The following is a 250786-nucleotide window of genomic DNA, read 5'->3' as shown; positions in this document are numbered from 1 at the left end:
TAAGCATTTACCCTCATTTTTAGAAGCACAGTACAGTTAGTTTATACCTAGTCAGTGAGGGAAAGCTGGCATTCTCCCCTCTCCCCCTGCTCACTCACGCTCTCTCTCTCAGTAAAACAAGCCAGCTAATGAATGTAGAGAGAAAAACAGATTTTAGACTATCCTCTGGCAACCCCAATGACATAGTTGATCCAGGCAAGGATCATCGATGATGCTAAAACTATTGAATGAAAGAATATTTACATGAGATCTGTTTCCTATAAGACAAAACATTCAAAATCACAGTGCCTTAAAACACCGTCTATTATTTCTCATGACTGCAGTTTAGCAGAGCTCCCTGGAGAGGGCTCACCTCTGCTGCACGTGGCGTTTGGCGAGGGTGGCTTGACCAGGGTGGAGGAATCCAGATGGCTCCACTCACATCTGGTGCCTCCGGCTGGGCTGGCTGGGCCTCTCCCCTTCATGGGGTCCCTCATCATTCAGAGTCCACCCTGAGTTCCTTTACTTGGTGGCTTAATCCCGAGAGGGCAGAAAGAAGCTTCAAGGCCTCTTAAAGCCTAGGACCAGAAATAAAGAAATACCTCTTCTATCACATTATATTGGTCAAACCAAGTTACAAGGCCAATCCAGCTTCAAGGGATGAGAAATAGATTCTACCTCTTGTCGGGGGTAGAGGAATTGCAAATAGGAATGGGAGGGGTTGGTGGTGGCAATCTACCAACATCTCCAAGTGTCACTCCCAGAGTACTTGCTCATTGCAGAGGGGAACATGATCTTTACCAGGAGATATATGGTTGTCACCACCTTACCCAAGAAATCAAATTGAGGTGGGCAACCTGACTGCACTGCCTGGTGGGATGCGATACCAAATACACTTAGGAAGTGTTCCTACCAAAAATATGTAATCTGAATCCAATCAAACCATAGACCTAACTGCTGGTTACAGAAAATTCAGGGGAGAGGGAAATAAATAACATCATGAGGAACCAATCAGTCCAAAGAGAATGTGGAACATCTGCTAGACAACTGGCCTGGTCTCTCCAAAAAGTCAATGTCATTAAACAAAAAGATGAATAAAATTAAAAGGTTGAAGGACTTTCCTGGATTAAAAGAAACTGAAGACACATAACCCAATAACTTAATGCAATATGAGAACCCTGATTTGGATCCTGATTTGAGGAAAACACAGCTGTAAAAAAACAATTTGGATATAATTGAAAAAATATGAATACAAACTAGATATCAGATAATATGGAATTGCTATTGTCTTGGGTGTGATAATGGTATTGTGGTTATTGTGGGTGTTTCTGGGGCCCTTATTTTCAGGTGATACGTCCTGAATTATGGACCTACAGGGATGAGAGACAAGAGTCCCATGATGTCTGCAACTTACTTTGAAATTGCACATACACACATTCACAGCCCCACAAAAAGCATATGTGACTAAGTAAATAACTAAGACCGAAGGATTAAAGATCATTTCTGGAGGAGATGAAATTTAAGAGCCAACTTTAAAAACATGTAGTGGTAGAATCCATCACTGACTGATCTTGATATTTCCCAAGCACTTAACACAGACCCACGAATTATCTATGAACAAGGTCATGAAACCGTGCTTACTGTATACAAGTGATCACCATTCTGGCTGAAATGACAAAGCATTTGAATGTAGGTATTCTTGATATGGGAATAGTTGTATCTTGGAAAGTTGCCAAAACTCTTAAGACTTATATCCTATTTTCCCAAAGACTTCTATAAAATTGTCAGTGGATCCTTAAAAGAATTATTTATGGCCTAAGACATCATATGTTGCAACATTAAAAGGCTTTCATGTACTTAATTGCAATGTATGATGTCTTAGACCATAAATAATTCCTTTAAGAATCCACTGACAATTTTATAGAAGCCTTTAAACATTCCATATTAAAAAGTGATTACAAAGTATCAAAGGAACTCTAGGTTATGAAATAAAAACTTTAAAACTGAAAATGGGAGAAATTGGTAGCAGCCACATGAAAGTGGGAAGGGCGATGATAAAAATGGTTAACAACGGGTATATTGTGGGCACAGCCCTGGCCAATCAGTATGGCTGTCTGCTCTCAACAGCCGTTAATCTCCAAGGCGATATGTCTAGAATCTAAATAAAAGTACACACACACACACAAACACACACAACACACACCCCTTTCCTCTAAGAGGCAAAACATTAGTTCTCACAGATTCCTTCTGCTATCGGTTTGGCTACAAAGTAGAGAAAACACGTTGACAAATTTTCCTGTTACTCTAGGGGATGTTGAAATTATGGGAACTCGCTAATGGCGAGTCTAAATTTCCGTTCACAAACTCCAGTAGACTAAAATATCATATTTCCACATTATCATTAAATCAAACCTAAATCTGCTGTGCTGTCAGGAAAATCACTGTTAGTCTTTATTAGACCTCGTCCTCCAAGGCTTGTACTAAAGTCCAAAAGGCTTACATAGTGCTCAGAACAGGAGATAAATCTCCAGTCCTACAGTGTTGCTGACATTTTTATTATTCAAGTCCATAGACGTCCCTCTGCTATCCCCTTCCGCACCAGTGACGCAGAACAGAATCTTCGCTGAAGCTGAAAATCTTAGTGCCACACCCTGTTTGAAGTTTGGCCACTAGGGGGAGCCTTTCACTCCAACCCTCAGATGTGAGGTGAAAAATCTGTCCCCGTTCCTGCCAGTAGCCTGCAAAATCTCCTTTTTCTCCCGTTGCTCTCACAGGTATTTAGCTTAATCTCTTTAGTGACATGAGAGATTAGGATTTGTTGGTAGGGGGAGCCAGAAGAAAGGAAAATATTGTACAGGAGATTATGTTTTTGCCTGTTTACAAAATACAAAGGAAGCCCGCTATCTTCGAACAACAAGGGAAGAGAAAATAGAAAAAATTATCTTAATAACCGTGCCACGTATTGTGAAGTCATCCCAAGAAGGCGTCTTGAGGAAAGTGTAGAGCTAAGAACAACTCTCTCTGAGTTGTAGAATTACTAATTAGACATTTTTTCTTTATTTTCTTATTTTCTAAGTTTTATGAAGTGAGCATTTTTTTATTGTGGTAAAATATACATAACATAAAATTTAACATTTTTAGGTGTACAATTCAGTGACATTAAGTACATTCACCATGTTGCAGAACCATCACACTATTTCCAGAACTTTCCACCCAGACTCTCTGCCCATTAAATAATAACTCCCCATTCTCTTCTCCCTCCAGCCCCTAATAACCACTATTCTATTTTCTTTCTCTGTGCATTTGCCTATACTAAGTATCTCATATAAATGGAATCTACAACATTTGCCCTTTAGTATCTAGCTTATTAATGCAGCATGTATTAAAACAAAACCTTCAAATAGCTTTCGTAAACATTATCCCTTATGAGTTGCATTGTTGGTAACTCAACCTATCATACATTAGATAAGTTAACAAGAAAGAAGAAAACTCATTTCTCATGATAAAAATGCTACATAGTGTGATTATAGGCATGTAATGAGTCACTGCTATTTCACTCAATTTTGTTGTGAAAGCAACATAATAGAAAGCTGCCAGTGTAATAGTGTTTCAGTCATCTGTTACTTCTGTTATCAGTTATAACTCCACAAGTCAGTGGTTCAAAACAACAGCAACCATTTATTTTGCTCCTGGATCTGCCCTATGGACAGGGCTCCGTGCATTGTCACTGCGGGACGGAGGATGCACTTTGAAAATGGCTTATTCACATGGCTGTCAAGTGGGCGTCAGCTACTGGCGGGGAGTCAACTGGACTGTGGGCTGGAGGCCTCAGTTCTTGTTTACATGGACCTATCCACAGACTGCTTGAGCTTACTCAAGGCCAATGGATCAAATGCAAGGGCTACTGTCCCAAGAAAACCAGGGAGAAGCTACACGACCTTTTCAAAGGTACAATTACAAGGCCCACATTGTCACCTCTGCCGCAGTCCATTGGTCAAGGCGGTTGCAAAGGTCCACCCAGGTTCAAGGGAAGGGGACATAGACCCCACCACTCAGTGGAATGAGAATCAAGGTCACATTATGAAAGAACATACGGATTGGAGCTATCATGGCAGCCATCTTTGGAAAATATAGTTTGTTGCAAAAATAATTCTCTATATTAACCACTTTTATGCATACTTTCTTTTTTTAAAATAATTTTTATAGATTTATGTATTTATTTTTGGCTGCATCGGGTCTTCGTTGCTGCTCGTAGGCTTTCTCTAGTTGTAGTGAGCAGGGGCTACTCTTCCATGCAGTGCACGTGCTTCTCATTGTTGCGGAGCATGGACTCTAGGCACACGGGCTTCAGTAGTTGTGGCTCACGGGCTCTAGAGCCCAGGCTCAGTAGTCGTGGCGCACGGGCTTTGTTGATCCGTGGCATGTGGGGTCTTCCTGGACCAGGGCTCGAACCCGTGTCCCCTGCATTGGCAGGCAGATTCTCAACCCAGGGAAGTCCCTATGCATACTTTCTATGAACAGCCTATACAGTTGTGTCATTCTTTTTCTCTATGTTTGTTCAGATAATATTTATTTAATGTATTTTGAAGTCTGTTGACTTTAATAGTAAATCGTTAAAGGTTATATTTTGCATGTCTTTGTTTTGGTTTGTTTTCATTTCATTTTTCTAACTGGTTTGCAACAGAAAGGAAATAAAAAAGGAACCTGGATATTCAACACAGTTTGAGAAGCACTGGTCTCAACTAAGAGTGAAAAGCGCAGTACTGCCTGATGGTTGCCAACCGGTCCTGCATAACATGGGGAATTCTCGAGACTCGGAAACAGCACTTGCTGTGGAAGGCAGCAGAGGCGTAATCATCATCTGTAAAGACTGGTAGTGTTATTTTCCCTCTGCCTTTTCAAATAACCTCTCATTAGGATAGTTTGTAGTATAGTTGTTTGCCTCTATAATTAGACCTTATTTAGCCCCATATCTGCTTCCTTTGATAGGATCTGTTAATCCTTCACCATAAGCAACGATAAAATTTATATACTTCTTCCTTCCCAACTCACCTGATTTGAGTCAATAATATATTTCTTAATGTTTACATTTATAGTGGTAAATATTTATACGTCTATTACTTGATTTGTCAATTTTAACCAGTATATTTGGACGTCAGGTATAAATGAGGTAATTAGTAAAGTCACCCTACCTTCCACGTGTTTCCTCCTTCCCCTCCCAAAACATGTTTCTTTTATTATTTCTACATTGTTAAGCTGTATAACATTTTATATACCATCTTTACCCTAGACCCTACATTTGTTTTAGTCTTCGTTCTACAGTTAAACATATTATTCATTTGCCAAATTCTCAAAAGACAGTCCTTTTACTATACTTTTCTCAGTCATCTTTTGACCAGTTGAAGTTCCTGCTATAAGCTGAATGTTTGTGCCTCCCAAACTCATGTGTTAAATCCTAAGGCCCAACATGATGGTATTTGAAGGTGGGGTCTTTGAGAGGTGATTGTGGCCTCATGAACGGGATAAGGGCCCTCACTGAAGACACCCTAGAGAGCTCCCTTCCCCCTTCCTCCAGGTGAGGACACGGTGAAAAGACACATCTGTGAAGCAGGAAGTGAGCTCTTATCAAACACTCCATCTGCCAGTGCCTGGATATTGGACTTGCCAGCCTCTAGAAATGTGAGAAATAGATTTCTGTCGTTTATAAGCCACCCAGCCTATGGTATTCTGTTATAGCTGCCCAGACAGACTAAGATAATAGCCTTAATACTTTTCTCAAGAAGCACTCATGGGAAAAATATTTCCTTAATTATTACATGTTCAACGGGTGAAATACAGATTAGCTGGATAGAAAACCTTGGCTCACCATTCCTTCCTTGAGGATCTTATAGATGTATCATTGTTCTCTCATGTTCAGTGTCACTGTGGAGAAATCTGAAACTAGCCTGATTTCCTTTTTATTTTTGTTTTTTTATTTTTTGCGGTACGCGGGCCTCTCACCGCTGGGGCCCCTCCCGCCGCGGAGCACAGGCTCCAGACGCGCAGGCCCAGCGGCCGTGGCTCATGGGCCCAGCTGCTCGGCTGCACGTGGGATCCTCCCGGACCGGGGCACGAGCCCACCTCCCCTGCATCGGCAGGCGGACTCTCAACCACTGCACCACCGGGGAAGCCCCCCAATCTTTTTTTTTTTTTTCTCGCGGTACGCGGGCCTCTCACTGTTGTCGCCTCTCCCGTTGCGGACGCGCAGGCTCAGCGGCCATGGCCCGCGGGCCCAGCTGCTCCGTGGCATGTGGGATCTTCCCGGAGCGGGGCACGAACCCGTGTCCCCTGCATCGGCAGGCGGACCCTCAACCACTGCGCCACCAGGGAAGCCCCCTAGTCATTTTTAAGTGAACAGTCTGGTAGTATGAAGTATATTCATATTGTTGTACAACCATCACCATCTTCATTTCCAGAATTCTTTTAATCTTGCATAACTGAAACTCTGTACCCATGAAACCGTGACTCTCCATGACCTCGTCCCCCAGCCCCTGGAAACCAGCATTCTACTGTCTCTCTTTTCTTTTTCTTTTTAAAAAAATGTTAATCTCCCCTTTCCCCCACATCCAGACTCTGGTAACCACCATTTTGCTCTCTATTACTTAGAGTTTGGATTTTTTTTTCTTTTAGATTCCATGTATACGTGAGACCATGTAATATTTGTCTTTCTGCGTCGCACAGTTTCTGTGAAATGTTTTCATATATCACTTAGAGTAACGTCCTCCAGGTTCATTCATGTTATCACAACCGGCAGGATGTCCTTATTTTTTAAGACTGACTAATATTCCATTTTATACATTTACCACATTTTCTTTATCCGTTCATTCACTGATGGACATTTAGGTGGTTCTAAAACCTGTTGGTGAAGTCCCAACACGGACTACAGTTCTACAGTTCAGGTGAGAGGTGATGGGGCTACAGAGGTTGGCAGAATTAAGGTGAAAGGTTGGATGAAAATTGGAATGTTGTGGCAGACTCTGTGTAAAGTGGTTGTGTCTCCTTTACGTGAATGTACTATGGGGATGGATTTTGTGTCTGATTGGGGAAAGCTTCCCCTACCTCGTACTGTAAATCAGAAGGCAGGTAAATCTGCCCTTCAGTATTGATTGACCAGGCTGAACGGGAACCAATAACATTGCCTGAGCCCACACAGCCTGTTAATTTTAAACACTATGGGAAGGAATTCCCTGGCGGTCCAGTGTTTAGGACTCCGTGCTTCTACTGCCGGTGGCCCAGGTTCGATCCCTGGTCTGGGAACTAAGATTCTACAAGCCTCGTGGGGCACCCCTCAAAAAAAAAAAAAAAAAAAAACAAGTATGGGATACCTGGTTGACAAAACACGTTATAAGACCGGTGGCTAGTTGGTTTATTTGAATTTTGGAGGTGCATATATTCCTCATCTGGAAATATTGCTAGATCTTATCCATAAAACCATTTGAAAGAAATCCTGGAATCTTTACTCACACTGGGGCTTCTGGAAAAAGGCTGTGAGCACCACCTGTCAATGGCTGCTGAGATTTTAGACCAGAGAATTGCCATTTAAGGGGCAATTACTAGCTTGCTATTGGACATTAATGGAAACTGCCCCAAGGACTGAAGTACATAAAATAATCTTGAAACCTGAAATACACATGTTGTCCTGGGTGATGTTAAAGAAGCGCTCTAATGGAGAAGGCAGTGCCCAGAAGGCTTCCATTAGAAAATGGAACCAGTTTTGCAGGCACACGGACCAGGGGAATGCAAAGAGGTGCACGTGTGTTCACAAGCAAGTAGACTCTTTTGCCCTAGGACCGACTTTGGAACCACCTGAGGAATTGCTGAACCTGTAGTTACCTGGGCAGTGCCGTCTGAGTAGCTCTCTATTGACCAAAAAGGAGCTGTTTGGTTTATGGATGGCAGTTTCTTGGTGAGTAGACGGCATCGCGTTGGAAAGGCTACAGCTCTGATTGGAAAAGATGAAAACATCAGCTTGGTGGGCTGAGTTACCTGCTGTGAGCCCCTAGATTTGGGTTTTGAAACCAACTCATAGGCAGCGGCTAACGTCCTGTCCATGTGGCTGGGTAGAAGGGAAACAGAAAACTGGCCCATTAAAGAGACACCTGTAGGGGGCACGGCCCTGGGGAATCACTAGGGGAGTTTAAGGGGTACGTTAAGGTAGAGAATGTCACTGTTCATTAGAAGAACCTCCTTCTAGGATCAGAAGGTGATTGGAACCAGCAAGTGGATATACTGGTGTGCCCACTTGAGGTGGCCACCTGAGTACCTGAAATGAGTGGGTATGGGGGGGCTGCAGCTCAAAGATGGGCTGAATCTAGACATTGTCCTCGTGTACCCTCTGGGGCACAAAATGCCAAGAAGAACTTTTTTTTAATCTGCCAGCAAGAATGGCAGGGGCTGCAGATGGCTATGGGGCAGATTCCCCAGGGGGGAAGGCTCAACACAGAGCTGGTGTTTGGACTGATGCTGGTAGCCCTGGAAGGCTACAAATGGGTCTTGATAGGGATAGACATACTCTGGACTGGGCTTTGCATGCCCAGAGGTAGACGCAAATGCTCAAAATACTATAAAAGGACTGGACCAGAAGACATTGCATGAATTTGGACTTCCAAGTTACATTTCTTCGGATCAAAGAACACACTTTATACTAAACCCATAGTGTCCAATAAAATAAAATAAATTAAAAATTTTTTTAAATGGAAAAAAAAGTGAACATAAGCCCATAATGTCCAACGATGGGCAAGGAGCTATCACATCAGATGGATGTACCATGCTGCACCCATCCTCAGAGTAAAGGTCTAATAGAGAATTGGAACAGGCAATTGAAACGTTTGTAGTCTCAAATGGGGGTGGAGGGGCAGACTTACATGCCTTCATGAGTGTGTGCTGACACTTACCATGAGGGAAACCAAGAAAGGGTCCCCAGTAGGTAGATTTCTCCACTTTTCTGGGGGTTCCAGAGGCGAAGGGGTGGGGGAGAATGCTGCTATGCCTCTGCAGTTCTTTCCATGGAAACAAGATGGTGGTACGACTACACTTTTCTCTTTTTTCTCCACATTGCCTCAACTTTCTTATTTTTGTGCCTGATGCAGCGGTCCCAAGGACCAGGGCTCCAACTGTGGGTGCTGGAATCAGGGATGATCCCCAAGCAAGAAATTGTAACTATACTTTTAAACCTTTACACCAGAATTCCTAAGAGGCTGATGACACTCTACCTGACACAGTTGGGATTGATCATGAATGCAGCTGTATTGCCTAGTGGTTGGCAAAGCCCACTCGCTGTGTGCCTGTGTCACCCTGCCCTATATGATGAGTAGGAGTGGACTGAGAGGAGGATTTTGCTAGACTAGTATTCGTGCCAGCAATCCGGAGCAGCAGAGTGCTAGGCTGAACATAATATCCTTTCCAATGGGGAAAAGTTTGAGTAATAGTAAATCACAAATAGAAGGAGAAATGGTAGCCAAGGGGAAAGGAATGAATAAACAGATTATGTGACAAGGAAAATCCAACGCTACATAAATGCCTTGAAGGAGGCTCAGAGCAAGGGATGATATAGTCTCTGAAGAGAGCTCAATTAGAAGATGTCTGGGTGGGTGAAGATCACTCCTGTTTTGGGAAACGCATAGAGTCGAATGGAAACCTGCAAACCTGAGTGGCATTGCTTTGGGAGACATTTTGGTTGAATGATATGCTAAGCTTGACCAGTTGTTGATGACGGAGTGAAACTCTAGTAAATGTGCTGCTATCTTTTGACTCTTATTTTTCAGGTTCTGTCTGCTACTCACACCTCAATATGATGTAACACTGGCATCGTCTTAGCAGCAAGACTGCAATACTGATATTGATGGTCAAATCTATTGGGAAATTGAATTAAGAACCTCCTACTTGGGCTTCCTTGGTGGCGCAGTGGTTGAGAGTCCGTCTGCCGATGCAGGGGACGCGGGTTCGTGCCCCGGTCCGGGAAGATCCCACATGTCGCGGAGCGGCTGGGCCCGTGAGCCATGGCCACTGAGCCTGCGCGTCCGGAGCCTGTGCTCCGCAACGGCAGAGGCCACAACAGTGAGAGGCCCATGTATCGCAAAAAAAAAAGAACCTCCTACTCCACACTGCCTCCTTCAAATGTTAGGCATATATTTGTTTTGCTGTAGAAGAGCTTTGGATGGATGGCCTTGCCCCAGGAGAACGTCTGGCTTTTGCCGTTGGCTTCTTGGAGGTATTCTATCTCAGACCTGATAGAAGTGTCCTTGTTTAGATGAGGGCTGGCCAAACTGGATTTTAGGGTGGTCATGCCAGAAAGACCAGTCATGTGATTCAGGTGGAAGTCTCCTATCATGCATTATCAGCTGACCTGGACTCTGCCTTTAGCCACATGGGCAATCAATCAATCAAGCCTAATAATGAAGCCCCAGTATGAACTCTGAATGCCAGAGGAGCTGCCCTGGTTGACAACACTGCATGGATGCTGCCACACCCCAGTGCCGGGAGGGTCCCATCTGGAGCTCTCCAGACTTTGCCCTGTGCACGTCATCCCTTGGCTGACATTCGTAAATCATAACCGTGAGTAAAACAGCTCTCAGTGAGCTCTCTGAGTCCTTCTAGCAAATTATCAAACCTGAGCGTGGCTTGGGAGCCCCTCCTCCAAACTTGCAATTGATGTGAGAAGTCTTGGGGACTGTACCCTCAAATCTTGCAATCTGGCTAATTCTGGGCAATAAGTTAAGAAAGAAGGAAAACTCAGATCAATTCCTTTGTTCCCGAGCTCCTTAGTATTTCTAAAAATAACTTCAAAAAGGAAAAGCAAGCAAACAAAAATACGTGCCTTATGCAAACCAAAACCATAATGAAATGTCACTTTACACCCAGTAGGGAGGCTATAATTAAAAAGACAAATGATAGCAAGTGTTGGTAGGGATGTGGAGAAACTGGAACCCTTATATACGGTTGGTGGGGACCGTAAAATTGTGCAGCTGCTTTGTTAAAGTCTGGCAGTTCTGGTTAAAGTTACTAGAAGATCCAGCAGTTCCACTCCTATGTATATACCCAAGAGAAATGAAAAACTTATACATGAATGTTTATGCTCACAGCAGCATTATTCATATTAGCTAAAAAGTGGAAACAGGGCTTCCCTGGTGGCGCAGTGGTTCAGAGTCCGCCTGCCGACACAGGGGACACGGGTTCGTGCCCCGGTCCGGGAAGATCCCACATGCCGCGCAGCGGCTGGGCCCGTGAGCCGTGGCCGCTGAGCCTGCGCGTCCGGAGCCTGTGCTCCGCAACGGGAGAGGCCACAACAGTGAGAGGCCCGCGTACCAAAAAAAAAAAAAACAACCTAAAGGTCCACCAATTGATGAATGGATAAATGAAATGTGGTGTGTCCACAGAATGGAATATAATTTGGTCATAAAAAGCATGAAGTACTGATACATTGTATCACATGATGAACCTTGAAAACATTATGCTAAGTGCAAGAAACCAGACACAAAGGCTACACATTCTATAATTCCATTTATATGAAATATGCAGGATAGGCAAATCTACAGAGCCAGAAAGATCAGTGAGTGATTAGCTAGGGCCGGGCCAGGATGGGGAGGAACTGGGGAGTGACTATGAACGGTAACGATTTGTGTGCGCGTCTGCGGGGTGTAACTAACTGTTCCAAAATTGACAGTGGTGACAGTTGCACAACCCTGACGATACCAAAACCCATTACCTATGCACTTTAAACGGGCGAACTGTCTGGTGTGCACATTAGACCTCAAAAAGCTTTTTATCTTTTTTAAACCCTGCCTTGGTAAAGAACATGAACTCTGAGCTCAACGAAACTGAATGATCTGGGCGATTTTTAAAACTCCATGTTAAGGCTTTCCCGGTCCTCTGCAAAGCGAAAGTGGGCTGTAACCATTTTCTAAGTACGCCAAGAAAATACGAAATGGAGCCCGGGATTTCAGAGCTCGATCCCCTGACTTCCATACACTAACGAGATGCCGAGATCCCGGAACCGGGGCTTAGAAAGCTCCGACACGCCTCCTCCGGCCTCGGGCGGACGGCCCCCGGAGCCACGGCGCGGAGCGGCCCGGCCCCCGGGAGCGCGGCTCGGGAAGGCCCGGCGCCCGCTCTCCGCGGTCCTAAGCAGCACCCTCGCCACCAGCCGCAAGCTTCACCCAGAGGCGCGCCGGGGGGCGCCGCCCGGGCCCCGTCCGCTGCGCGCTCGAGGCAGCCCATCTCGCCGGCGGAGGGTGCGGGACCCCGTCCCGACGCTCTGAGCTCGGCGAACCCAAAGGGCACCCCGCTGAATCCGGCGGCGGCCGCGACGCTCTGGCCACTGGAAGCGCCGCCCCCCGCGGTCGCGCCCTTCGCAGGCTCCGCCTCTTCCCCTCCGGCCGCCGCCCCGCCCCGCGCCGCGAACCCAAACACCGGGCTCCCACTGCGCGCGGCCGCGCGTGATCGCCGGCGCAGCCGAGCCCTGCGCGCCTGTGCCTGCGCCGCCCGCCCCAGGCCCCGGCCTCGGCCGAGCGATGCTGCTGCTGGCGGCCGCCTTCCTCGTGGCGTTCGTGCTGCTGCTCTACATGGTGTCTCCGCTCATCAGCCCCAAGCCCCTCGCCCTGCCCGGGGCGCATGTGGTGGTGAGTGGCCTCCTGTTGCTGCGCCGCCGCCTCCCGGCCCGCTCGGTCGCCCCGAACCCCGGCGCGCCGGTCCGCGACTCAGGCCGGGCCGCCGACGTCCCCTTCTCCAAATGGAGGGTCACTTGGCGCCCTCCGCCCCGGCACTCTCTGTTCGGAGGGCCTCGGGGACCCGCCCTCCGCTGCCTCTGGCTCCTCCCGGGGCCGGAGAGCGGGGCGGCGCGGGCAGCGCCAGCGTGCTGGGTCCCCGCACTGCAGGGGCTCGGGAGGCGCTCGTTAATCCCCGGGACATCCCTGGGATATTTTTGTCCTCGGGTTTCCCGATGAGTCAACTGAAGAGCAGGGAGGCTGAGAAACTTTGCCAAGGACACCGCGGTCGGTGGCGACGCCGGGCGAGGCGCGCGGTCCCGGCGGGGTCGCAAGGAGGCGGGCAGCGGTGAACCGGGTCCCAGCCTCCAGGACCCGCCGAGGCAGCTGGGAACTGGAAGGTGGCCTGTGCGAGTGACAGTTGCCAAAGGAATCCAGGAAGTGACTCACCTGGCGGGGTCGGGGGGGTCGGGATTGCTCTAAACCCGGTGGGCTGGCAGTCCTGGCTAGCGGCGTTGGGTCGCTTCTGTCCAGTCTACACTGCCTGTCTCTTGTGAGCTCAGCCTGGGGTCGGCTGACTGCTGTCCCAGTGCAATCCTCTGCCGTCGTTTTGGAGTCCGAGGGATGAGCCGAACGACCCGGCTAGTTAGTGCTTTGGGAATGAAGGGGATCTGGATGGATTTGGGTTGTTTCTTACCAGAAGCTCATGTCTTCAAGGATCCCTTTTCTGCAGGCGGGGCACCTTTCTTAAACAGAGGGAATGCCTTCTTACTTGCGCCCAGCACGTCTCATTTTGCTGTGGCTTTCTGGTCCGTTTTCTTACTTGCTTTTCTCACAACCTCGGGGACATTGAGGCGGGAGGTTATGAATAAGCAAAATTAGTTACTAAGCTGGCAGTGCAAATCCTTCTGGTGCCAGAGGTGACATATGAGTGTCTCCGCTAAAATCCGAGCCTCTTCGCTGAACTGGGATGGGATGGAATGGTCATTGCTTTTAGTGTGCTTTTAAATCGGGACAGAGTCTGTGAATGGGAACATATATTTTCTTTAATTTCTCTCATAAAACTATTAGTGTTTTTCCAACTCCTGCTATTTCTGATGTGGAAGATAGAGGAGGAAGTGAGTGTAAATTCATTAGAGAGGGAGAGAAGAGCAAAATTTTACAATCATGCTAAAGTCTGAAAGTGTCACATCTGCAAGAAGACTTCTGCCTCAAAAACGTGGCTTTAAAAGTTGGATTTTTCAGAAGTGGTGTTTGCAGAGCATAACTTGTAAAAATGTAAAGTCAAAGCAGTAATGAAAATTTTCATTCAGTGTTTATAAGAAGGGACTTTCAGTTGATGTTCACTCTGGTCCTACCAGCCCCATCATGCTTCTGCGGGCTGTAGATAAGATGATAAACACATCTCCTGGGGTAGATTCCGAAGAATTTCTTATTTTCACCATCCCGTTTTAATATGCCACTATAAATAATATGAGGATACATGAATAATGCACATGATGTCACCATCTGTCTTCTTTTTTAATATCATAAAAAGAGTGAAAGTGTAATTTTTTTTCTTGAGATTTGTTACGACTAGACCCAGTCGTGTTAGAAAAGGGGCCGGTGTTTAGACTGTCTTGCTGATGGTGAAGCATGAGCAGGCTTAGGTCATATAACTTGTTTTGTTTTTAGAGCAATTCTGATAAAGTAGTGTTATCTCTCTAATTACAGTGGTAAAACCTATTCAGCAAGTCTTACACAGTATATACTTATTTAAATCAGCTGTTTTTTTTTTTTTTTTAAAGCTGTTTAATTGACTTGGTGAGCACTAGAAAATCAAGTCCTCCCTTTTGGAGAGATGGGTGGGAGCAGCTGTCCTTGCAGCAAAGCACCCCTTCTCTTGCCCCCAGTAAGAGGTATATGGTGCGAATAAAGAGATAGTAACATTTAAAACAATATTTGCAATGAACAGTAAGAGGGAGTGACAAAGAAAGGAATTAAACTGTTATCTTTAGGGTCTCACATCTCAATTTACCCATGGCCGGGCAACTCAATACATATTTACCATTTTTCTCAGCCATTAGGAAAATCTCTTATGTTTTCTTATACCATTCAAGAGTAACATAGTCTAGATGGACTTATGTATATTCTTAGATACCTTTTATGAATTAGCTGGCTTGGCCTAGAAGGTCAGTTTCCCATGAACCCTGACCCAAAAGTTGAAGTCTTATTCTTGTTTTTATGGGCAAATCTTATAAGGTTAACCCTGTCCTTTGCTGTGCAGTAATTTTACATAGCTTGCTTACCTATTACGGTCTAGAAGAAAAGCCAGCAATAATCAGAATAGCTAGCATCTACATGGCACTTTAGAGCATATAAATTTTCTCAGTAACCTCATCACTTCAGCTTCTATCAATTCATTGAATAAAAATAGGGAAATTTTACTTACAAGTTTTCTTTGGCATTGTATTTTTTTACAGGGAAATGGCATCGTACGCCATTTTGCAAATTAATGTAGACAAGTATTTAGCAACTGCTTATGCAGAGTGCTGTGCTAGGAATGAGGGAGATAACTTGGACTTGGTGCTTGTTGTCGGGGAACTTCGAGTCTGGTAAGGGAGATAAGGCAGGTACAGAAGTAACTGCATGAGGTAGAAAGTGACAGGCAAAGCACCGGGCAGAGTCCAGAAAAATTTCTTGGAGGAGGAGACATTGGAACTGGCCTCTGCAAGTTAGGTAGGATTTGGAAATGCAGCTGTGGGAGATGTTGAGTGGAGGGACCTCTAGGCAGCAGGAGCAACATCATGAAACAGCCAAGGACATTTTTAGGGACCTTGCTAATTGCTATGGAATTGGAATATCTGGTGAAAATTAATAAGCCAAAACTACCCATGAAATATTTCAATAGCAAAGAGGTCCTCAGAGGCATCTGTTAGCTGGGGCAGCAGGTATATTTTTACAGTAACCGGTAGATAATTGGTTAATTTTCCCAAAGAAATCCCTTCATTAGTGAGAAGTTGAGGCTCAAGAGAAAGTAGGGTCGTCCCATGGACATAGGTACGTTGTGTAGGAGGGTGTCATGATGATTTTAAAATCATGAGATCGATTGGTCAGAGATGTTCTTTACAGCATGATTTATATCTAACAGTAAAATATTCAAAATAATCTAAATGTCTAACAAGAGGGAAATAGTTAAATATGTTTTGATACGGCCGTTTAATGGAATATTGTAAAGCCTTTTAGTTTTTTAACCTCAGACATTACAAAATAATGTTTTTTAGAGTAGGTGCAAAAACGTGTAAGGACAGATGCCTCTCTGACACTTGCTTTCCCCCCTCACCTGACAACTCCAGGTCCCCCACTCCCCTGGCCCATGTTATATGATGTGTATAGGGAGAATGACTAGAAAGATAATGTTACATTCGTATTATTAAATAAAATATATATTGAGTCCTTCCTATATGCCAGGCACTGTACTAAGCGCTAGGAATACAGTGGGGAGACAAAATAGAGTTGGTATTTTTATGGAGTTTATGGGGTGGTAATGGAAGAGATGGTTGTGAATCAAATAATCACACAAGTAAATGCATGGCTGTTTGATTATGGAGTGATGTAAAGCAAAGGAAAAAAAGGATGCAATGCTGAAAAGTGGGTTGCGGTGGGGTAGAGGGCAGTCCATGAAGGCTTTCCTGAGGTGGTGAGGTAGAGCTGAGATTTAATGGGTGAATCGATGCCAGTTAGATGAAAAGAGGGGAGGAGAGCATTCCTGGAAGGGAACATAGAATGTGCAAAGGCCCTGTGGTTGGAGAGAGCATAGAACCAAAAGACAGCCAGTATGGCTGAGCTATAAGATGGTGAGGGTTAGACTAGTGCAAGAAGACAAGCTTTACTTTTCAGTATTTCCATGTGACCATGTGTTACTTTATAATAAGCAGTCACTTAAAATATCATAAGTATATGCAAGTGATTATTCTTTTCATCTCCTGTAGAGCTGGTCATGCATAGGAGATGTGTAGTAAAGAAATGGTTCATTTGGATTTGGACTCAAAGGCAGACTAGTGTTTTTTAAAAATTTTTACTTCTTAATTTATTTTATTGAAGTATAGTTGACTTATGATGTTAATTTCTGCTGTACAGCAAAATTTTTCATATTTTTTTCCATTACGGTTTATCACAGAATATTGAATATAGTTCCCTGTGCCATACAGTAGGGCCTTCTTGTTTATTCATTCTGTATATAATAGTTTGCACCTGCTAATCCCAAACTCCCAATCCATTCCTCCCCCACCCCCCTCCCCCTTGGCAACCACAGGTCTGTTCTCTGTGTTTGTGAGTCTGTTTCTGTTTCATAGATAAATTCATTTGTGTCATATTTTAGATTCCACGTATAGCGATATCATATGATACTTGTCTTTCTCTGTCTGGCTTACTTCACTCTGTATGATAATCTCTGCATCCATCCATGTTGCTGCAAATGGCATTCTTTCTTTCTTTTTTATGGCTGAGTAGTATTCCATTGTATATACGTACCACATCTTTATCCATTCATGGATGTTTAGGTTGTTTCCATGTCTTGGCTATTGTAAATAGTGCTGCTGTGAACATAGGGGTGCATGTGTCTTTTCGAATTAGCTAGATGTACAGGGCACTTCCCCCTCTCGTCCCCCGCCCCCCGCCACAGTGAACTCAGAAAAATATCATAGGTGTGCAGTTGATAGCTCAGTACTGGAAACAATGCCGGCCCGGCTGACAGTGTAATCTTTCCATGTTTGCACTTAAACTCCATTCATTAGGTCTGGGATGAAGATGCTACACTAGCTGAAGATTTAGTTCCTGTAGGTTGGGTTTTAGAGCCCATCATAGTTATTTTAAGTAAACTTCCCACAGAAGGGAAATTTCAAGTGCTAAGATTTCTTCATTTCTGCTTTTAGGTTACAGGAGGCTCCAGTGGCATCGGAAAATGCATTGCTATCGAGTGCTATAAACAAGGAGCTTTTATAACCCTGGTTGCCCGAAATGAGGTAAGTCTTCTAGGTTCACTACTGTTCACCTACTAATTCATCGTTACGTTAGTCACAGAGGCTATGCGACCATCCCAGTGTTCACACCTGTGGGGAAATCGCTCACGTCTGTGGTTGGAGGTGTGATTCCTGAACCACTGGTTATTTCTTGTATTTGGGACAAAGACTTCTTGGCTGAAGTCAGGTTAGTTCCACAGATACTTTTTCAGTGCCAGCAACTCTTAGGCACCATCATGGACACTGCAGATCTAGGAGCGGCCAAAGCCTAGTTAAGCGCACACCTGGCCACGGGAAGCCGGGGGGCCGCCACCTCCCCGGAGGTGCCGACAGCAGCCATCGTGGGGCTGGTTCCTGAGTCCTGAAGGATGACGTGTAGGTGTTTCTCTATAATTTGCTTATGATATGATCTCCATCTCTGTGAAACCCAGACCCTGCAGGGGAATCTCACTCTTCTCCAGCGGTTTAGCAAAACATGTGTCTTTCTGTGCCGAGTCAACACAAGGTCTGTTTTTCTTTCTTCCTTTTTTTTTTTTAAGTGTCTGTTATTCTTACCAGAGCCCAGAGCAGTGACACTGTATTCCCACGAGCAGTCATGGCGTCCCCTTGCTCTCTGGGCAGGGGAAGGACCACGGCTGTCCTGCCCATTGCTTGGGTCACAGCGGGTGCTCCAGACATCTTTGTTGGATGAAGAAATGAAGGGAGGGATGATGGAGAGAGTGGGCACTCCAGGGCGGCATCGTTGATTGGGGATTTGGGCTTCACCTGTGAATAAGGAGGGCGGTAGTGTAGGGGTGCTCAGCTGAGCAGGGCCCAGTGGGGATGGCAGGTCACGGAGGGCCCAGGGGAGATGTGTCAATAATGACACAGAATTAGGCTTGGGCGTCCATCATTTCTTTTAAAAATGAAGAAAGGCAGAATTAGCTACCTTTTATTTATCCCCTGACCCCTCCCACAACGCATCTGCTTTGGCATTGAAACCACTTTTCGTGACTGAAAACACGACTGTGATAAAATGGCATTTTGTGAGATTTAGACAATGCTGATATTTGACAAAAGGCAGATGAAAAACGAGGCAGGGAGGCCAGCAATTCAGGTGCTCAGAAGCTCGTTCTGTGGTCCTGGCATTGCTGGAGGTGAATGAGCCTTCTGGCACTGAGAAAGTCTTTATTTTCTAATGTAATTTTCTATTCTGATTTTGGCAAAGTCAGGTGGTGTACATCTTTATTAATAGAATAATATAATTTTATTATAGGCACATTGTTGTTTAGAAAACCCACTTGTCTTTCAGAAGGATTCCCCCCCCCCCTTTTGTTCTTCTCTGCTGTCATGATGTATTTAAATTTCAGCTTTTATAGCCAATTAAGGCACTGTAAACCGATCTCTGTCTTTTTGAAAATGACTAAAACAAGCAGAATTGAGACCTTGGAAGAATTACACAATCACATGGGTTAGCTTTGCTTGTCCTCAGAGTATCTTTGAGAGTATCCAGGCATAGGTTTACCTAGTCCGTCTAAAAACTGATTTTGACTATATTTGCTTTTTTAGTAGAGGAGGAAAACATTGGATGATCTCGTAGGAAAGCATTCTTGACATGGAATCACACGTACCCTTAAGTTTGGGAAGCACTGCATATCAGTATGGTTGTTCTTGTTTTATATCTAAGTAACGTCAAATTAAAACATTTATTAGAATTGATAGGGTGACCCTTAGCAATTAATACTGATAACAGGGATTTTGAGGTTCATTAATTTTTATTATTATCTTTCTCTGCAATGAATTTAAAAACTTGCTTTCACTTAGCCATAGCTTAGCATACTTTACAGCTATGTGTCCACCATAGCTCTGCAATATGGGTGCTGTCCTGCGTGGTTTTTGGCATTTAATAAATCCTTGTACAACTAATTGCTTTTTCTCTCCTTTTAAACAAACAAGTGGACAAATACACAGTCAGTAGAACTAATTGTTCTCTGTTACTTTCAGGACAAACTGTTGCAGGCAAAGAAAGAAATCGAAAAACACTCTATTAATGATAAACAGGTAAAAATCACTGTCCTCATGACGCATTTTCTATACTAATCAACACAGGTGTGCAGAGGAAAAGAAGAGGTACTTCAACTGTGAATAGTTCATTGAAAGCACGTAAGCGTTTCCTAATTAAAATACATATTAGGCTGTCTTTAAAAAGATGAAATTGTTTGAATTGTCTAGGATTTCATGTTATTACCAAAAACAATGTATAGACTCTAACACACATACACACACAAGTGATCAAATACCAGAATGCTTTCCTAGAAAATGATTTCATTTCAATTACTTATTTAAATTAACTTAAGGGGAAGGAGGTATTAAATTTTTTTTTTGGTTGTGGAATTTTTTGATGAATAAAATGGTATGTATATATATATATATATACAATATGTATTTTAGTATAAAACATAATAATAAATTGATGGCCACACACTCATCACCAGCTTAGGAAACGGCATTTACCAGGGCCCCTGAAGGCTCCTCCATTCCCCGCATCGGCCTCATCTTCCTGTCTCATTCCTAGAGGCAACCCCCAGCTTGATTTTTGTGTTACTTCTTCCATTGCTCTTTAAAAATAATTTGACCGTAAATGCATGGGACGCTGAGAAGAGTATTGTTTACTTCTGCTTCTTTTTGAACTTTATGGCATCATTCTTATTTTGATAGCTTTACTGCGATATAATTCACATACCATAACATTCACTGATTTAAGGTGTACAGTTCAGTGGTTTTTTGCTTATCCACAAAGTTGCACAGTTATCACCAGAATCCATTGTAGAATACTTTCATCATCCCATAAAGAAAGTCCATATGCATTTACAGTCACTGCTTGTTCTCTCCCAACCCCCTCCTAGCCCCAGGCAATCACTAACCTACTTTCTCTCTCTAGGTTTACATGGCATTCTTTGTGTACTCTCCTGCAACTTTATTTCTTCACCTGATACCATTGTTCAAATTCCTCTCTGTTGCTGCTTAAAGTAGTAGTTCATTCTTTTTTTTTTTTTTTTCCTGCTGTCTAGTGTTTTCTTGTCTGTATAGACTACCTTCCATTCATCAGTTCTACTGTTGGGTGGATACTTAGGTTGTTTCCAGTTTTTTTGTTAGTTTGCTTTGTTTCTTGCTATGACTAAAGTTTATCCCTTTGTGCACTTGTGCAAGAATGGAATATACCTAGAAATGGAATTGCTGAGTTGAGCGTATGCATCACCAAAGTGTTTACCCTCTCACCAGTAGTGGTCGCTGACTCTTTGCCAACACTTGGTATTGGCAGACTTTCTAATTTTTGCCTTTCTGATGAGTTTTAAATGGTGTTTCACTGTAGTTTAATTGCCTCTTTTCTTCCCACGAGAATATATTAGAGAACTTCGCATGTCAATATAAATAAGTCGGCCTCATCTTTTAAATGAAAACTGCTGTGGCATACTATTGAGTACCCCAGAGTTTATTTAATCTGTTGCCTCTTGTTGGCTATTTGTATGTTTTTTCTTTTGCATTCTGTGCTGCACATAAAAATCCTCATCCACCTCTCTTTGTGCACCTATGTGAGTTTTTCTCTAGTACCGTGGCCTCTGCCTGTATCTCCTTCTCTGAAGCCCACAAACGTTGGAAAGCTGCCAGCTCAGCAAATCTCCCCACTTTTTTGTTTTTTTAAATATAAAAAATGTAACTTCTGATAGAGAATGAAACATCATCCAGAACCACAGATCTGAAATGTCCTGGCTGAAGGCCAGTCCCGCCTGCTGCTAGCACCATCTCTGCTCTGGGCTTCTTCCTTGTTATTCACACTCCTTCATCTGTCAGAGGTCTTCAGGTCATGTGGAAAGTTCTTGACTTGCACATCAAGGAAGGCGAAGATTATCCGGGCTGGGCTGGGCAAGTGGGAGCCTGATCCTGCCACTGGGCCCAGAGCTGGCTTGTTACTCCTCTTAGCAAAAGCAGTGCCCTGGGGGCATTCTTTTTCCTGGTAGTTTGTAAACATTTTTTTTGAAATGTCACTGACCTGTGGTATAGGTTTTATTCACAGTAAATGATCTAGTACTGTATGAAAAGACATGTTTAGAATTAATTGTATGATTCCTACTCTCTTTTTTTTTTTTGTTTTGGGTTTTTTTTTTTTTGCGGTACGCAGGCCTCTCACCGTTGTGGCCTCTCCTGTTGCGGAGCACAGGCTCCGGACGCGCAGGCTCAGTGGCCATGGCTCACGGGCCCAGCTGCTCCGCGGCATGTGGGATCTTCCCAGACCGGGGCACGAACTCGTGTCCCCTGCATCGGCAGGCAGACTCTCAACCACTGCGCCACCAGGGAAGCCCCCCTACTCTCTTTTTTAAAAAATGTCTTCTGTATGATGATGGGATAAAATTCAAGGCCAAGCTCGCTAGTCTGGAATATTCCAGGTTACGTTTGCGAAGGGGCTTGTTTCCTTTTCATAGGAATTTAGACCATTAGGATGGGGTTCCTTCTTGCATTAAATACAACTTCCTGCCTGATGTATCTATCAGTCCTAAGGCAACGGGGCTCTTTTTATCCAACCCTTTGGCCTCACTTCTCACATCGTGGCCTCTTAGAGCGGGAAGGGATCTTGCTCGTCACTAGCCTGTGACACTGTTACTGTACAGGTGAGACCACTGCAGATGTCTTGGGTTCCGCTCGGCTGGTGAGTGAAGGGACGGGATTGGACCCCGGCTTCCCCAGTGCTGTGCCTCTTCTTCCCACCACGTCACACGGCCCTGGACTTGCAGCTGCACCTGGGTGCATATCGTGGGTGTGTGCACCCTTCCGTACACACACGCTCTGTCCTCCTCTTAGCTCGACGGCCAGTCTCAACCAGGGAAAGGCTGAGAAACTGCCAACACCCTTCTGCTTCTCTCAGTGACCTCCCTGGGAACATAGAACATTTCCTATGTCAGAGGCCTAAGCTCTGATTTGAAAACATTGTCTGAAAAGGAAAGTTAAAACAGTAGCTCGGGCTTCCCTGGTGGCTCAGTGGTTGAGAGTCCGCCTGCCGATGCAGGGGACACGGGTTTGCGCCCCCGTCCGGGAGGATCCCACATGCCGCGGAGCAGCTGGGCCCGTGAGCCATGGCTGCTGAGCCTGTGCGTCCGGAGCCTGTGCTCCGCCACGGGAGAGGCCACAGCAGTGAGAGACCTGCGTACCGCAAAAAAAACAAAACAAAACAAACAAACAAAAAAACAGTAGCTCACTGTCCCCATTAGTGTTCTTAATTTCTATTCCATAAATTTCTATCAAAGTAAGCACCGAGGGACTCCCCTGGTGGTCCAGTGGCTAAGACTCCACACTCCCAATGCAGGGGGCCCGGGTTCAATCCCTGGTGAGGGAACTAGATCCCACATGCATGCCGTGACTAAAAAAGATCCCGCATGCTGCAACTAAGACCCAGCGTGGCCAAATAAATAGATAGATAGATAGATAGATAAATAAATACATACATTCCCCAAACAAAGTAAGCACCAAGACACATGCTTTTTCCCCCTTTTCCCCTCCCTCCCTCCCTCCCTCCCTTCCTTTTCAAGGACTAAATGGCTGAGCTCTTCCCACCATCCCTCTGCGCTGTGCATCCCTAAACATGGCCAGGTTTGTACTAGGTGGGCTTGCACTCAGCTTGGTGACCCCTCATCTAGAACATCTGTAAATGGCAGGTCAGTCCAGAGTCAGGGACCTCAAGCAAACCTCAGAGTGAACCAAATGTGACTTGGTTCCCCCTCGGCTCCTACAGGCCCAGATCTGCCCTTGGCCTAGTAAGACGATTCCACCAGCTTAGCCTCCCAGCCCGGCTGGACTAAGGAGGCTTCTGGGAGTAGAACCTGTTGACTTATCTCTTTATTCCACCTACTGGTATTGAATCCCAAGAGGGCAGTGATAGCTCTGATATGGCTCCAAGAGGAGTATTTTTTTAAACGTATTTATTAAGTTTGCTATTATTTTTTGACCACTTTATTGAGGTAGGATTTGTGTACAATAAACCACACCAATTTAAAGAGTTCAGTTGGATGGCTTTTGACTGATGTATCCATAAATGCTTGTGAAGCCACCCCTGAAATCCAGACACAGAGCATTGCCATCACCCCTGGAGTTTGCCCTGCCCCACTGCACCCCGCTTCTCCCTCTACTCCTGGGTGCACGTGGCTTGTGATGTACTTTCTGTCACTATAGGCTAGTTGCATTTTAAGAGGAGAGTTTTTACATTTCTCTTTCTAGCTTTAGTGAGGCATACATAGACAAAAATTGTATATATTTAAGGTCTGCAACATGACGATTTAATATATGTTTACACTGTGTAATAATGACTGCAAACAAGTGGATTAACACGGCCAACACGTCGCGTAGTTACCGCTTTTGTGTGTGTGGTGAAAACACTTCAGATCTACTCTCTTAGCAGATTACAAGTCTACAGTACAGTATTAATAACAGTAGTCACTGTGCTGGGCATTTGATCCCCAGAACTTATTCATCTTCCACCTGAAAGTCTGTACCCTCCAACGAGCATTTCTTAAAACATTCTTCTGAGTTTGCTCAAACGAGTTTTCTTCAAGAAAGTGCTCCCCCCACCCCATTTGCCTCTCCTAATTGCATTGTCAGCAGATTTCAAACCCTGCAATCTGTACCTCCAAAACTGGACTCCTTATCTATTGGAAAAAAATTGCCTTTAATAAAAAAAAAAAAAAGTTCTTTTAAAGGTGGTTTCAGACCCCTGCATAGCTTTGATTATTTTTTTCTCTGTCTAACAGGTGGTGCTTTGTATATCAGTTGATGTATCTCAAGACTATAGCCAAGTAGAGAATGTCATAAAACAAGTAAGAGGTTGGGTTAATTGGAATTAATCCGCTCGCCTTTCGATTGGTTTGCCATTTTGGTGTGTGGCTTGGAGTTGACGTATCTTCCTTGTAGATTTAGTAGTTTTATAGATTTTATCTATTGGCATTGATTAGCTACTAAGGGATTCTTTTCTTCTCTTTCCTAATGCTCACTCTGATACATTTTTCCAGGCACAAGAGAAACTGGGCCCAGTGGACATGCTTGTAAACTGTGCGGGAATGTCACTTGCAGGAACATTTGAAGATCTTGAAGTTAGTACTTTTGAAGTAAGTAAAAATTTGTTGTTTCCTCATTGGGGTGGCCCACACACTAAAAGGGAGGACTCCTTCCTAGCTAAAGGCTTTCTGAATGAAATAGGTGAAACGCGTTCAGATTTAACAGAAGCTGGAGAAAACTAGAGGATGGACAAGATTTTAGTCACAGTGACCATCCAGCCTTAGAAGTTGAGACAAGTCTCTGGACCTTGGTTTCCTCAGCTGTAAAATGGGAATGAAACCTCCAACCTGACACAGATTACTGTGTTGATTCACTGAGGTCATATCATCAAGAGAGCTCTTTGTACGCCAAGAGAGGCTGGATTTTCTTGTCAAGTATCAGTGTTTTTAACAATGAAAACCCAAAAAAGGTGAAGAGCAGACTCTAGAGTTTTGAAACCAAGAGACAAAGATAATGCGTCATATTCATACTTATGTTTTTAAGAAGGTCAGCCAAAGAAACGCACATCAGATTTGAAGGCTTTCTTAGGTGCAAAACTTGTTTTTCTTTTGTTGACATTGCATCAACCATCTCTTTCTTACTGGTCTCCAGAGCCTTCCCGGTAGCCATGGGTTTTGAATGATTTGCTCTGAAGTTAAAATGCATCCTCCTCTTAAGGAAGAGGAGACTCCAAGAGCAGCAGTTTAGACATCTTGCTTCTGGCAGACTGTGGGAAAAGCACCGTAAACTCTGTGATTAGGTGAGCTAGGTGAGTCCAGATAGAGACGGAAGCAGAGGGATACCTTAGTCCCCTTAGTGGGGACTCTAGCGTCTTAAGGCTCCTTTATGAACTCGGCATAAAAGATAGTTGTCTTGACCTGTAGGCCTTTATCTCTAAGTATTGACAGGGAGAGTTTGAAGATTTTCTCAACAGCTGTGTAAAAAATGAGTTGTGGGAAATAGTTGTAGTCTAGGTATGAAATGATGAGGGGAAAGACTTCAGAGGTGGCCAGCGAAAGAGGAGTATGTGCGTGTGCATACATGCGTGTGTGCATGCGTGTGTGCGTGAAAGATGCTGTAAAGGGAGAATCAGCAGACTCACCTTGACCGGCTGTGGACGGCAAAGAGGATCGAGGTGTAAGTAGTTACGTGGCTGTAATAAATAAATGCCTAGTTGTAAGGCTAAGACCTCAGGACGTGGGGTGTGTCCAGGGACAGAAAGGGAGGGATTGTTTCTGTCTGTGTGTCTGCTGGAAGTCCGCAGGTAATGGAGTGAATGATTTGTGGGGATTTATAACTGAGAAGAATAGAAGGAACTAAGAGTATAAGACCAGGTGACTGTGTGGGACTTCCCTGGCGGTCCAGTAGTTAAGACTCCGTGCTTCCACTGCAGGGGGTGCGGGTTCGATCCCTGGTCAGGGAACTAAGATCCTGCGTGACACTCGGTACGGCCCAAAAAAAGACCAGGTGACTGTGTGTGGCTATCAATGACAAGGAGAACACGTGAAGCAGGTGAGATGAAGGAAGAAGTAAAATACATGTATAGAATATGCAGCATGCTGGATATAAAAAGAAAGCACAAATCTAACCTTTTTTTAAAAACTCACTTTATTCTCAGTGTTCAGTCTCCATCCCACTCTCTCCTTCCTTCTGTCTGTCTGTCTCTCATTCTCTCTCACTTTCGTTTAGAAAAGCCATCGATTTCTTTCCCACCCACCCCAGTACCCACGCACAGAGACTATTTGTTGCCCTGTCCCCAGCAGCATGGGACAGTAGGAAAAGAGCTGGCCTTTGGCATCAGACTAAACCAGTTTTAAATCTTAGCACAACTGGTTTCAAGTCGAACCATTTACTAACTGTGATCTTGGGCAAACCGTTCCTTTTCCTTCTGGCCTCAGGTTTGCCTCCATCCTCGGCCTCCATCTCTGTGAATGGGACATACGGCTCCCAGGGCTATGAGGATGAAGCAGCATAATTGGGTGCATGATGCTCAGCTCAGGGTAGCTGTGTGTAAATATTAATGTCCTTCGTCTTTTATTCATTCAACCCACAAATATTCGAGAAAGCCTCTAGTGAATCGAGTGTCATTCTAGGGCCCGGGGATGCTGTGGTGAGCAAGAGAATAAAGCCTTGGCCCAGCTAAGGTGGGACAGACCAAGCAGGATCCAGCGGATCAGCAGTGTGATTACAGATGTGCTAAGTGTTGACACTTGGGGGAAAGGAAATGGGAAAGGAAAAGAGGAGGCTCTTTTACACAGTGTGGGAGGTGACCCGAAGGACAGGTGCAGAGACACCAAGAAGGAGATCCAGTCTGGAGAGCCAGTGGCCGCAGGGGCCCCGAGGTGGATAGGGCCGGGCAAACTCCAGGAGCTTGACTGGGAGGCCAGGAGGCCAGAGCTTCCTGAGCCCTGGGCATGTGGGATGGGGCCACTTTAGATTTCAGTTGAAAACCTCTGAAGGGGTTTAAGCCAGGCAAGGGAGTAGTGAGATCTGCATCGCAGCTTTTAGAGGCTCTTTCTGCCTGCCGTGTCAGGAGACTTTTAGGACTGTCAGGGTGATTAAGATAAGGGTTGGTGATGTCGGAAGTGGATGGAGGTGCCGGCGTGGGTCACCGTGGAGTGAGGGTGGTGAGAACAGAGGCCAGCACGGTGCAGGGGCTTAAGCAGCTGACAGGGGATGTTGGAATTGGCCTCACCTCCAAAAGGACTAGGCTTTAAAGAGGAAGGCTGGTTAACCCCAAACCTGTTGCTCTATTCCAGTGACAGGGCCTCGTTCCAGGGATTGTTTGCTGTGGGCCCCGCCGTCTCTGGCCATCACCCCTCTGCCCCTGGCTGCCCTGAGAGGAGGCAGGAGGCCACCGTGCTGCAGAGGGCATCTCCTTCGCAGGCCATTTATTCTTTTTTAAAGGTTTGGTAGAATTCACCAGTGAAGCCTGAGGTTTCCTTTGTGGGAAGGTTTCTAACTTTAGTTTCTTTAACAGATGTAGGGCTACATCTGTATCTTCTTATCTATTTCTTTTGGAGTGACCTTTGGTAGCTTGTCTCTTTTAAGGAATTTGTCCATTTCATCTACGTCATTGAATTTACTGACGAAAGTTATTCATCATATTCCCTTACTATTTTAACGTCCGTAGGGTTTGTAGTGATGTCACCTCTCTCATTTTTGATATTGATAATTTGTGTTCTTTCTCCTTCCTACCAGTATGACTACAGATTTATCAATTTTGTTGATCTTCTCAACAACCAGCTTTTGGCTTTATTGATTTTTCTGTTGGTTTTTTTTTGTTTTCTATTTCATGTATTTCCTTTTATTTGTATTATTTCTTTTTTTTCTGCTTACTTTTGTTTTAAGTTGCTCTTCTTTTTATAGTTTCTTTAGGCAGAAGCTGAGTCATCCATTTAAGGCTTTTTCCCTTTTCTAACACAGATATTTAGTGCTGTGGATTTCCACCTAAGTTCTGCGTTAGCATCCTACAGATTTTGATAAGTTGTATTTTCACTTTCATTCAGTTAAAAATATTGTATAATTTCCATTTTCACTTTGACCCTTGGGTTATTTAGAAGCGTTACTTAGTTTTTAAATATTTGGGGGATTTTCCAGAAATCCTTCTCTTTTTGATTTCCAGTTGAATTCCATTGTGGTCAGCAAACATACTTTGTATCCTTTTGAATTTATTGAGGCTTGCTTTATAGCCCAGAATATAGTTTATCTTATAGCCGTTCCATGTGCACTTGAAAAGAATATATAGGGTCAGCCCCCCATATCCGAGGATACAGATAGCAGACTGTACCGTGCCATTTTATATGAGGGACTTGAGCATTTGCAGATTTTGGTATCTAGGTGGGGGGGCGGTGTCCTGAAACCAATCGTCCATGGATACTGAGGGTTGATGGTATTGTGCTGTTTTGGGTGGAGTGTTCGATCAGTGTCGATTAGGTCCAGTTGGTCGATAACATTGTTCAGGTCTTCTGTCTCCTTACTGATTTGTGTCTGCTTGTTCTGTCAATTATTGAAAGTGGGGTACTGAAATCTCTGATTGTGATGGTGGGTGGGTTTGTCTATCTGACTTTTTAAAACAGACTCTTACTCTGTATTCCTGTCCTCCAGCCCCATGCCTGCCCTCCTGCCCCCAGAGGCACTTGGTGCTGCATGAGCCTTTTGGGGCTTTTGTGGTTTAATCTTCCTTTTTAGTTTGTCTTCTCCCCACCTCGCATTCAGCTTTCTGCCAGGTTAGTTCTCACTCGTCATTCTTTTCAACTTCCAAAATGTCATTGCTGCTATTTTCTTTGCTCATGTGGATTCTTGCCTTGAAAAAAATCTCTATGGAGATTTTAGTGGGGTCTCTGAAGGGAGCTAAGGTTTACACATGGGTTCAGTATGCCTCCTTTTTTTGTCAAACCAACATAATGATATAAAAAAACATTTGGGGGGAAAAATGGGAATCCCAGAATCCTAACATAATCACTTACAATTTTCTACATTTCTTTGGTTTTGTGCCTGTGCACGTGTACTTTTATTTAATATTCAAAATAGTTGCAGTCACAGTGTAAATACCGTTTGCCCTCTGCTTTTCTTTTTCTTTTTCTTTTTTTTTTTTTGTGGTACACGGGCCCCTCATTGTCGTGGCCTGTCCCGTTGCAGAGCATAGGCTCTGGACACGCAGGCTCAGCAGCCATGGCTCACGGGCCCAGACGCTGCGCGGCATGTGGGATCTTCCCGGACCGGGGCATGAACCCACATCCCCTGCCTGCATTGGCAGGCGGACTCTCAACCACTGTGCCACCAGGGAAGCCCTGCCCTCTGCTTTTTTTAAACTAAGTATTTCCCCCTGGCCTGCTGGTGTTTCTGGTCATTGTTTCTAAAAGTTCCTTAATGCTGTTGAGTTAACATTTCATGATGGACTTAAAGTTTCCCGATGAAGTGTTTGGTTTCACATGGTGATAGATCTAGTATTTTTACAAGACTTTTAATATAGAAACATTGTAATGCAGTATCCTGAGACTTTCAGGTTGAAAATGTAAGGTTTTTAAGAGTTCCCAGGATGAGGGGAAAGTAGATCCTGGTGCCTCTGTGAGTTCTTACCCATCATAATATAAGAGCCGACATTTATTGAGTAATTGCTGCAGGTCAGGGGCTGTGCAGGCGCTTGCCTTGTGTTTCCTCTTTCAATCCTTGCTGCAGCCCTGTGAGATCACACCCATATTAACCCTGTTTTCACTGAGGAAATAAGTAGAGTGTCTGACTTTTCTGTTCATCATCAAATAGGCAGTAAATGGTAGAGCCCAGGCTTTACACCACAGTCCCTGCTGTCAACCCCGGTCCTCGTCTCTTTGTGGTCTTTCTGTCACTTAGAACTAATAGGGCTGGAAATACTTAGAAGCTCTTACCTCAAAACTGTTTCTCGAAAAGTGTTACCTGCAACACTCAGTGTACTTTTTATAAGGAGAAGACTAATTTTGACCAGTCCTCAGCAAAGATGTAAGTGCTGTCGTTGTGAGAATGTAAGGCTAGATTGAAATAGGCTCCCAGTGGTCGGTCCTGTGTGTCATGGTCGCTTCCAGGATCATTAGGCCTTCATTCGTTCAGCAGATCGGCTGAGCTCCCAGTCACTCGGGCTCCACTGACGAGCTAGACTTGGTGAGAAGGCAGGATGCCCGTGGGATGCAGCCTTGGGGCGTTGACCTTGCTTAGTTCTTGTGGCCTCTTTGTTCCCTGCAGAGATTAATGAGCGTCAACTACCTGGGCAGCGTGTACCCCAGCCGAGCGGTGATCACCACCATGAAGGAACGCCGCGTGGGCAGGATTGTCTTCGTGTCCTCCCAGGCAGGGCAGTTGGGCTTGTTTGGTTTCACAGCCTACTCTTCATCCAAGTTTGCCATCAGGGGATTGGCGGAAGCTTTGCAGATGGAGGTAAGAGCTGTCTTCAGTCAGCCCAGCAATAGATGTTCCCCTTTAGTCTGTAACTTCCTTACATGTGTCATTGTATGAAATTAGAGGTTTGTAGATTTGGCATTAGTGAAGGAGAATTGGCGCAACCCCTGAACTTTGCAGTTAACATGCTTTTCATTGCATAGAAATTTATGGGCCTCCCTGGTGGCGCAGTGGTTGGGAGTCCACCTGCCGATGCAGGGGATGCGGGTTTGTGCCCCGGTCTGGGAGGATCCCATATGCCGCGGAGCGGCTGGGCCCGTGAGCCATGGCCGCTGAGCCTGCGCATCCGGAGCCTGTGCTCCGCAGCGGGAGAGGCCACAACAGTGAGAGGCCTGCGTACCGCAAAAAAAAAAAAAAAAAAAAATTAATACACAGTTAGCACTGCTACCATCTTCGTAGCATTACAGGCATACCTCAGAGATTTTGTGGGTTCGGTTCCGGATGCAATAAAGTGAATATCGCAATAAGGCGAGTCACATGAATTGTTTGGTTTCCCAGTGCATATAAAAGCCATGTTTACACAGTACTGTGGTCCATTAAGAGTGCATAGCATTATGTCTAAAGAAACAATGTACATTCATTCCTTAATTTAAAAATACTTTATTGCTGGGCCTCCCTGGTGGCGCAGGTGGTTGAGAGTCCGCCTGCCGATGCAGGGGATACGGGTTCGTGCCCCGGTCTGGGAGGATCCCATATGCCGCGGGGCGGCTGGGCCCGTGGGCCATGGCCGCTGAGCCTGTGCGTCCGGAGCCTGCGCGTCCGGAGCCTGTGCTCCGCAACGGGGGAGGCCACAACAGTGAGAGGCCCGCATACCGCAAAAAAAAAAAAAAAAAATACTTTATTGCTAAGAAACGTTAACCATCACCTGAGCCTTTAGTGAGTCTTAGTAATAACATCAAAGATCACTGATCTCAGTCACCATAACAAATATAATAATAATGAAAAAGTTTGCAATGTTGGGAGAATTACCAAAATGTGTCTTAGAAACACGAACTGCTATTGCAAAATGCTATTGGAAAAATGTTGCCAATAGACTTGCTCAGTGCAGGGTTGTCACAGACCTTCAACTTGTAAAAAAATGCAATATCTGTAATGCACAGTAAAGCAAAGCATAATAAAATGAGGTGTGCCTTTACTGGCCTAATACTGTGTGAGTATCTGTAAGATATTTTATTCTTTAACTTTTTGTTGTTGTGGTTCTTTAACATTTTTAAAGATACTCCTTTAACAAAAGGATCTGTCCTTTATGACTGACTGATAAAACTAACGTGTTTGAAGAAAGAGCTACTGTGTAGCTCTCAGCTTTTAGACAGATTCATTTAACTTGATCTCAGTTTCCTTGTTGGTAAAAATGAGAAACTAAAAGTTGCATTTGGCTTTCCTGATACTCACATTTTAATATCCTAAAGAAATATTGATGAATGGGAGTGCGTTTTATCTTCACAGTGAATAGAACACCTTGTGGAAGGAGGATGTGGTTAGGATTAGCATAAAATAAGCACTTGTCAGATGTGTATAACCTTCCTCCTCAGCTGCGTGAAGTAGACTTCTGCACTGTTGTCACATGGGGATGCTTAGAGAGCATCGCACGTATCTTTCCAAAACCACGTACTTTTTAAGGTAAAATTCTTTCTATTTCTATATATAGTTGACCTTGAACATCACAAGTTTGAACTGCGCAGGCCCACTTATTTGTGGATTTCTTTCAATAAAGACTGTAGTTCCTCATGATCTGAGGTTGGTTGAATCCGTGGATGCAGCTCTGTGGGTGCGGAGGGCCTCCTGGAAAGTTATACGTGGAATTCGATTGCGCAGGGAGTCGGCGCCCCTGACCTCCACGTTGTTCAAGGGTCAGCTGTATACTGAAATATAACACTACATCACGATGTTAAGAAGCCCACAGGAAACTTCACTGTGGCCAATCCTCTTATAGTAAGAGTGTGATCTGAGAATCCCATTTAATGATTAAGATCAAGGGTGGATAAATTTTTTTCCTGTAAAGGGCCAGAGAGTAAATATTTTAGCCTTTGAGGGCTAGATGGTGCCTATTGCAGCTACTCACATCTCTTGGGATAGCAGGAAAGCAGCCGTGTGCAAGATTTAAATGAACGGGTGTGGCTATGTGCCAGTAAAAACACAGGCAAAGGGCCATAGCTTGCTGACCCCTGATTCAGAGAGCCCCCAGAAGAGCCCTTGATGGTACATGGCAGAGTGCCACACTGCCCAGATATTGGATGAGCAATGCAGTGCAGACGTGTTCTCGGGTCAGTGACAGAATCCCGACCTGCCACTTAGGGACTGGTAGACTGTACTGTTCTCATCCCAAAGGAACCAGCCACAAATTTCATTGTCATCAATGTCCTTGATACTCTTAATCAATAACAGGTCATTGTCATATATGCTTAGCCATTGGGGCACGTATGCCTGTGAAATTTCCAACAAGAACACTGGTATTTCTCTTGCAGTTTTTACTTTGAAAAGTCCCTTTATGAATAACCGTCTTATTTTTATAACAGTTTTGTGAAATATACGAGGCAGATGTTGTTATGCCACCTTCTAGATAATAAAACTGAGTCTTCAGTAAAGCCACTGGGTTGCTCAGAGCCACGTCATTACTTTGTGACGGAAGCTGTAACAAAGTCCATGCCTTCTGGTTCTGCCTTTTGGCTCCCTGTCTGCCTCTGTAACGTGTCTATAATTCAGGTCAGGGGCTGCCTCACCCCTTCTCGTCTGTCTCAGAAACCCAGTAGGAGGAGGGATAGTTTGGAATTGAAAGGTCTGTGCATGAGGGCTTTTTGTCCCCGAGTCTTGTCTTGCAGAACGACTTCAGGATTCACTCATTTAGGGCAAAGTGTATGATCCGGGTGGCCTGGTTTCATTTTGGGTAGAAAGATGTTAATAAAGCAGAGGGAAGAGACAGGAGCTGCTAGTCCAGACGAGTCCCTGAAGCCTCCTGATGACACGTGTGATTTACAGTTTGCAAGTGGCCGGTCTGGACTTGCTGGTCAGCTTGACTTCGCTCCGTACTTGGACTCCATTAAAAATGCCCTCACATAAACAAAAACTAGGGACTTCCCTAGTGGCGCAGTGGTTAAGAATCCGCCTACCAAGGCAGGGGGCACGGGTTCGAGCCCTGGTCCGGGAAGATCCCACATGCCGCAGAGCAACCAAGCCCGTGCGCCACAACTACTGAGCCTGCGCTCTAGAGCCCATGTGCCACAGCTACTGAGCCCGAGCACCTAGAGCCCGTGCTCTGCAACAAGAGAAGCTACTGCAAAGAGAAGCCCGCGCACTGCAACTAAAGAAAGCCTGCATGCAGCAACGAAAACCCAACGCAGCCAAAAATATATAAATAAATAAATTTATTAAAGAAAAAACAAAACTAAAACTAAACATGTACATGGAAAGTAGGTTTGAGGGGAAGTAGATTCAGTAATCAAAATCTAGTTTGTTCATAGCAGAACTTGCATCAAAACAATTGTTTCGGGCCTCCCTGGTGGCGCAAGTGGTTGAGAGTCCGCCTGCCGATGCAGGGGATACGGGTTCGTGCCCCGGTCTGGGAGGATCCCATATGCCGCGGGGCGGCTGGGCCCGTGAGCCATGGCCGCTGAGCCTGCGCGTCCGGAGCCTGTGCTCCGCAATGGGGGAGGCCGCAACAGTGAGAGGCCCGCATACCGAAAAAAAAAAAAAAAAAAAAAAAAAAAAAAAACAATTGTTTCCTTACAAACTTATCCAAGCCTATCCTGTGTTTTTGAAACCTGGATCATTTGGTCTGTTTGGCCAAGGTGATTTTTGTGTTTTTGTGAATGAAACCTTCTAGACTTAGTCAGAGTCTAAGTGCTGTTGATCATTCTTTTTTGGTTTAATGAACTCTTAAATCTTCCTCTCCACCCCAGCCCTTGACCCCCAGACTAAAGTTGGACCTAGCAATGTTTTACATACAATGACTAAATTTGAAAGAATGCTTTGTTGGCTTTTTTTGGGCGTCGTCCTTTTTTGACTCAGTCTTTTAGGTACAAATACATCATTTAAAGATTTTAGAAGTTGATCTTTTTGGAAAGCAGACTTCTGAGGTGGGGTGTAGCCAAAGATGTGGTGGTAGCAGAGACCAAGCAGAAGAAAACTAGGCGTCCCCCCTTTCTATTTCCCTTGGCCTCATGCCCCGCCCCCCAACCCTGTCCTTTCCCGCCATGGCCCACAAGTAAGCGAAGCTTAAGTTCTGGAGCTTCATGTCAACAGCGGTAATCCTTTTTCCAGCCCCCATGCCTTTGCTTTGATGGCATGAGGAACAGCACACCTTAGATGAGATAATTTTGGTGATAAGCCAGTTCTTGAGCAAGGAGGGCGTCTTTCTGATTGAGAATGAGGCCCAGTAGAAGGGAGGGAATGGGAACAGGAGGGGACTAAGGCAGAGCAGTGGGGGAGACAATGGTCAGTGAGCAGAACAGGAAACGCAGACAGGGGCTACGTAAATGGGAATCAGTCCTGGCTTATGAGTTCTTAGCAGAAGTGGTCTTGAGGAGTCAACACTTGTCTTAGCAAGAACCAGTGAAGCCAAACTAACCTCATTTCCTTTTCTGCTGGGCTTATGGGATTAGTCGATTAAAGGAAGGTTGTAGATATAGTTTGTATAGATTTTAACAAATTATTTGACCAAGAGTTTCAGGGGACTCTAAGCTCCACGAGGGCATAGTAGTAACGCGGTAAGTATTTGTTGGATAAATAAATACAGAGGTTAGGTTACTAGCCACTGGAGGTATCCAGCCATAGGTTGAGAGAGTCATTTGGCTCCATGATTGTAGGGAGGGTCCCAGTACCCTGGTACCCTCCAGGGATTGGACTGGTTTCTCCCAACCCTGACAATCTGTGGCCACCCCGGGAAAAAGCTGTTCTGGAAAGCTGTCTTAACCATTTGGAAGCTCAGCCATAACCTTGACTTTGAGAAACACTGCTTTGACATCCTGTCTTATGTTAGCTTAGTACCACTGTCCTGGGTCATTGCCGGGGAGGGAGCAGCGCAGAAGCGACCGCGTCTGAGCAGTCAGCTTCAGGCTTTGGGTGGGCTGTCTAATTACTGCTTATTGGCTTTTCTTTTATTTATTTATTTTTTTTTTGCGGTACACGGGCCTCTCACTGTTGTGGCCTCTCCCGTTGCGGAGCACAGGCTCCGGACGCGCAGGCTCAGAGGCCATGGCTCACGGGCCCAGCCGTGCCGCGGCATGTGGGATCCTCCCGGACCGGGGCACGAACCCGTGTCCCCTGCATCGGCAGGCGGACTCTCAACCACTGCGCCACCAGGGAAGTCCTGGCTTTTCTTTTTTTGGTGGTATTTCTCTCTGGTCTGTGCACAGCAAAGGGCAAGGCCGTGGGAGACAGTTTTTAAAGTCAGTATCTCAAAAACAAGTGGAAGAGGAATTGCTTGCTCATCAGCCTCACTGCCGGGCCGAATCCCGAGCTATTGATGAGCACGGCCATCCTTGAAGCTGCGTGCCCCGGCGATGTTGAGTGAATGCACTCTCAAGCCCTAGGTGCCTGGAACCCAACCAGCAGGGACACCCTCCTCTGCTCTTGCACTTCCTGGGCTGGCTGGCCAGGCTCTCCTACCCGCGTGCTTCTCCTGCTCCTGTGGCTCCTCCGCAGCCCTGAGGACCGTGCTTCAGAGAAGGAAGTAGGGAGAAAAAAAGCCAAACGTAACACAGGACCCTGGGATGCTGTCAGAGGCTGGTGCACGAGGAAGCAATATAGCATCATCACTTGCAGCTTCCGTAAGACGCACAGTGGTCTTCCTCATGACCAGCTGCCTGCCCGCTGCCAACTCACTCAGGCGTTTCCGTGCAGCTACACAGTGAGCCAGAAGCAAACAAAAGTCATGGCAGAGATTCTGATGGTTTAATCCATCATGCTTAGCGTCACGAAGCATCAGGGCAAGATACGAGTGTGGAGCACGGGGTCAGTGGGAAAGGTGTGTCCTGTCCGACCAGCGGGAGAATCTTCTAGAATTGTCGGGGGTGTGTTTATGAGTGAATAGACCCAGCAGTGAGGTAAACAAGCCTAGGATTCTGTTCCAGAGAAAGCCAGGGTGCTGGGAAGAGAAGCTGGGAAGGAGTTTGCACGTATAGATGTGGGATGAGATGGTGCACAGGTGAGGTTGTCCTGGTCTGACCTGGGGGGTCCACGCAGGGGAGCGTCCTGTTTGCTGGTTCTGTGGTGGAGGAAGTGACCCCTGAGCCCCTCATTGGCAGGGGAGTTCCTGAACCAGCAGACTTCTCAGGGGATGGATATAATTCTAGACCCGGGTCTGGGGTGGCACAGGAAGGGCATTGGGGAAGGGGTTTGAATGATCTCAATGTATTTTGTAAATGAAATCAACATAACAAGGGTTTGAGAAGCAGCCGTGAAGGAAGACAAACTTGTTTTCCTTCCTGATGGCCGAGGAGTAGACCTGTCCCGTGGCCTTGGCCACCGAGCCCGGGTGGTGTGCAGTGGCAGGGAGGACGAACGGATTTCCCCTCAGCATCAGCTGCTCTCCTCACGGGCAGCTCCCAGGCCCCTGGTCAGCGGGAGTGGAGAAACTTAGAAGGAGGCGAATCTCCCTAGCTCAGGGCCAGCTGTTTTCTGGAATCGAGGTTGGGGTGAGCTTTTTGCCTTTACTTCTAAATGATCTTCAGGGCCAGGACTTTCCTGATTCACCTGGTGGTAGTTCTCCTCTTATAGAATCACCCTGTCGGTCTCACCACCTTTTGAGAAAATCAGGGCCGCATTTAGAATGTCTGCCCGGCAGCCAGTGTAGGTTGAGAAGGGAGGATGCGAAATTGTATCTTGTTTACGGTAGGGGTCGATGTTGTCTCTGAAATGCAGGTGAAGCCGTATAATGTGTACATCACAGTTGCCTACCCACCAGACACAGACACCCCCGGGTTTGCAGAAGAAAACAAAACCAAGGTAAGTATGCCTCTCTGTGCCCTGTTTCTAGTTTTGAACGTAGGAAACCCCTTTTCCCATTTTCTGTCTTTCCACCCTTCGGCCTGGGGGCATTTTCATCAGTCAGAAAATTGAGTTCCTTTCAATTTATGTGCTTGCAAGAGGCCTCCGAACTTTCTGGAACTTTCATTTGGAGTCTTGGAGGATGTAGCCCTATTTTTTTCAAAGGCCATTTTTGCTAAGAATCTTCAAGCTTTATTTAATTAATAAGGTGTTTGCTTTCTGATTGAGAGTACAGCTTGTATTTTAACTAACAAGATAATACTCTTTAAAAATAATATTTTCTCCCCTGGCCTTAAATACATTTAAACACCTGAAATGGTTGCCGATCCATTTGTCTCCACACGGGGGTCTAATGGACACCTAAGACTTAACATTTCCAAAACGAAACTTGCGATTCCCTCTCCTTCCCCCCTTATTATTTTCCATCTCATTACCCGGCGCCCACCATTCCCCCAGCTGCTCACGCTGGAAACCACGAGGCCAGCCTTGATTCCTCCTCTCACACCACACATCCAGCTGACATGCACATCCTCTGGGCTCTGTTCTCAGAATTTATCCCAAATCAGACCTTTTTTTTTTTTTTTTTTTTAAACTGCAAATCTCACTACCATCCCAGCAGTGAGAACCGCTGATGTTTTTGCCTGAACTGCTCTCATGGTCCTCAGCCTGGTCTGCCTGCCCCTTTTCTTACCCCGCTGGGGTCTGTTCTTCATAAAGTAGCTAGTGATCCTTTTAAAGCCCAAGTCAGGTCTTGTCACTCCCCTGGTCAAACCCCTCTTGTGTAAAAAAAAAGCCAAAAAACAAAACTGAAAAAAAAAACAAAACCCCAAAAGATCAAAACCTCCTGTACAGCAAAGTCCTGTAGAATGTTCTAGAATGGTGGAAATGGTCCTGCACGCTGCTGTATGGAAGTCACATTGTGGCTGTTGAACACTTGCAGTGCAGCTAGTGGGACCAAGACACTGAATTTCTAATTTTATTTCATTTTAAGTAATTTAAAGTTAAAATTAAATAGCACATGTTGGTGTTGGCTGTGTATCAGAGAGTGCAGCTCCCCGAGCTCCCAGCGCGCCTGGAATAGAATCCAGAGGCCTCGAGCCTTTTGGATCCCGCACTGTCTGGACCTCGGCCACCTGCCCACAGCATTTTCTCCTCTCCTTGGCCTTGGCCACACCGGAGCCCTGTCTATCCCTTGAGCTTGTCTGGCATGTTCGCACCTGCGGGCTTTGCCCTTGCCATCCTCTCTCTGGATATTCAAATGGATCTTCCTCCTGTGTTTCTTTCCATCTCTGTACAGCCTTCATCTTGGAGAGGACTTCCCTGACCCTCTGTTATCTCAAGTATCCCTCCCGTGAGATGTGAATCCTCTTCCCTGGCCTTATTTTTCTCTATAGTGTTCATCACCTCTGGACATGAACATTAATACAGTGACTGTCAGTCATCCTGAGCTGAATGCCAGCTCTGCACTTTGTTCAGATGAACCTGCCTTGACACGTGGTAGGCACTCTCTGAGCAAACAAAGTGGGAGAGAAAGGAATCAATCAGAACTTATCCCCTTGAACTTGGTATTGATGTGTTTTCTCTTTTATAGTGATGCTTAGTAAGTGTGAATCTGCACAGCATAAAAATTGGCACTTATGCTCCATGGGCTGTATATTTGCAAAAAGATGTTTATGATTGAGAAGCTTTTTCTCCTATTCATTTCTCTTCGGCACTGCCTCTTAAAAATTACTACTATTTCAAAGAAGTAAATTTAAGCCAAATGCCCTGTTCTAGAATCAGGGGAATCTGCTAAGCAGATTTGCAACATTTGGTAAGTGGTCTTTTAGGCAGAAGCCAAAGCTGACAAAGGACGGTGATTTCCCTGTGAAGATTTGATTTTGTTGTTAAATTGGGGTTTTTTGTTTTTCCTCCACTAAAATGTCAGGCTGACTTCTTTGGGTAAATAAAATTCTACCTTGATCTGCGGGTCCCGTAGGGGGCGCCATAGTGCCTTTAAATCTCCTGAGTATCTGGCCACACATGGTTATGTTAGCCTGGGGTTCTGGAAGAATCAATGGTGGCACCTTCAAAAGGGCTTTTCTGGGACAAAGTGAGAGAGTGGCATGGACATATATACACTACCAAATGTGAAATAGATAGCTAGTAGGAAGCAGCCACATAGCACAGGGAGATCAGCTCGTTGCTTTGTGACCACTTAGAGGGGTGGGATAGGGAGGGTGGGAGGGAGGGAGACGCAAGAGGGAAGAGATATGGGGATATATGTATATGTATAGCTGATTCACTTTGTTATAAAGCAGAAACTAACACACCATTGTAAAGCAATTATACTCCAATAAAGATGTTAAAAAAAAGGGCTTTTCTGTTAATTTAGGTTCATCAAGAAACACTTGACTTTTATGAGCCCTATGCTGTTCTATTTTAAGAAAATATGTTCTGTTTTTTATTTTATTTTATTTTTTCAAGCCTACATGGTAAATAAAATTTATTGTTTCATGCCATTTAAGGCTTAAGTTTTGAAACTTCTAACTGAAACTCCCTTCTAAAGAATTTTTGAGCACATGTGTTGCATGTCGCTCCAAAGAAGATTTTTTAAAAATGAAAATAAAGACAGGGCAAGGTATTTTTTTTCATTTTTTAAACTGAAGCTCTGATGGTCCTCATTGGAACTGAGACACACATCCCACAGAGAGTAGCTGGGGCCTCCTTGTCTTGCTTCAGCTACTGGGCTGAATTTTATACAGTAACCAGTAATCAATAAACTGATTTGAAATCTAGATAGAGATAATTCTAAAAACAGGAATCAGTTCAAAGGTAGAAAACTGGAATTATGTATAAATTGGGGGAGGAGGGCTGTAAAATTATTTTTTAATTCGGTGGGCAGTAATGGTATTGATATGTCTATTTTTTTTCACCTTTAGCCTTTGGAGACTCGTCTTATTTCAGAGACCACATCTGTTTGCAAACCAGAACAAGTGGCCAAACAAATTGTTAAAGATGCCATAGTAAGTGAAAACCTTGTTTCCTTTTATTAATAGTTAACAGTACTGTATTTCCAAAAAGATATTTTTCTCAAGGCTTATTTCAAAATATAAATTATTGGGGTTTTTTGGTGAGTTAAATTCATCATATCTAATATTAGATTGTACTTTTCTTCCCTTGTTGATTCCATGTTGATTAGTAGGTTCTGGAAACTACTAATATATCTTAATCTTAGGAACAGATTGATCAGTCTGAGAACTTCGGTTCTTTGAAAGGAAAATGAGACTTAACCTGTGATGTGTAAACGGTATGTACTATATACTGTATATGGCGTGTTGTCCTCTTCTTTCCTGCAGTATTTTCAGTTTTAGATTATTTTAGGTGTCTTACTGCCTGATGTGTTGATTAAGGATTTTTCTTTCACCTTCCTGCTTCCCAGTATCCTTTTCCCAAAAGTTCACTAATAAGAAAGCGCCACAAGCCCACTGGGCTGTCATCCTGTCAACTCAGCTAATGCACTTCCAGGCTACCGAGTTTATTCAGAGTCAAAAGTGGTATTTTTAGAAACCAGGTGCTATTCTGTAGGACAGTGTATGTGCCACAATCTTTTTGGCAACCTTCCCGTTAACCCACATGCAGAAAAGTATACATGTACAGGGGATGTCTGTAAACCTTAGGACCCGTTGAATTTAGGAAATCTGGGGACAATTGGAACGAGAAGCGTCAGGAGGCTGGGCCTTGGCCTGGAAGGAACGTCCGCGCCGTTGCATGTTCAGGCTGAACCGAGCAGAATACAGGAAGCACCGAAGGCTATTAAAATATCTGCAGAAGTGGGGAGAACTTTGCCCTGATTGTGTTCAAAGGCATAGAAAGAGGGCACCAGCGGATTGGGCAGACTTTGTTTTTCCTGCTTATCTCAAGTCAAAGCAAACACACTCCATGTTTTTAATGATCTGAAGCAGCTCTTTGTATTTTGGCAGGATTCATTTAATCTGGCGGTTCTCACGCTTTTTCATCTTTTGACTCTAAAGCTGTCGACAACCCCAGAGAACTTTGGTTTCCATGGGTTATACTTACCAATATTTGCCGTATCACAAATTGAAACTGCGTCATTTAAAAAATATGTATTCATTTAAAAGAACAATGATAAAGCCATTATATTTTAATGAACATTTTTTATAACAAAATGATTTTTCAAAACAAAATTTAGTGAGAAGGGTGGCGTTGTTTTACATTTCACTGGTTCTTTAATGTCTGTGTTAATAGGGGACAGCGGGATCCTCACAGCTTCCGCATTCGGGCTGCTGTAGCATTTATTTTTATTTTTTATTTTTATTTTTTTTGCGGTACGCGGGCCTCTCACTGTTGTGGCCTCTCCCGTTGCGGAGCACAGGCTCCGGATGCGCAGGCTCAGCAGCCATGGCTCACAGGCCCAGCCGCTCCGCGGCACGTGGGATCTTCCCAGACCGGGGCACGAACCCGTATCCCCTGCATCAGCAGGCGGACTCAACCACTGCGCCACCAGGGAAGCCCTGTAACATGTTATTTTGAATGAAGGATATAAAGTAGATCTGGCCTTACAGAGACGTATAGTTGGAAAAGGAAGGAATATGTTATAGGCTTCTCAGATAATTGTGCACATTCTTATTTATTTATTTTTTTGGGGGGGGACATAAAACCTAAAGTAGATGAATAGTAGTTTCTTAAAGGTTAGTTGCCATGTGAAATTGAAACTCTTATCAATGAACTTCTGTTCTCTGTTACATGGTACATTGGTCTGCCTTGCCCTTTGAATGTTTTGTACCCATTCGTGGTTTTGTAACATTATGCATTAGTCATTTGGAAAATATGGATTCCCCGAGTTATCAAAAAAAGGACATTCATTACTATCACTGCTGATCTTATTATAAAAGTCGTTCTGTATTGGGAAGCTGACAGTCTCAAAATGGCAGATATACATTTTCCCAATTCTTAATTTTTCCTTGAAATCTCAGATTTGAACACGGATCACAAAAGCTGCCAGTTTTCCTTGAAGCGACAGTCCTTTCCTTCATTTTCTGCGAAGTATCTTCCGGATACCCGTGTTTGAGTAACCACGGATTGTCAGTCCGTGGTTCTTGCATGTAAAAATAGTGTTCTGCAGAAAAAGCAGGACCTTTCCTGACTTACACGGTTGGAGGAGGGCTCTTCTTCAAGACATCTGTCCGCTTCCACGTGGATTTGTCACAGAATATTAAGACATGTCCTCAAGGGTTGAGATTTAACAAAACGATTAAGTTTGTTGCTTTATCAAGGGCATTTTTAAGCAAAACTGACATATAAAAATTTTTTGGAGATTTAAACAATTTCTGTTTTCTTTGTGTATTTATTTATCACTGCAAGTGTGTGTGGCAGTGGAGAGGCGCTACCAGTGTGGTCTGTGCTATGAGACTGCAGTTTTGCCTGTCAGTGCCAATGGCACTGGGTGAAAAAGGCATTTAACATCTTAGTATCATCATGACAATCGCTTTGTCCTCGTGGCAGGGACTCAGGACACTCAGGGTCCATGGACCCACGTTTTGAGAAGTGCCTGTCCAGCCATCCCAGCCCATCTGCTGAGGCCACGTTGGGCTCTGAGCTGCGACATGTGCTTTGTTACCCTCTCCTCCAACCTGAAGTGAACAGACACACGTCATTGTTTCCAACGTGACGGAGTTGATTCCTTCCCATGTCGCTATTATTGCCTCTGTCTTTTCTTTTCCTTCTGTTTTAGCAAGGAAATTTCAACAGTTCCATCGGCTCAGACGGGTACATGCTCTCGTCCCTGACCTGTGGAATGGCTCCGGTAACTTCCATCACTGAAGGGCTCCAGCAGGTGAGCTGAGCTGTGCCTAGGCCTCCGGACAGATGGACACACAGACAGACAACAGGCGCCTCTCAGTGAACCTCAATGAGAAAAGGCTAAAGGAAGACATAGCAACTTTACATGAGGATGTGAAGAATTTTTATTGAAGTATCAACTTTTTTCTTCCTTTACCTGGGAGAAGTAAAAAGGGAGTAGGTTAAAGCTGTAACTTGAGGAATTTAGTCTGGGAAGAAGACTTTCATGCTGGGTACCGTGGATATAGAGAGAAAACACTGTCTCTGCTATTGGGGTGTTAATCTGGGTTCTCCTCTGAGAATCACTCATCTTCTGTGTTTGAAAAATGGAAATCTCTGTCACTAGGGGGATGGGGTGGACTTGCCTAAAAGTCCTGGAATATTAGACTGGAACACTTTCCCGTGGGTCAGGCCACAGAAGCTTAGGGAGATAAGTCAGGGATTCAATGCAATCCCTGCCCTCACGGAAATGATAGTTCGTCCAGAACACACACAAAAGTTAACTGCTCCTTGATGAGCCGGGTGCCCTGTTTGCTATTGGAGCATCAGAGGTAAGGCAACCTCTCTGACATCAGGGGGCTTGCAGTCTAGAGGGAGAGACTGATAAGAATGGTGAGGCTGGTACAGTGCAGTGTTATGAGAGTTATGACAGAGGGATTGCTCTAGAAAGACCAAGCTGAGGATGGTGGAGGGTAGGAGGAGGGCAGGGAGGGGTGGGAAGGCCACTGAGCAGGGGCTGCCCCCACTAGTGGGCAGTTTATGACAAAGCGCTACATGATGTGCAGCCGACCACGTCCAGACGGAAAGTCCCCGGGACTTAGGTGTTGAGTTTCCTCCCTCTTCTCTTCTCACTGTGATTCTCTCTTAAGAGTAGACGCTAGGGACTTCCCTGGCGGTCTAGTGGTTAAGACTCCACTCTTCCGCTGCAGAGGGTGCGGGTTCGATCCCCGGTCGGGGAACTAAGATCCCACGCGTGCCGTGCGGCCAGGAAAAGAAAAAAAGGACGAGACACTACATTTCTTTTAGATGTTTTCCCTGGGCTGTGACTTTACGTCTGAAGTTCAGCACGTCCACAGGAAGACTTTAGAGTATTTTCCCCAGCATATCCTGCCCCCTGCCTTCCGTCACCAGTTCTGTATTCCCTGTCCCCGTGATCAGTGTTCACGTTCACTTCTGAGACCAACCAGAAACGGGCGTGTCATCGCCCACCCAGCTTCTCCTGCCCCTCATGTCGGGGCAGCTCTGTCCGCCCGCCCTCTCGTCCTGGGTCGGCCCACTTTCCTGGCCCTGTCGCTGCTCGTGCAGCTCAGACCAGGACACTCCGTGCCTGAGGCTCTGTGAGCCAGAGGTTGTGAACCGGGGAGCCACGCACCTGTGAAACGTTCTGTTTGGTCCATCTGGTATGAGCCTGCGTGTGGAAATAGAATAGTTTCAAAATTAGATTTACGTTCAAAGTCGAGATTTTGGACTTCTTTTGGAGACCCAGCAGCCCAGGGTCTGCATTCTCACCTGGCGTCACCGGCTGGCACGGGTGCCCAGGACACAGACTCCCAGCCCCTGTGGCGCGGCCCTCTGACCTCCGGCCCTGTCACCCCTCTTCCTTCTCCTCCTGCCCCTCCTCTTCTTTCTGCCGCTTTGTCTTTGTCTCTCCATCCCCACTTTCCTTTGACCAACTTCCAGCCTTCCGTCAAGGTCTCACCTTAAATGTTGCTTTTTCCAGAAATCTCCATGACTGGGTGAAATGCCTTGGACTCACCCCTATTTTAGCCTCTGATTATGCTGTAGTATAATTGCTTTTTTGTGTGTTTTTTATTCCCTTAAGTTTAAAAAAAATTGACTTCATTTTTAAATTTTTTATTTATTTATTTTTTTGCGGTACGCGGACCTCTCACTGTTGTGGCCTCTCCCGTTGCGGAGCACAGGCTCCGGACGCGCAGGCTCAGCGGCCATGGCTCACGGGCCCAGCCGCTCCGCGGCATGTGGGATCTTCCCGGACCGGGGCACGAACCCGTGTCCCCTGCATCGGCAGGCAGACCCTCAACCACTGCACCACCAGGGAAGCCCTGACTTTATTTTTTAGAGCAGTTTTAGGGTTATAGAAAATGTGAGCGGAAATTAGTGAGTTGCCGCAGACCCTCTCTTCCCCTCCCCCCTCCCTATTCTTAGCATCTTGCCTTAGTGTGGCCGCACTGTCACAATTGATGAGCCAGTATTGATACATTATTACCAACTGAAGTCCATAGTTTGCACTAGGGTTTATTCATGGCGTTATCCATCCATCCTGTGGGTTTTGACAAATGTAGAATGACATGTATCCACCAGTACAGTGTCATACAGACTATTCAGTGCCCTGACATTCCCCTATGTCCACCTATTCACCTCCCCCCGCTTCTGAACCCCTGGCAACCCTTGATGTTTTTACTGTCTCCAGAGTTTTCCTTTTCCAGCTTCCCTTTGGTTTTTACATTTTTCAAACTTATCCTTGCGCACACTTAAGAGAATCAAATCGTTTTTAAGACTCATTATGAGAAACAGCAAACCCTCACCCCATATCCCGCGTTTCACCTTTCTCAGAAGCAGTCAGGCTGTCCTCTTAGCTGGACCTTCTGACCTTCACCTCCTCATCTCTAGGCAGATACTTACGTGGCTGCTCCCACTCGATTTCTCAGTTCGGAGTCAGGTACTAGCTCTGCTCTGAAGGAAGAGGATGGAGCTCTCCTTTTTCCACCCTGTCCCACCTGCTCACACCCGCCTCTCCTCAATCCCCACCCTCCCTTTTTAGTGATACTGTGATTTTGGTTAGATCTGTATTGAGATAACCACGCGTAGGGCTATTTAAATGCTATTCACAGCTGAGCTATGTAATGCACATAACTAATTTTCCTTTCTTATACAACCTTCTGTTTTCCCCGAAACTATTGTTGGCCTTTTTTATGCACTATTTCTGTGTATTATTCATAATGACTGTCTTCATCTCCTCTCAGAAATATCAGATACTCTCTCAGTTTCACGCCGGAAGGAATGCCTCCTGACCTGCCTGTCGGGACTGGCTGCCCCCCGTCAGGTGCTTAGCTGACCCCGGCCTCCCCTTCTCGGTCATCCTGGGGGACCCCTCTGCCTCGCTTGGGTATTGGGTCCCCTGCCTTCTGCATCACAGCACATTGCCTTTCTTTGTTGACACCGCTCTCTTTGACTGTTTACCTCTTCTGGCAGCTTCCTAAAAAAAGAGTGCTTGGGAGGCAAGTTTTTGGAGGCTTTGTGTATCTGAAACTATTTCTTTTTGTAGTTTTATGCCTTTTAAAATTTCCCCTTACAGGTGTTGTAGTGAGAGTTCTTTAGTGGAAAGAGTGAAAATTAATGGAAATGGTTCATTGCTGTCTTAACCCTGAAGTAGTAATTGCCTTTTTTCAGTTGGTTGTCTGCCCTGGTATGGAGTGCGCTGGCGGAGGCCGGCACTGGTCTTTCTCACCACAGCGCTCTCAGCACCTAGAGTAGGGTCTGCCTTTTATGATCAGAACATAAACCTTAAACCCAAAAGCCTTGATTGTAGCTTGGATATTTGAGGTGCTGTGCTGTATCTACCCTAGCTCAGAGAACCCCAAGACTACTAAGAATCCCTATTTTGTTCTTTGTATAATTTGCATATATTAACTGGACAAATGTTTTGTCGTTACCTGTCTGGCAGGCCCTGTGCCGTCCAGTGGCTCAGAGCAGACAACTTCTGTTCTCTGTGTTCTGCTGGCACTTACAAAGTTTTCTTTATACGTACTTATCCTTGGAGCAGATTGGAAGATGCGTCTTAGAAACTATTTATCAGAGACATATCCTAAAATCCCTTGAAATGGATGATTGTGTCGTCCTGTTGCATGAGCTCAAAGGTCTCTTTGTCTTGCAGGTAGTCACCATGGGCCTCTTCCGTACGATTGCTTTGTTTTACCTTGGAAGCTTCGACAGTATAGTTCGTCGCTGCATGATGCAGAGAGCGAAATCTGAAATTGCAGACAAAACTGCCTAATTCTTATCCCTTGGAAAAAGACTTTCTAAATAATTTGACCAGCTTGCTGCTAAACGGGACGCAGCGTTTGGCCTGCAGACATTCATGTCTCGCTTTCGAATCTGTGAGATTGGACCAGTGCTCTTCAGAAACCTGGCTGCAAGCAGGGGGATAGACGTTCAACTCCAGAGAATATTATTAATACTATGCAAATTTGGAGCAGGAGACCACTTGATTCTCCGAGGCGGAGAAGTGATGGTAAGGGAATTCATAGCGTGTGAGCAGGGTAAAGGTCAGGATTCCAGAGTGATCACTGAAATTTTTTTTCTATTTATTCTTTTTTTTCCCTGGTAGAGATCAAGTCCAGAAATGTACTTTCCAAGCACTTTTTTAACCTTTAATGAGAGGCAGTTTATGGGTTTCTGGGGCCTTTTTCTTTTCTTTTTTCTTTTTTTCTTTTTAACTTGGTGTATTTTATTCCAGATGCATTTTATACATTGCTGTTGTGTCTGAGTGCATAGTAACGTCCCTCACTTACTCTGTTGCTGGTGGACTCTCGTGGCTTCTCTCTCTTTGATCCCATAAAACTACAAGGGGGATGGGAGAGGGCAATGCAGTGGAACAAAGGAGGTGAATATTTTCCAGTTGGAAAAAATAAGGCTTTCTTGTCTTCTTTAGACTCAAATGCTTAGGGCACTGTTCATTTTTTGTTCACCGGGAAAGGCAGGCTCTAAAATGTTTTCTGAAGAGAAGGCAGATCTTAGAAGCTTAAAAGTTTACAATTAATTCAATAGCCATGATGACCTGAAGCTCACCCATTCCATTGTCTTATTCTTCCCATATCTTCCTTTCCAATTTTGCTTATACTGCTATAATATTTTTGTAAAAAAAAAGAGAAGACCAGTTTTTTTGACTTGACTTTTTAAATTAATTAATGAATTTATTAAAGCAAATGAAAAAATTAGAAAGCGTGACCTTTGTCTCCTCGTAGCATATATGTAGCTTTTAAGAAAGGCTGATGATAGCATGTTTCAGTTTTATTCATTAAGAAAAAACATGTAGGATGACAAGGCCGATGTTGAAGATACTCGTTTTTGAAATGAAATGATCGCCCTGTTCTTTCTGTGACTCTCCCACTGACCCTGAGAACATCCTCTCTGTACCACATGTTAAGAAAGCCCAGCCATCACTCTCACCGTAGAGACCTGGAAATCCTGTTGGTCCCCTGAGTGTTGTTTCGAGATGCCAGGCTCCATTGTCCATTGGTTGGATTTCCACAGCAAGTGCCTCTGATGAGTTTTAGCCACTGCTACCTGCTTCGCTCTGTCATTGTATGTGTTCCTCCGACTTGAGGGCAGTCACCTCCATTGTAACGCTGTGTCCCCTCCCCTTTGCATACACAGTAAGTTTATACATTACCATCTTCGAGTTCCTTTTGGTGAGAAAAGACCACTGCTTTTGAAGAAGAAACTTTTTTTTATTGTTTTAAAAAAACAACACAAAAGATTGTTTTGGTAACAGTACAAAACAATACAATTCTACAAAAGATTAAAGACCTAAAAATTATTGCAAATCTTTTTAGCTTTTGAGTTTTTGAACTCTTGACTTTAAAATGAACTTCATTTTTACAAAGTAAGTTGTCTAATGGCTTTAATCCATGGTGTCTTTTTTTTTTTTTTTTTTTTTTTTGCTGTACGCGGGCCTCTCACTGCTGTGGCCTCTCCCGTTGCGGAGCACAGGCTCCGGACACACAGGCCCCGCGGCCATGGCTCGCGGGCCCAGCCGCTCCGCGGCATGTGGGATCCTCCGGGATCGGGGCACGAACCCGTGTCCCCTGCATCGGCAGGCGGACTCTCAACCACTGCGCCACCAGGGAGGCCCCATGGTGTCTTTTTAAAAGACATGAGAATGGCACATTTTCAAACACTGACAAAGACAGAAGAAATTATTATTTAATATATAAGTTGCTTGGAATGACTTCATTGCAGTTTATGGGAGTGGTTTGAACCCATAATGGTTTCATGAATCTTTCAGCCTTAGAGAGCCATCATCTGCAAAGTTGAGTCATATCGGGCAGCCTCTAAAAGGGAGTAAAGGCTGTGTTTTTCTAATTTACGGATACAAATTAACAGCTGGGTGCTTCTCAATTGTATTCTTTTCTCATAAATGTTTCTTGAATGTTGGTACCTTCCACTGAAGGTCTATATTAAAATCTAGTCCCAGGTGATGCCTCATTTAATAAAATTAACTATTTTGCAATAGTTATTTCAATATACATTTCTCAAGGTATCCTCAGAGAGAGCACTGTGACTCCAGGTCATCTACTGCCTGAACAAATTTGCAGTCCCCTGTTCCACGGTGGGGAGATATCCCCAAGCCAAATGAAGCTCAGGCATGAGAGCAGATATGTGGAGGTTATGGTATCAGGGAATGGGCTTCTTTGTCACAGACGGCAAAGGTCTACATTCTTGTAACCAAAAAGCTTTGAAAACTGAGGTGTTCCTTTTTTTCTTCCTAAATTTGGTGCCATAATTCATTTGATAGCAAAACCTGACTTGAACTGACTTGAGATTATTATAGTTTTTATTTATGCCACTCCATGGACTGTTCATTAATTTTGTCCGAAGAAATACCAATGGGTTTGACTTACAGGGATTGCCCCAGACTCTGTGGAGATGTTTTGTAATATCCAGTATATGCCCCATATTACCTTTTTAAATGCAAAAAAAAAAAATGATGAATTCTGAAACACATCTGGCCTGAAGGGTTTTGGGTGAGGGATTGTAGACACTTAAGCAGCATCACATAATGATCTGGTTTCATCCAAAACATGAAAATATTACAAGGCAAATTCTATTTTTTATCTTTTTTGGCTCAATTCTTGTACAGCCTTTTTTAACACTGGCTTGCTTTTTTGCTCAGGGGAAGAAGAGAAAGCCTGAGTCAGATTGTTAGGGAAACTACTGGCTTTTTTTTTTTTTTTTTTAAGGATTGCATTGATTCAACACTTTCTATTGTACCCAGAAGTGGATATGTCTTACTTGTGGCAGAAGAAGTTCAATCATAATTCTGTTGAAATGTGGGTTCTTTCTGTGAGAGACATAGGTTATTATGTGCGTTTCAGTTCCAAGTGTCTGCCTCTGCTAGGTTGGGGTGTACTGTTTTATTATAATGTATTTGTGAGTATATTTATTTTAAAATGCTTAATGTTATTCAGCCTTAGAAATTCCAAAATATGTTCAAGGACCCTCTATCATTGAAAAAGGTGTAAAAACAATTCTCATTTATTTTTACAAAAACAAAGTCAAGAGAGTTGTTCTCTATATTTTAAAATTTAATTTTCACACCTGAAAGGAGAAGAAATTTAAAACGCTGTTAGTGGTGGTCCCTTTATATGAACACATATATGTTTAATTATGTCTCTATTTGGATCTGTTAAGCCATATATTGTTGACTCTTAGAAGTAAAAATTTGAGAGACCATTTCTAATATTTAGATGACAAGAGCATTTTGATCATAGTTGCTTAGATGCAAAGAATTGTATGTCTTTGTCTTTCTAGAAGAAGTCAATACCATAATTTTTTTCTTACTGAATTGTATCATCAACAGATTTAATTTTATTACATCATATTCCAATTTAAACGTGTCTTAACTCACTTGAGGACACTTAAAAGATTCACACTTTTTGACATAAAATGTTTTGAATCTTTCTCATTTCCTTATCTTCTTAGTGACTCAGCTTTGGAAAAATACCTACTAACCATAACCTTCCATATTCTGGACTAAATCTTGTTTAGTTCAGACCAGTGATGGCAGATTTGGTATTTTGAAGAGGAGGTAATTAGCTATTATATTTTACACTTGCTTGATGTGACAACTCTAAAGACATTTTTAAACTGATAAGAGTGCATATGGCTATTTTGATATATATTAGGACCTGTGTTTGCTACTTTAGAAGCTTTTGTGGCAGAATTGTAACCTGATTTTCATATCTTGTATTTCTGAATCACAACAAGAAATAAATGGGGAACACGCTTTACAGATTCAAAAACTTCTTTTTTAGAAATGTCCATTTTTTTAAAGAGATGTTTAAACAAAACGCAAACCTCTTTCATAATGTTATCCTAACCTTGCATCTTAAACACTTGACAAGGCTTGATTTATATCACTTTTTTAGGAAGTAATATTTTCACGGTAAGTATTTCGTATTCTGGGCCCTTGTTTCAAATATGTTCAGTGTTTGTTTGACTCCAGTGTGGGATATATGAGTAAAAGAGTAAGAAATGTGGAATTTAAGAAAATTTCTTAAGTAATTATGTTTCATACACAAATAAATTGATTTCCCATACTTTAAACCTTCATATTCCAACAATGAAATATCTCCTAGACTCTTGAAGGGCATAGCCGAGAGATACGGGAAGGGACTACGCCTTAATATTTATTTCTCCGTCCTTAAATAGAAAAATTTTGGTCACATTGAGAAGGGATGCTTTGGATGTCTTGATTGGCAAACTTAACCTTTCTTTAAATTTGAGCAACTTATATATGTAAATGGCATGGGATATCACTTCTATAATTTTTTATGTTTGGACGTTTAAAAAGAAAAACATTTCCTGACTTCTGTTCCACTCCTGATTTTATACACCCCATTTTTCCTCCTTCAGCATGTATTTATTGAGTGCCTGTGACGAGCTCGGTATCCAGGCGCCAGGGATATGACTTTGCATAAACAATCTGTCCCTCCCTCGTGGCGATTACATTTCTTGTTTATTTCCCTCCCCCCTTCTACATCCCTCTGAAGGCTCTTACAAGTCTTATGAGAGGAAGGGGAACCACTCCCCATTCCTTTCTTCAGGCCTCTGAATTTTATGCCACAACTATTTTAATGCCAGGCACTATTCTAAGCTGAGAATGCACAAAGGCAAATATGGTCCCTGCCCTCAAATAGTTTATAATCTAGGGAGAAAAACACATGTCAGAAATTACATGGTGATCCAACAATAGCTATGATTAAGGTATCATAACATTTGAAAACGTAACCCGTGCTAGTCACTGTTGTGAGTGCTTTGCATTTAACTCATTTAAATCATCCACTAACCCTACCAGTGGTACCTTTATATCCCCATGTTATAAATGAGGGCACAGGCACAGAGCGGGTATAAGTAACTAGGTCAAGGTCGCAACTGCAAAGCGATGAAGCCAGGATCCACACCAGTTTTCTGTCTTTGAAGCTCCTAGCCTGCATACGAAACCTCTTCTAATGGCATAAGTGGAATCCTAGGACTGCCCAGGATAGTCGGGGATGATCTCTCAGGGGAGAAAGTTGTTGAGGTAAACCTTGAGGAATGAATATGAATTTGCCACAGGAAAGTCGGGTTCCTTTCAGGGAGATGAGCAGATGTGCAAAGGCAAAAGACATGCGAGATCTTGGCGTATTCCAGAAAGCACATAGAGGTGATGTAGCTACAAGAAGGGAAAGTGGAAGGATTGGGTGGGTGTCCAGGGGGTAGGCTTGGGCCACATCATCCCATGGGCAGGAGTTGAGATTTCGGCCTCTGAAGAGCTTTGAGCAGAAATAGGAAATGGCAAGGTTTAGAGGGATCATGGTTCCCTTTGAAATTCAGGTGTTGCTCAGCCCTTGCGCCTTGGAATAAACATTTCTCATTACTTTGGAAAAAAACGTATTAAGATAGAAGATAAACATATTGATATGGGTTGAATTGTGTGTCCTCAAAAGATGTTGATGTCCTAATCCCTAGTACCTGGGGATGTGACCTTATTTGGGAATGGGGTCTTCATAGATATAACCAAGTCAAGATGAGGTTATTCGGGTCCTAATCCAACGTGACTGGCGACCTCATAAAAATAGGAGAAAACAGAGACACAGGGAGAATGCCACGGGAGGACAGTGGTACAGATCAGAGTGAAGCAGCTGCAAGCCAAATATTGCCAGCCCCCAACGAAAGCTAGAAAGAGGTAAGGAAGGATTTTCCCCTAGAGCCTTCAGAGGGAGCATGGCCCTACAGACACCTTGATTTTGGACTTTGAGCTTCCAGAACTGTGGGAGGATAAATTTCTGCTTTAAGCCACCCAGTCTGTGGTGCTTTGTTACTGCAGCTGTAGATAACAAACATAGTAACCTTGATTCTTCTAAATGTGTTCATCAACAGTTAATGTGTGGGAGATACTGTGCTCTGTGCTAAAGAGTATAAGAGAATAAACATTAGTGATTGAACATAAGAATGTATATTCTTTGCCTGTTGCCCCTCAATGCTATGGTGTTTCATGTCAATCCAACAAGAGCAGTAAACATTGGAAATGTAGAAGACAAGTTCCTAATCTCAGTTGATTCACTTTAAATGCCAAGTCATTAATTTGAAAGGAAAAAATTGCCACGAGTGAGTTTATTGTGTTTTCCTTTGTAAACCAAACGTAAACATTATTTGCTGGCTGTTAAACTTGTGCAACAGAATGACGTTACCTGCACTTCGTTGCTTGGTTTCAAAAGTTGTTGCTTAATGATTCCAAACATTTTTTTTGAGGCTTAGGACCCACCAAAACTTAGCCAGGTGGGTTTTTCAGTTAAACCAAGGCTTGCTGGTTTAGATTTGGTAAAAGAGTTTCCTGACGAGGACAAGGATGGTTTGAGAGCACACAGTGGATTACTTGGATGCGATCACACTTACAGAAGAGGGGCTCTGGAGCATAAATGAGGAACAGTATTACTGTTAGTATTACTAGTAACTAATACTAATAGGGAATTAGTATTATAATAATAACATTATTATATAATGTTTGCCAACCACCTGTGTAAACTGTCTTAAAGCATATGGCCCTATTTAGCATAAGAGTTTGTAGTATATAAGATACTTATGTCCATTATATCTCAATAAAGTTGGAAACAATAATGTAGAAGATACGTGAAATTGGAAATTAGTGTTTTCGACTGCTTATCTAGGCCTGTGAGATGTTATTTTTTAAGCAGTTCCTTTTTCTTTTATGCAGGCTATCTGCTTGTTTTTACTCTGCCTAGTCAGTTCATTTTGTTGATGGATTTATTTTCACGTCACTTTGCCTAAATGGTTTGGGGTCATGTTTTATATTTTTAACTCTTTCATCTTACCTATTAGTTGTCAGTTCCCTCTTAGTAAACACTGTCTTTCTATCCTTGTTTTAAATAAAAATTTTAATAGTTGGGAAGATTTGATATATACCTATATTAAATATTAGTATTTATGTTCAGATTAGAATAATGTCCTTTTTGAATTTCATAAACTTTGGGAAGATTTATATTGGTGATGGATGAAGAGAACTTTCTGAATGATACTGTTAAACATCAACCAGTAGGTGGCAAAAACTGGCAATAAAAAGCTTTTTGTTTGGCAGATTGGAGAATAAAGAAGGGAAACACAGGCCTTTCAGACTCTTGGTACAATCTCCATTCCCTGCATCTTGTTCTTTTCTCTTCCCGGTGCCACCCTACTGCTAGAAGCCAGCCAGGCAAAACCAGGAAAAGGACCATCCATTGGCTCTAAGTGGAAGACGTCTTGGGAAGTGAAAAGCCCACAGTGCCTACATTTTTTTTTTTTTTTTTTTTTTGCGGTATGCGGGCCTCTCCCTGTTGTGGCCTCTCCCGTTGCGGAGCACAGGCTCCGGATGCGCAGGCCCAGCGGCCATGGCTCACGGGCCCAGCCGCTCCGCGGCATATGGGATCCTCCCAGACCGGGGCACGAACCCGTATCCCCTGCATCGGCAGGCGGACTCTCAACCACTTGCGCCACCAGGGAGGCCCAGTGCCTACATTTTAAAGGTTATCGGAAGGTCTCTAGATTCGCATCTAGGACTCCAGACAGACCGGTTCTCCCTCCACTAGCTCACCAATACTCACAGACAAATAGTTAAGACACACACCTCCAAGGAATACTTGTCCTTACATTTTGGGTGGAATCTAAAAAGCATGCAATCTGAATGGAGGAACGGTTTCACTCTTTTGATTGAAAGAGTATCCAGAACATTCCTAGGGAATATATAGCCTTAGTCAAGGAATAATGCAGACCTGTCTGGAGGATGTTTGGTTATGGTCAAGATGCCACTTAAGTGTGGAGGAATCTGTAAAGTGAGGCTCTGTGGAGTAAAGGAGAAAAAAAGGCAGCTTTCCTTTTTCTGGGAATGGGATATCTGTTTCCTTCTGGTCTCCCTCTTTGCAGAAGTACAGTCTTTTTTTCCAGCTCTGGCCTCTCATTTCCTCACTGACATGCTGGGTCTCAAGCGCTAAGGCTTTCAATTCCTCAAGTAATTTTGGGGGGTTAGGACAAGGTTCTGAGAAGATCCCTAAACCATGATGTGTGGCCTTAACACGGGCTTCTCCTATTCTGTGAAAACATATATCCAGGTCAGTCTATACCCAGTGTCTCTCTCCAGGCCAGCACACCTCCCTGCCACGGCCATGGATAAAAGGGGACTTTGTTACAGCAGTTGGAAGGCAAGAGGGACCACCTTCCTTCATTCCCTCTTGCCTGGATAAGACATTTGTACCAGGCACCCATTCCTATATGCAAGAGGTTGGCATGTTGGCCGATTGTATTTGATAAAATGAAGAAATGAAAATAATTTGCCGTGCTTATTTTGCCACAGAATGAATGCTTTGATTTTAGACTAGGAATGAGACAAAATATAGTGTGAGAACATATTTGTACACATGGCAGTACTCACTTGTCATGTTTCTATGACCTCAACAGGCCAGTGTCCCTATATGTTTGTACTTGAGTCCTATTAGGTAAGCCGCTGTGCTAATTTTTTCCTGACACTTTGTCAAAGACTCTTAGAGATAAAAATAAACACATGCAACTTGTTTGCCCTATGTGCTTTTCTCCTGGGAGCTATTCATCCTGGTGAATTTTTTTTAAAAAAATGGGTACATATGTGTGTGTAATATATAGGTTTGTGTATGTATAGATAACTCGAGAAGGTGCGGACATCTAAGATTGGCTGCTAGGCGACCGCGGAGGCCTTTAGAAACCCACCCACCCTGGTTGGGGGGCTGCGGGCCTGAAAGTTGCCCTGTAGCCCCCCGTGGCGTCCAGCCCTCACCCAGTGCCGAAATTGTTAGGGGCAGAGGAAAAACATTTACTTAACCACTCGAAAGCCCTTGGTATCCCTCACTAATCCCTTGGCCGCGCCACTGAGAGCTCTGTGTGGCCTCGGTCACGGATGGTGTCTCCGGAGTGTATGTAGTGCGTGGACACCTAGGAAGCAGCTTGCAAGTAAACACGATGCTTGGGGCTTCCCTCGCGGATGAACGTGCAGCGTCGCCTCTCTTGATGGGAGGGCAGCGCTGAGGGCCCTGGTAACACGATGTGTGGACACACACACACACACACACGCACGCACGCACGCACACACCGCGCGCGCGCACGGCTAGAAACGGTCGAAGCCCCTGGTAACACGATGTGTGGACGCGGACACACACACACACACACACACACACCCCCGCGCGCGCACGGCTAGGAAGGGTCGAAGCGATTCCCGGCGCTCTTCCAGCGCTTGTTTTGTCGGCGTCCCCCCAGCTCCTGGCCCCGGCAGCCGCCCGACCGGCCGCGTGCGGCTCCCCGGGCGCCCCCGGCCCCTCGCGGGCCCCGGAGACTCCGAGCGCGCGCCGGGCCCGCCGCAGGCCCGAGGCCCCTGGCACACCCACCGCGCCGCGGCCGCGCGGGAGGCCTGCGCCGCCCGCGCCACCCACCGGCCGGGCCCAGCGGGCGGGCGCAGCGGGCGGGGGCCGTCCCGGGCGCTCCCTCCCCGGCCGCGGGCCTGCGCGCCATGAGTTCCCGGCGGGGCGCGCCACTCCCGGGCCGGCCGCGGCTCCTTTAACCCGGCAAAGGGAGTGGGGCGGAGGGCGCGGAGGGGGCGGAGGGGGCGGCGGGGCGGCTCCGAGGAGGGCTCTTTCTTTCTTCTTTTTTTGAATGAACCGTGTGACGTACGTACAGGAAACCAGTCGGTTCGAGAGGAGAATGAAGAGGCCAGGCCCCCCCGCGCCGCGCCCGCCCCCTTCCTCCTCGCGCCCGCCCCCGCCTCCGCCCCCGCCCGCCGCGCTCCCGCCCGCCGCTCTCGGTTTCCCCGCCGAGCCGCCGCCGCCGCCGCCGCCGCCGCCAGCGAAGGTGCCGGGCGCCGGGCCCTCCCCGCCGGCGCGGCCGTCATCGCCCGGAGCGGGTGCGCGGCGGGAGCGCGGGGGAGGCGGGCGCCGCCAGCGCCGCCGCGCAGGACAGGAGGAGGAGAAAGGGTGCGCAGCCCGGAGGCGGGGTGCGCCGGTGGGGTGCAGCGGAAGAGGGGGTCCAGGGGGGAGAACTTCGTAGCAGTCATCCTTTTTAGGAAAAGAGGGAAAAAATAAAGCCCTCCCCCACCACGTCCTTCTCCCCAGCCCTCGCCGCACCACACACAGCGCGGGCTTCTCGCGCTCGGCACCGGCGGGCCGGGCGCGTCCAGCCTTCATTTATCAAGCAGCTTTTCGGAAAATTCATTCGCTGTTCGGAGTTTAATCAGAGGAGGATTCCTGCCCCCGTCCCCGGCTCGTCCACCGGCCCCCGGTCCCTGTCTCTCTCCCGTGGAGGCGTGAAGCGGTCCCTCGGACAGAGATCCATGTCTGTGCCCGCGCGTGTGTGTGCGCGTGTAAATTGCCGAGAGGGGGAAAATCACAGGACTTCTGCAAATACTGGACTGAAAATTGTAATTCATCTGCCGCCGCCGCTGCCTTTCTTTGCTCGTGCTCTTGAGATCTCCGGTTGGGATTCCTACGGATTGACATTTCTGTGAAGAAGTCTGGGAATCAAACTGGAAATTCTCCTAATTTTTACACCCTCCGCCCCCAACTCCTGATTCATTTGGAAGTTTCACAGCAGCTATCACTGGAGAGTTCTGAAGATTGATGGAATCTTTGCCTTATGCATTTGTTTTCACAGAAAAGGAAACTTGACAGAGGATCATGCTGTCCTGAAAAAATACAAGTAAGTTCTTTGCACAGGAAATGGGTTTCATGTAACTTTCAATGGAAACAGTTGAGATTTTAACTTTAAGTGCATTCGAGTAAGTTTAATTGCCAGGCAGTTTATTATATTCTTTTCAGCTGTGTAACTTGTAGTGTGTGTGCCCTGCTTTCACCCACCTGTATAAAGGGAAATGCACCTGATTTTGACTGATTAGTCTTTTTAACCTTTCAGCATCACGGAGGAAGTAGACTGATATTAACAATAATTAATAATGTGCCTCATGAAATAAAGATCCGAACGGAATTTAAATAAAAATTTCCTGCATCTCATGCCAAGAGGGAAACACCAGAATCAAGTGTTCCGCGTGACTGAAGACACCCCCTCATCCAAGAATGCGAAGCGCATCCAATAAAATAGCTGGATTATAACTATTCTTCTCTCGTGCGGGGCCGTGGCGCGGGAAGCGGGGGCGAGAGGTGCTGTTGGTACCCGGCTGCTTTTCCGTGGGGGAAGGATGGCGCACGCTGGGAGAACAGGGTATGATAACCGGGAGATAGTGATGAAGTACATCCACTATAAACTGTCGCAGAGGGGCTACGAGTGGGATGCCGGAGACGCGGGCGCCACGTCCCCGGGGGCCGCCCCCGCGCCGGGCATCTTCTCCTCCCAGCCTGGGCGCACCCCAGCGCCATCCAGGACCTCCCCGCCGCCGCCCCAGACCGCCCCCGCCGCCCCCGCTGGGGGGCCTGCGCTCAGCCCCGTGCCACCTGTGGTCCACCTGACCCTGCGCCAGGCCGGTGATGACTTCTCTCGTCGCTACCGCCGCGACTTCGCCGAGATGTCCAGCCAGCTGCACCTGACGCCCTTCACCGCGAGGGGACGCTTTGCCACGGTGGTGGAGGAGCTCTTCAGGGATGGGGTGAACTGGGGCAGGATTGTGGCCTTCTTTGAGTTCGGCGGGGTCATGTGTGTGGAGAGCGTCAACCGGGAGATGTCCCCCCTGGTGGACAACATCGCCCTGTGGATGACTGAGTACCTGAACCGACACCTGCACACCTGGATCCAGGATAACGGAGGCTGGGTAGGTGCATGTTTGATTGAATGTGAGTCTGGGCTGGACCTCTCGGGTCTGAGATGCGGAGGTTGGAGTCTGGGTGGGCTACTGGGCCAAGGGAGACTGATGAGCCAATGAAATAAAATCAGGGTTGTGGCTTCCCTCCCTCTTTCCCTGTACAGAGGTCTCCCTGCCAACCCAACTGTGATCATTGCTTCCCGGCAAAATTGTTTCCCTTGCTTGCCAGCCATAGAGGTTCAAAGATCCAACCTTTGGTGTTCAGTAGGATCTTGGGGTAAATGGCATCCCTTCAGGGTTTCTCAAACTGGGGGTCCAAGGATCCCCCTCATCACGGTACCTGGCCTGAGTAGCCTGTTGAAATGGAACATTTCAGGGACGACTCATAAACTAGATGCCAGGCTGGGTCCCGGCAATCCGCATCAGAAATAAGCTCCCCTGGGGGTTTCTTCTTGGTACTAAAATTTGAGAACCATCCAGTTGGAAGAACAGACTCCCCCAGAGGACCAAGGTCATGCCTTTTCTGACTCACTTGGTAAGATCTACCCAAAGAGGAAAACCAGTGTAGCCCTTTTCCCTAGAACACCTGGATGCTTGTAAAGAGGTAAGCTGTGACAGAATTTGCATTGGCTGCGTCCCTTGTGTTCTATTTCTATAACTTGTGTGTGATTTTGAGGTTTACTGGAATTTTAGTATCTTCTACTTTTCACCACCTAGAATCCACGTGATTTGGTGGTCCCCTCTGCTGGCAAAACTTGCATCTAGAGTATCTATATAAAGTGTAGAAGAATTGATTCGTAGCTGTGGATTCTTGTGCTCTGACTTTAGCTGAAGTGATTGATGCCTATATTTTTGAAGAACATCTGTGAACTGTTTTTTTTTTTTTCTGGTACTGTTGTGCTAGATAGAGCCTCTATCATGTCACCATAAAGTTCTTTTTGTGTGTGTGGTTCTTTGGGGGGAGGGGTACAGATCCTAAGACTGAAGAAGTGTAATTGACATCTACACTTTATATCTGAAGTGATTAATTTGTGAAAAAGTGAAAGAGGAATAATTCTTGTCTTTTAATCTGAAGAACTGTCTTTGAAAAAGGATGCAATTCAGTGCTTCCTTTCACAGTCTCTAGGGAGAATTACTAATGTTATTATTTTATAGGACCTAACAGGAGCAAAAAGCTTAGAAGTCACTACAGGTGGATTCGATTTCAAGAAGCACATTACATATTTTACTACAGTTTACAAAGTGTGCTAATGGTAAGGGGCCAAAAAGAGAAAAGGCCAAGAAAAGTAGATGACTGACATGAACATCTGATCCTACTTGACCAAAGTTGACAAAATATTGATGCCACTGTTCAGTGTTTAAAAGTAAAACATCCCCATTTAATCTCTAAAATTTAAATGCTTTTTGTGAATTGTTTGTTTTTCGAGATCTCATATTATCAGATCTTTAGTAATTCTGGAAGAATTCAGTGAAGTGTGTAAAGAATATTTTTGTTAAATGTTTGGTTAAGTAGGTGGTTTTATTTTTAACCACCATAACCAAAGAGATAGGGACTTCCAGACGCCAAAAGGATCATTTTAAGACCAAAGTAGAACTAATATAACAGTTTGACTATTACATATTTTTGTGAAAAAAATTTTAAAAATTTTCTTTCTAGTTGAAAGAAATCCATGGTGGTAACTGTCATGTGTCAAGTAATTTAATAAAAAGATGGGAAATGGAGGCATATGTTTATGATAGAAATTAAGATATAATCTTGATCTTTATTGTCGAGTTGTGGTATATTAACATCTCATACAGTTGAATTTTCTTTTTAAGTGAAGGCTCACCTTTTCCTCCTTTCAAAATAGAGTTTTCTTAGTAGAGCCTATCTTTGTGGTCAACAGGTATCTGAGGTTGATAAATGTAGAGGCTACATTTTATGATGCCAAACCACAATGACGTACCGTAGAACATGATAAACTTTTTTTGGACAAAACCTCTTATAGTGAAAATAAATCATATAGAAGCACAAATAGCTGATGGTAAAATGTGTAGCTTTCAGGGCAACATATAGATGGATGACTAAACAGGAAAGCAGAGGACTTTGGCAAAAGAAAAGTATATATCAGGAAATGCAATCATAAATGGACACTTTGGAATAATAAAAGTGGTAGTACTTGAGAGCCTGATGTACTTATCCTTTCAAAGGAGCATTATGAACCTCAATTTTTATTTTAAGCATTTGGCATACAGATTTTCCTCCAAATTTGCACCAATCCGTGTTGCATCTCTAATAATATGTTGCGTCTTTCAGTGTAAAGGACTCAGTAAGGATGGTAAAATTTCAGAAGAGAGCTAACACATTCTTTTAACGTTGGACAATGACTTGTACTGTTTACAGGACTCGGTGGATCAGCTCATCTACTGAATCGATTCTTACGGGGGCTTTAGATTCTAAGTCACATGTTTTTTCTTTGCTGCTGCTACTTTTGAGGCCGAGGAAAAACAGTTTGCATTCCATGTTCCATAACTTGGAGAAAGCAGGGCCTTGGATGATAGGTGTCTGAGAGATGGTCCTAGACGTCTACAAATTATATAAAGACTAAAGAGGAAGTTGGCGGTGGAGTGGAGTATGGCTTTATTCCCAAGTCTGAATTAGGCTTCCAGAGGGAGGCAGCGCTTCTAGGAGATGTCCGAGACCCTGCCACTCCCACGTGTGGCTCAGGGACCAGCAGCCTGGGCATTACCTGGGAGCTTCTTAGAGGTGCAGCGTCTCAGGTCCCGCCCCAGAGCTTCTGAGTCAGAAGCTGTGGTTCGCACGTCTACAGGTGTTGGTGTGCACGTGAGAGTTAGAGATGCTGGCTGCCATCACCGACCATCGATTCTCATAGACGCCTTTTAGGAAAAACGGCAATCTGGGATGGATCCTACAGTGTACCTTTCCAGTGGCCCCGCGGGTCCATAATATTACCTAGGATGCTGAATATTTCCCATGTGTCCCCTAGAGTGATCTGACTCTTGGAAGAAATAGACTGGAATGCAAGAGAGACAGGAAAGAAATTATTATAAGCTCCATCCTCTCAAGAATGTTTTGTGTGGTAGCTATACAATTTGTATTGGCATTACAGACCCCCTGAAAGTAAGATAGCTTTTCTACTCCAGTTAAAGACAGGAAATTTAGCTCTTTTAATAGCTCCATTTGCTATTGTTTGATCCCCTTGTAACACAGTTCAAATTCTGTAAATGAGTTTAGGGGCCCTGAGACCACTTCACGACCAAGGGGCTCTTGCAAGCAGAGGGTTGAGATTTGGGCAAGTTGATGGTGAATGAACATTGATGGCGCCCTCCGAACTGAGAAACGTGACATTTCGCTTCATGTCTTAGGAGAGAGTGAGATGTTTGACAGCTGCAAGAATGACATGCCATAACTTGGATATTGGCTTCATTCTGTTGATGACATGGTGGTGTGACTTTTTTTGTGTGTTTGTCATTTGGTCTTTGTGGTTTAGGAAGACAGGAACTTACTTCTCCACATCCAGTAGAGGTTGGCTTCCTTTTTATTAGTTGGTCAGCAAGCAGTTTCTCTTTTCTGTACATAGTCCACATCCACCCAAACGTTTGATTAACTGGAAAGCAATACTCTTCTCAGGCTAGTGTACAAAATACATGAAAAAACATCAGTTTTCTAGTGGCTGAGTTTCAGCTGCTTATAGCTAATTTTGGCAGCAAAATGATAGGATTAAAAATAGCCTGAAGATGATCCAGTCTTAAATAATATATTTAATGATGAACTTTCCTTGGGAAAGTGCATCTTTCTGCCTGCTAAGAATCACATGACCCCTTTTAGTAATTTATTTTGTAGAGAAAGATACATTATTGCTCCTAGAGTTTGCAGTTTTGTGCTGTTGAGCGATTGCTTTTGGGGACTTTTGTAAAATTTTATAGTTCACTCAGTTCTCTTTTCTGTTTTAGGGCCTTTGTTGCTGTTTAATGTCGGTGGAAAACATGGCTTTCTTCTGTGCATCCTGTTACTTTTAGCTATGCTTTCTAGTGAGAACTGATTGATCTTTTTAGCAATCCTTGATTGAACCAGTACATTTCAGAATTGCTAAATGTTATTAGGCTACACAGCACACCAGGTAACAGAAAGCCATAGATTTTTTTTTTTTAAGCCAAACTCGTAAATAGTTTTTCTTTTTCTCGACTCCCAGTCCTAGTCAGCTTTTTGGAGGATGATAAACCCACTCATAAAGCAGGTGTGTGGGTGCTGTGTGTATTAATGGTGGTCTCTCCCACTCAGCACGTCCCCGCACCCATTTCTGAGGTCATCCATCGTGTCTTCGCCAAGAGTTTAGCAAAGCAGTATTTCAGAAGAAGCGCATTTGTGCTGGAAAAACAACACTATTTGTAGTGTACAAGTAAAAAGGTTTTTTTCTCCCCCAGACATATATCGTATTTGAGGTTCATTTCAAACAAAATCAGTGCTTGACGTCGAAACGCGGTTAACGATGAGAGTCAGCCAAGGACGGAGACAGTTATTCAACAGACATGACTGCAAGTCTTCTATGTGCCCGGCCCTGGGCTAGTTTGGGGGTCCAGGGAGGAAGGCTTTTCCCCTGCCCTGGATGCCCTCACAGACCAGGGCTGGAGATGTCGTCGTGAACTCAGTTGCCACACAGCCTGATAAGATGATTCTAAACTCTCAGATTTAGAGGGAAAAAGAAGAAACAAAACAAAACAAAACCCTAAGGATGTGTTATTTTGCATACACTTCAATCTTTGTCTGAAAAAGTTATTTCTAACCATATGGTTGTTCATGTGTGCATTAGGCCTAATTTAACTAGGAAGAGAAATATAGATGATTTAGAAAATACTCTGTTACACGGACGTTCGCTTAAGAGAACTGAAAGGCAGGGGGAGTTCCCTTGGTAAATATTTACCCATTAGGTGCTCTTTCTACATATTATGAAGACTTAATAAACACTAGCCTGCAGTTTTTAAAGTATTTCATTAATTTTTTTTTTTTTGGTAAAAGACACCCGAGACTCTGATGAGGTTGATTAGAATAGATTAATTTGAAGAACTATCTTTCTTAAATCATTCTGGTATGCAGACAAGTCCAAGTCGATCTGAACCAGAACAGGGGAGAGATTAAAACAAAACCTTTTGTTTCGGTGTGGTTTTAGGTTCTAGCACTGTTCTGTTTATTAAGAGGCTTCTCTTCCAAAACGCTACTTATAGAAATTCCTAGTCCACTGTGACGTTTGTGTTCCTGAACAGCAGGTGTTTACCATCTAACATCTTTCTTTAAATGGAGGTTGTAAAACTTTTGAAGTTACGACAAAGCCATTTTCATCTCTAAAAGTATTTTCCTAGATTGCTGCGTGTTCTGATCTGTGCTCGATTTTGTCGTGCCAACACGATTTCTCTGCTCTTTATTTGCCAGACAAAAGATAAACCCAGCTGTCCTCCAGTGAGAATGATGACGGAATGATTGTTTCTCCAAAGCCGTGTGGGCTTTCTCATCGGGAACCCTCCCCACTCCCGCCAACCTCCATCACTGACCCCTACCTGTCCGTCACCCCACCACAGGGAGACCTCCAAGGGGTAGCTCTTTGTCACCTTCCAACATGTGAAGGGTGGGATTCACCTGAAGGAAAGGGCATTATGTCTAGATAACCAGCAAGTGGGCAGAAAAGGGGTCTGCCCAAGCTGGAATATTATAACCCTGACTCCAATCTTGCTACAGGCAACCGGGCAAGGAAAAATTCTGTCATCAGATATGATGCTTTCCCTCCAGAGATCATAAATTCCAAACCTGTGCAGGGAAAACATAGAATCTTCTGGAAGAGTTTGTACTAGCTCTGATCTCTGCAGTGTGAGAGTAGAGTGAGGGTTATACTCTAGCCTTAGATAAAGTTTGACTAACTAAACAACTAAAATAACTTACACTAAAGATTACTTCCCCAAACGCCCTCTTAAACATGTTAGCAAGAGAATCTCCCTGACATGCTGGCGTGGCCATTGGTAGCAGTTACAAAAGCACTAAGGGCTACTTGGCTGATTTTCTTAGGCGATGGACCAGATTCTACGAGCAATTTCACTGGCATCAGTATTTCCATTCTGCTCCTTGTTTTGCCTTCAGAATTTCAGGGATGGAGCCATATTCCGTTTTTAGTTAATAATTGGCTAATCAGCTCTCTGGAGCTTCAGCATAATGAGTCAGAAGCTTATGACTGCCCCCACTCTCCTTCTTACTTCTCCTGAAACTAGCCCAAGGACCCACTGTGTCAAGTGAAGCTTAAATTTTCCAAGGGAGATTTTACCATTGAGACCAATACATCTTTCTTGTGACAGTTCCAGTTACTGTATTTCTCTGTTTTTTAACTGTCTTTTCTTAAGCTGTGAAAGAATACGGGGAGTTTATGACTTCTAATGCTTGGAGCACCAAACAAGGCCTGAGTGTTGCAGGTTGTCTTTTCCTGACTTTTTCCAACTCTTCTTCACAAATACTAAGATTTCTTCTGCTTTACAGCACGATGAATGTCATACCTATGTATTACCTTTGAAATTCAATTGCGGCCGAATATTCTACTGAGATGCATTAGAATTTTCAAAGGGAATATGGGACAAAAACTTAGTCTTCTTAGTTCAGTGCCTTCTTACAATTAGCATAGGAATAAAATTAATTACAAATTATATCATCATCTTTACATATTGATATTTTATCTCTTGGGAAAAAAAGAAAGTCTATAAAGGATGCCAGTCTAAAATTTCAGGACTATCTCCTAGCTATTTTCTTTTTTTAAACATCTTTATTGGAGTATAATTGCTTTACAATGGTGTGTTAGTTTCTGCTTTATAACAAAGCGAATCAGCTATACATATACATATATCCCTATATCTCCTCCCTATTACATCTTCCTCCCACCCTCCCTATCCCACCCCTCTAGCACCGAGCTTATCTCCCTGTGTTATGCAGCTGCTTTCTACTAGCTATCTATTTTACATTTGGTAGTGTATATATGTCCATGCCACTCTCTTCGTCCCAGCTTACCCTTCCTGCTCCCTGTGTCCTCAAGTCTATTCTCTACGTCTGTGTCTTTATTCCTGTCCTGCCCCTAGGTTCTTCAGAACCTTTTTTTTTTTTTTAGATGCCATATATATGTGTTTGCATACGGTATTTGTCTTTCTCTTTCTGACTTACTTCACTCTGTATGACAGACTCTAGGTCCATCCGCCTCACTACACATAACTCAATTTCGTTTCTTTTTATGGCTGAGTAATATTCCATTGTATATATGTGCCACATCTTCTTTATCCATTCATCTGTCGATGGACACTTAGGTTGCTTCCATGTCCTGGCTATTGTAAACAGAGCTGCAATGAACATTGTGGTACATGACTCTTTTTCAATTATGGTTTTTTTCAATTATGGTTTTCCTAGGGTATATGCCCAGTAGTGGCATTGCTGGGTCATATGGTAGTTCTATTTTTAGTTTTTTAAGGAACCTCCATACTGTTCTCCATAGGGGCTGTATCCACTTACATTCCCACCAACAGTGCAAGAGGGTTCCCTTTTCTCCACACCCTCTCCAGCATTTATTGTTTGTAGAATTTTTGGTGATGGCCATTCTGACTGGTATGAGGTGATACCTCATTGTAGTTTTGATTTGCATTTCTCTAATGATTAGTGATGTTGATCACCCTTTCATGTGTTTGTTGGCAATCTGTATGTCTTCTTTGGAGAAATGTCTATTTAGGTCTTCTGCCCATTTTTGGATTGGGTTGTTTGTTTTTTTGATATTGAGCTGCATGAGCTGCTTGTAAATTTTGGAGGTTAATCCTTTGTCAGTTGCTTCATTTGCAAATATTTTCTCCCATTCTGAGGGTTGTATTTTCGTCTTATTTATGGTTTCCTTTGCTGTGCAAAAGCTTTTAAGTTTCATTAGGTCCCATTTGTTTATTTTTATTTTTATTTCCATTTCTCTAGGAGGTGGGTCAAAAAGGATCTTGCTGTGATTTATGTCATAGAGTGTTCTGCCTATGTTTTCCTCTTAGAGTTTTATAGTGTCTGGACTTACATTTAGGTCTTTAATCCATTTTGAGTTTATTTTTGTGTATGGTGTTGGGGAGTGTTCTAATTTCATTCTTTTGCATGTTGCTGTCCAGTTTTCCCAGCACCACTTGTTGAAGAGGCTGTCTTTTCTCTATTGTATATTCTTGCCTCCTTTATCAAAGATAAGGTGACAATATGTGCGTGGGTTTATCTCTGGGCTTTGTATCCTGTTCCATTGATCTATATTTCTATTTTTGTGCCAGTACCATATTGTCTTGATTACTGTAGCTTTGTAGTATAGTCTGAAGTCAAGGAGCCTGATTCCTCCAGCTCCGTTTTGCTTTCTCAAGACTGCTTTGGCTATTTGGGGTCTTTTGTGTTTCCATACAAATTGTGAAATTTTTTGTTCTAGTTCTGTGAAAAATGCCATTGGTGTTTGATAGGGATTGAATTGAATCTATAGATTGCTTTGGGTAGTAATAGTCATTTTCACGAAATTGATTCTTCCAATCCAAGAACATGGTATATCTCTCCGTCTGTCTGTATCATCTTTAATTTCTTTCATCAGTGTCGTATAATTTTTTGCATTCAAGCCTTTTGTCTCCTTAGGTAGGTTTATTCCAAGATATTTTATTCTTTTTGTTGCAGTGGTAAATGGGAGTGTTCCCTTAATTTCTTTTTCAGATTTTTCATCAATAGTGTTTAGGAATGCAAGAGATTTCTGTGCATTTTAATTTTGTATCCTGCTACTTTACCAAATTCATTGATTAGCTCTAGTAGTTTTCTGGTAGCATCTTTAGGATTCTCTATAGTATCATGTCATCTGCAAACAGTGACAGCTTTACTTCTTTTCCAATTTGGGTTCCTTTTATTTCTTTTTCTTCTCTGACTGCTGTGACTAAAACTTCCAAAACTATGTCGAATAATAACGGTGAGAGTGGACAACCTTGTCTTGTTCCTGATCTTAGAGGGAATGGTTTCAGTTTTTCACCATTGAGAACGATGTTGGCTGTGGGTTTGTCATATATGGCCTTTACTATATTCAGGTAAGTTCCCTCTGTGCCTACTTTCTGGAGGATTTTTATCATAAATGGATGTTGAATTTTGTCAAAAGCTTTTTCTGCATCTCTTGAGATGATCATATGGTTTTTCTCCTTTAATTTGTTAATATGGTGTATCATGTTGATTGATTTTCATATAATGAAGAATCCTTGCATTCCTGGGATAAACTCCACTTCATCATGGTGTATGATCCTTTTAATGTGCTCTTGGATTCTGTTTGCTAGTATTTTGTTGAGGATTTTTGCATCTATGTTCATCAGTGATATTGGCCTGTAGTTTTCTTTCTTTGTGACATCTTTGTCTGGTTTTGGTATCAGAGTGATGATGGCCTCGTAGAATGAGTTTGAGAGTGTTCCTCCCTCTGCTATATTTTGAAAGAGTTTGAGAAGGATAGGTGTTAGCACTTCTCTAAATGTTTGATAGAATTCTCCTGTGAAGCCATCTGGTCTTGGGCTTTTGTTTGTTGGAAGATTTTTAATCACAGTCTCAATTTCAGTGCTTGCGATTGGTCTGTTCATATTTTCTGTTTCTTCCTGGTTCAGCCTCGGAAGGTTGTGCTTTTCTAAGAATTTGTCCATTTCTTCCAGGTTGTCCATTTTATTGGCATAGAGTTGCTTGTAGTAATCTTTCATGATCCTTTGTATTTCTGCAGTGTCAGTTGTTACTTCTCCTTTTTCATTTCTGATTCTATTGATTTGAGTCTTCTCCCTGTTTTTCTTGATGAGTCTGGCTAATAGTTTATCAATTTTGTTTTTCTTCTCAAAGAACCATTTTTTAGTTTTATTGATCTTTGCTATTGTTTCTTTCATTTCTTTTTCATTTATTTCTGATCTGATCTTTATGATTTCTTTCCTTCTGCTAACTTTGGGGGTTTTTTTGTTCTTCTTTCTCTAATTGCTTTAGGTGTAAGGTTAGGTTGTTTATTTGAGATGTTTCTTGTTTCTTGAGGTAGGATTGTATTGCTCTAAACTTCCCTCTTAGAACTGCTTTTGCTGCATCCCATAGGTTTTGGGTCATCGTGTTTTCATTGTCATTTGTTTCTGGGTATTTTTAAATTTTCTCTGATTTCTTCAGTGATCTCTTGGTTATTTAGTGGTGTATTGTTTAGCCTCCATGTGTTTGTAATTGTTACAGATTTTTTCCTGTAGTTGATACCTAGTCTCATAGCGTTGTGGTCTGAAAAGATACTTGATACAATTTCAATTTTCCCAAATTTACCAAGGCTTGATTTGTGACCCAAGATATGATCTGTCCTGGAGAATGTTCCATGAGCACTTGAGAAGAAAGTGTATTCTGTTGTTTTTGGATGGAATGTCCTATAAATATCAATTAAGCCCATCTTGTTTAATGTATCATTTAAAGCTTGTGTTTCCTTATTTATTTTCATTTTGGATGATCTGTCCATTGGTGAAAGTGGGGTGTTAAAGTTCCCTACTATGATTGTGTTACTGTTGCTTTCCCCTTTTATGGCTGTTAGCATTTGCCTTATGTATTGAGGTGCTCCTATGTTGGGTGCATAAATATTTACAATTGTTCTATCTTCTTCTTGGTTTGATCCCTTGATCATTATGTAGTGTCCTTCTTTGTCTCTTGTAATAGTCTTTATTTTAAACTATTTTGTCTGATACGAGAATTGCTACTCCAGCTTTCTTTTGATTTCCATCTGCATGGAATATCTTTTTCCATCCCCTGACTTTCAGTCTGTATGTGTCCCTAGGTCTGAAGTGGGTCTCTTGTAGACACCATATATATGGGTTATGTTTTTGTATCCATTTAGCCAGTCTATATCTTTTGGTTGGAGCATTTAATCCATTTACATTTAAGGTAGTTATCGATATGTATGTTCCTATTACCATTTTCTTAATTGTTTTGGGTTTGTTATTGTAGGTCTTTTCCTTCTCTTGTGTTTCCTGCCTAGAGAAGTTCCTTTAGCATTTGTTGTACAGCTGGTTTTGTGGTGCTGAATTCTCTTAGCTTTTGCTTGTCTGTAAAGGTTTTAATTTCTCCATCAAAGCTGAATGAGATCCTTGCTGGGTAGAGTAATCTTGGTTGTAGGTTTTTCCCTTTCATCACTTTAAATATGTCCTGCCACTCCTTTCTGGCTTGCAGAATTTCTCCTGAAAGATCAGCTGTTAACCTTATGGGGGTTCCCTTATATTTTATTTGTTGTTTTTCCCTTGCTGCTTTTAATATTTTTTATTTGTAGTTGATTTTTGATAGTTTGATTAATATGTGTTTTGGAGTGTTTCTCCTTGGATTTGTACTGTATTGGACCCTCTGTGCTTCCTGGACTTGATATACTATTTCCTTTCCCATGTTAAGGAAGTTTTCAACTATTATCTCTTCAAATATTTTCTCAGTCCCTTTCTTCTTCTCTTCTTCTTCTGGGACCCCTATAATTCGAATGTTGGTGCATTTAATTTTGTCCCAGAGGTCTCTGAGACTGTCCTCAATTCTTTTCATTCTTTTTTCTTTATTCTGCTCTGCGGTAGTTATTTCCACTATTTTATCTTCCAGGTCACTTATCTGTTTTTCTGCCTCAGTTATTCTGCTATTGATTTCTTCTAGAGAATTTTTAATTTCACTTACTGTGTTGTTCATCACTGTTTGTTTGCTCTTTAGTTCTTCTTGGTCCTTCTTAAATGTTTCTTGTATTTTCTCCATTCTCTTTCCAAGATTTTGGATCATCTTTACTATCATTACTCTGAACTATTTTTCAGGTAGACTGCCTGTTTCCTCTTCATTTGTTTGGTCTGGTGGGTTTTTACCTTGCTCCTTCATCTGCTGTGTGTTTCTCTGTCTTCTAATTTTGCTTAACTTACTGTGTTAGGGGTCTCCTTTTCGCAGGCTGCAGATTCGTAGTTCCCACTGTTTTTGGTGTCTGCCCCCAGTGGGTAAGGTTGGCTTAGTGGGTTTTGTAGGCTTCCTGGTGGAGGGGACTGGTGCTTGTGGTCTGGTGGATGAGGCTGGATCTTGTCTTTCTGGTGGACAAGACCGCTTACAGTGGTGTGTTTTGGGGTGTCTGTGATCTTATTATGATTTTAGGCAGCCTCTCTGCTAATGGGTGGGGTAGTGTTCCTGTCTTGCTAGTTGTTTGGCATAGGGTGTCTATTACTGTAGCTTGCTGGTCGTTGAGTGGAGCTGGGTCTCAGCATTGAGATAGAGATCTCTGGGAGAGCTTTCGCCATTTGATATTATGTGGAACTGAGAGGTCTCTTGTGGACCAGTGTCCTGACCTCGGCTCTCCCACCTCAGAGGCACAGGCCTGACACCCTGCCGGAGCACCAAGACCCTGTCAGCCACACGGCCAGGCACATGGGGAGTTTCTTGCCTTTGGGAAGTCTGAGGTCTTCTGCCAGCAGTTAGTAGGTGTTCTGTAGGAGTTGTTCCACATGTAGATGTATTTCTGATGTGTTTGTGGGGAGGAAGGTGATCGCCACGTCTTATTCCTCCGCCATCTTGAAAGTCTCTCCTAGCTATTTTCTTTATAAATTCCTGCTGGGATATGTGTCTATGTACCTCTCTCTCTCTCTCTCTCTCTCTCTTTTTTTTCCTCTCTCTTTTTAAAGCTGAAAACTTTTAGAGGTGGTTTGGAGCTATTTTCTAACAAAATTTTAAGTATAATAATGCAGAGCCACTTACTAAATATTTAAGTGACAGTATAAGAAGAAAATGATGTGATAAGAATCTGCCTGCCAGTGCAGGGGCCCAGGTTTGAGCCCTGGTTTGGGAAGATCCCACATGCCACAGAGCAACTAAGCCCGTGTGCCACAACTACCGAGCCTGTGCTCTAGAGCCCACAAGCCACAACTACTGAGCCCGCGTGCCACAAGTACTGAAGCCTGTGCGCCTAGAGCCTGTGCTCCACAACAAGAGAAGCCACCGCAATGGGAAGCCTGCGCACCGCAACGAAGAGTAGCCCCCGCTCACCTCAACTAGAGCAAGCCTGCACACAGCAGCGAAGACCCAATACAACCATAAATAAACAAACAAACAAACAAATAATCCCTTCCAAAAAAAAAAAGGAGAAAACAATAAGAAGTGTTAATCAAGGAAAATGAGCAGTTGTTTGCAAATCTTATCCCCAGGGGGTTCCTAGCAACCAGGGCAGTGATGGGAACGGAAAGTATTATAAAGACCTTGTTATTCTGTAGAGCATGCACACTACCTTTTTCCATTGAGAAAACATTTATTGAGGGCCTACTATGTGCAAAGCTCTATGCCAGATGTTTCACTTGAGTGGAAAATGTGGACGATAACCTTTGCCTCTAAGGAACTTGCCTACCAATAGTGAGACTAAGACAAGTACTGTGTAAAGTGCTGTAATCCTTTACACACTTTAGCGGACGGAGCGATCCAGGCCAGCTAGAAGGGGATCTGGAAGAGCTTTATGCAGGAGATAATAGTTGGGAGATGTGGGGAGAGGGCATTCCAGGTAGCTGGGCTGGAGGATGCAGAGCAGGCAGGAGTGCATGAGGCGTTTGCTGGGGGATTGTAAAGAGTCTGAGAGATCTCTGGTAAGATAAGACTGGCCCTAAGTTGAGAGGTTGGTGTTTAACTTGGTAGATGTTAAAAGGATATCGAAAGGGTTCTGAGACAAGGTGGGATGTGTGGGCTTGTGGAAGATTGACAATGACTGAGGCTGGACAGTGGGAGGCCAGGCAGGAAGTTGGAACCGTGGCAGTGGGGGAATGGGGACAGGTGTGGGGGGCTGGTGGAGAAGTGAACCCAAAGGACTGAGAACAGATTGAACGTGAGAAATGAGGGAGGGAAAGAAGCAGAGGACACAAGTTCAAAGCCCAGCTGGCTCAAGAAATGATATTGTCCTTCAGAGAGAAAGGAAAGATAAGAACAATGACTGTTCTGTGGGATACGTGTGATGAACTTAATTTGGACATTTTCAACTTGAGCTCCCAATAGGATATCCAAGTAGAAATGCCCAGCAGCAGCTGGTCTTAAGGATCTAGAAGAGAGAAGTTGGGGCAGGAATACCCTATGCCTTTTCCCCAGACCATGTAGATTTCCCATTTTCCTCTTTATTTCCAAAAGTGGTCCTAGCTGCCCCTGCTGATTCTACCTTCTTTTATTACTGCTGTTTCTACACCGCCTTTCCCCCAAAATCCTCTGAGGACTTCTGTGGTTTGAATGAAGGTGATTAACTTGAAGTTTTACTGTTCAGAGCTTGGTTCCCCACAGCCAGTTTGCCTACTTAGAAGATAATTCACCTTGAGTCAGATTAGTGTCGTTTCAACATGCTAATACTGTCCTCCCTTTGTAGGGGTCTTAAACAGTCAAGGTTTTCTCCTTCACTGGCACTTCCTTACTTAATAAAATAGTCCTGGGACTTCCCTGGCGGTACAGTGGTAAAGACTCCGAGGTTCCACTGCAGGGGGCGTGGGTTCGATCCCTGGTCGGGGAACTAAGAACCCACATGCCGCATGCCGCAGCCAAAAAATAAATAAATTAAAAAAAAATAGTCCTCCTATTACATTTAACCTGCACCCAGCATAGTAGATATTAGGTGCACAGAATGATTGTTGATTGAATAAATGGATTATGATCACTTTGGACATCAAACTCACCCTAACCAACTAATGTCCCACTGCACTTATTAAATAGAGTATGTGTGTCCCACTCTGTAACATCCCATTATAGGGACATATGTGTTCCAAATGTCCCATCCCACTGATCCATTAATATTTAGTAGCAATGAACAAAGAAAAATACCTGAAGTGTTTTGATTTCATCCCTCACCATTGAATTGAAAAAGTTTGTCATTCATACCTGAAAAGGAATCTTCTAGATGTTGCTTTATAATAAACATTCAACTTTCATGAAAGTCCTTAATGCTAATATTAGAGACTAGCCCATTGATTGTCACGTTGTGTCTGTTTATACAAAAAATACGTGCACACAGTCTGCATATATGTGCGCAGTTGCTCTCAATTCTCGTGTTTCTCATCTCAGGCCCAGTTCAGACAGTCAAAGTCTTGACATCTAAAATTATTCATTATTTTTTTATCTTATCATTAAAAAAAGCAGGACTTGTTCATGGTTCTCACAGTGGGGACAAAGTGGGTTTTCCTCTCTTATTATTGCTGTAGCTAAAGTATAAAACAACTATAGCATAAAAGTCACAAGGATAAATGGTCCCATAGTTATTCTCCCCTAAAAACAAGCAGCCAGTACAAGGTGGGAGTCGGTACAGCTCAGTGTTCCCAGAAGAAAGAGAACCTAGGATTTCATTTCTCCAGACACTGACCAACAAGAAGACCACCAAGGGTGGCACGGAGCAAACCACTGTCCTGGCAGCTTTGGGCTAAGTTCTCTGTTCTGGTTGAAGCAAGCATCACAGCCTTTTTGTGGTTTTTAAGAACTGGTGGAATTTGCATTTTGAGAATCCTCGTTCCTTGGCATGAAGCAAACTCAAAAGCATCGTTGCTCATCGTTTGTCATCTGTTAGAGAAAGATTGTATGATTTGTTTACTTGTAATGAAGCTTGACCATGCTTCTCCAGAGGCTTTTTCAAGAGAGGGATGTGTCAGCTTACAGATCTGTCCCCATGAATGAAACCACAAGCAAATTCTCTTTTCTCCCCCATCTTCCATTCTTCCCTGTCATTTCTTCCGTGGCCATCTGTGCATTATGTTACTACTGCCAGACCCTCTTCGAGTGGCTTATCGATGAGTGAATTCAGAAACTTCAAATTATAAAGGACACCCAGGTAATTGGCCCGTTCTCCGAAGTATCTGTCCCCTGTGCTGCTGCCAGAGTCCTTCTTAATGAATCCATCCAGTGACAGTGGGATTCTTGAGCTCCTCCGGATCCATGAGAAAATGAGCTTCCCTGCTTTGTAACAGCTTGCGGCTCAGGGGAAAAAAAATAACAGCCATTGCACAAGTTTCCTTTGAATGTAGTTTTCTTTCCCATAAATGATACTTTGAGAATACACTTGAGGGGTTATTAGTTTTCTATTTCATGCTTGGCCTGTGTGTGAGAATAACACAAGCTGTCACTGCAAATCAGTAGCTAAACACGCTTTGTCCGGTTAATGTGAGCATTTAATATTTGGCTCAATTAAAAATTAACTGATGAAAGTACATGTCAAATGGAATTTGAAAATACCTTTTGTAGGGAATATTGAAAGGGCATGGCCAGTGAGTAAATTAGTGGTTTTCAAATGTGGAAACTTTGGGGAAATTTAATACGAGTTGAGACACTTGACTCTTCCTTCAAAGCTCTCTACCTGTTTGGCTCGGAATGAAGTTGAAAAGGATGTCCTTGTTCATATTAGGTAGGGCCCACTTGCATCTCTGTGTTTTCCGGAAAATCGTTGCTCTGTGTCTGTGTGTGTGTGTGTGTGTGTGTGTGTTGGATCACACAGTTATAGCAGACAGGAGATTCCTTTATCGCGCACATTTCTTCCCCATTGGCTGCATGCTGTAGGCCAGCCTGGGGAGGTGAGAGCTGCAGAGAGCTGGCTTGCAGTCTTGGCGGGTGGAGTTCATGAAACAGCAACTGCAGAAGAGTGGGGTTAGGGTAGGGGCTGGGGAGGGGGGAAGCTGGGGGGTGAAGAAGTGCAACCCCAGTCGGGGCATTTATTAGAGTCAGGGAAGTTTTCCCAGGAAAGGGAGCTGAGGCCTGGAGGATGAGCTGGAAGTAACCTAGGTAGGGATGTGGGGAGGAGGGGCAGAGACGGCCCCCGCACACAGAACCCGGAGAACAAAGGCCAGAGGCAAGAGAGCACGTGGGGAGCTGCAGGGACGGGGAGGCCCAGCCTGGCTGGCATGGGGAGTGCCAGCGAGGGGATCAGAAAGATGAGGCTGGAGTTGTACCACCACGGCGGGCTTTATTCTACAAAGGTCACTCTGGCTCCGCGTGCTTAAGGAGCCTGGCGATGTTAGCGACAGGTGGGAGGTTAGCTCAGGAAACGAGCAGACACGTGTTCCTGACGAAGAGGCACCGTAGCAAGGAGGGCAGGGCATTGCTGGCTTTGAGCGATGGTGAGGACTGGAGTGGAGAGGTTCTTAGGAAGATTCAGCGACTGACTGAACGCTTCAAAGCATTGCTCATTTCTTCTTCAGTTACAGCCGTCTTTCTTCTCTTGTCGCTTTGAAAAGAATACAGTCAACCTTCTGGTTATAGAAGAGTTTTTCTTCTTCTTTTTTTAATGGAAATGCATTTCTTTTATTTATTTATTTATTTATTTATGGCTGTGTTGGGTCTTCGTTTCTGTGCGAGGGCTTTCTCTAGTTGCGGCAAGTGGGGGCCACTCCTCATCGCGGTGTGCGGGCCTCTCACTATCGCGGCCTCTCCTGTTGCGGAGCACAGGCTCCAGACGCGCAGGCTCAGTAGTTGTGGCTCATGGGCCTAGTTGCTCCACGGCACGTGGGATCCTCCCAGACCAGGGCTCGCACCCGTGTCCCCTGCATCGGCAGGCAGATTCTCAACCACTGCGCCACCAGGGAAGCCCTAGAAGAGTATTTTTTAAATTTGCCATTCTCTTAAATTAACACTGCCTGGTTGAAAACTTAATTTTGTTGGTATTCACATTGCAATAAATCTTCATCAACAATCAGTTAATAAAGGTGTATTTGAAGAAAGAATTCAGTTATGAAAGGCAGTTTCCATAGAATTATTTTCCAGGTGAAAACATGACCACAGTAGTCTCTTGCCTTGATGGAGGATTTTAAAGTTTCTGAAGGAATTCGCATCTGTTGGCCCGTTTGATCTTCACAAAACTCTAGGTAAGGCCGGTATTATTGATATATTCCCACTTCTCTCTGCCTTCCTCTTCCCGCATTCTTTTTGTTATTTGTTTATTCACACGTGAAGAGAAAACTTGGACTAACAAAGCTACGTGAGAGCCAGTAGGTCAAGAGAAGCGGGAATTCAGTGCCAGACTCCAGGATATTTCTTTTTTTTTTTTTTTTTTTTTTTTTTGCGGTACGCGGGCCTCTCACTGTTGTGGCCTCTGCCGTTGCGGAGCACAGGCTCCGGACACACAGGCTCCGCGGCCATGGCTCGCGGGCCCAGCCGCTCCGCGGCACGTGGGATCCTCCGGGATCGGGGCACGAACCCGTGTCCCCTGCATCGGCAGGCGGACTCTCAACCACTGCGCCACCAGGGAGGCCCCCAGGATATTTCTTTATACTGTGGTGCTTCTCAGGGTGTGTTTTCATAAGGACACGGATTCCTCAATAGAAACCTAATCACGTATATCTAATTTTGGAAAATAGCATCCTCTACTGCTCTTTATCGCAAACATTTTCAGGAAAATTAAAATGTAGTCTCGCGTTTCAGGTTATTTTCCTTCCTGTGATACAGCTTTTGAGATATGTTTCATGTTAACGGCAGAGGGACATCTAACTGTTTGCCATGTGATGCCCGTGGATGGACTCGTGCGCTGGGCACACTTGACCTTGAAACGCCTTCTAAGGGGACGGTAGTGTGGTGGATGTGAGAATTTGCTAAAACTCGACGTGAGGGTTCTAGAGAACAGCCCGTTTCAGCAGGGGGCAAGTGGAATTATATATAAACGATTGTTTCTGATTATTGGTATCTAACTAGCGATCTATGTTTTTATTTACTTCTAAGATCGGGCTCCTGTCTTTAGGTAACCAACATAAATTTGGTGAGTGAAGTGGTTTTTGAACTGAAAAAATGGTGGAGCTTTCATCAGTAGGATTTCCTCAGTTCCTAAAGGGCATGTGGCTTATGCATTAGTTCAGCTTCATTCATTCAACAAATAATTGTAAGAGTGCCGGGGCTATAACAGAAAACAGAGCAGCTGTGGACTGTCTCTCATACCTCCTGTGAATCCAACATTGTGGGGAGGTCAGAACAGTAAACAGGCAAATAATTAACAATGTAATAATATTGGGGCTACAACATAGCAAAAACAGGGGAATTCAATACAAGAGTGCTGATGGGGCAATATATTAGCTTCTTGTATTTCTTTTGAGGTTCTTCTAGTAGTATCGCAATTTACCCGGAGGAGGTTGAAGGGCTTCTTAAAAATGAATAGCTGAAAACATAGTGTTCTGCCTTAAAATTAATATATTAGTATGATACAGCCCGTACATCAGTTTAAAATGGATTACCATGCTCAATATAAGATTAAAGAAGACCTACTATTTGGGCTCAAATGTTTGGAGCACTTTCCCCATTACCCCTACTGACCCTACCAGATCCCCATTCCCGTTTCCCACAATGTTGGTCATTGGCTCCGTCACTGACAATCAGGAGGAAGGAAGGAAGCTAACATTAATTGAACCCCAATATGTGCCACACTCTGGGTGTAACACTTTTATGGATAGAAGATTATTTGACCCCAGTAACCTCCCCCGAGGGTAGGAAGTGGAATTACGGATGAGGAAACAGAGGTTCTGCAAAATCAAGTCACTCTGCCTAGTAAGAGGCAAAACCAGATGCTTTTTTAGGCCATCCAAGTGGTCATTGATGTCCTCTGAAACTTCGAGAAATTTTTGAAAAATTTTAAAACAGAAACCTATGAAAAATAACAATTTGATGCATGTGACTTTTTGGTTTCTTTTGTGTCTCTTTAGGAAGCCAATTAGCCTTCTTTACTTTAGTAACTAGGAGGTGAAATCTTTCACTACATGGACTTTTTAAAGTTCTTTTATAGTTAAAAAGAAAAGAGACACACACACACAGAAACAAAATGTTTCTGTCTCTCTCCTCTTTGGCTCCAATAGTCTGTATAAATAGCCTTTGAAAAATAAGTAGTACTCACTGCTTCATACCAAGACCAGACACCTGATTCAGAAACTCTCCCCGGGGTCAGTGTGTGTGTGTTGGAATAACAAACCCACAGTGCTTTCCTGGTTCAAGAGAAATGAGCTCACTGTCCAATTGTAACCTGCCTAATGCCTTAATCAAAAGTGGGAAAAGTCTGCGGTTTTATCCCTGGTGTGATCCTCGGCCCTTCAGTGTTCTTATTTTAGGCATGACCTTCGTGTTTTTTTCCAAGAGTCCAGAGGAGGAATGACATGTTACTCCAGTTTATAAGATGACGATGTATCTGTTTTTATATTTAGCTGTAAATTTTATTCTACTCACAAACAAACCCACCTTCAGCAACCACGGAGCATCAAGGGACCATTCTTCCCATCCCCCTTGGTTTAATTTGGGTACATTTGGCCTAGAACAGCACAGTGTTTCCATCATAACATTTGAGCAGGATCTGCAGGGCTCAGGGAGTGTCCTCATGGGCCAGGAAACTATTTTCTTAAAAGAAACTTAAACACCAAATTCTGACAAGATAGGAAACTCTTACCAGGCTCCTTATTAAGCAATCTCTTTTTTCCCCGGCAGTTTCATTAATTTTTCTATCTCTTGGGGTTATTAAACACGTATAGATGGAATCTTTACTTTTAGGCTCGTGTGCAGAATGAAGTAACTCAAATTCAGGAGGGAAAAAAAACTGTTTTAAGAGGTTTGTTGAAAAAAGCATATATGAATTGAAAACTTAAACATTTCTCCCAGGCACAACATGTATAACTTTTAGAGTAGAACTTCATGGTGTTTCATAAGAAAGCAAAAACGGAAGGGGAGTTGTTATTCAGGCAGAGGGACAACAGTAACCTTTCATTAAGCGAGACAGTTCAACACCCAACTCCCCAAACCCTGGGTTCTGTGTTCACCGAACTGAAACCCCACCAGCTATACCCTCTCTCTTTCATGGACCAGACTGCTTTACAAATATTGGTCCAGTATAACCTAAAATGTTTCCTAACCCAACAGTATGATATTTAAAAGGATGCCTTATGTATCGTTTACAAATCCTTAAGATAATTCGGGTCTTTGCTCTTCTCACAGCTAAGTTTGTGACCCTGGGGTTTTCTGGCTTGATCTCAGGACAAGGGAAAGGTTTGGAATCTGTGCCCAGGATGGGCTGCTTGGTACCCGGTATGAAGAGAAAGCCCGCCTTTCCTCTGTCCCCGTTCTCCCTGGGCTTATTCATAGTGTCCACATGGAAATAAAGAGCACCCCTTTGTCACCAGCATTGTCATTTGTGAATAAAAGACCTTTATGACCGCCAAGTCCATTAACGCCTTCAGAGATCTCTGTTTAAGCAATTCTGAGGATCCTCAATCCAGCTAGGAACGGGGAAGTAATTTCAACCCCTGCTATGCAGAAGGATGTCACAAAGTTCACGTGCTAAATTAAAGGTCACACCCATTACTCATAAGAGCGTGGCCATCATGCTTAACAGGTTGCTTTAAATGTGTGTGTGTGTGTGTGTGTGTGTGTGTGTGTGTGTGAGTATCTAGTGATAAAACATATATAACTAAAATTTACCATTTTAACCATTTCCGAGTGCACAGTTCAGTGACATTATGCACATTCACACCACCATGCATGCCCAGAACTTTTTCATCACCCTGAACTGAGACTCTGTACCCATTAAACTCTAACTGCCCACTCTCTCCTCCTCCCAGGCCCTGGTAACCACCATTTTATTTTCTGTCTCTGTGCATTTGACTACTCTAGGTATCTCAAATAAGTGGAATCATACTTGTCCTTTTGTGTCTGGTTTATTTCACCTAATGTAACGTTTTCAACGTTTATCCCTGTTCTAGCGTGTGTGGGAATTTCATTTCTTTTTAAGGCCGAATAACTTTCCACCCGATTCAAAAAATACACTTTCTCACAAGATTAGCTATCATTTTTCCGCAGCCAATAGAAACTGCAAATAGAGTTAATTAGTACTGAGCTGGCAGAGGAGGCCAGCAAATTATTAAAAAATTATTTTGAGTCTGATCGTAAGAAATAGGATAACAGGGCTATTAAGACTAGCCCACGAACTAGAAAACACAGCCACGTGAGGCCCCTCTGTGTGGGGCAGACAGTAATGAAGATCTCAGCCGCCCTCGAGGTTAGCAGTGGGGTGTAAGCGGGGGACCGTCAGGATGCTGATGACTCATCAAGACAGGCTGATTTTCCGTAGGAAGCGTTGAAGGGTTCAGGGAAAGTGGGTAATAAGTTTCAGAAGTGTCTCCATTCCAAATGGTTAAAATTTTTTAAAAAAGTTTAGGCTTCAGTCATCTGAAAAATCCACTTAAGTGAAATGATTCATTCCAGAGGATGAAAGAGGGGAAGCAAAGCAATAGTAGTGTGAAAAAAATTAAGTTAAAAATAGACCAAAAGACCTTAAATGATACTTACCTGTTACATTCCTTTTCTTCTCCTACCTCACTCTTTTGAGTGGAGAATTAATAGGAACTTGACCCAAGTGGATATGGATACTGTGATTTCTGGGGGAATTTTTGCTGTGTTGCTCTACCTAAATTTTCCTCACTGTGCTCACATCACACTGTTTGCATATTTAGAGTAGCCTCGTGACATGCAGAGTGGCTCTTGTGAGGAGCTGCCTTAACTCTGAGCATCTGACTCAGGACTTCAGTCTGAAACCATCGTACAGTAACATGCGGTCCTTTGTTCATTTCACATTCTCTGCGCCTGCTAGGCATCTGGACGTGATCTCTGGCCTTGTGGAGGGCAATCTCCTGGGGAGACAGACACACAAACGAATATGGAAATCCAGTGAGTTTTTTCCTGAGAAAGTTAAGGATGGCTTCACAGAGGAAGAGCCATTTGGCCTGGGTCTTGAAGGATAAGTAAGCGCTTGCTCCATGGACAATGGGAAAGGCTACCACGTGCAAATCAACAGTCAGGGAAGGGTGTGACAGGCTAGGCAGTGGTACAGAGGTCAGCGTGACCGGAATAGAGGTGTTATGAGGTGGAGTGAAGGAGGTGAAGCTGAGGGACAGTTGAGGCGGACTCACCAAGGCCCTGAGTGTCTCCCTAAGGAATTCAGATTTGATCTTTCATGCCGTGGAGAGCCGGTGAAGGTTTCTAGCAGGGTGGTGGTGGTGGTGGTGTGTGTGTGTGTGTGTGTGTGTGTTGGAGGAGGGCAGCAGGGAGGCAGATGGGAAGATGGGACAACCGTGCCAGTCATTTCAAAGGTAGAGTCAGCGAGGTTCATAGGAGTTAAGGAGTACGGATGCGACTTGACCATCACTGGATACTCAGGGCTTAGCCCAGGACGAGCACAGAGTAGGTGCCCAGTAATGCTGGCTGACTGACTGCATGGACAACTGCCCGTGTGGACCTACTACGCAGTACCAGCAGCATTAACAGGGCACCCCAGCTATACTCGTGATAAAGCAGATGTTCCTAGGATGCCTGCTCCGTGCCAGACACTTGCTAAATGTTCTGTCTACATTAACGCATTTATTTCTTCTGACAGTCGGAGGAGGCTGGTGCGGTTTTGTCCTTTGTCTCGCACATGAGGCTTGGAGAGGCGACTAATTACAGTTGCTTTGGTGGTTGAGCTGGGATTTGAACCCAGGCGTCCGTGGAGTACTTGGTGCTCTTCCTCGCGACTCTCTGTCACCTCCCTTCTTCTGCAGTTTCCAGAAAGCTGCTTCTATCACAGCCCCAGAAGTGATGATTCGGGCCAAACGTAACCCGCGGCAGGATGCAGAGAAGCCTGTTTAGGAAACCATTTATCTCCCGTAGACGTAGACATACCATCTGAGATGACCTTAGTAGAAGGAACAGTGCAATAATAGCGCCACAGTCTTTTCCCTGGCATAAGAAACCCCTTTTGTAATGAAAATGGAATTTCTCTGGGAAATCGTCCTAGAAAGAGATAGGCAGCTGAAATAAAATAACAGAAATGTTAAATAGTATCAAATTGTTTTCCGGGTGTTTTCCCCTCGACACTTGCCTGCCCAGTTGTGTCATTTACTTTGTTCACTTGCCACCTGCAGCCTGGGCCCCTCGGTCCCAAAGGAAGAGAGACCAGTGTGCACGTCCAGAGTCGCTCCTTTACCTCGAGGGTGCCCTCCACACACCTGGCTGACGCGAGAACGGGGCCGTTAGGGTCAACGCTGCTTTCGGGGTGGCAGCCTGTGGTTTTCTGGAATGAAGCGTGGTGAGTTCGGTTTCCCCGGTGGCCCACGAGCCAGAATCTGAGCTCCACGACGTTCAGGTGTGTGTGCCTGCCTGGGTCAATACAACCCCAGCAGAGGCTGTGTTTTCAGGCCACAGGTCAGAGACGTAGAAAATAAACTCTCGTCATAACAAAGGAAGCAGCAGCCAGATTACATCTCAGAGTTCCGTCACTCGTGTACCCCGGAGGACACTGATTTCCGTGGCAGTGTGGGGAAGGAGTACATTTTTATGCGGATTCTAACTGGGGGTCTGTCTTGTTCTCCCACCCTCATAAATAGTGATAAAGCATGGTGGCCAGCGCAGAATGGAGGAAGCACAGCCTGGAAAGCCAGCCAAGCTCTCTTGGCTCCAACTTTATGCAAATTCGCTTAACAGGATGCAAATGATTTCGCAGGAATATGGGACCCAGGGATAAGTTCTCAGCCCTCTCCCTGGGCTTTTAGCAGCGGCCGCTTTAGAGGCAAGGACGAGTCTGCAGTGAGGCTGGTTAAAGACAGTTTGGGAAGCAAGGGCTCACGGCATCGGTAGAGACCTCGCCTGGCATTTGGTCCTGAGCAGCAGCGTTTCCTCTGGCAGCCTGAGAGCCAAGACTTCCATGTTGTGAGAACAGGAAAAGGTCAACACAGGCTAATGCCTTTTACTTATTTATCTTTTGGCCACACCATTCCGTATGCGGGATCTTAATTCCCCGCCCAGGGATCGAACCCGGGTCCCTGGCAATGGAAGCGTGGAGTCCTAACCACTGGACTGCTAGGGGTTTCCCAGACGAATGCCTTTTAAAGCCCTTTATTCTTCCTCTCATCCCTAAGATGTTCCATGATGCCAGTATACACCCCATCATTTACGCATCCCACACATTGACTCACTACAAGACAGTGCGCTAGGCACTGATCAGAGGCTCACGTGCGCCATCAAAGTGTGGAACCCAAACGCCGTGTCTAAAATCTACCCCTGTACCGTCCAGTTCGGTAGCACTAGCCACAGGTGGCTATGGGGCACGTGAAATGTGCCCAGTCTGAATTGAGATGTGATTGGAGTATAAAATACACAGCAGGTTTCAAAGACTTAGTATGAAAAGATGAATGCAAACTATTCATTAGTCATTTTTCTGTTAATTGCGTGTTGAAATGATAATATTTTGGATATATTGGTTGGAATAAAATATATTCAGTGTGGCTACTAGTAAATTGAAAATGACATATGGAGCTCACATTATATTTTTATTGGACGCACTGGTCTAGACTGCTAACTGTTTATTACACAGTGTGGTCCCTTCTGATTCCCATATTTGGATGTTATCATAGAAGAGGGTAGAAAGACTTTTTCTTTTCTCACAGATGGAGTGCAGCATAGACAGTTTCATGGCACGTTGTGTAACTTCACCAAGTACGTTCACACCCAGCTTCTAGTTGATCCCATTGTCGGTCCACTGAGGTAGGGAGGGAAGGCCTGGCCACGCTTATTTTATAGGTGAGTATTTTTCAAGTATAATTTCAATCAAGTATAATTTCAGACTTTTGACTTAAAGTCCAATGCCGGTAAGAAATAAAATTACCCATGGAAATATTTACTTGTGTTTCTATACCAAAGATAACAGAACGGGGTCCAATTTAGAAGTAAATATGTGTGTGTCTGTGTGTGTAAATGGACACAGGAATATCCTGCAGCCTAATATGATGCTTTAATCAGAGGTTGTAGCTGATATTCAGTGGAAAGATTTGACTCATGTTGAATTTTTGCATCCATCGGGTCAAGGTCAAGGTCAGGGGAGGGTTAAGGGTCAAGGGGAGGGTTAGGGCATGTTGTCATGACAAGGAGATCTTTTCTTCTGATGAAAGTCAGCTATTGTCATGTCAAATTCCTGTCAGCACCAAGCAGGGTTGGTGGATCTGCAGTCAGGAAGGTCTGAGATTGAGTTCGGTCATTCACAGGATGGAAGGACAGTCATCCATGAGGTGGAAGGACAAAGCAGGACCCTGGACTAAAGAGGCAAGGGATGAGATCCAGGAAGTCACGTCTGAGGTATTTTCCTCTCCACACTTGGAACAGCACACATGTGGGGTTTTTCCCTACACCAACAAGTAATTCTCCAAATCTCTGGACATCAGCGAGGCGTCCTGTACTTTAGTTCAATTTGGACACTGACCACCTGGAGTTAGCATCTGATCGCACATGTTAAGGGCTCAGTCCCACAAGACTGCCCGACTTTAGACACCAGTTGAAAGTCTGGGCCACCCAAGGGTTCCTATAACTCCTTCCTCATGCTCGATAATTTGTTAGGTTGGCTCACAAGACTCAAGAATATACTTTACTTACTGTGACTGGTTGGTTATAAAAGATACAACTCAGGAACAGCCAAATGGAAGGGATGCATAGGGCAAGGTACGGAGGAAGGGCTGTGGACCTTCCATGCCCTCTCTCTGCCAGTGCCTCAGTACCCTCACCAATCTGGAAATTCTCGGAACCCCGTAGTTTAGGGGTTTTAATGGAGGTTTCATTATGTAGACATGATTGATCAAATCATTGGCCATTGGTGATTAACTCCATCTCCAGCTCCTCCCCTTTCCCTGGGAGGTCAGGGGTTCCAACCCCCTAATCATGCCTTGGCCTTTCTGGTGACCAGCCTCCATCCTGAAATGATCTAGGGTCCCCAGCCATCTCATTAGCAGACAGAAGACACTCATCACTGGAGATTCCAAGGGCCTTAGAAGCTCTTGTGTCAGGAACTGGGGACTAAGGCCAAATATTATAACAGAAGCTCCTCTCACCCCATCACTCAGGAAATGACAAGGATTTTAGGAGCTCTGTGCCAGGAACTGGAGACAAGACCAAATACCTATTTCTTTTATGTCACAATGTCACACACCCAATATGGACAAAGGATGGAGAGGTACACTTCTAGGGAAGAAAAGAGGAGCTGTCAAGGTCAAGAGCAGGAGGTGGGTATGGCCAGTGAGAGTAGTGCAGTATTGAGGGCACTTAGGGCCAAGGGTCTTGCGTTGTATCCTGGTCTTCCCAGGAACCTGCTGTTTGTGTGAGTCACACACTACTCCTGAGTTTCAGTTTCTTCATCTGCAAACCAGGGAGTTGGGTTAGAGGGTCGGTCAATAAACTTTGGTGATTCTATGAGTTTTGAAGGCCAGAGAATCAGCAGGTATAGTATTAACAAGCTATCCATCATAGTACAGGGGTTTGGTTTCTACCGCTGTTCTTCCTTTTGTCTGATATACTTGGGGCCACTGAGATCCATGGCAAATAACAGTCCTTGGTCTGGACCATTCATTTGGCCCCAAATGAGATGGGTTGAGTCTAGGGTTACCTTACATCCGTGGCCAGTACACACGTTTTGTAGTGGAATAGCTAAAAACATGTATACTTATTTGTCTTTCTTGGCTGTCTGTGTTCTCCTCCTGATACTTTCTGTGATTTATAATTATTTCTCGTCTCGTATCTTGAGAGTCTAGTATTACACAGGTAGCCGTTTCCCCACATGCATCATAGGCTTTAGTTAATCACTGCTGTTTTCTGTCTGCAACTATTTTCTCTACCCTCTACTTCCTGTGAATTAAAAAGCTTCTGGGCCACAGATGAACACCGTAAGAATTTAACTACCTTTTCTTCTCAGAGACGATATTTCAATTGCTTAGTAGGTGTGGGAGACAAAAGCCCTTGGGTCTCGAGATAGCTTTGTATTTTTTGAGCACGGCTCCAGGGGCACGTGCCCCCCCCCCCCCCGAGGGCCCCAGCCATCTCTCCTACCTCATCCACTCTGCTCAGCACTGAGAAGCCTGGCATGGTTTCTGTTGGAATGAAAAGATTGGCTGAGCCACCCTAGACAACAGTCCCGCAAAACACTGTGGCAGAAGGTTTGGTCTACATACCAAGGCAGCCAGCGTATTAATTGCATTCTCTGTGATCACAGAAAAGGCGCTGAATTATTCTCTTCATGCTTTAAGAATGACAGGCTTTTGCTGTGCCAGCTCTAAGCATCACAGTATCACATGGAAAGGAGATGCTAGATTTGACTGAAAAAAGTGTAGACCTGACGATCTCTGGTCGGCAGGCAGCTTGTTCTTAAAAAAGACGTGACGTTGAACTGTTCCATAACTGGTACCTGTAGAAGGTCAGGAGCCCGGTGAGGAAGGGTTTCCATGAATTGCCGTGAGCTACCAAAGCGTTTCCCGTTTTGAAATCTTAAAATTCTGAAGCGGGACTTTGCGGGTTGCCTTGCTACGGCTGAATCCCACTTTCCTTTGTGCTTGTGTGTGAACAGAAGAAAAGTGGTCCAGGTGATTTCCGTGTGTACTTATCTTCCCCCAGGCCCTGTACAAACACACTCGTGCATGTTCCGAATCTCCAGGGTCCTCCAGACGCCGTGCCCTTGCCTGCTGCGGCTCCTTTGAGCCCCGCGTCCCCTCTGCTGGGAGCATCCCCTTGCTCACAGCCCACACTCACGCCTCCGCCACCCCACGCCCGTGCGTTTTCGTCCTGGTCACTCTCATCTCTGAACCTGCCGAGGCTTTTTCGCTAAGAGCCGTTTGTGATGATTGAACTCTGTTGAGAGGAGAGAGTAGAGAAAGCAGGTGTCAGCCCGTGTAGTGGGGATTTTCCTACGCTGAACATTGTTGTTCTGTGTAGCACCCCGCCCTCCCTTCTCAACCCCCAAAAAAGAGAAGTAGACCGCTGATGTTCGGGGTTTGAGTCTGTTTTGGTTTAAAATGTTCAGTGGATCAGAGAACATTTCATTCTGGGCAGTGCAGCCCAGAGAAGTCTTTTGATTTCCTCTGATAAAACTTTGCCTTCTCTTCCTTCCCATCTCTGCGGCTCGTGTACTGTCTTGCAGGGCGGAGGGGTGGGGGGAGGGGGACGGCCACCGAGAGCCTGGCTTGGCCCTGATGGGAGGAGGGGTGGGTCCGACCAGGGGCTGGCGTCAGCGCGTGCGCAGGTCACGTGTTCACGGGAGTCTTGGAGTTCAGCATGACTCTTTTCGGAACTTCGCCATCAGGGCATACCCCCAACCAAAGGGAGGCTCCAGCAGCCACCAGGTCGTGGTATGAGGCCACTGTGGACATGACTTGTTACCTGCGACAGGAGGGAGATGCCCAGGGCCTGAGAGTCTTCTGTCTGGGGGCCCACTTGCCTACTGCATGCGGTAGAGCTCGCTTTTCTCTCCTAGCGCGTGGTGTGAGAGGGCGCTTCACTCAGTAGAACCTTCTGCAACAGAAACCTTTTCTGACGGTCCTTCCCCCCACCTACACACACCTCTTTCACTCACAGAATCACCCAGAACTTTTAAGCCAACCCTCAGTGGTGTGTCTTGTGGCTGAAGAACCATTCATTCAAGACACTGGTGAAAATGGTTCTGTCTTTGCTTTCTTTCAAAGACCATTCTGTTTGCTGCCCGTGTACCGAGCACCTGCTGGGTGCCCCACGTCTGTGTGAGCCCGGCTCTTTATTATCAGACTGCAAATCCCAACCTAGAATTGTATATATATGCAAGTGCAATATAGGAAGTCTGGATTATTTATTACGTATATTGCAATCTAGAATTTTCTAAAACTTTGTTTTTTGTTTGTTTCAATGTTCACCTTAACCGATTAGATTGCCATTCTTTCATATCTAGGAAGACCATAAAATTTATTGTCCAAGCTGAGATACTTCTGAGAGTGAAAAGAGGTATGAGGAATGATTACTGTGGGACATCAGGGTAAACTGGGATGGTCCCAGGCAAACTGGCACCTATAGTAATAACACTGGGCATATCCATCTTTTTAAGGATTGGACATGATTTTCTTTTTCCTGTTTTGTGCTGAGTCCTTCCAGCATTTTTCTGAAAACCAAATGAACTGTTTGATAGGTTTCTGTGTCCTTATAAATCACCTTCCAAACTTATTCACTAGAACTACCGTAGATGATCTGTTCAGTCTTTTACTAGGTCTTATCGGGACACTGCATTTCCACCCTCACGATGCAGCCACCTCGCATTTTCCCACTGCGTTGCTCCCCTGTGAACTCAGCACTGCTTTAAAGTGGCTTCGAGCCTTCTTGGACTGTAATTGAACTTCCTTCCCATGGGATTCTTCTCTTATACAAATCCACTTCTTTGTTTAGGAGTCTAAGAATAGGAGGAAGAGACATAAGCTAGACTCTGTGTCTAACTGTTTCAGTAAGGTTGTCTTCCACCTTTCCTACATGAGAAAGGAATGCATCTGAAAAATCCTTTCAGCAGTTTTTTTCTGTTTCACTGAGGGGGAAAAAAAAGAATACTCATGAGTACCCCAGGACCTTGTTAGTGTGACAAGAAGGGTTCCAAACATACTAAGTAGTTCCGAGACTGCGTGTCTTTGAGCTGTTGAACCTGCCCCTACGTGCACTTTTACAGGTTGGGATAGATATTCTTTGATTTAAATTGCAAACTCCAAGGGGCTCTGTTTGTTTCACTTCCTGTGGATGATGCCCAGTGCAGGGCCGCGAATCCATATCGGTGTTGGTTTCCAGTGCTAATGATGGTCTGTTGAAGAGCGTCAGGCCCTGTGTGACAGGAGCTGCCCACCTAGGTAATGTTCCCATCAACACCGTTTTGTGAGTCTTTGATAAGAATGAGTGATGACTTTTCGAAAAATGTAGACATTTTCCTTTGTAACCACAAACTTGCATCTGCCCAGCCAAAATAATACTACATTTAGGGAGCAATTTAGAGATTCTTTCAACAAATAAAGAAGAATGGAAACCAAACAAACATGCCCCAAGAATTTGATACTGGAAGAAAATCAGCTTCATCTTCCTAAGTAACTCTTGTGAAAACCTTATCCATTTTTTTTGCTTTTTTGCACTTTTCAATCTGCAGCTCAAGTAGGCCACAGGAAAAGGATGGCGTACCTTCAAAGAGCCAGTTGGGTTGGCTTAGGTTCTTTGTATTCGTGGAAAACAGCTGTGGGTGCCGATGGTAGAAGTCAGGCTTTTGCTCCGCACAAAGGTGGGAAGGTTTGCTCTTGAGACGCTTCGCTGTTCTGTGGAGGAGTTGGCAGATGTTGAGCTGCTTTATCAACATCTTCGAGGTGTTTGATACGTGCTGCTAATTACCTGGGAAAGAGAGATGAGCGGGAGGACAGTGGGAGGAGGAAAGAGACATTCATCCTACACGCTACTCTCACATCTTCTCTGGCTTTTGTGTCTGTGCTGTGGCCTATTAAATGAATTGGGTTATTTGTTTCCATTGCCTTCTACCAAGTAGAAGTACTGGTATAAGCCCTACGACGTGACATTTTTTTCCCTGCCGACTGAAGCGTGAGTGAAGTCTGTGAAAGGGGAGCCGTCCAGAGCCATGGGTTATATTTCCCTCCTTCCCTCATGCTCTCTGAAGCGAAATGCCAGCAGTGGAGTTTAGCCTGAGCTTTGTCGTAAAGAATTGCAGCTCTCGCCCTTCTTATCAATGAGGTGTTGAGGTGTTTTCTTTATTTCAAGTTAAAAACGAGTTTTGGGAATTCTCGTTTGCTTTGAAAAACATGTTCTGGAGGAAAATGTTGAGTAAACGGTTTGGAAGGTCCGTTCATACTGCTTACCTTGACCCAGCTCTGTGTGTCAGTCTCTCTCTCTCTCTTTTTTTGACTCTTGCGAGTGACCTCCATCCCCGCAGCTTGAATATCACCCATATGCAGCTGCTTCTCAGATGGGTATTTCCACAAACTCCAGTTCTGCTTATATAGTATTTCCCGATGAACCTTCCCACCTGGATTTCCTGTTGGCAGCTCACATTTTACGTGTAATCAGAATATTTAATTCAGGACTAAGCTCCTAATTATCCCTGCAACACTTGGGCTCAGTGATTTCTCTTCAGTTGACCGCTGTTCTCCTGGTCTCCCGGGCGCAAAACAGAGGCTGCATCTTCCAGCTTCTTCTGCACACTCACTGTAAAGTTCCTCGGTTCCTCACTCATCTTGCACCCCTAATTCGCGCCCAGGCAATTCTGTGAACCCGCTTCAGTTTCTTCTTACTCCATTTTATCTTATGCTTTGTAACAGATTTGATCAAAATTCTTCCCTGATTTAAAAAAAAAAAAAAGTCTCCTCCTCTCCTCCAAGATAAAGGATTCTGCTGCTTAAGAACCTTTTAATCGTGACGTTTCAGCCTTCCGCAGCCCCTGCTACTCCTGAGCAAGATTTCCTACTCCTTAAACCCATCCTGTCTTCTCTGCTCTGGGCATTATATTTTCCTGCTATTTTTACATCCCAGAAGGCTCTGCTTCCACCCAAGTTTTCCGAAAGTCTCTATCCCTTCGGGCTCAGACCTCCTGGAGGAAGGTGACCCCACTGACTTCTGCATCTCTACCTCCTTCCAGGCTTTGTTGTGACTCCCTTCAAAGCTTTGTGAGATGTTCTCCGATATGGCTTTGATATACAAACATTTGCTATCTTTTCTTTCTTCCTTGCTGAGGTTATAAACCTGTTGATGTCTTCTGCGTTTCTGTATCCACAATGTTGCCTAAAAATAGTCTCGTACCTGTAATGATATTTGCTGAACGAATGAATGAACAAATGAAGTATAGTAGCTTTGCCATCTCTTTTTTTTTTTTTTTTTTTTTTTCTTTTTGCGGTATGCGGGCCTCTCACTGTTGTGGCCTCTCCCGTTGCGGAGCACAGGCTCCGGATGCGCAGGCCCAGCGGCCATGGCTCACGGGCCCAGCCGCTCCGCGGCATATGGGATCCTCCCAGACCGGGGCACGAACCCGTATCCCCTGCATCGGCAGGCGGACTCTTAACCACTGCGCCACCAGGGAGGCCCGCCATCTCTTATTTAAGACCTGTTTACTTCTCTCCATGCTTCATTCATTCTTTCAACAATCATAAATTGAGAACATGAGCAAAACAAATATCCCTGCCCAGAAGTTGCTTACATTCTAGCTTCTTCCTAAAGCAAGCCATCCTTGAATTCACCCTCCTTATCTCTTGAAGAAACAGGAATCAGTCATTTTAAATGTGATTAACGTTATAGTTTGTTGTTCTGTGATTAAACTTGGTTTCCAGGAACATTATGCCTTCTTGGTCATTTGCAGCTTTGAGGATCTGGTTCTTAAAATTGGTTCCACATCCCAGTGGCTGTAAGGATGTTGAAAACTCTACTTCTTTTCCCCGCCTGCATGTGAAATCGAGTCATTTTGCATGTTGCTCTGAAACAGCGACAAAGGTCTCCTAGATTTCAGTCTTATCTGCAGCACTGAAACTCTTGCTAGGCCGCTGCCGGTTTACTAGTAGCAAGTCAATGCTCATCTTCCTTTGGTTATTTGCTACATCTTATAAAACAAAAGCAAAAATAAAACAGCAGTGAACTGTATCCTGGCATCAATACAATGGAAAGCAACTGGTTTTCAAAGTTTGATCGGTATGTTATAGATGAGGAGGAAAAGACTGTTGTGTGGGTCCATGAAAATATGGTAGTGTTAATGGCAAATGCATTAATGGAGAATGTGCCTAAAATCTGGATTGGATCAGGACAGCTCTCTATTTGTGATTTTGAATGACTGTGGGTCACACACTCACAAACTCACAAAAGTGCGTTTTCATGTAGGACTTTATAGTCATGAGTTATTTTTTTATTGTAACTGCAGTGAAACTGTATTTGTGGAGAGAGATCGCTTTCAATGCCAAAACCCAACAGTTTGGTTTTCAAATTCCTGAAAACTAAAAAAAGAAATCTTGGTGACATCAATGTTCCAAATTCAAAATATCCACAAGTGGACTCATCAACTTCCTCCTTGAACCCGCTGTTCCGTCTCTGTTCTGTCTGGTTAATGATATCACTGTCCACCCAGACAAAGCCCAAACCCTTAAGTCATTTTGAGCTCAGTTTTCTCATCTGTAAGGTAGAGCTTTCCTGGAGGTAGATCTTTCTCTTAATATCCTTTCCAGCTCTAAATCCCTGTACATCTGTAGTTCTGTGATTCCTTCTTTATACGTATGCTCCATGCTTTTGAATCCCACCTCTGAAATCTCTCTCACCTAAGTCCCCTCTTTTTTTTTTTTTTTTTTAAATCCTGCTACTGCTGTGACTCATCTCCTCATTACTTCTTGACTATTCTGTAATCTCTCAGCTGGTTTCCCTGTCATTTTTTTAAAAATAATTTTTAAATCGACATACAGTACAATTCACTTTTGTGTACAGTGGGTGATTTTTGACAGATGGATAGAGACATGGCCCCCACCATAATCAGGACACAGAACAGTTTCCTCACCCCTAAAAAAGTTGTCTCACGCTGCCCCTTATAGTCAAACCTCCCCCACCCTTAGCCCCTGGCAACCACTGACTCTTCTCCATCCCTTTTCCAAAATGTCATATAAATTGGTCTTTCTCTCTTTGAGTGCCTGTTCCCAGTCCATCCCTTCTTTTCATCAATGCCATATTTTCCTAAAACACATCTCTGCCCTAGACCTCGAGAAATCCTTAATTTCTCTGAGCTTCCATTTCCTCGTGACAGGGCAAGAGTATAAAAAGATTAGCCTGAAGAATTCTAATACTTTCTATGAAGGTTGGCTCCTGAAGAAGACCCTTTGTCTTGCTAATTTTTTTTTTTTTTTTGGTGATAAACAGAATAAAAGTTTTATTTTTATGGACACTCATGGAAAACCATACTGTCCTGCTAATTTGAGTGACGGATGTGGAGGCCAGAAACGCAGTTAAGTTGCTCTGAGTAAGAAATGGTGCCCTGGAGCTGCTGGGGTAGACGAAACAGAGGGACAGATGGAAGCAGCTACCCACAGGCAGCAGACCAGACCGTTGGGGGCAGTGACGTCTGCAGAGGAAGTTGAGGATGAGTGTCGTGGAGTGTGCAGGTCATCTCCTGGTGCCCTCAGGACCCCTTCCTTAGAGACCTACATTCCCTCAAGTCCCCCAGAGCCGTCGGGGTGCCTTTTGAATGGGTCTTCATATTGAGAAGGGAGTCAGGGGACCCAGGTCTACAACGGGAACAATAACATCCACTGCACAGGGTTTAGTGAGTGGGCGCCGTGCCTGGCGGACTTCGGATGCTAAGGAAATGTTGGCCCTCTTCCCACAGTTCTGTGCCGTCTCCAACCTGTCCTGCCCCTCTTCCCCAAATGGCCCCAAATCCCAAATAACTCTTTAGCTTGGTGTACAGGGACCTCCTGGACTGACCTCCTGGGCTGGCACCAGGTCTCCTCCCAGCTCACCTCTCTCTCCTCTGCCTCCTGCCCCGATCTCGTGCTCCAGCTGTGTTCACCTCCATTTTGTTGAATCCTCTCCCTGCTTCAATCCGAATTAATCTCTCCTTTGTCTATGTTCTTTCTCTGTTTTTATAAAGTACATAGGTTTTGTACCATAGTTATTCATCTATGTCTCTCTCCTCCCTCTTGAGCTGTGTAAAAGGGTCTCAATTCATGGCTGATAAAATGAAGTTAATTCCTAAATAATCACAGCAACTTTGAGAATAGTGAAAGGAAAGTAAGGCATTCCCACCCCCCATTGCGCTCCCATTTCTACGTTCAAGTAGCACGCCTGTGATGGGGCAAGCTGTACTCTTACAGATTCCCTGTAGTTGTGAGTACATCAGGCGGTCTGCTTTCAAAGAGTTGTCATACGGTCAGAGCTCCTCAGGTGACCCTTTAATGTGCCCAAGATTAGGACACAGTCTAGGTAGACCCAGAGAAATAAGGGTATCCTTGCACTGACAAAGCCAGGCAGGCTGCTTTTGCAGAAGGTTGGGGGAGGAGGCCCCCTTAGGGCTTTGGGAACCTGACGCCACGGCCCCTGCCCCTACATCCCCATCCAGTCATGTGCGTGCTGTCAAATTTAAGTTGCCAGCAGGAGGCAGGGAACACAGAGACATGCTTGCTAAGGAAGCTGAGTGGGTGACCTTCCAGTATCTTCCAAGCCCATGCTGAGATACAGAGCGCCCCATACACACACACACTCGCCCTCCATGTAAACTGGTACCACCTCCGCTTCACTGTCTCCCCGGACACCATGAGCCTGTCTGTGAAACCCAAGCTCAGGATTGCATTCCTGGGTAAGCGCCGTAGCACATGGCTGACATATGTTCAGTCTGCGGCCCACACAGGCCTCTAGAATACTTCTCCCATCCAGTGCCTCAGCGTCAATTCCCATCTCGTATTTGCATATGTTCCGTTTCCCAAGACTGTGGGGAGGATACAGTCTGCGGCTGCCTCCCACCCAGATCAGCTCCAGCAAAGGCCGTGCATCCTCGGGGAAGTGTCAGGGGAATCGCAAGGGCTTCTTCCCACTCTGGGGCTCGATTCCAGAGGTCAGCCAGAGAGAGAAGGCAGCAAGACAGAGAGCCCCCTCCCCGACATTTCTCTTCCCACCCTGCCCATCTCCAGGGCAATGGTCTCCAGAGGTGAAGAACAACCCTCCTTCCTTGCCAGGGGAGCTGAATACACACAGCTCTTGGATGAATGAGAAGTTCCCCTAATGATCTTTATTTTTCCATTTAAAAAGAATCCTTGCTCCAGCCTCCTTCCCTCCAGCAGCTCACAGAAGCCCCACCTCAGTCCCTGGGGTGGTATAGCTGCAGGTGAGCTGGCCGTGGTGAACCCTGAAAGACAGAGCGGGGCGGGGAGCCTGGGCTGAGAGACCTCTGGAGGCTCCTTCCTTAGGGATGCTCTGCAGCCTGTTGCCAGAAACACCTTCCCCTTTTTTCCTGACGTCTACACTCACTGGAGTGGAGTCTGAGGGGAGCCAGCCCCTGTATCCTTCTAGGATTCTCATAGTCTGGAGCCAGAGCTGCTTAAACCTAACTTGGGCCTGGTCGGGGAGGAGGGTAGTTTTGAGCAAACACTCACATTTCTCCCCTCCTTCACCCAGAATACACTGCAACCAAAAATTTAATCAACATGCCCCCATACCATTTTGAAATAAGATGCTCAAACTACCAGGGAAGCACAGAGTTCTCTGCTCTGAAGTTTTATGCTGTTGAATCATGGATTTGAAGCTAGCTTTTTGGATTTAAAATTTCAAAACGTTAAATACGGTCCCTGTTCATCATTGGGAGCCCTGCCGGGTAAGCGTTGCAAAGGCTGAGTCTGTTCCAGGCATACAGGGCCCAGGGCCCACCCTAGCGAAGACCACCTTGTTGTGAATGACCCTTGTGAAGAGTCTGAACATTTTTGGTACAACTCAGATCCTAGGAATGTCTACTTCTGGGGCCCCAAATAGGGGAGCGTGATGGGCACAACATTTGGATCCTTTCTCAAGAGCCCTGCAGGACTCTTTGTGACCCCCTCCACCTGCCCCCGAGCCCCTGCCCCCCGCCTTTGGGGCATTCTTGGCCTTCTTATCTGGGAGGAAGCCGTGGCTGATCATGGGATTTTCCCCTTCCCAGCAGCATCAGCTCAGCCCTGGTCTCATTCATCTCATAGGGTTTCCATAAGCTCCGTGCCCAGGGGGCACCCCCGCTGGCCCATTCTACAGCTTATTTTTAAATGGCCTGGGACATCTTGACCACATTCTTGGTTGCTACAGACTGAACTTTTGTGTCCCCACCCCTGAATTCCTATGTTGAAGCCTAACCCCCAATGTGATGGCATTAGGAGGTGGAGTCTTTGGGAGGTGATTAGGTCAGGAGGGAGGAGCCCTCACAAATGGGGTTAGTGCCCTTAGAAGAGAGGCCCCACAGAGCTCCCTCGCCCCTTCCCACACGTGAGACACAGAAGACGGCTGTCTGTGCACCAGGAAGTGGGCTCTCCCCAGATACTGAATTTGCTGGCTCCTTGATCTTGGACTTCCAGCCTCCAGAACTGTGAGAAATACATTTCTGTTGTTTATAAGTCACCCAGTCCATGGTATTCTGTAATAACAGCCCGAATAGAGTAAGACACAGGGGTTCTCAGTCCTGGCTGCACATTAACATCACCCAGGGAACATTTAAAATCCCAATGTCCAGGCCACTTCTCAGACTAATTTAATCAGAACACTGTGGGCGTGGGCAGAGGAGTGGAGGGTGGGACCCAGGAATCAGCATATTTTAAAGCTTTGAAGATGCTCCACCAGGCAAGGCTGAACCATCACCTTCATCAGGGCTCTCAAATGGACATCGTACCCTTTTTGTTGACCTGCTGCAGTTCCTGTGACAAGTGGGTTCTGGTTGCCCAGGAAAGTAAGGCTTCTTTTTTGTCACCGCAGAGTCTGAAGTCAGATTTTTCCACTGGGCTAGGAAACAAACGCCAAGTTTATTTAAAAAGTACTCTTGATCTACCTAAAACTAGGAAGTATAAAGAATCCTGTGGGAGCAGTTTGTTCTCACATTTGGATGCGTCTTTGCCTCCTCTGAACTAAAGCCTTGTGGTTTTATCCATCACCAAAGGGGCTGTGACTTCCTAGGTCTATAATTGAACTGAAAATTCTGGGGTCATGCATTGGGTGACTGGGAAAGTGATTGAAACACTTTTTTTCACCAGACAGTGAACAGTAATTTGGAGAGACTACGGGTCCCTATAAACCGCATTCTTTTCTGTCGTGTTTCTAGATGGGGGATACGTGTCTCACAAGCAGAGGATTGTTCCTGGTTAATTATGTCCAGTGATTGTTTGTTTAAAACTTTAAAAGAAGAAGAGCAGATACAGTACATTGGCATTCAGTTAAACATGCAAACATTTTTAAGCTAAGAAAATAAACAACTAAATTGGTTGTTTGTTTTATTACCAAACTGGTCAAGTTGCAAAGGCAGGAAGGAGTCTAGCTCCCAGACTGGTAAAGGTTAAGTATTCTTGTCAAGGAAGACTGAAAACTCAAAAAGCTTTACTATTGGTTGAATTTCACTGAAATCAGAACGTGATCCATTTGATACCTACCGACCAAAGACCTTTACCGGTAACGTGGAATATTTTTAAGTCTGAGAGATGGGCTTTTCAGAGCCCTGCAAATGACATTTGTTTTGGCGTTTGGCATTTTTGGTGCCATATTTATGGCCTTTAGGTCCTAGTAGGAGTAGTTTTCTGCTCCTAATTACCCAGAAGGCAAGAAAAACAAATCACTCGAATAGAAAAAAGGGGAGGGGAAATATGTCTTGAAAGTTTCATTAATTGCAAAATGAAGTTAAATGGAGCATTCACTAAAAGTACTTCTGAGAACCTGTGGAGGGTTTCTCAGAAAGAACCCATTAAAGCTGGATCCTCTAAAGCAGTGGAAATCCCAGGAACAAAAGCCAAATGCCTGGGAATTGAGTTTCAGAAGAATTTCCGAACTGGTGCAGCTCAATAATTTTCAAAATAGAATGGAATCACTGACTGTTCTAAAATCTGTTCAGCTAAAATGAGATAAGACATTTAGCTTACATGGACCATGCACATTCAACTCTTGCTATTATTATATATATATATATTTTTTTTTTTTACTGCCATTTATTAAGCATTTTTCTGTGAGCCAGGGCCTGTGTTTTGACATTCATGATCTTACTTTTCGTGATTACGAAGATTCAGTGCCTTTCATAGAAGTCATCATGGAAGGGTCCCAATGCCAACTCTTTGGTGTTTGGAGTAAGTATAATCTGTGGTATGATTCTGTAAAATCTGCCATCTGAAATATTACTTAGATGTATATGAAAGCTAACCTTGAAAGTCAGATTTCCATTCTATCGACCTGCTTTACAAATTGGATCTCCATTCAGGAGGAAAAAAGAAAAATAAGTGAAGTCCACTTTCTTTTTAGCTTAGACAACGGGTTAAACTGGGTGTTTGGACAGATTATTTTCAAGGCCACTATAGGCTATAGCATGCAAATATGGGGTTTTGAAGATTGGAAGCAATTCTGATAAACTTCCAGGGTAAATTCTGATCCTTCGGCACATGAGAGAAATAATTGCTAGCTGTATTTCATGGATTAGAATTGCAGTTTAAAGATAATCAGAATTGCAGTTAATATCATCAAAGGGTGACTTGGAGCTTAACTTTCTTAATTACACATAGCAAGACCTTGGGATACCAACCCTTATTGAATTGAGTGATTAAGTCAGGTAATATCAGTGCCCTTTTACTCAACTGTAATCTTTCATTTACCTGATCAGCATTGAGCTCACCTTAGCTAATGAAGACTACAATCTAAGTACAAATAGAATACTTAGTAAATCTGATAGCATTAGTTACTGCTATGGACTAATTTTAGTTCACACTTCACTGTAAGAAACTCCTGTTGGTATTTTTGTTGAGTATGGGATGGAATTAAAAAAAAAAGAAAAAGAAAAAAAGAAACTACTGACAGCCAAATAACGGTGAGCCCATGTGGATGTGCTGGCTTCTCTCTCTTGGGAATATGTTAAAATTAGCTTCTGGTTTGGGGATGTACCTTACAATAACAGTTGCTGCCATTTCTTTTTTTCATTTGCCCAAACAGAGACTCCGTACCCATTAAACACTAATTTCCCATCCTCCCCTCTCCCCCAACCCCTGGCAACTGCCATTCCACTTTCTGTCTCTTATGAATTGACTACTCTAGGTACCACATAGAAGTAGGATTATATTTGTGACTGGCTTATTTCACTCAGCATGTGTTCAAGGTTCATCCATGTTGTAGCTTGTGTCAGAATTTCCCATTTAAGGCTGAATAATATCCCATTGTATTTATAGACCGCGTTTCTGTTGGGTACCAGTCAAATGGTAGAATTGTTGTAGATGTAATGCCAAAGAGTTTTCCAAAATGTTTGAATTAGTTTACGCTCCCACCAGGTGTATGAGAGTTCCTGATATTTTGCTTACTCTCCAAACTTAGAATTGTCAGTCTCTTTATTTTAGCCTGTCTGCTGTGTTTATGACGGTATCACAGTGTCATTTTGTTGTTTTTGTTTTTGCTCTTTGTGTTTCTCTTATTATCAATTACTGATTACTAATTGGTTTTCATATGTTTCTTGACTGTCCTCTTCTGTGACATGCCTATTCAGGTCTCTTAGCCATTTTTCAACTGTGTTGCCTTGTCTTTTACTTGTGCATTTGTAAGCGTTCTTTACATCTTCTGGACTGAACTTTTCACTAGTCGTATGGGTTGCAAATATCTTTCTCCCCCTCTGTGACTTACCTTTTTACGCTCTTCACAGCATCCTCTGATGAAAAGAAGTTCTTAATTTTAATGTAGCCTCATTGATCATCTTTTCCTTTACAGTTCGTGCTTATTGTGTCCTGCCATCCCCAGGTCATGAAGATTTTTCTCTAATATTAACTTCTAAAAGTTGTATTGTTTTGCCACTTAAGTTTACATTTATATAGCACACATGGAATTGAGTTACATGAAGGTTTTGAGCTGAGAAAGCAAAGTTTTCTTGTTTCCCACGTGGTTAGCCAATCAACTCAGCCCCGTTTACTGGGGAAAGTATCTTTTCCTAATGCTCTGTGGTGTTAGATTTTTCAGAAATTCGGTGTCTCTGTATGTGTGGGTCTGTTGCTGGGCTCTCTGTTCTGTTCCATTGGTCTGTTTGCTTCCACTTGTACCAATGGCACACTCTCTTACTTGTTATAGCTTTCTAAGTCTTGACATCCAGTGGAGTCAGTTCTTTGCCTCATTTTCTTTTTCTTAAGTGTCTCGTGGCTGTCTCTGGCCTTTTGGCTTCCATATGACGTTCAGAGTCAGCTTATCAAGTTCCACAAAATTACCTATTGAGATTTTGATTTGAAGAGCATTACTTCCTGATAATTTCTGAATACAATTCATTTCAAAGAAGGTGGGGGGGCGGGTCGAAATGAACAAAAGAGTAAAGGAGAACACCCTCTGGCCGTCACCAGTCAGGATCCAGCCATCTTAACATATCTCGGTTGGAGTTGCATTTACTGGGTATGGAATTGTAGAAGTTGGTTCTTTTTTGAGGGGCTTTGGGCTCTTCAGGAATCAAACCTTTGCCTCCACAGTGTGTGTCTGTACAGTGGGTAGAGAGGATGGGCAGGATGTCCTGAAGATTAGGGGGAGAGTCCCCTTGTTAGAGTCCATCCCATACAGCTTGTCCTGCAAGGATGGTTATTTAAAAGAATTTACCCTCCTCCTTTTCACTGACTTCTTTCTCTTTTACTGCTCTTTGGCTAAGAAAAGGGTGCAGCGTGAGAAACATGGCCAGTGGGAGAAAGAGCACATTTTGTAACACGGGTCACGGGAGGATTTGCTATTTCCCAGGGAATCTGAGCCCCTTGGTAGGACTAAACTTCAGTTTGTCTGTTTGTTACTTTATTTGTCAACCGATGTTAATAAGTGCCTTCTCCGTGTCAGGCAGTGTTCTTGGTGCTGGGGAACAAGATAGACGGGTCCTTGGTCTCACAGACTTAATTCTAGTAGCAGAGAAAGCCAATCAACAATGAAGGGTAACATTTAACGTCGAGCAATGATAAATTCTATAGAAGAAAAAGGAGAGTAAAGGGATAGTGGAAGGGAATGGAGGAAGGTAGCCTTGAGGATGTCTGAGAGACATGCCTTCCAGGGAGGCCAAGGTGAAGTCCTAGGGTAGGAGCAGGGCACCTTCAGAGCCTAACAGAGGGGCTCGGAATGAGGGGAGAGGTGGTGCGAATTGGCCCCGGCCAGACCCAAACCCTGCTTTTCATAACAGATATTTAGTAACACTCCTTTTACTCTCCTGCAATGAAATTTGTAGAAAATACCACCTGTCCACCCGCATAAATTACAAACCATCAATATAATGCCTTAACCGTACTATAAAGAAAATACAAAAGCACAGTCACTTATAATAAGCATCTCAACACGTCAGCGGAGACATGACTACATGGGAAGTCGTAACAGGTGGTCACGTTTTTACACGTCCTTGTAGGATCCCTGGGAACGTGGCAGCAATAAGGGCAGGGGCTGCTGATGTGTTATATCACGATTCAGTGACAGTCAGTGTCGCTATTAGTGATGTGATATTTCTGATATGGTAAATACTTCTTAGTCAAGTTCCCAACAAAACAAACTATGTTGTTCCCTGTTGCATTCCTAGCATTTGGGTGCTCATGAAAATCGTGGACAAAACTCTTCACATTGACCTGAAGTGTAAAATGGCGCTGGGAATGTCCAGGGGGCGTTGGGAGCTCACAGGGGGCGTGGGGCATTTCTGGGCTGTGTGGGACCATCCCATGCGTTTCAGGTTGTCCACCCCCAAAGCACCACTCATGACCCCGGTTGTCGTGTGACGTCCGGAACAGCCCCTACGGGTTCCCCCGGTGCCCCCAAGGGCGGTTCTGTTCCCATCGGGAACCACGGTAGGGCCCGGTAGACTCTGGCAGGAATTTGGATTTTGTTTTGTGTGTGATGCGAAGTCAGTGGACAGCTTTGAGCAGGGAAGTGAAGTGATCTGGGTTTTAAAGGAAACTCCTGCAGAAGAGCAGTCGGGGGAGACTGAGGTTTCAGAGTCTCTCGGCAAGAGCTCACGCCCCCTTCACCCCCCAAGAGAGCTGCAGGGGGGCGAGGTGACCTTAGTCTTTCCAGCCCAGAGTCTGTTTGTCTGTCCCAGAGCATCTACATCAACCATCCCAGGGCCTCCGTAAAGCATCTCAGCAGAACTCTGCTGTCCGCTGCAGGGTGACATCCCTGTGTGGTCCTCTGAGCCCCAAACCCTTTGTAAGTACAAGTGTTGGCTGTCACCTCAAGCAGCTTTCCACAGCGTCACCCTCCCATACACACCCCTGTTCCGTTTTCACTCCCCTTCCTACAGTAAAGATCAGATCCATGCAAAGTGGTTGGAAGTAGCTTTGTAGTTGAACTTCACACTTGGGTTGTTTCGCCAGGCAGCCTCTCCCTCCCAGCCGGACCCCCTCTGGCGCATACGCGCCCTCTGGCTGAGCTGCCATCGCTCCAGGGTTTGCTTTGGGCCTGCGATTGCAGAAGCGTTTCCTGTAATTGGAATCCCCTGTGCCAGGCCTACCAGACAATAGGTAGATAATTGGATAAGTCCTAAACTGGAAACTGCAAACAATAACAAAGAAAACTACATGTACTGTAGTGTGTGTGCTTCTCCGAGCGGCGATGTTTGCATGTGAAACCACTTAAAACTTGTCCTTTATTTCTCAACAACAGGGAAATTCAGTTAGTCGTGAAAACCAGGGCACTCTCACAAAGTGTTCTAGAAAAGTCAGGGCTGTATGGTATTTAGCACCAGAGTGGAAGGGCATGTTCCAAGTTCTCTTCCATCTTGTGGCCCCATGGGTTTTGGGTTGAAGGCCAGTAAGGGTAGTGCCCCTTGGAACTTGCCATGCTTGCGTACAGGTGGGACAGGGCTTGGGGTTCAAAGGACCCCACTGGGATGCCACCCTGCAGTGGACAGCAGAGTTTTCATGAAATCTAACATTACTGACCATGGCCTCAGTAACTGAATGGTCTTTAGGTCACCCAAACTTTGGCCATCAAAAATTATTTCCCGATTTTTGGATGTAAAAGGATATTGGAGCCAGAGAGTGGATATGTATACCATAGTAGTTGAATAAATACTTCCTTGAGGACCACACATGGACTTTCGAAGGCAGAACCTGTTTCTGTTCTTGAGTATATTGGTGAACGAATGTTTGGGTCCTAGAATGTAATGATAGCAGGGCTACGCTCTGTACGGCTTGCGTGTAGCTGGACTTAGAATTTTCTGTTTTAAAAAATCAGGCATTTATTTAGATATACCAGTTAGGTTGACAAATACCTGGATTCAGCCAGGAGCCTGGAAGTTTCTTCTTTTGGGGCAAGGTGGGGCTTGTGGCAGAAATCACTGCCGGCTCCATACACAGGGCCTTCACTCATATGTGGCAGCTTGAAGAAAACTTTACTGCTCCAAAAATAAGGGTGGGAAGAATCCAGATATCAGCCTTTGTGGATATCCAGTGTGGGAAATTGTTGTTTAAAATACCTTTTAAAATACCTTTAAAATACCTTTACAGAAGGTCCAGTCCATGGTAGGTGGGCCTAGTCATCGTTTACCAGGAGGTCTCAGAAATCAGTGTACGAAACGATAGTCATGAAGAAATGATCCCCATTTGGCTAAATCAGAAGAGAGTGAGAAAAAAATTCTCTGTCCATCTTTCCTGGTCTTGTGAGGGATGGGAAATAAGAAGAATCAGAGCCTCAAAACTCGGGACTGAGGGAGTGGAGTATGAAAACGTCCTCTTAGATCCCTTCTTGAAAAAAAAAAAAAAAAAGCCCAGAATTTCCAGAAGTGGCTTTGTCCTCCTCACAAATGTGTTTTTCTTCCTTTTGGAGGCCTGTCATCTTAATCATCTTAGTTCATCCTTTGGACCCTCTCCTTACAATTCATCTGATCTGAGATGTTTGTAAATCCAAGAAACAGGAAGCATCTTGGTTAGGAACGTCTAAGAAAGATCTCGTTTTCGTCTGCTACCATTGCTGAGGGGTCCAGAAAACCGTGGAGACCGAGCCTCGGAAGAGATGAGTCAGGCGAAAGGCTTGGGATGGGGGGGTCAGAGTGGGTGTGGGCACAGCCTTTGATCACAAACCATGGACGGTTAGAGCTGGAAGGAACCTCAGTCACCTTGCCCAGCTCCCTCACTTCATAGATAAGAAAAATAAGGTCTCATGAGTTAAAGAGCCTGCCAGGGGTTGAGCCAGCTAATTGGTGGCCAAGCCAGCAATCTAAGGGCAGATTTTTGATGAGGCGCTTTCTGAAGATACGTTCACGTAACTGAAACGGAGACAATAGAATGGACTTGAAGGATTTTTTTTTTTTAAGGGTAGGCTGATTTACTTCTTTATCATTGACAATTTATTTTGGTTTGCCTTTGACCTTCACCACCCCAGCTGGGCAATGTTAATTGTGGTGGTTAATTTGCTCTCCTTGACAAGTTTGTGAAGGCCTCTCTTTTTAAGGGGTTAGCAGGGTTGAGAAGGGAAAGTGTTCGCTGTACGTTGCATACCTCTACTCTGTGATCCAGTCCAGAATGGCCTTGGAAGTTCTTAGTAGGCTGACACAAAGCAAAACCCGGACTCTGGTCTGCAAAAGTTTGCCTGACGCATCTCCAGGTACACTGGTTGATTGGTTTTGCAGGAGAATCTCACCAAGACAAAGCATTCTGACACTGGCATTAGCCTCGCCCTTTATGCATTCCATTTATACTCTCTACATTGTCTATAAAATTTACTGCTTAAAAAGAACTATCCTTTCATCAAAAGTGGACTTGATTTTTAAAAAATATATAGCATTATGGAAATGTTGCTGCATTACCAAACCCTCCTAAGAGGTTGGAAAGCTTATTTTTATTTGATCCCTGTCTTTCCTGTGATTTGAGACTGGGTTGTAAACAAGCCATAATGCAAGGGGACCTACCAGGAGACATACAACAGAAGCAGGCTCAGAAATAGAAATTGAATTTATAGGCAGTGAAATAGGATAATTAGTTTTTATATTTAAAAATATCCTCAAACCAGAGGAGTCTGTTGTCTCAGATGGAGAAAGGAACTGAGTTTGAATCCAAATACTTCAAATAATAGCTTAGTGGAAACTGTCTGCTTTGTATAAAATAGATACATAAATCTGTGTGTGTGTGTATATATGTATGTAATAAATGTATATTCCTCTCAAACACAGGAACTAAATTGTCAGTTTAAATCCAAAAATCCAGATTGCACAAATCCTTTATACTTATAATTCCTGGCCTTAAATGTTGTTCATATAGCTGGTTACCCCACTATGTGCATTTTTTCCTCTGAGTAGTTATTTGGAGTTCCAAAATCAAACAAACAAAAACCTTTTCTGCTTTTTGCCTGGAAAGCAGGAACTGTATCTGGTGTTTACTCAAAGTTTTATGCTTTTTATCCAGCTGTTGTTCACTACAGAATGCACATTTAAAACCCGAGATGTAGGTAAAACAATAAAAGACAGGAGAGTATGAAGTGTCGGCTGATGTTAAATATGTATACATTCAACATACCTTCTGTGAGGACAGTGTCTCAGCCACTGGTCTCTGTCGTTCTGAATTGGCAGAAACCAGATCCTGGTTTTGGATCTTGAGCAGATTTTTTTTTTCTTCAGGGTTGCATCACGACTTTGGGAGGGCATCCTGTCTGAAATGTGCCGTCTCCCCAGTCTGGGTCAATGGGGACAGAGAGAAATAGCATCTGTCAGCTGGGCTGAAGTCTCCCACATGTGGAATCGGTCACTGGGTCTTTGCTGAGGGTTCAGCTCATGAAACTGCCACTGCTGTGGCCTCCTTGTTTCCACAGAGAAAAGGCTAAGAATGGGATGAACTTGTAAACAAGAGGAAACCGTGCCTCCTTCCTTACTTGGTCTGCCTTTGAGCAAAGAGAAGTCAGAAGCACAAACCCCTTGGTACCTGCTCTGTGCATCATAAGAGGGTTTCATCAACCCTGCGATCTTTTTCTCTTTCTCTGCCTCCTGTCATAAATCTCTGTTTCAAAGGAAAGAAAAGAGAGGGCTGTTAAAGCATAACCCTCTAGGTCAGCTCTTACTACATCAAACTCCAAGATGATGTCCAAAGCCTTTCGTTGAACTGAAATGCTAGACTGATTTGAGATGAACTGAGCCATCCGTTGCCTGGGGATAGGAAATCTTTCTGTTGTAAAAAGGTGGCTTCGTGGTTGGTGTGTGGGTGTGGTTGGTGTGTGGGTGTGTTTGCCTATATAGAAAGTGGGATGGGCTTTGGAATAGTATTTGCCTTGTAGGGACTGAACACAGAAAGCAGCAACCCCCCCCCCAAAAGCACCTAAAAACTAGAGAAAGTTAGATAGGGGAGCTCATTCATCTTTTTAGAGCAATTTTCATTCAGGTACAATTTCTTTCGCTTGCTTGAAGTTCTCAGTGTCAGATCAAGTTTTCTGTCTTGCACCCCAATACTTCATATGCGTGTTGGCCATCTGTTCATTTCCGTCTCAAACTGCTCTTTACACAATGTTACTTGGTGTTAATTAGAACATGTGTCTCTTTGTCATTCATCTGGGGAAGGGGTTAAGGATGATTTATGTCCCTTTAATTGGTTTTCCTCCAAACTGTTACATGTCATTTATTATTTTATAAGAGCTCCAAGAGAATAGAAAGAGGAAGATCACCTCATTTTTATTCTTCATAGCATTATTTTAAAAACCCAATCTTGGCCTACATGTTTTGGTGTTTAAAAAATATGGTCCTTCATGTTCGTATTAAGTAGTAATACATATGAGTGTGTGTTTACTGCTCACCCGTGAACAATTTATTATTATTTATGTTTGTCAGATTATTTTTGAATAGGTAACATGTTCACATGGTTCAAAATTCAAAAGGTCCCAAAAGGGACTAGCAGATGCAAACTATTCTATATAGAATGGATAAACAACAAGGTCCTATTGTATAGCATAGGGAACTATACTCAATATCCTGTAATAAACCATAATGGAAAAGAATATGAAAAAGAGTATATGTATATACTGAATCACTTTGCTGCACACCAGAAACTAATACAACGTTGTAAATCAACTAGACTTCAATAACAAATGAACAAACAAACAAAACCCCCAAAAGGTCCCTAAAGGTATGCAGGGGGGGCTTCCACTTATTCCTCTGCCCAAGCACCTGGTTGCCTTTCCCAGAATCTGTGTTATCAGAGTCTTGTTATGTGTGTGTATATTTATACTTACGTATACACATATGCATCTGTATATATGGGTATACATATATGTACACGTATGCATACGTATGTGAATATACTTATTTCCCCCCTTTTTTATATATGGCAAACATAAATGCTATTCTGCGTAAGGGCTTTTCACTTAAATACAGTCTGGAATTCAGTGCATATTAGTAAGTTGAGCGAGCGTCCTCTTTCTTTGTTACTATGGCTTATTCGCTAGTCCCTTACTGATAGATATTTAGGCTGTTACCAATTTTTTCTGGGACAGATAATGATGCAGTGAATAGCTTTGTATTAAATTATTTTGTGTGTCTATAGAAAGAAATCCTAGAAGCAGAATTGCTGCAACCAAAAGGGAGTGTGTTTGGCATTTTGATTGGTTCTGTCAAATCGCCCTCCGTAGGAATTAGCAGTTTACAGCTCCACCAGCTGTCTGACTAGTCGTCAGCCTGTTTTACATTTGTGAAAATAATAGGTGAAATAACTCAGTTTATGGTTTAAGTTATCCTGTCCTTTCTCTTATTTTGAGTGATGTCGGGTATAGTGAACCATTTAAAGATAAACACTAGTGTGTGCATATATATATATATGTGTATAAATTTCAAAGATGGAAACCTATCTGTGCATCCCATCAAAACACCAATAAATTATATCTAGTTTCTAGTAAATTAGACAGCTAATTTCTATATTGCTGTGTGATTAACAGCAAATACTCTATGAATGTTGTAAGATACCTAATATTCTCCCTTATATGATTACCAAAGCACACTGCTGAAATCAGGTTTCAACTGAAATTATTTTTGAGGATGATGCATTTCAAACTAATCTAATCCAGGCTTTGGTTTAAGAGGGTACATTACCTGATATCTTTTAAGATACAATATTTTAAGTCAATTAAACTCTGACATATTGCTTTTTACTAAGAGTACACAGATTCTAGGGAAATCACATTTTGACAGACATGATGGGGGAAAAAAACCTCTTTTTAGATTAAAAATGGCCACTTTCTCCTGGTTGGTTTTCTTTGTGTTGAGCTCTACATGAAATCTCTTGTGGCTGTTTGTGCTGTTGCCTTGCTATAATAACCGAATTCATCTGGACGATCCCATGACTTCTATGGGAGAGAGAAGGCAGGGAGTCTGTTATCAGGTTAGGTCTCCCCATTCATATTCCTGGCTTGTTCTCACAAGTCACATAAATCTCTGTAAGTGGGAAAATACATTGTCCATTTCTTGGTAGACTGAACTACCTTGCATTTAAAAAGGCAGGCCTATAATTTACATAGTTAAAGACTGAGTAGTCATCCATGCCTTGCATGGCATTTTTCTCTCCCCTCAGAGTCCCTAGCTGTGGTTTCTTCAGGAAAAGAGATGGTTTCTTTGGCCAAGTCTGAATTTGAAAAGTGAGTGGCACTTGCTGGGTTATAACAGTTGGGGTTCCCTTTGGGATAAATATATGGGCCACTGCAACAGACTTGGTGGATGATAAAATTGGAATATTTCTATTGTCCAGTCAGGAAATCGACTAATCTCTAAAACTGAAGTTGCCTTAAATGTTTAATGGCACGTTTGAATTGCTGAAATAGTCCACACTGTCATGAGACCAAGTTCCATCCTCTCTCCAATCTAGACTTCGCAAAATTTTAGAGCCAGAAGGAAATTTGGAAGTGGTCTAGCAATCGACCCCGATTTTGTAGGTGAGGAGACCAGAGCTGAGGGAAGTTTAGGATCATGTGAATGGGTGAGTTAGTGAGTAACAAAGCTGGAAACTCCTGAATCCTGGCCCCAGGATCCTGCCTAACTTGTTCCAGAAATCTTGCTTAAACATGATTTTACGTTTAGTAGAAAAGTAAACAGAGCGTACTTTTCATATGCTCTTTCAGAAGTCAGTTCTAACATCTCTTAGTAAAACCCTTTGGGAGGTGGTCTTTTAGTAAAACCCTTTGGGAGGTGGTTTTTAAGTGGGGTTGCATTCACTGAAGCCCCTCAGCAGGAGAGAAAAACCACAGAATGCCCTTTCTAAGAAACACCTAGACAGTGCAGCCGTTGAGACAGACACATGGAAAAATGAGGTCTTCAGGGCTGCTCCCCGTCACGTGGGGATGTGTCTACAGGACAGTGACAACTTTCTAGTGACTTCTGCTGTGTGTAAAGAGAGAAACAAGAGCAGGGCAGGAATGTTGGAAAAAACAAAGCCTTCATCTCCAGTTAGCTGGGACTGTCAGAAGTGGGTTGCTTCACGTGAAGCATTTAAGGAAACCTCTTATGAGAACTTTTTTCCATTTTTAGGAAGAAAGGAGGAAGGGGGAAGAGAGAAGAAGAGAGAGGAGGGAGTATATGAAGGGAGAGAGGGAAGGAGAGCACAAGAGAGGGATGCAGGGAGGAGCACGGGTCTTACCTGCATCATAGGTCATGTATCTTCTCAAAAGTCTCTTCCTTGGACCAAAGGGACCGTTGCCATTTGGTGGCAGCTGCCTTAACCATAGTCCAGAGCCTTTAAGTGTTACAGATTTGTCTGGTACCTCCCAAAGCTGTATGTGCAGCCAGAGCCCATCATCTGAGGTTTAGATGCCTGTAGCTAACCATGGATTACCTAGGAGACATTTGAACCTCAACAAACCTGGGACCTAACCTACCATCTTACCTCCACCCCCAACCAGCTCCTTTTTCTGAACACTTTTTCTCACTGAGTTGCGTCTTGGGCTTCCACATAAGCCAAGTCAGACCTTTGGGAAGTATCCCTGGTTGCATCTTCTCCACCCTCTCCCCGGCCAGGTCCACAGGCCAGCTGGATTTGGCCTCCTTTGTGTCTCCCGAATCCTTCCTCTCCTACTTCCCCACTGGCACCATTTTGGCTCATAGCTTCCTCATTTTGCTGCAACAATGGTTAAGTGGCCTCTCTGCCACCCAGTTTGTGCCTCTGTCCAACTTGTCTTCCAGACAGTTGCCAGAGAACTCTTTCTAGGAAAGCCTGTCCAATCTTGGAATTCCCCCACCTGAAATGCTCCATTTGCTGCCCATCCCCCGCAGAGAAACTGTCGGGACTGGTCCACGCTCACTCCTTTAGCCCCTTCTCTTCGGTTCCCCCTCCCCTCCAGGATGCCCTGTGTACAGCAGTGTGCTCTCCTACCCCCTGATCTTTGCATGTGCTCTTCCTTCTGAGTGGCAGATACTGCTTCCCCGTGCTTCTGTCTTCCTGGTCTAATTCCTGTGGATCTTTGATTTCGGCTTACATGGTGCTTATTTAACAGACACTTGTGTACATTTGCTGTGTGCCAGGCACCTGTCTAAGGGCTTTATGTATATTCATTCATTTACTCCTCAAAAACACAAGAGGAAGGAAGAAGTATCCCATTTTATGGATGAGGAAACTGAGACTTTGGTGAGGGAGCTTTTCTCACTAGCACACTGGCTGCAAGGCTGGGCCAGAAGCCAGCTTTTTTGCCACCGCTTGGCACTCGATTTTGATTTGTATGCAGTGTGTCTCTATACGTATGTGTGTGTATAACTTGTTTTTTGAATAGGCATGAGTACATGTTATTAAATTCAAAAGATACAAAGTATACAGTGACAAGGAAGTCTCCCTCCTACCCTTGTATTCCAGCCACCCACCAACCTTCTCCCTGGAAGAACCTAGTGTAACAAGTCTCTTGTGTGTCTCTCCATGGGGTGCACAGAAATACATATGTATACTCTATATAATTGTGTTTTGACATTTGCGATAGCATATTCTGCTTGCCATTTTTACTTTGCTTTGTTTGCTTAGCGATATTCCTTGGGGCTTCTTCCATATCAACACATTAAGAGCTTCCTCTCCTCTTTGGCGGCTAAATAATAGGCCATTATAGGGAGATGCCATAATTTATTTAATCCTTCTCCTTTGGTTGGATATTTCGGTGGTTCTCAGACTTTGCCTGGTACAAACATTGCTGCAAATATTGGCTTTCTATAGGCATCACTTTGCATGTGTGTGATTTATCTTCAGGATAAAATCCTGGAATTGGAATTTTGGGTCAGAGGGTAAAGACAGTTATAATTTTGATAGATAGCACCAGATTGCCTTCCTAACGGATGTATCCATTTAGTCTCTCATTAGTAATTTATGAAAGCACCTCTTTCCTCATATCCTCACCAACGCTTGTAGAAGAAAACGTTTCAGTGTTCACTAATGCTAATATATTGTTTAGTCTGCATTTTTCTTATGAGTAAAGTTTAGTATCTTTTAATGTGTTTGTGAACTATTTTGATTTTCTTTTATAACAGCTGAATGTCCTTTAGGTCTTGTTGGATGTTTTCTTATTGATTTATAGGCATTCCTTATATATTAATAAATTAGCCTTTGCCTGTGATTTACGTTCCCAACAGTTCTCTGGTTTGTCGTTTGCCTTTTGTCTTTGTTTACGGTGTCTTTTTCCCAGGCAGAACATTTTTATTTTCATGTAATCAGCTTTATCAGTTTTTTTTCTTTTATAGCCTCTGGGGTTTGAGTCCTAGTGAGGCCGGCCTGCCCCACACCTAGATTATAAAATTCTCCTCCCTGTGCATGCCTGTACGTATAAAGTTCTGATTCTCAGAGAGAATCAGAGAGAGCATCAGTAGAGGATAGGAGCTTGGCAAACGAATTCTGGAGTCAAACTGGTCTGACTTTTAGCCCTGGTTTCATCTTTAACTAGTTCTGTCATCTTGGGTGACATCTTTAAATGGCTTATTAATATCTACGTCCTAGGGTTCCTATGACGATCAGATGCAACAACACAGGGAAGTGTCTTGTGTTTGATTACTGATGGCTGCCTTGACTGTGTTATTGTTTCTCTCCGAGTTCCGTAACAGTTGCACCAGGACAGAAGCCCTTTCTCCTCCTTCCTTTGCATTCCTCTGGCCCCGGCAAGCCCTGCCCTCACCCACCCCACTCCCAGCCTGAGTCCGGGGCTCTGCTGGAAGCGCAGGAGTGCTCGTTTGATTGCTTCAGTGTTTATTTTGATTCGAGCGGGAAAGGGCTGGAGTCCCCACTTGTCACACATCTGTCCTCCCAGCCCCGGCGCCTCGCCGGATCTTGAAGCTTTGTTTCTCTCTATGGGTCATCAGTGAGAGTCCTCGCTCTTCCTTTGAACCACCTTGCGGCCCCTGCAGTGTAGGTCCCTCGCCTCTGTGTCTTCCCCTCCGTGGACAGTCTTCCCCTGGTCGCGTACGCGGTCGCCTCCTCTCCCTCTGCTGTATCTCCGTGGGCTGGTGCCTCTCCCGTTCTCATTCACCGGCGGAGCGGACTTGATACAGTCAGTGCACTCCACATGCTACGTGCCCAGAAAAGACTGTGACCAAGTGGGTGGGAGAGTGTAGGTGTTGATTGTAAGAGCCGTAAGCCACTTGGTGTGGTCTCCGTCCCCATGGACCATATAGAAAGGATAATCCTAAGTAGTAAGGTTTTTAGTGGATGATGGCCCTAAAAATTGCCATAATGTCAGCTTCTGTTAATATTTACTAAAATTTTACTTAATTATCACAGGTGCCAGCACCTAGATGCCAACTCTTTAAAAAGCCTTGAGATTATGCAAGCTGTTCAAAGACACTGGTGTTTTGGAGGCAGCGCTGAGAATTAAGACTTCATTTCCTGACTTGCGTCTCTGTTGCTCTCTTTAATTCCTCCTTTGCCTCTTTAAGTATTTCCTTTGTGTACTTATTTTAACATTGTCCCTTTGACATTCCAGTGGTAGGAGATGCAGCAAAGCAGTCAGATCATCTCATATTTGGTTTTGCCACTATCCTTGCCATTAATAAAACGATGCTTGGAGTACGGTGAGCTGTACGAAATTTTAGTCATGACTAATTGGAAGCATGCTGGTACACTGCCTGGGAGAGGGTTCAAGGGCAAAGTGCTATGGGGGATAGATACCAAGGTAAGTCACAGCTCCTGAACTCAAAGGCAGGACCTACTGTGTGTAGGCACTTCACTTATAATTTTACATTTGAGATTTTCCACAATCCTAAAAGACGGGCGTCTTTATTCCCAGTTTATGGGTAAGGAAGTTGAGTTGAAGAGAAGTTGACACTGACTGCACGGTGGCCGCAGAGCTAGGATTTAGATGGTGAACCTGGTCTCGAAGCCGGGGGTCTTCGTCCATTTTGCATTTCCTTCCAGGAACGTCCAGCCTGGTAAAGCAGACAGAGGGACAAACAGCGATGTGACTGTTTTCAGTGAAAAGTAAAAATAATGACATGAAAATAAGAGAAACCGACCGATACCCTTGCGTTCTCTTTCTGGTTGGCGACTTTGGCTCTGAATTCCATCGTGCAGCTCATATGGTGAACATGCCAGAGAGAAAGGTCACTCATCCGCTGTCCTGCTCCCCAGCTCCCACCTTGATAAAAGAAGGCTCCTTACCACCTGACTTCCCTGCAGGTCACAAAACAGGTTTTTAAAATATGTACTAAAGAAGCCCGGCTTGTTCCTTCCTGGCAGCAATCCTGGTGGAAGGACAATTACACTGGCACTGCCTGGAACCCCGGGCTCAAGGAGTTAATTTTTTTTTTTTTTTTTTTTTTTTTTTGCTGTACGCGGGCCTCTCACTGCTGTGGCCTCTCCCGTCGCGGAGCACAGGCTCCGGACACACAGGCTCCGCGGCCATGGCTCGCGGGCCCAGCCGCTCCGCGGCATGTGGGATCTTCCGGGATCGGGGCACGAACCCGTGTCCCCTGCATCGGCAGGCGGACTCTCAACCACTGCGCCACCAGGGAAGCCCTCAAGGAGTTAATTTTTAAAAAATGCTTGAGGTTCCTGGGTTCCCATGGTATGTTACTAGAATGTTCTGTAGCTTTAAGAACTCTCAGCACTCATTTCCCCCCCACATATTAGGGGACAGGTCGGCTCACCATCCACACTGGATGCCCCTAAATGCTGACATTGGCTGTGCTTTTTCTTGGAAGGATTTCAGCTCCTCTGTGAAATATTTCAGTTATCTCCTCTGTTGCTTCCAGAAGTAGCTTCTTTACCCCAACTGGAAAACTTGCTGTAGTCCTAAGTGTTTTGGAAACAAAATGTACAGTGGGAGAATTCCTGCTTTGTGAATACTGGATCACTTTGTTCCCTGGCACAAGAATCTCTCCTTTGTATTAAACATCTGAGAACAGAAGTTCTCAATAACATTTTTATTTTCCCTGTTGATATGAGTTCTTTGTTTGGGGACAACAGTTTGATGCTGATTCCTCTGTCAAGTTCTGATGTCCTTTCCCCTTCTTAAGTGACAAGGGTGCTCCGGACCCCCAGCCTGGAATTGCACTTGTGTTGTGGGGATGAGAGGGTGCCTCCCCCGCTGGGACTTTTTTATTGGGTCTCTTCTGTATCCAGTGAGTGGCCCGTGTCGTAGTGGGATGGATGGATGGTCAGAGCAAATGCACCTCATCTGCTGGCCTGACCTTGAGCTGAGTGGCTGAGCTAGCCAGATACAAAGGGACCAGATGGGCAGACAGACCGAAATAGCCCCTTATCCACCTCCTGCCTGGAAATGCAGAAGGGCTACCCCAGAGGTCCAAGGAGGCCTAATTTGGTCAAAAAAAACCCGGCACTTACCCTGAACAGGAGGTTGAGTCGTGACCCTGGCGTGAGTTCCCGACCTATAGCATTTTATCGTCACCAGCTTCATTCACACGTTCTCAGGCCCATCAGCCAGATCAGCAACAACTAACTGGTAACAAATACCCTGAACAGGAAAGCACTTCTGATCATTTCCCTTTATTTTGTACTTGTACAGGGTACTTGTATTTTACTCCAAAGAAGAGAAGTATGTGCTCTCCCATCTTTAGGCAAACCCAACGTTATAAAAATTCAGTTTTGTAAGACAAAGTAGGATGGAGGTTCCTTAAAGAACTAAAAGTAGAATTACCATATGACCTAGCAATCCCACTACTGGGCATATACCCAGAGAAAACCATAATTCAAAAAGACACATGCACCCCAATGTTCATTGCAGCACTATTTACAATAGCCAGGTCATGGAAACAACCTAAATGCCCATCGACAGACACATGGATGAAGAAGATGTGGTACATATATACAATGGAATATTACTCAGCCATAAAAAGGAACGAAATTGGGTCATTTGTAGAGACGTGGAGGCATCTAGAGATTGTCATACAGAGTGAAGTAAATCAGAAAGAGAAAAACAAATATCGTATATTAACGCATATATGTGGAACCTAGAAAATGGTACAGATGAACCGGTTTGCAGAGCAGAAATTGAGACACAGAAGTAGAGAAAAAACATATGGTCACCAAGGGGGGAAAGTGGCAGGGGGTGGTGGTGGGATGAATTGGGAGATTGGGATTGACATATATACACTGATGTCGATAAAATGGATGACTAATAAGAAAAAAATAAATAACCATTTAAAAAAAACAGTGTGAAATCTAAGGTACTGTGCATAGATGAAGATATCTGATTACTTGTACATTATAAATATAAAAAAAAAGATGAAGTAGAACAGTTTGTTTTTCAGAAAATTTACCACCATGTTCAAAATGGTACAGATAGAATAATGAAAATATGATTTATTTCCCAAGAATGTTTACATTTCTGTGTAAGTTTCAAGGCTATCCCCTTTTCTTATTTATTGGACTAATACACGTTGGGTTGTCCTATGCAAGGCAGGTCTGCCCTGCGTGGCTGTCCTGTAGCTAATACAAGGAGCTCATTGGCTCTGGTATTTTATCCCTTTGAGTCAGAGATATCTTTCTTGACCCTCATTTCTTCAGTAAATACGATTTTTGTGCTTCCTTTGGGCCAAGCACTGCACTGGTTTTCTCTGAGTCTGCCTCGTTCCTGTTGGGAGCAGTTGGAACAGCAGTGCTGTTTTCACCCTTGGAGGAAGGGGCGATGTCTGGTCTAACCCACACCCTGGCAGCCGGTCCTTGGTACAGCCAGGAGGGCTCCTTGGAAGCTGATACACCCACAGAGGCCCCATGAGCCTTAAGCACTGGGATAGATTGTATTATCTTCTAAGTGAAAGACATTCTACTCCTATTTAAGCTTTCCTTGCAAACTAAAATGGGAAAATCACTCCCTGAACAGACCAGCTCAAGCGATAATAAAAAATATCCTTTGCTAGGCAGCCTGACAGTACCCGCATTAGTGTTTGGATAAGAACAAGCCCCTCGAGGGGGAACGGAGCCCTACTCTGGACCTTAATTGATATTTGCGTTTGTTCTGCTTCTTTTAATTCTTGGTGGAAAAGTGATTTGCAGTGCAAAGTGGCTTTCCATGTTATAGGCACTGGATTATGTAATACGGTTCTTATCAAAAGATCATTTCTGCTTGTTTTGCCTTTTTTTTGTTGCTCCTGATCCAGCTCATGTTTATTTTTCTTTTTTGTTTTATTTCTTCTTGTTTATTCAATTATTGTTCCTCTTACTCCTCCCACTTTGTCAATCCCCATCGTCTGCCAGGGCGGTGGGAAGAGAGAGAATGCGCTTGGTCCTTTTTTTAATTTTAATTTTAAAAGTCAGTTGGCTGGACATCTTTAAGAAATAGTCACCTTTTCCCTAGTGAGTTTGTTACATACTGTGGAGCGTCATTAGTTATAAATCTGACCCCCAAGAAGCTGGGTTATGTTCCTTCCTAGCAATTAAGGAAGCATCCTGGCTGGGTTGTCCCTTTGGGGTCTGTGCCATCATCTACCCCTGCTGACCAAGGTGAGCCTGGCTCATGGAGGGGCGGCTCCTTACAGAGGTACCCTGTAGCATAAGAAAAGGAGCTGCCAAATTCTCTTTTCGTAAAATGAGGTTGTGAAGCCCTCCGTCATGTGCCTCTTAAACGGTTTACCTAATAAAGCCAGAACCTGGTGATCCAAAGGGTATTGGCATATTTTCAGTTACATAGCAAGGGGACTCCACCTGTGTCCTCATGTGGTACGTTGCTGTGTGCCTGCGCATCTGTGCACACGTGTGTGCGTGTGTATGGATTGAGCAAGAGGAGACAGTCCAATGTTAGTTGCTATAGGGCAAGACTTGTTAGGCTTCCATCATACCTAAAATGACAATTTGTTTATGGCAGTATTGATGTGATCAAGAACAAAGCAGATGAGAAGGAGCTAGACATGATCAAGGCACATCTAATCTCTCAGGTTTCTGGAACATCTGAGTCTCAGGGTTTGGTCTTCATTATGATATGTTGAGAGGTGATGTTTTAAAAGCAAGAAGGGGGGAAAGGCCAGCTGTGGAGAATGTTCACTGAGACAGTGAGAAAGCAGATGTGTACGCTTGAATGGAGCCCCTTCTAAATGGAGCCACACTCTCTTCTGTCTGTGGGGCTGGAGGGAGAGTTCCCTGAAAGGCCACATAATAAAAATCGAGCTAACCTGTACCTTCTGTTCAGTACAGATTCACGCATGCAGTGGCTTTGCCAATTGTGACTTGATTTCTCGTGGGCACAATTCACACCTGTCTTGGGAAGTCCACTCGGGGGTGACCTTGCCACCTGCAAACGGAAAGAACAGCATCACTCGCTGAGTCTGGACGTCTGATAGCCAGGAGGGCAGGGCAGGTAACCCCCTGGGTGGCTGGGAGGGGTCACCCGGAAGCTGAGTGCTGGGATGGAAATGAAAGCAAACACTTTCCCCCGGAGGCAGGGCATTGACTGCAGTCAGGATCCTGGTCCTGATAAAACGCCGCCCCTTTGTTCTGCTCCCTGCGTGTTCGTCCATGTGATGGCTGGTAGGTATTTCATTCAGTGTTCACCCACCTGGCACGGCTTCAGCGCCAGCACATGGCGAGGTGCTCCCCAGCTGCCACGGGAGCCACGTGCCTATGGACGTGAGTGGAGACCTTCGGGGCACACACACCGTATTTGTCTTCTGCTTTGTTTCCCTCCCTGGGCGAGCTGGGAACACCGCCCCTTCTGGGACGGGGGCTGGTGCCCTTGCACTGGGTTCCACAGTCATCAATAGGCCTATTCATGTGGGAGGTGACTACACACTTTTCCACAACATCACAGGCTGCCGGGCTCAATGTGACCGTTCTTCTTAGAGCGAGCAGAGGGCATGGGACCTCTTCCGTCCTTCTGGCCCTCTGGGAAAGTCATCGCTCGCATCACAGATCGAAGGGACTTGATTCAGGCCACCGGGGAGCCCTCAGCATTTCTTTTTGCGGGTTAAATAAAATTTGATGAGCAAATGATTGTGATTAAGCTCCATTGTGAGGTTTTCCAATACTGTGTAGCGTAATCATGGAAATCTTTGTCAGGCATTGTTTTGCGTGTTAATCTGAGAAGGAAGCCAGTGACAGGCTTTCTGAGGTTCTCTGTTTTCATTGTCGTCAAGTCTTAATCATCCAAGTCAATAGGGAAAATTACTGTCATCGATGATACAAACCCACAGAAAGTCCAACAGTACTTGAGAGGGGGCCAGCAGGCGTGTGAGCGCACATGCGTGCAGACATTCAGCCGCTCTGCGTCCCTGAGGACAGACAGGGACGGTGTCCAGGGAGCGTCCACTGCAGGGGTGAGGACGGGGCCAGGGGGTCGGGCGGAGGGGATGGTCATCAGTCCTCAGAGTACAGCATCGGCTGTGGAGAAAGCTGACCAGGTTTTGCTGGGCTGCCATCCCAAGGCTATTTTATTCATACTTTTTAAAGGTCAGAGTAACCCACCTGCGTGGTTAAAAAGCCAAATATTGCTGCAAAAGGCATTTGATACAAAATAACGGCCACTATGCTGCTTCCTCTCCTCCCTTAGACCTGCTTCCCAGAGGCAATACCTTTTAAGCCTCCCACACTTTTTAAAAGTTCTTAAGGTGATTACCTTCATCTCTTTAAATAATATATGTATACCATTTGGACTAAGGTCCTAGGGCTGCTGTAACAAAGTACCACAGAGATGATGGCTTCAAGCAAGAGGAATTTATTCTCCCACAGTTCTGGAGACTGGAAGTCCAAAATCAAGGTGTGGGCAGAGACATGTTCCCTCTGAAGGCCCCAGGGGGGAACTTTCCTTGTCCCTTCTGGCTTCTGGTGGCAGCTGGCCATCCTTGGCATTCTTTGGTAGGCACCTGCATCTCTCCAATCTCTGCCTCTGTGGTCACGTGCCTTCTCCCTCTGTCTGTCTTCACGTGGTGTTTCCCGCTTCTTGTGAGGGCATCAGTCATTGGATTAGAGGCCACTCCAAGACCTCATCTTAATTTGATTACATCTGCAAAGGCTCCATTTCCAAAAAAAGGTCACATTGGCAGGTACCAGGGTTAGGACTGGAACGTATCAAAAGGGGACACAATTCAACCCCTAACACCACTCTTTCTCAGTTTGTAAACATTTGGTTTTGTTAACTTCGTTCCAGGGTGAATGGCTTTTCTCTGCCTTAATCAGCCCCATTCCTCCCACCAGCGTCTTCCCTCCACGGTTATGTCATCCTTCCAAGTCCCTCACCTCAAAGGACAGTGCTTCACATTTCAAACACAGTCTACATTTCTTATTCCGTTAATCATAGAGATTATCACTTAATGATCCATTAAAAAATGAGAACATTAGCTCTTCTGACTCCCTTGCCCTCTCCCACCTCCCAGCCTCTGTCAACTAGTGCCAAGGTTGGTAAGACCTGGGTTCTTTTTGGTTAACTGAATGGTTAAATCCTTTGCCATCTGTCCACAGATGCAGAATCGATGTTTGTCTCTAGCTTCTGTTGAGAGGATCTACAAGTGGAAAACCAGTAAACAGAGTTTTCATTCTTTATTAGTATGCCTGTGTCTGTTGGATTATATTGTCTTTGTATGCCCTCTGGGTTTTAACGAAAATGCTTTCTACCTTTTGAAGAATGACAATGTAAGTGTATGTTTTATAGTACTTTAGAATCTACATTTCATTTGATTTTAGATGGCAGCATACTTTTCTAGCTTGGTTTGGAAACTCCATTAGTACAGCTTGAAATCCTTCTGCATTACAGGTTGAAATGAAGCTTTGTGCCTTATTAGGAAACATTTGGTCACATGAAATTATACCCACTCTTCATGGGTCTCTGCTCCTTAAGAGTTTCTAACAGCAGGTAACTCATTCTCAGGCAGAGCTAGCCAAACCTGCAGATTTCAAAAGTCTTTCTATTTTACTTTTTCTATTTAAGGGCCAATACAGAGGTGCTAACTTCTTATTTTGCCAAGTTGGGATATTAAGAAATCAGTTACTGTTTACTCTCGCTGGTAAGATAAAGACTATTTAACACCAAAAATAGGAAGGGCATAATCTTAGAATAAATTACACTATTTTAAATGGAATGAATTTAACTTAAAAAAAATCACTACCTTCCCTATTTTCCCCATTTTGTTTAGACTGGTAAAACCAGACTGGATGGAGGGTATCCTAGATCAACCTTGTTTCACGGACACACGTTTCATTTTAATGGATGTTTGAACGTAACTGTTTTTTTATATACATTTATTTATTTTATTTATTTATTTTTGTCTTCGTTGCTGCGCGTGGGCTTTGTCTAGTTGCGGTGAGCGGGCTTCCCACTGCGGTGGCTTCTCTTGTTGCGGAGCACGGGCTCTAGGCACACGGGCTTCCATAGTTGCTGCGCTCGGGCTCAGTAGCTGTGGCTCGCGGGCTCTAGAGCACAGGCTCAGTAGTTGTGGTACATGGACTTAGTTGCTCCGTGGCATGTGGGATCTTCCCAGACCAGGGCTCGAACCTGTGTCCCCTGCATTGGCAGGCGGATTCTTAACAATTGCATCACCAGGGGAGCCCCTGAATGTAACTGTTAATTTCTCCACTTATTCTTGGCTGGTTAGGTTGGTTCATTAGCACCTGCTATGAAAAACACTCAGTTCCTAGGGACAGGCTCCATATGGGGTGAAAAGGTTGTGCTCCCTATTCTGTGACCCCAAGCTAGAAATCAATCCCTGTATCCCTGTGTACCCTTAGTCCAGGCCACCAGAGCCAACTCATAAATGTGGGTGTTGAGCATGAGAGCAAACAGGTGGAAGGGATTTAAGTCCACATATGCAGATCTAGCACTTGTATGTAGCCCTTGAGTGAGTCACCCTCTAACCCTGCCTTAATTTCTTTTTCCATAAAGAGGTCACAAAACAGTATCTTCCCATCTGTGTTCTCCCAGTGTCATTTTGTAACTGAGGTTCTGTAACTGGCAAACTTAAGCGTTTGATGGTTGCACATTGACAGCATCTTTATAGTATTCTTAAACTAAACTCGACCTAAAACAGAATGAGATTACCGGCTATATTTGTCCCATTAAATAAATTTGATTAATTAACCATCTGGTTAAGTTCTTTCTCTCCTTGAAGCACTTGTAGATTGAATATCACCATTGCAAGGTTTTAGTATGTTCCCTTGCTACGTACAATTGAATTTAGTTTTCGGAATGTTAATGTTTTTAATATGACATTTTGTGAAGTCCCTCAAATGAGAACAGAATTAATTTCTTGCTGTGAGGTTTTTTGTTTTTGTTTTTCTTTTTGGTAAAAAATGTTGGTGTGTGTGCCCGTAACCGACCACAGACCATCATAGTGAGGGTAACGCATAGCACATTATGCTGCCCTAGGACCATGTGGTTCAGAACACTGATTAGGTGATCTTTACAACATCCCTGAGAAGTAGTTAGACATGGTCTTCCCACGTTTTTTACACAGGGGAAATCCAAGGTAGACCAAGGTTAAGACGCGAGTAGGCCAAGTTTACTCAACAAGTCAGTTGCAAAGTGAGAAAAGGAAGTCCAGTCTCTTGAAACCACATTGCCCATCCTGGCTAGCAAGTGGTATCTCTTTGAGTCCATATTCTCAACTTGCAGGATTCACACTAGACCATTTTGGCTTTTTGAAGAACTGAACAACTGACAGTTGAATGTATGAATCAAGCATGGCTTTCCAAGTAGAAGCACAGAGTTGTGTCCCTGGAGGTTTCGATGCTCCAAGAAATGGAGGGAGAGCTGGCTGTCGTGCTCCTGAGGGCAACCCAGCCCCCATCGAGGGGGAAGGGGCTCTAAACTCGCTGCATCACCGAGCTTGGTCTGGTCTGTTTATTAGGCGTAACGGCCTAGATCGAGCAGTCCTCATTACCACCCTGTTTCATTGGTGACCAGTACCAGATACTACGGAAAAGATCTGGCTATAATCTATGGAGCTAAAAAAGGTGACAGGCGCTGGCCTTACACGGCTCTAGCTCTGTGGCAGTTGGCTCTTTTGGACCTCAGCTGTGCCATCAGTAAACTGGGAAAGTGATGAAAACAATGAAAGCAGAGGATCAGACCAGACTTTCCCACTGGATGTACTTTGATTCGTCCAAACGCCCCCAAGAGGAATCAGACTCGCAACCAAATGCTCTTCGGGTCTAAGCACTCAGCAGCCAGGGTCCTCCACCGGAGGACCAGATCTAGGTACAGGCAGGGCAAGCCTCAGTAGCTTCGCATTCTGCTCCTCTATGTTTCGTCTCTGCCCGAGTTCCACGTGACCTTTGGAAGACCTCATCCCGCTCTGTCTTTTTGTTCCTGTCGCATGGTTTTTGCTGAAATCCAGGGAATGTGCCACAGGTGTGCTGTCAGGATGGTGCCTTGTGGCAAGCTACCTGAAGATACGATCTTCACTGGAGTTGAAGTCAAATTCTTAGTGTGCAGAATGAAGACAGTGCAACTCGAAGGTTTGGGCCACCTCATATTGCATCTTTTCCACAACCCATATTTGGACTATATGTATTAACGCATAATACAAACATTGGGAAGTTTCATATAACATTGGACTATTAAAAAAAACCAAACTGGCATTGATGATCCTGATCCCAATTATGAGACATACTCATCAAAGAAAGATGGAATTCAGTGCAAGCACATTTTAGTTTTTGTCCAGTCATGTTGTACATGGGAATTGTTATAAAGTAGAAAAACCACCAGGCATCACCTTATCTCTGAAGCAAACATTCTAAATAGTTGGGAATTTGCTGCACATAAAAGGAAGCTTTCTCTCACGCTGAAGCTGGCCAAACCAATTGTAACTCCTGAAAGTAAAGCCCAAAGACAGAATAATTTAAACAAGCTTTCAGTGGGTGGAAAATAAACATTAACTTTATATGTATTTCAAAAATGTAAAAGACACAGGTGGGAAATGAATCCTCCTTGATAAGAAAGAAATGCTTAGTAGGATAGAAAAAAAAAAAGAAAACATTCAGTAGTTTTTGGAACTGTGCAAGTCCAGACAGTTTCTTTCTTTCCTTTTTTTTTTCTTTTTCTGGTTAGCTGCTCATAGCCACAAATATGTATATTATTTCCTTCTTGCCCACAATTATACTAAGAATCATCTTTCTAATATACTGGGGAATCCCAGATAAAAATCTCGTTTTCCTAAAAAACAGACAAGTCTTTAACTCTAGCAATTAAATTATTCAATTATTCACATCTAGAAGGTCAAAGAAATAATCAAATTGTTATAATAACAGAAGTCTCTAATGTTCACCTCAAATAGTTTTCTTCCCAAATTTCTACTGTAAATGGCTGATGTTCTTAGGGACGTTTGGTTTGCCGCGGTCACTGATGTTTGGAAATGGCCCTTAGAAACCTCCTTCTCTCCAGTGATTAGGCTGACCCAGCTATGCGACGTAGTGGTAGAATCACAGAATATTTTAACCCTTTCTTGTATATATATTTTTATATGGGACGTGATTATTAACTACTTTGAATGTACTTCTTATGCAAGCATGTCAGAATAGGGAACCCAGCTTAAGCTCTGTAGTTGGTGGCAGGTCTTAGCAACATGGACCCAAGACAGCCTGCCTGGATTCAAGCCTCCGCTCTGCCCTTTTTGACCCAGTTCTCGATGTTTCCTTTTGCTTATCTGAAAAGTGCCAATTATAATAATAACACCTCCTCATAAGTGCTGTTGTGACTTAATGTGAGTCAAGAGCTTAGAACAGTGCCTGGCATGCCCTAAACCCTATGTCAGTGACAGCTATTGTTATTTTCACCATGAGGGAAACAAGGAACTGTGTTTTCCTCCAGGGATGATTCTAGTTGCCATTAAAATATGTTTTTGTTTATAGAATTGGTAACTGTTGTCTATGCATTCATGTAAAGAAAAACAGATCTGAAATAGCAGATGCTAGGAAGCTATTTATTTTGCCTATTCTGCTTCCTTCTTAATTTCTACCTGCTGTACCTCTTTTCTTCTAGAACTAGATCTGATAGATTTCCTAAGCAGAACTTCTCTGTGCCGGACCTACACAGAACTGACCCATTCAAATTTACTTGGATATGGGAGGAAGTAAATACTACTTTTTAAAAAAATCAATTTATTTATTTGGCTGCACCGGATCTTAGTTGCAGCACGCAGGATCTTTGACCTTCGTTGCGGCATGCGAACTCTTAGCTGCGGTATGCATGTAGGATCTAGTTCCCCGACCAGGGATCGAACCCAGTCCCCCTGCATTGGGAGTGCAGAGCCTTAGCCACTGGACCACCAGGGAAGTCCCTAAATACTACTTTTTTTTTTTAAGTCTTTTTCTTTTTTTTACTTTTATTTATTTATTTTGGTTGTGCCTGGCCTCCGTTGCGGCAGGCGGGCTCCTTAGTTACGGCTCACGGGCTCCTTAGTTGCGGCATGTGGTATAGGCGCTTTCGCACTAAGACATGAGGACTTGTGCATAAAGTGAATAAATAAAGCGTGTTTGGAATGTTAATGAAGCAAATGATAGAGTAGGTGTTGTCAATTTGCTTGTAAGTAAATTTTCTGTCGATAAACTATGACACGAATGATCAAGATTTAACAAATTCTGTTTCCTGGTAAAATTTTGCTTCTTATATCTAATAATCTTAGTGAATGAAGATCTCATGGATGACTTTTTAGAGATATAAGAAAAACTAGCATTTTTCATATTTGAAGGTTAAAAGATTGGTAGAGGCATAAATTCACTCTTGTAACTCATTTTTGTCTTTTTAAAAATTTTCCAGGTGGTAAACCTAATGAGTGCACTATCTAACACTGACTAAAAAATGTATCTTGACATTCAAGTATAAAATACCCTCCTTAGTCATTCTTTTTCTTAAGGTTACACACTCATGGTTGACTTTTATGTACTAAAATTTAAAATTTCCCCTCCTACCAATATTGAAACTCCATGTTATCCATAAGCTGAGTTGCACACTAATTATTATAAAGAGCAATATAAATCCTCCCAGGCTAGTATTTTGTCTAATTTGATTTTTCATGGATTTGTGACTATTATTATTTGTTGTTAGTTTATTGTTGTCAGTTTTACTACTCGGACTTATGGACCACATGTTGCTTCAGAAGCTCCCCCATAGACACTACTTCCACTAGTAAGTGGAAAAATCACTTATTAGTGTTCAAAATACCTCAAAAATGCAAATAGAAAGTTTTTGAGTTTTTAAATTTAGATTCCTGAGAAATGAATATGAGAAAGTACACTCATATTTATCAGTTGATTATATCTGAAAGTCTTCTTTCTTCATTAGAAATATAAGAGTTTTGAAGAGTGTATGTTTTTGATATAAAATGAAAATGTCACCACCACCATCATTATCATAGTAACTGGGCTTGTGCCCCTCGTAGATTTCATGAAACATAACCAAACACACAACGAGAGAAGCCAGTAACTTCTAACGTTAAGTGGTCATGCAAAACTTTGCAAATATATTATGTGTGATAGTCAATACTAGCAGAATGTAGTTCTCATTACTTGATTCAGTTGGTTCCGTTTTCATGAATTAAAAAAATTTTCATTTCGTTAACAGTGAATTCAAAAATTCACTCTCTCCTTCACATTCACAAGTGATAGAGTCTTCTGATGGAACAAAGGCTTGCTGTGTGTTCTTTCTTCCTTGCAGCACTGGCCATAGCCTCTGCCACTAATTTCAGATATGCAAATTCCTGGTTTCGTATGTAATTCCACATGCTTTTCTTGAGGGCCTCTTTGTGGAGGGAGTGTAATACACTAGCAGGAGGATGTGTTTTGGAGTCAGACTGTTCTTGGCTCAAGCCCTGGCACAGTTTCTTGCTTACTGTGTGGCCTTGAACTGCCTCGTCTTTCAAGTACCTGACCCAGGAGTTGTTGAAACTCTTGAGACAGGACATGTTTAAGAGTTAAGTGGGAGGATGGCGGTGGAAGTGTGTGGCATTTGGAGGGTTCTCTAAGACTTCCCTGCTTTCCTCTCCTTCTCTCCCCCAGTGGGGACCCGCTGCTGTAAGCCCTGACTGCAGTGTACCTGGACAGCAGAGCATAGGTGCCTGAAACCACCCTTGCCTTTAGAGAGCCAGACTGTGTTGTACTGTGACATCTTTGGCTGGTCCCTTCACCGTAGGGGCCTTGGTTAACAGCTCTGTTAAATTCAGGGGTTGACCTTTATTTTGTGATTCTTTCTAAGAGCACTTCCAGATCTGACCTTCTGTGAGTCGATGATATTATGAAGCAATAGGTTAAAGAAGAGGAAACTCACAAGAGGGTGTTAAATGGGCAGAATTGACCACAATACGTATCGCGAAGGAAGAGTCAATTAGACTTAAGGACAGATGAGCTGTGATTAGACATGAATCAGAAATTCCTCTGAAGTCAAATTCCCCAGTATGTCCTCTACAAAACACTAGTTCCTCAAGATGGTAACATGTATGAATTGAGAAAAGCTTTCGGAAAATCACATGGGAAATGCTGCTCAAATGCTTTCTGATTCTGAAATGGGGGAATATAGTCTGAAGCTTTTCCAAAATGTATTTCATCGTAAAATCAGAATTATTTTGCACCCAGGTAGCCTCTTGCTGGACTAGTATTTCATGGGAGGTATTTTGCAAAACGCTGCTCTATGGTTTTAAGCCAGGAATGTGGTAGAACACAGGTACCATTGACTCAGCCTGCTGAGCTGAGTATATACTGAGTGTTGACCAACTGCAAGGCCCCGTGGAGGCCAGAGATGAGTAAGATCCCGTCACTGCAGCAAGTCTGGTGACCGGGCTTCAAGTGTGGCATTGGTGGCGTGGCTGCTGCAGGAATGGCCTGAAAGACAGTATCGCAGCAGGTTGCTGATGCAGAATCAGTTGAGGCAGCTTCCTGAGGGGGAAGAGTCCTGGTTTATGCCTTGTGTGTATTTTTGTCTTTCCCTAAAACTCTTATAATGGTATTTTTTATTCTGTTCACATTAGAGAAATTCCAAAGGGAAAATGAACGTTCGGTGCCCCACCTCAGGCAATGGAGTCAAACCAGTTGGAAGTTCATTCAGGAGATTTTACAAAATTGACTCTGAGCTTTTTTGAGGACAGTCATCCCTCGGAGGGATTGGTTTCAGGACCCCCCCACGGAATCAAAATCTGAGGATGTTCAAGTCCCTTATTATAAAATAGCCTAGTGTTTGTATATAACCTACCACATCCTCCTAAACACTTAAAATCCTCTCTAAATTACTTATAATACCTAATACAATGTGAAGGCTGTGTAAACAGTTGTAAATACAGTGTAAATGCTGTGTAAATAGTTGCCAGCCTACGGCAAATTCATGTTTTGCTTTTTGGAACTCTCTGGATCTTTTTATTCGGACTATTTTCCACGTGCAGTTGGTGGAATCTCGGATGTGGAACGCGCAGACACAGAGGCCACCGGTGCCCGGTTGTTTCACCATCACATTGACACTCGGCTCTCATGGCAAAATATAATCCAAGGAGCGGAGCCTGTAAAAACAAACCACACACGTAGGCAACCGATTCCTTTATGCGAGGTGTGGCACTTAAATGTCGGTTGAACCTGATGGCATTATCTGCCTGTGCCTTTCTCATGGATGAAATGTGAACTAGGGCCTCGTAGCAGATTTTACCGAGATGAACCTTTCAACCTCTCACAGTCAGATCTGTGGACTATTTCACCGCTGGATTGTTCTGCCGGTCAGGCCTTAGGAAACATTTTGGCAGGTTGTGCCGTTATTTTGCTCATGTTGTGAGTAGCGTTTCTCTTGACCTTTTGTTATTTACTGAAACAGTCCGGCCTGTTTTCTTTTAAGAGAAGCGTGAAATGAAGGAGAGTCAGCACAGGCTGACTTTGGTATCAGAAGACGGACTTCAGGCTGCTTGCCTTCAAGGAGACTTTTCAAGTGAAGGGGTCATTGGCCTCCTTGTTTCTTATTCCCACGATTTTGAGGGGTCTTTGGGGGGGAGTTTTTTTTTCTCACTGAAGCAGATGCATGTAAAGTTACTCATTTATTTTAAAGATTTCACCACCTCTAAAAACACAACCCTCTAAGAGTTTTCTTCTGACAGCTTGGGTATGGTGGGTGTCCAAAGCCTCTCCTGCTTTGAACAGGGATGTGACGTGTTTCGGGGGAGGACAGCTATGGACTCACTCCTGACCTCTCACGACTCTTGCGTCGCACGTGTTTCTCAGTATCTCACAGGGGTTCTTTCTCCCTTCTTTCTGCCTACATGTGCCCTCCACGCCTGTCCCACTGGTACTTTTCTGCCTTGCCCCTGGTAGAGGACTCCCCATTCACTTCAGGTAAAGGAAGTACCAAGATCCCATTACATCACTGAAGACGAGAAAATGTGCGTGTGTGTTTAGATACACGTTTGTTCCTATCTCCCCATCTGTTTACCAACTACTGGTCTCTTTCAGCCTCAGAGAGAAAATTCGACAGGAAATCATGTCTTTTCGTTGGGATCCCCATGGCTCTTGAAACTCAGCTGCTCACTTTAAAAACATCAGTCACATTTTTGTCATGTTTATTCTCTTGGCCAAACAGAATGACCCTGACATCCATAAATCAGCCTCAGTGATTTCTGTGTCACTTTATAATGACCTGTGGGTTTGAGACTTGCCGCAGTCTAAGAATGGGCCGGTGCTTTGGAGATGTTTCATTAACCCCTTCAGTCATTCAGTCAACAAATACCCACTGTACTTTCCTTGGTGTTGGGATTCACGGGTGAACAGAAGCCACAGGCTTCTCATGGAGCTCATATGTGAAGGCAGAGATACAGATAATACATAAGTAAACCAGAAAGTTAGGAGCTAGTTGACATCAAAAGGGTAACGCCAGGTACGTGGGGAGGGGTGGACTGGTTTCGATGAGAGCATCCCTGGAGATGTTGTTGGACCCCAGCCCTGTAAGATGAGGAGGGGCCATAAACGTCCTGGGGGAAACTTCTGGAGACAGAAGGAAGAACAAAATCTTGGCCTGGTTCCACCCCTCTCCCCTCCCTCCCTGTTCCTTATCCCGTGACCTCAAGTGTATGTTTGCCGCTTGAGGCTACGACCTGATGGCCCTTTAAACCCCTGTGTCGTTGGGAACACCCAGGAAACAACAGAAGGACGCTGTCTTACTGGAATCCTGGTCGTAATACACAACCTGCTGGATCCAGTATGAAGCTTTCAGAAACCTAGTTACCCCTCCCCACGCCCCCAGTTCTCTTGTTCAGACAGGCTGGAGATCAGAAGCTAGGCTGACTTCGTTTCTTTTCTGTTGTGGTTATTGTTGAAGTATAGTTGATTTACAGTGTTGTGTTAGTTTCAGGTGTACAGCACAGTGATTCAGTTATACATACATATATACATCATATACATGTATTCTCTTTCAGATTCTTTCCCCTTATAGGTTATTACAAAATATTGAGTATAGTTCTCTGTGCTATACAGTAGGCTTCTTAGAGAAAAGTCATAGGAAATCCTTTAAAATCCTCTGACTAGAAAAAGAAGCAGCCTAGAACTTCAAAAACAATTAGGCGATGTTGCGCAAGCTACTGCCAGACAAACACAAACTTTCTCATGGCACTTTTTAAACTTTTTATTTTGCAGTAAATATAGACGCAAGAAGTTGCAAAAATAGCACAGAGAGGTCCCATGTACCCTTCACCTTGCTTCCCCCAATGGTAACATCTTGCATAACCATGGCATAGAGTATAATGTTTATAGTATATACATTAGCAACACCAGGAAATTGACACTAGTATAATCTCCAGACCTTATTCGGATTTCGTCAGTTTTTACATATGCTCGTTTGTGTGTGTGCGTGTATGGGTGCTTTACCCCATGTCCAGATTGCTGTAGCTACCACTGCCATCAGGACACAGAACTATTCCATCACCTCTAAGAAACTCCCTTTGTCTCATGGCACTTTCGTGTATGAGAAATAGCAGCAGATGTTATCCTGCTTCTCGTCTGGATCATATTCTGGATGAATCTGCAGTGAGAGAGGTTGGATAAATCTCTGAAATCTATCGCTTGGTTTGGCTGCCATGGAATCTGCATAATTGACTTAGCAATGGGGATCCTTGGTCTGACTTGTAGGAAGAACATGTATAAGCCCAGAACAAAAAACCACAGGTTTGAATAAATAACCCCAACCTTAGCAAGGGAGCCTGTTAGTTGATTTAAAAGGCTAAGACCAGTCATGTGACCTCAATAGTTTACTTCTAAGAATAAAACCCTTTTTGATGCCACATAACTCTGGGGACTTAAGCTATAGGGGACTTCTAGTACAATATTTCTTGAAGATGGCCGAGTAAGGAAACACACCGGTAGTGGGTATACAAGTTGCCTCATGAGTGGATGCATTCCTTATAGAAAAGAGAAGAAATTATAGAAAGATGCCCCTTTGTATGTGGAGGGAAGAAACCTTTAGGACGTGCAGCTAACGAGAACTTGAGGTGCAGGCTGAAAGGGAAACAGCTATAAACAGATTGAGGGAGAGACAACGGATTTAAGGGAAAACATCTGCCTGCATCTGACATCCAAAAGCTGCATCTGTGGCCTAGGATCAATCTTGTAATGCTTAAAAAAGGAATGCAAGGGGGCCCGAAGCGGGCTCTGAAAGTTTCTTTTTTTCCTCGAGATTTTCTGTTTGCTTTGCCCAGAATGCTGCCAGGGTCTGATCTGATGAAATAGCTCATATGGTCCTGTTTCTTGATGCTGCAGTAGCATTCCTTGGAAGCTAACTTTAGAATGATTGATTTAAAGGACATTTTACCTGGATTGTTCTAGACACATTAATCAGAGGAGCCCATTTACTTTGCTAAACAAAACCTCTGGAAATCTCCAGACGGACTCTTTAAAGATTTCATATTTCAAGTAGAATTTTTCAGTATTAAAGAAGCTAGAGGCCAGAAGTAAGGAGCAGATAAGTTCTTGTGAGGCCTCAGAAGAGATGAAGAGCATCTCTCTCGATGCTAGATTGAACTTCAAATTTGTCAGATAAGTCCCTGACCTAAGTATTATTTTTTTCCCTTGGGTCACTTGTTTGTGTCCTGTAGGCACAGCCCAAGAGGCTGGTTTAAAGGGAATAGAGACACAGATGTAGAGACCAAAAGTATGGACACCAAGTGGGGGAAAGTGATGGGGGGAGGGGTGGTGGTGGGATGAATTGGGAGATTGGGATTGACGTGTATACACTAATATGTATAAAATAGATAACTAATGAGAACCTGCCATGTAAAAAAAAATAAATAAAATAAAATTCAAAAAAAAATTAAAGGGAATAGAGATCAAGTGTTCCCTGTAGGTAGGCCCGTTCTCCGTTTCTCTGAGAGGAAGCCAAAGAGGATTGTGAGTATAGGGTCCTACTCTGCACTCTCACACGTCACCTTTCCTCCTCACTCAGTCTGCACAGCAGGAGGCCGATACGTTTATACTTCACGTTCCGAGATTTTTCCCTTGAGGGACGTCAGGGACCTGATCCACGCTACCGGAACGTTGTCATAACTAAGATGGAGGAGGTTGCCCTCCATTATTGTCAGCAACCTTTTGGAAATTTCGCAGTAGCTACCTTTACACTCCCCGCTCAGGGTCTACTCCACGTGTTCCCTCTTTTTAACTCTTGTCTTTATTTTATTTTATTTTATTTTGCGGTACGCAGGCCTCTCACTGCTGTGGCCTCTCGCGTTGCGGAGCACAGGCCCCGGACGCGCAGACTCAGCGGCCATGGCTCACGGGTCCAGCCGCTCCGCGGCATGTGGGATCTTCCCGGACCGGGGCACGAACCCGTGTCCCCTGCATCGGCAGGCGGACTCTCAACCACTGCGCCACCAGGGAAGCCCTCTTGTCTTTATTTTTATGCGTATTACTCCCAGCCAAGATCGCAGTGGGCTTTGCACGTGTCACTGCCACATACGTTGTCAACAATTTGGGATTGTATCAAATAGAAATTAAGTTTGTATAAATGATATCACGTCACGCACGCGATGCTGTTTGCTAGAGCTCCGTTCTGAAGGACGATGACAGTGGCCTCGGTGGTTGGCAGCGGCGGGTGGGGGTGGGGATGTCGCGGTCGCAGTGACTGATAACAGGCCTGGTGGCTCTAGAGTGTCGCAGACAAGCAGTAAGTGATCATCACCTGCTCTTTGTGCTCAGAATCTGTGGCATATTCATTTTCCACCCTCCAACGCAAGCACGTAATAGACTCAACACTTGCAGAAATAAATCGGGCCAGAAACAAGAGTATCCCCTGTCTCCCAGCTTTCTCCTCTACAATGTGGATGTCCTAGCCCTGTGTTGAAAGTTAGGGCAAGTTACAGTAACATCAGATCATTTGCCTCAAGTCACGTAGGCGACTTGAACTTGGTACGTGGTAGATTTGAACTCAATATTTTGACCCCCGCAATGGTACCTTCCATTTGCGAGTCAGAGGGTCTGATTTTCTTAAGGCAACAGAGTCTTTCTACTTGTTCGGCCTGGGTGTTGAGGAGACGCTTGGCATAAGGGAAAGGCTCCAATTTCATTTTTCTTTCTTTCAAGAAATCTCTAGAAGGGTACATGACACCCTGGCGATGACTGGTGCAGTCTGAAGATCCCCACCTGAGAGCAGCCCGTCTTATGGATTGTCAGCTGGGGGTGCTCATTTGTGTGTTGTTTGCTGTGCGTTTCCTCATACCTCGAAAAGCGCTAGTTGAATTTTTCCAAACCAAGCAATTGACCTTAGCACTTAGCATCCTTTGAGTTTACACCATAATTCAAATCCAAATCCTTTTTAAAAACACCCTATAGGGACTTACCTGGCGGTCCAGTAGTGAGGACTCCGTGCTTCCACTGCAGGGGGCGTGGGTTTGATCCCTGGTTGGGGAACTAAGATCCCACATGCTGTGCGGCCAAATAAATAAATAAATAGATTGCAGATTAAAAAACAAAACAAAACTGTATCACACACAAAAGGTGGGCTGATAGTGAGGCAAAGAGTAATGACGGGCAGGGCACTCTCAAATCAGGCCGGGTGACAAGTTGGACATCTTGTTTCCATCACATTCTCGTAGCTGCCCCCTACTACTCTGTGTGTTTGCTGGGCTTTTCAGATTCTGTTGTGCTCTTTGTAGCTGGATGTTTTCCAGAGGGTCATCAACAGAAAGGCGTATCCTCTGTATTCATAACCTTTGGAAGGATTTTAGCAGTAAAATCAGAGACCAGATGATGTGGTGGAGAAGAGGAATGGCGGGTTTGCTGGGGGGCGGGGGGGCATTTATTCCCCCTTCCAGGAAAGTGTCAAGTTCACCGTGCCCCAGCACCAGACCCTTCACCCAGTAACTCTGAGATCTCATATCAAGTTTACTCAATAATCATGATGTAAATGGCAAAACTACTACCCTCATTTGGGGAATAAGAATTGTTCCTGTTAAAGGCGTACAATATACAAAATAAGTGACTCCAAGCTCTTACTTGGAGTAACAGCTAATTTCTGTATGTGCTTTCCTATTATTTTGTTTTTTGTTTTTAATGAACTCATGAATGTGGAGTTCCAAAACAACTCTTGAATGTTTACATCTAATTATTGAAAAGTACAGGTGCGATATGAAAATTTAAAGAATATACTGAGATGTATGGCAAAGATAAGCACCCTAGATGAGGACTCAGAGAACTATGGCCTGTGGGCCAAATCTGGCTTGCCACTTATTTTTGTAAATAAAGTTTTATTGGAATACAGCCATACTCATTTGCTTATAGATTATCTGTGGCTGTTTTCCTATTATAACAGCAGAGTTGAGTAGTTACAATAGAGACCAGATGCCTTTGCTCTCTGGTTCTTTACTGAAAGTTTTCCAACCAGTCAGAGACATCTCTATGATATTTATTTACTCACTCATTCATTTATTCATTTGTTCAGTGAACACCAACTTTGTTAAAGAAATGTGAGAAATGTAGAGATGAAGAAAGCAGGGGGAGGGCGGGTGGGGGAGGGATGGATTGGGAGTTTGGGATTAGCGGATGCAAACTAGTATATATAGGACAGATAAACAACAAGGTCCTACTGTATAGCACAGGGAACTATATTCAATATCCTGTGATTAGCCGTAATGGAAAAGAATATGAAAAAGTATATATGTATAACTGAATCACTTTGCTATGCAGCAGAAATTAACACAACATTGTAAGTCAACTATATTTGAAGAAAATGGATAAAAAAGAAAAAACTAATACACGTTGAACAGCGGTGGGGAGAACAGGCATTTCTTGTCTCTTTCCCAATCTCATATGAAATGGAACTGAACGATGCTCTTCATCAGATTCAAGGCGTTCTCTCCTAGTCCTGGTTGGCTAAGAGATTTTATAATAACGGGTGTTAGATTTTATAATTTTTTTGCAACTCTTGAAATAACCATATAATTTTTCTTTCATTCTGTTAAATGGTAAATTAGAATGAGTGATTTTTAAATCAGTCACTTATTTTAAATTAATCTTGCACTTCTGGAATACAAAAAGTTTTGCGGAATTAAAAAAAAGAAAAAGAAAGCAGTCCCTAATGTCCAAGAACTTACCATGTAACGGAGACGAGTCATGGGGCCAAATTGCCACCTCTGGCAACATGTATGCGAGATGAGAAAGAACTAAATTGCTGTGTAGTTCAGAGATGGCAGAGGCCCTGGACAAAGGGAAGGAATTGGGATAAGAAAAAGGATATCACTTTCATAACTGTGGCTCCCCACGATTTCCCAGTGGGAACTTCATGAGAAATAAGAGTCATTTCCTTCATGGAATTTTATAACTTGTAGTATCCAAAGGGTGGAAATGATTTAGGATATTACTTAGCGTCCAGATTTCTTTATCTGGAAGCATATTTCCTCTGTAACTATGAGGATAATCGTATTTCTAGAAAATTTTTAAAGACTTGTAGGAAGGCTTCCTTCTTCAGAGTGGGAAGACAGAGGGAATTCCTTTTCTTTTTTACTTTACTGTTCCCTGAAGAAAGTAATATTAAATGGTATGGGTCTTAAGGGAGGGGTCTTGGCAGGAAACCCCTCAAATATCAGATGGATTCAAAACAAGGTGCAACTGTAGACCCCCAGCCATCAATAAGCATGACTCAGTGACTCTCAGACGGCCACAGCCAACAAGTGTGAAGGGAGCTTTGGGTGAAGGTTCGGGTCAAATGCCACCTCACCCTGGAAGCTGCCACGCGGGAAGCCTTCCCGAATCCTTCAGCTGGGGTTAATGTCTGCCTCTTCAGCTGTGACCTGCTTGAGGGCAGGGTTCCCTTTCTGACTTCTGTATCACCAATAGCGCCCACTCCACTATTTCTGTTTCCCAAGGATCTATTGAGTTAGCATGAGTTGAATGCCGACCGACACTGTGTGTTCAAACTCTAGGTGGCCGATTTGGGTCAGGGACCCAAGAATTGTGGGTTTATCTAAAAATGAAGCAAGTGATAATCTTTCCATTCTGCTACCATCATCAAAACTGTTGGCTAAATTCTGGCCCCCCATTCTCTATATTCCTAACAATAATGCTGCCACCGAGCGAGTGCAGCTTATTTAGGTTAGAACACAACCCTGGGACGTTTCACCCACTGAAATCATAATATTTTGACTGATAAAGTGAATAAAGCTTTCGGTGAGGAAGCTACTGAAAGAAAAATGATGCTGGAGTCCAGCAGGTAATTTTAATCTTAGGAAGCAGCAAGCCGAAATAGTTCATATTTCCCCCTTCTGAGTCACAGGGCCCTGAAGTTACTCCCCACCCTGACAGCATCCCCTGGGGCTCTGGCCTCCCGTCACCAAGGCCTCCCGAATCAGCCTTCCATGTCCTCAAGGGTTCCCTCAGTGCCTGGCTTTCACAGTAGCCTGGGTTCCAATGGACAGGGGTGTCCCCAGGTATAGACTCAGAAGAGGGACACGCATTCTGGAAGCTCATCTTGCTTGTCCCCTCCTCTCCCTCAGCCCGAAGAGGAAAATGAAGCCTTGGTGTATGAAGAACACACTTTAGGGCATTTACTGACAAATGATAAAGTCACTGCAGACACACGCGGGTGCTGTCTTCTATCAAAACCGTCTAAAAAAAACACTGACTCTACTATATCTCCTTCAAGCCCCGCGGTGTAGTTATGAATGGGATTGCTTCCTCATTTGCTTTTCGTGTCAGTAGCTGGGAAGTCAGAAGGCATTACCTCTAAAATGGGGAAAGAACACTGTGAATCCATACATTTGCAGCCAGCGGCGGCAGGAACCAGCACATAGAATCACTTCACCCCGTCCCTACGGGATGTTTTCCCGAGCTTCTGATTTATAACGATCACTTTCGAAGGCCAGAAATGCTTAGGTGAGATGAAATGACTGATTCTCCTAAAGTTCTGTTTGCACTGGAGTCTTTCTGGATGGCTGCTGGTTCTGTCCTGTTTAAAGCATTCGGTGGCGTGAATCCACGGTTTCTGCCCACATCACCGCATTCCTGGGATGCCTTTCACGGGCCTTCGAAAGATCATCTGACAGCCGCCTGTGAGGTCAATGAACTTTATACATAATTAAACCTTCGCAGTTAGGAGAATTAATTTTTTTTTCCCCTGAGAAGCGGAGAAACAGGACATGTTGTGTTGCCTTCTGTTACTGAGTAAAAGTTCTGTGGAGTCATCAGGCTAGTTTCACATGATTTAATGCTGAACCGAATAAGAAAGTGGTTGCATCCTCTACTGGGCCTCACAGAACAGTCACCACCCACACTGTTTATTCAGACTCGGATCTTGGCCATTTGGGGTTTAAGCCAGAAGAAAGGGGGGTAAAAATCTAACCCTGGAATGAACGCTTTTGAAACTCTGTATTCTTGATGAAATGCGGCCAAGGATTCTTTAAAAAATCTATTTAAAATCAATTACTGGGGTCATATTTTCATTTACAGTGGATTGTTAGCAACAGCTAATTTTCTCCGTTTCCATCCAGCTTTGGAGTCTAGGCTGGAATTGGAATCATCGGTCTGTTTTGCCTGGGTATCTGATGCCACCACCCAACTATGTGTGGGTAACTGGGCAACTCTGACCTTTGACCAGCTCTCCATAAAATAACAAGGAAAGGTGTGAGGAGGAAGGAATTGAATGAAAACAAGCCTAAGGGATTGTAGCAAGTGTGCTCCCCCCGGGGGGGGGCAGAAAATATACAGGAGGCATCTGTCATATCGAGAGGAAAGAGAAAGCAAAGGGCAGGACTGGGTATGCCTGGGAAGATAGGCACCAGGACCACCTGGCAGGATTGCAAAAAAATCATCTCAGATATGTCAGATCGTCTCGGGTTTTTTTTTGTTTTGTTTTTTGTTTTTTTTTGCGGTACGTGGGCCTCTCACTGTTGTGGCCTCTCCCATTGCGGAGCACAGGCTCCGGACGCACAGGCCCAGCGGCCATGGCTCACCGGCCCAGCCGCTCCGCGGCACGTGGGATCCTCCCAGACCGGGGCACGAACCCGTGTCCCCTGCATCGGCAGGCGGACTCTCAACCACTGCGCCACCAGGGAAGCCCTCGTCTCGGGTTTTTAAAGCTCTCCAGAGAAGATTCTGGAACCTCCTTTGGTTACCCACCCTCCTCTGGCAATTTGTACCGTCAGGAAATTCTTTCTTATTTCCAGCCTAAAATGTGCACGTGCTGCTGCTTCAGAGGCTAAGTTGTTGGTGGGGACCACCGCATCGCCCCACAGCATACGTGACTCTGAGGGTGGGATGGGGCATATGAGTTGCTGCTTAGCTGAAGCCGCAATCACTTTGACCTCCATGCCCGTCGGTCCCCAGGGCTCAAGAACGGGGCTGGGGCTGGTGGCAGGCAGGAGTAGCGCTACTGAGACGTCCAGATACCAGGTACTGTTGCCCAGCATTTTGTGTATGTCACCAGGAAGAGAGGACATTGTCGTGACACGTCCAGGAATGAGCCTCACAACCATGTGTAAATATTAATACGAACCTCCTCTTTTGGATTTTAAGAGATCCAATTTTTAAGGAAAAACTCCTTCAGGGAGATAAGACTGTAGGATTTCACTGGCCTCAAGATGGTAGCTCAGCTCCTCAGTTTTATAAATAAGAAGAGCTGAAAGCCAGAGAGCATGAGGGACCAGTCGCGGACCAGACTTCAGGTCTTATGCCCCCAGCCCAGCGGCATCCTGCCCTTCAGAGGCTGGTGCTCTGGGGGCGAAGTGATGCTGGCGCTGAGGTCACTTTTCTCACTTCCTCCAGCCCCTTCCTCCTCCTGGGCAGATGCACGGGGGATGGCCTCCACGAGGGAGTTACAGATTCATTGAAAGGCTGTCAGGTGACCTGGGCAGCCCGCCCCCTTCCCTTTTTCGTCGCGTTATGCCATGGCCCTACCTCAGGCTGCGGTTTGTTCCAGAAGGGAAGAGGTCGTCTTCCTCTTCATCCGCCCACCCTCATTTGCGCTGAGTTCCAGTTCCCTGTGTGTATAGATTACTGAATGAGTGGCGTGAGCATTGCAATCTGATGAGGAAGGCTTTGAGCCCGCAGACAATAAGCCCTGTGCCCACCGCGCCCAGCCCTCCCTCACCTCTTCCTCTGTCAAGTGATCATAAGAACACTGGCCCTACCTGCCTTAGGCACACCTAGGAACAAATGATCATATCTATCGATATCTTTATGCAAAACACGGGGTTCTTATATGGTGAAATAGTTCAGGCAAACAGGAAATATAGAGGATAAGATAGCAAGTGCGTGTGTGTGCGTACCATCGTCCTGTCATGTCTTTATGCCGTATTTGCTTCAGATCTTCTTACCTACCTTTAAAAGGAGAGAGAGAAAGCACTTTCCCAGTCCCATTCCCCTTTTCTGTGAAGCATCAATTTAACTTTGATGTACATTATTACCATGCATGATTGCATCTTTTACACATATGTGTATCCATCAACATTTACATTTTTAAATGTTTTCAAACTTTATCCAAATGATATCATTGGCTTTGTGTTCTACATTATGTTGGTAAAATTCATCTGTTGTAAAACATGTACTTTTCCTTCATCCGTGCTGCATAGTATTCTACCAAAGGAAGGATGCTAAGGTTGTTTCTAACTTTTAAAATGTCTGTTTGAAGAATATTATAGCCGTTTCTAACTTTTTGGCATTACAGACAGTGCTACAATATGTACATGTTCTTTGCCCACATGTAGGAGACTTGAGCTTCTCTTGGAGATGTATCAATAGATAGACAGATACATACATACATACACACACGTACACATGTATACACACACACACCCAATAGCAAAGTCATAAAGTTAGCACATCTTAAACTTCCCTACGTGTTGCCAAATTGCTCTTCAAAGTGATGGTACCAGTTCACCACCACATGGTCTCTCAGTACGGGTCATCACCATAGTTAAAATTATCTTATGCCCATCTGATGGCCGGGTAGGTTTTAGATGTGATTTCCTGATTGCTAGCGAGGTTGAGTATCCTTTCACTTGCTCACTGAAGTCAGGTTTCCTCCTTTGTGAATTCTCTCTTCTTATCCTCTGCCCATTTTTCTGTTGTTTCCTTACTGATTTATTGGAGTATATAATGTATATAATGTATTCTTGATACCAATCCCTTGTCTATTATAGGCATGGCATGTATCTTCTCTTGGTTTTGTAATTTTGTTTTGTTGATGATGTACTAAGAGTTTTTCATTTTGCTTTATTCTTATAACAAGTTTGTGAGCTAAATACTATCTCTATTCCTATTTTATAGATGAAGATAGCGCCTTTTAGAGAGTTTAAGTAAATTGACTGAGGTCTCACAGCCCCAGTGGTGGGGCTGGAACAAGTCCAAATCTAATTCCAGAGTGCTCTTGAAGACATAAGCACTGTAACTATCCCCATTTTACAGATGAGCACACTGAGGCCCAGAGAGGTTCAGTAATTTGCTCAGTGTCACACAGTGTAGTAGTGTTAGAACCAGGACTATTCTTCAGGTCTCCAGACTGCTAGCACAACTGTATACCTAGATAGAAAGATGGGGGAAACGGGCAAATGAATACCACATCCACACATCCTTTTAAAGTGTAACTTTAAAAAATGACGAACTATTTGAAATGCAAAAGAAAAAAGTCGCAGAGAATAATGTATCAACCAGTAGCCGCCCTCTACTCACATTTAATAAATGTTGACATTTAGCCACATTTTTAAAAGTTTGGGTTTTTTTGCAGAAAATGTTGCAGTTAAAGCCTCTTTTCTAACCCACCCTGATCCCATTCCCCTACAGCTTTCCTAGAGGTAGCCAGTCTTCCAAAGTTGTGTTGTTACATACACGTTGTTGCATTTGGCTCCTGGCTATGTGTCATGGACAATAACTAGTATTATTTTGTGAGTTTAAAACATTTACCGTAGGGCCTCCCTGGTGGCGCAGTGGTTGAGAGTCCGCCTGCCGATGCAGGGGATACGGGTTCGTGCCCCGGTCTGGGAGGATCCCATGTGCCGCGGAGCGGCTGGGCCCGTGAGCCATGGCCGCTGGGCCTGCGCGTCCGGAGCCTGTGCTCCCCAATGGGAGGGGCCACAACAGTGAGAGGCCCACATACCGCAAAAAGGAAAAAAAATAAAAAAAATAAAACATTTACCGTAGTGTTCTTACTCAGTAATCCATCTTTCTCCAACTTGCCTTATCACTCAAAATTATGTTTTTAGGATTTATCCTAATTAATTGATGTAGAGCAAGTTTCCTTACCTGCTATATTAATTCCTTTTAATGAATATATCATAATATATCCATTCTCTAATTGATGGGAGTTTAGATTGTTTCCACCTTTTCATTTTACAGACAGAGCTGTTGTGTACTTCTTTGGGCTTGTTTCCACGTGGACATGTGAGCTTCTCAAAGGTATAGATGCAGACATGGATTTCTGAGTCTTAGGGGACAAACATCATCCACTTTGGTAGATGTTGCTGAATTGCTCTCAACTTACACTCCAGAACCGTGTGTGAGAGTTCTTGTTGCTCCGCATCTTCTCCAGCTCTTGGCGTTATCAGGCTTTTACATTTTGCTAATCTGATAGATTGAAAGGTATCTTATTGTGGTATTTATTCATACTTCTCTGATTTCTAGTGGTTTATGCGTTTCTTTCTCATGATTGTTGGTCATTTGGGTTTCTGTTTCTATGTATTGCCAGTTTATAGATTTTGCTCATTTTTTGTAGTGGCTTATTTGGTTTTCTTCCTCACGGTTACCAAACGTTCACTATATATCCTGGATACGTAAAAAAAAACAAAAACAAAAACAAAAACAAACACAAAACTACCGTCTCCATTTCTTGCCTTAACCGTTGTTTTCTTGTGTCTTTTGTCACATAAATTTTAAAATCAAATTGGTCAACATTTTTTTCTTTTTCTGCTTCATGGTGTGTGCTTTGTGTCATTGCCTAGTCTGCGATTATAAAAATAGTGTCTGTATTTTTTCCTAAATATTTTAAAGTTAACTGTAATTCTCTTGGAATTCATTTTTGGATATAGCATGAGTTAGAGATCTATTTTTTCCCCTGTAAATAACCAATTGTCCCAGGACCATTTAATAAATAGTTCAGTCATTTCCCACAGTTTTATAATGTCACATCCCAAGTTCCTATACGCAGAGGGCCTCTCTCTATTACACTGGTCTAGTAATCTATATCTGCACCAATTCTATTGTATCTTAATAATAAGGCTTTAATAAATGTCTTGATATCTGGTAGGACAAGTGTCCATCTTACACTTTTTCAATATTGTCTTGGCTGTTTTTTGACCTTAATTCTTCCATATGAATTTTAAAACCAGCTAAAAATGTTCATGAAAAACCTTTCTGGGACTTTAATATGAATTACATTCAATTTATGTATTAACTTAGGAGGAACTGATGTTGATGTTGAATCTTCTCATCTCTGAGCATGGGATATATCGCTGTTTATTTACGTCTTAGGACTTTCAGTGAACTTTTATAATTTGCTTTCATTTAACTCTTGCACCTCTTTCTTTAGATTGAATCTAGGTTTGTCAGAGTTTATTGCTATTGCTGATGGGATCTTTTAAAAATTACATTTTCTAATTGGTTGTTGCTGATAAGGACGCCATGGATATTTGTATATTAATCTTATCTCCAGCATTCTTACCAAACTCTCTTATGACTTGTAATTGTTTATAGTTTCTCATGGATTCTCAATGTAGACAGTCTTATGTGCACATAATTCTACTTTTGTTTCTCTATTTCAAATCCTTATTTCTCTTACTCCTTTTCCTTTGTTTATTGTGGCAGCCAGATATCTCACACAATGATGAGTGGAGTGGTGATAGAAAAAAACATATTTGTCTAGTTCCTGACTTTAAAGGAAATAGGTTCCTAAGGTTTATCATAGATTTTTAGTAAAAACTGCTTAGTAAAAACTTCCTTATATTCTGGGTTGGCTAGGTATTTTACTGTACTTTTGAATTGTGAATGGGTACTAAATTTGATAAATGTTTTTTCTGCATCTATTGTGATGATTAGTTTTTCCTTCTTAATCTGTCAGTGTGGTGAATTACAGTTAGACTTTCTAATGTTGAATCTTCCTTGAGCTTCTGGGATAAACCTTACTGGTCATCACAAACACACACACACACACACACACACACAAAACACACACATGCACACCATATATTTACCATGTGATAAATATGATACATGCAATTATGATATATATGATACCTGAGGTATATCATATCAAAAAACATATTTTAAAATAAATATACATTTATACACACACTACACTGCTGTGTATGTTTGCTAATATTTTATTTAGGATTTTTGCATTGATGTTTTTAACTGAGATTGACCTATTGCTTTCCTTTTTTGTACTATCTACTTCTAAAATATAGCTTTAGACTAAACTTATAAAAATACATTCAGGAGCTTTTGTTCTTTTTCTGTTTTTTTGGTGTTAATTTTGGTAACATATTTTCCTAGGAGATTTTCCATTTCATCTGTTTTTAGTTTTACTGCTTTAAAGTAGAGAATCGAATTCTCATGCTTAAAAAAAAAATCTTTAGTTATGGCTCCTTTTCATGCCTAATAGTGTTTATTTGTGCCTTCTTTTGTTTCTCTTCCTCATTCTTGTGGAATATCTACCTATTTTATTAGTCTTTTTAAAGAATCCATATTTGTTTTGTCCCTATGTGTATTGTTTCTTTGTTTTTATTTTATTGATTTGTTATTATCTTTATTATTGCCTTCCTACTACTTTATCTTTATCCATTTGTGGAAAAAGAATTTTCTCCTATTGTCTTTGAGTTTACTTTATTGCTTCATTTTTTATTTTATTTTATTTTATTTTATTTTTTTTTCTTTTTGCGGTATGCGGGCCTCTCACTGTTGTGGCCTCTCCCGTTGCGGAGCACAGGCTCCGGATGCGCAGGCCCAGCGGCCATGGCTCACGGGCCCAGCTGCTCCGCGGCATATGGGATCCTCCCAGACCGGGGCACGAACCCGTATCCCCTGCATCAGCAGGCGGACTCTTAACCACTGCGCCACCAGGGAGGCCCCTGTTTTTTATTTTCTTAATCTAAATTTTTTCTTGTTTTCTGATATTGCATTTAATGCTAAACATTCCTTCTACTGATATCTAGGGTTTTAATTATTGTTCAGTTCCAAGTATTTTGTTACTTTAATTTTGATTTTATTTAATAATTTAACAGCATATTTTTGAAATTTCAAGATGTATTGGGGTTTGGGGCCTGTGATTTTGTTATTGATTTCAACTTTTATTGTATTTTGGTTGATGAGTGTGGTCTGAATGTTAGCACTTCTTTGAAATTTGTTGAGACTTGCTCTGTGGTGTAGAACCTGGTTAATTTTTGTAAACATTCATGTTTATTCTTTATTGTGTAGAGGGTTTCTTCATATCCATTAGATGAAGTTAGTAATATGCATTATTTACATTTGTCCTATTTTTTTAGCTTGGTCTATTGATTTCATAGAGATACGTGCTAAAATCTCTCACTATAATTTTGAATTTGTTACCTTCATATAATTAAATCAGTTTTGTTGTATATATTTGACACGGTGTGATTAGGTGTATGGAAGGATTGCTGGTGAATGTATCTTTTTATTACTAAGCAGTGATCTTCTTTATCCCCCCAAATGCTTTTGGCTATTTTAAAGTCTATTTTATCCTATTGAGTCATTCAATTAAAATAAATATTTATTGAGCATTTATTATTTGTAGGAACACTTATTATTTGAATACATTTTTTCATGTTTATCCTTCCTGTGACTTGTTTTAGCCTACTCTCTTATAAACAGCTGGAGTTTTACAAAATTCAGTCTGAGGATTTCTGCCTTTTAATGGATTAATTTAAGCCATTTACATTTATTATGAAAGTCATATATTTGGAATTCACGAGGAATCCGAATGCTTTCCATCTGCCGTGCTTCTTCTTTACTTATTTTTTCTTCCTATCCTGTCTTCTGTTAGATTACTTGAGTTTTCCTGTTGATTTTGCTTCCTCTTCCCTATGCCCACTCCTTGCTCCTTGTGTGGCACTAGGCTCCCCAGCCATAGCCATGCCCAGGGCCCAAGCCCATGTGGATATGTTTCACAAAGACCAGGGCAAAAGACAGAACCTACCTAGGAGCTATTTCCCCAGGAAGATTTCTGAGTCAGATGAATTTTTTTTTTTTTTTTTTTTTGAGGTATGTGGGCCTCTCACCGCTGCGGCCTCTCCTGTTGCGGAGCACAGGCTCCAGACGCACAGGCTCAACGGCCACGGCTCACAGGGCCAACCGCTCCGCGGCACGTGGGATCCTCCCAGACCGGGGCACGAACCCGTGTCCCCTGCATCGGCAGGCGGACTCCCAACCACTGCGCCACCAGGGAAGCCCCAGATGAATTTTTGAAGGAAACAGCTCTCAAGAAGCCAACCTGAGCTATCTGAAGGCTCTGTTGGACATCTTGGTGCCTATTCAGTCCAGAAGACAGAGAAGGAGGAATGGAAGAAACAGCAGGAGAAGGAGGATAGGGATGAAAAGACAAAAGGGGAAGATGAAGATAGAGGTCCTCCCAGTGGCCCAGTGAGTGGCAAGGAGAGGCTTGAAGTCCTCCTGCAAGGGCCTGAAGCTGAGGACCACAGATGTCACTGAGCAGTCCACAGGGTCACCACCTGGTTGCAGCTGCAGATACCTCAGACTGAAGATGGGAAAAGTTTTGAAGAAGGTGTTCAAGCTGATGAACACCCTTCACACCAAGCTGGAAGGCTTCCACAGTGAAGTAGAGTGCCAAGACCCCACTGATGATCATGGAGACCCACAAAGCTTGTGCTGTGTTATATGATGTCATCCTGAAGAACTTCAAGAAGCTCAGGAAACCCAGGGGAGAATCAAAGGAAATGATGTATTGAGACTCTCCTCTCATTCTGTGATGGGCCCAGTAGAGACCTCCCTGCCTCTTACTGGAGACTCCAGGCCTCCCCCTACCTTTCTCCTGTTGAAGTTTCTCCTTCATCTTGCCTCCCAAGCACAAAAATATAGTCCTACTGTTAAGACAATGATTACTGTTTCCCTCTTGATTTGTATCGTATATGTTTTGTTCTGCATCTCAGCTGTTACCCTTAAACCTTAAAAATTATATTTGCATTCACAGAGTCTAAAATTAGTGTTATCTGTATCTCTTTGCTCCCCAATGTAATACAGATTACTTAGAACACTTCAACCCAGTTTCTCTCTCTCTCTCATATTCTGTTATGACACCGTCAGCTATATTATTATCATCTATCATTTTGTTTCTATCTGTTTTGTCCACATACAATTATTTTTTTACAAATCTACTTCTCAAAATTTATCAAAATAGATGTCATTTTATTCACATTGTGGGTAAGACTATGAAATCCAGAACCAGACTGCCTTAATCTGAATCCCAACTTAATTATAAATCACTTAGAATGGTGCCTGGTACACAGTACAGAGTGAGCCCTCAATAAATGTTATTGATGTTGTTTCTTAGATTCCATTCCCCCTTTCTCAGTTCAAATTCCTTCTTACTGAAGTACATCTTTGAGTAGTTATTTCATCAAGGATTTGGGGATATGAAACTATCTCTGTCAGTCTCTATCTGAAAATATCTTTAATTCACCCTTAGTCTTGAGTAATAATTTTCTAGGTATAGAATTCTACAGAGATATTTTCCCTCAGCATTTGAAAGTATTACTTAATTGTCTTCCAATATCTGGTATTGATGAGGTGCAGTCAGCGTCAGTCTGTCTTTTGTTTAGAAGGTTTTTTTTTCTTTTTTAGTGAAAAAAAAGATCTTTGTTCTTCTTTTTGTTCCTGTCTTTGATGATCTGCAGTTTCACCACAGTCCTGTTTGGGATTCAGTATCTCTCTTGAATCTAAGGATTCCTGTTAGTCATTGATTCTGAAAAGTACTGTCATAATCTCTGAATATTGTTCCTCCCAGCTCTCTTTATTATCTTTTTCTCAGTCCTCTGTTGTAGGTTATTAGATCTTGTTCTTCTCTTCTTCGTGTCTGCTAACCTGTGTTTTCATATTTCCCACATCTCTACTTTTCTGTGGTCTATTTGTTTTCAGTCTCCCTCTACCCTTTCCATTCCTGTCCTCCTAAGATATATAAGGTTAACATCTGGTCTGCCTCCTTCCACATGTCTCTCCAAGCTCATATATAAGCACACAAAAATCCAATAATACCTTGTGCATTACTTTACAACTTACTATCTCTCTTAATAGTACATTAAGGATATCTTCCAGATAAGTAATACAAATTTAACTATTTTTTAAAAAAAATAACTAAGTAAGTTCCGTGGTATGGCTATACTACAATTTATTCAGCTGTTCCACTATTGATGAACATTTAGGTTATTTTCAGTTTTATGTTGACACAAACATTGTAGATAAAAACATCCTCATACATATTTACTTACGTGCTGGTTCCTTAATTTCTATGGGAACAAATTCTACCCCATCCTACTTCCCCTAACCCCCACTTCCCAAAGAACATCACTGTCTCTATTTTAGCTTTTTCTTCTGGCATTGCTAAATAATGTCTATGCTGTGATCTTTTATCAATTTTACTCATGATGTCTTAACTTCCTATTATAGTAAATACAGATTTAGCTCTCTTACATAACCATATCCGCTGCTTTTCCAACCCCTTTCTCTCAATATAATTATATTGCAATATTGGGTTAAATCATTTGTTAGTGTTTTCACTCTTTGGCCTATGGAAATAGTGTTAACAGTTAAACTTTTTTATTTTTATGAAGTTAATATCTGCCTTTAAAAATTTTTTTCATTGGAGTATAGTTGATTTACAGTGTTGTGTTAGTTTCAGGTATACAGCAAAGTGAATCCGTTATACATATACAGACATCCACTCTTTTTTTAGACGCTTTTCCCATATAGGCCATTACAGAGTAGTGAGTAGAGTTCCCTGTGCTATACAGCAGGTTCTTATTAGTTATCTAGTTTATAGATAGTAGTGTGTATATGTCAATCCCAATCTCCCAATTTCTCCCTCCCCCCTTATCCCCTGGTAACCACAAGTTTGTTTCTACATCTGTGACTCTACTTGTGTTTTGTAACTAAGTTCATTTGTACCCTTTTTTAGATCACATATAAGTGATATCATATGTTAATACCTGTCTTGTTTTTTTTTCTTAATTTCCTTAGTGTTCTTCGTCCTTGTAGGGAAAGATGTTCCCCTATATCTTTCATAGTCTCCCTGTACACGTTTCCACAAGGCCGATCACATCAGAAATCCATGAGTTCTTCTTTTCTTGGTAACATCCCTTTTTTTCTGGACTTTTCTTCAGGCCTTTTGCACAGCTGTCGTGCTGGGATTTCTCTTCCTTGTTATTCTAGAACTTCCCTTGGCCTTTCTTCTGAGCTGAATCCCCTTTCATGATCGGCTCCATTGAGGAAGCACATCCTCCAGCAGGATCAGAATTAAAGCCTGGTGCCCTGGTGGTGGCCCTCATTATCTGTCTGTCTTGATCCACTGGTCCAGTCCTCTCCCTTCACTACATCACCCCTCGTCTTTAGTCCTGTGTTGGATCACATAAATTTCCTCTTTTTCCACTTACACATTTTTGTGGCTCCCAATCTATAAGCAGCCTTTCCAAAATGGATCCAAGAGAGAGAGATTCGTACTTCGAATGTCCGAAATGTCTTTCTCTTTCTCACTGGAAGGCTTGTCCGTCTGGTATACAGAATTCTAGGTCAAAACTAAATTTCCTTCCAAAGGGTGAAGCCATTGCCCTACTGTATGCTACCTGTCAGCGTTGCTGCTAGAAGGCTAAAACCGTTCTGATTCTTGACGCTTTGTACCTGACCTTCTTTTTCCTTTCTCCTGGGGCCTTGTAGAATCTTTTCTTTCCCCCAGTTGTCTAAATTTCACAATGACTTTCCTATGCGGGAGTCTGTTTCCATCTATTGTACTGGGCAATCCGTGTGTTCTTTCAATCTGTTGAATGTGCTTCTGTTAGCTTCTGTCTTTCTTTCCAGAACTCCTATTATGTGGGTGTTGTACTTTCTAGACCAGTCCTCTAATTTCCTCCTATTTTTCTCTCCTGTTTTCCATCTCTTTATCGTTTGCTCTCTTTTGGGGCAATTTCTTCAACTTCAATTTCCAACCTGTCTATTGGGTTTGCAGTTCTGTTATTGTTTTAAATTTCCTCTTTTCATCTATAAATAGTTGGGTTTTTTTTAAGCATTCTGTTCTGTTTTCATGTGTGTGACATTCTCTCAGCATTCTGAAAAAAAAATTATTCTCTTTTGAAATTTTCTTCTCCATTCATGGCCTCTGTTTCCCTCCTGTTGCCTTTTTCTATTTTTTTTTTTAACTGTCTTCCCTATAGAGGCTTTCCTTGCATGTCTGGTAATCCTTGAGTGTCTGGTCATGTTTAAGAGTGAAGAACTAATAAGTTTATTGGAAGCTCTCAGGATGTGCAGGGCTTGTTGACTTTGAGCATTATCATAGAATAACATGAGAATGCCATTTGTTGGGGAACTCCTAATGTCAACCCCTAAAGTCTCCTACTGAAGAACCTACAGAGATGGTGAGATTCTCCAGGGAACACCCTTCCAAACTCTCCCCTGGAGGGTGAAGCTCTGCCTGTTCCAGTGCTGAGAGCTGAGGTGAGGAATCAGACTGGAGAGGTCAGCATTCAATATACATATTTTCTGCTTCGTTGGATGTGTGGCGTCTCCCAATCCAGGAACCCTGTCTCCAGAGACCATACCTCCAGTTTTACCCATTGGGGTAGAGGCTGCTGCCCAGAAGGGTGGAGAAGAGAAGGGGATCTGGGGGTCTAGGGACATAACTGGTTATTAAACGGCTTTCATCCCATCTCCTCATTTTAGTCACTCCTCCCTTCCCCTCCCTTCCCATTTCCAAAGGTAACTAGTGCCTTCTGTTCCTGGACCTTTTGAGCATCTGCTACTTGGTTCCTAATTTTCCTTATTCCTAGTTGAGGATTCTGCCTCTTTTGTTCTGCTAGTTCTGTTACCACTTGTCCAGCTGTTTTCCATCTTTCAAAATCTTATTGCTGTTATCCCTTCACTTGTTCTTCTTATCCTTCTGGGTTTATGTCTTTTAAATGGTCACTTTCTCTAGTTTTAGTGAGGTTTCAGAGAGACCAGTGTTAGATATGGTGTGTTCAGTTCTCTGTTTTTACTTGGAAGTCCTGTGTTACATTTTGGTTGATTTCCTCAAATCTCTTTTTCCAGTTCACTAATTCTATATTTGTGTCACTCTACTGTCTAACTTTTCCATTGAGTTATTTTTAGTTCTATTTTGTTCTTTTTCAGGTCTGCTATTTTCTTTTTTTATTTACTCCTATTATTTCATTACGGTTTTTAGTCTTTCTTTTATCACTTTACTAATTTTAAGAAATCTTATTTCGTAGTCTGTTTCAGATTGCAGTATTTTTCCAGTTCTTAGATTTTACCTTTAAAAAAAATTCTCTTTATGACTGTCCCTCATGGTAGTTAATTCCCTTACGTGTGTGTGTGTGTGTGTGTGTGTGTGTGTGTTGTCAAGTTCATGTTCATAGAGATTTCTCTTCTATGGGAATCTTGTAAGTCCTGAGTTGTGAAATCGTCCCTATGTAGTGGTCACGTATTTGTTTATTCTGGTGATCAAAGGCATTTTATTCATTGCTTGTCCCACCCCCCCACATGCAGATAATATAAATTCTGATCCTACAACTAAATGTGGTTTGTGTTTAGGGTTTTGATTTCTCAGAGGCTCCCGAAGCTCTGGATATAAGGCACTTGTCTGCTCTTCATCTTGAGGCCAGCAGGCAGTGTTTTGGTCCCTTCTTCATGGATGGGTGACTTTACGATTTAGGAAAAGGACTCCGTCCTGCCTCCCTCCCTCCACCTCATGCAGGACCAAGGCCACGTCTCTTCATGGGCATTAGAATCTAATCACTATCCCCAGATCCCCAGGGACATTTGTGGAGGTCTGAAACTCCCTTGGACCCCATGGAGTCAACTTTTTGTGAAAGCTCTGGCTTCAATGTTTCTTCATTCCTGGCGCCTATGCTTTTCTCCCTTTCTTCTTTCCCTCTAGGCACAGCATTGTGATTTTTCTTGAGAATTTCGTATCTTTGTAGTGGAAAGCATCAGCCCAAAGTTTGCCATTTTGCTGGAAATAGCTCAACATCCACTATTGAGCTAAATCTAGAATAAATAAATAGATTAATTAAACTAAACTAAAACCTAGAATTGACTGCAAAGGACCAGAGATGGAAAGGTTCTTAGAGATCACTTCATCCAACCCTAGCATTTTATTTAAGGAAACTGAGGCTCAGAACTGATGAAACCACTTGCCCGCAGGCACATGGCCAGTTAGTGAAAAAGCTGAGGGTAGAAGTCAAGGTGGCCACTTTTTTCTCACCACATCACAGGGAGGAGCACTGTCATCCAGCAGCCAGCACTCGTCTGCTTGCAAGACGCCCCAGTCTGATGATGGCTGTGTCTTAAATCATGGTGAGATTTTGGGAAGGACACATAGGCTATTTGTGTTGGTTTTGTCATTTTAAAATCTTCTGGACTATAAAGTAATAGAGCTTATAGAATCACTTAAGTGATTTATTCCTCTCCCAATTTTGTTTTTTGTTTTTTTCAAAGAAAAATACCTTTTTCCCTCTCCTTTCTTCCTTTTTTTTTTTTTTTCCCCTTTTAGGACCCAGTTCAAGTTCCATCATCTCCCAGAAACCTTCCCTGCATCCCATCGAGGGTTTTTTCCCTTCTCTAACTCCTTTTGAAATTGTCATTTGAACCATGTCATTGGCACCAGATTACAAATCTGTCTAACCCTGTTTAATTATCGAATGTGTATGTGCTTTGTCTCCTCAACTAAATCGTAAGTGCTAGTTTGCAGAAGCCATACTTATGTATCTTTACCATTTCCCAAAGTGATTTTCGTGATTAATTGATGAGGAAACAACTTAGAGGAAATATGTTCCCTGAGATAGAGCCTGGGTTTGGTGTCAGGAAGCCTGGATTCTGCCCCTTTTCTTGGCATCAGCTCCCTGGTGAATTTGAGCAAACCATCTTACCTTGTATGGACAGGCCGCTGTGGTCCGACAGTACACTTGTAGATAGAATGGTCATATAATTTATCATTCAAATGGGGACAGTTATGAGAGTGAAGGGGGCGGCACTATAAATAATTTTGCAGGGACAACAGGTGTAAACCGGGACTCTTCCTGACAGGCAGGGACATATGGTCACCTTATGTCATAGATCACCTTGAGCTCTTCAGAAAACTTTGCACAGCTGCTATCAAAATACCAGTCATCAAATAAAAAAATTATCATCCCTTGCAAGAGCTTTCCTCCACCAGCATGACTTCACAGGTAAGAGAATGTTTAGTTTTCCCAGACGTTCATGTTTTCTCAGCTAATTTCCTGGCCTTAAGTGCTTGTTATAACTGAAGTTAAAGTAAATGATGGGTTTGAGAACTAGTACGGCTAACAGACAAATGCCTTTATTTTCCATATCAACCCATTCTCTGTCCTGGAAAAAAAGAACAGCCCCGATTTTGAGAGCTCTGAGCCTTGTTTTCTTGGGTACTTTTGAAACATAGGATCTTACCTCTAGTACATCCAGTGATAGAGGGAAGGCTTATGAATGGCCGTTGACCCTCAAGACTGGAAATGTCTTCATATAATGGTGTATTCGGTGGCTTAGCATAATAGGTGAGGTAGGTCTTTAGAAAGACACATTACAAACACCGTGGCTCACTAGCTGGCGTGCTTCTGCAGCTCCTGCCAGAGTGCTGTGTATAGAGTAGGTACTTCATAAGTGTTTGTTAGCTTGAAATTCCGAGGAACACTTGGAAGACAGTGGTGGCTAGTAAACTCACTTCCCAGTACTGGTAACTCCATTCCTGCTTGTGCTGAGGGAGTACTGTTGTGGTTGGGCCATGGTGTTGGAATGCAAAGACAAACAGATACTATCTCTTTCCTCCAGGATTTTATATCTAGAGGCAGCCTTGGAGCTGTAAACAACGAAGTCTAAGAAAGTTCAGGAGAAAGAACAATCAGTTTTGACCTGGGGTAGCCAGGTGGCATGTGAGCTAAGTTTGAAAAGTAGGATTTTACCCGAGGACAGAGTTGGGTGAAGGCCATTTCACAGAGCAGGAATGGCACAAACAGAAACCTGTAAGAGTCCAATTGCTTGGCATGTATGGAGAATCAGAAGAAGTCCTGTGTGTCTGGAAGATACATGTTAGTAGTTGGGATGTCCTTTAATGTCCAACTAGGGAACTCGGGTTATATCATGCAGACAACGGGAATTACATAAAGTTTTGGATTCGTGCAGTGATATCAAGCCACTCGTGTTAGAATGATAACCTGGTTGCAGGGAGACCGGTAATGAAGAGGCTTTGGTGTTCAGGAGAGATATCAAGGCAGGGGAATAAAAAAGGAGGAGCCAGAGAGGAGTTAGAGAATTGGCAGCTGGTTGGATGTAGGGTTGAGGAGGAAAGAAGAACCAAACAGGACACCAAGGGACTGAGAAGACGGTGACCCGAGGACAAGACTGTGGAACGCTGGAGAAGAGCGGAGCTGGGCTGGGCGAGTGCTCCTGATTTCTAGGGAGGCTTGTGAGGAGATTACGTGAAACAGTACAGGAAGAAACCTTGAAAGGTGCTTTGCATGAAATAAATGTAGGATAAACACTACATCAAAAGAGGGAAGGAAGGAAGGAAAGGAAGGGAGGAAGTCCCTCTCTCCGCTCTGTGGGATATTTAGGGTTTTAGGAGATCCAATGGGAATCATGCACTGGGGCTCTTCCCATTAAAAAAACTTGCCAGTTGGGCTTCCCTGGTGGTGCAGTGGTTGAGAGTCCACCTGCCGATGCAGGGGACGCGGGTTCGTGCCCCGGTCCGGGAGGATCCCACATGCCGCGGAGCGGCTGGGCCCGTGAGCCATGGCCACTGAGCCTGCGCGTCTGGAGCCTGTGCTCCGCAATGGGAGAGGCCACAACAGTGAGAGGCCCGCGTACCGCAAAAAACAAAAAACAAAAAACAAAAAACCTTGCCAATTATTTCATGTTAATTGAGCGTACAAACCAGGAGGGGACTCAGATAGAATGAAAGACCCAAATTGGTTGGTATCAGACTGAGGAGAGGTGGGCTTTGAGCCAGACTTGGAGGAAGAGAGGGCTATGGGGTGATGAAGAGCCACACTGAGACCCAGGGAGTAGCCGCCGAGAAGGCAGGAAGGCGGAAGGGAACACACCACCCATTTGGAGAACGGGAAGGATGCCCCTTACCATCAGAGGTGGTCGCAGATGGAGAAATGCCCTGGGTCAGCAATGGGCAGCAGGGGGTGGCACCTTCCGGGGTGGGGGGCGGCTGGGCTCTGGCTTACTTTCTGATGAGCCCACCCCGAAACTCTATCGGGAGGACCCTGGTTCTCTGTGACAACCTGTCCAATCCCTCCCCAGTTTTTTCTGACCATTTGGAAAAACAGCAGGGCAATTCTCTGTGTGATTAGAAACCAAGTCCCATCGACTTTTCCTCTTGAGCCATTTCAGGATAACCCTCCATAAATCCTTTTATGGGAAGTGCCGGCCAGTACTTTGTCTTACAAAATGCCTTTTGGTTTCTTTGCCTCGGTCTTTGATATTGGGTAAACATTTTAGTTTCATGATTACGTGGTGATTAGATGGCAGTGCATGAATTGGCATTACTAAAATTGTTTGCCTTCAGTTATATTACATCTGCTTCAGGAATGCCAGAAAAACATAAACATGGCTTATTTAGTAAACTACCCCAATTGGAACATCTGAGAGAGAGAAGGCACAAAATCTGGCAGTTGACATGATGTCTCCTCTTGACTCAGAGACTCTTGAAGCTGGGAAGTCCTTTGGAAGCCTTCTATTACCACCTTCTCAAACACGGTGCCACCCATCCTCTTCGGGAATACTTCGAATGAAGGGAACTTCTCAGAATGTGCCAACTTTTAGAAAAAAGCAAACCACAATTGGATAAAACATTTTAAATTAATTTCTCCTGACACTGGTCAGAAACTTTTTAAGTTGGCTATAGTATAAAATGAATGCAAGCCAGAAGTTACCTGAGAATATTTTTATGTGATCTACAACATTCCAGTGTTTGTTGGATGCAGTGCTTGTCAATGACTTATCTTTTTTGGGTGGAGGAAAGCTTTTTACATCATCGTATCACATAATTTCTCTTTATCGCCTATGGTTTCTACCACTTTGGTCTTTTCCCTTGGGTATTGTATCTTTCTTTGACATGGCTTGCAAGATGTGGCTGCATTTAGGGACGTGATATTCACAATGGGTTGGTCTCTCTGTACAATTACAGTTCTCTGTAATTTTGGATTAAATCGGCTGACTGACATCTGGCTGTGTTTTTGCGGGCATCCATATAAACTTGACAAAGGGCCATTGAGATTAGCGGTTCTTCTTCATCAATGTTTCACTTATTCATCCCTTTATTTAGAAAACATCTGAGGCCCACTATGTACCTTTCCATTTCCGCCATTTCCTCTTAATTGGGGGCCATTATCAACTCTCACTGATACTACTCCTTCATAAATGGCTTTTAATCTCTGTCTTTGGGGACCACTGCATAATACCCTAAAACATCACTCATCATTAATCATTAAGTGACCCTTCCCACTTAAAAACTTTCATGGCATAATTTTTTAAATAATACATTTTTTTGTTCTGATTATGAAAGCAAGATACGGTTTTTGCAGAAAATCTGGAAAATAGAGAAAAGCAAAAAGAAGAAAAAAAATCACTCATAATCTACCACCAAAACAGCAGCCTGTTGTTACTGTGTTGGTACACAGCCTATAAGCTGTTCTTTTGTCTTTCCTGTTACTGAGAGCCTTCCCAGTCTGGTCCCAGCTTGACGTTGCAGCCTTCTCTCTCTAGTTGCTTCCTCTCTGGGGACCTGTATTGCCTTGCATGGGACTTTTCATATTTCTCTCTCAATGAATTCTTCTGATTCTATAAACAATACAGGTGGTTGTAAATAGTTTTCAAAATATATATAAGGAGTAAAGTAAACATTATATTTAAAAACATCTCAACACCCTGAAATAAAAACCATTGACATTTTGCAGACTATCTCATCATCTTCTGTTTATAGACGTTTACCTGAGCACACACACATGTTTTCCTATAAGTGAGATCGTGGCATCCATGTGGTTTTTATGGTTGCTACCTTCTTTCATTTTCACTTATTTCTTTCCTCCCACTCCCTTCCTTCCACCCACCCTAACCCCTCTCCCCCATGTTGCCAGTGTTATCAACCTTGTGTGTCATCCTTCTGTGCCTCACTCCACTTCACTCATATAATTATATCAAACATTTAGGTAGATAGATGGATAGGCACAGAAACATGTGATTTTGGTCATTACCTTATAAAAATCAGATCATATCATATGTCCCTCTCTGCATCTTGTTTTTTTCTCACTTCACAGGATACATTGTTGAAATTCCTCCGTTCTTTCTTTTTCATGACTGCATACTATTCCTTAGTTGACCATGGCATAACCTATTGAATGATTTTACTCCAAACAGTGCTGTGGTCCTATGGGCATGAGATGACTTCATCAATGATGGTAGTTTTGAATTTGGATGGATATTTCCAGATTGCTTGCTAAATGGTATAGCAATTTCTGTTTCCACCAGCAGTGTATGAAGTACCTTTTTTTTTGCATCCTTCCATGTGGCTGTGACATTGTCACCACCAAGGAGCAGTGCCTCTAAATTGCCAGGAAGGATGGGGAGACAGGGTCCCTTTGAAGTCCCAAACTTCAAGACAAGCATGGGGCCACAATAAGACCATCACAGTAATATACATAAGAGAATTCATTAAGAGGAGATTATGGTTTTCTAGAATTGGGTTCTGGGGAAGAAATATTTATGGAAATGAATCTTATGGCCTGAAGTGTTATTTTATGTTTAGGATGATTTTTTTTTAACCTGACAGCATTTGGTTAGCATGGCAGCTAGAAATTTCCCTCTTGGTTTTAATTTTTTCTTTACAGTTTTTGGCAGAATTCAAAAGGTGAAACACATCACACACAACTTCTGAACGTTTGCGTTCAAATACGCAGATGGGGGACCTCCCCGGCAGTCCAGTGGTTAAGACTTCGCCTTCCAGTGCAGGGGGTGCAGGTTTGATCCCTGGTCTGGGAGCTAGGATCCCACATGCCTTGGGGCCAAAAAACCAAAACATAAAATAGAAGCAATATTATAACAAATTCAATAAAGACTTTAAAATGGTCCACATCAAAATAATCTTAAAAAAAAAAAAAGCTCACATGGTTGTATGGCAAGATGGGATCTGAGTAAGAGTTCCTGTAACATGGTTTCCATTTCCAGTGCTTTAAAAATAACCGTCCATGTGGTGTTAGAAGTCTGCAAGCAGTGGGTGGGTTGGATCCTACAGGCCATCTCCTGAGCTGGGCTGTTTGCTGTACCTGCTCTCCTCCAAGATGGCAGCTCAACCCCTCTCTTCCCTCCCCACTGCCTATCTTCCTCTAAGTCTGGACTGTCTGTTGCTTTCTCCTCTTACCCTGGATGCCAAGGTCGGCCACCACTTCTGTTGTCCTTCTTGCTTTTCTTCTTCTTTTCCCTTCTGTCACTCTCACTTTCCCGCAAAGAGGCTTGGCATTTGCAGCCAATGCCTGCCGTTGAGATGGTGCTTTGAGGTCAGCAAGCCCCCTTCTCCCATATCATTTTTGATATAACCTCAAGGTCATTGGCCTGTGTAAGCTGTCTCCATTCCTCATTTTTCTGTTGATAGGCTCTCCACCTGACAGAAAGGTTTCTCCCAGCCTCCCCCCCCTTTAATTTTTTATCTAACATCATTTTGGGACCTTGAGTCCCTGAGAGCCTGAGGCTTCCCTGTACTTGGAGGTAGAAATAGATTCTGTCTCCTAGAGAATTCTGACCAGCCTGTTCTGCAAAAGAATGTTGGCTCTTGGTGTCCCGCCAAGAAAAGAACCTCTGGATTAATGTGGGTTATTAGAGTTGCAGGGAGAGCAAGCGAGGTGATCTAGAATCCAGTTCCAGCATTCTTCAGTATAGCCTCAATGTCAGGGAAAGTCTTGAGTAGGATTCTGGTTTTAACGTCTGAATTCTGAATTTACTCACCTTTGTGGATTAGACAGAGCCTAAACATTATTTTGATAGTGTATGTTTGTGTGAGTGTGTGTGTATGTGCGTGTGTGGTTTAATATGTACAGCTTGGCTGAACGCAGTAGGTCTGTGGTTTATCTTTTACTGAGAACTGCTTCCCCCCCCTTTTCTAAGAAAATGCTAGTTTCCTAAACTAAAGTCTTTCTTTTGAGTTTGTTAGCAGTGAGGGGTGTTGTGTGAGGCCCTGTCGGTGATACTAAGATCAAACAATCCCCCAATTCAGGTGACTTTAACACAAGACTGAAATAGTATTAAGCATGTGATGCTGGTGTGTGACATTTGAATATTTGTCAAGAAAAGCACCCAAGTCACTACAACTGGCTGCAAGAGTAAGTGATTTGCCTGTTTTACTGTTTTTACATACATTTTTATTTGAGACTCTGAAACCAGCCTTTATAGTTTGGGGAGGGAAAGTAACATATTCAGTCAGCATGAATCTGTTTACCTGCTTTTCCCTTTCACTGTGTGTAAGAATTCAGGTCACTTAGTCTTAGTCAAGAGCAATGTATAAATTGAGGGACATGTATCTTAACAAGTTTGAATTTTCTATATGTTCTTTCTCTCTCCCACTCCCCCTTCCTGCAATTCCTTTCCACACTTTTTCATCCTTTTTGTAAAGGTAGCAACCTCTGTTTGATAAGGCTTGGAATTCAGACCTGAGATACCTGGATCCCAGTTATGGCTTGTGGCTACTTATCACTATGAGACTCACTGTCTAGCCTTGCTTTTCTAATCTCTAAAATGGGACACCCTAATCCATGTGCCCATTGAAAGCATCAAAACTTTCTTCCCTTTCCTCCTTTCCATTGGAGAAACTCGGAATTTTCAAAACTATTAAATTCAGTATTTTTAGGGCCACTTAGAAGTTTCTTGTAACAATACAAAGCAACGAGAAATGCAGTGTTTAAAATCCCCCACCCCCAGAGCAAACTGGTTACATTTCTGATAAAACCTGTGCCAGGACCAGGAGAATCAGAGATGGTCTGTCCCCTGATTTTCGTGATGTAAGAGCTTCCCTCTGGTGCCTCGTAGAAGGGCCTTTGCTTGGCGTGGCTCTGCTGTGTTGGCAAGGGCGTCCTTAGCCAGGGAGAGCCAGAGACTGCAGCTAAGTTAGAGTAACGCCAAGTGCCGTGATATTTTACATTCAGGAGAAAAAGACTATGCCTGTCAGCGATCTCTCTTATTGTCAGGTGCCGATTTCACTGTATGTGTCTGAAGGACTAAAATCATGCCCCACACCCTAAAACGTAGACAGTAAGGGGTTACCAAAACTACAGTGTTCCACCAAAGAGAACTTTAGCGAAGGATTAAGGTGACCACTTAAAAAGCAGAGCTGGCTTAAAACTGGAAATAAAGGATGCCACCCACAGAGACTCCCGTGGGCTCAGAAAACCAGAAGAGGAAGGTTTGGGTGGGGAGAACAGGAGCAGCCACTCAGGAGGGAGTTTTCTGAGGCTCTGGAAGGATGCAGAGGAAGCAGCCCACAGCGGGACGGCAGACACGCCGAGGACAGAGCAACACTTGAGCCCAAGTCCTGGTATTTGGGGCGAGGTGGAGAGAAGTAGAGAGAAGGGCCGGAGACTCAGAACTGGGTCAAGGAACAATCAGATCACGAGTGAGGGTGGAGCTCGTGGGTTACAAGGAGTGCCAGGCAAGGGCCCAGCCTTCAAAGTCGGGCTCAGCATGAAGCAACCGGATTGATTCCGAGGAGTCCTGCAGAAGCGAATGGCAAGAAATAAGAACCCGCCACCAGGTCTGAATGGCAGGGGACAAAATGAACTGAGGAAAGCAGAAGGCTTCAGGGCAAGATAAGCTCGTTCTGAGACATATGACTGAACTGAAACCCAGAAAAAATATTATCTGTTAATCCAGTATCTTTCATTAGTTAGAAGTTCAATTTCTTTGTGTCTCATTCACAAAAGAGCAATATGCATTTTGGGGAACACATTTGCTCCGGGAATTGCTGCTGGAAACTCCTTGCTGATGAGAATTTACAAACTAAGCAAGTTTTTTTTGGTTTTTTTGTTTGTTTGTTTTTTTGCGGTCCGCGGGCCTCTCACTGTTGCGGCCTCTCCCGTTGCGGAGCACAGGCTCCGGACGCGCAGGCTCAGCGGCCATGGCTCACGGGCCCAGCCGCTCCGTGGCATGTGGGATCCTCCCGGACCGGGGCACGAACCCGTGTCCCCTGCATCGGCAGGTGGACTCTCAACCACTGCGCCACCAGCGAAGCCCCAAACTAAGGAAGTTTTAACTAAACACACTGGGAAAGTGTAACACAGGAATGAAATTTGAAGCCAGCGATAAGCTAATAAAGACTCAATGCTAATTTTGCATTCACTATTTTGTAAAAAATAAAAGACTGTTCTTCCTGGGGCCTGAGTCCACATTGCACCCCTCCCCTACCACCAAGGTTATAACCAGGGGGTGAGCCCCGAGGCCTCCGTGAAGGACCTTCTGTACACTCACATCTGTCCTCTGTTCAATAGTCCAGGCCCTTCCAGGGCTCCTCAGCCTTCCAGAACCTTCCAGAATCTTCCCCATCTCCCCTTCACTGTCCACAAGTGTCCTTAGGGCATCCAAATTCTGGAAAACATTGCCTTTAACTCTGCTGCTCCTTTAGGACTACGATCATCTCTCCTCCCCATGTTTTTAAGCTTCTTAAAAGCTGGATCGTCCGTCTCTAACTCCAGTCCCTCACCCACCGCTCCCCCCTTCCCAGCACCCCTCCCACCTCTCCAGTGGGTCTTCTGTTTCCGTCGCTCCCCTGAAACAGCTGTCTTACAAGGGGATTACCAATTTCTGAGCACATCCAGAGCCATGCTGCTTTACTGTTCGGCAGCAGTGGGAACCCCAGGAAACATCCCTCTTGAAACACTAGACTTTCTTGCTTCTATTGCACAAGCCTCACTCTTCGTCCCATCTTGCCGAGCAGCCCAGCTGACCAGCTCCCCAGCCTTTCTTCCTCCTCCTACTCGGGTAAATCCCGACGTGCGGCCTGGTGGAGGCCTTCTGCTCTCTCCCTGTCTCAGATCACGTCTCCTCCCGCCCAGCCTTTCTGCTTGTGTGCAGACGGTTCCAAAACCCCTACGTCCCGACCTGACAGTCCTCCCGTTTCCGTCCCATATTTCCGGCGCTCTGCGGGTCACGTCCACTGGGTGATCCATCGCCATTTCCAACTCACCTCTGCCTCGTCCTCCCCGAAACTGCCCCCTCGCCCCGACGTTGCCAGTCTCTGGTCACGGGGGCACCTCGTCCTGGTCCCACGTCTCAGCCAAGTGTGCTTCCGCCTTCTCTCTTTCTTCCACACCCAAACCCTCTCACCGCATTTCCTTCACTTCCAACTCTGTCCTCACGGTATTGCTAGCTGTGAAATCCATGGACAGGCTACTAAATTCTTACTTGATCTGTATAAGCAGAACAGTTCTAGGTCAAGTGAACGTAAGTCAAACTCGAATCATAGAAACCGAAAGTCATGGCCCCTCAGTCAATTCCCAGACTTGGGCCAGTGTACAGACCCAGGGCCCCTTGAATGAAGGAGAGGCTGGTTCCCCTTGAGGAAGCACCCTGCCACACTGCCCCAGATTTAAACTCTTACTCTTCCTCCCAGCTTTCCCCAAAGGGACCTACAGGCTTTCACCAGGGTGACGGCATATTGGGGAAAAGGAAACACTAGACCTTTTGAGGACTGCTGGGCATGGGCACTGAACTGACACTAATTCCAGGAGACCCAAAGCCACCAGACTCTGGGCCACCAGTGAGACCAGGGGCTTATGGAATCAGGGGATCCCTGCGGTTTTAGCTCCGATGCCATTCCCACAGCACTTTGTGTTCCCCTCCCTCTCCTGGGTGCCGCCCAGGCACCACTGGGACCTTCCTGTTCCCTGGCTCAGATCTTCCGCTGGTGCCCAGTTCTCTGGAAGAGGCCAGCCTTCCTCAGCTTGATCGTTAGAGGCTTTCCACGAAGAATCCCCCTCTCTCCCAGCCTTCGTGGCTGCAAGTCCTCAACCCAATACCCTTCCCTGCATCCCCTCCATTCTGACGTACAGTCCCCCAAACACCGTGCACCTCCCTTCTTCTCGCTTTGCTCTTACACTGTTCCCTACACCTGGAATTTCTTTTCGGCTCCCATCTCTGGATTTGTGTGGTGCCAGTTTTTAGCACAAATATACCATGCCCCCTTTAAAACCTTTTTGCTGCACTTTCACTCGTAACAACCAGGGAAATGAGCTAAAAAGTGTGGACGGATTAATTCACCAGTGTTGGGGACAGAAGGGGTCCTTCTACGAGTGGGTTGTTACCAATCTTCATAAACAAAAGATTGCCTTGTTTGTACCTGTTCTTCGGAGTCAGCATTTCTTAAATCTGCTCAAGGTGAAAGGGTGTGCTTTGTGTTTAAAAAAAAAAATCATATGGGAAGCACGGAAATAAGAAATGTTCACTTTGTTTAATGCGTGAGTCTATTCCACGACAGGTGGCTTCTCGACGTGCACAAATAAAACAGAATTGGTCGGTTGAAACCTATCAGCAGAGCAGACAAGATAACGGCCAGGTGGTAGGCCCAGGAGCAGATGGGGAATATTGACTTAGGTCTTCAGTTCTTCTTGTTAAGAGTCCCTCTAATCAAGTACCTTCCCTCGGATGTGAAATCAACTGCCAGCATCTTTGAATACTAGTCTTTTTTTTTTTTTAAAGGTAATTCCCATGCCAGTTTTTCTCTTTTCAAAGTCAAGGTTAGAGTAACCAGTGTCAGTGGAATCCATGCAAGCCTGAACATCCCAAGTTTCCTTTCAGACTTTTATTCGATGTTACCAGTTCTCATCGTCAAAACTGAAACAGCACAGAAATTAAATTGAAAATATTATAAATCCCAGGGATTTTTTTTTTTTTTTTTTTGATGCCAAGTAAGGCAGCGCCACCCTGGGGAGTCTGTGCAGACTTTATGGTGAAGGCAGGACCTCCCGGTGATGGACTCAACTCACCCAGCGCTCTGGGGGACCAGGCAGCCTGGAACCCTTGGTGTGCCCTTGGGTTTTCAGAAAATCATGTAATTCTCCACGCAGCGTCAGCCCTTGACCGTCTTTGAGTTATTCTTCTTTGACTGATGTGACTTGGATCCGTAGCTGGTTTTCTTCCCGCTTCTCTGACCACTCACTGCATTTCCCTTTCCGTCTCCAAACAGTTATGAAGCAAGCATTCATGGAGCACCAAGGTTGTGGGGGGGGCAGAACCACGCCCACTTGCAGGGACGTCTACAAGGATGGATGAGACCGGCCCCGCCTCCGCCTCTGCTTCTTCCGTCCTATCGCGGAGCGTGCGGAGTGATCCCCGAGCCCGCCCCTTTTTCTCCTTTCCTGTGCCTTCGCTCCTCCACAAAGGCTTTTATTCTCATGGCTTCCATCATAAAACTATATCCCCAGTCCGAGTGTCTCATCTGAAGTTGCGTATTCGATTTCCTCTTGTTTTCTCCAAAATTCATTGGGTCCTCAGGACAACCCACTCCCCATGAGCGCTCTCTGCCTCTGTCAGCAGTGGCATAGGTTTCCTTTTTTTTTCCAGACCTGAAATCTGGAAAGCATCCTCCGTCATACATTTCTCCTCTGCACCCAGGAATCCGCATTCCGGCTTCCTCTGACCCGCTCGTTGATTCTTTCCCCTGTTGCCATTTCCACGGCCTCCGTTCTACCTGGTCCTGATGGCCGCACAGCTGCCTGACCCGTCCGTGAGCTCTGCGCATCCAAGCCAACATTCCTTTCTTGAAATGCCATCTTATCAGCGTTCCTCTTGTTAAGTGGCAGAGATGATGTCTTCCTCTTTTCTGTCTCTGACAGCATCTAACTCACCTCCTTGCACACAGCAGGCACATAAGCAACGCTTGTTGATCTCTTGTGGCAAAAGCACAGCTGCCTTTTAGTTTGTCAGCCTCAGCTTTCCGACCTTCTTTACCTTGTGCAACCTCCGAAGGATGATCCCCTCAGTGACAGAGCCCCCACTGTCGTAGCCGTGGGGGAAATGCAACGTGGCAGACAACAGTGAAATGGATCCACAAGTTGGGAGATGAAATCAGACAGAGCAATTCAGGAATTGGAATTATTTGATACGAGAGAAACAGAGATGGTGAGAACTTACAGGGGGAAGATTCTGGTGCCCTGGCTCTCTTGAGACAGTGGTGTATACACACCAATTATGCGTGTCCTTTACTACTCAGCCCTGGACTGTCTGCCTTGTATTGCCCGTGTTATTCTTATCTTGGCTTGTGTTACACAGAGCGCCAGGGTCACCACGGGATGCTGTTGGAGGGCGCGGTTCAGGATGCCCGGGGGTTGGGATGGCCGTGACGAGCCCATCTGGAGGGGGAGATGTGGACACAGGGATGGAGGTGAGGTGACCCAGACGTCCTCCTCCAAGAGGTTAAGCTTTCATTAGGTCAGACCCGGAGACAGCAAACCGTACAGAAAAGGCAGAGGGGAGGGGACAGGAGGAAAGTGACAGGTTCAAAGTAAGTGCCGATTTCCAGGGAGAATTGTCACGCCCCGAAACGAGCTACGCAGAAAGCCGTGGCCTCCTCTTTCCTGGAAATGCTAGAGTCGGAACAGACAACCGCTTCACAGTGGCCTGAGCACCGACTTCTGCGGAGGCCTGAGGATGGGGAAGAGGACCTGGCTCCACATTCCCACAGCCCGTTTATCTGGATCGCTTGGTTGGCTTTGCAGAGTTAGTTGGCTGCAGGCTGCTGCTTACTCAACCACAGAAGTGAAATTTGTTACTGATGAGAAATAATAAAAGATCTTTCTTTTTCTAGACTTCCTCTATGGGTGTTGTTGTTTTCTTTCTAAATGGGGGAGTTTCTTTTGCTTTTCTTCCTTTTGTGGCATTCAAATTTAGCTCTTGTGTATACCCTGCCCAGTAGTTCAGAGTAAGTTGATGAGAGAAGCCAACCCAAAATATGATGGATACTCACCATTTTCTTCAAAGATGGTGTGGAGTGTGTGTATGGATGGGAGAAGTTAGGCTGAAGATGTTTGAGAACTCACCAGCATTAACAACGGAGACCTTTGGTGATGTCAGAAATGTTATCTATTTCTTTGACTCAACAACCATTTATGGAGCATTTACTCTGTGCCCTGCACGGTGCTTGCCAGTTTCAGAAGAAACAAAAATGCATGAGACCTGATCCCTGCCCTCAAGGCACTTACAATGTAGCAGGAAAGATAAACTGTGTTAACAAATCACCTTATGTATTACAAAGAGAGGATTATTCTGTTTCAAAGGAATGCTGTTGTAAGGGATGACATCATGGTAGAATTATAATAATCAATTTGAAATTCTACTTTTTCAACCTTTGTCATTTCTATCTTGGATTAGTCTGATTTTTTACCCTTTTTAAAAATAAATTTATTTATTTATTTTTTGGCCACGTTGGGTCTTCGTTGCTGCTCGGAGGCTTTCTCTAGCTGGGGCGAGCGGGGGCTACTCTTCGTTGTGGTGCGCGGGCTTCCCATTGCAGTGGCTTCTCTTGTGCAGCACGGGCTCTAGGGGCGCGGGCTTCAGTAGTTGTGGCATGCGGGCTCAGTAGTTGTGGCGCACGAGCTTAGTTGCTCTGAGGCATGCGGGATCTTCCCGGACCAGGGCTCGAACTCCTGTCCCCTGCATTGGCAGGAGGATTCTTAACCACTGTGCCACCAGGGAAGTCCCTGATTTTTTACTTTTTAAAAAATATAATTTCTGACTAGGTAATAGATTCACATGGTTCATATACTGAAACAATTTAGAAACATTTTTATTGATGAGTTTCACTCCCACCGAGTCCCCATCTACCCCAGTTCACTACCCCCTAACTCCCTTGACACAGGTAGTTATGTATGTTAATTTCTTGAATACATATCCAGTGTCTCTTCATGCAAAAGAAGTATATATACATATGTATTTAAAATTTTCCTTTTTCCTACATAAAAGGCAGCCTTGTTCTTCACTTGGCCTGTTAATTTATCTCTGTGTCTTGGAGACTGTAGCAGGTCAGTGAATCCTTTTTCTTTCTTCATGGGTCGGCTACTACCTTCATAGTATTTCACTGTTTGGGGAATATCATGGTGGTATTATCTATCACTGCATGACAAGCTGCTCCAGAACTTAGTGGTTTAAATTAAAACAATGGTTTTATTTATTCACAATTCTTTGGTGGGCTAGTTGGACTGAGTGGTTTTTCTTCTGGTTTTTCATGGATTTACTCATATGGATGAGGTCATCTGGGAGTTTGGCTGGGCCTAGATGGTCCAGGACGGCTTCACCCACATGTCGGTGGTAGATTCCACCACCGGCTGGATTAGGTGTCTCCAGGAGACTAGCCCAGGCTTCTTCCCATGGTGACTGGATTCCAAAAGCAGAGAGGGATTATGCCCCCATAAAAAAGGGCTTATGAAGACTCTGCTTGCAGCATGTTTGCTAATGTTCCATTACCTCAGAAGGTCACAGGCCCAGCCCAGCATCAGTGTGGAAGGATCTACCCAAGGGAGTGAACACCCAAGGGAGGAAGAGGGATTTGTTGGAGGTCATTATGTAACTATCTTCTCCACATGTTTAATTACCCACCCCTAGTGATGGGCACCTGGTTATTTCCAGTCGTTTGGTACTACAGATAATGCCTTAACAGATAACGTTGTTCATCGGTCCGTTCATATGTGAGCAGGATACATTACCAGAGTGTTGCTGCGGCAAAGGGTAAATGCTTTTTAAATTGTCTATCTATTCTATTTCTGTGGTGTTATTTCTCTGGTTATTTTAAACTTGTATTCTTCTGTCACTTGTGTAGGAGCTTTGAAAATGTGAAGAGTTCAGATAGGAAATACGTATAAACTGAATTCATTAGAAACTCATTCCTAAAATAAGAAAAAGGACAAAAGCTAGACTACATATCAGATAACTTTGAATAGAGTAACATGTATTTGAATGAATATGCCTATTATTATAATACTGCTTTACACTTCTGTTGTGTTTACAGTATAGAAACGGTTTGCTTATAGTGTCCCACTTAGTTCTCACAATTCTATGAGTTGAAAGTATAATTGGCCCCTATATATATATATATATCAATATATCATGTGTGTGTAGGTATAACATACATATATATTTATATTTCTTTTCTTTTTTAAGACTCAGAGAAGTTACATGACTTGCCCCAGTAGCAGGTTATAGCCGGGATATGTATCCAGCCCTGTGACAAGAAACTTGACCTCTTCCCACGAACTACCTCTCTTTTTGTAGGGACTTGTGTCATGTCTTAGCTTAGCCTCAAATGACATTCATTTGCTCCACTTGTTGACTGCCACATTAATACATCCCAATCACATGAGATGTCTTCTCAGGAGGCTCTTTTTTAAAAATTAGAAATAGGTCATTTCTAAGTTCTGAATACTTGGGAAACATCCCTCAAGTTTTCTCTCGTTTTGCATGTGACATCATTAAGTTGAGAGCTGCGTTTCCTGATCTGAGTCACTAGTAAATCTTGAAAGAGGAATTCTTTTTAAGCTCATGTGCTTGCTTTCAGCCTTCAGGAAAGAGGAGAGAGTTATTTTTAAATAAAACCTTGTCTTGGCCCTCCTGCAGCAGACATGGAAAGTAGACTGTTGAGGTTTTTTTTTTTTCATTCACACTCAGACGTTTTCATAGGGGCTTGGTCACGGCAAAGTGGGCCCCACGTACAAACCACCCACTTCCCTGAAGCTTGATTGATGAGCAAAGCTGTTCTGCCCAAGGGCAGCCTGTTTGCCGGAGCCTGGATGATGACAGGTCCGACATGCACAGATTTTTTACCCAGGTCTCTCGTCCCGGGGGTTCAGGCTGCGGGCCAGGACATTTGTTCTTGAGGCAGGAGAGAGGAGGAAGGATCCACATCGGGGAGCAGGGCAAGCTGCATGGATCAGGAGCCACTCCACATTCTAGAATTCCCGAAAACATGGCAGCTCAGGCCGAGGTCATCATTGTCGAGAGAACTCCTGCTGGTGCCGGATGCCGGGGGAAAAAACCTGCGGAACTGTGATATGCAGGTGAGTGGAAGGATGCTTAGGCCAAGCCTGTGCAAATAGGAGGGGGCCCTGTCTGACTAAGAATCTCTGCACATCAAAGAGAGGCATACACTTAAAGGAAGAAAGAAATTTGATCCCAAGTCAACGGAACCTATGACGGAAGTTTGGAAATACAGCCAAGCAATGACACTGTAAACAGGAAGCGTCAGGACCCTGTCTTTGCACGTTTGCCTCCTTGTTGCGTCCGCCAGAGTGTCTGTTATAGAGTAGACTCCACATACGTGTGGAATCCCCAAATGCTAAGGTTCAAAGTAACCTTGGAAACCATCTTGCCCAGGCTCCCCATTTTAGAGACAAGTAAACTGAGGCGCACGAAGGTTTAGGTAAACGGCCTGGGGTTGCTTGTGTGGTAGAACCAGGTCTTCTGAATCTTAGTAAAGTTGCGGATTGTGCTGCCAACGTTCTAACTAAAGTTAAGGGAAGGAATGAGTGAATTAATTTCCTTTTAAAAGAAACTTACTTAAAAGTTACTCATGCATTCAAGTCACATAGAATGATCCACTTAATTTACTTAAATGTCTGTTGACTGTAGAGATCACTCCAGTAGGTACATCCTGTCGGGGGTGGTGAGAAAAGGGGGGTTTATAGGGATGAATTGGTTAGTGTCTTGTTTTTGTTTTGTTTTTTTATTTTTATTTTATATTGGAGCATAGTTGATTAATAATGTTGTGTTAGTTTTAGGTGTACAGCAAAGTGGTTCAGTTATACATATACATGTATCTATTCTTTCTCCAATTCTTTTCCCATTTAGGTTATTACAGAATATTGAGCAGAGTTCCCTGTGCTATACACAGGGAAGTAGGTCCTTGCTGGTTATCTATTTTAAATATAGCAGTGTGTACATGTCAATCCCAAACCCCCCATCTATCCCTCCCCCCTACCGTTTCCACCTGGTAACCATAAGTTTGTTCTCTATGTCTGTGAGTCTATTTCTGTTTTGTAAATAAGTTCAGTTGTATTATGTTTTTTAGATTCCACATATAAGTGATATCATATGATATTTGTCTTTCTCTGTCTGACTTATTTCACTTAGTATGATGATCTCCAGGTCCATCCGTGTTGCTGCAAATGGCATTATTTCATTCTTTTAATGGTTGAATAATATTGCATTGTATATACGTACCACATCTTCTTTATCCATTCATCTGTCAGTGGACATTTAGGTTGCTCCTATGTCTTCGCTATTGTATACAGCACTGCAGTGAACATTGGGGTGCATGTATCCTTTCGAACCATGTTTTTCTCCAGATCCCACTCCTGGGCATGTATCCGGTTAGTGTCTTTTGAAAGATCTTCAGGAATCTGGCTTTCAAGACATTTTTGACCATCTTGTAGAAAGTCTTACATGTCAGTGTCAGATGAAAAAAGTGGACTTTTCTTAGAGTGATTTGTTATCCGCTCGAGGTGCAGATAGCCTGGTTGGGAAGATTCAGCCCGAGGCTGAGCACTGTCTCTGTGCACTGTAGTGAACTGGATATCCGTGTAGCGGAGGAGCAGACGTCTTTAAGGAAGAGGCCCTGGTCTTGTACTTGATTCCTCTGCAGTGCGGCAGGCTCACTGCCCGCTTCAAGCAGAAGGTGCCTGACTTGTCCCAAACCCCTGCTCGATGGGGCTTAGGGCTCAGCGGATTCAGACATTCAGGTGAACACCACCCCTTCCTTCAAAGCTTGGTTTTTCTTCCATCACGTGGTGCACTGTCAATTTTCTATCATCTTTGGCTCTTGACCGTCTGAGACGGCAGGGAGAAACTTTCGCAAGTGCCTTCACAGATGTATCTGCCAGAGTCTGTTGTCATGAATACATTCTGACACCTGACAAGAGTGACTAGACCAACTTTCCTCTGCAGGGGGTAAGGGGTAAGTCGTTACCTCCCTTTTTTGGCTGTAAATCAGGTATTGTTCTGCCAGCCATTGAGAACATTTTAGAAGCCCATGTATCAATATCTACAACACTGCCTCATATTTGGTTTCCTGTGTCGTAAAGAAAAACCTGAGAATAACTAAAAGTAGGGATTCCAACGAAATGTGGGTTCTACTTCGCTAGATTTGGTGTGAGAGGCTGTGTAACTCTAAGAATACCGGTAGTGGTATCTATCTACGTTCTAAGAATTAGGGAGGTGAGGTTTGTGCCGAGTTAAATCACCCTGTCATATCTGTGAGGCTTTCTGCAGAACGAAGGCAAAAATAAACCCAAACAAACAAAACAGGAACATGTTTGAAAACAGTGAGATGTGTGCTTCCCGAGCAGTAAAGATCTTGAAACGTCCTTGAAAATTTCCTTGAAGACCTGCTTGCTTGCTTGAAAGATGCTTTCTTGTGGCGGGAGGGTGTTGTTTTGTTGTTACTGTTTTGGTTTTGGTTCTTACTACCGTATTTACCCCGTGTGTGGTTGCAGATGTCAGGGTTTTCTTGATAAAAAGGGGAGGGGAGATAAGATGCTGCTTCCCGCAGCACGGGGTAGGTGGGACGAGCCCAGCTAGCCATGTGCGTGTGTGTGTGTGTGTGTGTGTGTGTGTGTGTGTCTGTGTCTGTATGCGTCTATCTGTATGTATGTCTGTGTGTGTCTGTATGCGTCTCTGTCTTGGTGTGTATGTGTGTCCATGTGTCTCTGTGAGTCTCTGTGTATGTCTGTGTTTGTGTGTATATGTATGTCTGTGTGCTTCTCTGTGTGTCTCTGTGTGTTCATGTGCCTGTCTGTACCTGTGTGTGTCTGTGTGTGTCTCTGTGTGTTTGTGTGCCCATGTGCCTGTCTGTGTGTGTTTGTGTATCCGTGTGTCTGTGTGTCTCTGAATGTTTGTGTGTCCGACTGTCTGTGTGTGACTGTGTGTGTTTGTGTGTCCATGTGTGTCTGTGTGTGTTGGCGCGGACGTAGGTACCTAGGATTTTCAGGCTAAACCTTCCTTCAGCATCACTGTTCTCTTTTCCTCTAACTGAAACGACTTCACTTTGTTGTGAAAGCAAACACAGCGACTTTCTTACAAAATAAAGACCAAATAATCTGAAATGCTCAAATAAAATCTACCTTATGACCCAATATTAAAAACATAGAAATTTTCCATGGAGAAATTCCCACCCCAGGCTGAGGAAGACAGGCCAGTTCAGCTTGAGTTTCTTGCTTGTTAGCGTTTCTTTTCCGCCCCCTGTTCCCATTTGCCAACGAAAGATGCCGTCTCACCGACTACACATCCCACCTCTCCATATCTGCCCGGTAATGAATGGCTTTCATTTGAACTTAAAATAAGTGGTGGTTATGGGAGAAGGGTGAGGATGAGAGCTTGACCGTGACATCATCTTATGGAAGCCTTCCTCCCTGCCTCCCTCTCTCTCCATCGCTGTTCCTGTCGTTACCCTCGCTTCCCAGACGTGAGCTTGCAAAGGCCAACCCTAGCAGCGATTGTCAGCCCCCAGGCAGTGTCCCTCTGAGGCAGCCCCCAACCCCCCGCCCCCTGCTAGGAATTTCACAGAAAGTTTGGCAGTAGTTTGGCTTCCCAGTGCATCCTGCCCGATTGCTGCAGAAGGTGGCACCACAAGAGCTCCCACGTCCTGAGTTCTCACAGCACGATAGTCACAGTGCTAGGGGCTTGCCTCGCACGATCTGAGTCCCGGAAACCGCAGGCAGGTGCGGGCATTTTCCCCATTTTCAGACGAGGGGACCGAAGCTCAGAGGAAGTGAATGGTCTGTGGCCGATGGCACAGCTCCGAAGGGCCAGCCTGGGGCTTGAGCCCAGGGTGGACTCTGAAGGCCAAGCTCTCGGTCACTGCAGCATCCTTGGAAGACGCCGAGCCCTTAGGAGCACGTTCAGGTCTATCTCAACTCTTATGAATTTGGCAGCCACGTGTCACCAAGCCATAACTTTCTTACCTGCTTCAGGAAAATGTTACTTTTTCTCACCTGGTTTGATATCATCCTCCTATTTCCTATTCTAAGAAATCAAAACAAGGGGAAGATAGCTTTGAAGAATTGTTCTTGGCCACTTCTCGTTGTGAGGTGCAGTCTGGGAGATAGAGGTTAGATGCTAAAAAAATGGGATTATATGAATTATATATATATATATATATATATACATAAATGATTAAGAAGAAAAGTTGGGGCTTCCCTGGTGGCGCAGTGGTTGAGAGTCCGCCTGCCGATGCAGGGGACACGAGTTCATGCCCCGGCCTGGGAAGATCCCACATGCCGTGGAGCGGCTGGGCCCATGAGCCATGGCCGCTGAGCCTGCGCGTCCGGAGCCTGTGCTCCGCAACGGGAGAGGCCACAACAATGAGAGGCCCGCGTACCGCAAAAAAAAAAAAAAAAAGAAGAAGAAAAGTTGGTGCAATGTGGAATTAAGAAATCCAAGAAATCCAGGAAATCCAAGCCAAGGGGAAGTCGTAGCTATAATGCTTCAGGTCCATCTGTACCCCAGCCTTGTGGAAGGGCGTTTGTATTTTACCCCGTGTGATAAAGGTCCATGTGATTCTTTCTTGCTGCCTGAGTTAACTAGGCATCTTAACAGTCCGAAATGCTCAGCTCTCATTAATTTTCCATAGGCTCACTTGACTTTGATTATTTCATTTGAAGGCCCCAAAAGACCATATAGAGGGAGGAACAATCACATTATATCTCTTCCTCCAGTATGTGTATTTCAACCCCTAATCATGCCTTTCAATCAGGAAAAAGGTTTTAGGAACCAAATGACTAAGTTACACAACTAAACTTTCCCCCTCCTCCTTCATTAATAATTATTATTGACTCTTTTCTTGGCTAAAACTCATTTCAAAATCTGCACAAATGAACTTTTTCCATAACTGAACCTTTTAAAGGATCTATTTGAAATATCTTGAAGCCTAAGAGAATAGCTTCTAAACAAGCGACACATTGATTTCCTCTTACCCTGAATTATTTCTTGCCTGATTTTCCTGACGTTGTTCCTGAAACATTCTTTGTGGTTCATTGAACACAAAAAACAAGCCGTGTACCAGGTCTGGTGAGCGGTGGAGTGGAGGTAGTTCTAGGGGTTTTCATGGAGCATAACTTTTGTGGAGGAAATAAGACACTTCGACAAATAGCCGAAAGGTAACGTAGAGAATTGTCAAGTGCTGTAATTTTAAAGCTGATTATTGCAGACCTAAAAGCTGGTTAAATTACAGTTTTATTGAATGCTAACGAACTATTACTCCCCTCCTGCACAGAATTTTTTAAACTCTTTAGTTTCTCTGGCTTATAATTACGGTGACCACTTTTTCCATACCAATAATTAAGACACATGATCTGACAAAGGATTCTTGTACCACTTCTAGGTGTGAGACCACCCATAGTTAGATTTTTTTTTTTTTTAAGCAGACTTTTTTAGGCCGGCTCTATAAAAAATAGAGGTTTATTAAATAGGTGTGTTTTTAGACTTTTCATTAAAAACCCACCATACAAACAGTATTTTATTTTGTATCTGAATCAACATGTTATATCCTAAAGCACAATTTTACAGCCTAAGGGTATGTGTTAGCCTATTCATAAAAACATACTGCTGGATAGAGTAATAATACCTGCCATTATCCAGGTATAATAAAAAGGCCCCAAGGGGTCTGCTCCAGGTCTTTAATTTTCCTTTTGAAGATAAAGCTCCTTATTTCACTTTCAAGGTTCAATGTTTTTGAACCTTGCAAATGATTACCGTTGAGGCGTGCCAGATGTGAGCAATTGTGAGCAGTAGTTCTTGAAAAGAGGGTGAAGGAGTGACTTTTTCTTCCTTATTTGCTCCCCTATTATCATCTGTGGTTTCTGTACATGTAATTTTTCACAACAGCAAGGCCATGTGGATGGATACCGGCCGGGCTACCCTAGTCCAGGCATGGGACTTTTGAACTTTCAGAGATAAAATAGGCCAGTGTTGATCATTTGAACTCGATGAAACCAAGGCCTGCTTGACCAAATATTAAACAACTTACCCGGAGCCACACAGCTTATTGGTGGCAGACCCAGCTCCTTATCCCCAGCTCTCCGACCAAGGTAGGTTTCTCTTCCCCACTATGATGTTTTCTTCTGTTCGGGACTCACTCTGGTCAATTCCCAACCACTCTGATGTCGGGGCAGCCCCAGCCCTGGAGAGGCGATGACAGGAGAGGTGGCCTTGTGGGCACCCTCAGGCTGACCCTCAGCTACCTGGAAGTTGAAAGTTCAAGGCCAGTTATATATGGTGGTTCCCACTTTCCTGGGGATCACTGACCTGCTGATCCGGGAGCCCTTGGGACCAGACTTTTCCCATTGATTTGAGGTTGAAGTATCACAATAGATAGTTGGAACAACTGCTCTCTTCAATAGATGATTTGGATCACTTATTTTGTAAGAAGGCTGCATTTATAAGTTGATTGTCTGAAAGCACTTTCAGAATACATCTCTTCCATCAAAAACATACAAGACAATTCAGCGATTAAGATAATTGACCTTTACATTTAACCTTGTATCACTGTAACCTCTCATTGATTCATTCATTCATTCAGTGACTATTTATTGAGCACCTACTGTAAGGCAAGCCTTCTCTGGGTGTTGAAGATACAGCTCTGAACAGAGAAAAATTCCAGCCCTTTTGCTTAAATGTCATTGGATGGCGTTAATAAATGTGCCCCCCAAATTAAAACTCTTAGCTGGCTAAAATTGCGGATGACCGGGCTTCCCTGGTGGCGCAGTGGTTGAGAGTCCGCCGGCCGATGCAGGGGACGTGGGTTTGTGCCCCGGCCCGGGAAGATCCCACATGCTGTGGAGCGGCTGGACCCGTGAACCATGGCCGCTGAGCCTGCGCGTCCGGAGCCTGTGCTCCGCCACGGGAGGGGCCACAACAGTGAGAGGCCCGCGTACCGCAAAAAAAAAAAAAAAAAAGAAAAGTGGATTACCACAGAAGCAGCACACTGAAGGAGTAGTAAGCTGACAGTAATTGGGTATCTGCAGCTTTGCCATGTGCTGTGTTGGGTACTTTATCTCATATAATCCTCATAACAACCCTGTGAAAGATGGATATGATTATCTTTATTTTTTACAGATGAGGAACCAAGGTTTAGGAATGTAATCTATCTTGCTCAAGGTCAGGCCAGTAAGGAAATAAATCTACATTGGTCTTCTCACTAACATGCTAGATGTGGTCATACCATTCTAGAACCATGTATTTGCTGTCTGGCCACCGTACTATCGTGGAAAGATAGGTTGAAAAACCTTAGGGCACATTTTTGCCAATGTTAATAATATATATCTAGTAATGTTATTTCACTGGACTCATTTGAAATATTTGAAATTTAGTTATTAAGTCCATGTTCCATTTATGTCCATTTATTTAAGTTTCTGAATAGCAGTCATCACTGTAATACCCTCTCCTTTCATAACAAGCATCTTTCCCTAGAACACCTCACCCCAGATTAGCTGTTTGATGACCACAGTGACATGTGCTTCTCAGATAACACATGACCTTGCATTTGGCTCAGCACTTAGTGGTTGACTGCTAAAAATAAGTCTTGAATGGTTGATTGGGACATTCATTGTGGGGGGCTGGTACTTGGGAGTTTTCTTCTTCGTATCGTGAAACGTGTTGATGTATAGCTGCAGAATTGATGAACCTCGTTTCTTTGATGAAATGCATTAAGGATTTCAGAGATATTTTTGTCCCCAGAAGTAGTTAACGGAAGTATGGGATCTGCTAGTGCTTGGGGACCCAAATCCTTCTGTGTGTCTCAACACAGAGAGGAGACCGGGGCCGTATTTCTGGGGAGGAGTGAGAGGCGGGATTACGTCTGGAAGTGGGGGCAGCGGCAGGGGGAGGGTCTTTTGCGGACTTGGGTCTCGACCAAACAAGGGTTGATGTCCTGGCCTGTGCTGTGGCCGTGGTGTCACAGGCTGATGTCATCCCAGGAACCCAGCTGCCCTCAGTGCTTCTCACTGATTGGGGGAGGGGTATCCGGAGGCAGAGGCTCTTCAGCTGCCCCCTCTCCCCACTGTCTCTGGTCGTCTCTCTAGTTTGCGGTCTTTGCAGAAGAGTTTTTTTTTTTCCAGTTCATCTGATCACCCCCAATACTCCCTGTCACGCTTACGGTAACCCCCAGACTCCTCGTCCTGATCTACAAAGTGTTTCACCACCTGACCCCTTCGCAACTCTCAGGCCCGTGGCTCACGAGCCACGTGGGCTGATTCCTGATCCATAACACAGCAAGCTCACCTCTTAGGGCCTTTGCTACCTGTGACTTCTGCTGGGATTATAGTCCTCCTAATTGTCCTGGGACTGCTCCTTCTGGCCTTTCAAGTCCCTGTTTAAATGTCACATCCTCAGAGATGCTTCCCCTGACCACCCAGTCCTCCCCACCCCTATCACCCTACTTCCAGCTTCTGGATATTTTCATATTATACAGCCAGTGCTTGGCATGTTTATTCTTTCAGCTCCTTGAAAGCAGGGACCATGCATGTCTTATTCTCTACAACACCTCCCAGCTCCCAGGGCAGCGGCACATAGCAGTTGATTGAACAGCTGTCAGATGAAGGAAGGAGGTCCTCAAACTGTAGGTGACTTAAATATCACAAGCTATGTTTTTAGGAGTTTTTTTATTGGAGTATAGTTGATTTACAACGTTGTGTTACTTGCTGCTGTACAGCACGGTGAATCAGTTTTACATATACATATATCCACTCTTTTTTAGACTCTTTTCCTATATAGGTCATTCTGGAGTATTGAGTAGGGTTCCCTGTGCTGTACAGTAGGTCCTTATTAGTCATCTATTTTATATCTACCAGTGTGTGTATGTCAATCCCAATCTTCCAATGTATCCTTCCCCTCCTTACGCCCCCAGTAACCATAAGATTGTTTTCTACATCTGTAACTCTATTTCTGTTTTGTAGATAAGTTCATTTGTACCATTTTTTTAGATTCCACATATAAGCGATAGCATACGATATTTGTCCTGCTCTGTCTGACTTACGTCACCCAGTATGACAATCTCTAGGTCCATCCATGTTGTGGCAAATGACATTATTTCAGTCTTTATTTTACAGCTGAGTAATATTCCATTGTATATATGTACCACATCTTCTTTATCCATTCATCTGTCGATGGACATTTAGGTTGCTTCCATGTCTTGGCTATCATAAATAGTGCTGCAATGAACACTGGGGTGAATATATCTTTTCAAATTATGGTTTTCTCCAGATATATGCCCAGTAGTGGGATTGCTGGGTCGTATGGTAGTTCTATTTTTAGTTTTTTAAGGAACCTCCATGCTGTTCTCCATAGTGGCTGTTTTAGGTTATTTTTTAAATAATGCGAAAGAAATAAAAGCCAGGTCCTTTTTTTCAAAATTTCATACTCACCTCAACATTTAGCTCCTTCTGATTGGTCAGAGATGAATCAGTCATATACAACAGCCTGTCCTAAGGGGATCCAAACACACTGCTCTTTTACGCTTTGCAAACAAACTATCTTAAAACCTTACTCCCTGGCACTGATTTCAGAATCTCCACTTAATGCATCAGGAAACTTGAGGGCTTATCCTGGACTTCAGGACTGGTTTCACTTCTGTAAGCAGCTGCTCTGTACGGATACCCACAGTGAGTGATTTCCCTGAAACCTGCCTCAGATGCTCAAATAGAGTTTGATGGATTTCACACACATAAAAAGCACTTTTTCATTTTGAGTAAGTTAGCGGTGACACTATTGAATACAAATGATAAGTTCCTGAATATCCTGGAACCTCATGAAAATTTTTCTGGCTAGAAAGTGGGATACAGTCAAAGATAGGCCTATCATAGACCTACCAAGGGGATTTATAGCTACTAAAAGGCAGATTCTTAAAGTGGTTTCATTTGCTGGGACATCCCCATGGTTTCTAGACCTTGGAAACCATCACCAGGGTCTTGACCTTCAGAAAGGGGGCTGGGAGAAGGCCTTCTTCTCTTGCAGGGGGAAGGGATGGTACAGGGGTCGTGGTCCTGCTTTCTGAAAAATGAGATGTGGTCTCCGGTGAGTAGAGACTTAACTCTCACAATACTGTTGGTGTCTGGCTTCTGATGCTTTATGGAACATGTCTTTGTGCTTGGAGGTGTAACCTTATTAATTTGGGGAGGAAATGTAGATTGAGTTTCAAAAACCTGACTTTTGCACAACTTTTAGAAAATTGAAAAAAAATAAACGAGGGGCTACGTTTATATTAGCAAAGCACAGAGAATATATACTGTGGCATAAAATCATTTAGTCAAGCTTTGCATCGAAACCAGTGACTTAATTACTCTAATCTCAGTGGTGTCCTGTTAACTGGGAGATCTTTATCAAGGGTGGATTTAACAAAGTTATTTGGGATATTCTGACTACAGGAAATGATGGGAAATAGCTCTTTTTCAAACTTTTCATCCTGGTTGGCAGGGTGGGTGGGGCGCAGTGGGCATCTATTCTTTTGCTTAGTTTGATGGTAAAGAAAAGAATGAGAACTTTTGATGGTGAGATCAGGGGTGAATAATATGGTAAATTCCAGTTTGTCTGAAGTACAGTAAATGCTCGCATTAGCTAGAAGAGTGAGGTGTTCTGGTTAATTCAACCCTCTGTTTAACCTAGACCACTTCTTTATGACTAGTTTCTACAGAATTTAATACAACAAAGCACACCTAACCCCAAAACTACACCAGACACATGTATATCTCTTTGAATGATTCAGAAGATATTTGAGGGTTTCCCCAAGCCTCAGGGTCATCGAGAAACACATCAGTTATATTGGACGTGGCTGTTGGTAGGGATTTGGGGCTGAGAGAAGGCTGGCCTCTTACTGCTGGTTGGAAATAACACTTGCGTTTCCTTGGGGGAGGGATGGGGGAGAGGGAGGGACGTGGGGAGCTTTGAATCATCACTGCTGTTGGCCAGAGGTGAAGGACAGTTCTTGTTTTCCCAGGTCTCATCAGGCAATCTGTGAGGCTTTTATTGGGCTTATAAATACTCACAAATACACAGACCCTAAAGTGAGATAATGTATGTAAAGTATTTAGTGCTGAGTTGAACACACAGAGAAACCCTCAGTCAATGCAAGGTAAGTTGAACATGTTTATCTGTGATTCGTTGGTTAATTGTTGCTTTTTTCTTCTGGGTGTCGGAGAGCTCTTCCCACACCTCCTTCTTGGCTGGAGGAACTTTATTTGCCTGAGCGAGGACCGCTGGCATTATTTACATTTTTTTAAATGACGCGTCTGCAGATGAGAACTGCAAGGAACTATCATGAATTTAAGGGTAAATAGTGAAGTCAGTTAATATTATGATTTCAGATTGTACCTTCATCTCTGGGACAAGAGAGAGAATTATGCAAGTGTGAAAAAGTCTAGGTTTCTTGTTGTTGTTGTTTTTTCATACTGTTAAAGGGAGGGTAGAGTCTTATAAACTTTTTGGAGGGTAATTTGACCTTAATTTTGAAAATACTAAGTTTACCTACGCTTGGACTCACCAATTTCTAGGAGATTTTCCCGCATATATGTAAGGACATCCATTGTGGCATTATTTATTTTGTTTTTGCAGCAAAAGCCAAAAAACCAACAAGCAAACTGGGGGAAAAAAAGAAAAATATCTGTGTAGGGGACTGGCTAAATGATGGTAAATTGTTTATATGAACTAAAATTTAGCTGTTAAAAACGTGATCGATAGGGCTTCCCTGGTGGCGCAGTGGTTGAGAGTCCACCTGCCGATGCAGGGGACACGGGTTCGTGCCCCGGTCCGGGAAGATCCCACTTGCCGCGGAGCGGCTGGGCCCATGAGCCATGGCCGCTGAGCCTGTGTGTCCGGAGCCTGTGCTCCTCAACAGGAGAGGCCACAACAGTGAGAGGCCCGCTTACCGCAAAAAAAAAAAAAAAAAAAAAAAAAAAAACATGATCGATAGACATGAAGTCACATAGAAAGATGCCCAATTATTGTAGAGTGGGAAAGGTGAAGTCTCTGTAGAGCATTTGATCTCATACATGAGGAAAAAAAAATAGATACATGTATATATGCATGTATACCCACAACATTTTCTGGAAGGATATACAGTATATTGTTCTGTTATTATAGTATAATTTAATAGTTATGAGTACTATGAGTTACAATGAATAATTATGACAAATCAATACAAATTAAGATGAGTTGATATACATCTATTGTTTATAGTAAAATGGGTACTATTAAATTACTTCAAAGTTTGCTCTTTTATGTTTGTTAAGGATCTTCTAGTTTGCCTTCTCATTTGCTTATTCAGACCTTTATGCATGTCACATCCATAGTTAAACTTCAGTCAAGCTTAGGGTCATTCATAATTTCCAGAATGATGCTTTGACTATTTCTCTGACAGTGGAGGAGGTGGTGGCGATCACGCAGGTCATTACTTATCGAACCTATGTGCCAAACACTTGTACTTATATTATCTCTAGACCTCACAAAATTCTGAAAGATGATGAGGAAACAGAGGCTCTTCCAACTTAAGTAACTCGCGAGGAAGTTGGAGCCAGGAAGTTTGGGAACTAGCAGTCAAACTGGGTCTAACTCCAAAGACCATGCTATTTCCATATGTCCTTCTGCCTGATATGTGGCACTGGTGAACTAATTTTTCAGAAAGTCTGTTTTGCTGTTGAAACAGATAGTTTTGAAAAAAAAAAGAACAGAAAACATGCTTTCATTGTTCTTATTCTTGCTTTCTAGCACATTCCACTCATCATTTTTATTAACTACTTCTTCTGTGCTTCACATTTGTCTGAACTTGGAACATATGCTTACGAAGCTGTTGGAAACTTCCCAAGCCTATTTGATTCTGCTGATATTTCCATAGTGTGAACCAACCCGGCGTTTTCGGGGCCCAGTGCAGTGTGCCATCTGAGAACTACTCCAGCCTTCAGGGTTGGACCTGATTCAGAATGCCATACCATTGTTTATTTTCTTGAAATAAAGAACAAAGAAAGGGCCTCCCTGGTGGCGCAGTGGTTGAGAGTCCGCCTGCCGATGCAGGGAATACGGGTTCGTGCCCCGGTCTGGGAGGATCCCATATGCCGCAGAGCGGCTGGGCCCGTGAGCCATGGCCGCTGGGCCTGCGCGTCTGGAGCCTGTGCTCCGCAACGGGAGAGGCCACAACAGTGAGAGGCCCGCATACCGCAAAAAGAAAAAAAAAAAAAAAAAAAGAACAAAGAAAAATACAAGAGCGAAATCTGCTTTTGAAAACATTCAAGTCATGTAATTTTTATTAGTTCAACTAATTTTAGGCTTGGCCTGGTTTTGCTTCTAGAGATTTCCACAGTTCCATAGGGTTCACCCAGGATGGCCACGTGGCAGTAACAATACCAGTCACAGGACAGTCCTTCTGAGCCCCCATCTCCCTTCTTGCTTTTCTGTTGTCTTTCATCCATTCTTTCCTTCAACTCTTTCCTGAGATCTGGTCTTTATCTGAAGGTGATCCTGGCATTTTCAACCCAGTAAGATAAGTGGGGTTGGCATAGGGGGCTATGTCCATAAAATGGGCATCTGACCCAGTTTTAGGAAAGGCTTATCGTCTAGAGGAAATGAGAACGATTCTGAGTCCCGAAAGAGAAATAACAGAGGCGCCCAGTTACCTAGGAAGGGAGATCAGAACGTGTAGAAGCCCAGAGGTTCTCCCAGAGAACTCGGTGTATCTGTGCAGCTGTGTCTCCAAGTGTCTGACCTTCTCTTTTGAATGAGGTTATTGACTACACATTAGGCCCTTGACCTTGTTAAAGGCTCATATCATATCAGTGTGACGAGGGTACAAAAACATTCATGGAATAATTGACTTTTTTTCTAAACACTCCTACAACATCATTATTGATAGTGTGAGTATTTATGACTCTTACATCTTCCGTATCTGTGCCATCTTCCTAAATTCACATTGGCAGATGACGTACTTGGTCAAGGAGAAAACTTTAGGGACTTGTGTAGAATGAAACGATAACTGCCGATTCTCGAAAAGGGACTGTTGGTATAATATCCTTCTTTCAAAAACAGGGAAATGCTTAAGGCTGGAGTTTCTGTTTTCAGTAATGAAGATGGATAGTCACAGGAGGAGGGGACAAATGAAAACAGAATACCCCAGCCTTAGGCTATGCGTTCGGGCTTGCTTTGTCACTGATGGAAACATCAAATGACAGTTCTTCCTTCATTTCTCTTCCTGCGTCCAGCACTAAGGCATGCTTCTAAACCTTGAGTTGTGTTCACTCCTGGCAGTGCACGAGCCTGGTTCCCCAGTTTATATGTGCCATAGTCTGGGCTCTCACCTGCTCTCCAGCAATTCGAGGAAATCTTTCTTTGGAGTTCTTTCGTATTCTATTTCAACACCTAAATTTGTTTTTTTGCCCATGAATATGAAAACGGAAAGAGTGAAGATCAAATTTGAAAATGCATGTATGCCAGTGCACCAGTCAGCCTGAAAAGATAAGAATATATGTGTGTGTGTGTGTGTGTGTGTGTGTGTGTGTGTGTGTGTGTGTGTGTGTGTGTGTGTGTGTGTATATATATTCTTCAGAAAGTCAGCTGAGAAAAAGAGGCAATTGTATTACAGCTTTAAACTGACAGATCTATTCTGGTTCAAGGTCAGCCATAAGTGGAATTGTAAAGAAATGATAAAAAATAATATACAATTAATATTCAGGGATAGAATGGTCATATATACAAGATGAATTTAGCTAAAAGAGAAACAGTAAAGTGCTATTCTTTTAATAGACAACAAATGTCCACTAATTATAAATGAAAGAGAATCAGTAGTTCCCTTAGATTAAAAAAAAAAAACCTAGTTGGAAACTGAGAATCCTGTAGTAAATACTAAGCATTGTAGGGTACATTAGTCACATGTGTATAATAAAGACAGTAAATCGACATAAGTATGGCTATGATGAAATGTGTATAAAGCACTTTGAACTCCACAGAAGTAAGCAAAGTATAAATAGATAGCATGCTCAGGCAGAGAGAAAATCGAGTGCTATTTTAGCACTTGGGCTAGCGAGAATTTATTGTCCAGGCTCTACGGTTGAGCCAGTGTTTATATGGTGCTGTATATTAACTGAGACAAAAATACTCTGTACGCATCACTGTCCTGGACAGATTCCTGAGTGATCAGCAGAAAATGTTCCAACCGACCACTCCCCTACAAGCAAGGGATTTATAATATTTTAAATATTCATCCTAAAAATCCAAGCTGTTTTGACAATTTGTTTGGTAATATATCTAGTTCAAAGAGAAGCGGTGTGGCATAAGTAATGGGAAAAGACAAAGTGGTTAACATTACAAACGCAGGGCCCAGAATGCCTGGACTCAAAGCCCAGCTCTGTCGCTTACTGGCTGTGTTGACCTCGGGCAAGTTACTTAACCTCTCTGTGCCTTGTTTTGCTCGTCAATAAATGGGGTTGCTAAGAGTACCGACCTCACTAGGTTGTTGGGAAAGTGAAATGACCTGATACAATGAAGCGTTTAGAACAGTGCCTGACGTGGAGAGAGGGTAAACTATCCTCATGTCTCTTCTCCTTTCCCTTCTGTGTGGATATTGTTCAGTGACCATTCCTTGAGCACCTCCCATGTGTCAGGCACTTTGTTCCCACCCCGCTTAGCCTTGCCTGTACCTTGTGAAGTCACAAACCGTCAAGCATTTGAACCCAAGTCTCTTTGATTCAAGACCCATCCTTTTTATCATGACACTAAGCTGCTTTTCCTTAGAAATACCTCTTTCAGAAAGCCTTTTGAGTTCAACTCCACCCAGTTCTGGCTCACTCCTCTATCCGTCTGAGCTATATTTTTATTTGTGACATTGCATATGTTTGATCTTCTTAGTTTATATCTCCCCAACTAAATCCTGTGTTCTTTGAGAGGAAGCATCTCTCGTAACTCCTTCTGGGCAACCTTTTTGACTGCCTTTCAGTCTGATGATATCAGAATCACACATGGCTGAAGGATTAAACAGATCTGAATCTATATCAGCTGCGAAGTTTTCCATATACCTAAGAAGCAGAACAGATGCTCACTGCTTCCGTAGAAATCATGCACAGCATCCAAGCCCTGTAAAATGCAGGCCATACTCAAGAAAAAGTGTAGTAATCCAAGAAGTAGCTATGGAAGCCTTTCAGCTGTCTGTTGGGCTGTCACCATGGGAAGATGACGAGTGTGGCCTCCAGGAGACTCCCAAGGGGGGCATTACTGGCTGAATTCAGCACAGTCCAAGGTCTGAACTTCATCCTGGCAACCCGAAGATCTGATTTGTTCACTCCTCAAGGATAGATTCGTCTCTTAGGGACCGACTCCCATTAACAGCCCACTGGACAGGTGTTCAAACCAGAAGGCCAGTGTATTCATTTGTAATGACACATCGTGTGCTTACCTGCCCCAGCCCATGCTCTCTCTCTGGGCAGGTTTTCTTCGGAAGCCAGACAGGCTTCAGAGGTAGCTTGGTGAGCACAGAATCTGAACAAGGAAAGTTAGGAGACTGGGTTGGTTTCAAGATAATGGCACCAAGGGCTTCCCTGGTAGCACAGTGGTTAAGAGTCCGCCTGCCAATGCAGGGGACATGGGTTCCAGCCCTGGTCTGGGAAGATCCCACATGTCATGGAGCAATTAAGCCCGTGTGCCACCACTACTGAGCCTGTGCTCTAGAGCCCGTGAGCCACAACTACTGAGCCCACGTGCCACAACTACTGAAGCCCGTGCACTTAGAGCCCGTGCTCCACCACAAGAGAAGCCACCGCAATGAGAGGCCTACGCACCGCACCTAGAGAAAACCCGTGTGCAGCAAAGAAGACCCAACGCAGCCAGAAATAAATAAATAAAATAAATAAATTGAAAAAAAAAAGATAATGCCACCGAGATAACGTTGCATACTTACTCCTAAGATGGCCTCGGTTAGTTGGCCAAGGCTGGCATGGAAATGACCAAGGTTGGCCGCCCTGGCTCACTGACCAGCAGCTGACAAGTCTCCGTTCTGATTGGCAGAGTCGTCTCCTACGAACACCCGTAGCGTTGGAGTCAAAGATTTCAGGATCGGATACATTTGGTTTCTTTAAAGTGCCTTTACTTCTCTGTTCTGGCTGCCACGTATGCGTGCCTGTGCGGCCCTGGAGATGGCGCATATCTGAGGGCCAGGGCCCAGGGCAGGCTCTCTTCCCCGTGGGATGGAGTGTTGGTGCTCCTTGGCAAGCCGCCTTCCAGTGCAGCTCATAGTGGGGCAAGAAGAGAGGGGTACAGTTATTCTTGCTAACATCGGTCACACCACTTAAAGTACACAAGAGATAGGAAGGGATTCTCTCCAGGCACATGTTTACTCTTCCAACTGTGTGGTTACAGATGTCCATATCGGGTCCTCAGACACGTTTGCTCCAGCCCCCCAACCCTCATCAAAAAGGGGGATGTCACGACTTCCCCTTCCTCTGAACCCCTGCCGCACATGTCACCATTCAGATGCCACCCCTCGTCTTCGGCCACCTTTTTCAGAGCTGCTTTAGTTCTTGATGTCTTTGAAACTCCTCTCATGTAGAAGCATGAGAGCTTCAGCTCTCCGAGGTCCCCGCGGGCACAGCTGAGCGGCGGCCGCGAGGGGGGCCCCCTCTGCAGCTGTCTCTCACGAGGAACAGCTGTCCCGAGCCCACTGTCCCTAAGCATCTGTGTGCCCCCCGCCCGCCTTGCGTCAGGGGCTCAGCTGAAGTGCAGTCTCGTGGGGTCGGGGGCAGGTCCCACAACAGCAGGTCCTGCAGGAGGCCCGATCTCCTCACCTGGGGGGCCCGGAGGAGCAGGCACCCCACCTCTGCTCGGCGCTCCTCGATCCTGGCCCACAGCCAAGGAGACGGGTGGCCAGAGGGGCCTTGCCCTGCGCTCCCCGGCGGCTTGCTCTCGGGGCGGGCCCTTGCCCCTTCTGCGCTCTGACCTGCCCACCGCTCTTACTCCGTGTGGAGAGCCTCGTGTTTGTTGTCCTTCCCCAGCACGTCCTGCTCTGTGGCAACTCGTGGGTTTGGGCCCGCTGTGGACGTTCAGTATGACGTGGATTTGCCCAGTCACTGGTGACCTGCGTGCACCAGGCTCTGCACCAAGCGCTGGAGATGTGACACGCGCTCTCCGCGGCAGTGCTACGACCTCACTGGGTCGCGGAGGCCTCCTAATGCTTTAGTGAGGCTCTGTTCCCAGCCCACTCATCCCTGATGGGCTGCAGTCCGTATTCGATGGGGAATCCTTTGCGATGAGTTACCCTTAGACAAATGACCAAAGCGGGAACACGAGGTTGTGTTGGCCCGAAAGACCTCCTTCAGGAGGGTGGTGGGAGCAGGGCTCTGTGTAAGAAGTCCTGTCCGTCTTGTGGGTGTGTGTGATGAAACCGGGGAGCTGGTCTGCAGAATGGGTGATGGAGCCAGTTTTATGGGCTTCTTCATGGTGCTGATCTCACCAGCAGAGAGTTGGCACAGCCGCTCGTGTTGCAGGTTGTTTGAAAGGCAGGGAGGCCGTGGTAGCTTTGCTTCCTCCCGTCACCCACCCCATGGCCTCCCCGGTCCCAAGGGGGCAGCGTACGTCCTCCTCGAGCCCCTCTGCAGAGACCAGACAAGGCACACCCTGCCCAGCTAGGGGCAGGATCCTCGGCCCGTGTGGTCAGCTGCTGTAGTCGGGTGTTTTCTCAGCGGATGCGGCTGGAGTGTCACCTGAGGCCACCTCATGCTTCTTCATGGTGCTCCGTTTAAAGCAGTGGCAGGTGGTCAGCCATGAGTGTGTCCGGGTGAGTTTCTGGATCCTGCAGGTTGTGTCTGTGGCTGCTGTAAACAAGGCTGGGCTCCTCCATCCTAGCCGCATGCTGGAATCACCCGGGAGTATCGAAAAGCCTGATGCCCAGGCTGCATCCTGAACAAATGCCTCCAGACTCTCTACAGGTGGGACGTGGAACTCCCCGAGTGGTTGTGTGAGTGTTTGTGTTAGCAAGACCTGGGACCCACTGCTGTAAGGCAAGGAGAGAGGAGGAAGGCAAAGCAAGATAAGAGGAAAGAAGAGGACCGAGAAGAAACAAAGGGCCGCCCAGGTGTGGTGGAGAGAGGTGGTCCCTAGCCAGCAAGTTCCCGGTGCTCGCCACGAAAGGGCAGGGCGCCAGCCGCGACCCCAGCCCCCTCGGATGTGAGGAACCGAGGCCGTGCTGGAGTCCACTGGTGGTCGAATGCGTCTGGTCTTGCATTAAAGACGAACTAGTTACCAGCTGTGTGTGCCTGGACATGGGGCTCCCCGAACCTTCCTGAGGTTCCAGGTCCTCTGATCCTCCCTGCGGGGCTGTGGGATGGGTTTGATGGAACGATGGTGAAGTTGGCACGTGCCAGGCGTTCTGCAAGTGTAGCTTCATAATAAGAAGCATTAGAAGACATGTCTATTAATATTTCAATAAAAATTTACCGGGGCTTCTCTGGTGGCGCAGTGGTTGAGAGTCCGCCTGCCGATGCAGGGGACGCGGGTTCGTGCCCCGGTCCGGGAAGATCCCACATGCCGCGGAGTGGCTGGGCCCCTGAGCCATGGCCGCTGGGCCTGCGCGTCCGGAGCCTGTGCTCCGCAACGGGAGAGGCCACAACAGTGAGAGGCCCGCGTACCGCAAAAAAAAAAAAAAAAAAAAAAAAAAAAAAATTACCAACTCTTCTCATCAGTTATTTCTCTCTGCTCTCCTGAAAGGCAGCGGTTCTGAAATAATTGGTTTAGGAGCACTAATACAAAGTATAGAGGCCAGGCTCACAGAAGGACCTGTATTTTCACCAGCCCCCTGGGTGATTCTGATACAGCCAAAGCCAGGGAGCCTTTCTGAAAGGGAAAGCCGGGTCCTCACCGTCTGTGGCGAGGACACAGAAGGATCACACAGAGGCGCCGGGGATGCTCTGTAACGGAGCCCCACCACCTTCTACTTGGTTTGCTCTCTCTCCTAGTTTCCTGAACTTCCTAAAGATCTTGGTGAACCTCTGTCTCCCCCCTACATAGAAAAGAGGGCCAGCAGGCACACAGCAGGGTAATCCTGGCGAGGTTCCACCTTTCATTTACAAGTCAAACTGAGACGGACTCTAAAACTGGCATCCCCCGCATTAGCAGCCCCTCGCCAAACAAGGCAAAAGCCTCTTCATATCTGACTGCAGAGGCAGGAGTGGGTTGTCTCTCCCTTTTTGTACTTGACGGCCCTGAACGCGTCTCATCCTAGCCTTGGATCATCAGCTCTGAGAGTGCAAAGTGAAACAAAGCACCCTCTCCACATTAATATTTATTTTTAAAGGCATGAGGAGCCCCCTGGACCACAGTGAATCAAAGGGTCAGGGCACTAACAAGTTGCCATGGGTGTTGTGAGAATGTCGGTCCGTGGGAGGCCACAAGGACCCTCAGTGGATTTATTGCTTATTGTTTTTGTTGTAACTATAATAGGAAAAAGGATGTGTCTGCTCATAGGAGCAGCTACTGTAGGGGCCCCGCACCAAAGACTTGGGAGCTGGAGGGGCGTGGAGTGTTGGTGATGGAGCCCCGTAGCTGGAAGAGGGTCTGTGGAGAATGGATGGGAGACCCACCTCCTCTCCTGTGTGGTCCCCGCTGCTTCTCCGAGGCACAGTTCTCACCAGGAGCAGCCTGGCCACTTGGCTGGCCGGTAGCAAGTCATTCACGTGGCCCTGGTCAGCCTGGGTAAGTGGAAAACACCATGGAGACTAAGCCCAATGGGGTGGGCTGACCGCCCGCCTCCACCCCCGCTCCAGGGGAGTAAACCCTAAACTGTCTCACAGGGGAGCGGCCAGTGGTTCATTTTCCATTTCATGAAGGGGGGTTGGCGGTAGGGATTCCTGCTGTAGTTTTTGCTTAAGGACAAGAATCCTTAGCAACACCAAGGGCTTCTGCTTTACGGGCGGGATTTTAATCACTCTCCTGCTCTTCGCGATGTGGCCAGGGTGCTGGTGTTTGAAAAGCAACTTTATAAATGACCTTTATCTTCCTACTACTAAAACTCATTGCCCATAATCTATCAGGGGTTAATAAAATATCTGCTAGGGATCTTTAGAGGATTTGGGAGAGAGAAGACGGGAGAAGAAGGAAGGAATGTTGCAAAAATGTAAGGCTTTAAAAATCGTGTCAAAAATGGTGCTTAATTGATAGATGGCATAGATTGCCATATACTTAGTTAACGGGGAGATCCTGGAGTTCTTTCATAAATGAAGGGGGCATTAAACATTCATAAAAATACCTTTTGATATGTGTCAAAATACAGATCTCGTTGACTGAGAAAACAGAAAGCTCAATGAATGAACAGTCAGGAAAATGGTGCTCATGACAGTAATAAAATTTAATATCTACTGAACACCTACTGTGTGCTGAGTTCCGTTCAAAGCACCGCACATCTTCATAAGCGTTCATTTCATCTTCGTAAGAACTCTAACCTATAAGTTAGATACTTTTATTATTCTCCTCTTAGAAAGGAGGATGAGCCAACTTGAAAACAATCTCTGGACTCGAGTAGTCAAGGAATAGTTCTTCAGTGTCAATGTCCGTGCAAAGACCAATGGTAATATTCAGACCTGGAAACAATCAGGCCCCTTGCTGAGACGTCCTCCCTTCCTAAGATGGAGTTGGGGCTCTCCCTCCCACACCCCCGTGTGTGGTTCTCTGGGAAACAAAGCTATGGGATTCGAACTTCTCTGGCATCATCCATCTTTCCTCACCTTTACAAATGGCACCGGGAGGGGGACGTGTGGAAGGGCTCCTATAGAGAGCCGGCGTGGGCTCTTCCAAAGATGTGGAACCAGATGAGAGACTCAGGTGCTCTGGAGGCATCCAGGGCTGCCTTCTGGAAAGCTAAGGTGTCCTGTGTGTCTGAGAATCCGGCAAGGCTGCCAAAGCAGGCAGCTTTCCTGTAGCTGGTTTCAAACTCTCTAGTCTCTTCTGCCCACGCCTTGAAAACTAGAATACTTTTGCTTTCCCCAACTGCAGCAACTTTGCTGAGCACCTCCCTGATTCTCAGGAAATGTTCTTTGGTGGGTGGACCATTCATTCTCGATCTCCATTGCAGAATCTTTGTGTGTCAAGTGCAGGAAAATAGGTAAAAACAGCTGCTCGGCACCCATGCTGTGCTTCAGGAAACCTGTTCCGAGGTTCCCAAGCGGGCTCAAGAATGAGCAAAGCAAGCCAGAATATCCTTGCTGCTTTCCTTTAGTATTATTTTTAAATTACGGGCTTGTGCTTTTCCATTCGTTTTAATTGAGTCAAGTCCCATGACTCTTGTGATTCCCAAATCCTCCATAAATTCACAGGCAACTGGCTCTTTTCCCCCCTTGAAACCCTCTCCCTTCCCTGCCTGGGAACCTGCCCTTTAAATTTGACATGGCTCGGATTTGAATCTCTCCTCAAAGGCACAGTGACAATTTCACAACAAAGCAGGGAGCTGGGGGGGGGGGGAGAGTTTTGTTTTCTGCTCCCATTAAGAGAGCAACTGTTCTCTCTTTGTCCCACGGGGCCAGCTCTTGGCAGCGGGCTGGGGAGACCTCGAATTCGGTGTCGCAACATCTATCAGACCCAAGTGCGTCTGGGCTCCTCGAAGGTGAACTGCAGCTGTTTGGATAAAATTCTAAAATCTTGTTTGTGCGAGTCTCAGCCCTTGTTTTACAATCGCTCTTCCTGGCAGAGAAACCAGGAAGTTTTACTTTCCCAGGATCCCAGGCAGGTAATTGTTTTCCCAAACCGCATTTTGATCTTGGATGGAAATGGACATCCTTCGCCCTGAGAACCTTTGCCCACATCTTTAAACCGTCTGTATTCTCCCTGTGCCTTGGATTCAACCCTGAGATGGCATTACAGATCATCCCTCCCTCCCCCTAGATGCATTTCCCTCTCTGGGTTGTAATGGAAGGCCATTTACATTTGTAAACTTCGGTTATGAGCCTTTTCGTCTCTTGGAATCTTGGAGTGCTTTCCTATTAAGCGGCCGTAGCCAGGCGGCCTATGATCTCCAGAGAATAAGAATTGACAAAATCTGTTACGCGGCGGTGCCATCAAGTACCATAATCTGCCACTAGCTGGTAGTTTATGCCACAGCCAAGTGTTTTCATGGCCCCTGGTCTCCTGTTGATTTATCATGAGGCCCCCTGGCTCAGGGGACACAACCCAGGGGGACCCCAGCATCCCCGATTCTCTTGCCACCCTGCGACACTGGGACTCTGAGCTTTGGGAAGCGGCTGATGACCAAACACTGTTTCGAGGTGTGTCCGTCCTACACAGCCACGCGGGTGGGCTTGGTGGTGCTGTTCTTTGGAGGAGGAGGAGGAGGGGTGGGCTCATCTTCCAGTGCAGTCTCTTCCTGGCCGGGCGGGCACGCCCCTCCCTGGTGAATGGCCAGCCTGCAGACGGGGAGGCTCGGAAGCTCGATCCCTCAGACACGTCTGGTGGCCCTGCTCCCCCAGCCCCTCTGAGAGCACATCACCACTGCCCACCCCAGAGCCCAGGGCTGTGTCCTGAGGGTCACTGGAAACATAAAAGCCTAAACTCTTGAAGGGCAACTCTAACTGGCCAGAATGCCTTTGTAATTCATCAACAAACATCCGTTCGTCAAGCCTGGCGCTAGTTTCTCTGACACTGGCCAACTCACCGTCCTGTTTAGAAGGTGAGCAAAGTTTCCAGTCTGAGGCCAACGCCCGGGGAGGTGGGCGGTGAGAAGTGTGGCCAGGAGGGCCTCTTGGGCGACGGGGAAGTGGCCCGTGGTCTCCCGAGGTGGGCTGTTTAGGAGAGCGGTGAGGGAGAAGAAAGGGATTTGCAGGCTGAGTGGACAGCGTGACGGGGGAGGCTCAGGGTGGATTCTCGGAGAAACTGCAGGGAACCCTCTGGCATGTCGTCCTGGAGGGGACCTGCGCCTGGAATCAGAGCCCCCGGGTTAGGTTTTGGTCTTTTAAGGGTTCTGTGTACTATTCTTCACTTTGTGGTAGAGGTGAATGAGATGAGATGTGCCAAGGTGTGGCTGAACAGTTAACCTTCACCTGCCCTTAGCAAAGGCGTGTCTGGTACATCCTACCTGAGCAGGGGGGCTTGGGGGGCGTCCCAGGAATTGACTGAAGTCTGGGTGTTACCGTCCTTGCCCCTCACCACACACTTGCCACCCACGCCCTCCTTCACTCACTTATTCACTAACTCATTCATTCATTATTTCAGTTACCCATTCACTCACTCAATCAACAAACATTTCCTGAGCACGCGTTTACCGTGCCCTGGACACTGCTAGGCAGACAAACTTCCTGTCACGGGCCAACAGTAGGAAGGTTTTCAGTCCTCAGATGCCTGACCACCTGCGTCGGCCTCCTCGGCCTCCGTCCACACACTCAGTGGGTCCCTAGAGTCAGAAAGGTGTGGAGAGAGGACCAGAGGCAGAGAGCCGTCTCTCGGGCCAGGTCTCATTGTTATGGAAAATCCTGATTAGTCTGCAAGTGATTTGATCGCCAGGGTTCTCAGGACACTGGTTTCCATTCCCGCCCCTGCTTCGTGTTTCAGTAGCATGATGTCCTGTTAGTGGACCGTGCAGAATGCTGACGGGCACACACTGCACGACTTGTCCGGGAAGCAGACAATCAGATGAGAGTGGCAGTACCGTGAGCTGAGGTCATTTCCTTAGACGTAGCTTTGCTTGAAAACGCCGTCCACAGCTTTCCCCCGCCTTCCCATCATCCCACATCAACTTCATTCCCATCTTCCAAGCCAACTTCATTCCCTTTAGCCTAAGTCAAATCTCTGGTGTGAGAACTTCCCTTGTGAGGTTTCAAGGATTCCGGTGAAGTGGGTGCTACTGACCCAGCCCCTGGTCACTCTGTTCTGAGAGGTGCAGGCCCCACAGAAACCTCGAGAACAGAGTTCCCCTGTCCCACAGGTTCTAAAAACGTGTCTAAATAGATCATCTCCTGTGTGGTCCCAATAGCTTCATGGTCCCACGTGGCATGGGCTCCAGGCAACCTAGTCTCCCTGGAAATATTTTTGGTCACGTGTCATGGGAAGAGGAGAAAGCAGGGGTCAGAAAATCTGAATCTGAATCTTATCTCTACCATCAACTGGCTGACTGGTCCAGGCCACTTCTTAACATCTCTGAGCTCGGGTTTCCTCACCTTTGAGTTTCTTCTTAAACCCATTGGTAAAACAGTTTAGTGCCAACAAGGGACCTCAAATGAACTAAACAGGGCTGGAATTCACCTGGGATGCCCCAGCACAGCTGTGCCAGCTATGTACAGCCAGCTGAAATCTATTCTGATGGGCTTGGGTGCACACCATGCTGGTTGTTAAATATTTTGATATGACTCCTGGAAATAATTTATGGGAAAGAGCTTGTAGACAGTACAGCACACGAATAGCTAGTTTGGTGATGGCGTTTGGGTAGTCACCACTGCCAAGTTTAACTTTAAATATATATTTTTCTATGTATATTTTTCCATCATTTGACAGGTTAGTAATCTTCAAATTAGCCTCTACCTTTTAAGGTTCAACAAAGGAGAAGTAACGCGACATTTAGGTTCAAACATTCTTATCTAGTATTTTTTCATGAGTCCTAAGAATTTGGCTTTCTGACTTTCCAGGGGATGAACCACTTCTGAGCCTCAGAGAGTGACGGAAGGACCACTCATGTTGGCCTTTTGAATGGAGATTATATTTGAGCAAGGTGACTTTTGACAAAATATGATAGACTTCTCTAGAATGTCAGGACACGCCTTCACTTTGATTGGTGGTTCAGCATGACATCTTAGGTGAAAGGGCAGACAATAAACATTTTTAAAAGGGGGTATGGGGACTTCCACTGCAGGCGGCACGGGTTCAATCCCTGGTCGGGGAACTAAGATCCCACATCCCTCGCGGGGGTGTGCTCTGTAGTTCTTAATGGAATGCCATGAAATTCAGCGTTTTGCTAGAGATGACAAGAGATGTGATTACATTTAAGGAGGGCTACAGAGACCCTCTTTAGGCCACTTATAATGGAAAATGATGTTCCATTTTTCAGTTGGGTCTCAGAAAAGAAATGCACGATTTGGTGCTTAATTTTAGACTAGAATATAAACAACAGGAGACACATCCATGCGCATCAGGAAAAGCAGAGTAGGGACAGGAAAATAAAAAGCAAACACGGCCATCCCCTTACTCCCACACCCCATTGTGCTGAGGCACCTGCGAGAAATTCTGAGTTCCAGTCTTGTTTCTCAGTGAGTAATGTTTTGGGTTCATAGTCTTGTTTGGGTCCCTTAGCTTTTAGTGAAACAACTGCTACCCTAGAAAACAGGTAAATCTGGCTTTCAGAATGGACTGTGCTACCATCTGACATATGACTCTGGACAGGTCATTTACCTCTGCTAGGCCTCAATTTATCACCTATAAAATGAGGGTCAAGTAACACTGACACTATAGGGGTTTTATAAAGAATTAAATGAGTATATGTGAGTGTATGCACATGATTTTATATATATATATATCTCCCTTGAGAATTAAACTAAAGCTGTGTACCTTCTCCCCAGAAAAATTCACAAACACAGGAAACTTAGCCAACTATTTTCAGGGAATTTATGGACTCCCTGAAGCCATAGGCATCCTAATAAAGGGTTCTATTATCTAAGGGAAGAAACCCTGGGTTGTATGTTCCTTTCTCTGTTAAAATTCTTATTATGTTTTTCTCACTTAAAAGGAAACTAAGTCAAATTTGACTGTAGTCCATATTCTACAATAAATATTTATGATCACTACCCCCTAAGATTTCTAAGCTCAGTTAAGAATACACCAAATGAGGGAATCCCCTGGCGGTCCAGTAGTTAGGACTCCGTGCTCTCATTGCCAAGGGCCCGGGTTCGATCTCTGGTCGGGGAACTGAGATCCCACGTGCCACTCAGCACGGCCAAAAAGAAAAGACTATACCAAATGATAAAAAGTTTGGTACAAAAAAGGCTTTATATAATTATTATAGTTCATAGTAACAGGGTTTGATATATAACAACAGGAAGAACTTTTTTTTTTTTTTTTTGCTGTACGCGGGCCTCTCACTGCTGCGGCCTCTCCCGTTGCGGAGCACAGGCTCCGGACACACAGGCTCCGCGGCCATGGCTCGCGGGCCCAGCCGCTCCGCGGCATGTGGGATCTTCCGGGATCGGGGCACGAACCCGTGTCCCCTGCATCGGCAGGCGGACTCTCAACCACTGCGCCACCATGGAAGCCCAGGAAGAACTTTTATATGGACATGTATTAATTTATTTCTAAGCTTAACTCAATATGAGGAATATTTTTTCATTCCTCACTTGCATAGGGTGGAGATGTGCTTTTTTCTTTCAGTTTGTTTTTCCACATCTATTTAGAGCAATCAAAATAGGAAAGCCACCACACAGGTCCTAAAATTCACTTCCTCCATCCGTTTTCTGTGCTCTGCTGCAGGTCTGATGAATATAACTTTTTAAACATGTCATTTATTTTTATTTTTATTTTTATTTTAGTCTAAATGTCCCTTCAGAAACACCAGGGGGAAATATTTTTAGCGTAACTAAGAAAACAAACATGTTTAAACAAATAATACCCAAAATGTTCAGGTAGAGTTGGTATTTCTGGCATTTGTGCATTTTAACAGTGAGCCCATAAGGTATATACACTAGAACAGAATTTTTCTTCATCTTAGGTGTGTTCATTTCTTCCAGGAATAAGACAAAGAGAACAATTGAGCCCAACTTTTACATTGAAGCTAATGTAGCTTTGAAAGGTAATTTCAAGTTAGACAATATACTGCCTTTTTTTTTCCCCCAGTTTTTAAGTGCTATTTATAGACATCCTGTGCAGAGCCAGTGGAAATGCTGATAATGGTGTAAATGAGGAAAAAGATGAGCTAGAAGAGGAATGAATGCTCAGTTGAGCCCTGTGTGTGTAAAGATAGACTTTTCTGCCTTCATGACCTCATAGGAGGCTTTTTAAATTTTCAGGTAGGATTGATCGTTTAGGATTCATCACATTCAACTTTGATCCTTACCCTGAGAGCATGTTCCTTGGCTCCCTGAGATCCTAGGTGGGAAAATGATTATCTCTTGATTAAAAAGCAAGATCCATCTCACCAGCTGTTCAGGGCCAGCAGTCGCAGCATCCTTAATGTCCACATTGTTCCTGCTCCGTAAACAGATAAGCGAGGACTAATAAGAATGAATTAGTAATTACCCAGGGAGGTGCTCCCTTGGCTTCAGAACGTGTTAATTCAGATTGCGTTCATTTGCTGGTTTTTGTTGTTGTTGTTGTTTTTTGCGGTACGCGGGCCTCTCACTGTGGTGGCCTCTCCCGTTGCGGAGCACAGGCTCCGGACGCGCAGGCTCAGCGGCCATGGCTCACGGGCCCAGCCGCTCCGCGGCATGTGGGATCCTCCCAGACCGGGCGGGGCACGAACCTGTGTCCCCTGCATCGGCAGGCGGACTCCCAACCACTGCGCCACCAGGGAAGCCCCATTTGCTGGGTTTTTAACTGCACAGACCTTGAGGAAGCCCAGTGCTCTTCATCTTGGGGGGTCAGTGGAAAAATCTGTGCCTCGGATGCCTTAGCCCAACTGCAGGTCAGAGTTGAAATCTCGGTTCTATTCATTATACATATTATCTCCATCTCCTAGAACTTGAAGCATGTTTATCATATATATTTGGCTAGCTCTCTTCCAGAAGGTTCTCCAGTTTCATTTTACCCGTGGCATTGTGTAGTGCTTTTGTGAATGCACTTAACTAGACTTGTACAAGAAAAAATGACGTTATCAATCTGTTGGCTGTTGTCAGTAACATCCCTTCTCATCTCATGATTATAAGTGCTTTTCTTTTGCAAGCCTTCTGAACCCTAATGGGCCCCCAGTTGCTAAGCATTTTCATTACACTTTATCTGAATTTATCAGGATCTGCTAACCTCCCTAACCGGGGCAGTGAATTGGTCTCATTCACACAGTGCTTGTAGAATTGCACGATGGACACTGTGAAATGTATTGGTGGACTATTTAAAGCCTTTCACTTCCCAAAAGGTTAAAAGGCCAGATCTTTGAAATTAAGGGTTTTTTTTTTGTTGTTGTTTTTGTAACCCATTAGTCCAACTTGGGGACTAAAACTTGAAAAGTACACATTAAACCAGTGGCAGGGTAATAGCTCCACATCACACATGGCTATGAATACGTAGGCAAAAACATGGATTTTAGACTTATACAAAAAAGTTCACTTTGAGTTCACAGTAGAAGAAAACATCGATTATAACAGTGAGAAAATCCCACAGAAACTCAGTTTGTAATATTTTATTAACATTATCTCAAAGATAAATTAACCCTTTTCCAATCTTGTCAAAAAAGTCTATTTACCAAGAATACCTAATGAAGGGTTGTCTTCTGATTCTCAGTTTTTGGAAGAAGGCACCTGATTGGTATAATTCTCTTTGTACCAATGCCCAGCCAACTGCCAGCAGCAACGCAGTGACCTTCGATGACAAGCCTGGTTGATTTCATACACCCTTTTCATGTTATCATTTGTACCTGTGTTTCCTTATGTGCAAAAGAGAAGTACAAGTGGATGAAGATTTCAGAGGGTGCAGGCGGCCCCATGATTTGAAGACTCACATATAAAGAGAGGATGCGAGGGGAAACGTGTAGACGGACAATGAAGCAGGGAAAAAGGACTCCAAAATGGGACCCAACTTACTGGTCATGTATCAGCCTGTGACTCTGCACCTCACCGTGTTAGTCAGGACTCCCCCTGACCTGGGGCTGGGGGCTGGGCCTTTTCTGAACACCACGGATGGCAGAGAGGAAGCAAAATGTGGTGCCACAGAGCTCTGCAAGGATAAGACAAGGTCGAAAACAGCAGATCAAAATAGAAGTAGGTCCCAGCTTACTATGCATCAGGCACTGTTCCAAGCTCTTTGCTGTATTATTGTATCTCATCTAAAATCCAGATTCACAGGAATTCCCTGGCGGTCCAGTGGTTAGGACTCCGTGCTTCCACTACCGGGGACCGGGGTTCGACCCCTGGTTGGGGAACTAAAGATCCCACAAGCCTTGCGGTGTGGCCAAAAAATAAATAAATTAAATTAAATTAAAATCCAGATTCTTAGACGTTGCCCTGTCTGCTAGGTATTGATTAGCTCCATGATCGATTCATTCTTAATATAATACTAGCTAACATACAGCACTTACCATGTGCTGGGCCAGCACCGCTTTAAGCATATTACATACAATGAGTCATTTAATCTTCACAAGAACTTAATGAGGCAGGTACGGTCATTATCCCCACTTTACAGATGAAGTAACTGAGGCCCAGAGGCGCATTTAGCACCTTGCCCAAGATCATGCCATAGGAAGTGGCTGAGCCAGGATGAAACCCATGTTATGTTCTTAGCCACCATGTCAGGCTTCCTCTCAGGTGCTGATCACTGATTATACTCATAATCTGGCTATTGATTATATGAGTTTGATCACTGTAATCACAAATAGGACATCAAAAAATGTAAAAGAATGTAAACAGGTCACCTTTGCTGTCCCCAAAAGATCAAATTTTTTTTTTTTTTTTTTTTTGCGGTACGCGGGCCTCTCCCTGTTGTGGCCTCTCCCGTTGCGGAGCACAGGCTCTGGATGCGCAGGCTCAGCGGTCATGGCTCACGGGACTAGCCGTTCCGCGGCATGTGGGATCTTCCTGGACCGGGGCACGAACCCGTGTCCCCTGCATCAGCAGGCGGACTCTCAACCACTGCGCCACCAGGGAAGCCCTCAAATTTTAAATAGGGTTAAAATTACTTTGATGATGTCCATTGGTATCTATCCCTAAAAGAAAAGGCAACTCTTTGTCTGCATTTAATTGAGAAAACAGGCCCGGTTCCTTCTGACAACTCCAAAGAAGTCCCTCATGGAATCAGTTGGGGAACTCATGTCACTAGACATTATTGGGTGTCTGCGTTGCCTAGAGACCTGTGGAGCCCTTGTCAGCCTTTAAGGATCAAGAGCTGGAGTGCCTCCGAGACAGTAAACCAGAGCCTCAGGATCAGACCCGTTGATTCAGTACTGTTAGGTCAATAAGCAGTTCTTACCAAAGATAGGTAAGACCCCAAGATAAAGACTCAAGCCCACTGAGGCTGCCAGTGTGCAGGATGCCACACTGTTTATGTTTAGCTGTTGAGGGCGACCAGCCCCTTTGCTTTGGATGCAGTCGAGAAAGTTCAGTAACCACTGGCTAACAATGTCTCTAGATACCACCCTCGTATTTCCTTTCCTTTTCCCATGGATATGCAGACCACCTAAAAAGCCCTGCTATCCCAGGAAGACTTTATACTTAACAGAAGATGAGGGAACCTGTGGAAATTAATGCTACAGAGGCCAAATTAATTTACCAGTGAATGGAGCAGTCTCCATTTCCTTCCAACTGAAAACAGATCAGAAGCTTTAAGGCATTAGAAAATGCAAGCTACATAACAAGATGCTGAGTCCAAGCATCTCATGGATTTTTGGCTCTTGATGTCAGCTAGGAATGATTGTAACCCAGGTGTGACTCTTAATGCAGAGTTGGCAGTCTTTATTAGAACAGCAGCCAGCTGCAACAGTGACCTCTAAGAATATGGAAACAGACCCTCCAGGGCTGCCATTTCTCAGCTCAGCTTTTGGCCTGGGCAGCCGGGCCCAGTGCTGAAAGGGTAGCAGCTGCTCATGGTCCAAGGACACTTAGGGGCTCTTGGAAACAGAGGAAACAAGGACACAGAGGAGCCCTTGAGATGCCCTCTAGTCGGCCCGGCTGCCTTCAGGCAGGACCATCTAACCGTTTCAGACAGATGAGAAGAATCCTTTCAAAGACCTCTGGAGAAGGAACTCCAGACTCCCTTTGTCAACTTTCACTTTAGCAAAATGATCTTTGGTAGCTAGGCTGTCCCTGCAGCAAGGATAAGAGCCTATCTTAGAAAGTTACATGATTTAAAATGTGATGGATGGATGGACGGATGGATGGATGGATGGATGGGTAGGTAGGTAGATATAGTTGATAGGTGGAGAGAGGTAGATAAATAGATGATGGAAGAAGGAAGAGAGAGAGGGAGAGACAGAAGAAGAGAAAGGGTGGGAATAGGTGATTGTGAAGGACAGCTAAACCCCTAGCAGTGAGACATAAGAGAAATATTTATTACAGAATTATTTGCCAGGGAGTCCACTGAAACCCATTCAAAGCAGATGCCACCTTCCATCATGCTCCTGAAGCATTTCCCACATGCCTCTATCATAGCACCTTACGGTGTTGCAACACTAGAACGGGGTGGCTGTTGGTCTCCCTAGCTGGAATGTGAGCCCTATAAGGCAGAGATCATATCTTATTCTTCTCGTTAGTCTCAGCATCTAGCCCAGTGCCTAGCTCCAAGGAAGGAAGGGAGGGAGGGAGGGAGGAAGGAAGGAAGGAACGAACGAACGAACGAAGAAGAGATGGAGGAAGGTAGGTCAACCAATATGATACATAAACTTCTATCCTTTAAGGAGTGCGTCATTCCTAACGCTATAATATCAACGTTTTCCTACCCGAACTTAACCTGATGGCCTCCTTCCCCTCAGTTAGCACTTAGCTATCACACTCAAAGTCAATACGATTATATATATAATCTGCCCGGTGTTGGAAGGGTTTGTTAATACTTAACCCCATTTAACACCTTTCTAAGGAACACCAATTCCTTATGATGTTTCTCTCTGCAATAATTTCCTCCCAAATGTATTTCATTAGTGCTCATTGTTTATATATGTATACGTTTTCCACAGTTCTGTTGTATGGTCTCAGCCAGTGAGAGCTGGTGTGACAAAGGGTAAGGTATCCTCTCGGCCAGTGACTGTGAGAGTACCTTCTACAAAGGTCTTCAGCCACTGAGTTTTGTCTGCGTTTTCTGTTGTTGAGTATGCTCTGTTTTCTCTGACACTCTGCCTTTGACACACGATGGCTGACAAAAGGCATGGGAGAGAGTAACTTTTTGGCACTTTCCGGGGAGACCCGGGGGCTCCGCGCCTCACTCACTCTGTTCCGATCGCCTGGCACGGCGGGGCAGGGTCTCAGGCTAGTCGTGGCGTCCCCGTCTCGGAGGCTGCAGACCGAACCGGTCATCACTTGTTTCAAGAGCGTCCTCTTGATCGACACAGTCATCTCCTGGATCACTGGTGTTACCCTTCTTGCTGTTGGCATTTGGGGCAAGGTGAGCCTAGAGAGTTATTTCTCCCTTTTAAATGAAAAGGCCACCAATGTCCCCTTCGTGCTCATTGGCACTGGCACTGTCATTATTCTTTTGGGCACCTTCGGCTGTTTTGCTACCTGCTGAGCGTCTGCACGGATGCTAAAACTGTATGCAATGTTTCTGACTCTCATTTTTTTGGTTGAACTGGTCGCTGCCGTCGTAGGATTTGTTTTCGGACATGAGATTAAGAACAGCTTTAAGAATAATTATGAGAAAGCTTTAAAGCAATATAATGCTACGGGAGATTATAGAAGCGATGCAGTAGACAAGATCCAAAATACGTTGCATTGTTGTGGTGTCACCGACTATAGAGATTGGAAGGTTACTAATTATTACTCAGAAAAAGGATTTCCCAAGAGCTGCTGTAAACTTGAAGGTTGTTCTCCTCAGAGAGATGCAGATAAAGTAAACCATGAAGGTTGTTTTATAAAGGTGATGACCATGATAGAGTCAGAAATGGGAGTTGTTGCGGGAATTTCTTCTGGAGTCGCTTGCTTCCAGCTGATTGGAATCTTTCTAGCCCACTGCCTCTCACGCGCCATAACAAATAACCAGTATGAGATAGTGTAGCCAGCATAATACGGGCCTATTCCTCTCCAACTTTAAGGATAGTAACATCCCCACCCCCAACCCTGTGAAGTACAAGATCGCCTGGATGGAAGACCGACATTTCTTACAGATAGATTGAAAAACTATACCAGTAGTCTGATTCGATCAAGACATTTGCTTGATATGTTCGAAGTCCACCTTTTGTCCCATTCATGTTAGATAGTTGAAATCCCCATGTCACTCTGAAATACTGCAAGAGCTTAGTAAATTGTAAATGAAGCAAAAAAAAAAAAAAAAAAAAGGCATGGGAGTGAAAGGACCAGCTCCAATGCCATCGTGGGAAGTTGAGGGAAATGAAGCAAAGATCAGCTGGAAGTTCAGGTTTGCTGGGAAGTCCTGTGACCTGGCGAGGGACATCATCAGTACCATTGGAACATGAAGGGAACTGAGGAGGAATCAGGGCCGAGAGTGTGGCATGACTTGGGGGGTGGGGTGTCTAGGAGAATGGGAAGTGACAGTGTGATGGTGGGGACATCACTGTGACCCTATATGCCCGAGATCATGTCGCCGAGCCAGTCAAGGATACGCATGTATGATCCCTCCCCCCCCCCAGGGCTCCTAGCAGCTAATCTGGGTGACTCTCCTTCCTTTTCCCCAAATCCAAACCCTCTCATCGTTCAAGGCTCAATCCAAGGTTTGGTTGGCCAAGTTTCTCCTGCTCTGCAGAGTATCCTTCTCCTTCCCTGGGAGCCGTCTCTCCTCTCCTTAGCACCCCCTTAGGTCCCTCTGTCCCAGTGACTGTCTGTCTGGGGCATCATACTGGGCAGTCTGTAAAGCCCTGAGAGGCTGTCACCCCCATGGTCCCTTCTGGGGAGGGCAGCCAGCAGCTTTCTCACACCCGGGGGCCAGGCTTTGTGTCTTGTGGGCCTGCAACCCTGACCATGACTGATACGGGATTAAGCCCCATGGTTTAACAAAAAGGCAACGGGCTTGCTCTAAGGTAGAGAGCATAGCTTGGCAGGAGATCTGGTACAAGAACTCTGCTCATTTGGGGCATTGTTTTTTGACGATAACTGGTCCAATTAGACCTTCCCTGGCAGTCATCTCTATTTTTTAACCTTGTCTTATAGTTTGTTATTTGCACTTTCCCCTGGGCTGAGGTCTTTTTTACTCCTTTATTAGATCCAAAGGTCCTCGAGGACAGAGTCTTACCCAATCTCTTTTTTCTCCCCATCGGTACCTGGCTCTTGGCATTCAGTAAATGTTTGTCGAGCAGGTGAATGTGAAACACCTGGGCCTGATGCCTTCACCCAAGGAGTAAATTATTCCCGTGGTTTCTTTTCAGGTGTACAGCCCACAAGGATGAGAGAGATCTGGGATCAGAAAGGTCTCCCAGCATTACTGGCCAGTGTGAACAGGGCCACTGAGCAGGGCAGTAGAGGCAGGGGTAGCAGCTGGCCGAGGCTGTGGTTGGCGGGATAAACACAGATGGTGCCCTGTGGGCTACCCAGACCCGGGAGGTCTGAGGCTTGGGGCCTGGGAGATGGGGACAAAACTGTCCCAAAACAATGAATATAGAGCCAGAGACATAAAAAGTGACAGCGGCAAGTCCAGGGAGAGGGACAGACGGAGTTATACCAAATACATTCATCCCAACGAGACGACGTCTCCCAGTGCTGGTCAGCCCCGAACTCCTGTCTTCTCCCCTGGGTTGTAACTTCCTCATGAGCAGGGCTTAGAGTTTGTTCATCTTGGGATGCTCAGGGCCTTGCAGGGCCTACAAGGGGCCTGGCACATAGTAGGCTCCCAGGAATGTTTTTTTGTTTGTTTGTTTTGCGGTATGCGGGCCTCTCACCGCTGTGGCCTCTCCCGTTGCGGAGCACAGGCTCCGGACGCGCAGGCTCAGCGGCCATGGCCCACGGGCCCAGCCGCTCCGCGGCATGTGGGACCCTCCCGGACCGGGGCACGAACCCGTGTCCCAGGCATCGGCAGGCGGACTCTCAACCACTGCGCCACCAGGGAAGCCCCCAGGAATGGTTTTTAACCTGAACTGAGTTGATAAAAGAGGATTTCACAGCCTGTTTTGACAGCATATCCAGCGGCTACCAAGGTTTCTATCACCTTGAATATTATGAAGTTCTCTCCTTAAATCTAACTGTGCTTTCCTGACACAGCTTAAGTCCATTTCCTCTCAAATGGCTCAAAATGCATGGGATGATTCTTCAGCCATTCGGGAAGAAGGAATGCTGTGTATAAAGCCTGGATTCAATAAAACCAGATTTTTAAAAAATAGCTCTTAGCATCTTCTACTACAGACACTGGTCTGGGCAGGGCTTTTTATTTTATTGAATCCAGCTGAATAGCTTGACTGCATTAATAATGGGGCTTCATTTCCAACCACTGGCTCACAATCTTTTCCCCTAAAAGCCTTATGGTACTTAAGCAACTGCTAATATATGAATAATTGCTGGTGGCATCATTTCCTGCTATGATTTGACCACCAGGATGAGGTTTCTCTTCTTGTACCTAATCTGATGTTTTCAAGAATGCCGTATGTGGGTCTGCAAGATCATATTTAAAATATAGTAAACAGATCTAACTGCAGCTATGATTTGGATTGTATTAGGTTTCTTTATGTTGAGAAATTAAGGATTAGGGAAGATGCTGTTGGGTGTATAGTAACATTGGTCTGAAAGGGATTCTACCTCAAGGTTGCCCAGAGGTTTGAACCTGGAATTTCTGCTGAGCATGGCCAGTGCTATTCTGCGGGGCCCCTGGGATGGACTGGCAGATTTTATACCCTTCACTTTAAAGATGCTGTTTATTTAGCTCCCACATAGCCACACTTCTTTTTGAAGTTTCCGTGCAAGGTGACATTTAGTCATCAGCTCTGTTTACGTTGGACTTGAGTGATGACAGTTTTTAGTATACCTGACTGGGACAGGATGGCCCTGTGGAAGCTGGATACCTAAAACGCACCTGTTAATAGGAGTACAGCATAGCACCTAAGGGAACAGCCTGGAGCCACATGAGCTGAGCTTGAATCCAGCACTTTCTAACCATGTGGCTTTGGACAAGTTGCCTATTCTGCCTCAGTCTCCTCCTGTGAGAAGTGGGGTTAATAACAGTCCCTACTGCATACAGTGTGAGGTTCAGACGAATTGATGTTTGTCAAATGCTTAAACTCGCGCTTGAACGCAGTGCTCGGTAAATGCCCGTGACTGCCCATGTTTGTCATTTTGTTGAAAATTCAACAAAATATTTATTCCTCTCCACATAGCCTCCAACTAGGATGAATAGTAAAGCTTCTCTTTCAGCTGGCATGCAGTCACATTGAACAGAGAACTAAAAGTTTGGTAAGACCTTGCATACAACACCTTTTTGGCAAAAACAAAATAGTTCTTCTAACTGGGAAGTTCACGTTGCCCATTGCTGTGGGGCTCGGTGCTGTGGGGATAAATGGGAATAAGATACGTGATTCCCCTCCCCAAAGAGTTTGCAGTCCAACTGGAGAAGCATGACTGTCGTATATCAAGTAGCAAAATAAAACTGGAGAGCAGACAAAATGAAATATGGGAGGAGTTCAGGAGACGTAGATGCTAAGACAGCTGGAATGGTCCAGCCAGGCTCCGTGGAAGGTTTTCAGGTGGGATGAGCTGAGCTTGAGGACTGGGTGAAGACTCGGGTGATGGAGGTAACAAGGTGCCATGGGGCGGGAGAGATGGAGGGTGCTGATGAAGGGTGTTGGGAGGTCGGAGGGAGTGGCTGAGGCTCTGGGGTGGGACCGATTCAGCTCATTGGAGAAGCAGTGAAGACACTCCCAGGCTGTAGCCGCGGATACGTTGCACAGTTAACATAGACAGCGCCGGAAAATGAAGTGAGAGAGGCCAGACTATGGAGGTCTTCACAAAGCAGGCAAATGAGTTTTTAGATTTGGTTTAATAGAAAAAAGGAAGTGAGAAGGAGGTAGGAACCACTATCTGGTGCACTTGGCAGCTGTATCACCCGACGTCCTTCCTGCAGCAGCAGTGTCCCCAAGCTGGGCCCTGCGCCTTCTCCAGTGGCAGAGGAGTGAAGACAAGCTGGGGAAGTTAAAACATTTTAATATATGTGAGCTATCCAGTCCAACCACAGCACATCCCAGGAATGTGTTTCTGTTTTAGGAAATGAAGTGGTGGGCTGCTTGGAGGCGGTGAGGGTGCGAGTTCTACTTCTTTACATCTGAACCTCCACTGGAACAGAAAGAGACACAGTAGTTTTTGTTTAGATGAACCCCCATTGTATTAGATGTTTATGAGTTTTTTCTCAGAGCTCCTTGATCATCGGCTCATACGAAAGAAATGTATTAGCTCCGTTTGCCTGTCTCTTTCCTCCTCTGGTCTTTTATTTTCTCTTGTTGGACGCTGTGCTTTGGTTCCTCCTCATGGGCCCATTCCAGGCTTGAGCAAGGGGCAGGCGGTCCCCGGCAGCTCGTGTGCATCATCGCTCGGCCCCTGTGAAGTGGAGGGAAATAAACAGCACGTGGGAGGGGGGAAATCTGTGTTCTAAGAACTGCTTTGGTTTACACATCTATAGATACACTCAACCAGCACTGCGGGTCACATGGACCGGCTGGTGAAGCTGAACATGAGTCACTTTTAAATTACTCATAGAGAAAGAAATATGTTTCTAAAAGCCAAGCACCGTTGGCTTACACACGAAGCCGGGGGAGTGAGCAGGCAGCCTCATAAAGCACTCAGGCCTCCTGTGACAGCTGGCGTGCACAGTGCATCTGGTGGGAAGAGTGGGTCCCGGGCCTGAGGGCTCTTTGCCGCGTGTTGTATTTGGAGGTGAGACAATTCATCAGTGGGAACCCCCGCATTGGAGCAGTGGGTGCTTGGGATCAATTTCCCATTTAGACAGTCTTTCTCTCACCATCTCACTTTGTAATTGGCACGAGAACTCTCGATTAAGGCCTTCAGTAGCCCAGTCTAGTGGTGGAGACCAAGCCATCTGAGCCTGAAATATGGAGAAGTAGGTCAGTTCAGTGAAAGGTCAGGTAGGGAAGGGCCAAGGAGAGGAGGTCCAAGAGCATCATGGAGCACTTGAACTTCAGCTGAGCCTTGAAGGGCTTAGTTCCTCGTGAAGGAGAAGGAATTCCAACCCCAGCAAGATGGAAAAACCATCTGAGCAAAAAGAAAGCGTAAATGACAAAGGCTACACCTCCATTTTACCCGTTGGGAGTCTAAACTTTTTTGACACACGAAAATAGAGAAGACAAGAGAACCATCACCAAGGGAGGCCAAGGCACGGCTTACTAAATTGGTCCAAAGGAGGGATTTCACCCAATGCAAATTGAACAAAGAACAATATGTGTGACTCAAAATATCCGTTATGCTCTTAATGTGAGAGGGTGTGTGGCAGGGAGGTGACCTTTGAAAGGTTTTAAAGTTGTAAACTTCTGTGACCACATTGTTTTGATTGCTGGAAGATTTAAGAAAGGATTACCTCGAGGCACCATCTTGGAAAAGTGATGAACAGAAAAAAAAAAAGAAAGAAAGAAACTGCTTCCTACATAATGTTTCGGGACTTTTTTCATTCTGTTTTAGCTTTGAAGATGTACAGTTCAGACGTCTGTGAAGTGGCTCTACCTTTCCTGAGAAAACCGAAGTCTAGAGGTGCAGGCGCCTGCCCCATCCGGTCTTCCGCTCCTGGCGCCTCTGCCAGGAGTTTGGTTCCCTGGACCCAAAGGACGCGCGCATTTGGCCTCGTTTCTCCCCTCCAGCCCCGCCCCCGCCTTGCCAGGAGGGCGACGTCATAGCAAAGTGGAGCCACTGTCCCTCCTCACCCTGAATGTGTGCCTCTGGGCCAGACATTCCCTGCAGGTCTCCTTGGAAATTTGGGAAACAGGACATGTGAAGACAATTTCTAATTGGCCTGGTCATGTGGACTCCTCTTTCGATGTCGCAATAGGCTTTTGGAAGGGAGTGCTCTGAGCTGGGTTGAACCCTCCTCATCAGAGAGCCTGTGCTCCTTTGAGAATATGGTCAATTTGACTATCCCGCCTCAACTTCCCTCTTTCTAAACATGTAAACCCTGATGCCTGAAGAACAAAACCAGAAAAGAAACCCACTGGGTCTTAGGTGCACGGTCAAGTTGCCAGCTGGGCTGCTGAGAGGGGCCCACGTGCTTGTCCCTGAAAAGCCCCTTGGCATTTACTACAAGCTCCCATCCCTGCAGACGTGTCTGTGCAGGCTCAAGCAGCATCTTCGGAACCTTCACAACCTGTGTTTGCAGTAGATGATGGATGGTGAGGCTTGCTTCCCACACATTTGGCTCTGATAGTCTCCACGCTAAAACATTCAGATGCAAATAATTTTAAAACAAAGTGGCTTCGAGGGATCCTTCTGGAAGGACGGAAAAGGCTCCATATCTTGAGAGGGGAGTGGGTTCCAGGGGTATTTGCTTTTGTCAAAATTCATCACACTGTACACACACACAGAGTGTTCATTTTGCTGTCTGTAGGTTAAACCCCCGTGAACATTTTTAAAATAATAAAGTGGCTTGAGCTTGGGAAAAAACTAAGAGTGACTCCATTCAAGGGATTTAGAAACGTTAAGAGTCAGCCGGTAGAAACGAAGAAATATTCGTGGGCAGTCCCCCCACCCTCCCTACCGCCGTCCGGGAAATCTTTGCAAGGTGAGCAGATTCAGCCCAGCTTGTAGAAACTACAGCTGGTTCTGTGCCTGCGTCTGTGTTTTCATACGTGGTGTTTTATCTTGATGTCCATTTTTGTTTGGCTTATTTCCGTTTAATTGGATTTTTTTTCTATTTCCTGAATATGAGTCCCCCATACTCCCAGATATCCCAGGCCCTATAAAAAGTGAATGCCCAATAAATGTCCACCCATCCCCTGAGATGCCATGCTTCCCCTTGCTCTGGAACATTCTACTGAAATTAGCCAGTGCATGTTGGCCTTAAATGCATATGTAAAAATGGAAAGTGAAAGGAGAAACATCCCTACTTGCACTAGTTTTCAGAAAATTCCCAGCTATGTCTGTTTCTAAAAAAAAAAAAAAAAAAAATCCATTTCAGAACTTTTACTTTGGAAAAACTACTTTTGCCCCATAAGAAAAATAAAACATGTGCTCAGTACATAGTGCTATTTATTTTAAAGTAAGAAAACAGGGTTCATGATTCTGTCTGAATGAGGGTGAATGGGGGCAGACCTTTCCTTTCTCTCCCTCTTTCCTCCTGTTCATGGCCGCTCAGAAGAACAGGTGTGGAAATTCCCGCAAGTGTAAACTGTGACCGTTTACACGTTTGTATACGGAGTTTCATGTGTTTTTTTTTTTTTTTTTTCTGACAAGTCAGTCTTTCTGTCATCATCTCATCTTGAAACTAGAGAGGAAGGGAATGGACGAGCAAATTGCTAATATCAGAGGCTTCTGGAAATTCCCCTTTTATGGTACATGAGTCTTTCTTAAGAATAGTTCTCTTTCAGTTGTGTTTTTGCAATTTTGGTGAAAATCACTTGCTCGGCCCTACCTCTGGTTTGCTTAAGAAGCCTGATCCCAGCTCTCTTTGGAGCAGAGGCTGGAGAAGGCGGGAGAGAGGATAACGTGATTTTCACTGCTTGGGAGAAAAGGAATCCGACTGAGATACTGGTTTTTTTTTTAAGTAGATAACGTGAGTATAAATCGATAGTCACATAATTTTAAATAATTAATTTCTCTAGTCTCTTTTATAAACTGATGAACGTGCACTAATGACTCACCAATGCCTGAATGGTATAAAATACTCCTGGCATTTTGTGTGTTAATGGATACCCTTCAGTTCCAGTTACACCCTGGCTGAATGGAAGCTGACCGACCTGTTTTCAAGTCAGTACAATACAAGGTGATTCTCAAGCAAAAAAGCTTTTTTCCCACACTGCTTCAGAGGATGCCTTCTTGAAGATGGATGTAGTAGGTCTTGGATCCTGGGGCTGGGACAGGGTTATGTCCGATGTGCCCGCAGGTGGAAGGGCCCCCGGAGGAAGGCAGATCTCACCGCAGCTTTGGGGACCAGCTGGCAGGCTGCCTGGGGGGCTCGGAGGGCCCGGCACAGACTGAGGCCTGGAATGTGGGAGAGCCTGTGACAGCCAGTCCCAAGGCCGGGCTAGAGGGACTATGCTAATTAGCGAGATGCCTGCTAGGGCCGGGTCACTGGGCGGCCAGGTAAACAGTATTGGGTTATCTCTGCGTTGGCAGAGGGGGGCAGTGGCTCGGTGCCTTCGCTGTTGAGTTGCTCTTGGCAGTTACTTATTAATCGCACCTCAAGGCACCGCTAGGCTAGACAAGAAAAATACGCCTCCAGGAACCGTCTGCCTTTCTCACTCCCCCAGCATCCTTCCCATCCACTCCTGCAGCGTGGGAACCAGGGGCCACCTCCTACCTGGGCACTTGTCTGGGGACAACTAGCTTCCCAGGCCTCCGGGGGCCACAGCCTGTTCCCACCCCAATCACAGGAACCCTAGACTCTAGGCCAGGTGAGTTTAGACCCAGTCGGAGCTTTTCTTATGAAATGTCTTGACTTCTGAGTTTCTTTTTCCTGCTACGTTGAGCCCCGAATATGTTTGTTTTCTTTCTAATTTTGGCTTTTGAAAAAAAGAAAAAAGAATGTTTGGTAGAGTGTAAAAGTTTTCTCATATCCAGATTGGAAACTCCCCGGTCACCCTGAAACCGGGCAGGTGCCTCTTTGTCTCTCTGTCAATAAACAGCGCGTACTTGGCCTGGACAACCTCCGATGGCCACGGTGGGCCCCGGCGCGTCTCGGTATTCGAGGAGGGCCGAGCCGCCCTGAGTCAGAAGCCGGACCTGCCTCTTGCTCTTCTTCTTTATTTTTTTTAAAGAAGATGTTGGGGGTAGGAGTTTATTAATTTATTTTATTTTTGCTGTGTTGGGTCTTCGTTTCTGTGCGAGGGCTTTCTCTAGTTGTGGCACGCGGGGGCCACTCTTCATCGTGGTGCGCGGGCCTCTCACTATCGCGGCCTCTCTTGTTACGGAGCCCAGGCTCCAGATGCGCAGGCTCAGTAGTTGTGGCTCACGGGCCCAGTTGCTCCGCGGCATGTGGGATCTTTCCAGACCAGGGCTCGAACCCGTGTCCCCTGCATTAGCAGGCAGATTCTCAACCACTGCGCCACCAGGGAAGCTCCTGCTCTTCTTTTTTTTTGATCTTCTGATAGAGACCACATAGCGTTCTCTTCACGGTATTTTGATGACATATGACTTATAAGCCCAGGTGTGACCTTTACACCGTGTATGGCCTTACAATTATAATAAGTGAGAGAAGATAAAGCCAGCTGGAGTTCAAGGTTAAAGCCAAAAGCAGCTAATACTAATTTTCACTGAAAACAGGGTCACAGAGCCAGGCATAGGTGCCCCTCTGGGGGACTCTGTTCACTTGTTACTTGCATTATTTTACAGACCAACCCCAGGTGCAGGGTTTCCACGAGACAAGCCATCTCTCGAGATACAGATGTACTGGTGACACACACTCTGAGGACCTCCCTTCCCCGGGGCCACTCTCTATGTCATGAGGTGTCTGGTCCTGGCTTCCATGCTGGCTGACATTTGGCTTCTCTGGGACTCAGTTTCCTTACTTACAAAATAAAGGGACTTGACCCCTTTTCCTTCATCTTCTTGCATTCTGTTTTTTCCAGATAGAGGATGCCAACTCCCAATTGAGTACTTAGTTCCTCAGGAAAAAAACCTGTCCGACCCACAATTAACGTAATTGTTTATTTGTGTGAAGGCTTTCTTATTTAGCTCCCAGACTCGCTGTCTACATGTGCTGGAGGATGGCCCCGGGCTTGGGCTCACATGAGTCGCTGCTGTGTCTTTTTCTCACAGAGCAGCCAGCTCAGAGGAGAGAAAATGGAGGAGAAGATGGAGGGCAGAGTCTCCACTGGTTTATTCCTCCAGCCCAGAGGGAGCTGCCTCTGGGCAAACGCTTTGACCCGCATCTCTGGTCACCCAAGAAATCGGGAGACCAGCACGCTGGGTGCAGAGCCCCTTAGGGTTATGGAGTCCATTGATTTGCAGGTCCTGAGCAGAACAGGAGAGGGGCCCCCCAAATCAGGACCTGGAAAGGGATTCCCTGGCCTTGTTTCTGTTTCTGACGGGTAGGTGGACGTGTAGCATCCTTGCAGCACTCAGGTCAGGGCGAGATGCAGGGGGAAGCACAGCTCTGGGCATCTGGGTACCACCTCCCAGTGCTCTAAGGCAGGGCTTTGTGAGCCAGGGCACAGTGGCAAGGTCTGGAGATGTTTCTGTTGTCCCAACTAGGCAGGGGTTTCCACTGGAATCTAGTGGGTGGAGGCCAGGGGCTCTGCTGAGCATCCCACGATGCCCTCTCCCAACAAAGACATATGTGGGATGGTCTAAGTCCCGAAGCCCAGTCATATTCGATAAATTGAAAACACTGGGCTGAGGTGAATGGGAAAAGTCATTTGCAATTTTCCCCACAAGGGACAATCCCTCTGTGCTGCCGGCGGGGCCTGGTGTTAGCTCTTGCTTCCTTCACCTCTTTGTGTGCCCCCCGCCTCCGTCTTCAGCCCCCTCAGCCTTTTTTCTTTTTTTCCCCCTCAACCAACTTCATGAATATTAACTGGGGCATTCAGGGCCAAAAGGGCTTCTGGTCTTACTTGGGGAATACCCTCAGGCAAGACGAGCAGTGAGACCAGGAGGCCCAAGAATGCTAAATGCACCTTCCTCGGTCACACCAGTGGTCCACACCAGGGTCCTGGGAGACCCGGGTGACGAACCTCCGACCTGCAAAGAGAAAATGGGGCGGGGGGAGGGAGGGCAGAAGATGAGAGGCTGTGACAGGCACTCCGGGGACGGAAAGGAGGAGGGGGCCGCAGCGGCCCCTGACACTGACAGGCCCTGCTCTCTTCCCCACCCCCACGGCCTGCCCCCGTTTCTTCCCGCCCCTCTCACCGGCTTGCCCTTCCCTCTCCACACCAACAGGGGGCAGCAGACAGCAGCAGACAGAGCCCACCAGCCACAACCCCAGTCTCCGAGCCAGCCCCTCCCCTGGCCTCCAGGGCGCCCTGAGGCTTCCATCCCAGCAGCTTGGGTCTCTGAGACCCTCCTCTTCCACAGGCGCCTCTCTTCACCCTCAGCAGCCCCCCACCCCCAGACGTCCCTCCCCACTCCGTGCATCGCGCAGCCCAGGCCAACCTGGCTCGGGGCTGTTGTGGGCTTCGTGACACATCTGATACTATCGACTCGCAGGATGGTTTCTCAGCCTTTCCAGCGAGGATATTGTGCCTCTTCAAGGTGCGCATCCGCCCCCTGAGGCAGGAGCTATGCTCTAACCCCCGCTGTTTCCCCACAGACCTCAGGGTCTGCGCTCAGTTGTGTTGACGCGTGGAGCGGGCGCTGACGGCTGCCTCCTGCCCACGGCGCCCCCTCCGAGGGACCCCTGGCGAATGTTATCTCACGGCATTCTCACCCCAGCCCTTGCAGCCGATGCTGCCATCCCCTCATTTTTTATAGATGAATAAACGGAGGCTCAAAGGGATTAGCCATCTCAGCCAAGGTCTTAAAGCTATGACGTAGCAGACTCGGACGTCCGTCTCAAGACTCTAGACTCGACCACACACTACGCTGCTGTTTCAACTCCAAACGGCCCTGAGGCTCTTACAATGTGTCATGGGTCCGTCTTCCTTGAGCACGGCACCATCCTTTGGGATTGTGTTGTTGAAATCATCTTGATTTCAATTTATTTACGTATTCATCCCACAAATGCTTACTCCGCTTTTACCCGCGGTGCCAGGCACCGTTAGAACCTGGAGGACAAAGGTGGAGATGACGCAGGCCCTGCCGTCGAGGAGAGGACGCGTAGTGGAGAGCTCAAGAGCGGGCAGAGATGGGCAGGATGAGAAGTGGGTGTGCTGGGGAGGTGCTGGGGCTTGGTCAAGAAAGGCTTCACAGAAGAGGGGGTGTTTCGGCAGAGTGTTGAGAGACACCAGGATGTGGTGTGAGCCGGGGTCAGCCGGAGGTACGAGGTTTCAGGCTGATGCTGCCAGTAGCACAGGGAGTTGAAGGCAGGAGGTGGGCATGGGGAGGGGTGGGTCTGGAGGCATAGGTCAGAGCCCGTTCACCCTGTGGCCAATGGGAAAGCGCTCGGGGCACTGGAATGAGAGAGAAGGTCGCAAGGGCTCTGTTGTTTAAGAGGAAGCCCCCGGAAGCAGGGCCAAGGGCAGGCTGGAGGGGACACGGGGAGGCGGGGAGATCAGGAGCGATGCAGAGGGGCTGAGGGATCTGGCGGCAGTGGGGCTAGAAAGAGGAGCCACCCACACGGCGGAGGTGGCAGTGGCGGCGTGTGGGTGGGGAGGGAAGAGGGAGAAGCTGAGGCTCACGGCCGGGTGGGCAGCTGGGTGGTAGGCTGTCAGGGGAGCTGACCGGGCTTCTAGAGACAGACCTGGGGAGAGCCGAATGAGCTCCCTTTGGGGTGTGTTGAGTTTGAAGTACCTGAGTTACATGTGGATATATTTGATTCTAAATTAGGGTTGAAGGCTCCTTAAGAGATTTGGGAAGCAACCGCCTAAAAGCCCCTTAGCAAGGTTGTAGCTGAAGTCAGGAAGGGTGTGAGGTCTCTACTCCTTGGGGAGGTATGCAGCCATTTCCATAAATGTGTGTGGAATAGCATTGCATTATCTTTGTCCATAAACTAAACGTTGTCCCTGAACTCCCACAGCCCAGAGTCGGAAGGTTCAGGTATGTGATGAATAAGTGATTTTCATCCTTACTGTGCACCATTAAGCGTTCATGAATATCTCCAGCATCTGCATTCAGGCTTCCCCTTTCCAGGGCCATACCTGATTATTAAATATTATTGTCTCATGGAAGGTTCTTCTCCCCTTGACTGTGTCAGCTGTCCCTCTCCCTCTGGACCTGCCATTGGCTTTTTGAAGTAACCGCCTCTCATAGAATATTCCAGATGGGGACCTCATGGCTTAGTACAAGGTCAGAGGTTCTTTCTCTTGGGTTGGCAGTCCCTTCCTGATGAGGACAGGCTGGCCCTTCTGCACCGAGGTGAAGGAATAGCTTCTGCTGGCTCCAGAACTCTTCCAGGCTTGCATCTGATAGCTCAGAAGTATGGAGTCTGGTTTGAGTTGTTTTTTCAAGAACTTTCCTTGACGAATGAGGTAAGTAAGTAAGATCCTCAAATCAAAAACTACAAATCCTGCAAAAAGAACTTTACCAGCTTCAAGCGTTTCACACTGCTATTTTCATATTTGCATTTCCTTTCACCTCCCAGAAAGGAAGGGGAAATTGAGATCTCTGACAGTTAAATGGAAAGATGAGAGGAGTGGAAGGGAATCACAATGACAGCGCAGTCCCTGCGCTGCACGCCTCACGGATGTCATTTATGCTAATGACAACTCTAGAACTATTTTCTGTATTTTATGAACTAAGACATGGAGGCTCAGAGATGTTGAAGACCTCACCTGCCGACTTAGATTTAAGCATTCCAGGGAAAAAAAGGAGAACAATGAACTCATCCAACTCACCGACATAGCCGGGAATGTGCCGAGTGGAGGTTCCAGCCCAGTTCTGTCTTATTCTAATGTTTGTGCCCCATCCCCTCCATCAAGCTGCCTTCTGGAGGGGCGGAAGTGGAGTGGCAGAATCAGAGGCCAAGTGAAATCGTTTTTCAGGTGACAGAGAGTGGCAGGCAGTGTGGCTCTTCATGCGAGCAAATTGGATGCCAGTTCTGAGCTGAGGCTCTATGGGTACACTAGCCTCCTGTATCCACTGCTGAAGGAGCCATGGTCAGATACGTAGGTAGAAAATACCAAAATTGAAGACATGATGAGGCATTACCACCTGACTATCCACCATCCTGATACAATGGGTATCCTACAGTTTCACCAAACCCACATAATTATATCTTCCAATAAGAAAGCAGGTGCTGACAGTAGGCACGTGAGCGGTTATTATCTTTTTGCCTCCCAGGAATGCTTTCTGCACTTTATTATTTAACAGTAAGAACGTTTAGGAGTGGCGCTTTGTAGATAAGTTGCTCGGTTCGGTTGACAAAAGCTGATACACAAATGCTAGGAGATTAAAGAAGAGATTCGATCATCATAATCCCTTCTGCCTTCCCGTGACTTGACAGTAAAATCTCAGGCTTTTGGACTAACTCTGGGGAAGGTTTTGACAAATTAATGACAAAATCTGTAATTTTAGAATTTCTTGAAAGAGGTGTGTTTTTAAATTTTCAAATACCTAGACTTGGGCACACAAAGTGTTGCCAAGTGGCAGCTCTGTTTAGCAAATAGTGACCACATCAAAACAGCAGGCTCAGCCTGGTGTGCTGTTTCTGCACCCATGGCCGTTACATCGCTTTGGTGTCAAATGCATGTTTTTAAAATCTTGAACACTGTTTTCTCTTAGTTAGATAAACAAAGTCCTTGATGGCTATTTATAACTATTCGTTCGTGAGTCTCCCCTAAGCTCTACAAAGCAGTTAGAACATGAAGGGGATGTTTTGCAGGTTGGCTGTGGAGTCAAGACCATCTGTTTTGATCAGTCTATCTCCCACCCAAGCCCCTACTTGAAGTTCTGAATTCGTATTTCTCAGATTGTTGTCCGAAGCTGTGCGGCCAGCTGCTGTAGATTTCATCCGTGGGGAACAGCTACTGAGCCTCCTCCTTTCTGTGTAGGAGCCTGGCCTTGAGAATTCACCAATGGGCCTATTTTACTCTGTTTTCTAGCTCGTTCATCCAAGGGCTCAAGGCACCACTGAAAGCCTTCATGTCACAGAGAGCCAGTGTTTGAGGGGCATTTGGTTTCAACTTGCTTGTGTGTGAACATTGATATTTATAATCATGCTAATCTCTAAGGCACTCAAATCACATTAAGAGCTTTAGCTAAGGCTGCCAAAGAAATGAGCACGTATCCACATGGCTGGGAAGGATGAGAAATTGGGTTGGGCTCCGACGTTCATTTCAGTGATCTTTTCCATGAGATTTTGTTTGGAGAGCCATGCAGCCAGGCGTTCCTCATGCACACGTGTCCCCTCCCCCTCCAGCTTGTGCTCTCTTGGTCACTCTCACCCTGGCCCCTCACTCACTACCGGCCACCTTGCCTGCATGAACTGTGCACCCTGTTCCATCTTTCTGGGAACCCTGCTCAAGGCCCATGTGTCTGTGCCATCCCCTCTGCCACCTAGGGCCTTGCTTCTTGTGTCACTCCCTCTTGGCTTCCCACAGAAACTGGACTCCAACTAGAGCGAGAGGACTGGCGATTGTCTCTTGAGGCCACCCCAGAATTGAGGTCGTGCTAGTCACAGAGCTGATGCCTAGTAAATAATGCAGGACAGACGGTTAGTCTGGCAGGGGGTGGCTTGGTGTGGTGGGAGGGGATGAGCCACGGGGGGAAGTAGCTTAGGGTCACTACAGACACCGTCGCTGTGGGGAAGGGAATTTTGGTGGAAAGTCTGAACAGGTTAATTTGACCCGTCTCTTAGGCTAATTTATAGAAAAAGCACAAGAAGGGGGAAAATTCCATTTGAGCAATGAGAGAGGTGAAAGCGAAGCAGGGAATGTCCCTTATTGCTTTACAGAAGAGGAAACCCAGATGACTTCTCAAGTAGTTTATTGAAGCTACCATGAGAGCTCTGTGTAGTCAGGATGAAAGAGGCCCGTTTGCCTTCTCGGTGGACATATGGCGTAGGACTCTTTGAAGAGTGTTGCCTGTCAGATTGGAAGAATATGACAGGAGTCGCCCAGTGGAGGTTGGAGAATTCATCTCCATTCTCGCAGTCTGGATAACTCCTTCCTAAGCAGTAAATGTTATGCCAGATTCCAACATTCCTAGAACGTTTACTGCCAGAAGTTCTCCAAAACATTGCTCACTAAGCTTCAGCGTTTTTAGGACTCCCCATCTAAATCTACCTCTCTATCCCTACATGGAGACTGTTGGTGTATTAGCCTGAAACAGCTCACTAGAAGGCTGAGCAGAGTCTGGTTCTAGAATTTGTGCCAGGCTGTGGGAGTTCAGGAAGGGCTCAGGAATGATAGTTTCACAGCACAGGGAGACTATGCCTTGAGAGAAGATAGATGGGAGCAAAGACAAATGCTAAGAGAGAGTGGGAGGATGGCAAATTAAGAGGGATAAAGGACCAAAAAAAAGAGCAGATATACATAGCAATAAAAGAAGAAAAATCGGGGCTTCCCTGGTGGTGCAGTGGTTGAGAGTCCGCCTGCCGATGCAGGGGGCGCGGGTTCGTGCCCCGGTCCGGGGGGATCCCACGTGCCGCGGAGCGGCTGGGCCCGTGAGCCATGGCTGCTGAGCCTGCGCGTCCGGAGGCTGTGCTTCGCGGCGGGAGAGGCCACGACAGTGAAAGGCCCGCATACAGCAAAAAAAAAAAAAAAAAAAAAAAAAAAAAAAGAAGAAAAATCATCACAATGTGCAATGGACAGAAAGGTGACTTTTCTGTTTTTCTTTGGGCCCTCCTAGACCCACCACTATGGCTAGAAGGTGCGAGAGGGCTTTCTGTGGAATCCACTCTTGAAAAGGAGAGAAAGAACCCTTAGGAATCTTTCTTCCAGCTCTCCATGTCTTCCATTTTCAGGCTGACTCAAGCAAAGTGGGGAAAAATCACATCTGGACAAAGGAAACTTACTTCCTCAAATCTAAAAGACTTATGTCAAGAGAACCCTTACTGTAGAGAGCCACAGCGTTAAACACTGAATTTGATTCCAACCAATAATTAGATAAAGGGTTAGAAATCAATATTATGTGTGCCGTCTCCTTCCATCCTCACTGCTAACCCTCGGCCAGGCCGCTATAATAACAGTGTTATTTTTCATGCCTGAAAGGAAAATCAGAGACTCCATCAAGAAAAGTCTTTTAAAGGAAGGCTGTGTTATTGCAGTATTATTTGGACTCTCCCTCTGAATATATGAATGATTCCAATTTCTCTTAATATGGGTTGAGGGTGCTGAATTAAATCGCGCTGGGTTAGAGAAGCAACTTAGAAACAAGTCAAAGGCCCCTCATGTCAGCCAACATTTATGTTATAAATGAGCTTGATTCTTTTTTCCTCATAATTTTTACCTTTTCGTAGAGACAGAGCTGTTATAAATAAGCAAGTCACGGCTGTATTCAACCTGTGACATCTTGGCTCTTTGCAAGCGCGTTTAGCTGGGAGTCGTAACTTCGTTCAGGGGCGCCGTGTGAGAGAGTGGAAGGGCGAGATGCTTTATGTCAGGATTCTGGGTCCAAGTCCTGGTTCTGCCATCAGTTAACTGTGTGTCCTTGGAACACTTACCTATTCTCGGTCATCTGTAAAGTGAGGGTGACAAGAGTCATGACTGATCTATGGCTTGTTGGGAGGATCAAACCAGTTGATAGATACGGAAGAATTTTATCAACTGCAGTGTGCCCCGTGAATATTCGTTTCCTTTTTTTCTTAAATAAATTTATTTATTTTATTTTATTTATTTTTGGCTGCGTTGGGTCTTCGTTGCTGTGCACAGGCTTTTTCCAGTTGTGGCGATCAGGGGGCTACTCTTTGTTGTGGTGCACGGGCTTCCCATTGCAGTGGCTTCTCCTTGCAGAGCACGGGCTCTAGGTGCACGGGCTCTAGAGTGCAGGCTCAGTAGTTGCGGCACATGGGCTCAGTTGCTCCACGTCGTGTGGGATCCCCCCAGACCAGGGCTCGAACCCGTGTCCCCTGCATTGGCAGGCGGATTCTTAACCACTGCGCCACCAGGAAAGCCCTCATTTCCATTTGTAATAGGTACCGTTATATTAATGGGAAAGAGACAGTTATAGTTTCATCCTCAATACACATTTGCTCCTTATTTAATAACACTTTTTGTGTCCTACTGTGTCTCAGCCAGCAAACCAGAGACCAGGAGGATCCCTTTGCCACTTCCTAGAATCACACTGCAATGGTGTGAGGTTTACTCCTTATCCGGTGCCAAATGAAAATTTTTGGCCTTTAAAAATAAAGAGAAAAGGCCAAGAGCCAGAAAGATTAAGGATTAAGTTAATTTTTAAAATAACAAATCTTTCTGCATATTCTCTTCTCCTTTATATGGTGCTGATAATTTTTAAAATTAGATTTTCCTTTGGGCATTTCATACTAAAAATGATGAAGTTCCCTGTCCCTTGTAATTGCATTTCTTTTGATTTTCTCTTATTATGACTTGCATATCACTGACAATTTTCCCCTGGAATGTTAAAAGTATACATCATCCAGCTAAAAGGAAAAAATACTGTCTTAATAAAAATGGAAAAGACAGAGAAAGTGGAGATTCCTCTCTTTTGGCTCCAAATAAGACAAAGTCTTCATTCCTTATTCTTCACACATGCCAAGGTTGATGTCATGGAACCAAACCAGTTTTGAGTTATCTGAAATGAAAAAAAAAAAAAGCAGTTCAACAATCTTCTGGATTGAGAAACAAATTTTCTACAGCCTGATAACCCAAAAATGACTTGAAGGCATTTTCTCTGTAACTTCTTGGCTCGGGGGTGGAGGGTCAGAAGATATTCTGGGAAAGACTTAAGGGGGAGAATTTCCGTTCAAGGGATGCTCTGGGAGATCCAAGAAGTGCTGGAGGGGCCACAAAGGAATAACATGGTAACCTTGAGTACCACAGGGATCTATAATCCACAGAAGAGGGATGAAAAAAGCCCGTATGATTCCTTTGGTTGATGTATTAACATATCCTTGAAAGTTACCACTAATGAATGTTATTTATGAGTGATAAGCAGGATACATCCAGGGAAGGTGTCTGTTAGTTTTTCACAAAATCATCTTCGCGTTATTGAAATACGGCTTTCATTCCATTTGAACTGTAGTCCTAAATCGCTGTTGTGTGGAGCCCTAAGCAGGGATGCATAGTGGGACCTTTAGGAACCCTGCCGGGAGTCTCATGCCTGGTGCCTTGAAGGTCTGGGTGCTTGTTTCTGTTGATGCCTAGAAGAGCAGGCACATTCCTAGCTTCCGTGTTAGGGCTGTGGCTTCCAGTTTCTTCCACTGTAACCAGCTGTAGGATTCAGGCCTCCGTTGCACCCAGAATAGATGGAATGGCAACTCTGGGACTTTTCATGAGAGCCAAGAAGGCCCTAGTGGACTGTTTCTCCCAGTCTGCCAATTATGTAACCCCTTTCCTCCCTGCTTTTGAGGCACAAACACAAAACGGAGTCCCTGAACCTACAAGTTACGAACTTTAAGACCCAAAAGGGCCTTCAGAGGACAGGTGGGGGCTTTCTCTTCCTGTCACAAAGGAGGCCCTTGAAACCTGGAGAGGTGACTCCCTTGGTGGCAAGGAGGAGGGCCTGAGCCTGGGGTAGCTGACACTCAGACCCCATAGCTTGCCCACTGTGTGGGTTGTCATGACAACAAGGATGGTGTGATGGGCTTCTGAGCCAAGGAACAGCTCTGCTCAGACTCTTGTCTTTGAAAGGGTGTGCTCCCTTGTCCAACATTAAAACTTGGAATTTCTTACTTTCTTACCAAAGGCCTTGCGGACTTGATGGCAGTGAAATTATATATTTTTAACTGACATGATTGATGTAAAACATTATACTTGTTGCAGGTGTACAGCAGTGATTATGTATATATTGCAAAATGATCACCACCATGTCTATTAACAATTCATCCATCACCACACATAGTTATAACTTTTTTCTAATGATGAGAACTTTTAAGATCTATTCTTTTAGCAACTTTCAAATATACTATACAGTATTATTAACTATAGTCACCATGCTGTACGTTACATCCCAGGACTTAGTTTATATCTGGAAGTTTGTATAAAAGGTCTTGTAGACATGATGGCAGTGACATTATAATTTTTAACATTTAAAATGACCCTAAGGGCTTCCCTGGTGGCGCAGTGGTTAAGAATCCGCCTGCCAATGCAGGGGACACAGGTTTGAGCCCTGCTCCAGGAAGATCCCACATGCCACGGAGCAACTAAGCCCGTGCACCACAACTACTCAGCCTGCGCTCTAGAGCCCACGAGCCACAACTACTGAGCCCGAGTGCCACAACTACTGAAGCCCACACACCTAGAGCCTGTGCTCCGCAACAAGAGAAGGCACCCAATGAAAAGCCCCGGCTCGCGCCGCAACTAGAGAAAAGCCCGCGTGCAGCAACAAAGACCCAACGCAGCCAAAGATAAATAAATACAAATAAATAAGTTTTAAAAAAAATTAAAAATAAAATAAAATAAAATGGCCCTTAATAAAATGACCTTTTCCAAGTGACGTACCAAGTAGTGAAACTTACCTAATCGAATCTGTAAGTCAACCATGAACTTATGCCTGGGGGTCAGATATCCTTGAAAAACCCTCCAGGTGTGAGTGCAATAACCTTAATATTTTTTTTTCCAGTTTTGGGGGTTGTTTTAATAGGTGAGGATTACCTCAAAAGACATTTAAGTGATGTTTCAGGTTCAAACGGAAATGAAAAGCACGTAAAATGGTAAGACAAGAATTTCAAGAATTTGACAGAGGTGAAAACTCACAAAGAAAATATGCAATTAGACGTTTTTGTTCTGCCCATTTATCCTACTCAAATCCCTCTCCAGTTGCCCCACCACTACCCCGCCGGCATTTAACCCTGCAGGGGTTAACAGATTCCAGCCAGGATCTCAGGCCCGGCCTCCTATCCAGCTGCCGTGGTCGGAGGGCAACAAAGATGCCTCGCCTGACCCTGCACCATCTCCTGCAAGCTTCAGACCCATTGGTGCCCATGACCAGGGTCGTTCCACCAGGTCATTCCATGGAAGGTCCCCATACAGCCCTTCCCGTGGCTGCAGAGACCTCACCAAATAGCCCACGTGCAGCCTTCTACACATCCGAGAGGGTGGGGACTCACCGTCTCCCAGGAAACTCGGAGCAGTCGTGTCCCAGAGAAGGGCAGACAAAGGGAGACCAGGAACCAAAACACTGGAACTAAGAAATGAACCTCAGCCGATAAAACGCAAGACGAGGAGAGAACAGCAAAGCCACACAAAAGACCAAGGCAAAGGAGAAAAACAGAAAGGGGACTTTGGGGGAAAGGGCTCTGGGATGGAAGGGTGGTTTCCTGCCTGGGTTGGTGGAGTCAGGCAGCCAGGTGGTGAGGCTCCGAGGACGGGCTCAGGCCCAGCCTCTCTAGCGCCCGTCCCTTGCGCCCCACTGGTGGGAAGTCAGGTCCTGTGTGCTCGGGGGCTGAGCTCAGAGCCACCGCATATACAAGCAACTCTTCCTCCACTTGCCCATCTTTACCTTGGTGTGTTAGAGGCCTTGCCCTGAACATATGCTCTCTCAGCTGCAACTCCTGAAATATTTTTTTTAAAAAAAGCCATTCTGACTAAGTTTGGCCTGACTGTGGCGATCACAAACTCACCTCACAAACTTCCAGCTTTCCAGAAACAAACCGAACATGAAAGGATTAAATACCCAGCGAGCAGGTGGGTTTTGTAAAAAGCTCTGTGGGGAGGTTCCTAGGGATTTAAAGGCCTCTGGCTTTGTTAAGTTCTGAACGATGTCCAAGTTGGAGTCAGCAGAGAAAACTGTTAGTGGTCGTGAGATGGAGTGGGTGATGCCTGGATCACACAAGAGCTCTGGGGCGGGGTCTGGACCACATAGCTGGCCCTCCTTGCCTCTCTCTCCGCCCGAGACCGGGGTCAGGGGGGCGCTGCTGGGGACACTTTGATTCGGCAGGAACCCTTGAGCAGAACCCTTGGAAGGGTCAAAATCCACTCCCCACCATGGAGGCTCTGGAGTCTCCTATCTTAACATCCTAAATAGGCTTCTAGCTGGATTTGTTTTTGTGACGCAAGGAAACGTTCTCCTTCACCTTCCAGATGTCCCGGTGAAGCAGCCCCATATGTAGGAGGGCTTTTCCCGAACACTGTGGAAGGAGTTTCTCCTTTGGGGTTCACATCTCTGTCTACACGTCATTTTTAAATACTCTTGAGGTGACGTGTGCAGGAGCGGCCCCCAAGGCCAAACCACACAGTGAGGGATTCCAGAAAGCCGCACACGTTCCTGGGGGATCCAGACTGCAGAGCAGCTGGGCTGGTGGGGGGCTTGGGACCTGCGTGTGCTCCCTGATCACGGGGGCTTCTTCCCTCCGCTCGGCCGCACCTGCACACACAAGCCTATCCGCCGCGGTGTGGCCCCGACCCTGACCTGAATCCCTTGCCCTGAAACACCAGCACCTCTTTTCTCCCCTTATGCAAGTCCTTCAGGCTGGGCTTCTAACTTTGTCCCCTCCGGCCCATCTTAAAGGCTGTTGACGGGTTTATCGAGCCTTCCCTGCCACCCTTCAGGACCTTCTGTTTAACCTGTCTGACTTACTGCTTGTCTCCTCAAAGCCTGGACCTCCTACTTCTTTTCTGTCTCCAACAGGAGAAGCAAAGCGAGTTGAAAAAGCTCATAACCAGGAGTTGCACAGCTCACACTGCAGCTGTGTGACCTTGGGCAAGTCGTGTAACCTCTCTGACCCCAGTCTCTTGTGTGTAATATCGTTTATGAGAGCCACCTCATGGGGGTTGGCACACGGTTAGTTCTCTCTCCTCTTCCCGGAAGTAGACACTAAAGAAGTACTTGGATAAGTGGTTTGACTGTGGATGGATTGCTTGCTTCCGATGCGTCCGAAGGAGAGATCAAAGTGAGAGGAACCAGGGCCGTACTTGTGAAAAAGCCCCATGTGGTGCCACCAAGAGCCGCCCCAAGTGTGTGACCGTGCGCCGAATTCATTGTGAAAAGCATGTTGCGCGTGGATCCAAGGTTCATGCACTTGGCCAAGGGGTTCCCTCGGTGGAAATAACAATTTGTTAGGACTAAAGTCCCACCTGAAGCCTTCGCCAGCCCAGACTTGAACTTCTCCTTATGACCTTAGGGGTGAGCAGTGTTTCCAGTGGGACACTGCCATCTCGGAGTCATCCCACTGGGAGAGTGTTTGCTGAGTCCTTGATTTGAGGCGCTGTACCAGGTTGGAGGAATGCATTGTCACACAGGCGCCGCGGTGCCCCGCGTTTTCCCTGGGCGCTGAGTGCTGGGCACGGAGCAGCTGCCGGCTGCATGCCTGCTTCGTGGAGATCAGCTGCAGCTGCCCCGCGCCGAGGCACCAGCGACAGGAGAAGCTGTGAGGCCTGGCACGTGAACGGGGCACTGGCCGCTGACCTGCCGGGGCCCCCTGGGGGTCCTGGGCTGGCCCCTCGCCAAGGAGGAGTCCAGGGCGTGGTTCGGAGCCCATCCTAGGTCCAGCCAGCAGATGCCCAAGCGCCTCTGTGGGGGGGTCCCACAGGCTCCGCGCGGCCAGCTGCACGTGTGTCTGAGCACATGACGGGAGTGCCGGTGGCCTTGGAAGTGGAGCTCCAGGGGCGTGGCCTGCCCCTCTCAGGGCCCACTGCCAACGACACTGACAGGCCTGTTCAGGGCGCACACGTCATGTTGCTACCTTGCTGGTGTCCACAGCAGGCTTGCTTCACTGTGAGGGGCGTCCTTGTGTGGAGTCAGTAGTCCCCCGGAGGCTGCGCTGAGGGAAGATCCGGGGTTGCTTGCAGGATCTCTGTCTCTGACTCTCTGTCTCTCCCTGTAAGTCTGTGTCTGTCTCTGTCTCTCTGTATGTCTCTGTCTCCATCTCCCTCTCTCTGTAACTCTGTCTCTGTCTTGTGGTCTCTGTGACTGTCTCTGTGTGTGTCTCCGTCTCTGTCTCTGTCTTTCTCTGTATATGTCAGTCTCCTTCTCTGGCTCTGTCTCCCTCTATCTTTCCCTGTTTCTGTCTCTTTCTCTGTTTGTCTCTCCTCCCTGTCTCTCCCTATAAGTGTCCCTCTCTCTGTGTTTGTATGTAAGGCCCTGAGTCGTTCTGGCAACAGACAGCACACACTGTCAGATGTCCTTCACCGTGAGCATCTGAGCCGGAATCCAGAACCACAGCGCTGACCTTGACCGGGTTTGTACGTCTCAGCAACAACAGCTGCTGCCGTGAACGGAGACTTTGCGTCTTCCTTGTGATGGGGAGGTCTGCTGTCTTCCCTGGACGCAGGAAGGCTGTCTGATGCGGAAGGAAGAGGGCTGTCAGAGAGCCAGGCAGTGCACCTTGAAATGCATCTGTTTTTATTCCCATTGAGTCTTTCCAGGTGAACGGAACTCAGTCATAGACTACAAAGTGAAAGCAGATTTTCCGTGCACACCCATATGGAGCCGACTGAGCAAGTTCACCGCCATGCCCACCCCTCTCCCCAGGTGTGGAGGGCAGGCTCGCTGTTCTCTTACTGAGAGGTGGACGGATCCGTGGTGTGCGGGAGAGGCTTCTCTCAACGGGCCGCTTGGGGATCCCCTTGTCATTCTCACCATCACACAATGACTCACGGGGCTGCAGAACTGGGGAGCTGGGAACAAGGGTACGGCTTATTATATCCCGAGGTGCTTTGCAGCAGGATGCTAGCTAGCATCCTGGGAGGTTTAAGCAGAGCTGGTGACTCACTTGCTGCAGACTGAGACCAGGGGCGGGCAGCGGGCTGGGGGCAGATGAGGTCCTGGACAGACATCTAAGCCTGTCATCAAGGCAACGGCCAGTGTGGTGTGGAGCTTCCAAAAAAGATGCCCGTGCTGACTTTCTAACCAGTCCTGAAAGCAAGCGTCAGAGCAGGCACGGCTGGAGGCTGGCGGAGCCCCGCTCAGGAGGGCACCCTCCCAACTCACTCTGCGTTGCTCTTTTCACTGCGACACACCCCCTTCAGGTCTGAGGCCACTTTCAGCAAGTTCCTATTAGGAAATGCAGGTTCTCTGTACTCTGCACCACCACCACCCTCCGTCAACACTTGCTGATTTAAACAAGTGAGGATCAGACATCCGGCCCTCAGGACCCTCTTTCACCCCCTGTCCCCCAGCAGCAGTGTCCTGATGACAGCATTTAGGCCAAGCTGCAGAACTCAGCAAGCATCTGCTTTCAGTTCCCATTTTTGGTATATGAATTAACTCTTGCAGTGTGGCAGGGAGAGGGGTAGGTACCTTGGCCATGCCCTGCGTTCAGACCACGTGGCAGGCACGGCCCAGACAGTGACCTCCGGGGAGCGCCGGTGCTAACCTGCTGCCAAGCGCGCGGGGATGAAGTTCATGCTCACATACAGGTAGGCCTGGACACTGGCGAGGGGGCCACACCTGTGAGCAAGGCTTACGGAACAAGCGAACTCTTCTGTCCAATTCTGCATGGCATAAAAATAGTTTAGTGCCCTTCCTCATGTAGTTGTAAGAAATATAATTTTTTAAGAATAATTGATGTACCTTAAAATTCAGTTCAAAGTGGTTGACTTACTGGTTTTTGGTTTTTCTATTCATAAGGTTGTACAATCATCACTGTTCCCTAATTCCAGAACTTTTTTATCATTCTGGAATAAAAAAGTCCTGTACACGTTAGCAGTCACTCTCCAGTCTTCTCTCTCCCCAGCCCCAGGCAACCACAAATCTACTCCTGTCACTATGGATCTGTCTATTTTGGACATTTCATAGAAATAGCAGCATTACAATACGGGACCATTTATGCCTGGTTTCTTTCACTCAGCGTAATGTTTTCAAGGTTCACCCATGTTGTAGCTTGTATCAATGCTTCATTCCTTTCTGTGGCTGAATAATATTCCATGGTACGGATGGTACTACCCTTTGTTTATTTGTTCATTAGCTGATAGACATTTGGGTCATTTCCACTTTGGGCTATTATGAATAATGCAGATGTGAATATTTGTGCACAAGTTTTTGTGTGAACATATATTTTCAGTTACCTTGGGCATATATCTAGGAGTGGAATTGCTGAGTCATGGGATAACTGGTCAACTCTTTGAGGAACCACCACCGTTTTCCACAGAGGCTGCACGGTTTTCTGTTCCCACCAGCAACGTGCGCAGTCTCCAATTTCTCTTCCTCCTCGTCAGCATTGGTTATTGTCCACTTTTTACTTTAAAGCCATGCCTAGTGGGTGTGAAGTGATATCTCGTTGTGGTTTTCATTTGCATTTCCCTAATGATGGATGAATGTCTTTTCTTGAGCTTATTGGCCATTTGTATGTCTTCTTCGGTGAAATATCTATCCAAATCTTTGCCCATTCTTTAATTAGGCTACTTGTCTTTTTATTGTTGAGTTGTAATAATTACACTTTTTTTGCTCAATGTACTTTTGTCCTAACAAAACATCATAAGGTGATATTTCCCCCCAAACAGTAAAAATAGCATAAGCCCAAAGCAAGAAGAGGTCAAGCGCCAGAAAAGGCAGGGAACTCTAGCCAAAAGAAGGTAGTGGAATGAGGAAGGTCAGGAAGAAAAATGAAGTAACTTTGTTTTAAAGCCAAAACACTGCGAGGCGGTTTCCTGTGGCCTCTGTGCCTGTGAGGTCCTGTGGAAGGCACCCTTCAAAGGAGGACAGCACACTTGGTCTCCCCCCTCCTCCCCAGCGCCCTGCAGGGTATACGCACCTACACACACAAAGTGCTTTGAACGTGTTTAGAGAACTCTCAAGCTCACGAAAGCTGCTGTGAATGCGTGAGGATATCGAGGAGCAATTCTGACAAGGCAGGCCTGTGTCTTATTTAGCTCTAAGACTCCTCAGCACCTTATAAAAAAATGTTTGGTTCCTGAATGCATCAGCAAGTCAAGATGAGGTTTCGAGGTCTCGTATAGACATGGCTTTAGTCTCGTTTTGGTTTATTATCCGAACCTGATGAACCAAATGACCCAATCATTTACCATAGTTTTTAGCACATTTTGCTATAGATGCATTACTTTTCCCAATTCCACAGACATCTTTTGAAGCTCTGGACCGGTCTCGCCTCCTGGCAGGAGGGACCTAAGCCCACAGGTGGCCAAGCCCCCACTCCCTGCAGTATTTGCATGGCTAGTGCAGCCGGGAATTTGCCACCGTACTTCTCTCTAGATAGCAGTGTACCCCAGCCCCAGGGCGATTAGACCAGCAGGTGGACAGGGCCAGCGGCCTTTGACCTGGCCCTGTGGCTGCAGGGTCCCCAGAGCAACAGACCCCTTTGCAGATTCGTTTCAAACTGTGCCCTGCTCTAGAAGGGAAGGAACCCTTGGGGTTCTCGTTTTTTCTGCCCTCCCTCGATCCTGAGGGCCCCTGCCTGATTTGCATCCTCAGCTCAATTTGCATCACAAAATACACCCAAACTTCCCTGGACCCGCTGTGGTAGGCAGGCAAGTTGTGTTTTTTTGTTTTGTTTGGGTTTTTCATCTCCTGCCATTTCTCTAGCAGGTTTCTGGTTACATCCAGATGACACTTAGATTAGGTTTCATTTTATGTCCTTGGCCTATGATTCAACTAGCCCCTCCCCCTGGGCCAGAGTCCCTCCAAGATCAAGCCCCATTCAGTGGAGGGGGCTCGGGGGGCAGCCCCTGCAGTCCTTGTGGAAGGATCATCCTGTTTCTCACGCTCACTGGGCACCTCGATCTGCAGGCCAGGCAGCTGCGCGTCCTTCAGTTATATGCTCTGGGGTTGTCAGGGGTTTTTTTTCTCCTTCCTTTTCCCCCAAACCCGGAATCAATATTTTGGGAGTAAAGGGAATGGGGAGGATGGAGGAAGAGCCCCAGGGGACAGAAGTCTGCAGCCACCCAAAGCAGCTCTGTTCTCCAGACGGAGCCCTCCAGACTCATTCAGCACCAAGTGGCTGCAGAGGAAACCCTGCCGGGCCAATGATAAGGGGGAAATGGAGTCACTTCCTTACCAGCTGCTTTATTCAGGTAGAAACAGTCCTCACTTCCTCGCGTGTGCTGTGCTGGCCACCGCTCCCAGCGGCCTGGCCGCCTGCTTCCCCTTTTGATCTCAGCCACGGTGGGTGTCGGAGCATCACTGCCTCCGGGCTTTGGAGAGAGCCCTCCTCTCTGCTGTGTGTGTGCCTCCGTCTCTCCTGGGGCTTGTATGTCACTTGGCTCTGGGCACTGGAAAACCATAGATCGTGTTTACTGGGAATGAGTCTCCGACCCCTTAGTAGAATCCGAGACTAGTGACCACCGGCGGTCTTTATGTTTCCGTGAAGGTCCAGGATCGACTTGGGGCTGCTGATCAGCTCCCGTGTCTTGTACAACGGGCACCAATGCTGCCCCTCATCGTGCCCAGGATTACTGTTCTTTTTCACCTCCAGGCAGCACTTTCAGTCTTCATAACGCAGCTGGAATCTCCCTGACAGTGGGATAAATGGTCCAGTGAGTTTGGAAAATGCCCGACAGCCTATCCCTCCCTTGGAGACTCACAGGGCATACGTGTGGGATGATATTCAAAATAGTTAACGACCGATATGGCACAGACACTGACCAGTCAGATCCAACGCTGACCGTTATGAGCCGTCTGAGCATCAGTTCCTCACAGGAAGACACTAGAGGCTGCTACTGCAAAAAAAAAGGCAGTGGCTTTTGTTTAAGCCCATCATTTATTTGTCCTTTGAACATGCTCCTTTTAAAAAATATCGTCTCTTAAGATACATTTGGAAAACCTGTTCTCTAGTAAAAGAAATCATTGTATTTCAGTTCCACAAACATTTGCTGAGTGCCAAATATGTGACAGACACATGTTCCAGGGATCCAAAGATAAATAAAACATGGTCCCTGCACCTCCAGGTGCTAATCATTGAATGGGGGAAGACAGACATGTACACAGGGACTAGCTGAGGATTATTCAACTCAACCCACGGGCTTGGAGAAAGTTGCCTGCAAAACATGACTGCACTGAATTCCTGAATGAACTAGAATGAACTTACACGTGACAGAGCTGAGCAGGAAACTAGGTTGGGCAGAGCATTGGGAGCCTTGGATGTCATGTTAAAGAATTTGGAGGTAAGCATGGAAGTGACAGACTTGATTCTGAATAGATCACTCTGCCTGCAGTAGCGAGAGGAGACTGAAGGGTGGGGCATTAGACTAAAGGCAGAGAGATCAGATGGGAAACCCTAGCAGTAATCCTGGGGAGAGAAAGAGTTAGGTGGTGAAATCAGTGGTACATATACTGTCCTGAGGAATCCCCTTGCCCTTACCACTTCAGAGCTCTCTAGCTTGACCTCCAACTACAGGAGATACAGCATCGGGATCTCTTGCCCCAAGGGCTTTCTCTGGCCTCTAGAGCCCACTTTACCTGTGCGTGTGACTGGCCAGAAGTGCTGGGATATTGATACCTCCATAGGAGCAACTCTCAGCCAATGAATGGAAGGAGGTGGTGTATAAATACCCCAGCTCCCTAGCCGCTTACTGGAATAACGAAATGTGTGTGTTCTGCACTGACCCCCAGATTTCCCAGCAGGATTCAGTTCCAGTTGCCAGCAGCAGTAACTTGCTTGGCAAGGTAACTCATGGCCACTTTCCCTTTTCTGTCTCACTTCCCCACTCTCCTGCTAGTGTTTCGTGGGATCACCTCCCACAAAAACTGCTTACACTCCAGTCTTTTTCTTAGGGTCTGCTTCTGGGGGAACCCAACCTAAGACTGTGGGATTACCTGTGAATGAATGGATGGGGGAGAAGAGGAAACATCTATCTAGAAGACTCTCAGGGTGTGGGTTTACTTGACAGCATGGACACTGTAAAGGTGAGAAGAGAGGCCGGCTTGCTGGAGGGGCTTTGATGACTCCAGTCTGGACAGGCTGTATTGTAACTTCTGGTGGGTCATCTAAGAAGACGATTGGAATAGGAATCTGGCTGTCAGAGGAGCAAGTGGAGCTGGATATAAAGGTTTCAGAGACATCATCATGGGGAGGTGTTTAAGACCATGAGAGTGAAGATTAGCCGAAGAGAGAGAAGACAGTCCAGGCTGCTCAGGGAGCATCAAGTACCCATCAGGGCAGACAGAAGAGTAGGTGCCCATGAAGAGATGGAGAAGAAATTCTCCAGGAAGCAAAGGTTTACAGTGATCTCAGCATCCAGTGTGTCAAAATGTTGTCAGGTATGCTCTGAAAAGTATTCAGTGGATTTAGCCACATGGAGGGTATTGGTAGTCTCGGGAGAGTGGTTTCAGAAGTGCAGTGGAGGACTTCCCTGGTGGCGCAGTCATTAAGAATCGCCTGCCAATGCAGGGAACACAGGTTCAAGCCCTGGTCCAGGAAGATCCCACATGCCGCAGAGCAGCTAAGCCCATGCACCACAACTACTGAGCCTGTGCTCTAGAGCCCACGAGCACAACTGCTGAAGCCCACGCATCTAGAGCCCGTGCTCCGCAACAAGAGAAGCCACCGCGATGAGAAGCCCGCGCACCACAACAAAAGAGTAGCCCCCACTCGCCGCTGCTAGAGAAAGCCTGCGTGCAGCAATGAAGACCCAACGCAGCCAAAACAAAAAATCAATTAATTAATTTAAAAAAAAAGTTTCTCAAAAAGTTTCTCTCTTTTAAAAAAAAAGAAAAGAAAAGAAAAGTGCAGTGAAGGAACCGGCCAGGCTGAATGGATTAAAATGTGGTGGAAAAGCAGCTGATGAGAGTAGGTTAGTGGTTTGTCTTGGGGGGAAAGAAGAGAAAAGGTAATGTTTAGGGTGGAACCCAGCATCAGCGTGGACATTTTGAGGAAATCTGAATGTTTATATGCCAAGGAAATAAGAGATAGAAGGTGGATGAGGTTGACATTGTAGTTGGGAGCTGGGACAATTGATGGAGGAAGGTTCCAGAAGCAACAGGAGACAGTGGAATAAGGGAGCAGGGTGTAAAGAGCAGGGGAGGACAGAAAGAGATGTGAGTTAGTGGGTGCTCCCAGATAGGAAACTGGGGTGATTCTCACCCAATGGCCCGATTTTCTCAGAGAAGAGGTGACATCAGCTGTTAAACAGTGAGGGGACACATGAGAACAGTGGTGGCTGTTTGGAATAGCCACGGATAGGAGCAGAGACAAGCTCTGACCCAGGGTGAGGGAGCGCTCGGTGCTTTCTAGAACTCACTGAGTCTGGAGACCATGAATTTACAGCAGCCCCCATCTGCCTGGCCAGACGACTTTCTTCAGCAACGCTTGGAAGGCCAGAGGTGACTGGGGGGGCAGGATGGGGTCAAGGTTGGATGGGAGGCGCAGGGTGAGGGAGGCAGGGGGGAGGGGAGCAGGGAGACGGAGCCAAGTGCCTGCCAGGGTCCTCAGCCACTGAGCACAGGAGGCCGGGGATGTGGACGCAGCCTCCAGTCCTCCTCCGCCTCATAGCAGCTTATTAGTACACACTGTGAATAACTTACTTTCCCAGTCTACATTTCATTTGCCTCATTTATATAAAGGGCGTTATCATTACTAGGTATTACCACACAAGTGCAGGAGATCTGAACTTACTTGGAGGTAACTGCCCACTCAGTTTTGAGTTAGTATATTTTGCCTTTTCCATTTTCTTTCTTTTTTATAAATTTATTTATTTATTTATTTATTTGGGGCTGCATTGGGTCTTCGTTGCTGCGCGCAGGCTTTCTCTAGCTGTGGCGAGCGGGGGCTGCTCTTGTTGCGGTGCACGGGCTTCTCATTGCGGTGGCTTCTCTTGTTGCGGAGCATGGGCTCTAGGCGCACGGACTTCAGTAGTTGTGGCACGCGGGCTCAGTAGTTGTGGCTCATGGGCTTAGTTGCTCCACAGCACGTGGGATCTTCCCGGACCAGGGCTCGAACCCGTGTCCCCTGCATTGGCAGGCAGATTCTTAACCACTGCGCCACCAGGGAAGTCCACTGTCTTTTCTATTTTCTAACCCTTGCCCTCAGGTTGTCATGAGGGAGGTGATCCCCATAGAGGCAAAATGATAAAGCCATGACAAATAGAAAATATCAAAGGCATTGGATAGCAGTGTTCAGTTTCCTGTTAGCACCATCTGATTTTCTTTTTGTTCTGCGGACAGGACCTTCTGCTCAGTGCAGGGTAGAAAATGGCAGCACGCCTCCATTTAGTTTAGTTCACTGTGCACACAGAGGCATCCCCTCTCTAGATTGGAAGCTCTTTGAGGGCAGGATGACTTCCCCCACTTAGGGGTCTCCCATGATGATATAATGTATCCACACAAGTCAGCTCAGAGATTGTGGAATGTAGCTGAAGTTCTGATTTGTCTATAGCCAGCCAAGACCACACGAAGTTTCCCCACAGTGCAAGGAGCAGTGAGAGCCAGCATGGAGCCAGGGGCATGGACTTGCAGACGTTGGTTTCATTGTTACCTGTTTCACTCAGTGTTATGTTGGGAATATCTCTCCTTGTCAATAAGTATAGGGTATAATTTTTAGTGACCGACCCATATTCCATTATCATATTTTCAGATATTTTTGTTGTTTTCAGGCTTTATTAATTTTTTTTTTTTGCGGTACGCGGGCCTCTCACTGTTGCGGCCTCTCCCGTTGCGGAGCACAGGCTCCGGACGCGCAGGCTCAGCGGCCATGGCTCACGGGCCCAGCCGCTCCGTGGCATGTGGGATCTTCCCGGACCGGGGCACGAACCCGTGTCCCCTGCATCGGCAGGTGGACTCTCAACCACTGCGCCACCAGGGAAGCCCAGGTTTTATTAATTTTTTCAAGATAAATAACTACAAGTAGAATTACTAACAAAACGACAATATTTTTAAAGCTTTCGCTACGCATTGCCAAATATGAAAGGTCTCTCCATTTACATGTACCTGGGAGTCTATCAGTTGTGTAAGAGTATCTGGGGCTCCCACCCCCATCCCTACCCCATCCTTTTCAGCAGAACTCAGTATTCTTTTTCAGTTTTTGCCAATCTGATTCGTTTTTAAATCTCGTTTTGTTTGGAATCAGGTTTAAACGAAACTTTTTGAAGGATCCTGAAGGGGAAAGGAAAATTTTGGAGGGTGGGCTGCCTTGAGGGACCTGTATGTGTGTGTCTGTGTCGGGGAGGGGAGAGAGAAATAGAGGAAGAGGGGAAAGGAAGGGAGGGAGAGGGAGAAGGGGGTGAGAGTGGTCCCAATGCAGGAGGGATGATACCATTACCGCCTCCCCCCAACTTTCCCTGGCTTAGGAGTCTTGAGTCTGGTCTGTTCCCATCCGTCCGTCCCGTCCACATCTCCCTGGCTTAGTTCCAACCCTGCAGCCAGGGTCCAGGGTTGGGATGTTGGCCTCCCTGCCCCACTGATGCCAGCCCTGGGTGGAACTCAGACTCAGACCATCTGTGGCCTCTGAATTTGTAGTTTGTGGGGAAGCTGTCTGCAAAAGAGCACGCAGAGCTGGGGTACTGCCTGCCTTCTCTATGACGTGAGAGGCCAACAGGAGAAAGGACCCTTCCCTGGGGACTTGCTGTGCCCATCCCTGAGGTCAGGCAGAGCCCTTGCCAGTCCTGACATGAGCAAGGGCTGCCGTGCCTTCTGAATATATAGGCTGGGATTTTGTCCGAATCACATGACGACAGCCCAGGTTTTCTTTTTCCCTCTTTGTTGCTTTTAATACATAAAATGAGCATGTGTTTATTTAAAACAGCTTTCAAACTTAAACAAATAATGACAGACTGTTCAAACAGACTTCGGAAATCACCCTAATCAGGATGTTTGAAAAAGCAAGAAGACTCTCCATGAAAGTAGCTTTAGGATCTTCAGTCCTGAAACAACAGGGTCTGCTCTGCACTTTAGAATCACAGATGGGCAAACCACAGGAGCCAGATTCCATCTCAGGGGGTTTAAAGAACGCCCCTCAGCCCTACAACCTGACTTAATAATTTACGAGGAAGTAGAGTTGGGCGTGTGTTATCACCAGAACACATGACAGGTACGTTTAAATTCACAGTTTCTATAGAAATCACCAAGCATCTTCAGAACCAAGAGCTGACACTTTAGAGGGAGCTAGTAAATTGTTTCTGGAAATGAGCAGGCTCGGTAGACCATCTGGAGGAAAGGGCAGTCCTAGGAGGGATGTAGCAGGTTAGCGAGAAGATAGGCCAGAGAACAAGGTACTGTTTCCACTAGTTCACACTCTGGGCCACATTTACAAATGGCCTCAAGTCACCTACGGTTATCTTCACAACAACCAATTTTATGGGTGAAATAAATGAAGCTCGGGGTTGGGTAATTTGTTCAAGGTCATAAGCAATAAAATGTCAAAGCTGGGATTTCACCCAGACCCTCTCCCCTGAGTTCAGAGCTAATTCCCAGATCCCTGGGGCTGCGTCATCATCTCTGTGCTCATTCTTTGGGTTAAGAGATGCTTCTTTAGCTCATTCCACTTTGGAAATGATTTTTTTCTTTATAGTGCACATCAGAAATGGGCCATGAGGTCCGTTAGAAGCATAGTTATTACTGTGAGCGGCTGGGGCTTGGGAGAGGGAATTATTCTGGCCCCAGAGAGTTGGGGGTGTTTGGAGAGGCGTTTCTTCTCCTGCTGGTACTGTGCACCAGACAAAGCAGCCTGAGTTCGTCGCTGCTTCCTCCACTTTCCCAGGATGGCTCCTGGTCTGGAAAGGTCAGATGGCCTAGGCCTTAGCCTGTTTCATATTCTGCCACAGAAAACTCCACTGATAACTAAAGGGATGCTGGGTCCAACCACTGACCCTCTCAACATCAAGCCGAATTGCATACTGCCCAGTGTTTTTCTCTGAGGAATTTGCGGTGCCCTTTGGCTGGGCTCTTGCGGGTTCCAGCCTGCCCATTCCTCAGGGAGAACAGCACGGAGGGGAAGGCTGTTAGACGTTTGCTGTTGTGTCTGTGGGATCCTGGGATGCACTTTGCAAGAGGCAGTTTCTCTAAATAGGTCCTGACCCCTTTCTGCCCCATTTATCCCACTTACATGTAGGGAAAGTAGGAGGTGTCTTGACAAACAGCCGTGAGTGTTAGCTCAGCTTTGCGCTAAGGGCACTAAGCACATATTTCATTTATGTCTATTGCCTTGCTTGCTAAGCCTCAAACTTTGAAAATGTTAACAATAGATTAAGAAAGAAGAAAACCCTTGCGCCCTCTCCTGGTAAAAGTTAATCCAGTACATCTGAAGGTATACCTCACTCACTTATGGGGTGCAGTCATTTGTCTAGACTAAGTAATCTTGTACTAATTCGACCAAAGCTATTGACACACTAGATGGACCACTGGGTCTTCCTTGGGCTGTGATTACAGAGTTTCTTCTGAACCTTTCTTTGCAGGGCTCCTCAGCCTCAGCACTGTTGGCGCTTTGGGGTGGATAATTCTTTGTGGTAAGGGCTGTCTGGTGCCTTGTGGATACTGGGATACTGAACAGCATCCCTGGCTTCTACCCATTAGATGCCAACAGCACGCCCATCCCAGACCATGACTACCAAAAATGTTTCTAGGCATTGCCAAATGTCCCCTGGGGGACAAGACCACCGCAGTGAGACCCACTGCCCTAAACTCATGTCTGCCTTTTTTTTTTTTCTTTTTTGGCCACACCTTGCAGCTTGCAGGATCTTAGTTCCCCGACCAGGGATTGAACCCACACCCTCGGCAGTGATAGTGCCAGGTCCTACCCACTGGACCGCCAGGGAATTCCCTCTTGTTTGCCTTTTGTAAAAGGTGCCACTGGTCACAGGGCAACCAGTGAGAGAGTGAGGATGGCTCCACACAAACCTTTCATGACTGTGGGGGGCAATTCTGATGATTGGTCAACTGAGTTCACCTCTGGGAATTTGTCTAAAAATATCCAAACAAGAATTTATGTATAAAGCTGTATCATAATGTTGTTTATGAGAGCAGAAGTTTAAAACAACCCAAATAAAGAATTGGTTAAATAAAGTACAGCATAGATATAGATACAGAAACATATATGGTGGAATACTATGCAGTCATGAAAAATAACTATGCAAGTTCATATTCAATAACATGGGAATTTTCCCTAACTATGCCTTAAACTCTCGAGACTACTGCAAGATGTCCAGAGGTTTTTGTATACGGAAGGAATAATTTCAAGAAGGCAGAGTAAGCATCTAGGTGAAGTATTAGGCCAAACACAGAATTCAAACCAATGTTTGACTTCAGAAAACTTCACTCTTTAATTGAACAAACATTTCTCAAACACCTACATGTATCAAGACCACACATAGCACTGGGGAGACAAAGATGATACCTGGCCCTTCTACTGCAATACTTGCCCCAAACAGACAAAAACACGGTAAACATCATCAGACCCTCCTCCACACAGTGACGCTGGACGTCTCCGTATGTTACCGTCTCCCATAGTGAAATCGTGTGCTCTAATTCCAGGTTTGGGGGCCTAACCGGAGCTACATCTTGTTTTCCTCTTCATGCCTGATTAATCACACCAAAGGAACAACATTTCATTTACTGCTTTATATATTCAGATATATTTAGAGTTGTCCAAGTACTCATTGGGTCCAAACATGGAATCTAATCCTCCCCAACAAATCTAAGAAATGAGCACTCAGTGGTCTCAGCTTTTTTCCTACAGCACAAGAACAAAGAAAATGAATCCATAAGATGGGTATGAAGAATAAATAAAATAATGCATGTCAGGCATTTGTTACAAGTGCCTGGCATATAGCAAGCACTCAATAAAGGAGTAGTTGGTTTTTTTAAAAAATTATTTTTACGAATGGTCATGCTAGCTACAATTGCAAAGCCTCCTGTATTTCTAACTGCCTTTGCTGTTTTATCTTTTCCCTTAGCACCTACCACTCTCTAATACACTATATGAAACACGTAGTTTTGTTTACTGTCTATCCTACTCCACTGGGTCAAAGCTTTTGCGCTTTTAGCCTGTTTCATGCACTGCTGTATCTCTACGGTGTCTGGTACACAAGTAGGGTCTCAAAAAATATTTCCTGGATGAAAGTGAAAAGAGTGGGTCTGAAATCATTGCCCCCGAAGTGCGTTTGACCTTTTCCCCTCACCCTCCTGAAGGGGCCCAGGCACTTCAGATGCCTCTCTCCCTGTCATCTGGCATTCCGTCCGTCCCTGCCGCTCTAATATGCTTTTTCTTTCCTCCCCTTCCCACTGCAGGATGCCTTTGTGGAGCTGTATGGTCCCAGCATGCGGCCTCTGTTTGATTTCTCCTGGCTGTCTCTGAAGGCACTGCTCAGTCTGGCCCTGGTGGGAGCCTGCATCACCCTGGGTGCCTATCTGGGCCATAAGTGAAGTCCACAGGCCTGCCACAAACACATATGCAAAAGGTTCACTAAAGCAGTAGAAATAACATGCACTGTCACTGATGTACCATGAAGCGAAGCTGTGGTCTCTTCAAAACAAAAACAAACCACCACCAACAACGAAAAAACAGCTTTCAGGCTCAACGTCCAGTCAGCTACTTACTGCCAAAGGGAAATACAATTTATTTTTTACATTATTAAGAAAAATAAGATTTATTTATTTAAGACAGTCCCATTGAACATTGTCTTTGGAAACCCTACCACTAATTAGTAAGCCCCACCTGGATGGCTCCACCTGGTCTCCTGTGCCTATAAACATGGATTTCTGTTCCATGTTGTTGGCCCAACTGACTCACCATCTGAAAAGCAAACAAATTGACAAAGGACTTGACTGTTCCAGAAGCCGGGTTTCTGGCTGCTGGAGGTTAGGGAGAAGGTGTTCGCTTTCTTTGCCTTTTTTTTTTTTTTTTTGCCCTGGAGGCTGTGTTCTTAATAGAGGGAAGGTCCTTGGAGGGGAGACCACTCTTCCCTGGCCTGAAGAACAGGCACTTTGCATATGGTACACACCCGGTTGGAAGAAAACCATCGGGAACTTCAGATGGACTTGGTATTTGCCAAGATCTCCACCCCGAAGGACAGTGACTGGAAAAATGCCCTTAAACCATAGGAAAGTATTTTTTTAAGCTACCGATTGTGCCGAGAAGCATTTTAGCAATTTATACAATATCATCCAGTACCTTAAGCCCTGACATGTATATTCATATATTTTGGATACGCTCCCCCTCCAAATACTGGCTCTGTGTATGAAACAGAATCCTCTGGAATGCGAGGAAGTGAACGTTTCGGTGACTTCTTCGGCATCAGGAAGCATCAGGCCGCCACAAGTGCCTGCTTTTCCACAAGAGGCCGCGGTGTGCTCTGCCTTGCCCCAGCTCGGAGACCTCGTCCTGGAACACAGCCTGGCCACTCGCTGGCCTGCTCGAGGGGTTTTAAACAGAGCGGTGTGGTCTGCGAATGTCTGGAAGCTGACGGAGCTCAGAATCGCGCGGGCAAGGAAAGAAGGCAGGAGGCCTGGGCCTGCTACCCTGGGGCCCCCTGGTTAGGCGCCTCTCCACGTGGAGCGTGGAAGCCGGGAGCCAAGGCTCTTCGGGCGTTTATCACTGTGGAGGGAAGGAAACAGGCACTGCGCCTTTGCTCGCGGAGGGAGGTGGTGATGGCTGGGGAGCCCGCCCCCCGAGGGAAACGCTTGCGTGCGCCTTGGCTGCGCGGCTGCCAGCCTGCCTGTGCAGCTTAAAGCAAGATTTTAAAGACTTTGGGGAGGGTCATAAATCCTAAAGGAAGCGTTAAAATGGATTAACTGACCTATGTCTGTGGAATTACAATGTAAAACATTATCTTGTCATTGTAGTTTGGTTTTATTTGAAAAACCTGAGGGGGGGGGGGAGGGAGTTCCAGGTGTGGAATGTGGGGATTATCTGTACATCCTGGGGCGTTAAAAAAGAAGAAGAAGGAAAAAAAAAAAAAAAAAACAGTGCTGAAAAACGCCAGAGAAGTAGCAAAAGAAAAGAAATCTCCAGCTCATAAACTAGAAATATTTTTTCAAGTTTAGAATCAGCCTTGAGACATACGTGGAATAACTGTGGCATTATCGCATTATATACCATTTATCTGTATTAACTTTGGAATGTACTTATGTTCAATGTTTAATGCTGTGGTTTATATTTCGAAAGCTGCTTTAAAAAAAAGATTACATGCATCTCAGCATCTTTCTAAAAAACTGTATTTAGTTATGGCCTCTACACTATTTGTTAGCAAAAATGATCATTTTTTCCATTTGAGATTTTTGGCTCTTAATTCTTTAAAAGCATTTCTGAGGAGGTGAGATAAGCCCTGGGTCTCAGCTACCTGAGAAACCCTGGAGCATGCTGGCCACCCAGCCACTTTGCTTGAACCGAGTTACGACCACTTCCATGTCAACAGAATTATTTATTGTGAGGGACGTATCTGTTGTCCCTTTGACCTTGTTGCTTAGGTTTACTTGTCCTTGGCCAAATCAGAATTTAACTCACATCATTTAGGATTGCATACATGTTTGGTTAAACCCATGAGGTTCATTCGGCTGGAAATCCAGATGGAAGATGACCAGGGGATTAAATTCTGGCTCCGATGGTTTGCCCTTTAGAGATGGTTTCCATGCCCGTTTCCACGGAGACCTGTCTGGAGCCCTCCCACCCTCCTTCCATAGGGCCTTTCTCTGTGGCCGTCCTCAGGGCCTTCCTGAAATGCAGGGGCGCTTACGCCCCAGACGGAGAAAGCAAGAAACCCATGGTATGAAGCCAGACCTCCCTGGCAGGCCTCAGGGAACAGGACGATCAGACCTTTGAATGATTCTAATTTTTAAGCAAAATATTATCTTATGAAAGGTTTACATTGTCAAAAGTGATGAATATGGAATATCAAATTCTGTGCTGCTATCCTGCCAAGATCATTCTAATGGAGTCGGTTTGCAGTACACTCCAAGTGGCGAGATCCTCCAAGCTGCTTTAGAAGTAACCATGAAGAACACGGACATTTTTAATATAAAGCCTGTTTGTCTTTTGTTGTTGTTGTTGTTATTGTTATTGTTCAAGCTGGGATGTGCAGAGTGTTCTAAAAATGTATATATAAAAAAGGTCACAGGGGCTAATTTCTGACTGGTTTCCTTTTGCTGTGGGGTTACATTATCTGGTTTTAATGATAAATGTTCCCGGCCACCTGACCCCAGAACTGTACAGTATTGTGGCTACACTTTCTCTAAGAGTAGTTGAAGTTGCATTTTTCTTGTTGTTAAAAACATGTTAGAAGCAATGAATGTATATAAAAGCCTTGACTAGTCATTTTTTTCTCCTCCTTTTTTGCATTGTCTCAATTATTTTGCAGTTGGACAGCAGAGACCCATTCCTACCTAACAGGTGTGGAGGAGGGGTTCACACCTGAATTACCATCAGCGTGGTGCACATGTTGGCCCAGGTCAGGGTTCAATAGAGCACGTGCACTTTCCAAATGGAGGTCGAGGGCTCTAAAAAAAAGCCACAAGGAGAAAAGCACCCAAGAACCTCCTGGGTCCCCCCCAGGCCCTCGCCGCACAGACAGCCCGAAAGAGAGATCAAAATGACAGCTCGCATCTTCTGCAGCAAACAGCTCATCTCAGATTTTGCAGGCTTAAGATGTGGCTTACGGTCACATTTCGAATGAAGGAAGCACTTTGCTATAGTTCAAGCCAAAAACCAACAGCCTCTGGCCCAGCTCACTTATCTCTGTCTATTCAGATATGACCTTCCATTAAGATGTGACTTTATTTCATTAGTAAATGTTTATGCTTATCATTTAAAGACCTAGTCCTGGCCCAATGTGGGAAATTAGGAAGTGATCATAAATCAAGAGTAGTTCTAATAATCAGGATTAGACATGAATATATCGGACGGTCCCAACACATGTTTGGGTTTTTTGCATCGAGGATCTATGGGATAAATAGAATTGCAAATTGTCTATATTGTAATTAAACTTATGCTAAAATGATGAACTTATACATGTGAACTTAAATTCTAATTTCGACTGTACTTCTAAGGCAGCGGCTGTTTTTATACTTCCTTATCACTTATAGTTAGTAATGGACACCTCCTCTATCAGAAAAAAACAGGAAGGGCTTGAAATATAAGCCATTCTAAGGAAATTAGGGAGTCAGTTGAAATTCTATTCTGATCTTATTCTGTGGTGTCTTTTGCAGCCCAGACAAATGTGGTTACACACTTTTAAGAAATACAATTCTACATTGTTAAGCTTATGAAGGTTCCAATCAGATCTTTATTGTTATTCAATTTGAATCTTCCCAGGGATTTTTTTTTTTTTAATTATTATGGGACAAAGAACATTTGTTGCAGGGTTGGGAGGAAGAATTTTCAAATGAGCAAAACATTCCCAAGATTGGATCAGGGTGCGGAGACTTTCAGAATAGCCAGGACTGTAGGATGTGAAATGCAAACAAGTGAAAACTTCACTAGGGTCAATGTGATGCCTCCGTGAAGGACCTTATGCGACAAACAAGAAACATTTTCAAGTTCTGTGGTATATTTAGCTTCTAGAGACAACAGAACAACTCGAAGTCCAGTTCTGTATGGCAATGCAGATGAACCAAAACTCTTTGAAAAATCTGCCATCAATGGTAATGATTTTAATTTCAAGCCCGGACATGTCTAATGGCTATTTAAACAATAAATTTGTAATTTTAACCAACAGGATATTTAATGAAAACCTTCTGGTTGGTAGGGACATCTATTTCTAAATACTTATTATGTACAATACGGGGAGAAAAAAAGTGAGACTGAACTGGGTAAGTAATAATACAAGTTCCTTATCCTTACCCAAAGAATCATCCTGTTCCATGTCTGTGCTCATAGGACTGGCCTTAGACAACCATGAAATATGCATCCCACGGGGCACAAAGAAAACCAGATGGAGTATGAATGGTATTGCCCCAATTCATCATGACTACCCCAGAAAAATAACTGAAAGGTAATATATATCCTATTGATGACAAGGTTGTTTTGGGTCCCAAGGTAAGCTCAGCAGACAGAAACACTTGTGGAAGATGGAAAGGCTTAATCAAAAAATCCCGGGACTGTTACTAAATATGACTATAGCATATTATAGTAACTCCGTGTCCCTAAACCTTTTAGGGAATCTGCAGTGAGCCTTCCAGCCAGCTCATTTCATTAAGTTTTTGCCTCTGGGGTAGCATTTAAAGGAGTGATAGCCGATCACATTTCTCTGGAGGAAACCTGTGTTTATTATACTATCTTCTTAAGTTTTCAGCCAAGTTTTGCTTTTGTTTTGAGTTACTGGGATTATTTTTGTTTTCAATAAAAATAAGTGTATAAAAAGTGGTTTTGTATTGAAAGCTTTTGTCATCAAGATGTTCACACTTCTCCCTTCCATGGGCTGTTTTTAAGATGGATACTTCTTAGGGGTGGCTGATATCCTGCAACACTGTACACACACAAAAAACTATATGATAAGTGTACTCTAGATAGTTAAGATAAAGTAAGTCTCTGGTTGCCCAGCATTAAATATAATGGCATTTTCTTTGTATTGTTGGGGAAAGCCACACTGCCATTCAACTTTCTTTGTCTAGTTAATATTGTGAAGAAAAATAAAGTACAATGTGAGATATCGGTTGTGCCCTGGAATTGTTTGTGATGAGGTGATGTGATTTTGCCCTGTCATTCAAAGACCTTAACAAGCCAGTAGAGCCACCGGGAGCCTGACTGGTTATGAAGCGCTGGGGTGGGGGCGCAGGCTATGGGATTGCTCAACGGGTGAAGCCACCTTAGAAGAAGGTTTTGTTTCTTCGTTACTAACCCTTCTGGTTTGGTTCAAGGTGGACCAGCCTTGAGTTCTACTCCCACTGTCGCTGCCGGGTGTGCTCCCTCAGACCAAGTGAAGATCCCAACCTCTGTTCCATAAGATGAAAGATGGTATAAAAAGGAGAGAAAGAAGCTAAAAATTCTGGTTCGAAGTGCGCGTTTTAAGATAACCAGAGCAAGGGCTTCCCTGGTGGCGCAGTGGTTGAGAATCTGCCTGCCAATGCAGGGGACATGGGTTCGAGCCCTGGTCTGGGAGGATCCCATATGCCGCGGAGCAACTGGGCCCGTGAGCCACAACTACTGAACCTGCGCGTCTGGAGCCTGTGCTCCGCAACAAGAGAGGCCGCGACAGTGAGAGGCCCGCGCACCGCGATGAAGAGTGGCCCCAGCTCAACACAACTAGAGAAAGCCCTCGCACAGAAACGAAGACCCAACACAGCCAAAAATAAATTAATTAATTAAAAAAAAAAAGATAACCAAAGCAGTCACTTGTTTTGGAGCACAGAAATCCTAAAGAGCCAGGCACCTATGCTTCCGTCTTATATTGCTACCCTAGGAAGGCATCAATCCTCCAAGGCTCTTCCCTTCAACTCAATTGAAAGGACTCCGATAGCAGCATCTGCTGGCTGCCAGCCCTGTACACGTAACACCACCAGTTCTTATTACCTTGGAAGGTGGGTATTGGCTTCTCCTATTTTATAGGCGAAGTCTGAGACCCATAAAAGTTAATATGCCCAAGTCCTCAAACCTCGTGAATCGCAGAGGCAGAATTTGAGCTTGTGGTCCGGCTGCCTCCCAGGTCCTTGCTTCTCTTCTCAATCAGTGGTCTTCAAACGGCTGCACATGGAGCCTTGAGGCACCACATTTGCAAGGGGTAAGCAAGCTTGGGGTGTTTAAAGGAATCAACATTCTTGGCATCCCAGGGATGCTCAGTCCTAAACTGTCCTCCGTGAGAACACTCCTGAGGTCAGGCCAGTTCTCATCTCCCACATTCCCTTTCACAATCATTTGTCACAGCTCACAAAACAGAGGCGCACACAGCTGTCCCTCCCGGAATCTGGCTGTGAGGCACTGCACACCCGTCTCTTCCCAACTCCAGTGAAGTCAAGTTTGGTAGCTTGAAATCGGCCCTGGTGGAAGCATTTACACCATGGAAATGAGCACAAGATACAAAACAGAGCTTTTCCCCCACCCCCTCTTCTCTGTTTCTTTTTCTTTTTTTTTTTTCCAGAGAGCCAATTTACCTGCACACCTCTGGGCACTGTCCTGGGGATTTAAAACCCTTCAGTTACCAAAAGGTATGATGTGAAATCCTTGGGCTGTATTAGACACTAATGCCTGGGAAACGAATCCTTTTGCAAATCACTTTTCCAATTGGTTGTTTTCAACAAAGGTGAAAGAACACCTAGTCAAGACGGCCACCTGTCAAGCTGGCAGGATATGGGGTTTTTTTTTTTAAATATGATTTCAGAATATAACTCAGAAATCCAGAGTTGTGTAACATTACTATACAAAACTCCTTCCACTCCCTCGTACTTGGTATGTGACCAGCTCTCCTCAAAGCTTACATCCATAAAAACAAAGAATGGGGGCTTCCCTGGTAGCGCAGTAGTTGAGAGTCTGCCTGCCGATGCAGGGGACACGGGTTCGTGCCCCGGTCCGGGAAGATCCCACATGCCGCGGAGCGGCTGGGTCTGTGAGCCATGGCCGCTGAGCCTGAGCGTCCGGAGCCTGTGCTCCGCAACGGGAGAGGCCACAACAGTGAGAGGCCCGCGTACCACCAAAAAAAAAAAAAAAAAAAAAAAGAATGGGTTTGATGGTGAACCCTAGCGCTTTCTACTAACAGGTCATTTCTATTTATAGATACTTGTCCTTCTTGGTGGGGAGGGGGAGGATGATAAACCAGCCCCATTTATCTCATTAACACTTGTATTTCCAATAAAATTAAAAATTTAGATTTAATAATGGTTTATCAAAATGTGTAATATATTTGTATATTTTTAGTAGTTGGGTAATAATAATTCAATTATTCAACATAGGAACAAAAAAGTAAAGCCTTATGGTCACAAAAATTCATAGTTTACTTCCGTTTTAGAAAGTTATGACAGGTTAACCAATTTTAAACTTTCAGTTGTAAGACATATCATATTAGGATAAAATGGAGGGTAGAAATATGAATTTTAGGGAAGAAAAGGAAAAATGTAAAACTTCCTGGGGTCAAAAAATAACTTGTTCCTGTTTTTTTCATGTAATTGATACTGAGTATTATGCATGATTATTGTTATGGTATTTAGATTCCACTGTCTATAATGAAAAAGTGATGCAACAAAGTTATTTGTACAATATCATTTGCTAAAATAACTTCTCAGACAAACTTGTTATTAGTATGTGTCAAAATTCTATTTCAAACTGGCCTCAATTCAGGGATTGTCAGAGACAATCCAGAGGAAAAAAAAAGTGGTCCCACAACCAAAGAATGCCCAGAGTCTGACTGATGTGTCTTAAGATAGTGAATGGGGAAGCCTAACTTCTCAGGATTTCTTAATCCCATTAAAGTCTATCTGGAAATTACTCAAGCATTTTATCAAGAATCATAATTACTTCACGGAAGGGGTTATAAATTACATCATACAAAAAAAGTTCTGCCACAGATAGTTTCGGGACAATTTTCTTTCCCATACTATTCACAATGCATTGGAAAGAAAATCCTTTGCAACTATTTAAATTTTAAAAGTTAAAGGGCAACTTGAACATGCGGAAGGGTGGTAAATGCCTTTTCAAACTCCTTTTAATGGAACATCAGCAACTGTCGGAAGACTCCTGCCCTGTCTGCCCCTCTAGGCCCTCCCCATGGACTTTATTGGAAGCTCCAAGGTGGATAGGGGAGGGGCAGAGGATACACTCCCTCCCCCCAGGACCCAGCAGGTAATTGGGTAATGATAATTGTAATAAATATTCATTCCAGGAACAAAATAAATAAATAAGTAAGAACAAAGCCTGAGCGTCACAAAAATTCAATTAAATGCACAGGCTCACTTCTGTCATAGAAAAGCGTGAGAGGCTAGTCAATTTTCAATGTATTATTTTTGTTGCAAATCTGTGTTTTAAAATTCCTTTTTTTTTCTTTCCCATTAAAAAACCACAGAACTGCAGCTCATTGCCCATCTTACCCCACTTGTCCTTTGTCTGTCTGTGTGTCCTTGGCTGTATGCTCCTGTATCACTTTTTTTTTTTTTTTTTTTTGGTGGTTCGCGGGCCTCTCACTGTTGTGGCCTCTCCCGTTGCGGAGCACAGGCTCCGGACATGCAGACGCAGCGCCCATGGCTCACGGGCCCAGCCGCTCCGCGGCATGTGGGATCCTCCCAGACCGGGGCACGAACCCACGTCCCCTGCATCGGCAGGCGGACTCTCAACCACTGTGCCACCAGGGAAGCCCCCCTCCTGTATCATTCTCAATCTATGCTGCTGAAGTATCTGAGCCCACACCTATAAGGCAAGGCAAACCCCAAAGCAATCAGGGCCTGTTCTTTCCTTCTCTCTTTTCTCACCCCTGGAGAACTCTGAATGGTCTCCTGCAAGGTGATGAGTGGGTCCAGTGGTCCAACAAACGTCTGTTGAGCGCTGCTCCTAGGACAGGTGTGGGACAGAGCTCTAGGATTTAGGAATTATTTAGACCCAGTCCTTGGCCTCAGGAACTCTCTATCTAGTGTCTTGTCTGTTCGGCTTTTTATGTTTCCTTTTTTTCTTGATAAAATATTTATCAAGTCCAATTGAATAAGCTCCTTGTTTTCTGCAGTCATCTTACATCAATCAGGCTAACTTGCTATTTATACCACTACACATTCTCTTTCAAAGTGGGTTGTTGAGGGGCAGGTTCCCATAGACAAAAAAACGTAAACATTTCTCTCTTTCTAGCCAAGATTTGGAACTTTCTGTCTGAAACAACTGGCTTAGATGCTACGTAGCTGTGGATTTTTTTCTGCATTCTCTCTCTGTTTTTCCAAACTTTTGAGCCCACTTCATCTCAGAGCCCCACAAGCAGGAGGGAGTGGAAGCTGCAAAGACCGTGAGGAGAATTCAACAGCAAGGAGACCCAGGGCGGCTTTGATCTTCCCTCCCAAGGGGAACATCATCTCCTGTGTCCTTGTGGAACTCCTCAGCCGGGGTACAAAAGAAAGAAAAGGAGGAATAAAATATTTATAGGAAAATTATTTCTCACAGGCAAGCATTTGTTCTAAAAGTTTTTAGAAATGTAATTATTTGTCTCCTTCTTGGGTTTTTCTGTTTTTAATATGAGACACTTTCAAGTCCCCTAGCTGAGTTTCCAGGAAGCAGTAATCCATGTTGCCTTGGGTGGAGTTTAGGAAAGAAACTAGGTCTCAGGAGTGAAAATGTTTCCATTGAAATTGCCACATGGAACTCTGGCTGCTTCTTTAATGTTCTTGCATAATAAGGCCCCGTTCCCTAGGGCAGGGTGGCCCAGCTCTCCCCTGGCCCTCTGCTGTAGGACTCCCTGTCCTCTTTGAGAGCCAGCTGGACTCCTGGCCTCACTTACCCTCACCTACCAAGTCTTATCCAAACGGGAAACCTCTGGAGCAGTGCCAACCAACAGAAATAAAATGTGAGCCACATTTGTGATTTTTCATCTTCCAGAAGTCGCATTAAAAATAGTACATGGGGGCTTCCCTGGTGGCGCAGTGGTTGAGAGTCCGCCTGCCGATGCAGGGGACACGGGTTCGTGCCCCGGTCTGGGGAAGATCCCACACGCCGCGGAGTGGCTGGGCCCGTGAGCCATGGCCGCTGAGCCTGTGCGTGCAGAGCCTGTGCTCAGCAGCGGGAGAGGCCGCAACAGTGAGAGGCCCGCGTACCGCAAAAAAAAAAAAAAAAAAAAAATAGTACATGGAATTAATTTTAATAACATTTTATTTAACCCAATGTATCAACATATAATCAATATGAAAATGACTGAGGTCATGTCCATCCTTTTTTATATGAAGTCTGAAATTGGTGTGGAATTGACAGTTGGAGCACATCTCAATTCAAATGAGCCAGAGTTCAAGGGCTCAATCTCCGCATGGGGCTGGTGGCTACCATGTTGAATGGCACACTCTAGACTCTGTGTACAGATGTTTTACCGCCCACACACGAACAACATGCCTGTAAAATGCCTTCCTCTGTCTACCCCCATTTCCCCTACCCCCATGCTAATTAAGTTGGGAAGGCTGAAAAGCATCTTTCTCTCCGACTGCCTCTGTTAGGGGAACCACTGACGGAAACTGCCTGCCCTGGCCAGGCACAAAAGCAACCACTTGCATGAGTTACTTTACACCAGGAGCTCCTGGTAAGGAACGCGGAACTAACAAGCTACCACCAACCAGAAGAATTTCAGAAAAGTCAAAAGGAGAGAGGAGACGCCAGTCCATATGTCCTACCAACTCCCAGGATCTTCCTCGCTGGAATCCATCTTGGCTGAGCGATGCGCACGCCACCAGGAAGGACCCTGAGTCAAACTATGGGCCAAGCAAGATGACTGGCCAGAGACA

At 44.9% G+C, this 250786-nt stretch overlaps 3 protein-coding genes and 1 pseudogene across 4 annotated transcripts; all 4 read left to right on the top strand.

Annotated features, from left to right (window-relative positions):
- Nucleotides 1–12455: 12455 nt before the first annotated feature.
- Nucleotides 12456–48496, top strand: KDSR (3-ketodihydrosphingosine reductase). Of its 2 annotated transcripts, none has more exons than XM_060119210.1 (10): nt 12456–12635; nt 17633–17722; nt 19703–19759; nt 24496–24561; nt 24754–24849; nt 30497–30688; nt 37568–37651; nt 40615–40698; nt 43428–43529; nt 47430–48496. In XM_060119210.1, exons 1-10 carry the CDS (start codon nt 12528–12530, stop codon nt 47547–47549), a joined length of 999 nt encoding a protein of 332 aa, XP_059975193.1. In that variant the 5' UTR covers nt 12456–12527; the 3' UTR covers nt 47550–48496. The 2 variants fall into 2 exon arrangements, with proteins under 2 accessions (XP_059975193.1, XP_059975194.1); XM_060119211.1 differs by lacking the exons at nt 43428–43529; nt 47430–48496 and adding exons at nt 40911–40982; nt 42670–42986.
- A 9389-nt stretch (nt 48497–57885) lies between these two features.
- BCL2 (BCL2 apoptosis regulator) lies at nt 57886–241265 on the top strand. The gene is made up of 3 exons (XM_060118778.1): nt 57886–58525; nt 58739–59588; nt 239696–241265. Exons 2-3 carry the CDS (start codon nt 59022–59024, stop codon nt 239828–239830), a joined length of 702 nt encoding a protein of 233 aa, XP_059974761.1. The 5' UTR covers nt 57886–58525; nt 58739–59021; the 3' UTR covers nt 239831–241265.
- LOC132503126 (proteasome activator complex subunit 1-like) lies at nt 145890–146722 on the top strand (annotated as a pseudogene).
- On the top strand, nt 202049–203067 carry LOC132502889 (tetraspanin-6-like). Its single transcript, XM_060119152.1, has one exon. It carries the CDS (start codon nt 202368–202370, stop codon nt 202839–202841), a length of 474 nt encoding a protein of 157 aa, XP_059975135.1. The 5' UTR covers nt 202049–202367; the 3' UTR covers nt 202842–203067.
- Nucleotides 241266–250786: the final 9521 nt, after the last annotated feature.

Source organism: Mesoplodon densirostris, chromosome 15 (genome assembly GCF_025265405.1).
Source record: "Mesoplodon densirostris isolate mMesDen1 chromosome 15, mMesDen1 primary haplotype, whole genome shotgun sequence".
Classification (NCBI taxonomy): Eukaryota; Metazoa; Chordata; class Mammalia; order Artiodactyla; family Ziphiidae; genus Mesoplodon; species Mesoplodon densirostris.
Note: the sequence above shows the minus strand (reverse complement) of the source record. Positions and strands in the feature narration are given on the sequence as shown.

Coding starts and splice junctions, on each gene's coding strand:
- KDSR (XM_060119210.1), top strand. CDS start 12,528: ATGCTGCTGCTGGCGGCCGCCTTCCTCGTGGCGTTCGTGCTGCTGCTC. Junction 19,760..24,495: donor ACTCTATTAATGATAAACAG/GTAAAAATCACT, acceptor TCTGTCTAACAG/GTGGTGCTTTGTATATCAGT. Junction 24,562..24,753: donor TAGAGAATGTCATAAAACAA/GTAAGAGGTTGG, acceptor ACATTTTTCCAG/GCACAAGAGAAACTGGGCCC.
- BCL2 (XM_060118778.1), top strand. CDS start 59,022: ATGGCGCACGCTGGGAGAACAGGGTATGATAACCGGGAGATAGTGATG. Junction 59,589..239,695: donor TCCAGGATAACGGAGGCTGG/GTAGGTGCATGT, acceptor TTCCCACTGCAG/GATGCCTTTGTGGAGCTGTA.
- LOC132502889 (XM_060119152.1), top strand. CDS start 202,368: ATGCTAAAACTGTATGCAATGTTTCTGACTCTCATTTTTTTGGTTGAA.